The sequence below is a fragment of the Paramisgurnus dabryanus genome, chromosome 2, assembly GCF_030506205.2.
Source record: "Paramisgurnus dabryanus chromosome 2, PD_genome_1.1, whole genome shotgun sequence".
Taxonomy (NCBI): domain Eukaryota; kingdom Metazoa; phylum Chordata; class Actinopteri; order Cypriniformes; family Cobitidae; genus Paramisgurnus; species Paramisgurnus dabryanus.
This window is the reverse complement of record NC_133338.1, coordinates 47,134,489-47,422,846: the sequence shown is the minus strand read 5'-3', so window position 1 is coordinate 47,422,846 and position 288,358 is coordinate 47,134,489. Positions and strand designations below refer to the sequence as shown.

General features: G+C 36.7%; 4 protein-coding genes and 1 long non-coding RNA gene across 13 annotated transcripts; 2 read left to right on the top strand and 3 right to left on the bottom strand.

The window, feature by feature from the left end:
* Nucleotides 1-3,178: 3,178 nt before the first annotated feature.
* On the bottom strand, nucleotides 3,179-13,092 carry myoz2a (myozenin 2a). 2 transcript variants are annotated; one of them, XM_065288903.1, is made up of 6 exons: nucleotides 12,935-13,092; nucleotides 11,439-11,525; nucleotides 8,196-8,362; nucleotides 7,600-7,714; nucleotides 4,319-4,502; nucleotides 3,179-3,491 (listed from the first exon to the last, which is right to left on the bottom strand). In XM_065288903.1, exons 2-6 carry the CDS (start codon nucleotides 11,518-11,520, stop codon nucleotides 3,242-3,244), a joined length of 798 nt encoding a protein of 265 aa, XP_065144975.1. In that variant the 5' UTR covers nucleotides 11,521-11,525; nucleotides 12,935-13,092; the 3' UTR covers nucleotides 3,179-3,241. The 2 variants fall into 2 exon arrangements, with proteins under 2 accessions (XP_065144975.1, XP_065144976.1); XM_065288904.1 differs by lacking the exon at nucleotides 11,439-11,525 and having other exon boundaries at nucleotides 12,935-13,088.
* A 5,631-nt stretch (nucleotides 13,093-18,723) lies between these two features.
* Nucleotides 18,724-39,382, bottom strand: synpo2a (synaptopodin 2a). The gene is made up of 4 exons (XM_065288905.1): nucleotides 39,260-39,382; nucleotides 27,542-27,693; nucleotides 26,384-27,090; nucleotides 18,724-24,631 (listed from the first exon to the last, which is right to left on the bottom strand). Exons 1-4 carry the CDS (start codon nucleotides 39,365-39,367, stop codon nucleotides 20,970-20,972), a joined length of 4,629 nt encoding a protein of 1,542 aa, XP_065144977.1. The 5' UTR covers nucleotides 39,368-39,382; the 3' UTR covers nucleotides 18,724-20,969.
* Nucleotides 39,383-40,554: 1,172 nt separating this feature from the next.
* Nucleotides 40,555-66,304, top strand: sec24d (SEC24 homolog D, COPII coat complex component). Of its 2 annotated transcripts, none has more exons than XM_065288917.1 (23): nucleotides 40,555-40,684; nucleotides 41,763-41,965; nucleotides 42,160-42,256; nucleotides 43,238-43,485; nucleotides 43,576-43,809; nucleotides 43,972-44,111; nucleotides 44,195-44,306; nucleotides 44,403-44,530; nucleotides 47,518-47,656; nucleotides 48,472-48,587; nucleotides 50,216-50,340; nucleotides 53,037-53,228; nucleotides 53,337-53,430; nucleotides 54,141-54,257; nucleotides 54,492-54,662; nucleotides 54,761-54,857; nucleotides 56,186-56,331; nucleotides 56,413-56,551; nucleotides 57,120-57,238; nucleotides 58,319-58,498; nucleotides 58,591-58,782; nucleotides 62,032-62,124; nucleotides 65,054-66,304. In XM_065288917.1, exons 2-23 carry the CDS (start codon nucleotides 41,812-41,814, stop codon nucleotides 65,192-65,194), a joined length of 3,174 nt encoding a protein of 1,057 aa, XP_065144989.1. In that variant the 5' UTR covers nucleotides 40,555-40,684; nucleotides 41,763-41,811; the 3' UTR covers nucleotides 65,195-66,304. The 2 variants fall into 2 exon arrangements, with proteins under 2 accessions (XP_065144989.1, XP_065144990.1); XM_065288918.1 differs by having other exon boundaries at nucleotides 40,578-40,684; nucleotides 41,769-41,965.
* A 4,848-nt stretch (nucleotides 66,305-71,152) lies between these two features.
* On the bottom strand, nucleotides 71,153-276,885 carry kcnip4a (potassium voltage-gated channel interacting protein 4a). Of its 7 annotated transcripts, XM_065288908.2 has the most exons (9): nucleotides 258,043-258,183; nucleotides 257,449-257,606; nucleotides 86,270-86,394; nucleotides 76,109-76,178; nucleotides 75,713-75,783; nucleotides 74,718-74,825; nucleotides 74,503-74,607; nucleotides 72,456-72,518; nucleotides 71,153-72,228 (listed from the first exon to the last, which is right to left on the bottom strand). In XM_065288908.2, exons 2-9 carry the CDS (start codon nucleotides 257,585-257,587, stop codon nucleotides 72,181-72,183), a joined length of 729 nt encoding a protein of 242 aa, XP_065144980.1. In that variant the 5' UTR covers nucleotides 257,588-257,606; nucleotides 258,043-258,183; the 3' UTR covers nucleotides 71,153-72,180. The 7 variants fall into 7 exon arrangements, with proteins under 7 accessions (XP_065144980.1, XP_065144985.1, XP_065144987.1 ...); XM_065288913.2 differs by lacking the exons at nucleotides 257,449-257,606; nucleotides 258,043-258,183 and adding an exon at nucleotides 276,732-276,885; XM_065288915.1 differs by lacking the exons at nucleotides 257,449-257,606; nucleotides 258,043-258,183 and adding an exon at nucleotides 276,744-276,877.
* LOC135778900 (uncharacterized) lies at nucleotides 99,130-100,722 on the top strand. Its single transcript, XR_010544645.2, has 3 exons — nucleotides 99,130-99,181; nucleotides 99,524-99,582; nucleotides 99,868-100,722. It is a non-coding gene; the product is annotated as an uncharacterized lncRNA (long non-coding RNA).
* Nucleotides 276,886-288,358: the final 11,473 nt, after the last annotated feature.

Sequence of the window (288,358 nt, the reverse complement as noted above, 5' to 3'; positions counted from 1 at the left end):
GTTAAATCGTATTGCCTTCATTAAAAAATGTGGTTCACTATAATAATAATATTATGCATTAAAGATCACCTATTTCTTAACTATATTGTATATTTGGTATAACACAATGTGTTTGCGTGGTTTATGGTTAAAAAAAACACATTTTCCACATACCGTACATTTTTGTAGCTCCAGATTTCACTCTCTTCCTGAAATGCACAGATTTGAAAAGCTCTGTGTCCCTGATTGGCCAGCTAATCTGTACATTGTGATTGGCCTGAATACCTCTGAACAGGAGTTAACTTACAGGATGTGAGTCCAAGCGGGAGGAACTATGATAATGTCGGTCTTGTCTACATCATCAATCCCAGGAAGTAAACTGTTGCCTACAATCCGTGTGTTTGTTGTAGTCCAAGAAAAGAGATTTAAGTTGGTTTGTATCTTTTGCATATCGTTAACGTACTAATACACACTTACACACCAAAGGAAATGTAAAATTGTGAATCGGACAATAGGTTTTCTTCAATTTAATGCATCTAGAAGTCCCATTACTCTTATACATTTTTATTTTTCATTATTTATCATATTCTCTTTATTTAATATCTCTGCAGCAAAATTTGCATATTGATATATGATTAACATAAAAATAACAGCAACAATGCAAAAATAGGAATTTTCATAATAATAATAATAATAGGGTTGCCTTACATTTTTAAGTTTAATGCAACTGGTTATGCAAGTAATTTCAACTTAATATTTTACATTTTTATGCTAATACTATTGTATATATTCTATTCTTTATACTATATATTTAATAATTACCCCATTTTTCATCTTTCAAGCTGATTTGAAACAATGCATCATTGCAAAGAAGTGCTAAATAAATACATTTGACTTGACATTTTGCTCTAAATCAAGTTGAAGTTGCTTAACTTAATTTATTAAGTTATATAAAAACACACAGTATGTGACCCTGGACCACAAAACATCATAAGGGTAAATTTCCATTTTTTATAGTTTGTTAGGATAGGACAATATTTGGCCCAGATACAACTATTTGAAAATCTGGATCAAAAAAATAAAAAATTGAGTAAATTGCCTTTAAAGATTGTCCAAATGAAGTAGTTAGCAACTGCAGCCACTCACAAAAATAAAGTTTGGATATATATTTGGAATTTTTTTTTAAATATCTCTATGAAACATAATCGTTAATATCTGATTTTTGTTGTGGCATAAAAGAAAAATCCATTATTTTGACCCACAATGTATTTTTGGCTTTTGCTACTAATATACCCTTTAGACTGGTTTTGTGGTGCTAGATAATTTTTGCAGCAACATTTTGACACAGTACTGTAGTGGTAGCTTATGTCTAACCTACAAATCTGTTATGCATTCAGGAAACTCTGCAGTAGTGCATGTGTGCTTTGTTTGGCATCCAGTTAGATAACATGAATCTGCAATCTACACAGCAAGTACCCAAAGGCATGCGACTGAAGATCAGCATCTTTTTTTTCTGACTTAGCAGGCTCAAGCTAATTGACTGGCTTTTCTCCAGGAGCTGCTATTTACCAGACTGAGTTAGCCTTAAGGACTATACTGAATGCTGTGCTGTCATGAGTATTTTATTTTATATTTCGAGTATTTTAACAGCTCAGATTTATTATTGAAATTTTTGGAAATCCTGACACCCCAGCACTAAGTAGGGAACTGTACAATAATGCATGCATCAGTCAATGGTTGTAGGGCAAGACATTTGTATAAACATTTGTTGTATAAACATTTGCAAAACAAAAGACAACAATTTGGTGTTCCTGTAGCTCAATTGGAATAACTCTGCATAATGCAAATGTCAAACAGTAATCCAGGGAGCACACATGATTATACGTAATCTTAAAAACACTGTAAATTGCTTTTTTTTAAGAATACAGATAAAAATTCTACCAATTCAAACAATTAATTTTTTTTGCCTTTTTGCACTTGCGTCTATTTTACGATGAGCATGTACTGACCTGCTGAATTTCTGTATTGACTCAATAACAGGGTACAGTGAAGTGTGACCAACACGTGCTGCGTCCATCAATAATGTAAGAGGCTGCAGTGCTACCAAAAGTCTAAGGACTCATCGCTCATCTTAGCTGTCTTGGGAAACATTCAATTTATCAGGCCTGGACATTATAACCTTGAGCAAACACACAGTGGCACAATAATACGGTGCATGCATACAGTAAATACATAATATACAATATTACATGTATTATATGATTTTTAATTCACAACTGTTCTATATGCATACACTCTAAAAAAACAAACGGTGCTATATAGCACCAAAACAGTTGCTTTGGATCGTAACGATAGAAGAACCATTTTTAGTGCCATATAGCACCGGTGAAGAACCAGTGAAGCACCAGTGAAGCACCAGTGAAGCACCAGTGTAAAACCATATAGGGGCCATATAGCACCACATATGGTTCTACATAGCACTATATGGTTCTACACAGGTGCTTCACTGGTGCTTCACTGGTGCTTCACTGGTTCTTCACCGGTGCTATATGGCACTAAAAATGGTTCTTCTATCGTTACGATCCAAAGCAACTGTTTTGGTGCTATATAGCACCGTTTGTTTTTTAGAGTGTACCACAAACATTTTATGTTTTAAAACTTTCTTTATTAAATAGTTTAAATAAATGTGTTTACGTCACCATATACATGTACAGGTCTACTGTATGTACAGTACATCTCAACATTGATATATTTTTGCAAGCCAATTTTGGGGCACATTCGATCTGTATAAAAAAATAATTTGTATAATTTGTTAAAGTATTTGTTACAAAAAATACGGAGCCCCTAAGGCGACATGGAGCAAATATTAAATAAAGTTTCATGTGCTCACGCGAAACCCTCATGTGCAGATTTTTTTTTTTAAAGTTAAGTTAAGATACTAAACATAAAAAAATCATGCACATGAATGTTTCGCGTGAGCGCATGAAAGTTTCACGTGAGCACATGAAACTAAACTTTAGATTTTTTTACTCCAATGTCACCTTAGGGGCTGGGTAAAAACATGCTAACTTTTGGGGAATTTTTTTGGGGGAAATTCTCTTCTGGAATCAGTAAACTATTTACTTTGTTTTTACAATACATTAAAGAAATATCATAAATCTGACTGATTCAACTATTCAAAAGTGACAGTACACATACAGAGAAAGTGCAACCTTTATTCCACTGACAATGCAGCTCACAAAAACAATGATAGGCCTGATGCTCAGAGGTCATCGGACTCTGGGACAAATGTGCAAGACATGGATGATACGGGCTCCAGGTGCACACTGGGAAGTATCAGGGGCTCGCTCTCATTAGCCCAGCCTGAGGCTGTTCGGTTGAAGGTAGGCCGTTTGATCACGGGGTCAGCTACAGGTTTTTTGGTTAAGGGACTGGGAAGACCCAGATCCACTTCAGGAGATTTTACGGGGACTCTGGGTGCCATGCCAAAGCCACCGAATGGAATAGCCACCCTTGAATTGAAAGATTGACAGTTCATGTTAAGTGTTCAGCACTAAGAAAATGAAGAGATCAAATGTTTTTGATAAAAAATTATTTTGTGGCTTAGTAAATTTAACTAAATAAAATGCGTAAATTCTATTAAAAAATTTAATCCAGATTTTAGTAAAAATAACACAAAAACGTGAGTAATTCTAAATGAACACGCTATTTAGTAAATTCAACTAAATTTTATCATGTAAAATTTGTAAGAAGGAAATAAAAGTAATAATTTTTGGTTGAAACTACTTAAATTATTTTAGCAAATATGTGGACTAAAAATAATATGCTGGATTTACTTAAAATTATAGAGCATAATTTTTGCATCCACTTTTTGCTTAAATTGCTTTAAATTTCATGTAAAAAAACTTACTTAAAAAAATGCAATTGCTTAAATGGCTTAAAATTCCATGTAAAACTTACTTAAAAAAGTGGAAGCAAAAATAATGCACTATATTTTAATTATTTTTAGTAAATCCAGCATATTATTTTTTTAGTGTGTAGCTCAAATGGTGATCTTGCATTAGTAGCAAGAACAAGGGTTAGATTCCCAGAGAACACAAATACCGACTGAAAGCAATATACTGTAAGTCACTTTGGAAAAAGGCCAAATACATAAATATAAATTTAAAAAGATTGCAAAAAAGGTCAATTTACAGTAATTGGTTTATCTAATGCTTCACTTAAATAATGTACATGTTGAAGTACATGAAAATATATAAACAACATGTATATAACTAAAACAAAACATGTATACTGTAGTTAGTGACATGCCTTGGAAGTTTAAAGCAGTCATACAAACCTGTTGAAGCTCTTAAATTGAGGTATCTCATGTTTGGGTTCGGGTTCAGGCATGTTGGTGATCAGTGTATCAGCCAGAGAGGGGGTTTTAATAAGGGCCTGTTCCCAGGGGGACTGATAGATTCTGGGCATAGCTGTGCGGTTGAACTTCTCTGTTGGAACATCCTTCAAGGGACCAACATAACCTTGTGGGGAAATAAAGGAAAGCCTATGAATCCATCATGGTCCACTGACTGCCATTTGGACTTTAGACTGATCAGATGCAGATTAAATAAGTGTTAGAACCAAATACAAGACAACAAAAAAGAACAGGTGTTCGATTAAAAGGTGAGCCAAGGAAATGGGTTTCAATCCAGGAAACACATAAACTGATAAAAATGCATATCTTGAATGCACTGCAAGTCGCTTAGAATAAAATTGTCTGCCAAATGCATAAAAGTAAATGTTACAACATGAGCAGATCAGAAAAAGCAAATCATAGTAAATTAACACAAAAATTGTGTGAATACAATTTAGCGGCATCTAAGGGTGAGATTGCGAATTGCAACCAACAGCTCACCCCTCAATTTCAAAACGCATATACCTGCCACAGGACAAACAAGACAACATAGGGACAAAACGCGCACTGTTGAACAGTTTGTCCTTTTAGAGCTACTGTAGAAACATAAGGGCGACTTCCATGTAAGGAAGTGTATCTAGATAAAACCGGCTCACATAATAAAAACAATACAGTTCATTGTGTAAGGCTTTTAAACACCACCGATAATATAGTTGTATATATTATATTGCATTTCTGGCTAGAAATCTTTCTTAAAGTTACACAATGCACCTTTAAAACAGAATGAAAAAGGTCAAGGAGACACATTGCCAATCCTGATGATCCTTAAAAGACAAGGATGTGCCTGGTCTAAATCTATGTCTATGCAGTCATACTAAATCTTGGGTCTTTAAAGGGTGGTATTTCCGGGGATCTTCCAAAAATTGTTTCAATATTTCAACAATCTGATATTGTTCCAATGTGCCATCATTGTTCCAATATTCCAGCATTGCAATATTGTTTCGGTATCCCAATAATATTCCAATATTCCTACATTGTTACAGCATTCCGATATTGTTCCAACATAGTTTCAAAAATATTTGTGTGTGGGGGCGGGTTAAATTTGGCATCAAACTTAAATGTATTAATAGGCTATAATAAAAATGAAAACTAAAATAAGAATGAAAAGCATTAATTGTAGTATGCTAAATGTAGTATTCCAAAAATTATTATTTTAATATCTTTGTGACAGACATAACCACACATAACAATGTATGTGTTATAAATATAATAATAATAATAATACAGTTTTAATTTGATCCATGTACTGGGGTCCCTGCTCCTCCTCTGTATCCATTAAAGGCGGAGTGCATGTTTTAAAAAAAAAAAAAACACTTTGGAAAAGAGAGTCAGTCCGCGTACAAAAACACACTTGTAGCCAATCAGCAGTAAGGGGCGTGTCTACTAACCGACATCCATGCCTGGGTTGTGTATGTGTGGGGGGGTCTATCAAAAGAAGGTCCAGATTCTATTGGGGTAGGAGCGTGTTTGTTTAGGTGATTTCAATTATCAACATTGGCTATCAGAGATCATGCACCCCACCTTTAAGGGGTCCTTGGCCTTGAAAAGTAGAGTAGAAATGCCTTTAGTAATTCTACACTGTCTGGATTTACATTAAATTCAACATTTACTGCTATGATTAAATGATGCTATGATTTTAGTTTTGGAGCTCTATACCACTACCAACATATCAGCATTTAACTTATATTAGTTTATTTTATCTGTCTATTTTAAACAATGATTTTTACAAAAACTTGACAAAGCATTGAAACATAGTGAAGAGCGGCAGGGGACCCTTCAAAATGACTCTCCCTCAAACGCTTCTCACTGTGAGGGCCGACAAGTCCAAAACAAGAGTTACGTAATGCGGGTGTTCTGTCACGTATCGCACTCATACTGTACAGTACACAGTCTCCTTCAAAGTTTTAAGCCTGAGGGTCAGACCCGCCTGATGGGCCAGAGAGAATCATTAACAGCAGGGGAAATGTTTTTACAGGGCAGCCCATTGAGATGTCTGAGATGGCTGAAAGAAACTGCACAGTGGCTGCAGATGTTAAGGAAGACCAATCAGCTTTTAAACTCTCAATGTCCTTTCATTAGAGACAATGTAAATTCACTGACTGCTGAGGCATCCCACAGTCTTTTTATGACGCACCTTATGTATAAGATGATAAAAGCTTTTTCTAATGCAAACTTTAGTATATCATGATGTTGCATGATTCATTTAAATGTTCTCCTCCCAAAAATGTTGCGTCTGAAAAAGAAACTCCTACAAATGCACATGCTGTAAGGTGTGCCGCAAATTTGTCTTTAGGAAATCGTGACAGTAATTTTTTTAACGGCAAAAGAGGATTTGTTTTGTGTTAAATTGTGTAACATCTCATCTTCATACCATATCTAGTCTATATACCTTCCAAATAAAGCCTCCCTCGAAGCCACTAAAATAGCATGGCATACTGTATATGTGTGCTCATATTCCAATCCAGACGCGTGGCTAAGCTCAAAGGCCAGATCAGGTCATGGGAGTTAGGAGGATAGGATATGTTTAAGATGCTATCATGGACAGTTGCTGTACTGTGCCACTATTTAAAAAGACACAGGAAATACTTAACAAGCTTCCTGTGGGGAAAACACAGTCATGGTATACAGAGAAACTAACAGATATGCAATAGGTGTAGTGTAAAACGGGAACACAATTAGAATGTATTTGTTAAATGCATTAGCTAAAAATACCTAACAATTAACAATACATTTTACATTTATGCATTTCACAGATGCTTTTATCCAAAGCAAATTACAGTGCATTACAGTACCTACATTGTTATCATCATGTGTGTTGGGTATTGATATGTTTTAGTTTGAAAATAATTTACATTGCTAAAGTGTTACACTCCACAGAGCTTAAAGGGATTTAAGATTACTTATACAGTTAAGAAACTTTGTTTTTGTTAAATATGAAGGAAGATATTTTAAAGAATGTTTGTATCCAGGCAGATCTGGGGCACCAATGACTTCCATAGCAGGAAAAAATAATACTGTCAGTGGTGCCCCAGATCTCTTTTGGTTTTTAACATTTTCAAAATATCTTCATTAATAATTATCTTTAACATGTTGGCTAACACAGATCTAATTCTGTTAGTATGTGTTACATGTCTTTGCATCTTAAGAAACTGAAGTGGACTAACCTGGGGCAATATTGGGAGCTGGGTTAGTTGTTTGCGGTGCCTGGTTGTTCCCAAGATCATTGGCATTATTTAAAATGTCTGTCATTTCGCCAGGTCCTGGATAAACGGCATTATTCTAGGAAAGCAATGCATGAAATGAAAAAGTGGATTTGTACATTAATAAATCATAGGCCCTGTTTACACCAAGTGTTAGGATTCTACACGGGTGATTTTATAGCACTTGGTCAGGTTAGACTGTTTGAATTTTACAACTTCAGTCTCTTATGACCACCAATTGGTGATCAGATTTCAAACGAGTCTCTGATTTCTTGACTACATACTATATCTTAGTGTTGTTTGTTTATAGAAATTGAATTGTGAAAAAATTTAATTCAATGTGATGTTTAAGAATTATTTTTTGAGTTCTGTTTTAAATAAATTAACTGTATATGCATGCTCCAAATTTACTCCTGTATTGTGTATCCACTTGTGATCTGATGCTAGAAAGGAATCTGAATCCAGGTGTAAACAGGGCTATAGTAATTACACACACACAGAACTTATGTGTATTTTTAAGTAAAAAAATTTTTATGAAGTAATAATTTACTTCAACTTACACTGTGTTGTAAGTTGGCTTCATTCTGAATGCTTTCAAACGTGAATTTCTCAGAGCGTTTCTGCCGCATCTTGAAGAGACGCGACCCCCTGTTTGAGGCTAAGGAAAGTTCCTCCAACATGATCTCCTTTGGTACACTAACTTTCTTCCCCAGATCCATCTCTGGTTCTGTGGAACACGGTACAACTGTCAATTGTTTGGTGTACATGTGAAAAAAGACCAATATTTAATTGCAAACTTTAACAGTGGCAGCTATACTTAAAAAAAAGAATGTACCATCCCAGCAAGCAAAAACCAAGACGTTGAAATGACGGCTAACTATAGACCCAATATAGACCGGCTATGAGTAACCCACTTCTACCCTAAATAGCCTTGAATTTGGTTACATGCCATTTTGGCCAAAATTACTTGAAGATGTATGATATTCCAACATGTAGGCAAAGTCAACAGGTGTTCAAGGTGTTTGCTTTCATTTGTTTTAAACTTATACATATCGTCTATTCTTGGGCTATGGTAGACGTCTATTAGATTTTCACTGACAGCCCAAATTTAGCCTGGTTTTAGCCCAAATTGCTTGCTGGGATGTTTACATTCATTTAAATTCTGAAGATTTTCCAGAAATAAACTGTGAAAACATGAAAAGAATGAGCTCTATCAAAATGAATTGTCATATCTATGCGTATTATGACCAGTGCAACAACAGTATTATGTCTTAGTTACCAAATATGTCTGATATTTTTGCTTTACTTTTTCTTAAAGGAAAACACAACAGTTTTTCAATATTTTACTATGTACTCAGCTTAGACAAATTAATACATACCTATCTTTTTTCAATGCATGCACTTAATCTTGATACAGCGCATTGTGAATGTGTAAGCATTTAGCCTAGCCCCATTCATTCCTTAGGATCCAAACAGGGATTAAAGGCACCAAACACTTCCATGTTTTCCCTATTTAAAGGTGCAGTGTGTAAATTTTAGCGGCATCTAGTGGTGAGGTTGCAAATTGCAACCAACAGCTCAGTTCACAGTTCACCCCTTGCTTTTGAAACGCATAGAGATGCTACGATAGCCGACACAGGACAACCATGTCATTGTTGGAGACAACTTAATAAAAAAGTTTGCCCGTTAGAGCAAGAAACATGTAGAAACATGACAGCACAAAATGGCGTCTTCCACGTAAGGGGACCCTCGGTGTATGTAGATAAAAACGTCTCATTCTAAGGTAATAAAAACATAACGGTTCTTTATGAAAGGTCTTTATACACCCCTGATAATATAGTTTTGTATAAGGTGCGACTGTTACATGAGTAAGTATGGTGGCACAAAATAAAACGTGGCAATTTATTAAGCAGATAAAAATGAGAACTATATTGGATGTATATACTCATGTATATCTTTAAATAGTAAAAACATGGAAGTGTTTGGTGGATTCTAAATTCATCCCTGTTTGGATCCTAAGCAATAAATGGGGCTACGCTAAATGCTAACACATTCATGACGCGCTGAACAAAGATTAAGTGCACGCATTGAATAAAGGTATGTATCAATTTGTCTAAGTTGAGGTAAGAACGTAGTAAAATATTGAAAAACACTGGTGTTTTCCTTTAAGAAATGGTGGCGGTAAGATAAAAGTCTGTAGTGTGGTGACTGGCAACTACTGGCTCAAGACAAAAACACCTAGCAACTAGCACTAATAGTTATTTCTAGGGCTGTTAAAAGATTAAAATCCTTGGTTTAGACTTATTATTCATGACTGGCTTTGTTTTGGTCTCTCCTCTGTGTCAGCAGTTCCGGTGCAGATCCGGTGCAAATCCGGCCCGGTCTGCTGTTTGAAAATCCCTGTTTCTACCGTTATTTTCTACAAACAAACCCTGTGTTAATGGAAACATTTCAAGCAAAACATTATGGGAAACAAAATCTGAAGCAAAAAACAGAAAAAGGTTTATGATGATTTTTGGTTCCCAGAAAGCTTTGCATGAGGCTGTTATTGTATAGTTTTATTCTGTAAAGATAAAGACTTGTTAATATTTAAAATAATTTTAAAATTTACGGTAAATTACCGGCAACCCAGCTGCAATTACATTGTCATTTCTACGGAATTTTTTTACAGTGTACTTTCTTTCTTTTTGTCACATTTATCATGTTTATTGTATTAGTTGATAATAAAAAGAGACCAAAACAACTGCTTGTCATATTTATTTACTGCTGTTTATTTATTATAAAAATGTGTATTATATTTTAAATAAAAGATTGCAATTTTTTATCCATTTATTTCCAAAAAAAAAAATAGAACATAACTGACAACAAGAATTAAAAAAATTGTGTATAAACTTAAATTTTTGGTGTTTACTGTCAGTATCCTTAAGCTGATTCCAGTAACGTGTTCGTCTCCCGTTGTATCATGGAAAATATCAGTGAGCGAGTGTACACCCTCAAAATCAGAGTGCATTGTGGGTAAAAAGTAGTGCATGAATGTAGGGAATAAAGTTGTTCGCTCAGGGATCGGACACTACTACAAAATGGCCGACACTCGATATAGTGCACTATACAGTGGATAGGGAGCGGTTTCGGACAGAGCGCAAGTTTGGGTAACCCTGCTACAAAGGATTCTTTGCAGTGATGCCACAGAATAAGCTTTTTATATTCCTCAAAAAAGATTTCTTTCTTTTGAATAAACTTTTGCTACTACAAAAATCTTCTTATGCAACTGAAAGGTTTTGTGGATTTTCAAGGTTGTTTATTTAACCACAAAGCCTGAGAAAGAACATTTCAGAGACCTTTTTTGAAGGGTGAATAGCAAGAGCAGTGAATATACTGCAGTGGTCAGCCATTCTCAGCGGACACACAAACTAAGTTTTATTGAAGGCCTTATGCCGGTCACCCAGAACGACAGGCGTATCAAAGGATGAAAATTTATCCTGCCGGTATATTATTACAGCTGCAAGAAACGACACCAACCAATAAGTTTTCTGCTGCTCGAAATAGAATTTCAAACAGGCAACTACAAAAGGATTAGTTGGTTTCGGTAGTAATAAGTTACTGTACACATTATAGTTTTAAAATGTATTATATATTTATAGTTACAATTATACATTTTAAGTATGTGAGGATTTATATCACTTTTGCAAAGTAAGACAATGCCCATCTGTAATAGTGCTTAACAATAAGTAAGATTAACTCATTATTTTCTCTTATTTTCTGTCCCCCATTATTAAAGGATAGTAATGAATCATGTCTTGTACCATTAGTGGCATGGATCTCTCTACAAATAGCAGCCGCCTGCTTTTTCCGCTCCTGCGTTGACATCAGAGAATACTGAGACATGCTCTCTGTGGAAAACATTAAAGTTAGGACATTGTGGTCCTTACAATGTTACACCTGTTCACATATGAAAAGGCACAGATTTAACAAAACAATTACACAAACACATTTACATACACAGAGTGACATTTATTACACCTGCTGAAAGGCTGACACAAGCACATGCCTTTAAATAACCTCCAGCTATTAAACGTGACGTCCACTGCTCGTGCTATTCTGCAGGGTCCTTTGAATCAATATGACTGATTTATACCCAACTGGACAAGACACCACAGCCAAAGGGTGTGATGTCACATTACAGCAGGAATGGGCAAAGTGGATGTTTGTGTTCACGTGACCCTGCTATGAAATCCAGACTAATGTCTTATCAAAGTTTGATCAAATGTTTGACAAGACCTTGCTTAGTCAATATTTAAGATGTCAAGGTTATATTTTCACAATTTTTTTACATTATGTAGGATAATCTTATGTAGAAAACAGAAAATCACAAAAAAATGATTTAGCTGGGTTTTCACAGACAGGATCAAATTACTGTACTGTTGTTTGACATGTTAACTAATGCCTAAAATGTCTAATGTTATGCTTCAATAATGTTATTGCTGTAAAAACATAATGAGCCGAAAACATATACAAAAAATAATCATTGTTATATGGTATTAAATCATATTTTGTAGATGTCCCTTTGTATTTGCATGATACTCAATGAATACAATAATGCTAATACATGTAAAAAAATATAGTTTACCATGATTAAATGTTCAAATCCACGGTACTTTAATGTAAGTAAATAGGATATCGTTTTTTTTTACTTTATATATATATATATATATATATATATATATATATATATATATATATATATATATATATATATATATATATATATATATATAATATAATATATGATATGCTTATATATATATTCATATAAAAAAATCTATATGCTAATGCACTTCTTTCTTTAAATACCCTAAATTTCAAGTGCCAAAACCACAAAATAGCGAATTAAATAACTATACAAATAAAGGTACAAAAACTATCAATGGGACAGTACCCTTAAAAAAAGTACACCTTTGTACCCAAAGAGTGCATATTAGTACTTCAAAGGTACATATTGGTATTTCAAAGAAACATATTGGTACATTAATGGTACATATTAGGACCTTTTAAAAGGCTACTCTCCCAGTGACAGCTGTTGTGTCTTTATTTTTGACAGTGTACGGTATACTAAACCAGTTTTATGTAAAACACGTTGACCAGCATGACCAACATTAGTGAAGGCTAATACAATTGAGCTATTGCACAGAATTAGTATCACTATTTATAAATCATATACTTTTACATTGAAACATTGTATGTTATGATATGTCATACAACTACACACGCAACCTGCACTTTTGCAGCAGGGTGTCCTTACCTGCAATGTGTCAGGTTGTGTCAGTATCCTCTCTAAGCGTCAGTCTGGATAATGCTACCTGTGCTGGTTCTCTCCCTAACCAGGACAGAGGGTCTCTGGGCAAGCGGGGTGGGTGTGGGGGTTCAGAAGAAATAGTGGTGTTAGAGGGAGGGCCAGCTGTTAGTCTTTCCGTTTTGACTAGCATACAGTTATAAATAGAGCTGAAATCACACAAACACATACGTTAACACTTTTAAGTGTAACAGAGAAAGTAGCTGTTCTGGATATGACTTCACTCTGTTTGTATTTTATACAGTTCATTCATTGGGGTGTCATACTTCAGCAAGGATTTTTTTGGGCAACAAGTGGCCCCTGCATTCTACAGAAGGTGCAATGAAGGTCTGGAGATCTGAATCCTAGAAATTTCTAAAAGTGGGTGTAGGGGGGTGGGGGAAAACCAACGTAATTTCTTAAATGGGGATCTGACCTAGACCCCTATAGGCTAGCATACATACATCACATATCATATTCCATACATCTATTGTGAAATACTTTACAGTATACTATGTATTTATACACTATTTTATGATTTAAACTATAGGTTAAATCAAATGTGAGTATACAATTATTGGCAAAATAAATGCATATTGTTTTATAAATGCATGCAACTTTACCGTATACTGCCCCCTCAGTCTTAGGTCTTAGTTACATTTTCTTAGAAATTTTGTTGTGTAATGCACGGATACATATTTGGCTTAAGTGTCCAGACACAGTCACTGTTTATATCTTTGGTTTATAATGTTTATACATATTTATTGTTGCAATACAACTGAAATGGCAGACACTAGCTCTAATTTGCTAAAGTGCATTTCCCAAATGGGAGATTAACTGCAGAAGCCTATTTTGAACATGGTTTCCCTGTAAAGTCAGCTGCCGGAAAGCTCAGTCAGCTCAGAAGTACAAGTTCTGTAGTTGAGCCAAACCGTCAACTGTTATAAAACAAGAGAGAAACTTGTGATAGGCTGTAGGGTTGATAGGTCTCTCTCTCTCTCTCTCTCTCTCTCTCTCTCTCTCTCTTTCTCTCTCTCTGGCCTGATTTCCTGCAAGCTTTCCAAAATATTTTTCTCCGCAAAGCCACAAATTTTATATTATTTAAAAAATACTACATGCACAGAGATTTTTTTTACATGTTACTTTAATAGAAGTTAATCACAAGATCTTATGTTATGGACTTACAGAAAGCTTAACAAACCAATGCAATCTTATGGCAAAAACTTAAAATTATCATGAAAAAAAAACAATAACGAAACCCTGACACTAACCCCAACGTCACGGGCAAAAGCAAATCGTACAAAAATGTACAAATGTGTAGTATACGAGGTGGCTAATTCGTATTAATTCATACGACCACATTTGTAAATTTTTGTACGATTTGCCCCTGTGACGTTGGGGTTAGTGGCAGGGTTTCGTTATTGTTTTTTTTTCATGATAATTGTACAATTAAAGCCGGGGTGCACGATCTCTGAAAGCCAATGTTGACATTTGAAATCACCTAAAAAAACACGCCCCTACCCCAATAGAATCTGGACCTTATTTTGATAGACCCGCCTCACACATACGCCACCCAGGCAACGATGTCGGTTAGTAGAGATGCACCTTATAGCTACATGTGTGTTTTGGTTCTTGGCCCGATTCGCTTTTACAAAGTGTTTTTCAAAAATCGTGCACCCCGCCTTTAATTTTGTAAGAATTCATATGATTTAGCCAACTCATAAAATACAGATTCTCATAAGATCACACTCTAAAAACAAATGGTGCTATATAACACCAAAAGTGGTTCTTTGCTTGTAATCATAGAAGAACCATTTTTAGTGCCATATAGCACCGGTGAAGCACCTGTGTAGAACCATATAGTGGTTTGTAGAACCATATGTGGTGCTATAGTGGTGCAATATGGCCCCTATATGGTTCTACACAGGTGCTTAACCGGTGCTATATGGCACTAAAAATGGTTCTTCTATGGTTACGATCCAAAGCAACAGTTTTGGTGCTATATAGCACCGTTTGTTTTTTTAGAGTGCAGGCTGTAAGAAACACATCACTTAAAGGGATAGTTCATCCAAAAATAAAATTAGCCTGTATTTTACTAACCCTCAAGCGGTGTATATAACTTTCTTCTTTCTGCCGAACACAGTCAGGGTATTTAAATAATATCCTGGCTCCTTTCAGCTTTATAATGGCATTGGATGGTATCCCATTTTAAAATGACCTCAACTCTATTAAAAACACACACCCATACAACCATTGTTTATGAAATAGTTTAGGACATTTACTAACTATTTGAATAAGTTTTTGATGGATGGATGTGCTTCTTGAGCTTTAAAAAAAATGGGGCACTATCCAATGCCATTATAAAGCTGAAAAAAAACCTGATATTATTTAATTAATATACTCTGACTGTGTTTGGCTGAAGAAAGAAAGTCATATAAATCTAGGATGGCTTGAGGGTGAGTAAAATATGGGCTAATGTTCATTTTGGGGTAAACTGGCCCTTTAATACTGATTTATTTATTCAAAAGCAGAATACACTCTTAAAAAAATGCTGGGTTCTTTTCAACCCAGCATTGGGTTAAAGAGGGAAAAACCCAACCAATTCGGTTGTAATTTACTGTAACCTATGCTGGGTTGTTTCAACCCAAAATGATGGGTGGTTTTAACCCATTGTTTGGTCAAATATAAAAATTTCTGGGTTGATGGGTTTTTTCCTTTTTGACCCAATGTAGGTTGAAAATAACCCATTGAGTGTAAAGCAAACTGTCATTTGATGCACTCAATAGAGCAACTATACTGTATATCTAGTGTTAAGATCAGCATTGTACAATGCTGCATTGTACATATCAAATATTTGACAAGGTTTAGCGATAACCTTCTGGAAACGGAATAAGGAAATATCAGTGCAAACTACTCACATATCACAGCAATTGACTAGCAAACTGCATATTAAAAGCATGCATCTTCATGTAGCAACATCACATAATTCAAACCTGTAGCACAAACAGTACAAGTACAGTGTTAAAATGTTTTGGGGCATTTAAACTAAAATCAAACTTGATTTGTTACTACAATAACAGCAAAACAATGTCAGGAATGTTTATTAGCAAATAGGATCTTTTTTTGATGAGGAGTGCATGCCATAAGGGTCACCAAAGAGTGATTTAATCTTTTATAACAAGCACTATGTGATGTTTACTGATTTCGACTTAATCCAGTGCTTTTCAGCGCACAAACACAGTTGCATTACATTAATGTAACAAGCTAACTATATGCAGAATGTGGATACAATTGTAATTCAAAAATGTGCACTAGGAATGTGTATAACGTTTGTTGTTTGTTTAGCATAAATTATCATGCGCAATAAATCTAACCTATTCATTAACAATGAACACTCAACCTTATCTGACATTTCATGGACCTTTATTCTGTAACATGGCAACCATTATACTAAACTTCTCTTTCAGCATCTTTCTATTCTGCCTTTATGCAAGCAAAGTCTGTAAGCACTCTTTTTTTAGCAAGATTCCTTCTTTTTCATTCACTTTTAATGGCTCAAACCTAACGCCTCCACGTGCTGCTATCTTTGCCTTTATGGTGTCTCAATCTCTGAGGCCCCATTTCCTTCCGATCAACCTGCGAGGGCCTAAGATTATCCTCTGTCATTGACCTTTGGGCTGGACACTGTCTAAATGGTGACCCGTATGGCATGGGACCAGCCGGTGCTGATGCTGTGCTCTTAGCTGGAGACAGAAAAGGCAAGGGTGATTGACTCAGGCTATCCTTTTGGTACTTTGGCAGAGGTTCATACGCAACCTTTGCCTTCCACTCTGCAGGGGGCTCCGGTAAAATCTTACTCTGTGCTGCGTAGCGCAGGTTGGAAGCTATAGATTGTTGAATGTTGAGAAGAGCAAAGGCTTCATCCACCAGGCCAAGTGGGTGCCGTGCGGCAGCTTCCCATGGGGTGGGAGACCTCTGACCTCTACTCAGCCGGGTGGTCTGCCCCACTGGTGATACAGGGGGTCTTGGTGATGGAGAAGATGAAATCGACCTCGGGCTCTGGATCACGGCCGGAGGTCTAACAGGTGGTGACAAGGATGAGCTCCGAAGTTCCTGAAACAATCAAATATGCATATTTATTACATCAATTAGTTAAAAATACAAAGGACCACCTACATGTGAAGTTTGAAAAGCGGGATTGGAATTGGTGCATTGGTTTGGTCGGACATAATTTAAGAACCACATTTAGCTGTTTGTAATGATTGTTGAGTATCTAAATTTAATAATTTAATGGTTTTTCTCAATCTGATTAAAGAACAACTTTCCTTAGTTTAAGTAAAATCAGGATGAGACAGGTTAACAAAGATGAATAAGTGAGGGTGTATTGCCATCTGCTGGTTAAAATGCAACTTTGCCAAGCTCTTTCATTACTAGAATTTCTAAGTCTATCAAGGATTTTATAAAAACAAAGGAAGTTTATATAACAAATCAAGTATTATTAAAGATAAATAATAATGAATAAATTATAGTTTTATAGACTTTGATGTGAGATAAACTTAGTATAAACAAGCTACTAAAATTAAAACTCAAGATTAACAAAAAAAATCTACATTAAATATTAAATATCTACATAACATTTTTATCTACACTTTAAAAAATTCCTTGATGAACTTAAATATTTAAGTTGAATTTACTTTTTGAATTTACATTTCATTTCAACTTGTGAGAAGTTGCTATAAATTATAAAAATAAAGTTGAATTAGCTTAAGTTATTTCAACGTAATTTTTTATTTATTTATAGCAACTCCTTGCTAGTCAAGAAAGCTGAAATTACTTGTAATTTCAAATTGATTTAACTTAAAAATTGAAGTGCAACAAGGATTTTTTACAGTGCCTTAATGGCAAGCTGTAAATAAACACATTAAATAATTTTAAATAGTAGGTATGACTTGCTTGCAAATATGTGACCCTGAATGTAAAATCCTGGCTAAAATCACATAAATTAGGAGCATCAAAGTTTGATTTCGATCACTGATTTTAATCTTTGACATGACCTTACTCAGTCAATATAAAATATATTTAAAAAATATTCCTCATGCTGTGTAGGATAATTTTATGTATAAAACAATAAATGCCCGCAAAATGACTTCTGTAGTATATGTTTCTGACTTTTTCTTTTACAAAAACATAAATGAGCAAGTCAAAACTGATCTTAAGTGACAGGTGCCACAAACTGGAGTGCTCTCATCATTTTTAGGTCATGGTCAGATCAGAGATCAGATTTCTCCTAATATAGCTGCTGGACCAGGCCCTGCATTGCCAGTTTTACCCAGTTATAAACTTGTGTCTTACTTAGCTCCTCAAAAGTATGATGCAACACAGGCCCAAATTTAGAGCAATACTCATAGACCGAACATGTCTTTAGCCTTTTGGATTTAGACTTCGTGTCAAGTCATGTAAGACTTTTAAAAATAGAATTGAGTAAGATTTTTATCATAAGAAAAAAGATGAAATTTTATATGTAAAACAAGTAATGTTAAACCCTTAGAATCTTACCTTTGGCTTTGATACCTATCTGATATCTTTTGTATCTGCTTTAGAGATGTTAAAAATGCTAATAATTTGATGTATTTAAAATGACTATTACAGATTGACTGAAATGGAGTGTGAAAGCAGGAAATAGTGAAGGTGCAAAAATAATGCAAGAAAAGATGGAAATGACAGAGGAACGTGCAAATGCAAAGCAAAACAAACAAAACTCAAAGGACAATCATTTTAATGGCACTGTGGTTCATCTTACAAATAGTGCACAAGGAAGAAAATGTCACACAAAAAATAAACATAAATAAAAAACAGGTGACAACAGTCAAAATCAAAATTAATATTTTGTTAAAAATTGTGTTTGTAATTAAAAGTTGACTCTTTTTCAAATGTTTTCTGTTTCGTAGACCTGTTTTCATTGTTCTTATTCTGTAAAAACTACTGAAAAAAAGAACTGTAAAACAAACAGAATAATAGCTAAAGGTAACTTCCCTCAAAAAATAAACAAGAAAGGAATCTACATCTATTTACCATCATAAAAATACAAATTAAGAGCTCTGTCCCAGCTGTTGTACACTGAAAGTACATTTAAATCTATTTGACACAGTTTTCGAAAAACTCACATATCGATTACATTCATTTTTGCTTTTTCGGAAAGTCTGAATAATTACTAATATTAATTTAAACTTTACTTCAGAAATCACTAACACTTAATCTGTTTTATATCCACCTGCAATACTTGGCACAGCCAGAAGCTGTTATACATTAGTTCAAGGGATAGTTCAAAATTTTGTCATCATTTACACACCCTCAAGTCGTTTCAAACCTATACACGTTTCTTGCTGAACACAAATGAAGATATTTTAAGAAATGTTAATAAAAAACTGATCTGGGGCACCAATCTCTTCCACAGTATTATTTTTCCTACTATGGAAGTTAATGGTGCCCTAGGTCTGCTTGGTCACAAACATTCTTTAAAATATGTTTGTATTCACTGTAAAAAGTGTTTCTGTGCCTAAGTAGATTTAACAAAAATAAAACGAGTAAACTGTATTAAAAAAAAATTCATTCTTGTTTTTTTTAATCAAAATTTGAGTTAAAATAACATAAAAAGATGAATAATTTGAGTAAATCTAAATTAACACTTTAATGAGTAAATTCAGCTTTATTTTATCATGTAAAATCCATTTAAATTTGTAAGAAGGAAATTAACTTAATAATTTTGTGTTGAAACTACATGAATGAATTTAGTAAACATAGCTAACTAGGCAGTAGACTCGTATATCCCAGCATGTTTTGCATGGGACTGCATTTGGACAGTGAAATTCAAATTTAAACGCTATTTTATGTGTTTTTAACTAAAAATAAAGACTTTTTAGTGTTTAATGTTCATTTATCTTCGAGATTTAGAAGAGTTTTTGTTTCATCGTTTTCGTTTTGTAGTTACCATTGTTCAGAAGACTGGTGCTTGTGCATAGACTGCATACTGAAGTATTTCGCACTTTACAGCTGCCCAAAACTAAACTGGGTGGGCGCGTTGATTGAATAAACAATTCATGCCCTCATCTCAAAAGTCTAAATCCATGTTTATGGAAACAACAACAAACCATAAAAAGTTACCTTTACCAAGAAAAGTAAATTAAACTGAGTAATACTAGAACTATTAGTTAACTCAACTTAATTTTGTCACATTTGTATTATGTAATATTACAGTGTTTATTATACTTTAAAAAGGCTACAAGTTGACTCAACTTAAAACATCAAATGCAATCACTTGCCTCAATTTTTATAAGTTAGATTTATGTATTACTTTTTACAGTGTTGATGAACAGAACAAAGAAATGTACACAGGTTTGAAACAACTTGCGGGTTAGTAAATGATGACAGAATTTCCAATTTTGGGTGAACTATCCCGTTATTCGGCTGTTCATATATTCATTTCTGTCTGTCCACTGAGGTATTATATTATATAATCTGGTAAAAATGATATTAAAGAACCCAATAATTTATGAGCATGTTAAGCATTGTCACATTTTAACAATGAATGTATACATATAAATATGTCAATTACTCAGTGGCCCTCAATATCTAACCATTAGGTCTACCTCTGTCTTTTTACCTGTTTAAGCTTCCATGTCTTTCTTCTATCATCAACTCAATCAACACTGATTCTCTTTGACCACGTCTAACAAACAAATAACTATACAACTTTAGTAATTTCAGCTAAATAATAACAAGAGCGTCTTACCTGTAGTAGCCCAAAAAGATAAATATTTAGCAGATAATTCTTCTATAAACACCATGTCATGTCAGAAATATTGATGCCTACCTTGTTAATTTCTTACTTATCTAGATCTTTAAACAGCTGGTTCTGGTAGTGTTATGCATCTGTTGCATATTGTATTTCTATCCTATCCTTGTTATTTACTATAACACTGGAATAACAAGCATCAAAGTAACATGACTAATTTTCAGCATTTTCAGCAGTGCTTGGCTTCCACACTTGGGCAGCACTCTTTTTAGCTGAAAATCTGGGCTTTGGAGCAGAAGCAACACTGCCTCCTGAGGCAGAGTCAGCTCTTGCTGCTACTGGGAAAGCTGCTGCAATATATGAGCTAGGGGCTGGTTGGTACGATGGTGCCGGGCCAGCTTGATATGCTGGATTAGGACCTGCCTGATAGGAAGGTGGAGAGGGCTGTCGGTAGGGAGGACTTTGAGCTTGATGGTAAGGATTTAAAGGTTGTTGGTATACTTGTTGGGGGTTGTATTCTTGTTGTTGTTGATAATTACTAGGGACAGGCTGATATGTATTAGGAGGCACTTGGTGGTAAGGTGCATTGGACATAGGGGGTGACTGACCAGCCATCCCATAAGGTTGCTGGGCCTGTTGTGGCATAAAACCATAAGGTGGAGGACTATATGCAATTTGCTGGTTCTGATTTGGAGGACCTAATGCTTGGGCCAGAGCATGGACTTCATCTGCTTTTTGAGCAGTAAACTTTTCAGCTGCCTCCTTTACTGCAACAAGTTTTTCTGCTGCTGGACCATAGATAAAAAGGGAGGACTTTAACTGATAGGGCTGATGCTTCATGACATCAAGAACAGGAAGTGGTTTTTTGGCAGGTTTTTGGCCCTGTTTGCATTTGTTCTTGTTTGTGCTGGAGGAAGGAGTTGGCTTGACAGCACCTGGCGGATATGATGGTGAATGAATTGGATTATATGCCAAAGGAGGGGGGGCCCTGCAATTAGTTGAATATTTCCATGAGCTTGGCAAAGAAGGAGAAGGTGAAGATGGTCTTGCCTTATTTGCCTGAACTGTGGAAGAATCCACAATGTACTTCTCCATTCTAGATTGACGCTTGGCGAAAAGTTCAGCTCCTTTGCCTCGCAAGGCTGGCATCTCGAACGCCGAACCATAACCAGAGGGTGACAGAGCACTACTAGGTGGAGTCCCACTGTGCATTCGGCGTAGAGGTGGGGGCTGGGTGTTCTGAGGTGGACTCCATGGCTTGGTTGGTTGGGAAGGCAACTTTTGGGTTTCAGTTTGAGCCATGTTTATGGAACGTTGTTGCTGTTGGGTTGACCAAGTATTTACAGGAGGTTGAGACTGAGATGGTGGGGTCCATTGGGTAACAGATGGCTGTGATGTTTGTTGTTGAGGTTTCTGTGGCCATTGAGCCTGCACTTGGGGTGGAACTGGTGGCTGTGGCTGACCCCAGGGGGCCTGAGTTTGATTCTGCTCAGGTGTCCAAGAGTGAATTATTTGTTGAGGATGTTGTGGAGAAGCAGGTTTTTGTGCCCATTGTGGCTGTGGTTGGGACTGGGTTGGCACTGGTTCCCAAGGATGGGTGGGATGCTGCATTAATGCTGTGGGTTGAGGTGGAGGTTGATTCTGTTGAGACCATGTAGGCTGTGCTTGAACAGAACTTTGTGGTTGGGTCCATGCATTTTCAGGTGGCTGTGTTGGCATTTGTGGTTTGGCTTGGGAGACCCAGGATGGTTGGGGCTGAGGTTGAATTTGAGGCTGGGTCCAAGTAGGTTGTTGCTGGGGAGGTGATGCCCAAGAAGATTCTACAGTTTGGTGAGACTCTTGAAATTGCTTTTGTTGGGCCCAAAGTTGCTGTGGCTGCTCCTGACCTTGATTTTGCTGCCAAACACTAAGAGAAGGTTGTGCCGATGCATGCTGCTGAGACCATGTGGGTTGGGGTGTTGACTGATTTGGACCCGAAGCCCAAGAATTAATTTGAGGCTGCGTTTGAGGTGGTGGCTGATGTTCGGTTTGGATTGGAGTCTGAGTCTGTGTTACCCAAGAAGGCTGAGACTGAGTTACAGTAGTTGCTTGCAGTTGAACATCTGATTGACTTTGAGACTGTGCTATCCATTGTGAGTGTTCTTCAGATTTTTGGTTTTGAGATTGGAGTTGCAGCTGGACCTCATTTGGACCCCAGGTACTTACTGGAGGCTGCTGATGACCTTGGATTAGAGCTGGATCCCATGACTTCACAGATGGATCTGACTGCATGGGAGGTGGTGCGGCAAGTTGAGCAGAATAATTTTGCTGCTGGAGTTGTGCCTTATTCCAAGCCTCTGGTTGCTTGGTTGGTTCTGTTGGAGATTCTGGTCGTTTCCATGTATTACCTGAAGCAAGTTGTTCTGTACAGTGTGAAACATCCTGGGACTCAGGAGCTATCCTTGCTTCCTCAGACACTGTTGGAGCCTGCATTTCAGGGGCAGGGACAGGAGTAACATGAGCTCCCATGGTTGGAGCTAGTGCAGGTGCTGAGACACCATTTTCAGTTTGCTGTGGAATCGGTTGATCAGTAGTTTCAGGTGGAGCAGACCAAGGGGGAGAAGCTGGGTCTATGTGAGGTTTAGGGGCAACCGGTGGTGGAGTTTTTTGTTTTACCTTAGGAGACTGCAGGAAGTTGCAGGCTTCAGCTCCTAAACTTAAATAATCTTCCTCTGTTTCCAAACCGGTCTTTTTGTTACTCTTGTTAAGGAGATTCAACAGCTCAGGATTCGGGGAAACCTTGGGAGACTCTTTAAAAGTGAACATAGGCTTACTGGCATTCCTCCTCCTTGTATCTTGTAAGATTCCAGTCTTGATCGCAGGCACAGATATACGCTCATCACGGGATGCAATCTGTTCCCCTTGTCCCAGTGGATACCCAGACTGTTCTTGATAATCTGCACTTGTGGAGGGGGAAAATGGAGCGGCCGCTCTGTTTTGAACTGAAAATGGCTTGGCACTCCTGTTTGTAACTGATACCTGCATTTCGTTCATTTGCTGCTCAAACATGCCATTCATATGATGTGAATACTGCTGCTGCTGAAGGTGTTGTTGCTGATTGTATGATTGTTCATACAGCTTTGGTTGTTGACAGTCTTGTTGATACTGTTGTTGTTGTTGATACTGTTGTTGGTATTGTAGCTGCTGCTGATACTCTTGATACTGCTGCTGCTGCTGCTGTTGATAATACTGTTCCTGGTATTGATGATATTGCTCCTGCTGCTGCTTTTGAGCATGCTGAAGATTCACATCCATATAATTTTGGTTCTCTTGTGGCTGCATATAAGTGTGCTGCTCCACGTGTTGGTAAGTTTGATGGGTCTCAGGCTCCGGCTGCCCTTCAACAGGGATCCCCTTACGTCTCAATTCTTCGTGCTCAGCTACTATCTCATCCATGCGTTGTTTGCGTTGAGCAAACATGAGGGCTCCTTTACCCTTGGTCTCAGGTAGTGCTTCCATATTTTGCTTGCTGTCAAGTTTGCGCTCTATCTCAAGTAATCCAGTCTTCCAGTCAAAAGTTACAATGCTTTTCTGGCCTGAGGCATTGGTGAAAAAATCCTCATCAACTTCTGTTTCACCAGTGGCTAGAACTGTGATCTCAACAGCGTGCGCCTCTTCGTCTTCTTCACTGCCGTCCTCGTAATCTGGTTCGTCCTCACCAGTACCGTAGCTTACAAGTGTATACTTCTTGGCCCTTTGTCTATGCTTCTTGAACATCAACACCCCCTTGTTATTGGGGTTGGGGGCAGGAGCAGTTAGTAGTAGAGCAATACGCTTACATTTAGACTTGGCCTCCTTCACCTGCTTCTCTGAAAGGCTTTCACTACGCCGGAGCCCTAAAAATGAAACAAAAGGGAGGGGTTAAGAATATGAGCACAGAGTGATAGGAGTGAGGTCATAAAGAAAGGACACCGAACATGCTTGCTCCTGGTGGCCTAGGTAACTGTATACGATGCATATAAATAGCAGTGTTATGTGAGCAGCCAACAAATCATTTCACTTGAGACGCCCTGCTATCTCTCTTAACTAATGTGATACCAGATATGTAATTGTTTGTTTTTTTAAGTATATCGTATAATGGTGACTACAAAATAAGAATGTTATACTGTTTTCTAGAGCATGCTTCAGGATTTCTTTTTAAAATTAAATTATAAATAACAATTCTCATTAACAGGATTAAAATGTGTTATACAGTAGGTGAGACACTGCGTCTCTCCTAATCAAATAATAAACTGATGTTTTGATAGCACAGCAGTTAAATCTAATTTGTGGGTCTCCTGGTTCCCGTAACTCGCAACCACCCAATAAGTCAATTCTCCAAGCAGATAACAACACTGCCACCAATTAACAAAATCTTTGATCCATGCATAACACTCTGGCATTAACATAAGTCGCTTTCAGCTGTGAATATGTTTCTACAGGACATTACACTAAGCCAATAGCAGACCCAGTGACAAAAACATAAAAATAGCTCAGAGGCAATGTGAGGGTTTGCTAGTGCCAAGTGCTACAAGTCCATATCTGTAGCTTTAAGTTAAAACACAATTTTCCTGTTACAGGCCACATACTGGTAGACGTGCATTCCTGTAAAATTTAAATTTTTAAGTTTAATCAACTTTAATTTACAATTCACTTGTAAACTTTCTTGACTAGTATGGAGTTGCTATAAATGAAAAAAATTAAGTTGAAATTTAATTTTTTTGTTTTATAATTTATAGCAACTCCTTATTAGTCAAGTTGAAATTACTTGCGATTTCAAGTTGATAAAACCTAAAAATGTAAAGTGCAACAAGGAATCTTTACGGTTTACATCCTCTCTTTAGTGGGCGACTGTTAATCTTTTCAATATAAAATAGACTATAAAAACATGATCACTAATTCCATATCTTATATTCCTGATTCTTTTCTTTTGAGCTTCAGGATGAAGATAATGATAGACAAGTACTTCCCCTTTTCAGTGCTGCTAAGAAGGCCAATTTTAAAGGATCGGGTAACGGGCTAGTGTCGCACATGCTGGTGTCCATCAAATGGCACTTCTGCAAGCATCATTAGGATGCCCATGTTTTATTCTTAACTCCACCAGTCATGTCACCCTGCAAGCCCCCACCCAATCCATGCTACAAAGTGAAACAGTTTTATTTTATCCATCTAAAATGAACACGTACACCTACAAATGAATTTATATATAACCTTATAAAAACGTAACGCACATATATACACATACATACATATGTGTGTATTTATAGACAATCATATATTCAAATCAATTGATTGTTTTAATACATAGTTAAAATATTAACTATATTCCTTATTAAAATGATACATTAAAGTTTCACAACCGAAAAGATTAAATATTCATATTCAAACAAAAAAAATTGACAGTCGACGTGTTAAAAAGAAACGTACACCCTAAACATACACTGTGTGGTTAGTGTTTTTACTCGAGAGCTTAAAAACATTCACAATAGAGATTACTGATGCTATATCTATAACCAAACTATTTAAAATAAGAAATCACGGCTGCTCTTGCAAACAGATGCCATAAGTCACTATAAGAAGCAACATCATGTAAAATAGATTATACTCACTGGCGTGCCTTGCCCTGTGTTTGTTTGGCTGGTTGACCTCCCTCTCCGATTCAGAGTCCCACTCCTCTGAAGGAAGTCCAAAAGACACAGAGGAGGAGGTGGGAACTTCTTCAATGTGCCCTCCTTCTCCGGCAGAATCCAACAGTTCACTGGTTTCTGCCCCCTCCTCTTCTGATCTGCCGTCACATAAGTGCTGTACAGTCACCTCAACCTGTCTCTGCAAAGCAGTGGGTTTATTAACCAACACACCCCGCTGACCAAGAGGTTGCCGGTCTTGTCTGCGTACGTAGAGGGGGCAACCTGTAGTAAATGTAGTGGTGGTCTCGCTAGTCTTTATAGGATGTTTGTCTCCCACAACTCCACAAGCACTGCCCAGTGAAGTATATTGTGGCTCTTCTAGGGTGGTCTGGGAGAGGGTGAGTTGCAATTCGACCACAGATCCTGGGGTTACCTCTATCCGGGTGTCTTCACCGCGCTGGGCATAACTGTTTCTAGCTTTACTCCTAGAAGGGGGGAGTTGAACTTGGGTCCGGACCAATCCAATCCCTCCGGGACACTCTGCATCACTGTCTGTTTCCCCATAATATGCCTCATCCTGGGATTCAGAGATGTAGAGATCATCGTGTGGGACACAAGGTCTGGATTGAGATGGGATCCTTAAAGTGGTGCTATGTGATTTAAGAGACTTTGGAGGTTGGCTACAACACCTACAGGAAAAAAGTTAAACTTAAAACATGACTTTTTTCATCAACAGAAAAATGATTTGTGCTTTTTACCTACCCCCCCCCCCCCCACTTATTTAACACGGAGGGGACAGAAGTACATGTACACCATCTGTCAACCGTGTATTGAAATCTTACAAGCATAAACAGGTCTAATTGATTTGGATTTAATGAATACACAATGGGTGTCTGGTTTCAAAGGTCAGGACAGCCATAAACAAGACAGTCCATAAACAACACTATTAAAATCAAATAACTAAGCAATTTAATCCATGGGTCAATTGAGTCCATGGGTAACCTACAATATGAGACGTGGCTTAAATATTGCGATGATGTCACAAAGGTAACAAAGCAGTTCTAGTAAAAATAACTTTAGTGCCCAGTTCAAGAAAACAGAGCACAGCATCAAGGCACATTTGTTCAAGCAATAAAGTACCTTTTGACAAGCAGCTGTAGACAGTCAGCTGACGCCTCAATGAGATCAATAGCCTCCGAGAGACTGAGGTTAGAGCAAGGTTTCCCATTCACTGACAATAGCTCATCATTTTCACACAATCCAGCCTCGGCAGCACAGCTGTCATCCTCTACCTATAGGAAAGATAACAAACGCATATTTACAATAGACTTTAGGATTGTAGGGGTGAGCGGGATACAAACTAATACAGGTTTAATTGTAACACGGCTACTTTACATATTTATACAGAACAGAGCAATCTGTGCTTGTGGTCTTTTTCTCTTACAGTCAGAAGATGATCTCTTGTGAATTTGTGAAAAGTTCGGATGTGTTTTGGATAAGAAATTGAGAGTGTTTCGGAGGCATGGAAGTACTCGTATCCGATATTTGCATTTACACTAAACACATGGCAAAACAATTGCACATTGACCCAAACAGCACAGAGGAAGTAAAATGTTGCGATATGCAATGGACACACAAAATGATTATACAAGATTAAAGAGCTTTATTTCTGTAACAATAGATACAATTTTAACCCTTGTGTGGTGTTCGGGTCTGTGGGACCCGTTTTGAATGTTTACTGAAAGAAAAATTATGCAATTAATTGTTGTTTCAACCTCAGATACATTGGCCTTGGCTCATTTTCTATGAAGAACATAAAAATAAACAACTTTATAATAAATGTACACTGTACACCCCCCCTACACATTTATATTACATATGTGGTGTTCGGGTCCACTGGACCCGGGGTTAATAAAAGTGTAAAAATTGAATGTGCTATGTAACTTCACTCTGTTTTTCTCCTACCTGGGACTCCTGTGAGTGCATGAGTGTGTTTGTATACATGTCTGTACATATGTGATGGATGCATGTCAGAGTTTTCTCCTTCTGCTTTTGCTGTAATGCCGCAAGGATACAACATGTTATATGCCGTGCATGAACATTTGTCTGTACCTACTGTCCCAAACACTTTACCTTCTGTCTAACAGGAACCATTCTACATTTTACCATTATAAAAAAATCCATAGTTTTATTGTAGTAAAAGAGTAGTAATCATGGTTATTTGGTATATTGATTACCATTTGTAAAACCATGGGTTTACCACAAAACCTATGGTGTGTGTACCTGCTATTTATCACGTTGTGGGGACCAAATGTCCCACAAAGATGTGTGTGTGTGAGAGAGAGAGAGAGAGAGAGAGAGAGAGAGAGAGAGAGAGAATAATAGAGAAAGTAAAATATTATCCATGTATTTTCATCATTCTAAGTTGTGGCCAATAGCAACACATTGTACTGCAATGTGTGTGGACCAGATGGACACAGTATATGTGTATAAAATGCAAGAAATGCATACACAACACAGCTACACATAAAAAATTTGCTTCTCATGTGTTGTGTTGGCTGGCATGAACAGGTTATGTGTTTAGTGTGGATGATGTCTTATGATACGGCATCTGTTCAGTTTGGGGCTTGTGCTGTGTAGACTGACACAAATGTGTACAATTTCAAAAAGTTCAAATAATTAAACATCAACAGTGATGAAAAACTTTGTTTCATTTCTACTTATTTAAGATAAATATGATTTTTCCCCCAATATCTGGATCAGAATAGAATTTTCTTCTTTTATTTCATATTACCACAAAAACGAATGGCACTTTAGTTTATAAATAGTCCTCTACCAGTGGTAAATGACCAATATTAACCATAAATTCTGTCTATATTACTTGCAATAAAGCTAAAGTTAACATCTGTAAACAATATTACATAAATTTGTATGAATGCATTGGTTTAAGATACTAATAATGCTCTGGGTCCACCAGACCCACAAACATCGTCTAAGTAACAAAAATACGAACACCACACAAGGGTTAACAAAACAGCACTAAGTCCTCCATTGCGCTGCTAAGAAGAGTCATATGATCGCAGGTGGTGTCCACCTGAGTTGACGTCATTTGCCAGCATCACATTTTTTATGATGCACGACATTCTTGAGATGGGAATATCCAATCTGTCCGCATATCCAAATTATTTCCACATAAGAATGAGGCCTAAAACGGGTCGGGAATATCAGAATCTATGCGTTTTTTTCCTGTCCGTGGGGTTATATCTGATCTGTGCCACTTGAGAGAAAAATAATCTAAATTGGTAACACTATATTTTACGGTATCTTTGTTACACATGTTACATGTAATTATTATAGTAATAACAGTTAATTATGCATAATTACATGCAACTAACCCTAAACCAAACCCTAATCCTAACCCCAACCCTATACATGTTGTTAATGATTATTACTTAGTACTTAAATAATTACATTAATGTACATTATTACATTATAATTACACTGTAACAGTGATGCCGTAAAATAAAGTGTGAGCTCGAAATTGAGTCACTTCAAACAGGCAGTGTAAATGTGGCCAAAAGGGTTGGAAAAATACATCAACACTACTAAACTGGTTATCAGAGTCAAAGACAAACACAATTCAGTGCACACTAAAAAAAGTTATGTTATTTTCAACCAAGCGGTGGATCAAAAAGGGACGAGTCTAGTCATTTTACCTATGCTGGGTTGTTTCAAACCAAAATGGTTGGTTGGTTTAACCATTGTTGGATAAATCTAAACATTTGTTGAGTTAATTTGACCCAATGGCTGGGTTTGTCCCTTTTTGACCCAAAGTAACCCTGTGTTTTTTAAAGTACGAATTTTACTAAATGTGTTTTTTGCAGTGTGAGCATTGCATTAGCGACACATAGGTCAAGGGGTCAATTCCCAGGGAACCCACATGCTAATAAAAATCTATAGAATAAATGCACGGTAATTTGCTTTGAACAAGTGTCTGCCAAATGCATAAATGCAAATTTAAATTATCCATAATCCCATCTTTGATTTGGAGACAGTGTATCTTAATTTTGGTCAAGTGTCTCTAATTTATCACAACAGCTGCATGCCCAACTGTATGACTTATTAGTCTTGCATAAGCAAAGACACATTAACATAAGATTTAATATCAGATTTTTTATATCAGTCTTTTGTAACATTATGTACATCATAAATCAACTCTCCTAAAAGGTCAAATCATCCAGCAGAGCATTTGTTCCTCTAAAACTGTCTTTATTAATAAGTGCAGAGAACAAGAAACAAATACATAAAGAACAAGATAGCAAGCACCATAAATGCTTACTGAATTGCTATCTGTAACAGTTTCTGTACACGTTTAAATGCCAAAACACTGGATGACCTTGATGACTTGTTTAAGCAGCCCCCTGTTCTGACAGCCAAGGCATAACACTAAATACTGTGTACATCTTTTATGACATTCCTCCTCAGTAATAAATAGCTTCACACTTAAAATAAACTTCTTAGATAAATCTTTAAACTACAGATGTCAAGTCATGTCTTTCAAGGACATTTTTTATGCTGGAACAGTTTCAATCTAGAGTCATTGGATTAGTTAGACCTCTATCACAGCTCACGAGCATGCCCAGTTGCACGCACACTTGTTCAAGACCAAATGAACAACACATTTGTACATCTTTTAGGTCTATCCACTAGAAAAAATTGTGTGTTGTGTTGTGTGTTGAATTACTGATGGCATTCTTAGCTAACAAACAGCAATGCACTTGTTTCAATATAATAAGGCTACACACAACTTTGCCACTAAATGGATTTTATAAAGGTGGCCCACAAGTCACAAAATATTTTGTCCACAAATGATTCGTCACATTTTACCTTTAATGAACATTGATTTAAAGTCATATTGCATGTTAGGATGCCGACTTAGCAAAGGAAAGTGCTTTATTTTACATTTTATATACATTTTTGTTTTTTTAACTTGAAATTATTTGAAGCACTATATGTCTTTATGTGTGTATATAAGAAAATATATTAGAAATTTCGCTTTGTTTCTCCATACCATATGTAAAGCATGCAAATTTATTTTTCGACTGTAAGCCACGCCCACTACAAAAAAGCGCCATCGTGTATCATCTGGCGTCACGTGATTTAAATAGATAACGTTAGTAGAAGTTGTAGTTTGCTGACTGTGCTGTTCGCATTAATGCTGGTTGTTCTGATACAGCATCAACATAGCAAAAATAGTAAAAAAAAAATTTTTTACTGTAAATATAGTGGATACATAGTTGTTAAACCCCAGCCAACATTGCAAGATGGGGCATATGGGCTTCCTATGTGGGTTTGTCCATGGGTTCCACTATGGCCCCACCTGGGTTGCCCACACAAATTTGATAAACTGAGTGGGGCTTATGTGGGGGCCAGTGGGGCCCAGCTGGGTAACACACATAGGGCCCATATTGGCCCCACCAAATGAAGCCCACATTATTTACCAGGACCCAGTATGGGTTTTTAATGGGTACTGGACTGGTCCCTTATTATGTAATAATTATACTTGTAATGCTTAATTGTAATTTACTTAAATAATATATTTGTTTTAAATTGAAAACCGATAAAAGCAAAATAATTTCAGTTTGGTAAATATCAGTTTTCAGCATAAATTTCCAACAGTTTATTCATCTGTAACATCACAAAACATGAAGGAGGTGCAATATGAAAAATGAAATAAAAAACTGTAAAGGTTCAATATATCAAAATACTTTATTGTCAATTTATAACACTTCAATGCTAAAATAATCATCAACATTTCAAAACTGCTAATGCAGGTAATGACTAACAATTTAACATAACACTTCAAATAAGCATTGAAAGAAGTCTAACTCTTAAAATACTTCAGACTCAAAACAACACAAATATTGCTCACTGTTCTGGAGATGGTCTTAATTCTGATCATCAATTAATCTTTGCTCAAACGTTTTATGAAGAACGTCCTTGCACGTTTGCTTTGATTCATCGCTGTGCAGTCCGTGAACTTGCACTGTAGTATTACATTTTCTAAAAACACAACGCAGAAAATAAATTACAAGTGTAGCGGTTGTGAGAGACTCCTGCTGCTCCAAGAAAAACTGTATCCTTGTGCCTGGGAGGGAATTCTCGTAGTGTAAATGTTTATCATCTTTATAGTTGTTTTTTAATTTTTAAAGTCTGCCTATTTTAGCAAAGATTATTTAAAATATGATATTATATTATGTGGAAAAAATCACTATTAAAAACATTTGAAGCAGGACTACTTTGTCAAGCGTAATGTGTCGTAGCAGTGAGCAGATCGTAATAAGGTCTCCTTATATGAAACACCTGACTCCACTAATCAGGCTCCTTTCAGAATGTTTAAAACATTTCTTTAATTAATACACTAACAAACTGATGAACTTTCTGACATTTCTAATTTTCACTCATTCTCAGCTGTGCAAATTGAAATTAATAATTGGCAGGTAAACATTATAAATATCACAACTAAATGTAAAAAATAATGCACTTATACTGATCAAATCATATCTGTTATATTATTTGCTCATTGTATAAAAGTGACTATCAACCAAAAGTAATAATTTTAAGAGTTTAAATGTATATAAAATGTATTTTAAGCATGAAATTATTTTGCCCACATAGGTGCAATGAGGGCCCCACATTATTATCCCACATGGGCAAACCTACAGTATATATGGGGCCCACATAGGGAAACCCACATGAGACCCATATATATTGCCCATGTTAGGCCCATGGCCACATGAAACCCATATTGCCCATATGGGACCCACGTTGGGCCCACATATCAATGTTAATTAAATGTAAAAAATAATGCATTTTTATTAAAAATGTTTTATACTGATCAAATCATATCTGTTATATTATTTTCTCTTTGTATAAAACTGACAATCAACCAAAAGTTATTATTTTAAGATTTTAAATGTATAAAGATGCAGCATAGAAATGTTTTGCCCACATAGGTGCCATGAGGGCCCCACCTTATTATCCCACATGGGCAAACCTATATGGGGCCCACATAGGGAAACCCACATGGGACCCACATTTGAAGCCCATGCCCACATGTAACCCATGCTGCCCAAATGTGCCCCACGTTGGGCCCACATATCAATGTTGGCTGGGACATTCCTGCTAGATAAAACCAAAAATCTATTTTACTTCCAGTTAAACCAATTAAGACCAGCCAACCAGTTAGACAAATTTTACAGGTACAGTCGCTGTTCTTTAAACCGTGTTAGTGGAACATGTCAATAAATTAGATGAAAACTTACTGTAACACATTCTCTAAAAATAATATTGGGACTAGTTCGTAATAAACGTAAAACAAATCCTTTGGTTTGATAATCTGTCTAATTACAGACAGTTAAGTGTGACCATGGCCTTTTCAAACGGAAGGCTGCATATCATCCAGAGGTCGCATTTGCAGGCTGCATGTCATAAAGACTGTCTTGTTTCAGAATATGAACAATTATAAAGTTGACTATTATTCTTAGTTAATCGTAAATTGTTGTAATATGCTCATGACTTGCGAATGTAATTCTCAGTTAACTGAAATAATTAGACTTGATGACTTAAGCCGCCTGTATATTTGACCTCCGGAGGATGCAGCCTTCTGTTTGAGAAACGGCCACTGCCGTAATGGCAACTTTTTAGGTCCACAGCATTTCCCATTAATCGTCACTAGAGGTCAGTGTGCAGTTGAAAAAAATACAGTTTCCTGCAGTTATGCAGCATCAGATCTGTTCTCAGATCAAAACAGTGACATTAATATCAGCAAAACCTGCAAATACAGACATAACTAATTCTATGTATACAGAATGTAATAAAAAGTTGCGTCCCTTGTTTTTTTACTTAATGGGACAAAATTGTATGCCTACAAATATGCTGCATTACCAAATGGTAAAACACAGCAGGACTTCTTTCCAGTTAATATTTATTAACAACAGGCTTTAAAAAATATAGCTACCACTCAACAATAATATTTTATTCTATCCTTAAAAATAGGAAAGGCTTTTAAAACCACTGGCACACATCCTAAGGTTCTGGTGATGGATCTATAATAAAATAAAACCATGAAGTTTTATAATTGTTTAGCAACTGCAGCTGTAAGGATGAATGTAACGGCTCTGATCTCCGTATAAGGGCTTTTCAGAGGTACAGTAAACACTGCTCAAATGAAAAAGAGGAGCTGGCTCAGACACCAGATTCGAACACAACACTTCTCATCCAAAAAAGGAGGGGGGGAAACTTTGGCGTCCGACAAATGCACTGTGACCAGGAAGGCAGATATCATTTGATTTTAATGGAGTGCAACAAACAGGAAATCTTCTTTAAAATAATGACTTTATATTGACAGTATGTTTTCAGAATTTTTTGTTAGACTTGACAGGTTCTGCTCTAAAACTTAAACAAAATTAGAAAACCTAAACTGTAAAAAGAATGTATTAAATATTGTTACCAAATGTATGCCTATCTGTACATAAATACTGTAAATAGTACATAATAAGGACCTTTTAAAGGGTCATTTTTGGCCATTTTCTCTGACCTAATACTTTCTTTTTAATGTATACTAGCAATATAAGATTACATACTATATATCAATCTCTTAAAATCAAAAAAAAAGATTTGCCTTGATAAATATCTGACACATACTTTATTTCAAAGCAACTCTGATTGCGCTGGGGATATATCTGTTACATAATTAAACATATCTGTCAAACAAAAGTACATTTTAATGTACAATTGTGGAAAAGAAACCACTTTTTTTGGTTCCCATACCCACACTGATTAAATACAATGTGCTGGAAACCACTGGAAAGTTCTCATGTAACTTTTGGCTCTTTCTCTCACAGCTTAGAGCAATTATCATTCTGAAACTCCTACAGACATTTCAGGTAAAATTAACCATGGTGGTCCACAGTTTGTCATGTTCCCATTGTTAAATCCACACTAACCGTACCTATATATTTAAGCTTTAATGGTAAGATGGTGTTTGTTGGTGTATAAATACTGTACAGCTGTAATTATTTTCTTTGCCGCTGGCTCCTAAAATGTGCAAATTGTAAGAGGGTGAAGAATCTCATTTAATTCCTCACATCCGGCTAAATGATACACGAGGACCAATGTTTGTGCACATGTATTTTTGCACAGACATTTTTCCTATTTCAAAGAGGTGAATGACAGAAAAAATGAGAATTGCTGGTTAACGGCTAAAGGTTGAGCACAATTCCTCATTGCTGATTGCTGGCAGCCTTCCATAGATCTACAGTTCATTGTGAAAATATTTTTGTAGGTGCACTTTCAAAAGAGAGTATACATTTGTACTCTAAATGAACTCACAGCAGGCCCGCTTAACCCACATCAGCACCTTGTCTGTGCCATAAATCATCATTTAAAGAAGTGGGCTTTCAGCGAACTAAAGGTTTTGCCATGTAAAGCCTGCACATTATTTTTAAGCTGTTACTATCATTGTGCATCATGTGCTTGCATAGAAGAGTACACAAAAGCAAAAAGAAAACTCAAAATGACCACAGGTAAACACACAACACACAAGAGACTGTGCCATCTTTTCATCCTCGGTTTCCAGATACAAACACCATTCGGTATTTGAGACCTTTATCACAACGAGCAAATGTCAACAGTATTTCTCAGCTTCTTGTTACATACACTTTTAGACAAACTTCTGTGGTCAGTTTGCTATTCAGCTCTTTTAAAAATCTTGAGTCAGGTAAAAGTTATGTCTTAGAGGAGCAGAGTGAGTCTCTCCACAAGAGTTTGTGAATCTGTCATCCCATCAACTCAAGTTTTCTCATGGCAGTGCAGGCAAATATTTCACAGCTCAGCTAAAAAATAGAAAAATAGACATCGAACATACTGTACAATTCAGCTGATATCAAAAAGATATAGCACTCAAATCTTGATTTAGTGTAAACTTAGTTTAAATTTAAAATTAATTTATCTCCTGTTGTTTTCATTACAGCACATCAAAGAAAAACGTTGTGGGAAAAACTGGGAACATCTTTGGTGGCTTCAAAACCATAGCTGTCTGATCTGACAGGGGGCGCTATTGGACAGCTCATACTGTATGTACTAAGTTTAAAGAGGACATTAGTTGTCAACTAACAGCAGGGCTTTAATATTCAGCATCCTTTGGCAATCTTGATTTTTTTGGGACTGGGACAACTGGCCCCACTAGCCAGAGCAATCAGATTTAAAGGGGACATTTTACAAGACTTTTTTAAGATGTTAGATCTTTGGTGTCCCCAGAGTATGTATGTGAAGTTCTAGCTCAAAATATCATATAAATCATTTATTATAGCATGTTAAAATTGCCACTTCTTTGTAAGTGTGAAGAAAAGTGTGCCGTTTTGGAGTGTATCCTTTAAAATGCAAATTAGCTGATCTCTGCAGTAAATGGCAGTGTCATGGTTGGATAGTACAGATTAAGAGGCGGTATTATCCCCTTCTGACTTCACAAGGGGAGCAAATTTCAATAACCTATTTTTTCACATGCTTGCAGAGAATGGTTTACCAAAACTAAGTTACTGGGTTAATCTTTTCACGTTTTCTAGGTTGATAGAAGACCTGGGATCCCAAATTATTGCTTTTAAACATGAAAAAAGTCAGATTTTTATGATATCCCCTTCAACTAAATGTTTTACTCTACAGTATATAAATGTGACCCTGTCTGCCAAAGTCTCATGATCTAATTCTGAAATTAGGATTATTAAAATTTGATTTCAAATTGATTTCACATTGATTTTTAATGGTTGACATGATCTTAATCAGTCAATATTAAAGTTATATGTTCACAGAATGTTTTTTTTACATTATATAATAAGTTTTTGAAAAACAACCCTACTGAAAAATCCAGCAAAGACCAGCATAAGCTGGTAGTTGGTTTTAGCTCGTTTAAGGTGGCAGTAGCTGGTCTAAGCTGGTCCTCCCAGCCTGGCAAAGCTGGTCAAGCTGATAGGTCAGCTGGTCTTTCAGCATGACCAGCTAAGTCCAGCTAGACCAGCTTAAAAAGTGACCAAAACACAGCTAGACCAGCTTACTACACCAGCAATACCAGCTAAAACCAAGCTGGGAGACCAGCTAAAACCAGCTCACCAGCTTATGCTGGTCTTAGCTGGATTTTTCAGTAGGGAAGAATTTTTTTTATTTTATTTTTATAGTGTAGTGACAATAAATCATATGCTTACTTTTGCCACCTACACTTTTATGAGGATTTAACTTCATTACTGGGTTTATTTAAAAAAGTATTGCATAAAAAGTACTGACTCTACAAAAAAAATATTACTAGATTGGAGACTTTATAAGGACTGACAATTTTTGTTTGATTAAAATGTACAACATTAATATTTTCCAGCTTCTCATAATTTAGTGTCAAGTAGTTGAGGACATTAGAGATATTGTTATTAATCAGATGGACAAAATATATAACATTGGACTAGTGGGTTTTGGATATTTTACTGCAAATATCTTACAAATTGTACATAAGGAATTGTTTTTTAACAACCCTAATATTGGCAGGAACCTAAATCCTAATTGTGACCCAAGCATCATGTCTAGGCTGTTACTGTTGATTAATTTATTATATTTCACCTATAGGCACCAAGAAGCATTATCAGCAATAAATGTGACTGAAAATCAGAAGTGGCCTAAATCATTAAATGTACCTCAAATACACATCACATGCAATACCACAGCACTGCTTTTGATTTACTACCTAGTTATCACTAGTTTCTGTTAGTCTCTTGAAATACAGTTTAATAATTAATAATAGAACAGTAAAACATCACTGTATTAATCTACTGTAATAGTCTAATTATTACATAGTGACTGATACTTACATACTGACCATGAAAGTCTTTTTTAAACTTGATAAGCTGTCAAATAAACATAACATTCAAGTATAAACATCAGTTTGAACAACATCCAGAGACCCTGGGGCTACAAGCCATGGTGGAGCCATCAAAATGAACTTGATATTGACAATACTTTATACACATATAAACTTCATGTTCTTTGTAACAAAAAAATCCCACCATCACCTCTTTTAAATGTACATATTCTGTGATAGCTCAATAGTTAAAGCCTCACTAATAATTTTAGTCCCTAACAGTTTAGATTGTTGATAACTATAGGAGGGATGACAGATAGCTTGAACTTGGCCAACAAACTTTGTTAGCTTTGCTGTGACCATATAAGGACCCTTGCTGAAAGCTGAGGAATAGACAGAGCCTGTGCAGCCCACATTGCCCTATAAAATCCACCTAAAGAAAAACAAAACTTTTCCAATAAACATTTATCAAACAAAACTGGAGAGTCTTAACTCTGCTGGTGGCCACTTGAAGATATCATCATGCAAACATCTAATTTAACAGTTGATTACAATGCACATAAACTCACTGTTAGGAATTATTATTATGTGGTATTATATAACTGCCTCATTAAACTTAGCATAGACCACTCTTGTATCCAGCTGTGGTAACCACACAGGTGTTAACTCAAATGTATCCTAAACAAATCCAACGATATCTAGAATAAAACTTTCAACATCACATGAGACTAAACAGCTGATTAATAAAAACTTTTTAAAAAACTTTGGTAAGATCACAGTACATGCATCCTTAACTTTGATACTTGTTTGGTAGAAGAAAAAAAACTAATTAAAAGTCAAAACAACAAGAAGAAAAAAGTATTTTCATTTTTATCTGGTCTTAGCCAACGACATAGTTTCAAGTTTAGAACATTATTTAATTTTGAACAGTGATCATCACCGTTGTGTTACAGTCTCACCTCAAACACCTGAAGAGGATGTTGCGGTTCTTGCGTGCTCTGGCGCAGTCTGAATCCCCATGGCGCGCCACCGCGCAGAATTACGCACACATAATCCCCAGTTCCCATCCTCGTGCAGCTATCCTCCAGACTGCGAGATATCAACTTTCTTCTGCGTGATATCTACGGCTGCCTTTGGTGGGTGTAAAGCCACAACAGTGGAGTCCAGCCCTCTTTTGTCGTCATTTTTCTGAGACTTTCCCGCTGCGCTCTTGTTTAAGCTGAAAATTAACTGGTCTCTTGATACATGCAATGGATGCGCTTTTATCAAGAATCATAAAGATTAGTGATTTATAATTAATATAACTTCTCTGGAAAGGTCTAGATTAAATATATGTGATTTATAAATGTTTAGAGATAAGAAAAAACGTTTGGACATGGCTAATGCGCAAAACATACTAAAAATAATGATTTAGTTTTAATAGGAGAGAAAGTCCAACATTTTACAAAAAAGTAGTTTAATAATAAAGACAATTCAGTTTGTATTGAACTCAAACAACCTTTCAGTATAGAAGTAGTAGCTATTTAAGGAATTAAATGGAATAAAGACACCATCCAAAGATCAAATGTACAAAGTGTTATTAAATGTTTTTAGAAAGAAACTGTATATAAAAAGCCCTTAATCTTTCAGCTTGTTCAAAACATATTTGACCAAATAATATATATATATATATATATATATATATATATATATATATATAGTGACAAAAAGTGATGCAGCCTTGAAAATTAACATCTTTGGCCTTTATTTAAATAGATTATTAAATATACAAATGTGTATGTGTTGCATATCTGTGCTTGGAAGTAAAGTGAAGATCAACTTAGAGAAGACTATGAGGTTTGGGGAAAAAATAGGCTACACATGTTCCCTGAAGCGCTGTATTTGCCATTTCTGCTAAACGCATTTCTGTATTCCCTCCAGGAGTTAAGACATTTGGCTTTGATATGATGATGAAATTGACACCATATTTAGCATACTGTACAAGCTTTAGAAAATAATTTTTTTTACATATCATTTTTAATTTGTGTACTCAGCTAGTTGGGATTTGGGTATTTTTGTTGGCTTATTAGACTGCATTAACTGCTTTTTGTTTACCCCCGTCGCTCTTTATTTATTTAGTAAGCTCCCATAACGAATCAAGAAAACTTTATATGTATTTCAGATGAAGTTGCTGTTCTCTTCAAGGCCAGAATGAACAGAATGGCGTTTGATACGCACATACGCATCCCTGCTGACGTGTAGTGGTTCCCAGCGTCACGCGCATGCGCAGAGGCTGCAGCCGTGTGACGCATACACCCGGCGCTGTGCTGGAGTTTGACGTGGCACTCTCGGCACGCAATTCAACATCAGCAGTACGGAACGAGCGGCTCATCATTTTCTTTACAGTAAGTCTGTATTATTATTATTATCACTATGTATTAGTAACATTAACACATGACAGATTTACAAGGGTACATACCCTAATATTGACTTTATTCTCGACGCGTTGTTCATTATATTTTTGAGAAATGGAAAGTTGACGTTATGTGACAGATTCCGTCTGTACTGTAACAGAAAATGTTACTTTATATCAATCGACTGACACTGGACCCGTGCCCTTATCTGTGTGTCGACCCTTGTGTATTGTTTGCATGTGCTGGATATCTTACTGGATGGACTTTATTCAGTTATGTCAGCTGTTGTGCCTTGAAACATTAAAGGTCTCCGTCATAACGGTATTTGACGTGGCAGTACAGGGCAGTGTCTGTTTGATAATCACTGTGTATATCCTGTACATCCACACGGAGAACATCACTGTATCATTGAAGCAGCTTCGTTATAATGAATTGAAAGTTGTGTTGTGCATAATATAAACGAGACATATTGCATGATCTTATACCCTGAGCAGCGTTACCAAAGGCCTTTCCTGGAGAAAATATGATGCCTCAGATCTTTACAGGTCACTCGTTATAAACATTAAAGATTAAGAGCAGTCCAATGTTTAGATTATTACAATATAAAGTTTTAGTTAAAACAAACTAAATTAATTTATATATTATATCAATAATTTTAGTTTTTTTTAAGTTTGCCTTTCTTTCTTTCTTTCTTTCATTCTTTTTTGAATGCAATAATGAAACCAGAATTGCATTTTCTTTTTTGTTTGCATTCTGTCTTCCTGTAGTGAAAATTATTCTTGGCAGACTGCATTGTCATAAACATCTCTTATCTATAAACAGTTTAGTGACAAAGTTCCTGATCACACGTATAGGGTTGAGCTAAAGGTATGAGGTAAATTTTACAGAAAACCTCAAGCATTGTAATAAACTATTTCTTGCTTTCATTCAGTCAGCTGTTACCATTTTGGGGTAAATATGCAACAGGTGGTGTAACATAGTAACCAAACTGCAAAAAAAAAAAAAAAAAATTCAAACATGTTATGTTTTGCAAACATTATCTACGGTCTTACGTATTGAATTTTGCCAGTTACAGGTCAACTTTTTGGTTCTGATTGGAATGAAAAAATCCTAACGGCATGATGAGTCAGCAGGGTTATGTTGCTACCCCTCCATACTCCCAGGCCCAGGCTGGAATGGGGGGATACTCTACTGGTTTTGGAAACCCTCCACCTCAGTCCCATTATGGGGCCTATGGATCTCAACCACAGGCATATTCTGCACCTCCTACAGGTAAATTGCTTCTTTTGTTTTCTTTTTACTGGTCACTGTTTCACAGGTCTGATCCTGTCTTTATGATACAGAAGTACCATTGAGATGAGAACTTTTAGTATTTCTATTCTTCATATAAAGAAAAATAAAGGTCTCTGTAGTGTCTGGTTTGTTTTATTACACTTATACTATGTAAAAGTAATGTTGTTTTTCAGGCATGCTGAAACAACCTCCCTCTTCCCCTTCTGGAATGCCTCCACCACCGGCATCCAATCATTATGGAGCTAGCATTCAACAGAATGGAGCCCACAGGTAAATCCTACTTCTGCTTAAAGGATTAGTCCATTTAAAAAAAAAAAAAAATACAGATAATTTACTTACCCCCATGTCATCCAAAATGTTGATGTCTTTCTTTGTTCAGTCGAGAAGAAATTATGTTTTTTTGAGGAAAACATTCCAGGATTTTTCTCATTTTAATGGACTTTAATGGACCCCAACACTTAACTCAAACCGTTTTTTTTAACAGAGTTTCAAAGGACTCTAAACGATCCCAAACGAGGCATAAGGGTCTTATCTAGTAAAAACGATTGTCATTTTTGGCAAGAAAAAAAAAAATATGCACTTTTAAACCAAAACTTCTCGTCTATCTCTGGTCACCTCACGCAATACTTCATCACGTCAAGAGGTCACGGATGACGTATCGAAACTACACCCCAGTGTTTACAAGCGTGGAGAAAGAGGATTGTTCCGACGTTGTTGTATGTGGAATGATAATAATTAATGTCTTTGTGTCAGTTTATTGTTTAAAATGGTCCGCAAATGTGCGTTTCATATATGTACCTTTCCACGGCATTACGCAATTACGTGAGGTCGCGCTGGCGCATCACTTGACCGGAGATAGACAAGAAGTTGTGGTTTAAAAGTGCATATTTTTTATTTTTCTTGTCAAAAATAACGATCGTTTCGCTAGATAAGACCCTTATGCCTTGTTTGGAATCATTTAGAGTCCTTTGAAACTCCGTTGAAACAGCAAGTTTAAACTGCATTAAATCTGATACGTGTTGGTGTCCATTAAAGTCCATTAAAATGAGAAAAATCCTGAAATGTTTTCCTCAAAAAACATAATTTCTTCTCGACTGAACAAAGAAAGACATCAACATTTTAGATGACATGGTGGTGAGTTAATTATCTGGATTTTTTTTGACTAAATTGACTAATCCTTTAATAAAAAATTATTTATAAGCAAAATGCATAGATGTTAATATTTTTGACACCATCGTTTCTCCCTATCAGCTTTTCACCTCCTCCTTCTGCATCAGCCCCTTCCATGTCTCCTTATGGGCAGGCTCCTCACAATGTTTATCACAGCATGGCACAAGGCCCACCTCCAAATCAACAGTTGACCAATCAGATAAGTCCTATGGCACAAGGCCCACCTCCAACTCAACAGATGACTAATCAGATGAGTTCTATGGCACAGGGCCCACCTCCAACTCAACAGATGACCAATCAAATGAGTGCTATGAACATTGCAGGATACGGTAAGATTTAAAAATGTTCTTCTCTATAATTTATCGATGTTCTTTAAAAAGGGTTCAACTAAGCCTGTCTGTGTCCAACATGCTCTTTAGCCCAAAGACCTATGCACGTCCCCCAGTCCCCCTCCAGCTCAGCAGCACCACTACAATTTCAAACATCTCCACCACCAGCAATGGGACATCCTCCACTGTCTCCACCAGGACAACAGCAAGCAGCAATGGGATCACCTCCAATGGGAATGGCTGGCCCACCTGGTCCAGGTGTCTCCCTGGGTGGAGGTGGCCACCAACAACCACTTGGACCCCAAAGCTATCCACAGCAACCAGGTAATTTTGGGAGGATTTTGCTGGGGCAAACTTGTTTAAGTAATCTTTAAAACTGCTATTAATCAGTTTGGTGAGCTTGTAGTGTGACACACTTCAAGTTTTTAAGTGGCGTACAGTATTTTGTGAAAATCAAATAGACATTGTATGCATGTATGCGTGCAGGCCCATATGGTGGACAAATGGCGGGACCACAGATGGCAGGCCCACAGACAGGTGCTTTCCCAGGAGGCTTTCATGGAGGTCCATCCCAAATGGCAGGCCCTCCTCAGAAGAAGCTGGACCCTGACTCTATTCCAAGCACGGTAATAGCAGAAAAAATGCTGTATTTTAAAGCAAACTTTTTATTTGTGCACATTGCAAGATGCATTTACTTTTTTGTTTGCAGACTCAAGTGATTCAAGATGACCAGGCTAAGAGAGGAGGTCAGGTGTATGCCACAAACATCAGAGGGCAGGTGCCCCCACTGGTCACCACCAATTTTACGGTACAGGATCAAGGTAAGCATGAGAACTGACTTTGCATTCCACACTTCAGTCCAGCGATCATGAAACATGATAGAGTAAACTGTCTATTTTCTGTCTTTTTTTTTTTAGGGAATGCCAGCCCAAGGTTCATGCGGTGCACAACATATTCCTTACCCTGCACGGCTGATCTCGCAAAGCAGTGCAAAGTGCCTTTGGCAACCATAATCAAACCATTTGCCACTGTGCCCAAAAATGAGGTATGCAACATTTTCTCTGCAGTCTTATTTTTTGTGTTTCACCTATTTTTTTTGTGATGCATCATATTTATGTTAATTTACCAGATATTTTGTCTTATAGTCCATTTTCTTGAAACTAAATCCAGATAATTTACTCACCACCATGTCATCCAAAATGTTGATGTCTTTCTTTGTTCAGTCAAGAAGAAACTAGGTTTTTTGAGGAAAACATTCCAGGATTTTTCTCATTTTAATTGATTTTAATGGACCCCAACACTTATTAGTTTTAATCCAGTTTAAAATTGCAGTTTCAAAGGGTTCTTAACAATCTCAAACGAGGCATAATGGTCTTATCTAGCGAAACCACTGTCATCTTTCGCAAGAAAAATAAAAAATATGCACTTTTAGGTCGTGCTGGCGCATCACAGGACTGGAGAAAGATGAGAAGTTGTGGTTTAAAAGTGCATATTTTTAGTTTTTCTTGCCAAAAACGAGAATCTTTTCGCTAGATAAGACCCTTATGCCTCGTTTGGGATCGTTTAGAGTCCTTTGAAACTGCAATTATTAACTGCATTAAAACTGTTAAAGGACAAATCCGGTATTTTACACTTAAAGCCCTGTTTTCAGATTGTTTATGATGAAATAGAACGGTTTTGACTGAAATTTTGACATATGCGGCTGCCCCGAGAATTTTGTGGTGTTTGTGTTTCACCTCCCACCTCTACAATGGGTTTAATGGTGCACTGGAACAATCCTTCCTAAAATGCATTAAACTTTCGTTTACAAAGACGTGAAACTCACTGAGTGGTCAGGGGTGTTCACTGATATGCTCACACAAAAATCGCTGCAAAAGATGCTTTCCAACAGGTTTTATTGTAGTTTTTGTCCAACTCCATTGACTTGTATTAGATGTGCTGTGAGGTACGGTATTACTCCGCGCTGGGAACTTTGTTTCTATTCTTGCAATTGGCAATGGCGGATTATCGCCATCACCTGGGCTGGAGTGTTTATTATTCAAGCTCTAAGCGGAAGAATATACGGGTGTGAGGCGTTTGGAAAAATAGGTCCACAAGTTAACAACGAATGCTAAAACAGCTGTTGGAAAGCATCTTTTGCAGCGATTTTTGTGTGAGCATATCAGTGAACACCCATAACCACTCGGTGAGTTTCACGTCATTGTAAACGAAAGTTTAATGCATTTTAGGAAGGATTGTTCCAGTGCACCATTAAACCCATTGTAGAGGTGTGAGATGAAACACAAACACGCGGAAATTCTCAGGGCAGCCACATATGTCGACATTTTAGTCAAAACCGTTCTATTTCACCATAAACAATCTGAAAACAGGGCTTTAAGTGTAAAATACCGAACTTGTCCTTTAAGTGTTGGTGTCCATTGAAGACATTAAAATGAAAAAAAAAAAAATCCTGGAATGTTTTCCTCAAAAAACATAATTTTTTCTCGACTGAACAAAGAAAGACATCAACATTTCGGATGACATGGTGGTGAGTAAATTATCTGGATTTTTTTTAAAGAAAATTGACTAATTCTTTAAACAACTTGCAATACAATATTGCAGCAATTGGGTGCAAGTATGCAATGGAATACAACAACATTAGTGATTCATCCTAAAAAATATTTAGTATACCTTTACTCAAAATGTTCTATGTGTTGGGAAAGCAGTTATAGTTTAATGTAGTAATTCAAGGCTTAAAGAACTTATGTAAATCTAGTTTGAGAGATTAAAGGGAGACTCCACTTTTTTTTAATATATACTCATTTTCCAGCTCCCCTAGAGTTAAACTTGATTTTTACCGTTTTGGAATCCATTCAGCCGATCTCCGGGTCTGGCGGTACCACTTTTAGCACAGCTTAGCATAATCCATTGAATCCGATTAGACCATTAGCATCATGCTCAAAAATAACCAAAGAGTTTGGATATTTTTCCTATTTAAAACTGGACTCTTCTGTAGTTACATTGTTTACTAAGACCGATGGAAAATTAAAAGTTGTGATTTTCTAGGCAGATAATATGGTTAGGACTATACTCTCATTCTGGCAGAATAATCAAGGACTTTGCTGCCGTAACAAAAATGAGCTTATTTTCAAAAAAACGTGGAGTGTACCTTTAAGAGATAAGCCAACAATTAATATAAAGTCAGTCACAAACATTCATGCCTTATCTCCTTTTGTGTATGCTGTCAGAATGGAAAATGGTTAAAAATGGCCCTTATAAGCTAGCTGTCACTGGGGCGGTACCCTTTGTACAAGTTTGCACGTAATTAGAGTTCATATTAGTACCTAATAGGTACATATTAACAAACAGTTCATATGAGTACCTATGTAAGATACATATTGGTAGCAAATGTATACATATCTGTACCTAATTGGTAAATATTAGGAACTTGTTAAAGGGTGCTGCCTCAGTGACAGCTTAGGACAATATTTTCTGGAGTAAATGCGTGTTATTTCTGTGTGAACCGTCCCTTTAAGAATACACGGGTTTCCACTGTTGTCTATTACTTTTCTTTTGGACTGTTTTTGAAAAATGATTTCATTTGTTTTATGTCCTCACAGTTTATTATTTTGCTAGCGTAATAGCGGCTTTGAAGCCTTCTAGATTTGTTTAACTCAGACTGGAATCTTTTATTTGTCTTCTTACCCAACACCATTAAGCTTCAGGGCCTTATTAGGAAATGTTAGTGTTAGTATTCTTGTGAGAGACTCATCGTATAAGTTCAGTCTCCAAGGAACATGTCAGATATTTTGTAAAAAAAATTGTCCATTTTTAAAGGCACAGTATTTTGTTTTCAGATTTCATATTACAGAATCTATGAGCCGATGACTGATCTCTTGCTTACATTCATTAGAATGTTTTGTGCATTATCAAACACCTATTAAAGGGTCAGATTTACCGATCTGTATGATGTGTTTGTTTGTCTTCAGTCACTGAATATGTATGTAATGTACACAAATAACTTGAATTCTTTATGACCTGCTTATACTCTAGACACCTCTGTATGTTGTAAATCATGGTGAGGCTGGACCCATCCGCTGCAATCGCTGTAAGGCTTACATGTGCCCTTACATGCAGTTTATTGATGGAGGACGACGATACCAGTGTGCCTTCTGCAGCTGTGTTAATGAAGGTTGGTACTAAGACTGCTGGGACTATATTATTCATACACTGATGGTATATAAAATATAATGGTTTGTTCTTGAAGGGCATTTGTTTGTCAGTTTTACTTAAGACAAAGAAATGTGCATTTAACTAAAATTTATTAAAACATGCTGGAAAACAGTAATGCTATAAAAAATATTAACTCTTTCACCGCCAGCGTTTTAAAAAAAAGTTGCCAGCCAGCGCCAGCGTTTTTCATGATTTTCACCAAAGTTTAATGCCTTCCAGAAAATGTTCTTCTTTAAATAAATAAACATACAATACACCAAATGAAAGAACAGACCCTCTGCTTTCAAAAAAAACAAAAAAAAACCGTTTCATCCTACCTTTAGTGGTTCAGCTTTTGAATATGGGTAGGTTTTTGCAAAAACACCATATTTTGAGCAAAAAGCAAAAATAATTCAATTTTTGTGACTGACTTTTCATGGAGATCTTATCCAGAGCGATCTTTAAAACAGACACGGACATGCAGCAGCTTGCCATAGGGCAATACTTCCGGTTTTAAAAAGTTGCGGAAGGGCGCCACCTGGTGGATAATAGCGGTATTGCGGAAAGACGGAAAATCTCGTCATTGGCGGGGAAGCGTTTTCTCTTAATTGACGAGATATCTCGTCAATGGCGGGGAAAGAGTTAACAATACACACTAACAGTGTTTTTAGAAAAAGAAAAAAACTTGAAAGAATAAATTATTTGACCAAAGCATAAACTGCATAACAATATGTATTCTGTAAAAATATGACAATTATTTGCATTAAAAGCTATAAATGTATTTTCACATCTTAGTTCCAGTGCAGTATTTCCAGCATCTGGACCATATGGGGAGAAGAATGGATTTATATGAGAGACCAGAACTTTCTTTGGGCTCTTATGAGTTTATTGCCACAATGGATTACTGCAAGGTAACTATACTGTACCAGTGGATCTCAAACTGGAGGGTGGGCCCCCCTTGGGGGGGGCATGAGATGGTGCCAAGGGGGCCCCAGTTTTATGACATTTTTTAAAAATACCTTCATAAACTCTGTGCAATTAAACCTCAGAAAATAAGGCTACTTAACAAGAACACTATATTTTGTATAATTTTATATGTTTTGTTTAATTCTAAGTTTAAAGGGACACTCAACTTTTTTTGGAAATATGCTAATTTTCCAGCTCCTCTAGAGTTAAACATTTGATTTTTACAGTTTTGGAATCCATTCAGCTGCTCTCCAGGTCTGGCGCTAGCACTTTTAGCGTAGCTTAGCATAATCCATTGAATCTGATTAGACCATTAGCATCGCACAAAAAAAAATAAGCGAAGAGGTTCGATATTTTTCCTATTTAAAACTTGACTCTTTTGTAGTTACATCGTGTACTAAGACCGACGGAAAATTAAAGGTTGTGATTTTCGAGGCAGATATGTCTAGGAACTATAATCTTATTCTGGCGTAATAATCAAGGACTTTGCTGCTGTAACATGGCTGCAGGAGGCGTAGTGATATTACGCACTGCCCCAAAATAGTCCCCTGCCATTGAAAGTAACTAAGGGGACTATTTTCGACTGTTGCACATCTAGTCTTAAACAGTGAGACCCTGTTTGAAAATAAAAAAGATAACAGGAGGTTGATTTATATTTTATTTGGCTCGCATATCTTTCAGATATTGAATTATGAGTGTATATTTGTAACAGTGTGATTTTATTATATCAGCAATGTTTATTAATAATAGCGGATATGTTATGTAAATCCAAACGTCTCCAAATGGAATGTAACGAATAGAAAGCGTGTATATTATAAAGGACTTGAATTTGGCTTGTCTTAACGGGGTCAGAATGCCCTATCGAGCATGTGAGGAAAATTTCTCGCTTGGCAGTCAAATCACATCCTATTTATTTAGGAATACACAATTAAACTTTGGGAATATCTTCAAAATAAAGACCTGTACTCAAAGTACTCACTTTTACACTTTAAACTTTTTACATTTTCAAATGTACATTTTTACTAAAAGTGAACTTGCTTACATTCTCACAGGTCAAATGGTCGAGATCTGTTCATTCATTTCAGTTATCAGATTAAAGAGACTGCTGGCACATTTTTGGCTGCAGTCAGATTTCAGCCTGACACCATAATCCCTGATCTGAGCTCTCCCATTTCTCTTTATTTTATTAATATGCAGTTTATTCATTTTTAGAAATACAAAACTTTGCATTGATTTTCCTTCTCATTGTTTTTGATATTTTGATGTATTTCTCTCTTTTTTTTACTATTTCTCATGGTGAGGTGTTTTACATAATTGTCTTTAATGTAAATTGTATACAGTACAGACTATGTTCTTCAGTGAATGATTTTTTTAAAGTTAAACAAAATGCTATTAGATCATTATCATCAAAATAAAGTGGAAATGCCACAGAAGCCTAAACTAAAACATAAAGCACAAAAGCATTACTGATAATTCAAAATCATGAGCAGTTGAACAGTGAGAAACATCACACATTAAATTTGAAGTATGAACCATCATTTATAATTTTATGATGTTTTTTTCTTTCTTTAAGAACAATAAGCCCCCTAATCCTCCTGCCTACATCTTCATGATCGATGTCTCCTACACCAACATCAAAAGTGGACTCGTCAGACTAATATGTCAAGAGTTGAAGACATTGCTTGACCGACTTCCCAAGTAAGTAAAGTAGTCACTAGCTGCGTTTCCATTATCCTTTAAATAGCGCAAATTGACATTGCGAATCAAAAATATGGCCAATGGAAACACGTCAATTGTGCAAAGACTCCCATGTATCGCAAAAAAGTTTTTACACTTGCATGAGGCGGTTTTTAGGCAAAACTTAAAAAATGTATTTCGCAAAATTTGCATTTTCAGGTCACCTGATGCAATAGGTCACATAATTATTATTTGAAGATGATGCGGTACATACTAAAACCTCATAGAAACACCTCAATACGTGTCTGCACAAGTATAAGATTTAATTTAAAATAATGTACTATTACCTCCAAGAAACACCTATACCTACAATGACGCTCCTTAATATAAGGGGCTTTCCTTGGCATTAATGTTTGGATAATACTCTTACGTTTCCTTCGGTTAAAAATAATGCTTAGTGCGGTGAATGTGATATTAGTAAAACATACCAACATCAGTCGGCGTGATGTATGAAATGAATCATCGCAAGAGAAAAACCGTAAGTTTTGCGCAAATCTGCAATAGAAACTGTAAATTTTTGTAGCTCTGGTTGGGAGAGCTTTTTATTAGCAATGCAAAGGTTATGGGTTTGATTTACAGGGAACACACATACTGATAAAATGTATACTTTAAATGCACTGTAAGTTGCTTTGAAAAAAAAGCCAAATGCATAAAAGTAAAACGTGAAGTAGTTATGAGTGAAGGTATATTTATGATTATTTTTACCCTTCATCTCAGGCTGTTGCCCACTTCAGTTGTTTTGTTCTAAGGGTCTGTAAAGTTAAACCCCCGTATATTCTGTCGGCTCTTCTCAGGTTCAACACGCATTTATCTCAGCTACTATCAGACTGGAATGTCTGAAATGAACCTGAATCCTCTGCCAAGTATGGTAACAGAAGAGCAAGAGAATAAATTATGAAAAAAAAAAAATCCAATATCTTATCATTTGAAAATGCCTGCCTCTAGGAGTCAAGAGTATAGTGGGGGTTGAGAAAGAAAGGGTTCAGCATCTCTGGTCATGCAACGTATCCAAGAATTTAAATATTCCTTAGTGCACATGGCTCCAATTATTCTGTTTGTTTGGCTGGCTGCCATCTGAAAGGTGAACTTTCGATTCACCTCTGGGGAACGTGTCCATTTCGGATTTTTTTCACCCTTCTAAACTTTTTACCTCTCCTCCCCTATAGCTCCTAAGGGTATGTCTCCTTATTTATTTGGAAGCTGACCTCACTCTCCAAACAGCTCGGTAGTGCACTCCAAATAAGCCTGCGGTATTATATCTGATTTCTCTCCTCTGTTCCTGGCTTTGCTCAGTTAATGAAAACCACATTGGACCAGAGTTGATATGTCCTGTTAGAGAAGAAATGGTTTCACTCCAGTTTAATGACAGGCTTGGCATAAATGGACTTGGTGATTCACACCATTACCATGCTTAACAGTCCTGCAAATGTAGCCAGAGAAAGCTACAAAGCACCGATACGGGTGTCAATATGCTTTTATTTATTGCTCAGCATAGATGAACTGCAGCTACAGTATGAGCTGCTACTGTACATGGTACTCTGGTATAAGTGTATGCATCTCTTTTGGAAAGTAGCCACGACCCCAAAACCTTTTTACCATTTAATTCATGCATGAATGTCACTGCGTAAAAAAACTTTTGCATTTGCTAACATGAAATTACAATGACCAATACAGTTTTCAGCAACTATTTATCTTTATTAATGTTAGTTAATGCCAATACAATTGTTTGTGTTAGTTCATTGTGCACTAACTATGTTAAAGGTGGGGTGCATGATCTCTGAAATGTTGACATTTGAAATCACCTAAACTAACACGCCCCACTCCTATAGAATTTGGACCTTCTTTTGATAGACCCGCCCCACATACGCAACCCAGGCAACAATGTCATTTAGTAGACACACACCTTACTGCTGATTGGCTACAAGTGTGTTTTGGTACTCCTCCCGATTCCCTTTTCCAAAGTGTTTTTCTAAAATCATGCACCCCGCCTTTAAAGGTGTAATGTAGGTTTTAGCGGCATCTAGTGGTGAGATTGTGACCAACTTAGGGATGAAACACGCTCTATAGAAAAGTTTGTCCGTTTAGGGCTACTGTAGAAACATGATGGTGACTTCAATTTAAAGAGACCCATGGTGTATGTAGATAAAAATGTCTCATTCTAAGGTAATAAAAACAATACAGTTCATTATGTAAGGTTTGTATACACCACTCATAATATAGTAATTCTGTCAAAAGATCCTTTTAAAAGTCCCACATTGCACCTTTAGCGGTTACAACTTTTGATATTAAATATTTATTAGTACATACTAAAATAAACATTAACTGTGATTAATAAATATTGTAGTATTTATTAAATGCTTAAGTAGTATCAAAATATTCTTCATTGTTATTTCATGTTAGCTAATGGAAATATTAACAAATACAACTTTATTAAGTTACATTTTTAGCACACATATTTCATTAAAGATGTTTATTATGTGGTACCAATAGATGATAGAAAATACATATTTAGACAGTTTCTGGTTGTCATATGTTAGTGAAACTAATTTGAACTACACCTCCTTTAGGACATCTATGTAAGTTTGAGGGAAAATGCCCGATAAGCGATAGCAAAAAGATGCAAAACAAAACTGTATGTTTCTTATTTGTTCCTACAGAGAGGATGGAGCAGATAGTTCGGCCATCAAAGTGGGCTTTGTCACCTATAACAAGATTCTGCACTTCTACAATGTGAAGAGCGCTCTGGCCCAGCCACAGATGATGGTGGTCTCAGATGTAGCCGAAATGTTTGTACCACTTCTCGACGGATTCCTAGTCAACTTCCAGGAATCCCGGGGAGTTATCAACAAGTAGGTTCATAAATTATACTTTTCTTCATTACTTCAACCTTATGATCTAGATTTTTGTTTAGCTGGTTGGTATTGTATTAAATAAAGTCCTGTATCATTTCCCGATAGTCTTCTAGATCAAATCCCGGATATGTTTGCGGATACCAGTGAGAGTGAGACTGTTTTTGCACCTGTCATTCAAGCTGGGGTGGATGCACTAAAGGTAAATACAAATCTGAAAGGCTGAATTATTTACCAAACAGTGTCTTCATCTACATGACATTTGCGTCAGTCCATCTGCTCGTTCCCTTTTCCGAGGGTGCTTGCTTATTTAGCCCCATGCTTCTGTCGTTTTGTACAAAGTTGAACAAAAGTTTGTTTCAAGATCACATGTCACCAGCAATCTTTGTTTGATAAACATGCGGTTGTTTCAAAGTGACTCATTTCTTTTCATGTTTTAATGACCAAAAGTGCCCCCGACCTTAAAGAGACAGTTCCCCCCAAAATTAAATTCTGTTGCCATTTACTCATTCTCATGTCATTTCAAATGTGCATCAAAATCTGTTTTATATTAAATCATCATGTTTGGAATGACATGAGGGTGAATGAAAAAATATTTTGGGTGAACTGTTACTTTAAAGTTCAGTCTATGTGGGGGATGATTGTAAAAATGTAAAAAAAAAGTAAAAAAAAAATCCTTACCGTGGATAAATGGGGTTTACATAGCACTTTTTTTGAGGATCCAACACTCTTTTCATTGGTAAAATATTTGCAAAACCCACAGACAGATGTACAGTAAAGGTGACCAATATTAATGATTTATTAAAAAATTGAAACAAAACTCTCACAGAATATGAATATCCAAGGTTTTCTCCCGATAGCAAAGTTTTTAGGCTTTAATGCCCTACATGTAATTTCTGTTTATTTGGTTAGGCGGCTGAATGCAGTGGGAAACTCTTCATCTTCCACTCCTCCATGCCGACTGCCGAAGCTCCTGGAAAACTCAAAAACAGAGATGACAGAAAACTAGTTGGCACGGAAAAGGAGAAGGTGAAAATTCCTTTCTTTTATAAAATCTCATGCATTTGCACTAAACAATGTAACCAGGTGTTGATTGGTAAGACTACAATTAAAAACTGGTAATAATTCAACTAAGCAGTACTGTATAACATTATGGATACAATTATTTCATGAAACAACAGAGGATATTTTTAATGCATAGCCTACAGCTTTTATGTTTATGTTGTTGTGAGTGTGATTAATGGTTTAGTTGTGTGTTGTCAGATTCTGTTTCAGCCCCAGCGTGGAGTGTATGAGCAACTGACTAAAGATTGTGTAGCACAGGGCTGTTGTGTCGACCTCTTCATCTTTCCTAATCAGTACGTTGATATGGCCACCATGGGTGATGTGCCCACACATACTGGAGGCTCGGTCTACAAATACAGCAACTTTCAGGTACATGCAAGGGCATTTCAGTTTTAGTAAGTTTAAATGTCATATGTCAGTAGTATGTTACTGCCCTCTTGTGGTAAAGCATTGTTTTTGTTTTTTAGGTGGAGGTTGACGGTCAGCATTTTCTCAGTGATCTTAAGAGAGATGTTGAGAAATCTATTGGATTTGATGCCATTATGCGTGTCCGTACTGGCACAGGTAATAACCTTCTAAATTTTTTTTACCTTTACCAAGCTAGCCACTTTTTAGCATCCCGAAATATGTTTAATACTTTCAGTGGCGGTGCACAGAACACATATTTTGAAAAAAGGAACCATACACATGACGGGCTACATACATGTTGTGACGAACTTCGCATCAAGCGCCCTCAAAAAAAGAAGACACCGGCCGCCACTAAATACTTTAGAAATTGTATTCAGGAAGTTATAAACTTATTACATGTCATCTGTTAAGTTGAATTTGTATTTAATATTTTTTCTGATATATGATCGATTAAGCTATATTAACCCATTTCTGTCAAAATAAAAAGGTAATGAATAAATCAATATAACTCTGACACTCTTTGGTCTTGAAGCAAATCAAGTTTTTAAATGAAGTGTCTCAAGTTATTAATATTAAATAGAATATAGCAGTTATAGCAGTTTAAGGGAAAAAAAATGATATAAAGCATATATTCTATATTTAGAAAACTATAAAAATGAAAATGTTTTACACCAAGAATGCTAAAAAAAATAAATAAAGCCTCAACTACATTTAATCCAAATTTCGAGTTAAAATGACAAAGTTTTTTAAACACTTTTAGTAGATTTACCAACATGGCCACTAGGTGTCACTGGTGTGCTGCATAAAAATTAAGTTACTTGGTTGTCTTAAGATTTTAAAAGTTTTAAGAGTTAATTCAACTATATTTTTATATTCAACTTATATATTTTTTGTAAAATCAGCTCAAAATTTTAAAGTAACTTGCTTTCATAAGTTGAACCAGTGTTGAACCTGTTTTTACAGTTTCCTATCACTGCAATATTATTTGTGAAAAAATTAGGGCTGTCAAAAGATTAATCGCGTTTATTAATCGCGAAATAAACGTTTTTGTTTGCATAATATATTTGTGTATTTATTGTAATTATTATGTAGGCCTATATATAAATACACACATACATGTATAAATTTAAGAAAAATTTTGTTTATGAATACTTTTTAAAATGTATATATAATATAAAATATATAATACAAAAAAAAAATATATATATACATGTAAATGTTTCTTAAGTACATACATGCATATGTTTGTATTTATATATGCAAAATAATTACACACACATATTATGCAAAAACAAACTTTTATTTTGTATTCTTACGGTTTAGAACAAATTAACCACAATTGAAAATAGTATTACATATAAATAAACAAATCATAATAAATATATCTAAACATTTAAATTGTATTAAACAAATATGATATGACTCTTATGCACCTGCTCTTTAAAACATCAGCACAACATTTACATTTGCTTTTCTCATTCAAGGCTTCAGGGCCACAGATTTCTTTGGTGCTCTCTACATGAACAACACCACAGATGTGGAAATGGCCGCTGTGGATTGTGACAAGGCCGTGACTGTTGAGTTTAAGCACGACGACACACTCAGCGAGGAATCTGGAGCTGTTATACAGGTAGGTCTACATATGAGCTTTGAGAGACCTAAGAATGAATGTCAAACAATTACTGACCAGAAGAACCGTCTTGTTTTTCAGTGTGCTTTGCTTTACACCACCGTCGGCGGACAGAGACGCCTGCGAATCCACAACCTCAATCTGAACTGCAGCTCGCAGCTGTCTGAACTTTACAAAAGCTGCGAGACAGATGCCCTCATCAACTTTTTTGCCAAGTCAGGTGACTGCCTTTGTGACTTTTTGAAATCTTAACAAATGAAAACCAGTAAAGCAAAAAACACCATAAACAGAAATTATTCAAAAATCATAAAATCACAGTTTGCACATGGCAGGTGTTTGCAATCACTGAATGATTTTAATTCTTCTACACTAAGTCAAAGTCACATACTGATAAAAATGTATACCTTGTAATGCACTGTAAGTCACTTTGAATAAAAGCATCAGCCAAATGCATAAATGATAAACGATCAGAAAGATTGTTAAACGTATATTGGTTATACAGTATAATTTTTACTCTTAATATTTTAATATAAGCAAGCATCACATTTAAACAGCTTCACAAGCGAGTACTCAGAAACGGCCTGCGAGGTGGTGAATTTCACTTTGCAGATTTATTTGGCCGTGTTTATGACCTGATTTGCATAGTTAATGTAGTGAATCAGGTGCTAAAACATTGCAGACAGCACATGGACTTAAACAAAACTGTGAATGGTGCAATTGATTCATTATAAGCATGCACTCACTTTTTATAATGCACTTTCTAAATTTGACCATGTTGTTTTTTTTAGCATATCGGGCCATGCTTAACCAGCCACTGAAGACAGTGAGGGAAATCCTGGTTAACCAGACAGGTCATATGCTGGCCTGCTATAGGAAAAACTGTGCCAGTCCTTCAGCAGCCAGCCAGGTTTGTCACAATCTTCACACCGCTATTTTCTACTACAGTAAGAGTATAAGGGGTTAAACTTTATTCTGGTTTTGTCATTTTTGTGGATTTAGTTTAGTTTATAAATATATATGGATGGATCGTAACACAATGCTGATCTAGGTCTGTCGGTAACATGGACGTTGAAGGAGTATCACAGACAGTACTTTCACAGACTTTTTTATTTTTGAAACATTCCCATATTCATTCTTTAAATTCTAAATTCTCTTACATAAATGTTAAATAAGAAAAAAAATTGTCGAGTGTTGTTAGCATGCACACTTAATTTGACCCCTAAATTTGGTGCTTTTTCCAAATGGACAAACTCTTGTTTTCGCCATCATAAATGGGTGATATCTCATTTGTTGCTCTCCTATTGTAATATAGACCCTGACGTATTTACTTGTTAAAGGCAGGGTGCATGATCTCCAATGTTGACATTTGAAATCACCTAAACAAACACGCCCCTACCCAAATAGAATCTGGACCTTCTTTTGATAGACCCGCCCCACACATACGCAACCCAGGCAACGATGCCGGTTAGTAGACACGCCCTTTACTGCTGATGGCCTACAAGTGTGTTTTGGTAGTCGGCTCGACTCCCTTTTCCAAAGCGGTTTTCAAAAATCACGCACCCCGCCTTTAATAGGTATTTTAACTAAAAGTGTGGGATGTGATTTTGGATCAGTATTGTGTTTTGAGCCATATATGACCCTGGACCATAATACCAGTAATAAGGGTAAATGTTTTGAAGTTGAGATTTATACATCATCTGAAAGCTGAATAAATATGCTTTGATTTATGGTTTGTTAGGATTGGAGAGTATTTGCAGATATTCAACTATTTAAAAAATCTGAGGGTGCAAAAACATAAAAATATTGAGAAAATCGCCTTTAAAGTTGTCCAAATGAAGTCCTTAGCAACACGTATTTCTTATGATAAATACATTTTTTTATATATTTATGGTAGGAAAATTACAAAATGTTTTCATGAACCATGATCTTTACTTAATATACTAACTTATTGTATAACTTGCTGCTTTTCTTTATTTTTCTCTTGAAGCTAATCTTGCCTGATGCAATGAAGGTGTTTCCTGTCTACATGAACAGTCTGTTAAAAACTCCATCTTTAGTAAGCAGCAGCGAGCTCCCCACAGACGACAGGGCCTTTCACAGCCTCATGGTTATGGCTATGGGTGTCGAGGAGACTCAGATCCTGCTGTACCCTCGACTCATCCCACTGGTGTGTGAAACATGACATGCATTTTATTTTATCAATAACGTAAAACCCTGAACGCTGCAGTTTACACTTCATATCTTCTCTGGCCGTATCAGCACAATATGGATGTGAGCAGTGAGTCTGTACCAGAAGCTGTACGCTGTTCGGAGGAGCGCCTCAGTGAGACAGGAGCGTTCCTGCTGGAGAACGGGCTCTATATGTTCCTCTGGTTGGGGCAGGCCTGTCCACTTGACCTGATCCAGAACCTCTTCAACGTGCCCTCTCTCGCCCATCTCAACACAGAAGGGGTATGAACACATTTCTTTTGAACTAAAAAAATGGAAATGAATCGGAGTATTGATGCAATTTGAGATTTTGTTCATTTAAAGGTGCAATGTGTAATTTTCAGAAGGATCTTTTGACAGAAATGCAATATCATATACATAAATATATTATCAGTGGTGTATAAAGACCTTACAAAATTAATTGTATTGTACTTCAGTATGAGCCTTTTTTATCTACACACTGCGGGTCCCCTTACATGGAAGTCACCATTTAGCGCCACCATGTTTCTACGGGAGCCCTAAACGGACAAATTATTATATAGAGTGCATTTTGTCACTACGTTGTCTCAAACGATGACATATGTGACCAGTCACGGAAAGTAGGGACACAAGTCGGATCTGGGCATTTTGAGTTATTCACAGATTCTGAAAGTGCAGTTTCTAAGCTTTCCAACGATGTGTAACACATGGAAATCTGATAAGATTTGGAGAAGTTGTGGCCATTTGAATATAGGAACTCAGAAATACTCAAACCGAGAAAATCGAGACGAAAGGGACTCTTCTTTTCAGCTGGGGGAGACAATAGGGCTCATTTACATCTCATTTAGCTAAGCCATGCCCCCTTGTAAAACCCTTTTTGAGATGTTCTAGCATCATATGTAGTATTTTATGACCAAATGACAACCCGCAAAAATAAACATGACTCTTTTACCTTTGTGGGGATCACAAGTCGAATCCAGTCTGTTTCAGATTATCCAATGACCATATTTGTCCACAAATGCGTATAATCCGTGAAATATAGATTGTTTACATCAGATTTCGCATGAATGTCTGGTAATACAATATAATATATAATCTGAAGATTATTTAAATCGTAACATGTAAGGGTATATGAGCTTACACTCCGTTAAACACATGAACCCGCCTTCAAAGTTTGTATTTAAAATAGGGAAGTAGTATAATAGATCATCCAAACAGCGCCGTCGAAAACGTGACATCCTTTAGAGAGGTTACCAATGGCTCGCTCGTTCCTCCATCAGCCAATGACTTCATGGAAAATATTGATAGACAAAACATGTAGCCAATTATATGAAGAATACAACTATATCTGTGTAACTTCTGTGTGTTTGGACTCATGCTGCGCTGCAAGAACTGACATACAGATGACGTCAAAGTACCGCGAGAGCGAGTCGAATTTAACTACTCCGTAAGATTTCTTAAAGAGCTCTCGCGGTACTTTGACGTCATCCGACTGCGGCGCCGCATAAAGTCAGTGACGCGGCTGACGTACGATGCGGCTGACTGTTATTTGTTCCGCCCCAGCTTCTTTTATTTTTCTTTTGTTTTGTGCGCCCGAGCTTTACAGTCTGGGGAGACGCAGGCTATAAGTTTAAAAAAAAAAAAAAAACTTAGCAAACATATCTGAGGAACAGGGCAGCGCGTCACTACAGTCACGTGACTTCACGCTCGAGCCGGAAGAGAAGACAATGCTGAATAAAGTCGTAATTCTGCTATTTTTGGACCAAACTGTATTTTCGATGCATCAACACAATCTTCCTGACCCACTGATGTCACATGGACTACTTTGATGATGTTTTTATTAACTTTCTGGACATGGAAACCATACATAGATTTTCAATGAAGGGGAAAGCTCTCGGACTAAATCTAACGATAAAACATCTTAAACTGTGTTCCGAAGATGAACGGAGGTCTTCCGAGTTTAGAACGACATAAGGGTGAGTCATTAATTACATTATTTTCATTTTTGGGCGAACTATCCTTATTTAGTAGTCACGCTGTTCCCTTTGGGGGCGGAGGCGAAAACACAAGCTTATACAGTATGTAAATATACACACAGATAATGACGCCCCCCCGCTGCATGCTAGAATCTCCGGAAAAACAAGCCTATTTCAAACGCAAAATGTACGCTTTTAAATATACAAAAACTGCTATCTCAAACATGGAGAGGCTTCTTCGTGATCTCAACTAACAGATTCTGCAATAAAACGAAAATCACAAATTTCGGAAAAAAAACTTTGTTTCTCATTTTCTCGAAACTTGTGCTGCCGACTTGAGTCCCTGGTTTCCGTGACGGGTCACATATATGTCCCATCGCAACTAACATAGCTTCACTTTGCATTTCAAAAAGGAGCGGTGAGTTGTGGACTGAGCCGCTGGTTGCAATTCACAGTCTCACCACTAGATGCCGCTAAACGTTCCACATTGCACCTTTAACTCCAGCAATAAATCTTTTTAAATAAAAAAAATCAAATAGTCAAGTAATGATAATACATACAAGATTCTGCACTAATTTAGATCTTTGGGTCATTAAAATTTAAGCAGGTTTACTTTGTGGCATTGATCCTATTAACTACAAATTTCATTGAAAGACAGAGAAAAAATGTACAAAAGCTGTCACTGGGGCAGTAGAGCTGCCTAACCGTTTGCAGAATAAAAGGTTTTGTTTACATAATAAATGTGTGTGTAATGTGTATAATAATTATGTATAAATAAATGCACACACATGCATGTATATATTTAAGAAATATTTGCATATGTATAAACATTTGTATTTTACATATAATTTATATCATATATTAATATAAATATTTATTATATAATATATTTTTTACTTAAAAATATACATACATCTGTTTATATTTATATATAAATAATATATAACTATGACTGTGTATAATAATTATGTAAACAAAAACTTTTTTCTGCAAACGAATAGTCGTGACTAATCATTAGGCAGCCCTAGGCAGTACCCTTTGAAAAGGTTCTTATATGCGCCATTAAGGTACATATATGTATACATTTGGTACCAGTATGTACCTTTGATGTATTAATATTCACTTTTTGAAAGATTACCACCCCAGTGACAGCTTTGTATCTTTTTCAGAAGTGTAGGATGCTCTTAGGAACTGTCAAAAAAATCAACAGATGTGCAAAAAATTATGTTTTTGTAATTAAGACGTTTCTACTCAATTAAAGAAAAACTATTTATTCTATTCACTATTGGTCTCAGAGTTTTGGACCAGAGTGCTATACTGTTTCTATAAATGCATTTTTTTTTAACAAAAGTGGTTGTCGCGAAGAAAGTTTATTGCATACTTTAAGCATTTTGGTTCAAAACAACAAGAGTTTTCCTCTACGCACCGTTGATCTCAGTCCTCATGTTGTTTTAATCAAGCAAGCAACTGTTTCTTGAGTTCCTTTCATAAACATCAGATTCCCGGTGATGACATCCGATGTGTAATTGTCTTACAGCAGACATCATTACCTGTGCTGGATAATCCTCATTCCAGGAAGCTTCATTCCATCATCTCCAGCATTTCACAGCAGAGGGCCAAATCCATGAAGGTACAACTCACTAAAACTTTTATATTCTCTCTTTTCTCAATTTATATATATATTTTTAGGTTATTAATGGGTCTGTTGCATATTTTTACACAGTTTGCAATGTAGCACTGTGTTGATATTATCTTCTGTAATTAATTAAAATCAGTTATTAAGCAAGTAAACATGAAAGTCAGTGTTTAAAACGGCCATACCCGGCATTTTGCCATATCCCGATTTGCAGCGGTTTGCTTATAATAATAATAATTTATCATTTTTGACCCTGGACCACAAAACTATTCATGAGGGTCATTGTTTTTGAAAACTGAATAAATAAGCTTTCCATTGATGTATGGTTTGTTAGGATAGGACAATATTTTGCCGAGATACAATATTTTATATCTGGAATCTGAGGGTGCAAAAAATCCAAATACTGAAAAAAATCGTCTTTAAAGTTGTCCAAATGAAGTCTTTAGCAACACATATTACTAATGTACATTTTTATATATATATATATATATATATATATATATATATATATATATATATATATATATATATATATATATATATATATATTTACAGTAGAAAATGTACAATGAAACATGATCTTTACACAATATACTAATAATTTTTGGCATTAAAAAAAATCTAAATTTTGACCCATACAATGTATTCTCCAAATGCAAAAAGATTATTAATCAGTGCAGCCGGTGACTTCTTTTTCGAGGGCGCTTGATGCGAAATTCGTCACAACATATATGTAGCCCGTCAGTGGTGTAGTCTACGTGATACGCAGGTATACGCCGTATACCCACTAGAAATGGTCAAGGATTTCCGTATACCCACTAAAAATAGCGCAAGGATGCGTAACAGCATGGTTTTGTGACATATTTTTAAACTTTTAGTCATAATATAGATGTGAAGCACTGATCATTAGCATGCTACACTTGCCACTTTAGCGGGTTGAAATACATATTAGGCTATATATTTCCTGCCGAACTGCGCGATCCGATCGGCGTATGAATTTCTATGAAATCAAATTACTATAGTGACGCGAAAATGACTGGGGAGCAGACTGGTGTGACGCCACAGGGAAGTGACAGCAAAGCACCGCGAGAGCGACTCCAGTTATCACATGGAGAAATCTGCTTTGAATCGCTCTCGCGGTACTTTGACATCACCAAGAGGTCTGCTTAGCGCCAAATGAAGTCGAACCTGGAGTGTAGCTGCTCACGCGACACTGAGAAGTGAACGAGTGAAGCAGTGCTGCAACATAAAATCCATAGAGCTTACAACGCACATGTGAGTACAACATTTAAATCATCAGTCCCGTTTATTACTTTATCTGGAGGTAAGGCTCCAAATGCAATAAAATAAGCCCGTGATAATATCCTGATGGTTTTTAGCTGCCTTCAGTTCCTCTGCATGTTTGCTTGTGCTTCACAGTGTTAAACTTTCCTTCTCTGTGTTCATTTATATATCTGCGTTCAAGATCATCTTGACAAGATGTATATGATCTTAAACTTCTGTGAGGAAATTCATGTCTGCGTTGATGTTCAGTTTAGACTTGCAAATTTTAGGCTACAGGATGGTCTTGTAATAATAATTAAGTATAAGCCTGTTTTCATTTTTAGACAATGCTTATATTATATGCAAAAAAAATAAGCTTTAATATCAACGACTATGCAAATTATAGTTAATTCATGGTCATCATAAATGTGTATTAATTAAAAACATATAGTTGTAAGATAATATCTATTGAAAGAGTGAATATTTTTTTCTCCTTCAATGCATGTGTTTGCCACGGATTGAAGATTGTAAACAGTTTATTTAATTTTAATTAACAGTTAAGTAACTTTTGTTCCTGAGTTAGATGTTGATTAACACTAAACCAGTCTAAAAATCAGTCCAGTTTCCCAAGCTGTAAACCCATTGGCTCTAAAGTCTTTTTTTTCTTATAATAAACTGACATGTTGATAACACATTCAGTTTATGTGTTTATGAGTACACTTTCAGAATGCTCTAAGTTACATGAATATCTTTACTGTATGCATCTGTGAGTGTGGTGGTGCTTATGAGGTGTCACGCTAGGACGAGTGAGCATAAGGGTGAGAGGGAAAAATCACAGTATACTCACTACAAAAATCTAGACTACACCACTGTAGCCCGTCATGTGTGTGGTTCGTAATTTCAAAATATGTGTTCTGCGCATCGAGTGATCCTATGTACATCACGTGTCTTGTCAAAATAAGTGCCTGCTGCAGACGCGTCTAAATGGTTTATGATAAAGGAGACGCTTGCGCTTGCCAGATACTCACATAATCTCATGCGTAAAGTTTACTGTTAAGGGAGTATCTTGCGTGTATTTTGTGAACGTGAGCGTCTCTTTTATCATAAACGGTTTTGATGCCTGTGCAGCAGGCACTTATTTTGACAAAACACGTGATGCACATGGTTCACATAACGCAACAAACACATATTTTGATAATGCGAACAACACACAAAACACCCTGAACACTTATTTTCAATTTGCGCCCCACGGATGAGCAGTCACGAGCCGCCACTGTAATTATGTAAAATAACTTGCCATTTTATGGTTCAAACCGAGATGTTAATAGAGAGGCGACAAGTTTGGGTGGCAGCATTAACAAGAATACTCCATTCACACACTTTTAATGCTGGATAATTTCGTTATTTGTTAACTTGGAAATGTTTAATATTTAATTTCTTATTGATTTGCATTAACGAAATGTTGACTTTTACAAAATGACATCATTGCAATATTTGCATTTGATAAGTCTTCTTTCTACAGTATGTGTAGATCTGTTTGAATACTGAATTGTAATTTTTTTCTTGCTTCTGTTGAGCTACATTATTGCTACAGAACAAATTCAAGTGCTATATTTATTTTACTACTGCATATTTATTTTGTGTCGTTCTCTATGTGCAGCTGCTGATAGTGAAGCAGAAAGACCGAGGAGAGATGTTGTTTCGCCAGCACCTGGTGGAGGATAAGGGTCTTCACGGAGGGGCATCTTACATGGACTTTCTGTGCTATGTCCACCGCGAAGTCAGACAACTACTTACTTAACACACGCGTGTGCACACTCATTCAAAAAGCTGCCTATAATATATGACCAAAATGTTTCCTGTAGTTGAGTGTGTATACATTGCACTTTAGGCCTCAGTATTTCACATCGGGTTTGTTAGTAAACAGGGGTCACAATTCATTTGTGCCATAGCTCTCTGTTCTGAGGACGTACAGTATAGCTAAGCTCCATACTTTAACTTTCTTAAATCGTGTCCCCAATTTCAAGGTCTGTCAAAGTGAAAGATTTCTTTAAAACAAAATTAGCTTACACAATATAACTGGCTCGTAATACTTCAGATGCAAATCTGTGCAGTGTCTATTAAATTAATAGATGACATCTTTGCGACTAAAACAATACAGTACAATATCCGGTCTTTTGTTTTTTATTTGTATGACTTTAGGAATAGACATCACATAAATCTAAAACCTAGTTAGTGTATGAAGCAAACGCCCAAGTGGTTTTTAGCCAATATTGACTACAAAAATCTACATTATCAATCTATTCAAGAAATCGATACAGTCTTTGTTTTAATTTTGAACTGGATGTGATTTTGAGCATCATTTTGTTTGTTTGTATGTTTCTGGTTCATTAGGATATTTATACTTACAGTTTATAATTTCAATGCTATCCATAATCATCTACAGTAAATTACAACAATTTTTTCAGTGTTCATAGAAATACATTAATACAAATGGTATTTACTTAAGACACAATTGAATAACGGATGTTGATTAAAGGTTTAATATCCATTTATTTTATTTTTAGTCATTATTTGTTATTCCTAATATTACAGTATACAGTTTTATTTCCTGAAACATTTCCAGTGTGGCAGTTGTGTTAACTTTGCCTTATTTTTCTGACTTTTAATTGTGCATCTCTGAACAGATACTGTATATTTTATTACAGTTTTCAGATTAATTGTAAAATCTTCAGCCTGCAAATATATCTCAGGTGTGCGACTAGTCTTTATACCTGCTCTGAATCTGTGCTTTGAATCTAAATAGACATGTGGTAAAAGAAACTAATACAGTTTTGGAAGCCGAAGTACATTTCAATTCAATGTCTTTATACAGCTGTTTTGGAATAAAGATGTAGCCATATTAACCTTGTATATTTGTCTTGTTGCATTCTGTAGGCAATTCAACACTACCATCAGCTTTAAACAGTCATTACTTTAACACACACTTCATTAGTTTAGGCGTCAGACAGACAATCAATGAAATGAGATACAAAGAAGCAGTAAGACACATACAATATACATTCTGAACGGTTTATTGACTTATTTTACAAACTGCAGTCATCTTGCGTGAGATGTGCACACTGAGCACTAGATCTGCTCCAGTCATCTCTACCCATCACTAAAGGGCCATTTGCTAACACTATGATGCCTTCTTAACTCACTAAACATGCAGCTGTCGGGTTCCTACATGGTTTGCAAAGTGTGGCATTTTTGTAAATATGAAATTTCAACATCATTAAGGATTTTTAACACTTGAAATGCTTTGTCAGAAAAGGACTAACAAAGAATTGTATCCAATGTTGCAACACAATTGAATTTAAAAGAGACTACATCCAGTGTTAAGATAAGCCATTTTTGATATTTGGGATGAGCATTGACAAAGGAAGGCACTGTTTCTAGAAAAAAGACTCATGCACTCTTCGTCTATGAATCAGGCATGCAGGTTGCAAAATGAAAAATAAATTGTGTGATGATAGTATATAATATCTGATCATATAAACATGAAATGCATCATCTGAATTTAAATAAGCAATATGACAGATATGAAAATAGCAGTTATGAGAGAATGCAGCATAAAAATAAAGCAATAGATAGCATTTCATTTGTATTTAATCTGATGGCCATCCTGCGTATTTATGAACAGTTATAAACTTAATTAGGGATGTAACGATTCAACCGTGTGTCCCATTAAAAAAATCGATTCTGAATCGCCAGGCTGCGATTCTTTGTTTCATGCACAGCTTGTGCGTGTACTACGGCATTTGGTCAGTAGGAAGTCCTCCTTATCAATCTAAAATCATAACGAGTCGGAGTCGTTCATAACGTGCATTTAAAAAGCAACAATCGTTAAACTAAATCATTTAAAATATTCTTAACTATCATGAAAATACCTGAAACAATTTGGAGAATAGTGATATAAATATTCCTGTAGACATTTCCTGTAATAGTGTTCGTAATGCTACTTCTTCTGTGGCACAAAGGGAGTTTCTGTACGGGAGCGCCCCCTGGCGTTCGGATGTGCCTGGATTTCACCGTAATTAATTAATTGAGAAAACGCGCATTTGCACAGTTAATCTTTACACCCCTACAATATATCAATAATCTGTCTTAAAATCTTTAGATTTTCTGCAAGTTGCAAGATCACAAGCTTTTGTGAAACATTTTAGCCTTTCAGATTTCAATGTGAATGATTGATTTGTGAAGGAATGAAGGTTTTTTGCATGCAAGGACTTATTGAAGATGCTCGGATTGATGCAAATGTTTAATGATTGTGATGAAAGCTTGTTGCAACTGGGCACAAGTGCTTTTGAAGACAAAAGACAAGTGCTGAAAAATTTACATTTTGAGAGTTTATGTTGGCCTTGTGTTCTTGCATGATTTAATTTTCAGTACTTCGCAATTAAAACATAATTGTAGCTACATTACTGTAAGTGAGTGGATTTACCATTAGGTGGTGCTGACAGACACAATTATGTACATATAAATATGATCTGTAACTGTAGATGTGTATTAAGTATAACTTTATGATTTGACCACACTTAAATAATACTTTGTTTTGTAACAATACATAAAATCAGAACAAAAAGGTTCACTGCAAAACTAAAATGTTTATTTATCATTATTATCAACCACATGTTTGAATCCCCAATGTCTTTCTTTATTCTGTAGAACCTTAACTTTTTTGGGTGTTTGGGTTTTCTGTTCACTATTGACGTGATGGTGATCGAGGTAGCTGGTCTTCACGGGTCCACTTAGATCCGAAAACCCGAGGTCCATTTATTTTAAAGTACACGAGACCCGAGCGGGTTCGGGTTTAAAAGTCATAATAATGTATAATAAGGTATAATAATAGCAGCAACGGGTCTTGTGTCATTTAAAATAAATGTGTTTTTGCTGATCAGACCCGAGACGACCTGAACTCTCTCGCGTGTGTGCACAGATATCCTTTACAAACCCCTCCTCTGTTTGCCAAGAGTGCTTGTGACATTGCGTGGCTGGCAGTAGGTTAATTTTCGTTGACACACACCTGTCAATCTATTTTAAAGGTGGGGCACATGATTTTTAAAAAACACTTTGGAAAAGGGAGTCGGGCCAAGCACCAAAACACACTTCAACAGTAAGGTGCTGTGTGTGGGGCGGGTCTATCAAATGAAGGTCCAGATTCTATTGGGGTAGGGGCATATTTGTTTAGGTGATTTCAAATGTCAACATTGGCTTTCAGAGATCATGCACCCCGCCTTTAAATTGACATTTTAGCGGTTAATTCAGTGGGCCAAATTTGTTGCGAAGCCACTGGGGTTTCTGTCTTGACTGGTGCATGCAGGGCTGAAGACTGCACACATGCCGTTTACATTTAGGTCCAGTCTGGTTTGGGTCGGACTCGGGTATAATTTTCTTGGGTTTGTCTCGGGTTGGGTCTTTCTTAAAATATATATGCACGTTGGGTTTGGGTGAAAAGTGTTAAATATATGGCACTCGACTTGTGTCCCTGTGAACCGCAAGTCACAATCGACTTTACCTCCATGTTGTGACGTATTTCCGAATGAAACACAATAGGTGTGTTCGACTTCATGCAGCGCTGCGCAGATCGAGCAGCATGCCGGTTAGAAATTTTGTCCGACTTGAGCTGCCGCTAAAGGCATGTGACTGTGACATATAATTTAAAAGTACCGTGAGAGCGTTTCGAAAGCCAACGCAGCCTCTCCATAGCGGCTGCATGGAGTTCTGATGACGACACAGCTCTTCGTGATTGGTCGCCTTACTGATGACAACGAGCACATGCGTTTCATGTTTAATCCAATACGTCACTACAGCAAGCAGCAGGTGTCCAACTTGATGGCCAGCCAACTCGTCGATCCGTCTTGCGCAGCGCCGCATGAACTCAAACACACCTAATTTCATGCCAGAAACAGAGTGGGCGTGGCTTGTGTTTTCCACTGTGCTTTGATTGTATATCGAAAAGTAGGCATTTAATTTAGAAATGGAACTGACCCTTGGAAGGGGCAGAGTTAGCGGATGCTCCCGCCCAAGCCGATTAAACCAATGTCATCAGAGCATGATCACCACTAGAGGGCGGAAGTACATTTTCAAATTTTGCTTGAACTTTATAAAGACACGTGAAATTTGTAAGCTTTCTTTTGTGCATATCGCTGTTTTTCAGGTTGTTAAAAGTAATCATCGTAAAACTTCATAGACAGAGAGAATGTGCACTGAAAGAGTGGCACAGGTCAGGAATTTCATCAAATAATCCATTATATTTTTTTCACAATGTTGTATACCCTCAGGACACTTAAAGTATATGGCGAGTTATTTGTTTAACCCTTTGAAGCTTGAAGAGGCATTTACCTATGGAGGACCACAAGAGTCATGCAAATGTAATAAAGAACTTCAATATTTAATAACTACCTGGACAATAAAAATAGCAATTAATAGATTTGTTTAAAAATTCATTAATTAATCTATAAATAAATAGACAAGGTTACAAAAAAATCATTATGTAACATTTTATTAGGCAATAAAAAGTGAGATTATAAAAATAACCTAGAAATGAAATATTAATCCATTAATAAATAGTTCAAATTAATATAACAATTTACAAAAACAACATAAAACACTCAATAAGTTCATCATTTTAAATTGCATTTATAAATTCTTTATTTAATAATGGAAATTCAAAATGTATTACAAAAAGTGATTTAAAAAGAGAAATAAATAACTGGATTTATAAATTGAACTACAAATACTGGTTTAAATAGGCGTTTAAAAGTGCATTTCAGTTTTAAATTTCTGTTTTATTTTTCCCAATGGTTCTCTTTATTCTTTTCGCTATTCGATTTGCTTTTCGTTTTAGTCTCTCTATTTAGCTTTTCCGTGACTCTTTGGGTCCTTGCAAATGGTCAAATGAGAAATGCAAATTAGCTATGGCCAGGTGGATGTAACAAGCTCGCTGATTGGCTCTGATTGTACTTCATGCGCAGATTTATAAATCTCGGATAAGGACCCAAAGAGTCACGGAAAAGCTAAATAGAGAGGCTAAAACATAAGCAAATCGAATAGCGAAAAGAATAAGGAGAACCATCGGGAAAATGAAAACAGAAATGCCCTTTTAAATGCCTAATTTAAACCTGTATTTGTAGTTCAATTTATAAATAAAATGATGAACTTATTGAGTGTTTTATGTTGTTTTTATAAATTGTTATATTAATTTGAACTATTTATTAATGGATTAATATTTCATTTCTACATAATTTTTATAATCTCACTTTTTATTGCCTATAAAAATGTTACATAATGATTTTTTGTAACTTTGTATATTTATTTATAGATTAATTAATGATTTTTTAAACAAATCTATTAATTGCTATTTTTATTGTCCAGGTAGTTATTAAATATTGAAGTTCTTTATTACATTTTGCATGACTCTTCTGGTCCTCCATATTTACCATCCACTTAGTAACCCGAAATGTAAAACGTAACCATTTTTTAAAATCTGCATTTAGGTTCTGAAGAACAAAGAAAGATATTGAGGGTGCAAATGGCATGAGGGTGAGTAAATAATGATAAAGTTTTTGTTTTGTGGTGAACTATCTATTTAATGTATAGATAAATTAAGGAAAAATACATACGCTGTGATGGGGTAATACGTTTTAACCTGATGAAATCAACTCCAGATACTGTAAGATCTGAGCAACACCCTCATAGACAAGAGACACTGACATGACATTCCTTTGACTTTAATATATGCTCTTTACAGACACACAAATACTGAGGTTCACAGATGAAAAATAAATAAAAACCTTACACTGCATGACTACAGACTGAACAGCCCGCAGCCCTTGATGCTGAATCTTAATAAATAAATCCGAACATTAATTCTGTTGCTTCGAGAACAGCAATACAGTGCCAAATAAATGTAAACATAAAAGCAGAAAATGTGATTTTTCACAAGGACATTTAAATGTAAAGACACATAAAAGCAGCATTATTGTGTGTGTTTTTATCCCTAAGACAAAGACAATGTGTGCTTTGAAGTGCTACCTGTAGCTTTCAATCTATAATAGATACTCTAGTTGGCAAATTGAAAAAAGTAAATATCTTCTTTAAATACATTTTTAAAAACATACAATTGTATTTTTATCTTTGTTTTACGTGTTTTGGCTGGACCCACTGGTTTAGAAAGAACTTTCTGGAATGGTTTTGTAAAAATTTAAAGGCGACAGAGTCGCACATTTGTACTTCTAGACAGAAAGAAGGCTAGAACTTTGAATTATTATTGATTTCTGTGCTTTACACAATAGGTCATAAGCACAGTTGTATGTAAATGGTTTATGAATCTATATAGTAAACTGTCTGATGCATCTGTCCTGTGCCATGTGTTAAAAACATTGGTAACCTAGCTATTGAGTTAAATGCAGATTTGCCATGAGTGTTAAATGAAAAAAGGGACAATTCATTTCTCAAACAATGTATGAAATAAATGTTACAAACAAATTCCAATTTTTACATTTTCAGAGATTTGCTGAAACATTGCAGGAATTATGTACATTCCCTTACTAAACAAAGTAAAGGATATGAAAAAAACCTGTATAAAATAATTTCTTCGATATTAAAAATGGTGTTAATGCCGGTAAATCACTGGTATGGTAGTGTTCACGCTCCTTCAATATCATTGGAAACATCAGGGTTTGTGGAGTATAAAGGTGGTAACTGTATATGAACCGGCCAGACAGAGTCTATGTTCAGATGTTAAATGACATTCTCAAAAAGCTGCATCGATCTCATGATGTTCTCATCCTGTTGGGATAAACAAGCACAGGTGAGACTTTAACAACATCTCACCTGTGGAGACTGATGGAGTGCAGATTGAAAGACAGCAGGGAAACACATTATACAGCAATCGCATTGAAGTTACATTATACAAGGATAATTCCTCACTTTATCAATGCACGCTTTCAGGGAAAAGTCATTGTGGGTATTTATGACAATTACAAAGTATATTACGTTCAGTAAATGAGTCTTACGTTTTGGCAGCAGTCTATAAATTCATCTATAGTGACCACTCCATCTCTGTTTCGGTCCATTTTCTGTCAAGACATGACAAAGCATTGTTATTATTTCATTTTCATTGGTTGGAATCTCTTTTAGATAACACCAGAAATAAAGAGCTCAGATGCAAAAGCCACTAAACGCCACCTCTCTGCACGTATTATACGTTCATCATTTACTTTCGCCTCAAATTGCATTTAAACTTGGGTCCCTGGTGAGTGCTTGGACCTGAATACAAGACGAATGTGGCAGCCTGCATGCACCACAGCTAATTTGTGGTTCAATTTCATCATTTGCAATGTTTCTAGTTGCATCTTTAGTGATTTTGCAAATGCCTTGTCCAAAGAAGTGGATTTTTTTTAGAAGTGAAGGTTTCCCCCTAAAAAGCTTGCATGCACTTAGAGGGTTTTGCTGTGAAAGACAGTCAAATTCACTAAATACCAATGAAACGACTAAAGTGACATTTTTGTAAATAATCCTTTTTACCTTTTCATTGCCATTAAAGTGAACCTTATGGTGCTTTTCCATTGCATAGTACCCCACGGTTTGGTTTGGGTCCGGTCAGCTTACTTTTCCACTGGGTGCAGTACGTAGTACCAGATACTATTTTTAGTAAAAGTAAGGGGTACTACGTATTGCACCCAGTGGAAAAGTAAGCTGACCCGAGCTGATACCAAAATGTGACGCGAAGAAACACTAGATCACTGTTTGGTCTGAGAGAATCGTTACTACCAGCGTCATCGCTATAATGTAAGAGATTAGCTTTACCTTCATGCTAGCTTACCCTGTCATCTGTGCTTTGCTGTAAGTTCCCAAACTCCCTTTTAGCGATGAAAAACATCCACAGGTTAAGAATCAGGAACACCCAGAGCCGATCCTGGCCTTCTGGGGGCCCTATGCAACTTTGTGAGGGGGCCCTGTCATCGCGTTCATAAATAAACATTCACTGCTTCTGCTTAAATGTAGCTATAAACAAAATGTCAACTAAAACACGTATTATCTTATAACTGTACATTTTCGCACCTATACAAGCATTTCTAACAAAACACACTGGACTAAAACTGAATCTAGGGATTTGGACTGCAGTGTTTGTTATAAATCCATTGCATGGTTATTCAAGACTAAATAGGAATTTTGCGTTCTTAATCTTTTTACTTCACCTTCATGGCGCTTGTCTTTCCTGCTCCGGCAGATAGCTTTAATATCCGAATGAAGACGCATGTTGATAGGCGCGTCATCTGCATGCGGAGCTGCATAGATGGTCTGACAACTGTAATTAAAGTATCGTGAGATCAGGCTGCTTGTTATAATTTCGAATGGCTCCCGTGGCACAATGATATCACTCGCCAGCTATATTCGGTCTGTGCAGCGCTGCATGAAGTTAAGAACAAGGGGGCCCCCTAGTGGTGCGGGGCCCTACGCAGCTTGCGTAGCCTATGTATAGGGCAGATCGGCTCTGGGAACACCATAGCAGTTTTTTTCCAGACATGCAGTTTGTGGCGGCACATTCGCGACGCGCACATCCGCATATATGCTTAAATGAGGCTCAGCGGAGTGCGTCGACTGACGCCACGGGTGTTGGTACAAAAACTGTCAGGTGAGACAGAGGTAGAGATAAACTGCAAACATGTATTTGTGGTGGTCAATTTTAATTTTGTGGTGGACTGAGAAATGATGTATGAATGTATGGGAATGAACAACGACGCTCTCACTTGTATGATGTCACAGCAGTAGGCAGCGCAAATATAACGACACGCCTATAATCCATCCCACTCCGAAGTGTTACTAAACTTGATGGAAAAGCTAACCAAGCAAAAATGACCCAAACCGTGGGGTACTATGCAATGGAAAAGTGCCTTAGAGGGTTTTGCATCTGAGCTTTTCAAATGCTTTGGTTCACTAAATACTTAAATCCTTTCATGTTTAATATAAACCTAATCAGTACTAAATATATTTGATAAAATAGCGAGCTAGGCCTATCATAAAACGAAAATTATTAGTTAAAATGAAAAGGTTTCTTACCTGGAAAAATATCTCCACATGTTGTCGTGGAGTGTCCTCTTTAAGGATGGGATATGTGCACTTTCCCATCATGTCATAGATGGACTTTATGATATCAAACATTTCCTGCATAAACCCCCACCAAAAAGAAATGGTGTTCTTTAATGGTGCTAGTATGTTACAATAATAATGATATTATTTAATCTTATATTCTTCTTTATAAATGAATGTATTACCTCTTTCGTTATATATCCATCTTTATTTATATCATATAGGTTAAACGCCCAGTTGAGTTTCTCCTGGATTGTGCCTCGCAACAGAATGGAAAGACCCATCACAAAATCCTGCAATTCAATAAAAGGCCAAAACATGAGGGAAAAATGATATTGGTGATTTACAACAATATATAACACAAAAGCAATAAGACAAATACACAAAATGAAGATCGAGGGAAATTCTTTGATGGCACAGTAATATGTGTTTTACGGCTACGACGTGATTCGTGATGATTCTGCTAAGCAGACTGCTTTATTTTTCAGATTATACGATACCTCGTGGTATCCTAATGGTGGTATTATGGATATCACTAATTCAGTATGCACACATTGCACATTTCTCCTATGTGAATGAAAATAAATGCTTTTAATATCCACAAAACTATTTTTTTCTTTTTAAAGATGAAAGAAATGTTTTTTTTCAGTTGCAAGCTGTTTCACATGAGCACTGTAGATTTTAATTAATAACACAAAATTGCTTAAACTGAATCTCTACGGGTTAAACGTTTATATTTTATTAATACCAAGATAAGGATATTCTCATTTAGTTTAATTACTGTACTCCTGAAGATAAGCGATGTTTGTTTATTGCTATGGATTAAATTCTTGAGTTTGTTTACCCCAGTTTGTTTTTATCTTCAAATGGGTAGCTGACACATCAATGAGCTTTTAGGTTACAGACCTCATACTTAAAGTGCAACGATGGATCATTTCAGAAGTTTATTTCACCGTGATAAATGAATGTTGAAAAGTGCAAACATCTTATGAAGTCACAATTAGTTTGAGGTATAAAATAAAATAAAGACTTGGCAAAATGCAATTTTTGTTAAGACAGCATGTCATATTTCACATCAGCTTTCCAAATATACTTAATGTCCAATACAAAAGTTTAATAAAGGGAAATGCACTACAGCGTACAAAATTAAACACAATAATATTGAATGTAGCATTATTACCTCAAAACTGACGGAGCCGTTGTGGTCTGTGTCAAATGCATTGAACAGAAAATGTGCGTATGTTGATGCATCTGAGAAATTAAATAGAAAACAGCTTATTATCAATCACAGCAATGTCATTACCTCAAGTCACCCATTTCTTTCATTTCTTTCTCAACCAAACAGCCTTTGCATAAGCATGCAATTATAATATCATTATGCATAATATACCAGTGTGTTTGTGTGCGTATGTAAATCTGCTTAAAGTAAGTACAGCCATGTGAGAGATTTGTCATTAGACATTAATATCATATGATGCATACACCAGCCATCATTCACAATGTGTTTTAAAAACCATTTAAATGCATATGCATGTAAAACTGTACACAGATGCTGTACAAAAACAGGGTCACCTACCTCCCTGTGGGAAGAACTGAGCATAAATATCCTTAAATGTATCTTCATTGACCACACCACTTGGACATTCCTGAAACACAGATTAAGGTGTTTTGTTTTATAGATGATGGCACTGTTGGGTAATTTCCACAACTGAATCAGATAAGAGGAAATAGCATTATGCTGGTTCATACCCCACTGTCCTTTCTGGCCTCTATTGTCTATAATAAAAGCATTGTGTTAACAGTGCATCTGTGCTATTAAATCACATTATGGGCTCTGTTCCATCAGCGAAGCTGATCTTTCATTTCCAATAAATGAGCTTTGAAAGGACTTGAACCTGGATGTAACCAGAAGTTGAAGCTTTTATGTTTTTCTTATACAATGACCTTGATTGCTGTGATTTAGAAAACAACACAACAGCGACCATGCTGAATAGGGAAACATCATAGGAGGTTGATCTGTTTGAATGTCTGCAATGCATTTATTCTTGTTGTGGGATTTACTGCATTTTCATTGGCTGTTAGCCAATATGTTTGTTGTTACCAAATTAATCTATTATTCTCAAATTGTGAAAACTTACTGTAGCAGACAAAATAAGCTCCTAAAAACGTTATATGGAAGAATTTATATAAGCAAAATAGTAAAAAGTGTTATTTGATTCATAGGAATTGGACTGTAATATGAGATTGTATCCGAGTACACAAGATTTGTAGTTACTAAAGGTGATTTCTTTTGCTGTAGTCTACCACAAATGGTCTGGCAATTGCAGCAATTATGATTTGTGCTTTTAAAGTGCAACTATTTCAAGCAAGGTAATTGCTGAAAATTGCTTATACACCCTTAATCCACAAAGAGATTTCAGTTATTTTCTATTACCAGAAGTGCTTATTCTAAGACAACGCCATCATCCACTTTATTCGACCACTTTTATGAATAGTAGGTGGCTCAAAGAATAAACACAATTGAAAGTTTCTTTCTTGTGAGCTGAATCATTCACTGAATAACAATAAAAAGTAAATAATTTCATATTTTTTCACAAAAGGAAGTTGGTTCAACCCATGGTTGGGTTGGTCATCCCCCCCCCCCACACACACACATAGTGGGCAGCTATCACTGCAGAACCCAGGGAGCAATTGGCAGAGGTGTAAAGAGTACCTGAAAGCCATACTTGGGTACGTTACTGTAAAAATTTCTCCACTACAAGTTACAAGTCACCAATTTAAATTAGACTTGACTCGCTCTCTCAGTACTTTGATTTCATACGATTGCCCTGCGTAGCGCCACATGAAGTCCCTCAGTTGTGTATTGTATGTGTGTAACCTAGCAACCACAGATTCTATCCATCACCCTCTGACACTTTCGTTGACGAATAAACAATGTAGCGAGTAACGGTAAGTGTCAGTTCAAATTAACTTTTACTCTCTACTCAAAAATGCAGTTCAGTAGAGAGTAAAAGTTGCGTTTATTTTTGATATTCAGTACAATGAAATAGTAGCCCAAAAAATATTTAAGTACTCAAGTACATTAACTCAAGTACTTTACACCTCTGGCAATTGGTCAAAGGGTGCCTTGCTCAAGGGCAAACTGCAGGACGTGAGATGACCTGTGGGTTACAAGCCTGACTCTCTAACCATTAACCACAACTGCCACATAAATATGTACACGTAACAGTACATGGCAAAACTGAAGATCAGAAATCTATGAAATTTGAATAATCAAAATGAGCGTCTGGCATTTAGAGCCAAATAAAAAAAACTCATTACAGTTTTCCCTTGGCTGTGTATTTTGCAAGTAAAGGAGGATTGCAGAAAGCTGAGCAGGGTTTGTTCTTAGATTGCACTTTAAATTCTTCACTTGAAGTTCACTGGCATCTCTAAAAGGATCCCAAAGCTTTTATAAATACCTGCTTCTCTGATATATGAAGCCTATTATAAAAGCCCAACCTTCTAATAAACTTCCCCTGCCACTTCCAAGCCATTGTCTGTTCAGCAAACTTAAGTTTAGTGAAAGTGAGTTTAGTACCGGCACAAATCTGTAGGATTTAACAGATTTGTTTTATTCTGAGCTCTGTATTTATCTGGAACACAGAATCCTGATGGCTTCTAACACATTCAGTTCATCCATATCTTCTCTTGAGACAGATGGAGGCTAAACTTATATAAGAAACTTTATTTGTTGAATGGTTCCATAATAAACTTTTTGTTTTACAAATTTGTAGTGGAAAAAGTTTTTTTTACACTATATAAAGGTAAGAAAATAATGATTATTTATAGGATCATTGACTGAATGGTTCTTTGGGGAACCAAAAACTCTTCTTCTATGCATCACTGTGAATAACACTTTGTAGCACATAAAGCCCAAGTTTTAAAATATGTCTCTGCAAAAGACGGTCACATTATATTGTGTCAGGTGTCCTAAATGAAACTGAATTGGCTTTATATACTGTATAGGGCTGTCACATGATTAAAACATCAATAAATTATATTCTTATTAATTGATATCATGATGTGCTAAAATATCCTTCAAAAAGAATTCAGACATAATAGTGCCAGACAGCCCCGGACTGGGACACAATTTCAGACCAGAAAATCCGACACCCACCCAGGCCATCATATGCACCCGAATAAATTTAGAAAGCACAGACAACCTTATTTTTTCCCACTAAATTAAATAATATAAAATAAATAGTCCACCAGAAATCCTCTGGGTGATCCCGATGGCCAGTCCGGGCCTGGTGGCAGACTGTTGATTTCTTTGACAGTGGCTGGATTGCTCAACAGTGCCACAAGAAAACTCATTAGTCTGACTTTTTTCAGATAGATCTATTCAGATGATACAATCTCAGCGTTTTAGGTAATAATTAGTTTTCCTTTCTACATTACCTTTCTACCTAATAGGCTTTATGCCCATCTGCACTACTTCCTAAACTTCAGCCAGGTTCTTTGTTTCCTGTCTGCCATTATTGGACAAACTGACTAATCCAGGTGTGTCTGATTATTGTTGTTGTGACTACTGAGGTCAGGCACACCTGGATTAATCAGTTTGTTAAATAATGGCAGACAGGAAACAAGGAGCTGGCTGAAGTTCAGGAAGTAGTGCAGATGGGCATAAAGCCTATTGGGGTGAAGGGAGCTCTGGGTAGAGGTAGTAACTTTGTTTTCTTGGTAGAAAGGGAATGTATAAAACCCTGTTGGAAAATACTGTCACATAATAGGGTACACAATGCCAAAGGTGCCTTTGGATAAATGCAAGGCACCTTTCCATCTTCTTTCAAATTACTAAAGTGCATTAAAACCCAAATGCAGTGTTTGTCCATAGTGTAACTTGTGTCAGTTAAGTTCACATTTTTTCATTAAATGTAAAATAATATACACATACATACATACATACATATATATCACAATTTTACATGATTGAATTAGTACAAATCTAATATTATTCTATGTCATATACTGTACCTCTACAATATTTAATTTTCTCTCTGAGGAAATAAAATATTTCCAAAGTCTAATGCTTTCATTATTCTCCTCATTAAATGGCAATTTATTCAGCATTCTTAATTCATGATTTTATGAATCTTAAAAAATTACAAGAAAAAAGGGTCAAAATGCACCACACCGAAACGTAACTCCAATTACTGTATGTAAGAAGTGCCCACCAGCAAGTTGTTAAGTCTAAGCGAGTCTTTGACATAAAGTGGCTGTCTGAGGAAGTTCAGTGTTGTTACATTGAGCTCGGGTTAATTAAAAGCGATTGTTTTCTGTTGCTGTCATCCACCGTCTCTTGTGCACACAGCGTGAGAGGGACCCCGTGTAATTACCTTCTTAAAGACGCAACGTTTATCGAAATGCCATCACTTTCAGATGCCAAACTTCCCTCAACACTATCAAAACTCTGGGAGCAATGCAAGGTTCATTATCAGGGTTTTGATATACACAGTCTGTAATTAAAATGATTTTTTTCAGCTTATTCAAGCATGATCATTCAATAACTCCAGCACAGAGTCAGGGAAATGTCTGAGATCATCTGTAGTTTTACAGCAGCAAGAAAAAACTAATGCGGAGGAAGTCTGAATCATATGAGATGATACTAAAATATTGTTAGTGGCAAATATTTTCATACTCTTTCTACTTCTGTGGAGAAATGCTTTGAGTTTATTCAAGGTCCTAAGCACTTGGTACACCGTAGGGGTGTCCTCGACTAAGGATTTACATATTCGAATCAGAATTTTTTAATCTTTCCATAGTCGACCGATAGTCGAATCATCTATGTTTGTGTGCATGGGTTGGGACCAGGTACAAATTGGTAACTTTTATTTTCTTTCACAAGCAGCACACATAAACAACTGTATGATAAAGTGACCAAAACTGTCTTTCAAGTAATAAACGAAGACAAAACTGAGGATGCATTTATATATATATATATTTTTAAGGTAAAATGTAAGGCAACATTTGTTTAATTATTCCTCATAACATTTTAAAGCCACGATCTACAGAACATCACACAAAAATACATTTGATAACTAAACCTAAAAAAATAACAAAGGTGACCCTGCCTTGGAAACTCCGGCTACAATTAAGTGTTTTTATTTAATTTGGAGATAGCGCGTCAAAGCAGTCATGACCAAAAAAACCCGACAAATGAGAAATGACAAATAATTTGTGATTGTGACTGTAAATGATAAAAACTAATCTTTATATACAATTCATTAAACGTTAATTTATAACAAGAAAAACACTGAAATTAATGATTTTATAGACACTACGCGTTATTATTTAGCACAGAAATACCTGCTTGCTTGCTTTGACTTTGATCATCTCTGTATTCACTTTAGATACAGAAAGACCGGATGATATTATTTATTTCAGGAATCTCTTTGCTATCATTTGAAAGTGAACACCGATTGACCATAATATTAAATCACAAGAAAGACATTCGTGTCAGGCAGAAATAGGTTCGGTGCAGATACTAATTTCCGTTTCATCACCGAAATAAAAAAACGGCTTACCTGTTTTGTAGTTTAACTTTAAGATAGACAATATAACCACTCTGTTTTAAATACATTTTAAAAACTTATACTCGTCGAAAAACATCAGTTTTTTAATGTTTAGTTTGATGAACTCCTAAATATGAGACGCATGCAGAGCACCTAGCCCGTTCGGCTAAATTACATGCGCAAGCATGGCCAGCACGCAATAGCGCAACATCGATACAACGAAAAGCTATCCAAAATTTACATTTTTACGTTTACATTTACGTTTATAATAAATACAATTTTTTAATAAAATAAGGTCAGAAGTAACAAAGTGAAGAACAAATATGCAAAATGCCTCAAGTGCACGGAAACAAAACACAAGCCAAATAGTTAAATCAGATAACCCAAAGTGATTTATAAATAAAATAAAATATAGAAATTATTAAAAGAACGAAAGTCATAGTTTAATTTGCCAGCTTTGTCTTATGTCGAAACAAAGAGGCAAGGCTTTATTAACATAGAGACCTCTTATGGACGTAAAGCCCGGTCACAGGGGTTTTTGGATTTATTAACGCATTTAAAAAATATTTATTGAAAGCTGCTACTTCACATATTATTTGCAGCATTATCATAATATGCAGTATATTAATATATTGTGAGAAAGCTGTTATATGTGAAATCAGATAATGGGCCCTATCTTGCACCCAGCGCAATTGACTTTGTCAGTGACGCATGTATCATTCGTATTTTGCGCCGGCGCACAGCAGGGTTTTTCCCTCCACAGATGCACGTCAGCAAACTAGGGAATGAACTTGCGCTCCCTGGGCGGTTCAGCGCAAAAAGGAGGCGTGTTGCGGCGCAAACCATCTCTTATGCTATTTTGCAGTTTCAAAAAACAATTGCGCTACTAACCAAAAAAAAACTAGTCTAAAGTCAGTGGCGCGTTGCGCGTGGTTCATTATGCTATTTTAAGGGCGCATGCTTGACCATAATGTATAGCGTGCACAACGCGCATACACTTTGCTTATCTAATCTACACAGATGCAACAGTTATTTTTGCAAATCATAAATTGTTACACTTAAAAATATTAATACACGAGATAAGGGGAATCATAGTGGTGAGCATTGTGGTGATAGTTTTTATTTATTCTCATGCAAATAACGATTAAAATATTTTCATAACTTTGTTGTGTGGCTGTATTACGTTTATTTTATGTAAATAATAGTTAAAATGTTTTCATAAGAAACCTTAATGTATATGAACTTGATTTGTAAGAGTACTTTGGGGTTGGACCTTGCTTGCGTTTCTTGGGTCCGATTTCAAAGCCCCCAAACCCTTTCAGCGGTGAGGGTGGACGCAGCGATGTCCTCTGCTGGCGTCAAGTCCTGAGGCAGATCCACCTCCCGTTACACGACGTGCCCGATTTATGCTGGCAAGCGTGGGATTCCCCAGTACAAGGACGTCGGTCTCCTCGGCTGTGAACCGCTCCTGGCGTGCGCCTGGTAAATCCGTCATAATAATAGCAACCCGCCATGGAACTTGCGCCCTTGCGTTTAAAGGGAATGTTGGCTAGCGTTCTGATTGGTTTATTTGACGTTACGCCCAAACCACACCTATGAATAATGAACCTACTTCAGACCAACCCCTTATTGATTTGCGCCCGGCGCAAGAGTTATTTCTCACGCCGGGAAAATAGCAACAGCGCCCAAGATCCGCCCACAAACTCACTTGCGCGTTGCGCTTCGCACTTGCGTTTCAGATCGTTAAAATAGAGCCCAATGTGTGCACCCATACGGCCAAAATTGAATGATCCTCATTTCATAACACATCTGCGACGATTCGACTATGAGATTGGTAGCCGAATCAGGCTTCTCCTATCGATGCATCGAATCTTCGACTATTCGGGGTCACCCCTAGTACACCGTAATCTTAACCTTAAAATTTACCCATTAAAACACATAATTGGAGGAATCCACCCTGAACTAAATATTTTGCATGACACTTACAAACTTGCGTTGGAAAATTCACCCCTCAATTTCCACAAATAGAGCATTTTTATTTTTTAAAGTGGGACTTTATCTTCAAGTTTTGGGACATCTAATTATAAAAATTAAGAGCATTAAAGTTGGATTTGTCAATTTTTGAAATAAAATTTAACTTAAAATTAAACATATCAAGGTTATATTTTTACAAAATGTTCTGTAGGATGATGATTTTATGCAAAAAATGTGACCCTGGACCACAAAACTAGTCACAAGTAGCATGGGTATATTTGTAGCAATATCCAACAATACAATAAATTGTATGCATCAAAATTATAAAATGTTTATGCCAAAATCATTAGGATATAAAATAGATCATGTTCCATGAAGATATATTTAGTAAATTTCCTGCCGCACAGTGGCGAAGCTACGGTTGGGCCAGGCCCGCCCACTTTGAGATTTGGCCCATCCAATCAGAAGGCCATTTTCCAGACAAATGTGTAAATAATTTAACAAAAATAAATAATAGTACTACGAAAAGACGTCTTATCACACTATAATTTCATATATGTAATAAAATTATAAATATAATTAAAATATAAAATATAAGTGCAAGTTTGCATGTTCAGGCAGTTTCGCAGTTTTCTTTTACCCTATTGGTGCACACGCTTGTCAACATGAAACGTTGAATATGATTCGTCAGTCATTAGTTCCGCCTACGCGCGATTGAACTGAATTTAAAAATAGTGAGTCGCATCAAGTTTAACAGCCTTTCTACAATGACATCTGCTGTTATCTGTTTACTTTTGGAGACAGAGACTATACATCACTCATGGAAATGTTGGATTACTGAGGACATCTTTTCAAACGTCAACAAAATGAAACGAGCACTTATTACTTTGATAATGACGTCATGCTGTGTTGAAAGACTGTTCTTCACCACATATTGTACAAAAACATATAACGTTACGCAGCTACGCTCATCGATGATAAATGCTCGTCTGAGAAATGTATTTCTGCTTTTCTTTGCGCGAAGGGACGTATTATGATCAAAGATATTGGACTTTGTTATTATGATCGAGACTTTCTCCATCTTTAACCAGAAGCCCCATCTTAGACTACAGTAGGACATGTAAAGGTGAGTTCAGACATTTTCGTAATGTTTATAGTGGTGTCATTACTATTTACAGAAGTCAGGAGTATTACTCCAGTCAACTATTTAGGGGGGCAGACTCTGTGTCGTGTCATATGCTGTATGATTTACTGTTGTTGGAATAAAATTTACACTTAAATGACAACACATGCAATTTTGTATTGCGCCATGTTGTTTGATGGCCATTTTCTCATTAAATAACAATCTCTCAAACGAGTTCTTTAGTAAAATCAAATCACTACCTGTTGAATCTGTCGTAGCCTATGACGCTTTCACGTCATGCATTTTGCTGACAAGGAATGGCATATCATTGTTCGGAATTACGTTCACGTAACATAATAACGTAAACTAATTCCGTTACTAATTCTATTGAGTTCTGTGTTTTCAAGTGGATTAATGATTTGGTGGGGCACTGCCCATAGACTGTATAAAACCGGTACAGCCTGCCCATATGCTGTAGACAAGCTGGTTGGTTATTTGTAAGTGGTTTTATAATTTTCCCCTTGAAACATTGTGATGCCTACATGGCATCAAGGTAACTTTGCTTAGGTAGCGTGCACACCAAAGCTTTTAAACGCGGCTGAAAACGCCTGGAGGATGCCGAATGCCACCTGTTTTTTCAGCCCAGCGCTTTGGTTGCTGTGATACTTGAGCTGTGAGCCGGTTGGTTGTTGTGATATTTGTCCCGCCTTCGTCCACTGTGATTGGACGGCCATGTGAGAACTTACATTGATGAGCTGAGCTTTTCACCCAAAGTGAAATATTTTTCGACCACAGCGCGGAAAAAAAACGGACAGCTGCTGGCTGTTTTGAAAAACGCCACGCTTCCATTGGGGAAAAAAACATACGCCGGCCACGGGCATACAAACTTTGTTGTGCACGACCCCCGTTTTTGTACATTCTATGCTTTGCCCACACTGTTTTATAAAGGCCCACCCACTTGAACATTTCTGGCTTCGCCACTGCTGGCGTAGATATAAAAATTTATATATTATTAGTAATGCATGTTGATAAGGACTTTTTTGACAACTTAAAAGGCTTTTATCTCAATTTTTTTTTTTTTGCACCCTCGGATTTCAGATTTTTAAATAGTTGTATCTCAGCCAAATATTGTCCTATCCTAACAGACCATACAAATTAATTCAGCTTTCAGATTATGTATACTCAACTTCAACTTCATTAAATAGACCCTTATGGCTGGTTTTGTGGACTAGGGTCACAAATAGTGAATTACAATAAAAGGACTTTAGCTGGGTTTTAACAGGGAGGGTCACATTATTTGAATGCCCCCACTCATTGTTTCTACAACAACCTATGTTTTTTTTTAATGTGTTTTAGTTCTTTTATATTATTGCTCATTTTGTCTTATTTTAAATGACTTATGTAGCATAATCTTAAGATCCTTTTGAGGTCCTGGTTGAGAAACACTGCACTAGAGACCCCTAAACCATCTGCCCACCGTACTATTATAAAACCTACACTGAAATCACAGAGTTTAAATAAATCAAAGGGGACCGAAAGCCATCGCAGTCATCCACTACTGCACCCTGACCGCATTTCAAACAAGCACTCCAGCATTGGCCTAAAACAGGAGCTTTAAAACGTCATCTGCACACCAGGCCAGCTGCAAACAATGAGTACTCTTGTGTTTCATTGGTGGAGAGGGAGTGGGAGGAGATTGGACCAATCAAATGATCAAGATCTCATTAAATGACACACCCTTTGACCTCCCTCTCATCACCCGTTGTAAGTTGGTGTGTGGTCTGATTTCTTCCTCTGAGAGTCTGATAATGAAGACTCATGTCCCACTCTCATGCTTTGTCATCTGACAATTTGGGTCGAGTTAATTTGGTGTTGTCTTATTACATTTTGCAGCAGAGGTGACAGAAGACACGTGAGCCACTCTAGAGGGCTTTCAGTGACCTAATTATTGTAGTAAATGTGATGTCAGCTTTGGGCAAACGTTCATACAAAGCACTCAAAACTAAATTCTAACAAAGAAATAACTGAATGTTTTAATTGCATAATACAATTCATAACTGGCACTGTTAATAGAGCATTAGCTTACGTTCTTAAAGCCCCGGTAGAGGATTTGAAGCTCTTTGCGAGAGAAGCGTGACTGAGCCTCCAGCTGTTCCAGAGCTTCTGGTCGATGCCGTACAGCAGAAAGCTCCAGCTCATCTTCGACACTATCTGTAGAGAAAATCAAAACATCTGCATTATGATCCAACTCTTACATCAGCGGCATAAATATATCATTTATTATTTAAACTCGGAGATCTTTTGATACAATGATACATTGAACCACTGGTGATGACTTCCCAAAAAATAGATGTAGTACAACATTTAATGACATTTTATCACATTTTTCCTTGTGTTCCTGTATAGCTCAATTTGTAGGTTGGGGGTTCAAAATACAATGCGGGGTTCACAGCAAAATCACCAGTGTTAAATATACACTCCTGGTGTATATATGCGTACCACCAGGTCTGTTGGTACCCATTTAAACACCAGCAGTGTACATTTAACACTGCTTGCTGTGTTATTTTCAATCCAGCGCTTTGCTTTGTAGGTTCAAATGTTAACTTTTTAAGGGGTAATTTGACCCAACGAGTTGGGTTCATCCCATTCCCCCCAAACCTGGGTTAAAAATAACCATGGATAAGAGTGTACTCATAAAATGTATACCTTGAATGCACAGTAAGTCGGTTTAAATTAAATCATCTGCCAGAAGCGTAAATGTAATTTTTGTTCAAAATTTCAACACAAATTGTTCATAAATTTGCTCGTGTTAAATTCTTAAAAAAATAGTGCTAAATAGTACTAAAAGCTTGTAATCATAATGGGGAACCATTTTTAACGCTACAAAGCACCTATACAGCACATATGTAGAACCATAAGTGGTGCTAAAGCAGGACAACACTGAAAAAAAATTATTCATTCAATTTACTAAATTTTTTAAGGTAAGTGGTGCAATCCATTTATTTAAGCTACATAAAAAAATAGGAAAAACACTTTTGTTTAAATGTAGCTTAAATAAATTGATTGCCAACACTTACCTTAAAAAATTTGTAAATTGAATGAATAATTTTTTTCAGCGTATAGACCATTTTGCAAGATGTAAACAACACTGGTCCAGAAGCACTTCCTGTTTCAGTTTTTTAAAGGTGCAGTGTGTAAATTTTAGCTGCATCTAGTGGTGAGGTTGCGAATTGCAACCTCACCACCTCACTCACTCACTGCTTCACACACTCCATTAAGGGCTTCTGTAGAAACATGGCGGCACAAAATGGTGACTTCCACGTAAGGGGACCCGCGGTGTATGTAGATAAAAACGTCTCATTCTAAGGTAATAAAAGCATAATGGTTCACAATAAAAAGTCTTTATACACCCCTGATAATATTGTTTTGTATATTATTTTGCATTTCTGTTAAGAGATCTTTCTAAAAATTATACACTGCACCTTTAACACTACATAAACGTTGGGATAAAATACAAGCAACAGAACATATTACTGAATCAAAAAGTTAAACAAACATCTTTAAGATATTTTTATATGTGAAATAAAGAAAACGGTTAAAAACCGAAACATTAAGGGGCTGTGTACACCAAAACTTTTACGCCCGCGGCCAGCGCATGTTTTCAATTGTTTCCAATGGAAGCTCGGCGTTTTTCAAATAAGCCAGCAGCTAGCGGGTTTTTTCCGCGCTGAAAACCGGCGCTCGGCGGTTTTTACGCGCTCGGCGCTGAGCGTCGAGAGTTGAAAGAGATTCAACTTTGGGAGAAAAGCTCCGCTCGTCAATGTCAGTTCTCACACGGCCGCCCAATCACAGTGGAGGAGGGGCGGGACATTTCCACAGCAACCAACCGGCTCGCAGCTGAAGTGTCACAGCTATCAAAGCGCTCAGCTGAAAAAAGGTGGCACTCAGCTGAAAAACAGCTGCCATTCGGCGTCCTCAAGGCGTTTTCAGCCGCGTTTAAAAGTTTTGGTGTACACAACCCCTTAGTGTTTCTGGACCAGTGTTGTTTACATCTTGCAAAATGGTCTATAACACCACTTTTGGTTCAACTTACTGTAGCACAATATGGTGCTACATAGGTTCTACATATAGGTGATGTTTAGCACTAAAAATGGTTCCCCTATATGATTACAAGCCAGTGAACCACTTTTAGTGTTTTTTAGCACAATTTTTTAAAGTAGAAGAACCATATTTTGGATTTATGGTTCCATAAAGAACCTTTAAAAGGCACATATTACGGAAAATTCACATTTACAAGGTTTGGACATAAATGTGTTGGCAGTGTGTGAACACAACCACCCTAAAATGAAAAAAAAATCCACCCTCTTCTTCTTTTTTAATCCCCATTAAACTAAAGCAGTCTCATTGGACATGGCGTTTTGATTCTCATGATAATGTGATGTCAAACGGATAAAGCCCCGCCCACAGCCACTGACTGGTTAATTTGACCCAAAAGCTAAAATTAAATTTTATGTAATGCAGCTAAAGATGCTATTGTCACAGGACTAAGATCTATTTCTATCCAAGAGCGCTCAGTGTCTGATGGTAAGGGAGTGAGAAGCAGCAGCTCATTTGCATTTAAAGGTACCCACCAAAACAGTGCTCCCACCCAAACAGGGGTATTTCAGACATGCTTAAACAAATAATCTGTGAGATATTTTAAGCTAAAACTTCAAAGAAACAGTCTAGGCACACCTGAGATTTATATTACATCTTGTAAAAATTGGCATAATATGTGTCCTTTAACATCTGAAGTAGCTTTTTGCATCACAAAAGGAACCAAATTATGTGGCATCACTGTTAAGAACCTTTTAGCACATTCATTTTAAGTGTACCTGTAAATATAATGATGTGCTTTCCATCTGAGGCTGACAGCGTACTGAAACACATCTCAATTCAAACACACTCTGTTTAAAAAACCTGTTCACAACATCTTCACAGACTTCTGGCACCTCACTGTCTCAGTCTCCTTAGTCTGCAAAAGCTTTCAGCTCATATTTAAACCCCATTAATAGCCATATTCAAATACACAAGCTTAGTAACATCCAATATGACCCGTGCTACACATTATTTACACCCCTAGAGCTTAAATAATCAAAAACTCTCCAGCAGCCAATAAAATGTCCGTCGACACGGTCTCCTAGCATTAGTCAATGAATGGTGATGTGTGCTGTTGTGAGACAAAGAGACACATACATTATTGTGACACCTGAAGCGTGGAAGACTAATGGCTGACATATGACCCTGTGATCCAGAGACGTCTCATCAGCCATTCGCCAGACCATACTGACATGCATACCAATATCCAAAGTTTGGCTTTTGTCATCTTAAAACCAATTCTCCAGACATACAGTACAGTGATCACATACAACAGAGTAATCCTACTGTAAATATTGACTGACTGCTGCAAGTATTTCAATAGGATTTCTTGGCATCTACAAAAAAGGTCAAAAAGTGGTCTATTACCTAGTATGCATTTGCATCTAAATAGTTCATTTTAGTACCTCAAAGGTACATGTAGTACCAAATGTATACATATATGTACCTAAATGGTACATTTTAAGACATTTTTAAAGGGTACTGGCCCAGTGATAGCTAGGGACCATTTTTCTGACAGTGTATTCAACATTATTGATAATTGTTCATCATTAGAAATAAAACATACTGCGAAACAATAAGCACCAATTTTATTTGTTGGATTAAGCATTTAAAGGGACATTCCTTTTTTGAAAATAGGCTCATTTTCCAGCTTCTCCAAGTTATTAGGACTGTTGTATGAAAGCAAAAATATGTATAAAAGCTATTTTTATGTACTTACACCTTTTAATGTTCTGCAAATGCTCTATGAATATAAAACATACAGTTTTGGGGGGATGTCTGAGCAACCAGGCTTTACCAAGATGTTCAAAGAATATATAGCACAGAGAATGGAGCCGAGGGCACTGGTAGTTGGAGTTAATAACATCTCGAGTAAAATGCACAGCAGCTTAGGCTTGAGAACAGATGGCTGTGGGTTACACTAAAGAAGATGAAAAGAACAAAAGATAAGAGAAAGAATAAGAAATGCAGAGAACATGAAATTGATAAGAGAGGACAAAATGACAAGATGGATACAGAGGAAGACTCGGTTTGAAAAAATAACAGATGAACCCCGAAAAAATGCTTTAGTGAGGAATTAAACAAGATATTGAAGTGTTTTGAAAGAAGACTTGCTTTGAATACTGATGGCCGGCTTTTTTGCAGAATAGCACGGGAAGAACTTCTTGAGCCGTGCTTTAACTCCACGCCCGCTGCCGTTCTTATTGCAAGCGTTACCTAGGAGATACAGCGTGAGGGTGACCGCGGTAACCAGGCTGGACAAGAGCATCATGCTGACATGATGAGGTGGGGATGTGTAAGTTCATGCAAGAGGTTTTCACAGGTGCAGATCCAGGATCAGTTTTAAGGATTGACTAAATGTTAATTCTCTTAAATGGATAATTAGAAGAATCATATTTGATCCTACAACAGCACATACATGGGCGAGTGAGTGCAGAATTGGACAACTGCTATGCAAAGGCACTTTCTTGGGCTTTGTGAAGGCAAGAAAGTGCTAGATGGGTTTGCCATAACCCCCCCCCCCCCCCAAAAAAAAAAATAGAGGAAGAGCTTTCTAATGAGCAGATAAAGTTGCTTTCAACTGGTGTGAACTTTTAATAAGTACAAAACACAGTTTTAATACAGATCACGCATCATGCTTACATAGCAAATATATTCTGTGGGGAATTCGGGAGTTGTCTCAAGGGCTACAAGCGAGGTCAATGCAGCTCCATCTTGACAACATTGTGAAGGCTACACACTCTGTGTTCTGCATGCTAACAACGTGGCAGTTTGAGCAGCTGTTTATAATTATAATCAACAGCATGACTTTAATGAAATAAAGTCTAAATTAAAAATCTGGTCTGCTTTCATCTTAGATGTGCTCTTTGAAATGTACTACATGAGTCCCTACTGGCCATCCTTGAATATGAATGTTCATGTTTATAGATGGTTTTGAGGAAGGGGTCTTATACTTAAAATGGGCTACCTCAGCAGGTGAAGTTCTCCATTGGGGGAAGAATAAATAGATTTACTGTTTACTACACTACACTGTAAAAAAAAATATTTTGTGGCTTCATAAATTTAACTAAATAAAATGAGTAAATTCTATTTAAAAAAATAATTCTTGTTTTTTATCTATTTTTTTGTGAAAAAAAACACAAAACGGTGAGAAATTAATGATCACATTATTTAAGAAATTCAACAAAATTTTATCATGCAAAATTTTTAAGAATGAAAATAAATTAATAATTTTGGGTTGAAACTACTAGCAAATATAACTAACTAGGCAGTGGACTAAAAATAATAAGCTATTTTCTTTAAAAATATAGTGCATATTTTTTGCATCCACTTGCTTAAATTGCTTAAAATTCCAAATAAAACGTAAAAAATTGCAAAAGCTTAAATTGCTTAAAATTCCACGTAAAACTTACCTAAAAAATTGCAAATGCTTAAATTGCTTAAAATTCCACGTAAAACTTACCTAAAAAAATGCAATTGCTTAAATTGCTTAAAATTCCATGTAAAACCTACTTTAAAAAATTGCATTTGCTTAAATTGCTTAAAATTCCAAGTTAAACTTACTTTAAAAAAATGCAATTGCTTAAAATTCTATGTAAAACTTACTTAAAAAATTGCAATTGCTTAAATTGCTTAAAATTCCATGTACAACTTACTTTAAAAAAAATGCAATGGCTTAAATTGCTTAATATTCCATGTAAAACGTACCTAAAAAAATTGCATTTGCTTAAAATTCCAAGTAAAACTTACTTAAAAAAATTGCAATTGCTTAAAATTCCATGTAAAACTTACTTAAAAAATTGAAATTGCTTAAATTGCATAAAATTCCATGTAAAACTTACTTTAAAAAATTGCAATTGCTTAAAATTCGATGTAAAACTTACTTTAAAAATTGCAATGGCTTAAGTTGCTTAAAATTCCATGTAAAACTTACTTAAAAAATTGCAATTGCTTAAATTCCTTAAGATTCCATGTAAAACTTATTTATGTGGATGCAAAAATTATGCATATATTTATTTTTATTTTTTTTGTAAATCCAGCGTATAATTTTTTGTCAGTGAATGCTGTAACTTTTCTTAAGGATTAATGCTGTCTTGTTTGTTGTTGTAAACTACAGTTGTGTGTTTACATTTATGTTTTGGCCCTGCCATAAACTAAGCTATATAACCTTTTTTAGACAAACGTTTTTTGAGATAGTGTCAGAGAGGCAAAAGTTACAGATTGCACATTTAATCGTTACAAAATACAGGACAGCATTAAAAGCCTAGATAGTCCTAGATTAAAATAAATGTAAGAGCTGTCCAAACTGAAAACACCTTGCACTAACATATCTTAAAATACATCAGTGCCCTTTGTTTTGCCTCAAAATGCCCACAAGTAATGTTTTTAGTAAGGCATTTTGGTTCCTAATTAAACTTAGTTCTGGTTTAAGATAATCCCTGTCTGGGAAACCACCCCATGGTGTTACCACGACTTACTGATCACAAATAGCATTCAGGATCTGAGTTTTGAATTGTATTGACACCACTGATAAAATCTGGTGAATGTCTACTGTATGAAGAACATCAGTGAGGCTGACCCAGAACTGCTAAAGCTCACATTTCTAGAAGAAGAGGTCGCTATCCACCACAAACTACACAAAAGAGACACTAATGGAGTAGGTGTCTAAGATTGAGGTTCTGTTCTGGGCAGAAAAACTTTTTGGCAGATAGTGGCACCCCCTCGATGGAATTTAGATTTTTGGGTAAACTATTTCTTTTGATGGACCTATATATGTCAAAAAAAACCTTTAGAGGAGAAACGTTGAATTCTCATTCATAAAGTCTTGGGATTTTCTTTATATATGCATGAGCTGCACAAAAAGTTTATATAGTGTAAAGCTGAAAGTACAAAACATGCCATGCAGGAAAAATGACTCTTTTCTACAATAAAATAATCATTTAACTCTAAGAATTAAAGCATTACATAGCAGTCACTTTAGTCGGAGAGAATATGCCAAGGTAAATGTAAATGTAATAATAATAAAACATTATTTATGAATATTTCATGCTTATTTCATGCCTGATGGTCATGTTGCATTATTGCCATTCTCAGGAAGATTCTTGTTGAGGTAATCATAACTTAAATGGTTAGTTCACCCCAAAATGACAATTTGTTTAAAAATCACTTAAGGTACATTAACATTATAAGCGACTTTGCCGCTGTGTGTTGCTGGTCTCTTTCAATGAGGTTGTTAGGAGGCGTGTCTAAATCTGGTTGTAATGAACAAATGAGTACCGTCCACTCCAGTAACTGATGAGAGTCAGATGACATAAATTCCCCGGCTTCGTTCTCAATGGTAGTTGCTCCCGAAGATCGCTCATGAATTGCATAACGTCAAACTTTTCTCAACTTTGTCGCAGGACGCCAACGGTCCCTGACGCTCATTTCACCGGAAGTTGGCAAGCTTTCATTGAAATCAAAAAGATTGCGTCGCTCTGCTACTGCTACTACTATATGCAGCTTTACCCCTGTGTCGTTTTAAACCACCAAGTCCTTTGATTGTCTTTTTAGATTTTTTTGATGAAAACCAAGAGGCTTGTGACTGTCCCATAGACTGCAGTTTAATTTTCACAATTCTTTTCCCAGAAAAGAATCAAAGACATTGCCAAAAAGGTCCATGTTCCATCAGTGGTTTAAAGGGATAGTTCGGCCAAAAATGATATTAAACCCATGATTTACTCACCCCCAAGCTGTCCGAGTTGCATATGTCAATCGTTTTTCAGACAAACACATTTTCGGATATTTTAGAAAATGTTTTAGATATTTCAGTTGATTAAATGTAATGTTACGGGGTCCATGACCTTTCAAGTCCAAAAAAAGTGCGTCCGTCCTTCACAAAATAAATCCAAACGGCTCCAGGATGATAAACAAAGGTCTTCTGAGGATATATGCGGTGTTGTTGTAGAAATATCCATATTTAAAACTTTATTAACGTAAATAACTACCTTCCGGTAGCGCCAGCGAGTCACTGTCTATTCCGTCTGTCTTAGTACACGATATAACTACAGTCAAGTTTTAAATAGGAAAAATATCTAAACTCTTAGTTTTTTTTAGCGCAATGCTAATGGTCTTATCAGATTCAATGTATTGTGCTAAGCTATGCTAAAAGTGCTAGCGCCAGACCCGGAGTTCAACTGAATGGATTTCAAAATGGTAAAAATCAAATGTTTAACTCTGGGGAGTTAAAAAATGAGCATATTTAAAAAAAGTGGAGTGTCCCTTTAAAACCAAGAAAACTCCAACTGCAGACTGACTGAGACTTCAGTCAAAAAGATGTAAAGTGACAGATCAGCTCTGATGCGGTCATCATAGATTCATTTGCACCCACTCAGCAATGACTTAACCACCCATAACACCTCATATCAATGCCCTACAATCACTTAAGACACTAAACTTTCAATAACTGAAACTTTAATATCAACTATGCATACAAAATATATTGCTTTTAATGGAACAAAGCCTGGAATTGTAATGTGGTTTGGTATATTACGACATCTGGATAGTTTCATTCTTTCAAGCTTTTCAAGTCCAGTGTGATTTTACAACTCATTTTATGACTTCCTGCTGGCACCCATCAGTTTTCTCTGTGTTTCTCCACATCTATAATGTATATGCACCTCAACCCAGACAAGTGAAGTTATATGAGCCTGCACACAGGTTTCTGTTCGCAGCTAACTGCACCTCAGACACCTCAGCCTTTACTATTTCAGTCTGCTCGCAGACATGACCACCTGCTTGTGGCAACAGAAATGCAGTCTTAAAAAGAAAGGGAAAAAAGGCCATTGCCCAAAGAGACTACAAGTCAAATATGATAAGAACGGCTACTAGTGTTACAAATAAAATAACACCCAAGTGCTCAACTAGAGGATATTAAAAACTACTCTATCATGGACGTTGACAAGGTCATAAGTGTGAAGGCAATGCATGTTCTTACATATGCAGAATGAGACATTATCTGTCAGGAACAAGTGTTTCTTATAATAAGCAGAATAAAACAAGAAGCGAAAATAATAAAGTCTCTTATAATAAAGCAGAGAGGAAGTCACAGGAGAATACGGGGTCAAGGGGCAAGAGATACATCAAACAATGCAATAGCACAGATGGTTATAAAGGACTTTAAAGGTAAAGTAAACACTATGGACAGCATCTACAGTATGCTACAACATGCTCTCTGAATAGGATGTACACTTGAAGGAGGCTTATATATGGTATATATAGGATACTTTAAGCATGAAAGTAAAACTGACTCATTTATATTCAACTAGAAAGTTTATTTGGCAACACTTTTTAAAAGCTCTTATGTGACTCCTCTCTAACCACCTCCACCTGTTCATCTTTACTGGGAATACTGTGACCAGTAATTGACAGCATTTGCAGATGTGCTGGAATGAAGCACTCAGCATCTGCTCCGTTCCAAGATGGACTTCAATATGTTTCTGTGATTTTACCGAAACGCTGATATCAGGCACCTTTGCAGGTAATGATGCAGAAAATGACAAAATGCTAGTGACAGATGGTCAACAACATTGAGATTGACTTTCAATTTCAGTGACTTCATTGCAACCATAACCAGAAGCATTTTAGCTGCTAGATGAATGCAAGTAAATGTAAAATAAACATAAAGCATTTATTTTCTTGAAAATATTTGAAGCTCATTCTAGACATCTCAATATTTTCTGCTATCTGAGCTTAATGTATAAGCATACATATAGTGCATATATACATATGAAGAGCTTTGATGCAAAACCCTCTGACACAGCATGTTGCGAATGAGCACACTGCAAAAAAATAACTTTTTTACTTAGCATTTTTGTCTTCAGTACAAATTTCAAAAAATTATCAAACAATTAAATCATGATGAGCAAAATGACAAGCATGTTACAACAAGTACAAAAATCTGCAAATGGGGTAAGAAAATGTTTATTGAATTGAGTGTTTAAAAAAAGTTTAAGATATAAGACCCCATTTGGCAGAATTCTTTTTTTTTGCTTGTTTACTTAAATTTACTTAAATTTGATGGTTTTTTGTCTTTAAACTATACTTATTTTCTTAGGTTATTTTGCTCATCAAGAAAATGCATCTTAATTTAAATTTTTAGATATTTGTGCTTAAAAAGAAACAAAAAAGTCATTTTTTGCAGTGCAATTCCAGGCTCTTATGTTTAGGTTCAGTAATAGTGGCAGTCGGTGACTTCTTTTTCGAGGGCGCACAATGCAAAGCTTGTCAAAACATGTATTTTGCCCATCATGTGTGTAGCTCGTCATGTAAAAATATGTGTTCGGGGCGTCATGTGAATCTTTGTCCATCACGCATCATGTCAAAATACATGCCTGCTGCAGACGCTTCAAAGAAGTTAATGATAAAAAGAAATGCTCACGTTTGCCAAATACTCACTTAATCTCATGTGTAATCAGAGTTTAGTGTTTAGTTTGTGTCTTGCGAGTATTTTTTAAATGTGAGCATCTCTTTTATCCACAAGTTTCCTGCGTCCCATGAGACCTTGTGTCAAAAGTGGGTGCATCTTTCCATTTAAGCCACTGACTTTGTTTATTCCGGTTATATGTACAACCACGAAAAGCAAATGTTGTCCCTGAGCCCCGTAACGACATCTCTCATAAAGGTTTGCAACTTTAAATAGTAAAAAAGTTATCCGAAAAACACCTAACATGTTCGCTATGCAGCACACAAAATACTACTGATATACTTCTTCTGCCGCCTCAACGGAAGTTTTACCCACTTTCTTTTTTACAGTAACGCCCACCGGAAACTTGTGAATATAAACCCTTCTCGCACCCTTTATATTTTCCCTATTACGCAGTGCTCGAAAACAGTGCCCTGCTATTGAAAGTTACCAAGAGGACTATTTTCAGCAGTGCGTAATATCACTATGCCTGCTGCAGTCATGTTACGGCAGCAAAGTCCTTGATTATTATGCCAGAATGAGAGTATAGTTCCTAGCCATATCTGCCTAGAAAATCGCAACTTTTAATTTTCTGTCCGTCTTAGTACACAATGTAACTACAGAAGAGTCAAGTTTTAAATAGGAAAAATATCAAAACTCTTTGGATATTTTTTTGCGCAATGCTAATGGTCTAATCAGATTCAATGGATTATGCTAAGCTATGCTAAAAGTGGTACCACCAGACCCAGAGATCAGCTTAATGGATTCCAAAACGGTAAGAATCAAAGTTTTAACTCTAGGGAAGCTGGAAAATTAGTATATTTTCAAAAAAGTGGAGTGTCCCTTTAACAGAATAAAGAAACTCATACAGTTTTAAAACAACATGAGGATGAGTAAATGATGACAGAATTTTCATTTTGGGGTTAACTCGTTAAGTATATGTTATAGATCAGATAAACTGCTTTGGTTTGTATTTTCCAAATATGTTTGTCAGATGAATAAGCGTCTTAGCTCTTTCCTATTTTGCTGCAATACATGGTAATATTGTGGGTGAATAGCTGTCTCTTTTCATCTGTAATGGCACCTATTAATGTCAACATCAATATCAGAGGCGGTCCATCTCTGTTACAGGTCACCGCTGTGAGATGTGTGTTTCGATGGGAATAAAATGAAGAGCCAAGGTTCTCCTTTTTGTGTTTTTCCAGACAGATTCATCAATTCAAACTGCAACCCAAACATGACATTACAATTCCCTGTTACGACTCACACTGGTTGTGGATGAATCTGTTTAAGACCACTGATGACCAAAATAATGCTATTTCACAACCCTAATGTACTATGTACCTGCATGGCATGCCATCTAGGTAATGCAAAAGATGTTTTTAAGAAAACATTTGTCGGTAGATATCTGTTTACATACTATATAAGCTTTTCATGATAGCTGATTAAAAGATCAGATAGCAACAATCAAAATAAAATACACATGGCCATTAACACAAAGAACTAATGTTTCTTAAAGGAGTAGTCCACTTTATAGATGGGGCCCATTGACTTACCATAGTATATTTTTGTCCTACTATGAAAAGTCAATGGACCCCATCTTTAAAGTGGTCTACTCCTTTAACATTACAAACACTGCACTCAAAAAAACGATTCCTGGCAATATTTACTTTTAAGTATTTGGATCATTTAGATTTTATTTAAATACTCGTTTTTTAAAATATATGTAATCCGATTTATTAGAATATATATAAATCTGTTCAATTTAAAAACTATTAGATTTAATCAGTTAAAATGTATGAATATGAATTAAATAAATCTAGCCGTGAAACAAACCGGATAAATTCTATGAGATTGATTTACATACAAGTGTCAGGAAACTGACTTTAGCAGAAGCGGAAATGACGTCTATTCACACTCCAGTCAGGAGGTGGCGCCAAAATCAAAAACAGACGCTACAGCACATGGACTTCGCCATTTTGCATTGGACTGGATCGTCATCTCACTAGTTTACGATCGCCAAATTGTAGGTGAGTAAAGTTAACAAGTTTGATGTGATTATCTAAAATATAATTGTCTGTTGTTTAATTACATGTGTGACGCGTTGCATGTTTCAGAGTAAAATACACCTCACTACACAGATGGTTTGTTGGAATTTAAGTTACCCTGCAGTGTCTGTTGCTTTTATTGGTTATTTTTTGTGGTTTAATGTTTGAATCCTAAGAAATAAATAAAGTCATAGGCTACTGGAGACTTATCAGAATAAAATAATCATATAATCTCTGTGACTTTATTAACAAAAGAATGTTACAATTATACTATGTTGTTGAGTGCATTGTGTGTCTAATTAAAACTTTTTTTTTTTACAGATACAGCATCATTTCATCGTCTATATGATGGGACAACCTGCTAGACAGGGTATGTAAGTTATGCTACAAAGATATTGATTTCTGATGCAAAGCTGGATTTTCATCGTTGCAGTGTCACATGATCATTTAGAAATCATTTTAATATGATGATTTATTGTCAATATTGGAAACAGGTGTTTTTTCCAATAAATGCAGTCATGATAAGCATAAGAGACTTCATTCCAAATTTCACCGTTAGTGTACACACATACTGGGACACAATATTTCTGAAACAGAAAAATACATACTCTTCGTCTTACAAAATCTTTATCTGTCTCTATAAAAACTATTATCTACATAAAATATTGTTAAAGAAAATCATTAAATATTGTGTTTTTTTGTCTTGTTCTAGTTGAAGACATCTGTATCTACCTCAAAGAAGGCATGGAGAGACACATTAAAGAATATGTGGTAAGTGTATGTCAACCTACTCTATTTTTATATCTATCTATTTATATGTATGTGTATGGGTATGTGTGTGTATATAAATATCTTATGGATAACTAGATGTTTAAACAAGGTGATTATCTGTTTTCAGGTCTTTTGATGGTTTTGTGACTAATGTTCTATTATTTTACACATTTGAATCAGTCTACATATTTTAAATATCAGAGTTTGTAAAACAATTTGCCTGCACATTTTTGAAAATTTCACTTTGACTGCTATTGGGACTGATTTTTTGTTGTTCTTCTCCAGAATTGTGAAATTGGTGAGTTGGGAATTGCACAGACAGTGGAAGTTTTGGAAAACCTACTTGGTGTCACACATGGGTGTGAAATTACTTTTTGGACTCATTTATGCACTTAAACTGAACTACCAGAAGAACCTCAGGTGCACCTTTGACCTTTCAAAAAATCCTAATGGAACTGGACTTGATACAACCAAGCAATCACTGAAAGATGCTTCAGTGAATACCTGACAGACACGCTGATGCATCCCCCTCAAAGTGGGTACATTTTTGTACATTTACAAGTGAACTTTTTAACATTAAAGGAATATTGCACTTTCATTAAACAAAAATACTGATAATTAACTGTCTGTCATCCAAGATGCTTGTCTTTTTTGTTCAGTCGGGAAGAAATTATGTTTTTTGAGAAAAACATTCCAGGATTTTTCTTAATTTAATAGACCTTATTGGACCTCAACAGTTATGTTTCAAAGCAGCTTTAAAGGGCTCTAAACGATCCCAACCGAGGCATAAGGGTTTTATCTATCCAAAAGATTATCATTTTTGGCAAGAAAACTTTTAAAACACAACAACTTGTCTTGCATTATCCATGTGACACACAGTGCGACATTGTGTACTACGTAATAAATGTTTACACATCACAAATGTGAAACGCACATTTGTTGACCATTTTAAATAATAAACGGACCCAAAGACATTAATTAGTATCATTTCACATTCAACAACATCTGAACGCTCCTGTTTCTCCTCGCTTGTAAACACTGGAACGGTAGTTTCAGTTATGTCATGCTAGTGTGTCACACAGCTAGTGCAAAACGTTGTGATTTAAAAGTCCTCTTTTATTTTTATTTTTGAAAATGACAATCGTTTAGCTAGATAAGACTCTTATGCCTTATTTGGGATAATTTAGAGCCCTTTTAAATCTGCATTGAAACCGTAAACTTGAGGTCGAATAAAGTCTTAAATTGAGAAAAATCCTGGAATCTTTAACTCAAACTTTATTTCTTCTTGACTGAACAAAGAAAAACATAAACATATGGGGTTAGAAAATTATCGGGATTTTTGTTTTATTAAATTGGAATATTGCTTTAACAATTTTAAAAGTTAAAAGGTTTTGAAAAATGTAACTGATGTATATCTAACATGTAATTAGAGATGCATGAAAATTGTTAATGGCACACAGCCACTCAAAACACTAAGCCATGTGCCATTTTTTTTTCTTACCACCCAATCATTCTAAATTATTATTATTACATCATGTCACAGATTTCTGAAAATGTTAAAGTAATGTTGTTGTCACTGATTTATGTCTACCTCGAGTTTTACAGGGTTTTTTGTATTTCTGCAGCCTGTTTGCTCAAAATGTTTGCACTTATTTGTGGAATGAGGTTGATTGTGGCTGAAATGTCTGAGACACACTTATTTATTTATTTTTGCACACAATACGAGGTGTATAAGCCATGGCTGTCATGCTAGTTGTTAGCTGCTCGTTTTTGCTGCCTTATGAGTAATGCCTTGAAGTATTAAATAAATTGATTGAATGCAAAACCAAGTGGTCTGGCTGCTCTTCTTTTTTGTGTTTTTTTGTTATAGCATATTGTGATTTAGGGTGAATGGAGGAGGAATATATAAATGTATAAATGGTTTATTAGTAAGAAACTTAAATGTAATGCATTTTAAGTGAATTGGGTTTATTAATAAAGAATACATAATCCATTTTTTTAATGCATTTAAAACACATTGGATTAAGTAAAACTATTACATAAATTTTACTGGTTTCATTTACATATATCTAAAAAATATCTATCATATAAAGTTTATTTGTCTTTTTTAGATTAGAAGTATGTAAACCAAATGGATGGAAATGTTACATGTAATCAAAATACATAAATCTTATGAATTAGGCCTAAATATTTTTTTGAGTGTGGTAGCGCTAGAACAACAACCATAAATCATTTGTAAATGAATTCACTCGACAACAATCTGAAATGGCAGACATTGCTGTGTAATAACTAGGATTTTCAACAAATGTATAAAAGCCAACACAAATACAATCAGCTGTGCTCTAAAATGGATCAGTTTGATAGCACAGCTGAAAGTATTGGGTTTTATACATTTGTAGAAAATCGAGTGATCAGCCCATGCATGGAGACAGGGTTTGGTACAAAGTGACAGTCATTTCTGGCAATTTAGTTTGAAGAGTTTGAAGAGAGGATAAAGCCTAAAGCAACTCCTTGTGATCATGTGCTCAGAAAAACTATATCCCGACAGGCTATTTTGCTTCAGTGAGCTTTAAAGGCCCATGTTCAAAGCTATGCTAAAACAATATAATACAGGACCACTGAAAAGTCAGACTGAAAGTGCAGCATAACAAGGTCTCTACTGCTATTATTCAGTCAGTTTTTTCCCCAAGAGACGTCTGTGCGGCTGTATAAAATCTTTAGGGAAAAAGTCTTGCTGAGAGGTCACAGAGTCAGTTTATGAAGGAGGCAAGAAAAAGGCATATTTTAGAAAACACGACAATTTGGCATGTGCATGAAAGTCTTTGATATAAAGCTTGGTCACTGCATAAAATGTGACAGGGTATACTTTAATTCACTATAAACAATATTTTTTCTGCCTTAAATGTGCATTGTTTAACATTTAGAAGGATCTATTGACAGAAATGCAATTTAATATACACAACTATATTATCAGTGGTGTATAAATACCTTGTTACCTGAAACTGTAAAACCAGTCAACTTAACTCAAACCATTTAAGGAAACCGGTTGCCTTAAACCATTTAAGTTTTAAAACACATACATTTAAGTACTGTGAACTTGAGTCATTTGCAATTATACACTTATATTTAAGTAGTGCGAACTTAAAGGACAAGTTCGGTATTTTACACTTAAAGCCCTTTTTTCAGATTGTTTATGGTGAAATAGAACGGTTTTGACTGAAATTTCGACATATGCGGCTGCCCCGAGAATTTTTGGGTGTTTGTGTTTCAGCTCCTACCTTTACAATGGGTTTAATGGAACAATCCTTCGTAAAATGCATTAAACTTTCGTTTACAAAGACGTGAAACTCACCGAGTGGTCAGGGGTGTTCACTGATTTGCTCACACAAAAATCGCTGCAAAAGACGCATTCCAACAGGTTTTATCGTAGTTTTTGCCAACTCCATTGACTTGTATTAGTTGTGCTGTGAGGTACGGTATTACTCCGCGCCGGGAACTTTGTTTCTATTCTTGCAATTGGCAATGGCGGATTAGCGCCACCACCTGGGCTGGAGTGTCTATTATTCAAGCTCTAAGCGGAAGAATGTACAGGTGTGAGGCGTTTGAAAAAATAGGTCCACAAGTTAACAACGAATGCTAAAACAGCTGTTGGAAAGCATCTTTTGCAATGAGTACCAGAATGAGAGCCATATCTGCCTTCGGTCTTAGTACACGATGTAACTACAGAAGAGTCAAGTTTTAAATAGGATAAATATTGAAACTCTTTGGTTATTTTTGAGCGTGATGCTAATGGTCTAATCAGATTCAATGGATTATGCTAAGCTATGCTAAAAATGCTACCGCCAGACACAAAGATCGGCTAAATGGATTACAAAACTGTAAAAATCAAATGTTTATCTCTAGGGGAGATATGAGTACATTAAAAAAGTGGAATGTCCCTTTAAAGATATCAAGGTTATATTTTAACATAATGATCTTTATCTTGTGTACAATACAGTAAATCACCCAAAAGTGACTTAAGCTGGGTCACATAACTACTATTAACAAATATCCTACTGGTATTACATTGCTAAATGCCTACGTAACATGCTCTATAAATATTGTAATCAACATTGTCCATAAAAAACAGGGAAGTCTGTGACTACAAACCATATAAATACCTACAATATAGTAACTTTAAGTGCAAAATATAAACTATATTGGATAGTTTGATGGGTCACAGTTTGGTGAGTCACTGTATACGGCTCTATGAATTACATCAATTGTGTTTTAAACTCGTTCTGTGCAACTAATTAATGAATACAGTGTTTAAAGTGATATTTTGATACCCTGAATGAAAGAGTATTGATTTACTGAAGTGAATAATTAGCCTTACAATTGGCTGCAGTTACAGACGGTCCCCTGGTATCCCACGCACTGCCACAATGTTTCCCCAACCATTTCTTCATAGTGGTGAACATGCTATAATTAAAGAGTCGGCTCTCCTGGCACCATTTCCAGTGTGACAATATGATTTATGTGCTGCTCATTGTAAAAACCTGATAAGCAATTATGTACGAAAAGGTTATTCGGTGTAAATTCTGGAGGAATACAATGGCGCTAAAGGACAAAGTCAAGGAGCAGATGAATTACGTACAATCAACTATCAGAGATCTTATTGTCTTTGATGGGATACATCATCAACACGCCTTTGTGTCTCTGAGAGACTCCTTGTACCTCATCTATCATTCAAGAAGGAACGTCGGTGACACCTCTGTTAATGAAGCAGCAACAAACAAGCAAAGGTCAGCATTTTTCAAGACGCAACTGTACCTGTACTGTTTCCTGCTTGTGGAATTTATCAAACAATGACGATAAGCTTGGATGATGAAACTGGAAATTGCACATTTAAATTTGGTCACAAATAAACAAGATTAACAAGAGTCATGTCATAAAAGATATTGTCTGACTAAAATGCATGAGGTCATGAATATTGGATGCTGTGCATGCTATGAATAATCATACAGCGCACGGGGCAGGATTAGTTGGCATCATTTTTCACATTTGGTTTTATAATTAAACTCATGAAAATGCTGATGGAGAATATCTGCCTGCATTGTTTTGATGAAAAATAATGAATTATATGAGGAAAAGCACATGGCTGTAATCATCCGTATGCACAGGCTTTATCTTCAAAGCACTGAACTGAAAATGGGATTTAGGAAGAGAGGGAAAATTATTTGAGAAACGGTTTTGTTAATTACAACAAAAAGTTTTTAACAAAGCTCCTTACATCGAATGAGTTCAGGACAAATTGTGCGTGCATAAAATAAACACCAACAAAAGGTTTAGTGGAATCAACCATGCCTTGTTTACAGTAAGTAAAAGATAATCATTATTAAAAATTCATTGCGTTTCCCAAACACACGAGTGCCAAAAATTATGGGATATTCCTTCTCACAATGCCCTGCTAATTAACAACGTCATGGTTATGTCTTTGTTTGATACTTTTTCAAAGCATGATTAATGAAAGAAATGTAGGGCTCCAGAACGTTTACATCAACATAGGCCAAGTTTACGTCAGCATATGAGAAAGGTAAGGTTATAAAAAATTTATTTAGTATTCTTGTCTCATGAGTGTTCAAAATACAAACAATCTTTCTCATGATTCCTTCAGGATTTAAAGGTTATGTCTTTGTTTGCTGCATTGAAAAATACATTATAAACAAACCTGTATTAGATTGTCTGTTACCAGTGCAGGGCTCAAAATGATAAGGTTTGCTAGCTTCATTAGAACTGTTTTGAAAATGATTTGTGTTTTAGTTATATATTCTTTGATTTAGTTTAGAAAATTGCATACTCATCAAAAGTAAGATACACCCCCCCCCCAAAATTCTGCATTGTATACTTTGCTGCCTTAAAGTTTTTTGTTAAATCAACTCAGATTTACAAGTCATGTCAACAGAGATGAGTTGTCAAAACTTATAAAATATAGTTGAGAAAAGTCAACTTTTTTATAAGTTATAACAACTCAATTGTAGTTATAACAACTCATCTCTAGTCAAGATAAATAATAGTAAGTTGAAATTATTTAAATTTGACAAAAAATTTTAAGGCAGCAAAATATTTTTTACAGTGTGGGTTATTTTTAACCCAGTGTTGGGTCAAACCGGGACAAACCCATCTATTGGCTTATAATAGAAAATGTTTATATGTGGGCACAAAACCAGTCAGGGTCAGTTTTTAATTTGAGATTCATACATCAACTGAAACTTATAGTATAGTTTGTATAGTTTGTTAGGATAGGACAATATCTGAAATTTGAAAATCTGGAATCTGAGAGTGCAAAAAATCAAAATATTTAGAAAATCGCCTTTGTCATAATAAAGTACTTAGTAACACATATTACTAATAAAAAATAATTTTTTTTATATATTTACAGTAGGAAATGTACAAAATATCTTCATGGAACAGGATCTCTTCTTAAAGGGGACATATCAAAGTCAGATTTTTTCTTGTTTACTTTTTTCTTTTTTATGTTTAAGTGCTATAATTGGATCCCCAGTGCTTGTATCAACCTAGAAAATGTAAAAACGATCAAGCCAGTAACTTAGTTTTGGTAAACCATTCTCTGCAAGCATGTGAAAAAATAAGTCATTGAAATTTGGCTCCCCGTGATGTCAGAAGGGGATAATACCGCCCCTCAATCTGCACTATCCAACCACGGCATTGCCATTTAGTGCAGAGATCAGCTCTTTTGGATTTAAAAGGACACAACCAAAAAAGCATATTTTTGCTCACCCCTACAAAGTGGCAATTTTAACATGCTATAATAAATTCTCTATGACACTTTGAGCTAAAACATCACATATGTACTCTGTAGACACCAAAGATTTATTTGACATCTTAAAAAGTCTTGCGAAATGTCCCCTTTAATATCCTAATGATAATTTTGTCATAAAAAATATAATTACTGGTATAATAAATAATTTGGTCCGGCAATTGGTTCGGCATGGGGCATGGGAGTTGATGCCTCTAGCATCTGTCGCTAGATCACCTCTTGAGATTGGGAAGTGAGGTTTACTTTACTTTACTTTCACTCACTACCTCGGGTGCGTTTCCCAAATGCATAATTAGCCAACTACTTCGTATGTTTTGTCATTACAAAGTTCACAATTTGGTTTTTCCCAAAACCATAGTTCAAACGAACATTCGCAAGCTGCATCGCAATCTTGTGTGGTTTGAATGACAGCTCTTCACCTGTGGTTAGATGCATAGTTAATTATTATTATAATAATATGTAGATTAATGTTGATCATGCTTTTGAACAAAATAAGCAAAAAACATGTAGTGCATTCTATATCCATCATTCTAAATAAATACAAATTATTTTTACGTCTTTAAGTTTGTAAACAGAATTCAAGAGCTTTATTTGAAAACTGCACATGTGGGAAGATCTACAAGCTTTATGGGGAATCCCAGGGAGAAGTGACGTAAGAGGGAACTTGCACATAAATTAAATATCTTAAAAATAAAATACCAAAGAACTAAATCATTGTAACAAAATCAGTCTTCCAATGCAATGCAAGTTATTTACGGCAATAATCTGACATTAAATCCATTTAAACAGATTAATTAGTACTCAAACTCCCATGTGACATCATCAACTATGTTTTTGAACCAACATGGTTCAAATAGTCTTGACTAGGTAGTTAGTTTCTCCAACTATGCATCGTACTACGGTGGTTCAGCAGCGAGTTACGTAATTGTTCGGGGAGGCAACCCAGGCATTTGTTACACATGACACTTCTGAAAATGCCTGTAACCATATTACTCTGGCCATATAACTCTTACATTTCTGAGCACTACATTTCTGAAAAGCCATGTTGGTTGCATGTTATGCAATTACACAACTATCACTAATACAACAGCAATGCGTGAGAAACCACTGGTTGAGCCTGAAGTTGGCATGGGACAAACACAACTTGATCTCACAGGAAAGTGTATCTATATTACAATCATTTAAATTGGCCCCAAAAACCCAACATCACACAAAATTTGGTCATATGAATTCAGACAAAAATTAGCCACCTCGTAAATATACAGTTGAAATTGCCATGAGATTGTGTTGGCAAACCAAGAAAAAAACCAAGAGACTAATGATACAGTAAAAGAGTGACATGGCACATTTCGTCTTTGGATATTTAAAGACCACTGCACTTTTTATTTGACTTTCGCCCGGTCAGATACAAATTTCAATCGAGTCCTGTCAATTTTTAGCTGAGTGTGTGTAGGTGTTTTGCTAGTCATTATTAATCAGCACCTAAGCACTTCTGTTGATGAAAGCAAAAACTGACAGCTGCTCCCCCCTGATCTTTATCCTGCCATTTAACTTTCTAAGTAAAGCTCATCCTCAGACCTCTGTCATAAACTTAAATGTTCTACAAAGACATTTAAATCTTTTCCAAAGACACGTCAGAGACAAAGGCCACGGGTACTGCAAGCCTACCATCACTGTAATGACCGCAATGTTCTCACTGCTAATGCCCGGCGCCGCTGTTAATTTAAAATGGGCACTTTATGCCTCCCTGAGTCACACTTTTCCTGTATGTGTGTGTATGCAGGTCAACTGTGTGATATATATCTTCACTAACAGGCTGATTTGGTGTGCGACCTCTTGTTGTTGGTCTTATTGAGATCTATGGTGCTGAGCACACCTTAATGATCAAAAGACCTCTGATCTAGGGTGATCAGTGTGACCGGTGACATCATAACTGAGGTCAGGGCTTAAATATTTACTTTGCCGTCGGTGAATGGGTTCAAGGGCAAATATCATCTTTTGTCAACAAGCGACAGAAGTTCTTGTGTGATGTAATCTGTACGTTTACAAGAGAGCCACTAGAGTTTGACATTTCATAAACCAGATGAAATACTAATCCACTGTTCATATAACATCCTATTAGCTTGAACGCTGACAGTAAATGAACCGTTTAAATGAAACCACAGAGACATTAAAAATATAACCTGGAAAAAGTGAATTGGGTTACAGAAGTGCATTTAATCAACAGAGCAAGCAGAACAGAGAGAGGGAGAGTAATGATCTCTGCCCATCCTGCTGATGTCTTACAACACCAAATGTGAGATTTTATTGTACAAGTTGACTATATTTATTTGTTTGTTTATTTCTTAATGTCATTCCAGCATTTGGCTATATTCATAGTGAGATCCGGTTAATCTACGCATAAATTAATCTATATACAAGTTTGGGAAGGACATTTTGGCATCTCCAATTTACCCAAACTGCATGTTTCGGACGGATGGAGAAAAGTACCCCAGAAAAAATATATATGTAAGTGTGTATTATTTTTTATTTTGACCTACACAAAAATCTTCGTATCTGGATTTCTTATAAAGTGGAATTGAGCCAAACAAACTGATTAACAATACTGTTAGTATGATAAGACAAATATATCATCATGTTTGTAAAGGTAAAATACCCCAAAAAATTGCATGAAATGACTGCAAAATTAGCAAAAATGTCCCAGCATAGGCAATTGGAAATGCAAATGGGTAATCTGAAATCATTGAGCGATCAGTTATTGATTTTTGTGGGTTTCTTATAGTTTTGTGTTATCCCATTTATTGGACACTGGCCTTTGGGAATTATCAGGAATATTCAGCTATTCATGTTTTCTCCCATTATAGGAATGAACTGCATAGGGGTAGTATCAACATTTGCATGTGACAGAAATAAATAATTGCCCCAAAGGGTAACCTTGGCTAGTTTTAGTATGGGATTCAAATATACAATGAGATGATTAACTAGTTGTGAATTTTGTGCAAGCTTTCAGGTGCAATACTGTTTAGGTAAACAGTTGAGCACAATAAAACTATTACATTTAGCTTTTTCATTAATGGTTTTGTTATATAATTGTTGAATAAAAGTCAATAACAGTCCATTTAATGGAAGGTTATAACCCATATGGTGTGACAACATACCCCACTTGATTTATAATATTCTCTGAAATTACTAAAAGTTAAAATGAGTTCACTTTCCCATTCAGTACGTTTGAGACAAAAAAGATTTCATGTGTGTACATTTTTTTTCTCCAAAGCTATTTTTATTCTAACTTTCTATCTCTTTTCACATACACACATTCACTTATGAAATCCACAAACAGACAATTCAAATTTTCATGCATGAAATCTCTGATAAAGAAAGCTTTCGTCACATAACCTGCCAAGAATTTACCTTATAAATGTACTCGGTTCTTAATGCACTCTGCTATGAGCGAAGCCTCGCTTAATCTTTCTCTTACCCTCTGAGAAGTTGATAAGACCCAGCAGGTGAAGGAGTTTGAGCGAAGCGCACACGAGCACCACAATACCAAGGGTCTGAAAACCCTCCGTTTCCCACATGGCGTCTAACGTAGACCCCTGCTCCGACTCATGCCACCTGATCGAGTCCCCTGACCCTATGCCAGCCTCCGCACTCCAGTTTTTTTCAGTCCTGCTCCCTTCCACCTCCGGCTTGCACTGGCCGGGCCAGCCGAGGCACCTGCGTGGTGCTTCCCCCCACTCCTGCTTCAAATCCAGGCTGGGAGGCTGTGGTGTGGCCCTTGGGATCTGGGTCCCCCAAAACAACAAAGTTAAAGAGCGAGAGTCCAGCTGAAGAGTTTGACCCAATCTGCACTGTCAGTTTGAAATGTGTACTGGAGTACAATACATGGAGACTCAGAGTTTTAGTGAGGAGGGAGGGGAGAGAGAGAGAAAGACTGAGAGAGAGAGAGAATGAGAGAGAGAGATGGGGGCAGTACAGTACTGTATGTATCTTTCTAGTAAGAATTAAAAGATTTATACTCTAAACACTGTACATGTCGATTTTAAACAGCGTCATTACCTATAGATTTATATTGAGCTGTTTAAACCAGAGCAAAAATCAATGTGTAAAGAACTCATGCTTTTAAAACTGTATGCATCTATTTACAGAATATATCTATCCGCTTAAGGACAAAAGCATTGATTCCACATCCGAGGAAGATTTGTCTTGTCTTACTCAATAGCTTAAGTACACTAGAAAAGATATTTGAATGCAAAAACGCACATATTTTTATTTAAACAATGGTGTTTAAAGAGCAAGTTTAGAGTTATTACAGTATGTTTGGGGTTTAACAAATGAAAACAAGAGATGGGTATATCTTAGCACACTATAAATGCTTTGAAATGCCAATCTTGTTAGCCAAAAATCCCATAAAAAACCACTAATAATGCACTTTCCATATTAGCACGTGACTACTGCCCCCTTCTGGCCTACATATGAAATGCATTGCTATTACGTTCAGAGGATCAAGTTTACATTAACAGATCACACAAAAAATCCTTTTCATAGCTTTATAAGAGATTGGTTCATTTGGAAAGGCGCAACTTCATTCAAAAAGGTGCAGTTTTTTTATTTAAATACCAGCCAATGAAATTTCTAGCTCCTTAACAGTAGTGGCTCTTCCATGATCCTCATGATAATAGAAATTATGCATGAAATGGGGTTTAAAATGAATATGCTTTCTGAACTGACATTACATATATTACAGTTAACAAGTTTCCATAACTGAAAAATTTGGCAATTTTGGCATCTTACTGCCTAAAGGTTTTGCCCCAAAAGATTAACTCCTCTTTATCTGGCAAATAATTTAGTCTAGAGATATTAAAGTCGCTCACCTAATTATTCCAATTACACCTTTGGTCATTTTTAAAGTCTGTTCATTTGGTTTTTTGATTTCATCTGCCTATAATAGCTTGGTTTTAATAAAACTATGACACTAGCCTTTGGGAATTATCAGGAATATTTAGCTACTCATATATTCTGCCAATAAGACAATGAACTGCAGGGAGTATCAACATTTGCATGTGACAGAAATAATTGCACCAAAGGTTACAGTGGGGCTGGTTGTTATATGGCAAACTTGTGTTTTGAATCATAAGGTATATTAATGTAACTTCATTTATAGCTTGTTTTTCAAGAATATAGTTTAAATAGCTGTTAGGTAAGATGAACAAGAACATGCTTCTGAAACAATAACATGTTGCTATTTCACTAGTTGTTTAGTTTATATCGAAAAGTCATTAACAGGTTATTTTTGGTGTGCGCCCCTCCTTGTGTATGGTGCATCCATTTGGGCCCCCCACCCAAAAAAATAAAATAAATTAATGAATGACATTAAACAAACTCAAACTTAGAATTTGAATTAAACAAAACATATTAAATTATACAATGCAGTGCTGTTGTTATTTGCATTATTTTTCTGAGGGATAATTAGAATTTATGACAAATTAATGTATTTTATAAAATGTCATAAAACTGCCCCCCGGCACCATCTCACCCCACAGTTTGAAAACCACTACTATAGCCGATATAGTGTGACAACATGCCCCACATGTTTGTCTTTCTGGGAAATTTTTTTTTTTATACAGATTTGCTTGGAGGATGGGGTCTCCAACCTTTTTGTGAGCAAGGGCCACCACAATGGATGAAACAATCTGGAGGGCTACTTTTTGATATAGTCTATTCAAAAGTTTTTATTTTACTGTTTTATTATTGTTTCAAATGTTTACATACATCAAAGAAACCGAGCTAATATAAAAAATATGTCATAAATAAATATTAATTGAGGCTATTAATAGAATGTGTTTTGGCGGGCAACTCACAGACTCCGTGCGGGTAACCTGGTTGGAGACCATTGCTCTAGGAAATGCGCATCAACTAAAATAAAACCTGCCCATAAATAAACCTCTGGAGTAAAAGTGTGGCAACTGTGAGTGCCGTAATTGCTCCCACATTCTGTTTTCTGCTACATAATCTTTAAGGTGCGTAAAATGTCAGACTGTGTTGATGGTCAATTTCTTATCTCTATCAAAGGATGTGAATGGTTTTTGTTCTTCGATTTCTGCTGGTGATGAAATCGATTTCAGTGAAGAGATTACATACTTTCATTTAACCGTCAAAGCCTCCGTCCTGTGGAGAGTCTCATCAAACCAGGTCTATTTGACAGAGGGCTGTTTGAGGTAAAAGTCTGTCTTGTTTGAGCTTAGAGTACAGAAAAATACACTGGATTTATTCCACATCAGCATTTTTATCAGTAAGGGGATTTCTAAGTGGGATATAGACACAAAAATTCCACAAGATGTAGCCATCAAGCCAAATATTGAATTCATGCAAAGAAATCAGAACATTTAAGTATACAAGTTGAGTCATAATAAATAAAGTGAAATGACACAGGGAATCAGTATTGAACTCACTTTATTTAATGCTCTGAGAAAAGCCTTTGTTGTTGATTACAGCTTCTAGACGCCTCTTGTATGGAGTGACCAGTCGTCTGCATTGCTCAGGAGTGATCATGGCCCATTCTTTCACACAAATGGTCTTTAAATCTTGAAGGTTCCTTGAGCCTCGTTTATGAACTTTGATCTTCAGTTCTTTCCATAGATTTTCTATGGGATTTAGTTCAGCACAGGCTTCTCCAAGTGCTTAACTGTAACCGAGCCTCAACATGCTTTTTGTTTAGCAATGGAGTCTTGCGTGGTGAGCGTGCATGGGTGCCATGGTGGTTCAGCACACTGCTTATAGTTTTCTTTGAAACAACAGTACCTGCTTATGCAATGTCTTCCTGAAGCTCTACCCGAGTGGTTCTTGGAGAACTCTCCTGATTATTCTTTGGACTCCTTGGAGGACAGGGATCTTACGTGGAGGACCTGTTCGTCGCCGGTTTATGGTTAAAGGGATAGTTCGGCCAAAAACGATATTAAACCCATGATTTACTCACCCCCAAGCTGTCCGAGTTGCATATGTCCATCGTTTTTCAGACAAATACATTTTCGGATATTTTAGAAAATATTTTAGATCTTTCTGTTGATTTAATGTAATGTTACGGGGTCCAGCAATAGTCCACGACCTTCAAGTCCAAAAAAGTGCGTCCATCCTTCACAAATTAAATCCAAACGGCTCCAGGATGATAAACAAAGGTCTTCTGAGGGTAATCCGTGCGGTGTTGTTGTAGAAATATCCATAAAATGTTATTAACTTTATTAACTACCTTCCGGTAGCGCCGCCATCTTAGACTCAGGAGAGAGTATTAGCGTAGTGTACGCACTTTTCTTAGTGACGTATGACAAATTCGGAGGGCGGGGGACAGAGCAGCAACAGAGAAACCGCTGTATGCTGCGTAAGCGCTCATCCTGAATGCGGATGACTCTAAGATGGCGGCGCTACCGGAAGGTAGTTAATAACGTTAATAACATTTTAAATATGGATATTTCTACAACAACACCGCACGGATTACCCTCAGAAGACCTTTGTTTATCATCCTGGAGCCGTTTGGATTTAATTTGTGAAGGATGGACGCACTTTTTTTGGACTTGAAGGTCGTGGACTATTGCTGGACCCCGTAACATTACATTAAATCAACAGAAAGATCTAAAATATTTTCTAAAATATCCGAAAATGTGTTTGTCTGAAAAACGATGGACATATGCAACTCGGACAGCTTGGGGGTGAGTAAATCATGGGTTTAATATCGTTTTTGGCCGAACTATCCCTTTAAGTGATGCTCTTTCCATTTCTGGGTAATGGCCCCTACAGTGCTCACAGGAACATTCTGCATTCTGGAAATGCACCTATAACCATTCCCATCAAAATGCTTTTCAACGGTAAGATTACGAAGATCTTGAAAGAGTTCTTTGCTTTTACCCATCATGAAGTCTTTCCTGTGTGCCTCCTGGGTAATGAGAAGCTTTTATGGGCCATCAGTTAGGACTAAAGCAGCTGATATAAATTAGTACTGATAGGGGGTAGGGTTTTTCTCTCAATACTGACAGATTTCAGGTGATCTTCTGGCTTTCTATGCCATTTTTCACCTTGTTCTCTTTGTGTTCAAAACTTATTCCCAGTGTCATTTCACTTTATTTATTATGACTCAACTTGTATACTTAAATGTTCTGATTTCTTTGTATGAATTCAATATTTGGCTTGATGGCTACATTTGGTGGAAATTTTGTGTAGACCACTTAGAAATTCCCTTACTAATAAAAATGCTAATGCATCAAATACTTTTTTTCCTCCTGTTTTTCCTTAAGTCAACTGTAAGTTTATGTATTTTGTTATGCAAAGATTAAATAAAAGAAAGAAAACTATTTTTCCATGTCTAACAATTTTAATCTTATATAATGTAAAAAAGAGTCAGGATACTCCTTGTTGAATTGTGTATGAAGGCCCTTTTAACTTCTGCACCAATGTGACACAAGCTGCTGAGTGACAGCACAAAAGACACAAAAACACCTAATGAATAATACAGTAAGGAAATAGCTAATGGCGTTGTAGGAAAAACTAAACGAATCACTTTCCCAACAACCCTCAACACAATCCATTTTGTACAAAAATTTCACTTGATATTCTTTATAAAGTTAAAGGCTAAAATGATGTGAAATGCTGCTACTAAACAAAGATAAGCCATGGGATATCTGACAGGTCAACTAATTGGAGGATTGCTGAGAATCAGGACTCATTTCAGGCTATCCGGCAAAATCTCCTATGCCATCCAAAGCAACATTGCTTTCCAATATTTACCGTAGAAAGCAGTAAAATCAAATTCCCGAAAGCATTATGTGTGAAATGTATTTCAAGTAATTAAAGTTTGTGAACCGTGGCTGTCCTAAATACTGCTGAATATATCAAACCTGTTTTCCTCTGCCTTCCTAAAAAACACAAAATCCAGAGCCTGGGTACCTGTGCTGTCACCTGTGCCACTTATCTGCTCTCCAAACCATGTGTGTGTATAAAGCTACTTGTTAAAATCTCCACACAATATTTTGCAGGGACTTAAACTGGGATCCTCTGCCTGTCTCCAATTCAAGCAGACTCAAGGAGGATTTACACCCAGGAAAATGATGCCAACCAATCGTGAGATAAGCAAACCATTGTGGTTAAACTGATATTTGATAGGGGTGTGTGAGGTTTTGTGCTCCACTGCACTGTTTGCATGCTGATATGGTGAATAAAGCTGCTCACAATGGGCAGAAGGACAAGGATGTTTGTCTGATAACAGTGAACAGTATTTCCATCTGACTGCCAAAGAATAGATTTACACAATGTTAAAATGAATCGGTATTACAAAAAGCAACTAAATGAGATAATGCATTATTTACTGTGGCAAATTATTGACATTAAATATTGAGCACCATGCAGATCAGTTGGTTGAGCACTGCATCTCCATCAAAAATCTCTAAAGTCTGAACACACTTTTATATAACATTCATGCATTTTGGCAGATACTTTTATCCAGGGACTTAATGTGCATTTATACATCATTATGTGTGTCCCCATGACCTTTGTGTTGCTCACGCAATGTCTGAGCTATGGAAACAAATTTTTTTTTAAAACAATAAAAACTTGAATGCACTGCAAGACAAGTCGCTTTCGATAAAATTAACTGCCAAATTCGTAAATGTAAGTGAATAAAAATGGTAAGCATCCCAACCAATCTGCCATAGGAGCTGATTATAAATATTTGAAATGACATGCCATCCTATTTCATTTCATCATTTTGTTGTCACTATGGATACAGACAGTACTAGGTGGTAAAAAATCTTTGCTGCCTTAATTTTTTGTTGAATAAACTCAGATTTACAAGTCATGTCAACTCACTATTATTTATTTTGACAAGAGATGAGTTGCTACAACTTATAAAATAGATTCTAAAAATGGATGGGTTATTTTTGACCCATAATGGGTAAATATTGGATAGAACACGTGCTGGGTTAAAAATTGACCCAATGCTGGGTTATTATTATACCCCATGGATGCATAACAACAACCCAACATTGGGTCACTTTTAACCCAGCACAGGGTAATTTTTAGCGGTGTGTTCTGTCTAGGGCTGCACGATTTGAGTAATTTTTCCCATTGCGGTTATTGATGCTAATATTGCGATGTGCGGTTGCGATTATAAATGGTATCATGAGTCAACTTGATGGGTTTTAAGGAAAATCCACACACAGTTTAGTGATAATGCTAAAATGTGTATTTGTAAAACTAGAAATGTTTTCGTATTGCCACGTGATGTAGCAACTGCTCAGTGTCAGTAATACTAAATCCAAAATACCGCCATACAACAGAAGTAGAGTTTTTTTTGGCTACCAGATCACTGTCAATCTCCTCTGCATCCATCTTCACTCTGGTATTTCGGCGCTGCGCACACACAAGTGACGACGCATGCCACACACGTGCATGCCACACGTACACTGCCTTTTTTTGTTTGTTTTTCTTTCTTTTTTTAAACAGCAAGGAAAATCATCAAACTGTTATCAGAAAGTTTGTGTTAACAAGTCCACACATTTATTTATTTAATATAATTGCAACATTTTGCTGTCATTTAATCGCACAGGCTGACATCGCGATTGCGATTGTGATGCAATTAATTGTGCAGCACTAGTTCTGTCCAATAATTACCCAATATGGGTCAAAAATAACCCAGCCATTTTTAGAGTGTATAGTTGAAAAAAAAGTCATAAAAGTAAGTTGAAATGACTTAAATCTGAGCAAATAATTTTTTACAGTGTAGTTTTTAAATGTCAAGATCATTTTTATTTTGTCACTTGTGGAAGTTGGTCAAAAAAATGTTGGTTCAATTTAAAAAAAGTAAGTTACCTGGTTCATTCAACTTAAAATTACTAGTTGACTCAAAAAGTAAAAAGTTGTTGTCAACTAATATTTTTAAGTTGAATAGTTTTATGGCTACTCAGTAACTTACTTTTTAAAGTTGAACCAACAATTTTTTACAGTGTACTGTACAGAAAAAGACTAGGGCTGTCAAAAGATTAATCGGGATTATTCACATACAAAATCAAAATTTGTGTTTGCATAATATATGTGTGTGTCATGTGTGTATATATTATGTATTTATACAGTCTTGTTCAAAATAATAGCAGTACAATGTGACTAACCAGAATAATCAAGGTTTTTAGTATTTTTTATTGCTACGTGGCCAGCAAGTTACCAGTAGGTTCAGTAGATTCTCAGAAAACAAATGAGACCCAGCATTCATGATATGCACGCTCTTAAGGCTGTGCAATTGGGCAATTAGTTGAATTAGTTGAAAGGGGTGTGTTCAAAAAAATAGCAGTGTGGCATTCAATCACTGAGGTCATCAATTTTGTGAAGAAACAGGTGTGAATCAGGTGGCCCCTATTTAAGGATGAAGCCAACACTTGTTGAACATGCATTTGAAAGCTGAGGAAAATGGGTCGTTCAAGACATGGTTCAGAAGAACAGCGTACTTTGATTAAAAAGTTGATTGGAGAGGGGAAAAACCTATAAAGAGGTGCAAAAAAATGATAGGCTGTTCAGCTAAAATGATCTCCAATGCCTTAAAATAGAGAGCAAAACCAGAGAGACGTGGAAGAAAACGGAGGACAACCATCAAAATGGATAGAAGAATAACCAGAATGGCAAAGGCTCAGCCAATGATCACCTCCAGGATGATCAAAGACAGTCTGGAGTTACCTGTAAGTACTGTGACAGTTAGAAGACGTCTGTGTGAAGCTAATCTATTTTCAAGAATCCCCCGCAAAGTCCCTCTGTTAAAAAAAGGCATGTGCAGAAGAGGTTACAATTTGCCAAAGAACACATCAACTGGCCTAAAGAGAAATGGAGGAACATTTTGTGGACTGATGAGAGTAAAATTGTTCTTTTTGGGTCCAAGGGCCACAGGCAGTTTGTGAGATGACCCCCAAACTCTGAATTCAAGCCACAGTACACAGTGAAGACAGTGAAGCATGGAGGTGCAAGCATCATGATATGGGCATGTTTCTCCTACTATGGTGTTGGGCCTATTTATCGCATACCAGGGATCATGGATCAGTTTGCATATGTTAAAATACTTGAAGAGGTCATGTTGCCCTATGCTGAAGAGGACATGCCCTTGAAATGGTTGATTCAACAAGACAATGACCCAAAACACACTAGTAAACGGGCAAAGTCTTGGTTCCAAACCAACAAAATTAATGTTATGGAGTGGCCAGCCCAATCTCCAGACCTTAATCCAATTGAGAACTTGTGGGGTGATATCAAAAATGCTGTTTCTGAAGCAAAACCAAGAAATGTGAATGAATTGTGGAATGTTGTTAAAGAATCATGGAGTGGAATAACAGCTGAGAGGTGCCACAAGTTGGTTGACTCCATGCCACACAGATGTCAAGCAGTTTTAAAAAACTGTGGTCATTCAACTAAATATTAGTTTAGTGATTCACAGGATTGCTAAATCCCAGAAAAAATTTTTTTGTACAAAATAGTTTTGAATTTTTTTGAACACACCCCTTTCAACTAATTGCCCAATTGCACAGCCTTAAGAGCGTGCATATCATGAATGCTGGGTCTTGTTTGTTTTCTGAGAATCTACTGAACCTACTGGTTTGCCACGTAGCAATACAAAATATACTAAAAACCTTGATTATTCTGGTTAGTCACATTGTACTGCTATTATTTTGAACAAGACTGTAAATACACACATAGAACCTACATGTTTGAATTTAAGAAAATTTTTATTTAGGTATATTTTTTATGTATATATAAAATGTATATAAAGACGCAACAGCGTGGATTTTACAGCGGGATTAGCGGTGTATGCATAAACAAAATGAGCAGAGGGCAAACGTGGAGCAACGGAGAGGTTTAAAAATGTTTGGTGATAGTAAAATATCTTCATGAGGTCTGTTAATAATACCTCCACATAAAGCCGCATAAAATAAGCATGTTTACTCCAGCATGCAGCATTGTTATTGTGGATGATCAGACTTCTGTCGCATAAAATTCGTCCAGACCAAATTTTTGGTCCAGACCAACTAAACCAAACGAACTGAACAACAAGTATGACCCCATTAATAAAAAAAATTGCTCAGACAGCAAACTAGGCAGAATAGAAACATTGTTAACTGATAATAATACTTAAAGGTGGGGTGCACGATCTCTGACAGCCAGTGTTGACATTTGAAATCACCTAAACAAACACGCCCCTACGCTAATAGAAACTGGACCTTCTTTTGATAGACAGACCCCACACATATGCAACCCAGGCAATGATGTCAGTTCGTAGACACGCCCCTTACTGCTGATTTGCTACAAGTGTGTTTTGGTACTCGGCCCGACTCAAAAATTGTGCACCCCGCCTTTAAAATGATGTCCAGCTTTGATTTGTTTTTTATCTAATTTATATCCAAATGACAAACAGCAAAACATGAATTGCTCTTGACTGCTGCTTTTCAGATGTCTCTGAAAAAGTATTTATAAGTCTGTATTCAAACTCGAGTTTAACGGTGTTACTACTTCAATGATGTATATAAAGTGCAATTATGTGTAAACTACTGTAAACTTTAATCACCCAAACAATCCCAAACTGCAAAAACACACCTGCGCCCACACACTTCACACCTAGGGTCTATTATTGTGATAAAATCTGTTTGAGCTGCAAAAAAAAAAAAAAAAACATAATAACATGATGTGATGTAAAATTACTTTGGGCTTTCACCCATGTTAACTTTCTTATTTCACCCTGTGATTGTAAATCAAAACCATAATCTTAAAATACAATTTTATGCAGTGAAATTGGCTATTCACGTGTAAAATATGCCAACCTATTTTTCTCAAAGTGTGCATTATCTTACAATTATTTCAGGTTTGAGAACATGTTACCAGCAAATGAAAAGCAGAAGATGAGGAGTGATTTTAGATGAGTCTTAAGATGCATTAAATTTCTATGACGCACAACAAAATAAAACGTACGACTGTGATGCCGCCAGGTGGCTCAATGAAATCACTGCAAGAAATCTCTTTAATCTTATAATGTCTCATTGCATTGTATTTAACAATGTAACAAACAGTGGATAAATGTTTCTTGCTCCTATAATCACAAATACAGTAACAGTCTCTATTTATATTACAGTACATATGTGAAGCATATCCAACAGGACACACTGCAGGAAAGCAGATGGTCTAGCAAGCAGTGATCTCGGGCCTGTTGTGAGACTCATTTGTGCCTATGTGTGAGCATTTGGTTTCACACTGATTTACACATGGGCTAACCTGACCATGCTATTCGAAACCCCATGCTTTAACACTTCAATAGCATGACAGACTTGTTTGATGCTCCCTGTTGAATGTGTGTTGTCACATGTTTTCAAATTTTAAGGGTGTAAATGCAAATATGCATTTTTCTTCTTGTCAGATTACAGAATCAGTCAAACTTCCATTACTGTTAGGGTCATAAGCGCTTATTTTAATGTATAATTTATTACAATTACAAAATGCAATCCATCATCAATTTCCGGCTCTATTTAAAAGCCTGTCACATCTGTCATCTTTGCTCTCATCTCCTCTGATATCATGCGTGTGTCATTTGGTGGCACACCGCTGTCAATCACTGTCAGTCTAACAGAGAGGAGGTGACTTGGGTGAAAGGAGCTATTTTGCATCCGACTGTGAAAAGCATCTATTTTTAACTGCATGTCAGTGAGAGCACAACCTTGCTCTAGGAAAATACAACATGAGATATTTAGATAAATCAAAGGTGTGTCTTCCTGATGTGATGAATCATTTAAAGGGACACTACACTTTTCTGGAAAATAGATGTATGCTCATTTTCCAGCTCCATTCAGCCAATCTCCGGGTCTGGCGGTACCACTTTTAGCATAGTTTAGCACAATCCATTGAATCTGATTAATCCATTAGCATCGCGCTAAAAAATAACCAAAGAGTTTTGATATTATGCAGTACCCGAAAATAGTCCCCTTGGTACCTTTCAATAGCTGGGGACTGCATAATATCATTGCGCTTGCTGCAGCCATGGTACGGCAGCAAAGTCCTTGATTATTACGCCGAAATAGGATAAAGTTCCTAGCCATATCTGCCTAGAAAATCCCAACTTTTAATTTTCCGTCTGTCTTAGTACACGATGTAACTACAGAAGAGTCAAGGAATTAGAAAAATATTGAAACTCTTTGGTTATTTTTTTAGTGCGATGCTAATGGTCTAATCAGATTCAATGAATTGTGCTAAGCTATGCTAAAAGTGGTACAGCCAGACCCGGAGATCAACTGAATGGATTCCTAAACGATAAAACTTAATTGTTTAACTCCAGGGGAGCTGGAAAATAAGCATATTTTCAAAAAAAGAGCAGTCTCCCTTTAAATTAAATATGATTTTAACATTTTACCAAGTAAATAAATATGAATTATAAATCAACATAAACACTAGTGGATATTGGATGGTTTTCAGTATAGGATTTTTGCCATCAATCAATTTATTTAAATAATGCACTGTACCTGCGGCTGCGCCATTAGCTTGATCTATACACAACAGATTATTCATCAATGTTACTGTAAGCAACTAACTAGCCTTCGTTTGTTCAACATATTCCAACACAAAATAAATGATAAGCATGAATTTCTGTTTATAATGCAATGACATTGGCCAAACAAACATGTGATACAGTATTTGTATCCTAAAAAGTTTTTTCTTTAGAGAATAAAGAAAAATATCATATATAATTTCTAGGAAGTCATGTGACTTTTTACACTCAATTTGGCCTCCTAATAAAGGACATGCATCACTTTCTGTCAAATGTGCTTTACAGTAAATTCTCATTAGATCTTTCCTGAATTGTCATTAAGGGGGTTAGTACAGTAAATGCAATGTTTGAAACAGATCAAACTAGAAACAAACAGTCAACACAATCACATGAATGTGTTTGGTAACAATAAAGGTTATAAGAAAGAGATTGTACTTTTTTATCCGGATCTACAGTTCCAGCTAAACTAAATAAAACTAGGAATGGCAGAGCAGCACAGAAGCAGACCAAGATCTCATATACTGTTTGTCTGTAGTCTCACTTACTAACTTACAGAACTCTGTGCGATACCGCTGAGCGCTAATCACACTTAATAAAATAATAAAAAAATTAATGATGTTTTACAGTTTTAAATCATCTTTGAAATGTCATGGAACTTTAAAAAGCACAAGTAAAATAAATGTATCATGTTACACAAAATGGTTTTACAGAATAAAGGACACATAAATTCCTTCCCATCATACATTTAAAATAACTTAAAGGTGCACTGTGTAGATTTTTAGAGGCATCTAGTGGTGAGATTGTGTATCGCAACCAATGGCTCATTCCACAGTTCACCCTCACTTTCGAAACGCACAGTAAAGCTACGGTTGCCGCCACAGCACAAAAACATCATCATCTGAGACAACATAGTGACAAAACATGATCTATTGAACAGTCTGTCCCTTATTCGCCATTGCATTGTCCCTTATTTGCCGCATGAAGTCGAACAAGCGTATTGCCTCATGAGGCAGAGAGCCAACAAGTCAACCTACATATGAAGAGTTTGATTCCAAAACACAATAAATGCCTTTTTTTATTAGTTACAACCAAAATCAGTATTGTATCAGATCAGTATTAAAAAGATATCCAGCATGTTAATTAGTCAAAATGGATTTATTGCTTTTTGGAACTCTTCATATTACTTTAGTTAAAAAGTATTACAGAAACTATGAGTAGTAACACTGTCTTATTAAAACAAATCTTTTTAAAAAGTATTCTCAGAAAAAAACTTTTTTTTTTAAGTTTATAAAATAACCAATTCTGTCTTTACAGCCTTACGGCGGTAACAGATTTCAAGGTCTCAACATTTCATTGTGTTTTACTATCAACATTTTCCAATATCAAATAAAGTTCAATAGTTAAACCACTTAAAAATCTTTTTCATAAATATCTTGCACAGCTGAGAACTTTCCTCATTGTAAAAAAGAATAACATCAATTTATTTCTTATTATTGATTACCACAATAATATTTTATAAGCACCAGACCTACAAAGAACAGATCTGTGAGTGTTTCAGAAAAACACCTGCTATCAAATGCTGCTGTTTAACTGCGTTAGGATTACCTTTCATTTCAAATCTTTTCCACATCCACACTGTTGCCGTCCTATTAACTGCACGCTTTGCTCTAAATTTTACAAGGTGCAACATTGTAACCTCTGTTTTGCCAAAAGTAATCTACTAAAGCTACAATAATTTTTTAAGGATCTACAGTACATTACCTGACTGTATACATACAGTTTAAACAAAGCTGATCAAAATAAAACAAACAATGTTAATCCACCAACCAATAAAAATTTCTTACCATCATAGTTTGCCTCTAAAAGTCCAAACTGTTCCAAAACCTTAACAAACACAACAACCACAACCAGGACGGCGATCATCTCCAGCCCCTCCAGGTTGATCATGTTGTCTGGGTCAGGTCATGTTCTGACCGCTGCACTGGACAGAGAGCTCTGCCTCTAACATCATTCAAAGAGTCTGATTCTTCGTACACAGAACAGAGGAGATGAGAGCCGAGGGGGCGGAGAGTGAAATTAAAAGAAGAGACAAAAAATCATGGGAGAAGGAGGGAACAGAGAGGAAATCAAAACATGGCAATAAAGGAAACTGGGAAGGAAATATGGAATGATAAACATTATAAAAGTCATAGATGCAGAGCTGGTCACAGTTATCTTAGTCAGACAGATGTTCTTCTGTAGATACCGCGACACCTGACGTGCACGCACAGTTGAAGGCCCGTAAAACTCATCTTCATACAAAAGCAGCATGTGTCCATCCGAGGCTTGGAAAACCTCTGGGCAATGACACACAGACCACATGTTGTCAAGGAAACCGGTTTTGTATCCACGAAAGTAAAGACCCAACGGTACACAATGAGTTTATTCCTGGAATATTGTGAGCAAGGCTTTGTGTGTCCCGGTTTTGTTTTGTTTTCTTGACATTATCACTGAGGAGATGACGAGAGAGCAACAAAAACATTTTTATTATTCAGATGAGGTGTTATAAATGTAAAGGTATCCCCGTCATTCACGTGAATAATTCGAAGCAGTTGCTCTAGAGGTTGAGTGATTGTTGTAAAATGGTTATTTGTCTTTTTTCGAATGGCTTTAATCACATTACGGTGGGTGATTTGATTAGAACAAGAGGCCTTTTGATTTGTCCGCTAATGAAGGTGTATTGTTTCTATTAAACTGAACAAGGTTTGCCGCCTCTCACATAATTGCCAGAAACGGCGAGGTCACAATGACAGTAAATAGTGATTTATTCAGCTATTTTTGGACATTAAATCCTAGTTTTTTTTTGGGGGGGGGGTATTAAAATCCTTTAGTAGCTTACATTGTCAGAACAAAGGTACATAAGCTGTCCCATCACTGGGATGGTACATTTTCAAAAAGTATATATTTGTACCTAAAGAGTGCATATAAGTACATAAAGGTGCCTAAATGGTACATAATAGTACCTTTTTAAAGGGTACTGTCCCAGTGAGAGCTTTTGTACCTTTTTGAAACTTTTGTGAAAAATCACAAAAAATGCTGATGGGCAACTTTTCAAAAAATGGCTGGCGGGGAATGAGTTAAGGGTAAAAAACATTTAAATGTACCTTTATAGTTACAGAATAAGTCCTTAAAGTAAAGTAATGTACCCAAAAATGTACAACATTGTATTATGTGTTGTGTACCTGTAAAGGCCGAAGTATGGGCATGATGCAATTTTCGTCATCAGAAAAGTGCGAGCGAACTGTATGCGCACTGCCAGATTTTTGAAACCCCATGTACATTGCACTCATAGTTCAGACTCATAAGATACGTTGCATTTTGTCGCAATGCACATGCGTCAAACGTTTGTATAAACGTACAAGTCAAATAAACAATGCTTTGCAAGTTGTGCTTTCGACAGTGCGTGTACGTTCTCGTGCATGTAAAAAACATACTATACTCCAGGCCTTAGAGTACCCCCAGCGACAGAAAACGTAGTTTTGCACCTGATAGTGCATGAAGGAATATCATACATTTTGTAAGGTATTTTGACAAAAACAACATGTAAACAATTTCAAGTGTATTTTTGCTAGAAGTGGTTAACTCTATCAGGTCTACTTAAAGGGATAGTTCACCCAAAAAGGAAAATAATGCCATTAATGACTCACCCTCATGTCGTTCCAAACTAAAGTCACGTGACTGCAGTGACGTGTTTTTTTTTTTTTTTTTTTTTTTTCAAACTTACAGCGTGCGTCTCCCTTAGACTGTAAACGAAGCCCGGGCACACCAAAAAAACTGCTGGGGCGCACCAGATAACACATCAGCCACATCATACGTCATCCGCGTCACTGCAGTCACGTGACTTTAGTCTCACGCATGCGCTTCACAACAGACGCGGAAGAGAAGACAATGCTGAAAGTCGTAATTTTTGTTATTTTTGGACCAAAATGTATTTTCGATGCTTTAACACATTCTAACTGACCCACTGATGTCACATGGACTACTTTGATGATGTTTTTATTACCTTTCTGGACATGGACAGTACCGTACGTAGATTTTCAATGAAGGGTCAACAAGCTCTCGAACTAAATCTAAAATATCTTTAACTGTGTTCGGAAGATGAACGGAGGTCTTACAAGTTTGGAACGACATGATGGTGAGCCATTAATGAAATTATTTTCATTTTTGGGTGAACTATCCCTTTAACAGATGGTGAAATGACATCTATTGCAAGTCATTATATATACCATGTATTAAGAAGAATTCTGAGTTCAATTTTTAGTAAAAAAAAAAAAACTAAGTATAAAGCATTAAGTTATAGAAAGTTTTCAATACACATCCTATAACTAGCATAGTAATTTCCAACATAGCCAATCATGTGCCGTTAAGAGCACTTGCTGAGATTGCAGATTAGCACAACCAGACTCTGATTGCCCCATGAGCACCCAATATATTTAATGATTACTCCCATTGTGCTCAGGTATGCTACATCGGCGTACTGGCCTACATTAACATACGCGCTGTGTTATTTAAAGTCATTCAGCAGGCTTGAAGCACAGATCAACAAATCAAGATTTTTCAAAAGCATCGTCTCCATAGAAACACAAGCAACAAAGACACCTATACATAAGTAAGAGAGACAGAGATGCACACAATATGCCCATGTGTGAATCCTCCATTCACACCCCCCTTCACTTTACACAGGTGAGAAAGAAAGAAATCTGCTTCTCAGATATAACACACGCACGAGACACACAAAGGCAGCCGTCAGTGGCCTGAGCTATATTTAGAGGGATCTCGGCTGCCACAAATAAAATGGTAACAGATAGGACCCTAATGACAGCGGCAGCATGGACACTACTACATAGAGGTCAATGCTACGATCACACCATGATTACATTTTCATGAGTTTCCGTCCTGAAAACCGCAAGGTCACAGACTGACAAATGTTTGTTAAAGTTAGCACAACAATACTTGGTGAATATAATGTTGTCTGAATTTGGACTGTTATATGGACTCATTCCCCACCAGCCTGTTTTTTTTTTTTTTTTTTTGAAAAGTTGCTTTTTTCTGATTTTCACAAAAGTAAAAAAATCCAGGAAATTGTCTTCTAAAAATATATAAACATACAAATATCAAATGAAAAAACAGACCCTCTGCTTTCAAACAAACAATAAACAAGCAAACAAAAACACAAATCGGGAAAAAAACTTTTCATCCTATTTATATTATTTTCTCTGCTTGAAAACTCCTAAATATGGGTATTTTCTTCAAAAATAATTTTTTAGCTAAAAGCTGAAATATTAGCATTTTTGTAAAGGAAATTTGTTCAGAGATCAGATTCAGAACGATTATCAAAACATAAACGCAGTGTAAAATTTATAAATAATGTTTTGCTTCAGAGAACTCCATCTAGTGGATAATTGCAGTATTACAGATTACACTCGTTTTTCATGCAAATGTTTTCTCAACAAGATAACTCGTCAATGGTGGGGAAAGAGTTAAAGGTAGAACCGTAGACAATCTTTAGGTTCTTAATTGGTAAAAATGTATAATGACTTTAATTTAAAGGTGCACTGTGTAGATTTTAGTGACATCTAAAGGTGAGGTTGTGAATTGCAGCAACGGCTTAGTCCACCACTCACCCTGCGATAGCTGCCAAAGGACAACATGTCATCGTATAAGACTACATCGTCTAAGAAGTTTGTTCGTTTAGGGCTTCTGTAGAAGCATGGCGGCGCAAAATGGCGACTTCCATGTAAGGGGACCCGTGGTGTATGTAGATAAAAACAGCTCATAAGGTAATAAAAATAATACCGTTATTATGTAAGATCTTTACACCACCGATAATATAGTTCTGTATATTATATTGCATTTCTGTCAATAGATTCTTTTAAAATGTACACATTGCACCTTTAAAACATTAACTAGCATTAATACTCTAAACTACGCTTAACGGCAAAACTGCACTACCAGCTCAAGCAGCCACATCAGAGACAGATTCACAAACAGGACATTTAGATAGATGAGACAAAAATTAATTATTCCCCCTCTATGGTCCCTAATCAGCTTAGTGTTGGATTGTTAACACTTGATATATGAGCCTGTAAAAAGACGGTCTATGGAGTGTTGAAAGTAATGAATGTCCTCCATCATACTGCTAGACCACAAGCAACTTAATACATCTTTATTATTTTTTTCATTTGAAAATAAGATGTCATGACTCTGCATTGAGTTACAATGATACCTACAAATGTAAATAAAAGTGTATGAAAAGTGTATGAAAATTAAGTGAACTTTAGAACAGAAACAGGACAGGAATCCAAAACAAACACAACACTGAAGATAAGTTTGTGGTCCAACAGAACTTTGTCTCCCCCAGGTGGCCAAAATAGGTAATTGCAAGAACATTATTTTATGTCTGCTGCCATTTCTGTACTATTGCTAAGCAACAGGCACTGCAATTATGTGAATAAATTTTTCAGGACCACTGGCTGTATCTGTTGTCCTGTATCCGTCTCAGAAAAAAAACGCTAAAAAGCTGTCACTGGACGGTTGAAAATATTTGACACACTATAAAAAGATGAGAAAGAATTGGTTAATTTGCCGGGAATAACTCTTTTTAAAGTCCCCTTATAGTTGATAAGCATCATAATAGCATATACAGTATAAAAGTTTTTCCTGTGACAGTAATTTCTTCATGCTTTACTACACAATATTTTGCAGACTACTGAGCTGTAAGGTAAGAAGATCCCCAAAGCAACAACATCTTAACATGCAAGACCCTTGTTTACATAATAGCAGACCTTGACAAGCCAAACATGTCATTTAAAGGCATCATTGAACCCTATGAAGACCCAAGTTTAATTCTCTAATAAAATGCATTTGAAAGTCCCATGTAGAAGGTTTAAATTTTAAGCAATCTTTCAACCAAGGCACAGAAAGGGCTCTTGAGCACACCCCAATTTAAATGCAAATTTGACTGCACTTAACCACAACATTCTTAGACTACTTTATTTACATTATACATGAGGTGATTAAGTTTAACAAAATCATTTGAATTTGGAAAAATATAGATTTGTATTGAGGTTCATAAGAACTTAAAGAAGAAAAGGGTTTGGAGGTAATGGAATTATCAGGTTCACATTTGTGAAGGTCTCTGATGCACTCTTAAAAACAGGTACACAGCAATGCCATAGAAGAACCATTTTTGGTTCCTCAAATGACCATTCAATTAAAGGTAGTACCTTTAGCACCGTTTGTGAAACAGAAATGTTCTTTATGAAACTCAAAATAGTTCTTTTGTGGCATCATGAAGCACCTTTATTTTGCTTAGAGTGTGCAGACATGGAGTTTAGTTCAAAATAAAACACACACAAAAAAAATGGAAGAAAAATGACAAAGAAAAATCATGGCCTTGAAAAACAATAACCATACGGATGTTCACCATGTGCAGAACAAAAGCAAACACAAAGACTAAATGTCTCAAGGGGAAATTTACATTTGAAAGAAATAGTACAAATAAAATGTGATTTAGAAGGCTTAGAATTAAAGTCTCAGGTGTGCCTTGAGTGAAGTTTCAGCTTAAAAGTTTCAGCTCACGCCACAGATCATTTGTTATAGCATGTCCAAAATGCCCCTATTTGGGTGGGAGCAAGAACCGCATTGTTTTTGTGTGTGTACCTTTAACTCTTTGCCCACCATTGATGAGTTATCTCGTCAATTAAGAGAAAAATTTCTCTGCCAATGACGCTTCTCTGAAGTTTTTACAGCAATCTATAGACCCTTTTACTGTTTGTAGACAATGGTGACGTGGCAACGTATGCGCACACAGTTTGGCAACGGAAGTATGGCAAGAATCAGCAGTGAAGCAACACAGACAGAGAAAGTTATTTTAAAAAATCTACTTTTTCTATCTACTTCCAGATCTGTGTATTATAGTGGAGTGGATAGAAGACGTTATCAGATGCCCAAATATAAAGTGGCCAGATACATATATACGTATATAAGTATATTATATTAGTTCAACCAAAGGGAACAACCAGACGTTTTGATGCTGGGAAACCGTTTTGATAACAGGTCAGAACCACTGGGGAATGACACCACTTCTGTTGCCAAAATGCACATGCAGGCTATTTGATCATGTGGGCTGTAAAAGGGTCTATATTTCCGTTATTATTCACTACGTGGCACTCCTACCTAATTTATAAAGCACTTAAAAACAGTATTTAAAAACAGTAAAAACTCTGTATGTTTTGATCATCGTTCTGAATCTGGTCTTTAACAAAAGTCCTTTACAAAAATGCATTTATCTCAGCTTTTTGCTCAAAATTTGGCATTTTTGAAGAATCCCACCCATATTTGAGAGGTGATAAAAAAGAACAAATGAAGATAGGATGAAACTTTTTGCAATATTTTTCCAGTTTGTTTGAAAGCAGATGGTCTGTTTTTTCATTTGATATATTGTATGCAGGGGCATAGCCACGGGTGTGACGTGCCACCCACAGTGGCAGCTGGCACACCTAAAAATGGATGCAGAATATTTTTTATATTCTCAATAAAAAATGTTTACTAAACTGTAGCTATAGTTGTTTACGTAAGGGATAATCCACGGCCAGCCATGCATTAAAGGGTTTTAATGCACGACGTAGAGGCGAAGAACCACCCGACGCGTAGCGGAGGGTGGTTGCCTCTGCGAAGTGCATTAAAACCCTTTAATGCATGGCTAGCCGTGGATTATCCCGCTTATACCTTGGTTATTTGCCAAGTTAAAGCTGTAATTAATGTTTACAGTGTAATTTTAACCGACAGGTAAAAAATGACGGTCATCTTCTTAAGTTAAGGCTCGCACTCCGTCCGCTTTAAATAAAGTAGTGCCATTGTATTGCATTTATTATGTTGGCTTGAGAAAGCCAACATACTGTTGTTGCACTTAAACTTATTATTATTCCCTCTTCTTTTCTTCTGAGACTAAAATTTCTAACTCTAACTCGTCCTAGAGCTTTCAAGCTACAGCCATCAAACTTTGGACAGACTTTCGGTCTGATCTGACGAGGTGTGCTATATCTTTTCTAACTGATGGGACCTTCCGAATTCCTAAACGGGGCGCTGAAACACCCCAAAATTTCCATTGACTTAACATTGAGACAAACTTTGACGGGTCAAAGCTGCGAGTGAGAAACTTGTAGAAACTTGTGGCTTACCACATTTAAGGAGGCTGACAGGCTGTGTAAGAACATACCTCACAATGGGGTGTAAGCTGTACCCCTGGGGTGTAAGAGGCCCCCAAAATTTCCCATTGACTTATAATGGGGCAGGAAACATGCCCATAAAAGGGAATAAAAGCGTCCCAGATGGAATATCTTCACTTTAGAGGGTCTTAGAGACATGGGGGTGGGCTCATTTTACTCAAGCATCCAATCAGTCTCTTAGGATCACCCCAGAGCTATTAAGCCACGCCCCTAGCAACAATTTTGGGTACCCTAGCAACATCTCCCATAGACTACCATTATAAAAAGCCCAGATGGATATCTTTGCACCAGAGTGTCATAGAGACATAGGGGTGGGCTCATTTTACTCAGGCATCCAATCAGTCTCTTAGGATTCTTATTGAGGTTTTAAGCCACGCCCCTAGCAACAAAATATGAAGACCCTAGCAACATAATAAACAAAGCCTTATATCTCTGGATCTGAACATCGTAGAGACACAGGGGTTGGACCGTTTTTCTTGTGGTTTGACGTGTAATCATTATGGGATGCCAATTTTCTCCCTAGCAACCAAACTTAGTACCCTAGCAACGGAATAAACAAAGCCTTATATCTCCGCTTCAGAACATCATAGAGACACGGGGGTTGGACCGTTTTACTTGTGGCTTGAAGTGTGATCATTATGGGATGCCAATTTTCTCCCTAGCAACCAAACTTAGTACCCTAGCAACGGAATAAACAAAGCCTTATATCTCCGCATCAGAACATTGTAGAGACACGGGGGTTGGACCGTTTTACTTGTGGCTTGAAGGGTGATCATTATGGGATGCCAATTTTCTCCCTAGCAACCAAACTTAGTACCCTAGCAACGGAATAAACAAAGCCTTATATCTCCGCATCAGAACATTGTAGAGACACGGGGGTTGGACCGTTTTACTTGTGGCTTGAAGGGTGATCATTATGGGATGCCAATTTTCTCCCTAGCAACCAAACTTAGTACCCTAGCAACGGAATAAACAAAGCCTTATATCTCCGCATCAGAACATTGTAGAGACACGGGGGTTGGACCGTTTTACTTGTGGCTTGAAGGGTGATCATTATGGGATGCCAATTTTCTCCCTAGCAACCAAACTTAGTACCCTAGCAACGCAATAAATGTTAGCTTCATGCTAGCTTCCTGCTAATAATGCTAGCTTCATGCTAGCTTCATGTTAATCATGCTAACATCATGCTAGCTTCATGCTAATCATGCTAACTTCATGCTAGCTTCATGCTAATTATGCTAACTTCATGCTAGCTTCATGCTAATCATGCTAACATCATGCTAGCTTCATGCTTATCATGCTAGCTTCATGCTAATCATGCTAGCATCATGCTAGCTTCATGCTAATCATGCTAGCTTCATGCTAGCTTCATGCTAATCATGCTAACATCATGCTAGCTTCATGCTAATCATGCTAGCATCATGCTAGCTTCATGCTAATCATGCTAGCATCATGCTAGCTTCATGCTAATCATGCTAGCATCATGCTAGCTTCATGCTAATCATGCTAGCATCATGCTAGCTTCATGCTAATCATGCTAGCTTCATGCTACTCATGCTAACATTATGCTAGCTTCATGCTAATCATGCTAGCATCATGCTAGCTTCATGCTAATCATGCTAGCATCATGCTAGCTTCATGCTAATCATGCTAACATCATGCTAGCTTCATGCTAATCATGCTAGCATCATGCTAGCTTCATGCTAATCATGCTAACATCATGCTAGCTTCATGGTAAATCATGCTACCTTCATACTTAAACATACTAACAGCCAGATAGCCTACTAAACTAAATTTATGTCAAACCGTTTTAAACGTTCAGGCTACGCTTTCTCAAGCCAACATAAAGTTTGTCTTCAAACTTTACTATCTAGTTTAAATGAATTATCATATTTATTTAAATTCATTAAATAATTTATGAATGACAGCCAACACTGACAGTGACAAGGCAATCTTTATTTGAACTAATCATTTATTTAAATGAATTATGTAAAGTGTGAAATAAAACCGACGTCTCTAACCACGATTACTATATAAGGACACATTATTTATTGAAATGGATTAAAGTAAATGAAAACAAAAATCAAACAGTTGGAAATCTCTCTCTCGCTCTCTCTGTAAGTGTAACTGTGTTACTATGGTTACCAATGTTTATAGTAGTGGATTAATTTCTAACTTTAATCAAACTGACTGGAACTACCTGTGCGTTAAACGGTTTTAATGCACACCTTCCAGCCAATCAGAATCGAGTATTTAAACAGACCATGGTATAATTAGAATATATATATATATATATATATATATATATATATTTAAAATCAACTCTTTCACGCTTAAGGAAAAAATATTTTAACTGACTCCTTGTGTCCATGGCGACGCGTCATGATTGTCCGGTGACACAACGCATCGTTTTATTTTGTTTTTCCTTCTTTTATAAAAAATATTCACTAACTTACTCAACTATCTGATATTCTGATTCTTTGTTTAAAAACCTTTATAAATTATCTTGATCTGTATTGTTTTACTAGTATTTATGTGTATTTAAATGTCTGAAACATAAAATAAACATTATGTGGTTGGTTGAAAATTCTGCATATTAGTTATTAAATATGACAAGCGCTAAGCGCGTCCGTCTCTGTCTCACCGCCAACAAACGCGCAATAGCAGTTCTCGACACGCCTTTGCCTGACCTCTGATATTTCTGATTCCGATACTGACATTTGCCTGGCTTATTTGTCTAATAAATTATTGCATTTGGATCTGCCTCTGCCTTCTCACTCATTATGGTTACATGCTTATGCTTAATAATTTTTCACAGTAATACGACAATAAATGTGGCACACCCAGATTTTCAGATGCACACCCAGAGTCTTTTTTCTGGTTATGCTACTATTGTATGTTTATATATTTATAGAAGAAAATTTTCTGAGACACATTAAACTGGCAACTTTTTTTGTAAAAATGCTGGCAGGGAAAGAGTTAAATGCAAATGAGCTTCTGTTTCTCACTCATTTAGAGACAGTGAGGGCTTTCAGTTTATGATAAAGAAGACGCTCACGTTTTCCAGATACTCGCATAATCTCATGCAAGCAACGTGAGTGTCTCTTTTATCATAAACCCTTTAGACGCGTCTGCAGCAGGCACTTCACTTATTTTGACAAGACACGCGATGCACACAGGATCTCTTGATGCGCAGAACACATATTTTGAAAAAAGGAACCACACACATGACGGGCTACATACTGTACATGTTGTGACAAACTTTACATCGAGCGCCATCGGAAAAAGAAGTCACTGGCCGCCACTGGTAAATAATGACAAAATTTTATTTTTTAAATAAAATATGCATAGCTGTATTCAGGGCATGTAGACTGTTGTGATTAAGGTCCAGAACATGCTAATTCAACCCTGAGTAAAATGTTTGGAGTGGATACGGAGAGTCACAAATAAAGCCACCGCCTGCTCCGAGCGACAGCCGCTTCCCGTGCGGGGGTCGTGTTTGTTCTGTTTGTCCTGTTTATAAGTGTAAACACCAGAAGAGCCAGAACTGAAGTGAGGCCAGGAGCACATTCACTACTCTCCAAACAACTACAGAAGCAAAATCAATTAGCAAACACACTGAGATGACAGCATGCATCCCCTGGTAATGCTGAGATACGATCCGTCTGCAATGTGTTATTGAGACGAAACACCCAGCGGTCCTCCTTTTTGTTCGGAAATAAACAACAATTTGGACCGACTTCATAAAGTAGCTTTCCAGTGCTCAATGGTGCACTTTAAAAGTATAAGCATATTTCCCTAATGTATTGGGATGGTGCGTGATGCTTTTGTCAGAGCGGTGCCGGTTAAACAGAAGCTCCTGAGATGCTGGACAGACAGGCGGGTAAATTAATGGCAAGGATTAGAGTGGGTGTGGAGTGCTTCTGTTCCTTCTGTTCAGTGTTTCTGTGAGCAGGCAAGCTCAACCATCAAAGCCCGCTGGATTCATAAGACTCTTATAGAGCGACAGTGAGTATCTGACATAATCTCTTGTCCTTTAATAAGTGGACACAAACTGACATACACTCATCATCATACTCTCCTATCTTCCTCTGCATGAGTCACTGGAATTGAAGTGCACTCAGGTGTACACACATGACACCTGAAAGGCACTCTGAACATCACAATGGCCTGTTGTATTGAAAGTTTGCTCTGGAAATGTCACAGTAGGCCATTGCCATTATTTCAAATGGAAAACACAAGGGCATGCTGTGCTGGACTATCAATACAATGAACAAAAGAGCTGGACAAGAAATTGCAAAAAAGGCCACAGTGAAAATATTTTACCGCAGACTAAAACGAAGATGTTTTTATATACAACTCTGGAAAACTATAAGAGACCACTTCAAAGTTATTTTTAGTTACTATTTAGAGAAATGTGATCCTGTATAGCTCAGTGGTAGAGCATTGCATTAGCAGAGTAAACGGTCATGGGAACACAATGCTGATAAAAATTGTATACCATGCACTATAAGTCGCTTTGGACAAATGCATCGGCTAAATTAATACATTTAAATGTATGTGCTTTTTGTTTAATATTCATTTCATTTGCATTAAAAGATTTAAAAAAAAAACTCTTTAACTCTTTCCCCGCCATTGACGAGTTATATCGTCAATTAAGAGAAAACATTTGCATGAAAAAACGTGTTTCTGTTGAGTTTTTATGTTCATCAACTAGTTATCCAGTACTTACCCAATTTATAAAAAAACTGAAGCAATTTTTTATTAATTTTACACTCCATGAATGTTTTGATAATCATTCTGAATCTGATCTCTAACAAAATTCCTTCACAGAAATGCTATTATTTCAGTGTGAACAATGAACAATGTGTGAAAAAAAATATAGATACGATGAAATGTTTTTTTTCCCCGTTTTGTTTGTTTGTTCGAAAGCAGAGAGTCTGTTCTTTCATTTATGATATATTTGTATGTTTATATATTTTTAAAAGAAAATTTTCCTGGAAGGAATTTTGTGAAACTTTTGTGAAAATCACAAAAAATACCTGCGAGCAACCTTTTAAAAAAAGGCTGGCGGGGAATTCAAACTAATAAAAAGAATTTTTTAACCCTGATGTTTGATCACAGTAATTAATCATTTTTGTGCTCCTGTAATTGAACCAATGACCTTTGTGTTGCTAACATGATGCTCTACAACCTGAGCTACAAGAACATATTTGGACTGCATAACATAATTTGCAATAAAATATTTGTAATAAATTAAAAAAAAACAAAGGCATTTTTATTTGTGGACTCAAATGTACAAAATAATACTATATTAATAACATGGCAAAACAGTGCATCCGTCAGTAATCCACCACACAGCAGTATTAGACAGTTTTGATGCTGTAAGCATCCAAATGCCCCAATAAGTTAACAAAAACCTTGCACACAGTTCAAATACACAAACGTACAGCTTCCAGTATAGAAAACCTGGGTTCCTCTGATTTCTGCTTACAATGCACAAACGTGTCATCTATATGATCTATTGCCAAGGAGGAGGACCAAGGCTGCCCATTCATTTTATTCCCAACCTGTTTCACAAACCATCCATAAAATATAGGTTAGGAATGGAACACTAAATATAACTTCATAGATATAGCCGTTACAAACTATACACTTTATCCCTCACATCCTAAAGCTTTAAAGCGTTCACGATTTTTTATTTCCTTTGGTGTGTAAGTGTGTATTAGTACATGTTACCGATATGCATAAGGTACAAACCCCAAAGTACATAATGAAGCGAGTTATCATCTCTAACGTAAATCTCTTTTCTTGGACTACAACAAGCACACAGATTGTAGGCAACAGTTTACTTCCTAGGATTGGTGATGTAGTAAAGACCGACATTATCATAATTCCTCCAGCTTCAGACTCACAGCCTGTAAGTTAACTCCTGTTAGCATTGCATCTTTCAAACATGGTAAGGAGCGTCACATTTCCGGCTGACATCAGAGGTATTCAGGCCAATCACAACGTAAAGATTAGCTGCCAATCAGGGACAGCGCTCTTCAAATCAATGAGTTTTTTACAAAATCCGAGAGTGAAATCTGGAGCTAAAAAATGTATGGTATTTGGAAAATAATGTGTTTTCTGAACCATAAACCACGCGAACATATTGTAATGAAATACAGTAGGTGCACTTTATGAGAGGGCCAATTGAGTTCTGATTATTGATGGAGTCAAATGAATGCTGTCCCTATGTGATGTAAAGATGTTGTAAATTTAGTTGTTGTGTTTTTATCACCACCAACATCGCAAACTATACATTGTCCTATTATATATAAGACCCTGGACCACAAAACCACAGGTATATTTGTAGCAAAAGGCAAAAAAATGTATGGATCAAAATTATCATTTTGTTTTTATGCCAAAAATCATTAGGATATTATGCAAAATCATGATCCATGAATTCTACCACAAATATATAAAAACTTTTATTTTGTAAGTAGATGCAGTGCTAAGGACTTCATTTGGACAAAATTAAAGGTGATTTTCTAAATATTTAGATTTTTTTGCAGTCTCAGATTCCAGATTTTCAAATATTATCATGTCCTAACAAACCATACATTAAAGGTATAGCGGAGGATTTTCTTTCCCTGTGGATCATCACAACTATTGGTCATCCTAGGTGTCAATCATTCTGGTGATATGTTAACGTAAGGCCGTTGTACGTGCTTGTCCCTGGGTTTACTTTCTGCACATGCGCACTTTCAGGTGTATATGTGTGGTGAGCTACCGTTTCAGACATTCATTGAAGCTCGCGTTCTCACCGTGTTTTTTTTCCAAACTGTCTGAGGGTCGCAGAAGAAAAAGGCCTCTGAAGAAAGAAACAAGACCAAAGTGTTTTTGGGAGAATATTTCACACAGGTTGGGCTTCCCACTGATGCCTCAGTCACGAAGTTTCTTGACAGGTAAAGTTTGTCATGCTTTTTGGAGAAATCCATTTAAAATCACTGCTAGTAAAAGTTGATGTAAGGTATGATTAGCGATGCTAGCCCTGGCACAAGTCACGAACCGCACAGACACGGTAAACATCTCAGTGTATGAGATGAGATTTTTTTTCTAAAATTCTGGAAAATCTTCTGCTATACTTTTAATGTAAAGCTTTTAGATAATCTATAAATCTTAATTTCGAAAATTTACCCTTATGACTTGTTTTGTGGTCCAGGGTTACATATATGGTGGAATATAGTGGCTTTAATAGATTGGAATAACTGGACCACTGAATAACTGGATCAAATAAAAATGTTGTCGTTATTTTCTCAACCTTATATGTTTTCCTAAACCCATTTGAATTTCTGTCTTCAGTACAATGCAAAAGGTCAGAAATGTCTGTAAATGACAACCCCATTCACTTTCAGTCTCATACAGCAAAGCTTTGCAAAGTAACACCTATTGTGTTGCACAGAAAAAATGGTATAACAGGATCAGACGCGAACGATGAGGAATTTGTGTTTCTGGGTGAACAAAGCCTTTAATAAGCAGGTCAAGCTTTCCAGGCAACACGCAAGCTATGCAGAAAAAAATCCATGCTGGTTTTCACGGTAGGATATATAATTACTGTTCCTGTTTTGTTAGACATCCCGGGTTAATTAGGAGTATCATTCCAACAATGTAACCTGGATGCCCAAAAGGAACAGTTGGACAAGAGTGGGTGGTGTAAGTAGGAGATCATCTGTGAAATGAACAAAACTATTTTACATATTGTAGTCAGCAGCATGTAAAGAATGAGGGTCAGGGTTAATTGTAATGTTTGATTGCATAATTTTCACAATACTTATATTGTTACTCAAATCATTTGTTACTTTTGTTACATTTGTCACATCACTAAACTGCTGATATCGACTGTGCATTTTTTCTTGTTATTGTAATACACTGTCTGAGTTTAGATAGATAGATAGATAGATAGATAGATAGATAGATAGATAGATAGATAGATAGATAGATAGATAGATAGAAGCTAAAAATATGCCAGCATTTACATTTCAGCAGTGACACATTATAAATACAACATAAATCAGAGATTTAAAATAAAACTTTGCCCCTTAAAGCCCCTTTGCACATAAAGTGACCAAAACAGGTGTCACAGATCCCATTGTCGAATTTCCTATTGTCGTCCGTCTTTCTAATCCAACATGATAGTAATATAAAAACATTAAAAAGATCAAGTTTGAAGAAGTTCGAAAAGTTTGTAGTTAGGGCAGAGACCAAAACCATGTCCTTCAAGACCGCAATAAAACGCACAGTGTAAAATCCCAAGACCACAGAACACAATGATTTTGGGAGTGTGTGATGTCAGATTTATGTGGATTATGTGAAAGGTGAATGAGATTTAATTTCACAGGCTGATGGCCTGGCAGATATTCTGTAAAGGGTTCCAATAAAAACCAGCACATCACATCACTAATGGTCCATTCACTTAGATATTACTGGAAACCGTTTGTCCTTATCCCATTAGATATAGGGTTATGACTGCGCCGTTTCACACCATTTAATATTAAGGCATTAATTTTAAAATGGATGAAGAGCCCACAGAAATAAAGAGGTTTAGACAAGTCACAAATTTAGTTTTACATAAAACGATCAAAACGTAACCAGTTGAATATTGATTATATTGTTGATATCTATCTCTGTCTGTCTGTCTGTCTGTCTATCTGTGGCAGCCGGTGACTTCTTTACTTCGTGGGCGCTTGATGTAAAGTTCGTCACAACATGTATGTAGCCCATATGTGTTCTGCGCATCGAGAGACCATGTGTGCATCATGTGTCTTGTCAAAATAAGTGCCTGCTGCAGATGCGTCTATAGGGTTTATGATAAAAGAGATGCTCGCGGTTGCCAGATACTCTTATAATCTCATGCGTAATCAGAGTTTACTGTTAACCCTTTCACCGCCATTGACGAGCTATCTCGTCAATTAAGAGAAAACGCTTCCCCGCCAATGACTAGATTTTCCGTCTTTCCGCAATACCGTTATTATCCACCAGGTGGCACCCTTCCGCAACTTTTTAAACCTGGAAGTATTGCCCTATGGCAAGCGGCTGCATGTCCGTGTCTGTTTTAAAGATCGCTCTGAATGGGATCTCTATGAAAAGTCCGTCACAAAAATGGAATTATCTCTGCTTTTTGCTCAAAATGTGGTGTTTTTGCAGAAACCTACCCATATTCAAAAGCTGATTACAAAAGAACCCCTGAAGGTAGAATGAAACGTTTTTTTTTTTTTTTTTTGAAAGCAGAGGGTCTGTTCTTTCATTTGGTATGTTTATATATTTAAAGAAGAACATTTTCTGGAAGGCATTAAACTTGAAAATCATGAAAAATGCTGGCGCTGGCAGGCAACTTTTTTTAAAAACGCTGGCGGTGAAAGAGTTAAGGGAGTGTCTTGCGTGTATTTTATGAATGTGAGGGTCTCTTTTATCATAAACGGTTTTGATGCGTGTGCAGCAGGCACTTATTTTGACAAAACACGTAATGCACAGGATCTCTCGAGGCGCAGAACACATATTTTGAAAAAAGCAACCACACACATGAACACTTATTTTGAATTTGCACCCCTCGGTTGAGCAGTCACGAGCCACCACTGCTATCTGTCTATCTATCCATCCATCCATATATACATACATACATCTATATACATACATCCAACCATCTATCCATCCATCACCACACAAAAAATGCTCAGCCCAGGGTTGGGTCAAAAAGGGACAAACCCTGCCGTTGGGTTAAATTAACCCATTAAATGCTTACATTTAATCAAACAATGGGTTAAAATAACCCATCATTTTCAGTTGAAGCATCCCAGCATAAGTTAAATTACAACCCATAAAAGTTTTCAGCAAAATGACTCTTCTGTCCTTATCTGTACAAGCACCTTTATGTGGAGCATTTCTAGTGAACTCTCCCTTAGGAGTTGTTCAACTACGCAACAAAACAGTCCAACGCTTCAATATCATAAATCACCAACGCTCTTATAGTGTACTCATTTCTTCAGATGAGAAAACACTGAAGAATAAATAAACACAAACCATCTGCAATTTAAAAATCTACTAAAACAAGATTACAATCCTTCAGTTAAAAATGTCCAAAAATATGTCTGTCTAAATGAACAAATATAAAGAGGGTGTGAAATTTGTCATCATTTACTCGCTCTCATGTTGTTACAAACCTGTATAAACCGATCATGAGCCCCATTGACTGCCATAGTAGAATAAAACAATGGGGTTCATAATCAGTTTTGTTTCAAACACTCCTCAAAATATCTTTCTTTAGGGTCATCAGAACAAATACATTCATACAGGTTTGTTACAACATAAGAAAAAAATTATTTTTTGGATGAACAATCTTTTTATTTTTTTTATTGCCTACCTGTAATTTTCCTCCTCTGTTTCGTTTGCAGAGAAAATATGACCATTAGAGCACCCATGTTGTCCCTTTGACTCTCTATAAGCTCTGTTCAGAAATCCTGCCGTCTTCACCTCAACAGCTTTCTTCTTCAAGCAACTGTGGCTCTTTTCCTTAAGTGTTGTACAAGTGTAGATGTAGACCTCAATGACGTTTCCGGCAGTCCTAGCAGTTTCAGATGCAACGGTGGAGATTTCTTTGAAAAGCTCCTCTACTTTGGCGCAGTTGGACAGCAGTTTAATTGAGCTCTCCGCGTTGCGCCCTCCGTGGCTGTGCCTGTACTCTTTCGCAGGCACTTCTTCACAGGAAATGAATGAGAGGTGGGAGGGAGGAATTGAGCGCTGTTGCTGCCCGTGAATGAGTCAATGCGAACTAGTTGCTGCCGACTCAGAGTTATTAGCAGGGATGCCGGCTATTTGAATTCGAGTGCACCATCAAGCAGAGCGAGGCAAGTCAGCGCTCATTAAAATGATGCATAATCATACATACACTTAAACCAATCACTTCACAGACACCCTTCATCTGTGAGAAACGTGCACTCTTCATCAGAGGACCAGCAATGCTACCATAAAATTGGTGGGCTGTGGGTAAAGTGACTTCCTTGGCAAGCATATTTATGTTTATATTTTTATTAATGAAAAAGGAGAGGCGGATGTTGGACAATAGCTGTAATTTAAGAGCTGTGTGCATCACTGTGTCCGCACATCCATGAATATGGAAGGATGCGGAGTCACATGGAGGTTTCTCAGAATTTAGCACTGTGTGAAGTTAAGACTTCCATGGAAACTCAAGTGGGTGTGGGAGGAAAAATGCTGCTGAGCGACATGAAAATACATCTGGTACATTATTTTGCACATGAGAATGTCTCCACTGTGCTTTTGCTACTTGCAAGTCTTTCATCTTAAAGCAACTGATTAGCGAAAGTAGGCAGAAATGATTGCCCATGAATGTGTGGGTGTGCAAATTGCGAAAGCAAAGAGCTTTTCGATCGAGCCTCGGTCTTGCATTTGACAGCTGACAGCTAATTTTTCCAATTTTATTTATGACAAAAGGAATTCTAGTACATACATTCAAAATGTTCGACTCGTTGCTCATTTTCTTTGCCACTTTTCTTATTTTCTGTGTAATCTTGTGCAATATGCTATTTGAGTGGTTCAGAATCAACCCTTGTTCTGATGGCCACGTTTGCTATGCAAGGTTAGACCATAAAGAGGGGTGGGGAGTAGGGATTTACCGATAAGATTTTTTTTTTTTTTTTGGCCGATACCGTTTTAAACAGACAACTTCTGACCGATACCGATGCTGATATCGATATTAAACACTTGTATACAATACTATACAGTTGGTCTATTAGCTAGTTTATTTCTGCATCAAATTATTTTTACTGAACATGGATTGGATCTAATTAACATTCAACTGACCAACATAATAAGAGAGGCACAAATTAAGCTAAAACAAATATAATAAGACAGCATGACAACCTTCAAAGGTGGTTTTAATTATTCAGCATTTATTTTATTAACAACATTAACAATTTTTTACATATAATGTATTTCTTTATGCAGTTAATTAATAAACAATCGGTATCGGCCTTTCTCGTGCTATTGCCGATATGCCGATGGTTTCAAATTCATAAAAAATCGGCCGATTAATATCGGCGGCCAATACATCGGTGCATCACTAGTGGGGAGGTGATGGTATTTCATGCATTCTTACTTACTTAAAAAAAGAGTTTTTAAACAAAGGCAAAGTGTAAAAAAAGCATTATTTCTAGAGTATTTCACTCCTCCTCTTTCCTATAAGTTTCTAAAGTTTTTCGAATATTGTTAACTGTTACATATCACAGACCCCTTATTCCTTTTATGGGCACTTCCCCCAGAAAAACACGCCCACACGTCAATCAGAGTGAGAGTGAGAATGCTCCTCATTAGCACTGTGCCTTCAAGTAGAAGTCACTTGCATTACTGCATGTGACAACTTTATTATATATCAAGAATCAACTAAAGCAAAAGTGTTTTTGAAAGTAAATGGAAGAAAACCTTATTCAGCTTTCCAAGTAACCACGTCTTAAGACAACAGTCGATGCAGTTTGTTTTTTTCTGGACATCAAGTTAATTGCAAATGGGTTTATGTTTGTTACGAGAGTCACCAGCTGACTTTTAATGTTAGCTTAGCTGCCACCTGACATTAAGAGTGTTTGCTCTATCTTCTTTTTTAAATCTAGACCTAAGACCTATTTGGGTGATTCTCACGAAATCCAGACTTAGAAGGTGTCCAGCATCAGAATTTTTTAAAAGCCCTTGAAGCCATTTTTTTGCACATATAAGATTAAGGTCTGAACTTTAACCATTATTTTTAGAGGATTTAAAAAATATTTCCTATAAAATTATTTCCATTTTTTAGATTATCATTATGGAAAATTATCATTACCGCAACATGATATTACATTAAATATATGCATTTACAAACTCATGTTTCAGTAATGAGAACTAAAAAGTTGACACACAAAATTTCAACTTTTATCTGGAGTGAAAAATAAGAACTGCTTACCTGGTAGCCATTTTTAGTGTCACAGTCAATTATGTCCCTTCCAACAATTATTTTTTTAAATGTTAGTTCATTGAGGGCTTAAACAATGATTGAAAATTGTTGCGGAGGATGAGAAAATTGGTCTTGGACACATTTATATTCCTTATTATTGTCTCTACATTTACCAATGATCACCAATACCACATGTTTCTTTATTGTAAATGTTTATAGTATAACATGCACTGAAGCTTTTTACTTTTTAGATTTTTTTATTATAAATATTTCCATGTCAAAGAACCCAAATCCAGTCATGGACACGTTGTGGTAATGAAAATTTTCACCCTAAATGTGAAAAAAACTACAAAATTGGTTTGTATGATGTCATTTGAAATCATGAGCAAAATAGTACACGAAGAGATGTTTGTAACTGTATGCTTCTTATTTTGATACTCTTACTTTGCATTTGCTTTTTTATCAAAATGTTTCATGACACCTCATAAGTCTAATTTCACAAGAATCACCCATTTCTATTCCTTAGCCTTTTCCGATTATTAAATCATGGATTAGTAATTGTTTTCTTTGTTAATTTTATTTTATTGAATTTTATGATTGTTTTGTACACCACTTAAGCTGAATTTAAATGAAATTAAATAAAATTTACTCAAATGAGTGTGAAGTGGCCTCAACGTTAAAAGACTCTGTTCAGGAGTCACAACCACAGGCGGTAAGAAAATCAAAAACTAATCTCAAGTGTTTGGTTTTAAAAAAGGGTGCATTTAATGTAAACAACATGAACATATAGCTGTGCGGTACTCATAACTCTTTATCTCCTTCCACTGTAGGCTTTCAAGAGTTCAGCCTTTTTTGGAAAAAACTGAAAGGCTGTTCTGCCTTTCATAAATCTGAAAACACAAAAAACTCTTTGGACATATGAAGGATAAAATACTACTTTATGTATTGCTCAAACACGTTGCAAAGACTGTTAAAGACTGAATTGCTTTAAAACGCTGCTGAAAATGCCAGGTGGACCCTGAATGGCATTTTTTTTTTAAGCTGACTGCCTGTTTTCTTCAGCTGAGCACTTTGGTTGCTGTGATATTTCTGTTTTGATTATCAGTCGTTGTACGATGCGCCGGTTGGTTGTTGTGATAATTGTCCCGTCCCTCCTCAACTGTGATTGGACAGCCGAGGGAGAACTGACATTGGGCTGAGTGTTTCACCCAAAGTTGAATATTTTTCAACGGGGAGCGCCGGCTTTCAGCGCAAAAAAAAAACACAGGCTGCTTTTTTTTTAAACACAGCACTTTCATTGGAAACAATTGAAAACTTATGCTGGCCGCTGGCGTAAAAGCAAACAGTTTTTCCACATTTCTGTGTTCAGGATTATTTGGGCGGTGCTAGAATGGTGACATGATGATGCACTGGAGCCACTGGCCCCGCCCCTAACACAATCGTCAGCATCTATTCAGGTTTTAGCGGTATTTGAAAGTTGAGAGAGATGGCAGCTTTCCAACAAGTGGGCATGGTTTCAGTGGCAACAGCAGACACACATCCTCCTGAGAGCACTGAATCCTGCCAGATTTTGTTAACCTATTTTATTTATTTGGTGTTTTTTTTTCATTGAAATTTGTCTGGGTGGTTAATATCACTTTAACTGAGAACATATTTAATATTGAACTTTACACGGACTTTAAAGTGTCATCTTTGTCTCAGATGTTTCTCATAAAATTGCTTAGGAGAAATAAAAATAGAAACAAATGAGACAATTGTTAAAATACATCAAGACTATGGAGTTGTAAACTTAATAAATTATAGTTACTGTAATATAATCTGGGTTTGAGAAAAGTTTAAGTTAATGTTACCTTTTTAATAATTTTTACTTAAAAATGCAGGCACTACAAGTCTGAGTTTGTGACATTTTTAAGATTCATTCTGAAACTCTAATGGAGACATTAGTGAAATGTCCAGGTATCTTATTTATAAAACTGTGCGTAGGATCCTTACTAAAAGTCTACGTATGCACAAAAGCCAAAAATGGCATACGGCAAAAAAATATTAAGACATAAAACAAAGCAATGTTCCCTTTATAAATTACAGATCACCTACAAGTGTGCGTACATGAATCATCCTCAGATCCCACACTTCAAGCCCATTCTCCCGTCAAGTTTGTTTTTTATAGATCACAACCTTTGCATGGGAACTGTTGTACGCACGTTTCCAGCCCAGTTTTGTGCGTACGCACGCTTTATAAATGAGACCCCAGGGCTTTGTTTGAGGAGAAACATGTGAGACATGTGGAGACGTAAGCAAAAGTTTTAATTAATTAAAGAGATCTCATCTGTGATTTTTTTTCCTTATGTGATTCACACAGTATGATGTACAGGTATGATGCTACCCACATACTGTACGGCACAAACACAAAAGATTCACCTGCAGCATCTAGAGAGGTCAACAAAGCCTCCGTGAAGCCTCTAAAATTGTTAGTCACACACGTAAACAAATACACAGTGTGCTCATATTTTCCTTCCTTCCACCCACACCTCAGTGCATCTACGAACCCTGTGACCCTGTGCCAATTCACTACAGACAAAATACCAGCATCAAAGGCCAATTCCCCAGCATGACAATAGTGTGCTCAGTGTGTGGAAATGATCTCAGGTCCTCGACAAAAAAACAAACCAACGCACATATACTGCAGACACAGAAACAGAGTACCACCAACAGAGACCCACCTCTTGCTTTCTGATCGCTGCTATCATTCTTTTATAATAAAACTAAAGAAAAGTAAATAAAAGTAGTCTAAATAAAATATGTACAGTCTGAACTTTTTTGGTGGGTTTGAAAATATTTTGACCCAGTGGGGTTAATTGTAACGCTGTGTTACAACAAAAACTTACATCCACTTCAAGTATATAGATAAAATAGTATTGAAATATTTGCCAGCAAACTTAATCTTTAGCAAGTGTTACAACTAATCCCCTGCCTGTTACAATTAACCCCACCTATGGGGTAAGTTGTAATGTTTGCACTTCTGTCATGTTTGGTGTAATTGTCTAAGAATGGTAAGTAATAGAAACAAACTTCAAATGTTCATTTGTAGCAGAGATGTGTGTGTTGCTTGTGTAAAAATATAATTAATCAAACTCAAATATTTTTTGAATGATAGAGCCCCTCTCTCCCCTTAAAGTGTTTTTTTACACTTGTTTTGTAGTGATAAACAAACACTGAATGAATCATGTTAATTCAACTTATGTTTTTAAAAGTGTTTTTTTCTTTGTTCACATTACATTTGGACAGTTATTACTTTATAATTGATCTTAAAAAAAGCTTTCAAAAAAATAAGAAGCAAGACTGTTATGGTTCTTAAATGGTCCCCATTTGTAAATATTTCCTCATTACAGTTTTTCTCAGTCGATTTGGTACATTTCTCAAATCATCCTTGACATTTGCAAAACAGTAAGTGGATTTCTCGAAACAATTTGTACAAATAGCAAAACACCATGGATTACCTGCAAAAGCCACTCTCTTGCTCAAAATGCTTAGTTCATCGCTCAAAAGTAAATATCTGTGTCCATGAACATGTCAGTGCCATCAGAATGACAAGTCATTGTGTCACTGTGTACGGATAAGACAGTCAAATAGCTTAGTCATGTTGTCAATATAACAGTTTACTCTACTATGTAAACTATGGCTAAAGTTTTAATGGCAATTACAGTTTTTCTCAGTCGCGTTGGTGCATTTCTCACATCACTATTTACATTCGCACAACAATTAATGCAGTTCTTAAAACAATTAGTACAAACTGCAAACCCTTGTTGATAACCTGCAAAAGCATGTCACTTGCTCAAAATGGATAGCAAGTATTCGTGTCAATGAAAGTGCCAGTGTCATCACAAAGTTCTGACACCATTGTTTATAAACAAGATAGGCAAATGGTTTAATCATGATTTTATTATGACAGTTTACTTTATAAATGTTTTTCAATGCAAAAAGTCAGATCTTGGTGACACTACCTGAAAATGCTATTTGCACAGCTATTTGAAAAATACAGTAAAGTTATACATTACTGTATTTAGTGAGGTAACTGAGTACAAGACACGAATATGAATGTTTCAGATTTTTACTCCATAGGCTCTTTGCAATTCTAATTTGTTCACAGCATAAAAGAAAAAATACACCCTTATTTACAACAAACATAAACTCCCTTTGGGTAGAGCTGTGCACAACTGTAAACATGTGCACAAACTGATGTGCACAAATGACTAAATGTTGTGGAGGTTGAACTAACTGTTCTGCAAATGTAAACAGTGATGTGAGAAATACACCAATCCGACTGAGAAGAACTGTAACATTGTCCCAAACGATCAAATAATTTGGCAGGTCAAAATTCAGGAGGACAGATTTAGGAAAAAGTATAATGGAAATGTATAGAAATATGCTTGACATATTATGACTAAAGACTTAATGCTATGAATTTATGCCTAAATTTTGTGTGGGGTGAGACTATTCAACAGAGATCGATTATAATACATTTTAATCAACATGACGTAAGCAATTGATAATGTAGGGAAAAGCAGAGGATTGTACATAATCATTTGCATGGATGTACCAAAGCATTTGCAACTTCTTCAAAAAAATTAGAAACTGCTTTTTTGATGTGCACAAGTGACACTATGATGTGAAGACTGAAGAGGTAGTTTTGAGATTTCAAATCTGATCTGAGAAATGTACCAAAGTGACTCAGAAAAACTGTAATAATAATACAACACAATGATAAAATGTACAACAAATTATTTCATGGACCCCTTGTCTAAGCATTGAGGACCACCAGAGGTCCTCAGACCCCACTTTGTGAACCCCTGTCATACTACTGTAACAGCAGTAAACCAATGTCACCATGTACTGTATTGATGTAGCTCAACTCATGGAGCGTGGGGTAAATAATATCATTTTGCAAATTTGACACAAACTGAAGTCACTTTAACTGTAAGTTGCTTTGGAGTATTTCTCCATTCTTAAAATTTGACAAACTGCACAACATCATGGATTGTTCAAAATCCTTAGTTCATCTCTCAAAGGTACATGTTTATGTTAGTGAACATGTCAGTCCCATTAAAATGGCAAGTCCTTGTGTCATTGTTTATGAACAAGACAATCAAAATGTTTAGCCATATTGTCAGTATAACAAGAGTACACAATTATAAGTGTCAGTATTTTCTGATGTAAACTGTGAACGAATTCACATTTTCACTCTCCAAATAAATTCCACACATTGCGATTTTGAATAAAAAATTACAAAATTGTAACGGTTCTCTGGACACTGTAAGAAATGTCAAGTATTTTCAAAATTCAATTAATATTTACAAAAGACTAGAAAAAACCAAAGGTCAACAAGTTTGCATGATGTGCCTTGCGGTATGAAGAACTAATTCCTAAATGTTTGGAAGTGTAAGACTATTCAACAGAAATCATGTATTTTGATGAAAATTACATTAGAAATTAAAAATGTAGCAAACACAGACAACTGTACATAATCATCTGCATGATTGTACTAAAACCTTTGCAATTGGTCCAAAATAATGGGAATTTGCTTTTATGTTGTGAACAACTGATTTAATGATGTGGAGGTTGAACAAAGTGTTTTAAAAAATGTATTTCTGATCTGAGATATGCTCCAAAATGACTGAGAAAGACTGTATGTAAAAAACATAGCACAGTATGTGATCAACTGTAAACCAATATTTATTGCCCAAAAGTATTTACAAACTTTTAAAGAAGCTTTAAAAAGCAAGCTATAGGTCCGAAAGCCTAATCGCTACAGTACCGGCCCAACCTGGACCTGATTTTTTTCATTTATAAAAACTACTAAACAATCAAAGAAATTAGAAACATACTGTATCTGCAAATAGGATTAAAGGTTCGTGGCTGTTAAAGCTAAAGCATGTCATTTTTCCAGAATAATTTCTGTTGTAGTAACACACTGTGTCTTTAACTACAAAAAAATAAAATATAAAAATATCCCTATGCCCAACCACACAGTGGCAGTATGAGACCAGATTTTAATCTCTGAACAATACAGAACTCCAAAACTGTACCTTTATTTTGTATCATTACTCTTTAGCAGCCTTTAACTTTAAGAGCATATAGAAGAGCTTTTACTTAAACCTGCCTTCTTTGGCGATCTAATGGCGGATTCATCCGAGGTATGCTTTTCTGATCTGTCCACACCAGATCGGGAAGCTGTGAAGGAGGTGCTGCCCGGCCTTCGCAGAGTCAGCGTGCCTCACATCACCCTGACCACAGACACTCGTAGGCGGCCGAGGCGTACTGCGAGCCAGCACCCGTCTCGATGCAGCTTCACGGACCGCGTTCAGGCGAACGGAGACGCCATCGCCCAGCATGAACACGGTAAGACTCCGCTTGTCATTGTAACCTGCACTACTTGCCACATGTACAGTTTAGCTTCTTCCGTCAGCATAGAGGGGTTTACATGTGCTAAGTGTATTGAAGTAGTAAGGCTGACGGAGAAGGTTGCTGAACTAGAAGCGCGCATCCGAACGCTAGTTGAGGACAGTAAGACCGCTAATGTTATTGTTACAAACACTGTTTCGGGTGCGCCTAGTGTTAAGCGTAATACACATGGCTCGGTTCCGACTTCAGAGTCAAGGCGGCTGACTAACTGGGTGACTGTCAGGCGGCATAGTCACATTCGGCACCCAAATCACGCTCCTGTTTTAATATCAAACAGATTTTCTCCACTCAGCAATACACCGGCTGAGACGTCTGTTAAAAGTGCCCTGGTTATTGGAGATTCTATACTCAGGAACGTTGACATTGAGGCACCAGCAACCATAGTCGATTGTATACCGGGAGCCAGAGCGTCTGACATTAGATCCAAATTAAAAGTGCTGGCTAATGCTAAACGTAAGTTTTCTAAGATTGTTATTCACGCCGGCACGAATGACACCAGACTCCGCCAGTCGGAGATCACCAAAGATACTATTAAAGAGGTGTGTGAAATTGCAAAAACAATGTCAGACAATGTAATTTGCTCTGGTCCCCTCCCCGCCTACCGGGGAGATGAAACTTACAGTAGATTAGTGTCTCTTCATGGCTGGATGTCAAAGTGGTGCCCTCAGCATAACGTAGGGTTTATAGACAATTGGAAGCATTTCCGGGGAAGACCTGACCTGCTAAAGAGAGATGGCCTCCATCCGTCTCCGGAAGGTAGTGCTATACTCTCTAGAAATCTGACCAATAGTCTTACTTTTGATATAGTCTGACTATCCAGGGCCCAGGTCAGTAAACAGACAGATCGGCTTACCCATCAGTCTGTTAGCTGCCTTGACATGTCAAGATCACATATATCCCAGCACATAGAGCCTTTTTTACCAGAGTACCAACACATCTCGACTGTGTCTGTTCCTCGAACAAATAAATACAGAGCACCGTCTACCTCGTCTCGTACAAATCTTATTAACATAAAATTAGAACACAATACACTAAAAGATGAAACTCAAATGTTAAAATTCGGCCTTCTTAACATTAGATCGCTTACCAATAAAGAACCTATTATCAATGAAATAATTACTGACCAAAACTTAGATGCACTCTGTTTAACAGAGACCTGGCTTAAAGCAGACGATTACATCAGTTTAAACGAATCCACCCCACAAGACTATTATTATAAACACGTTCCTCGCCTAAAAGGGAGAGGGGGTGGTGTAGCTACAATATACAACAAAATGTTCAAAGTAAACCATAAATCAGAACTAAAATTTAATTCGTTTGAAATAATACTGTTAAACATGGAAATAACTGATCGTAACAACAAACAGCTTTCGTTCATTTTAGCTACCATATATAGGCCTCCGGGCCACCACACAGATTTTCTTAAAGAAATAGCAGACTTCCTATCTGAGCTTACAGTCACTGTAGACAAAGCTCTTATCGTTGGTGATTTTAACATCCATGTGGATAACTCAAAAGATGCATTAGGACGTGCGTTTATGGATGTTCTAAATTCTCTCGGTATTAAACAAAACGTGTCTGGACCCACGCATACTCGTAAGCACACATTAGACTTAATTCTGTCACTCGGACTCAATATTAATGACATCGAAATATCACCCCAGAGCGATGCCGTTTCAGACCATTGCCTTGTGTCATACACAATACTTCTAGATAGGACCGCTCAGTCTACAACATGCTACAGATTAGCCAGAACAATAATTTCCACCACTAAAGATAGCTTTATTAGCACTCTTCCAGACCTGTCTCAAATGAAACATGTAGCAGATAACCGTGAAGATCTGGATATTATAATAGAAAACCTGAACAACGTTTGCTCTAGCACGATGGATGCCGTTGCTCCCATACGAAAAAAGAGAATCAAAGGAAAAACGCCAGCTCCATGGTACGACCATCATACTGCAGCCCTTAAAAAAGTAGCTAGAAAAATGGAAAGAAACTACCGAAACACAAAGTTAGAAGTATGGCGTTCAGCATGGAAAGAGAGTGTTCAACACTACAGACAGGCTATTAAAACCGCCAGATCTACCTATCTCAGTACGCTTATTAAAGAAAATCATAACAACCCTCGTTTCCTCTTTAGCACAGTTGCGAAACTGACTAGAAACAAAGAACAAACAGAAACCAATAGTAAATTCCAACACAATAGTAACGACTTCATGAACTTCTTTACTAACAAAATTATTTCTATTAGGGAAAACATAGAAACTACGCAAGCAGCCACCACTCAACCCAATAGTACATTTACCACTAGATTATCATACGAACATCTTGAGTCATTTAAACCTACTACAATAGAAGAGCTCTCTAAATTAGTAACGTCATCTAAATCATCGTCCTGTATATTAGACCCCATTCCCACAAAATTACTAAAAGAGGTATTTCATGTAGTGTCCGACTCGGTACTAAATATCTTTAACTCATCGCTAGAATTAGGATACGTTCCAACAGCTTTCAAACTAGCAGTTATTAGACCGCTCATTAAAAAACCAAACCTTGACCAGGGAGATCTTAATAACTTTAGACCAATCTCAAATCTACCTTTTCTTTCTAAAATATTAGAAAAAATAGTGGCAAGCCAGCTACGCACATTCATAGCGAATAATAATACATATGAAAAGTTCCAATCAGGATTCAGGCCCCACCATAGCACAGAGACAGCGTTGCTTAGAGTTACAAATGACCTCCTATTAACATCCGATCGTGGTGAAATCTCAATCCTTATATTACTAGACCTTAGTGCAGCCTTCGACACAATAGATCACAGAATCCTACTCAATAGACTAGAAAACTATGTTGGCATCAGTGGTCAGGCGTTAGCCTGGTTTAGATCGTATCTAACCAATCGATATCACTTTGTTTATGTAAATGAGGAAGAGTCACATCACTCCCCCGTTAAATACGGCGTACCTCAGGGATCAGTTCTAGGCCCTATCCTATTCTCGTTATATATGTTACCTCTAGGAGACATTATCAGGAAACATAACATAAGTTTTCACTGCTATGCGGATGATACCCAGCTTTACATCTCGTCACATCCTAGCGAAACCCACCAGTTTGCTAAGCTAACAGACTGCATTAGTGATATTAGGGACTGGATGGCACATAACTTTCTTATGCTAAACTCCAATAAGACAGAGATACTTATTATTGAACCAAATCGCTCCAAACATAATATGTCAGATTACAAGTTGCCCATAGATGGCTGCACGGTGGTGCCATCTTCCACGGTTAAGAATTTAGGCGTAATGTTTGACAGCAATCTATCTTTCGATAGTCATATCTCCAACGTCTGCCGCACAGCATTTTTCCATCTTAGAAATATCTCAAAAATACGCCATATGCTGTCTGCATCAGATGCAGAAAAGCTTATCCATGCTTTTATGACCTCTAGATTAGACTATTGTAACTCGTTACTCGGGGGATGCCATGCAAATCAGGTAAACAAGCTACAGCTGGTTCAAAACGCCGCCGCAAGAGTGCTTACTCGATCTAAAAAGTATGACCACATTAGTCCAATTCTGGCATCTTTACACTGGCTACCAGTTAAATATCGCATACAATTTAAAATATTACTAATCACCTACAAAGCCTTAAATGGCCTAGCGCCCTCGTATATAAAAGAACTACTATCAGAATACAATCCACCACGTAAACTGCGATCACAAAATTCGGGTTACTTAATTATCCCTAGAATATCAAAAGTGTCTAAAGGTGGTAGATCCTTTTCCTACTTAGCCCCTAAGCTCTGGAATGATTTACCAAATAATGTTCGAGTATCAGACACAGTCGATCAATTTAAATCTAAACTTAAGACATTCTTCTTTAACAAAGCATTCACATAGAATGTCCAGTAAATGTACTTTTCCCGCAGTAGTTATTTTGTCTAGAACAAAGCACTCACATACCTCATACGGGTAATTTACTCTTGCCGCAATAGTTAGCCTGTCTGGAACCGAGCTGAATTAAACCACTATAATGTATGACACTTGCATTACATGCGAACGGCCCCTACGCTAATAGAATTCTGTTTTTGTCTCCCTGTCTCGTCCTCGACTCTGAGGACAATGAGACAAACAGACCCAGTTCCTGTTGCTGTGAAGGTCATCGCACCACTAATCAACTGGCTGTCCTTCAACGTGACGCCCAACCGATGCGCGACCAACGGCCACCGGCTGAACCAGTTTAATCCGCTTACACGCTTCCTATCCCTACCGTGTCTATATATTATAAATATAAATATTAATCTCTCCCTAGGGTTTTTTGTCCTTCTAGGATTTTTTCCCATTGGGTTTTCTCCTAGGGGGTTTTTTAGTCCCAGGGAGAGTCAGCCAACTTTGGCTTAACTTAGCACTTTACTGTATACGTTACATTATTAATATGCTCGCTTACACGGTTTTTTATCCTTAGCCGCTATATTCTACTTCTTATACTATGTATTGATTTTCAATGTTCTCCTCTACATCTACTCATGTAAAGCTGCTTTGCAACAATTAACAATTGTGAAAAGCGCTATATAAATAAAATTGAATTGAATTGAATTGAATTGAATAGAAGAATAATGAACAATGTATTACTAATAAATAATAAAAGATTGGGCTATATATCATCATTGACATATCTTCAAAAACTAAGTTACCTAGCCTACTATTTGTCTTTAGGTCCCAAATAATATTACAACATACTAAAAGGCCGAGATATGAGATATACAAAATTTCATAACTGGATGTACTGTAAAATTAAAGTTATTTAAATTTAGTCAGAATTTGTGGCAATAGTGTTGCTTTTTGCCAGTCCGAGTCGTTCTGCTGCTTACATCATAAAAACAGACCTCTACCAAAATAAGCAATATACAAATGTACACACAGATTCAAACAACATTTTTGGGGGATGCACAAATTCTGCACTATTTCATCTCCCATAGTCCACTTCTGACAACAGAGGGCGACATTGTAACATGATTGGTGATTTAAAAATCTGCCTTGTAGATGTTACTCTGTATTACTAACTTGCTTTACATATCTTCATCATTTAATGTGTTTTCAGGCGAAACATTTAGAGCAAAAAATGAGATGATAAACGATCTTTACAAAACACTTAACAACTTGAGAAACTTAAGTAGTTAAAGTTTTGGTTTTGTCATACATAACTGCTGACACACATATGAGCCTTCAACTAAACACTGCCTTACTGAAATGCAAAAATCTCAGAAAGATAAGCAGACGAGCCAGTGCACTCTCTCGAAGGCAGGTTCAGGCCTAAAAAAGACACCAGTAGCTTTGGGACATAGTGTCAGTGGTGTTTGTGTTAGCTGCCAACTGTTCTCAGCAGCAGGTGCCCAAGGCAGCTCTGTTATGCCACCATACCCATGCCTCCTGTGCTAATGAGAATAATGACCTGCTGTTTCTAATTACAGCCAAATTAAGACAGTGGCCTTCAAAGGACACAATGAAGGACCTTACACACTGCTTTAAATTGCATCTTTTGTTGGAGTTTACAACTGCTGTAATTACACACCTGGGACTGTTTAGGTGGTGATGAATAATTGCATAAGATAAATAGGAAAAGATATTGTAAATGCAGTAAACATCCAGGCTGTACCAACCGCGTATATTCATAATGCTATTACTGTAAATAAGCCTGTGTATCAAATGTTATATCTTATAGTGCCACTAAGCAAATATGTATATATCAATTTAAATATCCTCCCCCCCAAAAATTAATTGTAGACAAGAGTGCTTACAAAAAAACCTAGAACAACTCATACAACTCATGCACATAAACAGAGGGGGCGCATTAATTACTGAATGCACCCATGTATGGATTAAAATATGTATTAAGAAAATTGCACTTTTACAAATAAACAAATAAATTTGATGTAAATTGTAATGCAATTGCATAATTAAATGATGAAGTGATTCATTTAAATTCTGTCTATATTAAGAACTACTTGCTTCACATTGAAAACACCGGCGGATCCCAGCATCTGATGGGCCGCTGGAGGGCTGCAGGTGCACAGGAAGCACTCCACGACACACATTTGGACATCTGGCCTACTGTACTACAAAATGAAAAGCCTCTACACTGTAAATTGTTTCTGGTTATGTAAATGATCTCCTAAATTTACAATCAATTAAGCTTTGAATAGATTACTATACTGTGTACGACAGCATCATTCTGTAAACGAGTGTATCAGGGAGTCATAGGAAGCACTTTTTTATTATTTTATTTTACCCCTGAAATCTAAAACCCCCGTGAAGTTAATTTACTCTTACATGACACATTTCCACCCTCTCGATGACTCTTTTATTTGACTCAACAGCTTTTAAAGCTCCATCTGTCAATAACAGCCAGAAAATATGATAAACTTAAGTTTCCTAAAAAACACACAATGTTTGGTAAACTTTCTTCTATATCATACTTTCATCAGTAATTAGATGGCAATTGAAATAATGGCATTAAAGGGATATTTTACCCAAAAAGTGAAAATTATGTCACAATTTACTCAGATGTTGTTACAAACTCATGTCATTTTGTTATTAAATTCTTTTTTTCCTAATTAACATGAAGGAAGATATTTTGAGGAATATCTGTAACCAAACCAATCAGAGGCCCCATTGACTTCCATGGTATTCTTTTTTCCTATACTATCTTGTAAAAAAAGAAAAATCAAAAATTCATGAATAAAAACCATTATATTTTAGCATTAGAAAGTCTACTGTCACTAAAGTGCTTACACAAAAAAAAAGAAACAAAAATGATTTTGGTAATCTCCAGTACTATAACTTTAGAGGAGCTGTGGCATAAACCTTACTTTGTGTTGTGGTCTAATAAATTGGCAGCGTCCTTTCCCTAGAGATGCAGTTTTATCTGTGAAACTTGCAGGGTTTTTTATAGTACACTGAGCTCAATTTGACACAGTATGACCCTTTCAAGGTCCTAAAATCACACCATTAAGAACACACAGGGGTGGTTTCCAGGACAGGGTTATAGGGCTCGAAATTGCGACCATTTGGCGAACTCAAAAATAATTTGGAGCGTTTGTGCGAGTGTAATTGTTGTGGTGGAACCTTTTTAATTTCTTTACAAAACGTATATACTGTGGAATAATTAGCGAACGTTTCATTAGTGACCAATGAAACTTTACACAGATGATATTCAGAGCTGCTTTCAGAGTTTACACGGACTTCATTGGCTGCGTCCGAGACCCAAGGCAGTTGACTTGTTGCCTCGCTGCCTCATGAGGCAATGACTTCGGCAGCATGAAGGCAGCTCCGGGAAACGCATTCGGACAGCCTTTATAGGCAGCTGATGGAATTCTGTTTAAAATATAAACAGAGAGCACTTTTGTGATAAGTAATCCCATATTTGAAAACTGCAGTACTAGTTTCTAACTAGATATGCAATCAAAAGGCGAAAAAAGTGAAAATAAAACTTTATTTACACTAAATTTGTGATCCTTTCTTGGATTTTTTTCCAACTCGACCAGGCTTGACTAATCACATTCCCCGCACATGCCCACATATAGAATTGTGGGACATGACAACAAAGGTATCCCAGGAAGTCAGGAAATAAAGGAAACATTGGATTTGGATGTGGCTTGATGCCTGGGAATGCTGCCTCCGAAAGAAGCTTTTAAGAAATTTCAGACGCAGCCATTGTCTCATTGAGAAATGCGATCGTCACTGAGACAACCGAGAAAATATTAATTATTACATTTTATGAATTCAGAAGAGCTTGTTAAAAATATGCCAAGCACAAATAAAGTGTGTGGAAAATAATTTAACAAAGTTTGATTGTTCAAGCTCTAAATCTTAATAAAGTTGTGGTGCTAAAAAAGTTAATTTCGAGCTCAGCCACAGACTAAAATGCATGTTTAAACTGCCTCAATTTTAAAGCATCTTGCACTGACATACCTTAACATATATCAGTGCCATTGTTTTGTCTCAAGATGCACACCAGTATTGTTTTTTGTTAAGGATGTTTTAAAAAACAACTTAAATTTCCCAATAGCCTAGTCCTGGATTAATCTAAACCCTTTCCGGGAAACTGCTCTATAGAGTATGAGAACAAGTTTAACACGCCATTCACCAAAGTTTCTGCTACAGTATTATGGCAATAAATGTTGAACGCTTGAGGGTCTACATCTAACACTCAATGGGAATTTATAACCTAAATGTAGTTCTCTTAACACAGCTAAATGATCCACAACAATAATAGTCCAGAAGTCAATTTTGTGTTATTGCACTTCGCAGAAAGCTTAACACTAAGCAATAAACATAATTCCCAATTCAAATCTGTTCACAAAACATTTTGTACCTTTTTTCCAATCTTATTACTGTACATTATCTTGCCCATTTCACACTCCCCATTTCTGACTAATAAAATGGTGGCACCAGACACTTCATCAAAAAACAGTGAACCAGCAAAAATATATTTAATTTAATAATCAAAACACCAAGCTGTACACTACGATCGAGGCCCTCGTGAGCCATTACATTTTCCACAAAATTAAAGTACGACATTGAACGACACCCCCATTCATCATGTAGAAAATCCACAGATGTGATGATGTATGTCGCGTTATTTGAATAATAAATCAGCCAGACCTGATGGTTTATGTGTCTTAAAGCCACTCACGCTGCTGTTGACAGTTCCTACGTGTGCATGACGGTAAGTGGCTGGGACCCTTAAAGATTGTGAGCTGTCACAAAGCAGAGCTGTATGATACATAGCGTCTGCAGTGAAAGTTGCATGCAAGTGTGCACGTTGGAGACTCTGGAGTGAATTCGTAAACAGTTAAGCCGCTCTTGTGCTTGATATTTCAACAAAAATCCTGCTTCATTTGTACTAACCAAGCGCAGGGTAGTTAAAAATGGAGTCGTGATTTGGGAAATGCAAACATGCTGACTGACAGGGAACACAAACTGTCATAACATTTGGAACGAATGCAATCATTATCCACTTTCTTTTTAGCAATGATAGCCTAATGGCCACGGCAAACATTGGGGGTTTGCGCTAGATGTCAGGGACGATGGAAAACATTGTGCTCGGTGCAGTACATCACACATTAGGTCAGTAGGCGGACAGTAGGCAGTCTTCTGTGGCTATTTAAACGCCTGGTGCCTCTACACCACAAAAACTATTCGGTTGAATGCATTTTCGACAACTGAATGTGGTCAAAAGTGGACAATCTCAAAATATTTTACATCCCGCTTACATCTGTATTTAGCATCATCCACTTGTAATCTGATCGACCAAAATGCATGTTAATACCAGGTGTAAACAAGCCTTACTGTGGGTTCACACCAGATGCGAGTTTAACGATTGTTTTCATTTCATTATTATTGTATACCTGAGGTTTAATTGTAACATTGCGTTACAACTAACCCCGCTGTAAAAAAGTTTTCAATCCCAGCTATCAGTTACTAGGAGTTGCTGACATGTTTCAGAATGGTGTTATGGTTTAGGTAACAAGACAGTAATTAAAATAATATAAGGTTGGATTTGGTGACTTACACACCCAACTCAGAAATCAAAAAAAAAAAAAAAAAACATAGATGAAGAAATTTACTTCCATGCCTCCAAAACACTCTCAATAACTTTTCACAAACTCACAGGAGATATTCTGACAATAAAGACCAAAAGAACAAATTGCTCGGCCCTGTATAAATATGTAAAGTAGCCATCTTACAATTAACCTCACATTAGTGCTCCACTCACCCCTACATATATAACGTTCTACGCAAATGACATCTACATTTCTCACACATTCACACACAAATGCACGCCTCAGACAGGTGATTTGTTTGCTTGATAGATCATAAATCATTAGTTACGACAGTGACCTTGCTTTGGCGTGGTGCCGATGTTGAAAAGTAGCACGGTAGGAGGCGGCAGGCGTACACAGCTAAGTGCCGTGTTACAGGGTTGAGCTACATGCCAGGATATCAGTTTCAGCCGGTAAGTCATCTTGAAAGGAAAGGCTTTCCCAAGTGTGCTTGAATTGCACAGGCCTATAAATAGGTAAAACGGTTACTGTACCCTGTGAGGTCTAAATGTACCTGTAAAATTGGTGCTAAAATTACTAAGAATGGCTCACCTTTCAGCTTGATAGCTATTGTTAACGTTATACTGATGGTATTTAGTGTCTCTGTGTCTTGAATGATAAATGGAAGTCTTAATGACCCTAAATAGTTTGACCGGCTTGGAGATACAGTACTGTATAACACAGACAGAGGGAGTTTACTGAGAACAAATTATTGTGGCCGCTAACATGCTTTACTTTCAAATGCTGTTTTGAAGTGTTTAGCTGTAATTAGCTAAGACGGTAAACCCATTTTGCGACCTTCTTGACTGTTGTCAGGGTTGAAGATTGTAGATGATGCAACAGGTTACCGTATGAGTATTTCACAATTTGCTCAGTTACTGGGATTTTTACGCACAACCATTTCTAGGGTTTACAAAAATGGTGTGAAAAGGGAAAAACATCCAGTATGCGGCAGTCCTGTGGGCGAAAATGCCTTGTTGATGCTAGAGATCAGAGGAGAATGGGCCGACTGATTCAAGCTGATAGAAGGGCAAATTTGACTGAAATAACCACTCGTTACAACCGAGGTATGCAGCAAAGCATTTGTGAAGCCACAACACGCACAACCTTGAGGCGGATGGGCTACAACAGCAGAAGACCCCCACCGGGTACCACTCATCTCCACTACAAATAGGAAAAATGGGCTACAATTTGTACAAGCTCACCAAAATTGGACAGTTGAAGACTGGAAAAATGTTGCCTGGTCTGACGAGTCTCGATTTCTGTTGAGACATTCAGATGGTAGAGTCAGAATTTGGTGTAAACAGAATGAGAACATGGATCCATCATGCCTTGTTACCACTATACAGGCTGGTGGTGTAATGGTGTGGAGGATGTTTTCTTGGCACACTTTAGGCCCCTTAGTGCCAATTAGGCATCGTTTAAATGCCACGACCTACATGAGCATTGTTTCTGACCATGTCCATCCCTTTATGACCACAATGTACCCATCCTCTGATGGCTACTTCCAGCACGATAATGCATCATGTCACAAAGCCCGAATCATTTTAAATTGGTTTCTTGAACCTGACAATGACTTCACTGTACTAAAATGGCCCCCACAGTCACCAGATCTCAACCCAATAGAGCATCTTTGGGATGTGGTGGAACGGGAGCTTCGTGCCCTGGATGTGCATCCCACAAATCTCCATCAACTGCAAGATGCTATCCTATCAATATGGGCCAACATTTCTAAAGAATGCTTTCAGCACCTTGTTGAATCAATGCCACGTAGAATTAAGGCAGTTCTGAAGGCGAAAGGGGGTCAAACACAGTATTAGTATGGTGTTCCTAATAATCCTTTAGGTGAGTGAATAAACAATATACCCCTTTAGTATACAGACAGAATTTTGTTAAATTATTTGTGTTTAAACAAAATTTTCTAGCAGGTTTTACAACAAACCCTCTGTTTGTTACAATTAACCTCACCTACGGGGTAAGTTGTAGCGTTTGCACTCCTGTCACTTTCGGTGTAAATTAGTTGTACAATAACGGTAGGTCCCACAAACAAACTTTACATGTTCATTTGTAGCAGAGATGTGTGTGTTGATTGTGTAAAAAATTATTCATCCAATTTAAATATTTTTTAAATGATAGAGCCAAAGGCAAAAGTGTTTCTTTTCACCCCACCCTTTCCTACTGTTAATTCAGAAATTGTTTAATATGTCCACAGATAATGAAATATTACTGTTTCTCTCTCCCTGTCAGACCAATGCAACCAAGGGGATGGGGCTTAGCAAAAAGTCAATTATTGACCTAAAAAGCCCTGTGTTTGGATTCATTAACATGACATTTAGGAATTCAGCACACTTTTATCCAAAACGGCTTACAAAGAATAGGGAACAATAAAGTGATTTCTCATATGGAGGTAATACAAGTGTTTATGATGTAATGTAGTGTTCATTTCTCTGTAACTTTTAAGTGGAAAAAATTCAAAGCAGTTTTAACACTTTCTACATAAGACTTAACACTAAGTCAACCCAGTGCACCGGTGCTAAAAGTAAAAATAGATCTGGATTGTGTTAAACTGTCACGTTTTACTCTCGTGAAAGAAATGGCTCTTTGTGCTGTGGGCAAGTGCTATTTTTCAACCTGCATAAGTGTTAATATATCATTGTCATTGTGTTATTTAAAGTAACACTTTTAAATTGTTATTTTAAAACTGTAAAGACTTTTTAGTACACACATTTGGAGCTGATTTAAATAAACACCTTTCAATTTGCTTTGTTGACATTATATTGTGACATAATTTTGCTTACCTAATTTTCTTATCCTTTTTTGCTCATTGCATGTCATAAAACACCTTATTTGCATATTTAAAACCCAATGTCCTCTAGTATACTTTTATACCATCATTTATTATTATTATGTACTTCATTCATCTTAATAATATATTCTGTTCCCTTATTACATTCAAACATCAACTATACTCCTGTGGGTTTATAAACTGGACAGATTGTTCAGGCAGGCAGTGTTCTGTACTTTATTCTTTCGTAAGACGAGATCAAAAGATGACGGGGACAACAAGTGTTCCCAAACCTGACGGTACTAACAATACGTTCCAGCAGGACACTGTTTACCAGCGAGGGGCCATGATGGACTTGTTGACACCTTTTGATGATTAATGGCACAAACATTTGTGAGAGATGATAAAATACCGCGTGTTATCTGTTCCAACAACACAAAAACCAAAACCAGAGACTGAATGCTTTACGATCGACAGCAAACCTTGTGGAATTTCAAAACGAGGACGTGTGTGTATCTAAAGCCACACATTAATTATTCATGAGCTTAACCTGACTGGCAGAAATGTATACCTGAATTATGCATTAAGCTTATTAATATTGATTTCAACCAATGCTGTGTTACATTTTAGCACCCAGTTGTTGAGTCAACTTCACATGTGGTGAACATTGAAAATTTTGGGGGGAATGAAATGTGAGGATGTTTATAAAAGGATTTGTGGTAGTACACAAATGACGTCAAAGCCAACAGGTCAATACTAAAATGGATCACTTGAAAATCTATATATATAGATCTGCTGACTCAAATCTGTTGGGTAAACTTTTCAGATGGAAAATCAAATGCTATTGATCGTTATTATCTGAAGGCTTGCCATTTATCTGACTATAACAAGGATGATGCTTATTTTTCACCACCTTTCCTACAGCAGTGTGTCAAAACTGGAGTCAAATAGCCTGAAGGTCTATGAAAAATTCCTACAATTTGATCAATAACTCATCAAAAAAGACAACAAAAAGCAAAGAATTTTCAAGAAACACAGTTTACCTACAATTTGGTTTTAAAACATAAAATTGGTATTAGTATTTCACAAAGTTGAATAAATACAAGTACGCAGGACGTTCTGTCAAATGTTGTTTTGTATGAAAACATCTGCATAAATGTATAAATATAAATAATTGCATTACATAATTCGCATCTCTCTATGGTCTCGTACACACTGCAATCCTTCGGGAGTGACAACCCCATTTAAATGTGGGAGTGAATCCCCTTAACGTTTGCTGCATGTCTGTACGAAACAAGACTTACTTCCGAAAATGTGATGATTGACACAGAAATTAGCATACACTGTCAGAAAAAAAGTACAAAACGCTTAGGTTACTCACGTAACCCCGGTTCCCTGAAATAACGGGAACGAAGCATTGCGTCAGTTAGCTGACGCTATGGGGGGAAACTCCTGTTTACTCCGTGACTGAAGCCTATTGGTTAACGTCTGTACAAAGTACAGACCAATGACGTTTGAACCCGCGCGCGGGAGGAACGCGTCCCTATATAAGCGCGGTTCAATCGTCAGGAGCTCATTATTATTCGACTGAAGCGCGCAGCCGAATAACACTCGCTGCGTAGACGTTTGTAGCACGGCAAGAGACGCAATGCTTCGTTCCCGTTATTTCAGGGAACCGGGGTTACGTGAGTAACCTAAGCGTTCCCTTTCAATACGGTTCACTTCGCATTGCGTCAGTTAGCTGACGCTATGGGGGAACGTAATCCCATCACGCCGTGCATACACAACGTACTGAAGTGCCTTACCGGAGAGACACTGCGTGTGGCCCTATACCCGGCATATTCACAGCTTTAAAAGCAAATGTGTAAGCACCATTTAAATTGTTGACGCGCACACGGTGGGGTTTTAAACGCACCGGGGGCACATAACATAGCACAAGACGGCGAGGTACCGAGCGCGCCGCGGCTGTGCGAGATAAGTAAATTCAGAGTCACGTTGGTGAGCTCGCTGAGCGCACCGTGGTGTACACATAAAACGCATGAGCGTGCATGATTGAGCCGAGAGAACCTGCGCTCGTAGGGCAGGGACGTCTAAGCTGTACAATCTGACAACGTAGACGGCGAAGACCAGCCGGCCGCGTAGCAGATATCAAATATAGATATAGATACCCCTGTAGACCAAGTTCATGAAGAAGCCAAACTCGCACAGAGTGGGCTCTATATAGGACATAGCTCATAGAGGGGCGTGAGCCAGTGCGATGGTTTCAACGATCCATCTAAATAACCACTGTTAGCAACAGACATACGTAGTGAGTGATCTGCGAAGCTCACGAACGGCCGATCTTACTATAATATGCGGCAGAACGGTTCGTAGCGTGGGATTATACAGATACCACAATAGTGTGAACCCAGGTGCACCCTCGAGCGCATCGGGATGCATATAGGTAGTATTATAGTGCACAGATCGGTGAGCTTTCCAAGCGCGCCGTAAATGTGTATTGACTATAAATTGCACGGGCACAGGTGAACACTTGAATACATCGTGAATGCATATAGATGAATCAGAGTGTTATAATGCACAGGCCGGCAAGATTCTCGAGCGCGCCGTCATGTGTTCTGATAATAATTGTGCGCACACGGGTGAACTCTTCAGTGCACCGTGAATGCGTATAGATAAATCAGTGTACAGAACGCGCCGTGAATGTGTACAGATATGATTGATGAACGTAACGGTGGGCACCCAACGCACCGTGAACGTACACAGATGAACAACAATGTATGTGTCACAAAGCATAACACAGCTGTGTATACAGGTGAGCTTTCCCAAGCGCATCTTATTGTATACCAAAATGTTATAGCGTGTACATGTGAGCTTCTCTAAGCGCACGGTTGACGCATATAATTAAAAACCATATCGTGCATACAGGTGAGCTAATGGGCGCACCTTTAATGCAACAAACCTAAGTAGTGCGCGAAGCAGGGATGTCGAAGCTGTAAACTGACAACGTGGACGGCGGGGACCAGCCGGCCGTGTCACAATTGTCAAATGAGAAACCTCTAAGACCATGCCCATGCTCTAAGACAAGTGAGCATAATTGTCACGGGAGGTGATAACGTCGACGATCCATAAATAGCCTGTATTGACAGGTGCTCTAGTGAGTGATCTGTGACGCAGATGAACAGCTGATCGTCTGATGTACGTCAGACATATGTGTCATACAGGACCTTGGACAGTTCCAGAGCGCTGTGCCTCGGGCACCGTCCGCATCTGAGAAATGACAGGCTTATGAATAAAGTGAATGGCCAGCCGTAAAAGCATGGTTCGCTGTTATCGCCGCCGTCCGCATCTGAGAGATGACAGGCTTGTGAATTAAATGAATGGTCGGTCGTAAAAGCGTGGTTCGCTGTTATCACGGCCACATAGATATAGGTAGGGGAGAGAGCCGCCGTGCCTCTGTAGTGAGGAGAAAAGTGTTCCACCGGCGATTCGCGGGGGGTTTTGACTTTCAAATGTCACTAGACAGAATGGATCAGACTTTGCATAAGGACGCCTCGTGAAAGGGGTCCTAGCAGCTTGTGTCAATGTGTCATAAGGCACGTAATGTAGGTCGTGTCCCACGGATGCCATCTCCACACGCCCATCGTAATGGGTTAATATTGGTAGTTTAAGCATGAGATGCGTATCACTCTGATTGAACATAGCTTATAAAGCGATGCAATGAGTTTATAAAGGAGATGACTCGTCAGCTTGTTCAGGGGGCGAGATCTCAGTCTGGTTCGGTAAATAATGAAACCACCGTAGATTGCCCGACCGCATTATCACAATAACACGGTCGAGAGTGCTGCAGTGCTAAATCATCCTCTTAATGTACCGTATTCACAGTACAAGGTGATTTATATGAGACAAACGGCGTTCCACGCGCCGAAGGCTGATTGCCGTCGTAAAGCGTGTTCAACCCACAGCAAATGCTGGGCTAGCTCGTAATGACAGCACTTCATGCAGCCGTGTGTAACTTAAGCAAGCTTCCCGGCCGTCAGCTCGGGGCAGGACCTTTGCTTAGTCAAACTGAAGTGGACTTATGAACAGAATGCCACGATATTCAGCTTTCTGAGGCTCGTTAGAGGGGTACGTGTGCCCGTCTTAAACGAGATGCCGCGCGCGTCTGACTGTGCGCGCGCTTTAAGCTTTGAAACTTATTGTGGCGGGTAGCAAGCTCACTTGAGGTTGATATTACCCTTAATATCTCCGAGTATTGGAGCGGAGGTGTGAGCGTCTTCGGATCCGCTAATATAAATCAGCTATATGGCCGAAAAACGTTATAAACCGCTTGGCTGTAAGCCTTTGAGTGGCCGTCCGGAGAGGGCGCGATTCAAACGCTTGGAGCCATGCAAAAGTCTGAGGCTGTCCTTCCTCTAGGAGAGAGAATAACAGCCGTAAGACCGTGCTCGTTTGCGCCATCAGCATCGTAGCGGAGAAACTGAGGTGGGCTGCGAGCGAATTTGGCAGAAAGGTGTTAGAGACACCGTACAGTCGTGGGGTGTCAATACACAGTATATGGCCAAACCGGGGTTTTTTCGGCTAGCGTCGATAGAATTATGGACAGCGGGCCGTGTGTGCGTATTACTGATTGCTTGTCAGTAAGGCGATAAAGTGTTTAGAGACACCGTACAACCGTGGGTGTCAATACACAGTATAGTAAGCACGGAAATTACTCTTTTTAGAGGAATTAAATACCGTTCGCCACTATAGTGAGGTCGCATAGCCGACAGTATTACACAGTATGTTTGGATAAACAGCACACAGAAAACATTTCAGGGCAGTCCAGCCTAGGCGCAACATTACCCCTTTTCTCCCAGACAGTTTCGTTCTCTGTTGATGCAGCTGTGCTGCGGAGACCAGAGCTCAGCCGTTCAGGTGCACAAGCCTCAGTAGTGACGGTGACCGAACGGCTCACGGAGCAGGGTAGTATGTCTAGGTGGTTTAATGTCAGACTGAACCCATCGCAGAGAGGAAGTCTGCCGTGAGGCCCGCGGTTTTGCCGTTTATTAAAAGGGCAGAAAAACCGGGTATATATATAAGAATGTACCAATATTCAGCGCACTGATATAGGACGGGACTGAATAAAGGGAGGTATTCGGGCCTCAGTATATTATAAACAAATTCGTTCTGCCTCTGATTCCGTCTAAACCAGAGAGAAATTACCAGGCAGACGAAGAATGAGCTATCTGAAGTGAGATCGGCTCAGGCCAGTAAAGCTCTATAATAAGTGTTTTAGCGCTCCAATAGAGGCGTGTCCGCCTTATCGAGCAGACGAATGAGATCGTGCCGCTCCAGGAGGGGAGGGGCATGAAGCTCTCTTATAATGAGTGTTCTTGGTGCTCCAATAGCGGCGAATCGGCCCTATCGAGCAGACGAATGAGATTGCGCCGCTCCAGGAGGGGAGGGGCATGAAGCTCTGTAATCGTTGAACACTGGACAGCTGCATTTAGAGGCAGCGAGCCGTAATACCGCGTGCTAGCTAAGCCGTTAAGAGACCTCACCACTGTGGGGAAAGGAGCGAGGGACTCCGTGAGCGTGGAGCACGAGTGGCTGTGCTATGACAGAGACAGGGGCAGACCGCCCGTGTTTGCTTGTCGTATGCATCTATCCAGGTCTACGGTTCCCCGCTTGTTCATCTCAACAAGAGAGGAACGGCAGAGGGGAGCAGCAACACAGACAGAACAGCCATGCGTCGTGACGGTATCACCCGATGCACTCGGGGGATTAATATATGTACCAGAGATCTCGCCACTGAATGTGAGAGGAGCGAAGGGACTCTGTAAGCATGAACGGTTGCGGTGTGACAGAACACAGGGGGGGGTTAGTCCGTGTGTGCTTGTCTATGCATCCATCTAGTCTCATGGCTCGCCGTGTGTTCATCCCGGCGAGAGAGGAACAGCAGGGGGAGCACGAAACATGGATAAGACAACCAAAGCATAAGCGCGGTCCCGGCGTGGGAGGTGCCAGACCGGTAACGCGCTCGGAGGAAATTCATAGCAGAGAGGCTCACCGAGCCGCTGTGCTGGACGCTATTACAACAGCGCCTGCTCTTTTAGCTTATAGCTTTATATTAAAAATATTGATCTTACCGGGCGGCCGCAGGGGAGACCTCGTCAGGCGTGTCCGCTGCACAGGGCTCGTACCACGGCAAGCGAAGGCTATCTTCGGTTCTCGGCCGGAAAGCGGCAGGGGAAGACGCTAGACCTGGACTCTGCTATCTTCGGTTCTCAGCCGGAAAACGGCAGGGGAAGACGCTAGGCCTGGACTCCGCTGCAGGGCTTTTGTCAACGGCGAGGTAAGGCTTCTTCTTTTTTTCGGAGCAGCGAGAGGTTCGCGCTGAAGGAGAAAATAATGAGCTCCTGACGATTGAACCGCGCTTATATAGGGACGCGTTCCTCCCGCGCGCGGGTTCAAACGTCATTGGTCTGTACTTTGTACAGACGTTAACCAATAGGCTTCAGTCACGGAGTAAACAGGAGTTTCCCCCCATAGCGTCAGCTAACTGACGCAATGCGAAGTGAACCGTATTGAAAGGGAACTGTATTTTTTTTGTCGCTGGGGTGGTACCCCAATGTACCATTTTGTACCTTTACAGGCATATAAACATAATACAATGTTGTACCTTTTGGGGTACATTACTGTTCCTTAAGGATCTATTTTGTACCCTTAAAGGTACAGTTAACTGTTTTGTACCCCTAAAATTTAACTGGAACAAAATTGTTCCTTAAGGTACACAATAGGTCCTTAAAGTATAAAATTGTACCCCATAAGGTACAACATTTCAATGTGTTTTATACCTATAAAGGTACAAAAAGGTACCTTTTAGGGTACCACCCCAGCGACAGAAAAAGGAACAATTTTGTACCTTTTTTTCTGACAGTGTAGCAACGTTTTTCTCTCTTGCGTGCTTATCACTTACAACTTTGACCAAAATAATTTAACAGCGTACGTTTTGCAATAAACCTCCGTCTTGGCGTTGTTTGTTGTACGCATTTGTGAGGCAGCTCCACATCGAGCTGTCTTGCAGTGTTGCCAGGTCCTCGTCTTTTTTGTACTTACATACCGTTTTGGCCCTAAACCGTTTATGGCTTTTGGCTCATGAAGTGATCAAGTGTTTGGTGTTATTAAAGTGTAAAGATGCCGCTCTCAATATTTTGATCTTTGAGATAAAGCATTTGGATTTTACTCAGTTTATTATTGTATTTTTCTTGTTCGCCTTTTTTATTCATGCAAGATCTGGCAACACTAGTAAGAAACGCTTGTGCCTCTGTCATTTTCTGCACCACGCTTACAGAAGACTTTTCATACATTTTTTTAGAAGAGACACCTGTCATGTCCATGATGCACGTTTAAACACTTTATTAACTAGTAGTTGTTCAGTTAATTTATGTACACACTAAGCAGAGTTTTGGTTATCACTACCTGCACTTTGAGGGAGTTAATTCGGTTGTAGAATGCTGTTGTCAGTCCCGTAAATTACTGAAATGTGTGTGTGTGGGGGGGATTAAGCATTAAAAGGTGAAGTGACAACCAAATTAATATGCAGTGTGTACGGGACCAATGATAATGTGTGAGATTCCCGTTTAGTAACAGTGACTGTCTGATTGGTGGATGTGAGTTGTGTAGTACAAATCATGAATGTACCTGTATTACTTTTTTGTAAATAAATGGGCTCCAAACTAGACAAATTGGGATTATGAAAGACTTTTGAAAAATCCTTAAAGCAAAAGCCTTTAAAGAATGAAAAATGCAGCACTAGTTTGGCGCTTAAAGTTGAGCTCTTTAAATCTTGATCTCTCTGGACCTTGGGTGATAGGCATTGTAATATATCTTGTTCAATGAAAGTCATATAGCCTAAGGCCTTGGGTGATGGAGTGATGTAAAAACAGAGGTAAGGTAAGATGCTGAGTGTTAAATGGGTGTTAAAGGCTTTAAAACTGCCCAGTAAACCACAATAAAAATACTTCAACTCCACGCCTCCAATTCTCAGAAATGGACAAAACAGATAAAGGACAATAATATTTTCTAATACTGTAAATTAAGAACCACAGTGCATTGATTTTTCTAACATTATATTTATAATATCTCTTTTAAACACTTAAGTAAATAAAGAAATATAAATAATTACAGTATACAGTATATCTACATGTAAGAGGTTCTTCCTCACTCCAACAAAATATTTGCCAATGCAGTGCTGCTAAACATATACAGTAGGTTATTTGCTATGTACTATGCAGCATACAGATTAAGTGGGGGGTTGACTAGTTGTCATCCTGCAACTAGATCAATTTCAAATCAATAGAGTTCATTTACAGCTTCTGTGGTTCAGAAACTGGACTAAATTGAGGCAATCTGGATACTCTGGACTCAAATAGGGCCATCTGGATCAACATGAAGTAGGAATTAAAAAAGAAACAATATTAGTAGGGTTTATTAAGCTTACTATGATTATTGCTCTTATTTATTATAGTTTTTCTGGGCAAACTGTGGTGCCTCTCTCATTGTGTAGTCATAATAAAGGATATCTACAGTAGGAACCATAATATTACAGATACTTCTGGATCGGCTTCAAACCACCAAGCAACCACATAAAATACATCAACATCAGCTCAGCAATATATTAAACACCACCTGAAACAAGTTTAGAAGCAAGTCCTGTAGTGAACCACTGGTATAAAAATTAATGGATGTAGATACCCACTAGTAGTGCCTCTGCCAGTATTGAAGCTTTAATGTTTTCAATAATGTAAAACTTTCCAATTATCTTTATCTGGGGAGTTACTCCGGAAAAATTGACTAGTGATTTTTGACTATTTAATATGCATATCATGTCATTTACTTGATTAAATCTATGTAAATAATGACATGCACAATAACAAGTCCACAACCCGCCAGTCTACACTGTTTGAAATGTGTTGTAATCCTGTGAAGCGCAAATGCCATCTGCTATGGAAACTGTCACATTGACTCATCACTACTTCTTTGGCCATTACATCACACGATTTAATCGACTCACTGAACAATAAAGTGGTGCACCTAGAGTCGGTTACACAAGTATTGGATTAAGAGCAGGAAATCAGAGGAGGTAAGACATCAAGAGATCACAGAGAGACGTATTTCTGTCCTCTTATAATACGTGTTGATAAAAAGTGAGATAGAAAACACTACAAATAAACATACAATTCTGAATGTCACGTTTTATAGATGTCAACAGAAATTCTTCATAGTTTTGTGGATTTTAATCCATATATGTTAGCTTTATGGTGTACCTCTATGCAGTCTTTTAAGAAGACCAAATATATTGATGACTCATCCTGCACTACACAGATTTTTGTCCAATCGGTGCAAATCATAGTAATTTTCCAAAAAGTGAAGTAGCCTTTTAATGTCCAACACAATTATTTTTTTTTAAGTTACAGGCAGACACATATGCAAATTAAAGGTCCCGTTTTTGCTGTGTTTTCAAAGCCTTGACAGTGCGCAATATATAATATATCGTCGCTGTCCGGTGAAAACCACTTATGTCCATTTTGCCGATTTTGAGATTTTTCGACGGATTGAATGTCCAGGTTCATTTGCGTATACAGTATGCTTCACATATCTAAATGGCCAATGAAAAGTTGTGAAATCATGTCATCTGATTTTCACGTATATCCATTTGGTGTCAAAGCTGTCAATCATGCTGCGTATCTCCCGCCCTGTGGAAGCATCTCGCCGGTCTTGTGAAGTTTCATCGAAGCTCAGCACTGGATAGCCGAATAAACATAGCCTGGTGAGACAATGACTTTCCTTCATCGAGGTAAACGTTTCCCCCTGACGCCAGACGCACGTCTAGTTGTGACAAAATTACGGTAGGACTGTGCAAACAAAGTATCTGTCTAGCATTACCATGTCAGTATTGATTCATTGTCCATTCATAGTTTGCAAGAGACATTTAATACATTTATAATTAATATTAAATAAACTAAGCATATATAATAAACTAAGACATAGGCTATTTAATAAACTGAGCGTATTCATCTGTCAATATGAAACGCGACTTGGCCATTCTAATTAATAATCGGAAGAACACGTATCGACCACCGTTACTATAAAATATGCACGTATTAGGGATGGCGAAAACGAAAAATTTTCTTGACCGGCCACCGAGCCTCATTAGCCGGTTGAAACCGGTTAACCGATAGGCCTATTAGTTTAAACTATGCTATGCTATTTAAAATAACAGCCATTTCTAGGTATGTGACAAAATGACGTAATACGCACGAGCGCTTTGTTCCCACGGCTGTGTTCCCAGCAGGTATTCAGCGCCAGACACGTTGGTGACTTAGGAAATCTGTCATATCTTTGCTTTGTGAATACCTCTAAAGCCCATATACTAGTGACATAAATTACTTCCTCACGTTGATTCTCACGTTCGAATTTCCAAGACAGCTGTCGTAAGAAGAAAGTTATAAGCGAAGCAAAATTTCTCTCGTGTTTGACATTGAAATCCTCTATGAAGGCGAGTATTTTTTTGTTTCAAACCAAATACTTTTTATAGAATATACATTTAACTTGAATTAGGTGAAGTTTGGGATTGATTGTAACATTCGCATGTGCTTTTTTAAGATCCGCAAGTGACGTTGTTGTCAAAAGCAGAATCGCCCATTCAATCATATTGGCTTCCAAAACTTCTCAGTTTTCATCAATTCGTGCAGTATTTTTCAAAGTAATCATACAGAACGAAGGATTAGACTCTCTAGATTACATTATTGGCATAATTTTGTCAAACATATAAATAAATACATGCATGCATTTATTGATTTATGAATGATAAATTACATAATCATCAATTAATGTATTAATAATATCTGACAATTTAAATTGCTCGCCAGCATTATTAGTCAATTAAGAAATATTAAAGAAACAATTAAATGTTTCTTTAATATATAAAAATACAGCAATTTTATTTGAGAGGGCTTTGATTTCAAATGGAAAGATATGCGTGGATTGATGCTCTGGGTTTCATTAATTAGTGGTTAATCAAAAATAATAACATTTTTATATATCTTTTAAAAAGATGTCATCTTAATCTTGTTGGGCTTTTAATTACCTACAATGTGGTGTTTGAATTATGCAAATAGACCAAGAAATGAGTTATGATATTTTAAAGTGTTTGGTCAAGCGGAAGAGGTCACAGTTTTTCATAGTTTTATTGTTTTAATTGGGTACAAAATGCCCCCTAATTTTCGAGATAAAAAATTCCATAACTTTCTTAATAATTATCCGATTTTAATAATTTAAAAACCATGTTAAAGTTCTTTTATATTATCTATCATATGGTTATAATTATATATGAATTTTCTAGTATTTATATTTTTTTGTCACATACCTACCATTTCGAGCCGCGCCTGCAATTTCGCAACTTGCATCTCTCTGCGCTCTGCCTCCGGCTCACACACACACACACAGACCTCACAACACGTTTTAAATCCCCTACAGCGCGAAACATAAGTCCCGCAAACGCGGCGCCGTGCTTAGTTTCGAAATAGTTTAGGTACTAGGTGATCGCGTTGAACTTGAAAATAAAGGCGTTTGTGAAGCTCATTTGAAAATTGCCGCGGCTCATTTAAGAAAATGACAGCTCAGAAGAGACTGCGCTTTAGTTTGGGGTAGTAATAATAAAGACATAGGATGATCATCATCACCTTTTCTGTTACCACTGAAATATAGATGTAATGTATTTCCAAATCTAAACCCATCTTATGCGGAATGTTGCCTAATAGACTGCAACACGATAAAACCAATGGATTAAACGGGCACCTTCAGAATGTGTAAAAGACGCACCGGCCAAAGCAGGTCTCGCACTGTGTTTGTTCTAGAACAAATGCAGCAAAGATATTTAATGCTTGTATGAGGCATATAGGCCTACGCTGAGTTTTATTTATTTATGATGAGGTGCGTTCTAATTAACAATGCAATGCAAGTAAACGCGCCGTGCTGGCGCCTTCATGCACGGACCGGTAATTATATACTCTGCTATATTTGCTTTTTATTTATTAAATACATGCATTTGGTTGATGAAACATTTATTAAAATTAAGATACAATTTATACAAAACGAAATTCACTTTAAAGAAATGCTTTCTACAAAGCAAAACTTAATAAAGTGGTAAAAATCATGGCTGAGGATTTACAGAAACAAAACTTACTCTGCACTTTATACTGTTAGCCTAAAAGACATAAATGTTAATAATTTGGAACACAACCAGGAGAGACTTTAATTTTAATTATTTTATTGCTGTATTTTATTTACTATTCGAATAAAGGAATTTATCAAAAAATAGCCTGTAGCATTTACTTTTCGCAAACCTTGTGAGCATGCGAAACCAAACGCAGTGACCTCGCGCCAAATGTTTTTTTATTGGTTTATAAAGTACAAACAGACCAGTTATGAAAAACTGAGTGTGAGGGATTTGTTCACTTCACACAAAATGATCTTGGAAAGAAAGAGATGACTAACTGTAGTAGGGTTTAGTCCACTGTAATAGCCTAATTTACAGATCCCTTTTTTTAACCGACAACCGACAACTTTGACCGGTTAACGTTGATACGGTCAACCATCGGTCAAACGGTCATCGGTTAACATCCCTAGCACGTATGTCCATTTAAACTCAATTTTGGTCAAATGTGGATTATATGATTACACTGGCAAGAATATGGTTACATGTAAAGATGCCGTACCAAGTATGACAACACTACATTCAACTGCTTTTGAAAATACTGTGTTTTTTTCACTTTCTGAAAAGTAACCATTTGGACATCCGTGAGTTTCATCAGCCAGCGACGATATGTTAATGTTTTGTGTAAAAAAAAAATATTTTTCACACAATTTACAATTTACAAATTATCTCCATAGCGCTGTTTTCACAGTCCTAAAAACGGGCTGATGTCTTCCTTGTTCTATGCAGTCCCTCCTTTTAGAAATACGGGTTTTGATTGCGTAGCTTGTTTAGTGTGTTGTGATTCAACTGCAGCTTAGCTTGCGACTGGCGTAAAGTTTAGTCAAAAACTCATATATTGCTGTAATATATCCGGGAAGTAGAGGGCTGTAGTCCAAACCGGCCATTCTCTGTAGTCCTTGAAAAAGCGGATTTTGTTAAAGAAAATATATATCGCTTGGCATTGAATTTTGAGCTTTATAATTTTGCTGGCATTATTTATGCTCTAACAGCAACATTACACACTAACTAGTTTGAAAAATTGGATCACGAAAAAAGTAGATTTGTGCCATTTGGTACTCATTTAATGAAGTTTATTTAACTAAGTTCGGGAGGAGCATGGTCATGTGATCCAACCAATAAGAGGTGTCTATAAATAGCTGTCCTAGCTGTGATAAACGCGGGGTAAGTTGTAACACGGACTGTTTACATTGTTGCACAAGGTTGAGCCTTTTGTTTTTCCCGGTATTTTCATGCTGTCAAAAGAAAATCGCCCACAAATGACTGGAAATGTATAATGTTTTTCCAAAGAGTTATGGATGAACGAGTGTTTTGGTGGCATGAAAGTAAATGTTTTCAACATATGTTTTTTTTTTCGGTTTCAGAGTTGGGTGTGTAAGATACCAAATCCAATGCTATGTCAAATTAATCAGTGTCTTGTTAACTAAAACATAGCATCGTTTTGAAATATGTCTGCAGCTCTTAGCAACTTTTTTGGTGGGCTTGAAATATTTTGACCCAGCAGGGTTAATTGTAACGCTGTGTTACAACAAACCCATCAGCACTTACCATATGAAAACCGCGTTAGCGTAATTCTTGCCGTTGTTTTAAATAGGATACACACAAATGATTGCTGGCTGCCAACAAAACAATGTGCCTGTCTTATCAAAAATCATGTGTCAAATTTATTTTTGTTCTTTAATATTGATTGAATAAGATCATGTCAGATTGAAATCATAATGAAATGAATGGCTAAAATCAGACTATGATGCTCATATATTTGGAAACTGTAGTATGGTTGTAGTATGGTTATCATAGACTGGGTCACATACTAAAAAATGTTTTGTCATAATTTTGTTGCTTTTTCTCACATATTTAGACATTTGTATCCATTTATAATTGAACTATTGTTAGAAAAGGGCTGGATGAATGTATACAGTGTGGATACCTGTCTATTATAGACAGATATATAAACAATATCCACTTCAAGTATAGACAAAATAGTATAGAAAAATTTGCCTGCAAACTTAATTTTTAGCAAGTGTTACAACTAACCCCCTGCCTGTTACTATTAACCCCACCTATGGGGTAAGATGTAACGTTTGCCCTTCTGTCACGTTTGGTGTAATTGTTCAAGAATGGTAAGTACTAGAAACAAACTTCAAATGTTCATTTGTAGCAGAGATGTGTGTGTTGCTTGTGTAAAAATATAATTAATCAAACTCAAATATTTTTTGAATTATTGAGACAAAACCAAAAAGTGTTAGGTTGTGCCCCGCTGGGTTCGGGCTAAAATTCAGAGCTCGGAGCACTCCCCTCGGACCTTACGCCAAATACGCTTTATCTCATTCCCAATTGATTACATGTTAATGCAAACTCATTATACGCGTGCAAACATAAGCAAATTACGCTGTCCTTGAGGTTTAATATGTATTAAACAAAGCCAACTAAAATGCATTTTGATCATTCATTGCTGTCGCCACTTTGTTCTTGTAAACAAGTTCATGACACCTCTACTGAACACGATCAATCTTGACAGTAAAGACATCAGACCTATATCACAAGCACAAACTGATAAATATACACCAATCATGTTCAGTATTGTCTGCTTTGTAAACTTGAATGAACCTGCATCAAAACGAAGGGAAAGAAAACAAGCGCCTCCAGTGTCTCTAGTAGACACACGAGAGATGTATCGATATGTACCTGGAGCAACATATTTCAGGTTATGCAGAAATGTAGGCAGACGTACGTAATTCCAGTGAGCCTGTGAAAGAAATAAATCTGTGCTCACTAAGACATTCATGGTGTCTTTAAACATTAATGGATGAATTCACTACACAGTTTGGCCACTTTATCATTCTCCATCTTATTCACAAACTACCTGCATTACAACTTAACCAGGTGCACTCTTAAAAATAATGGTGTGACATGATGCCATAAGTGAAACCATTTTGACTGTTTAGTTCAAATGAGAACATTTAACATCCAAAAAACCTTTCTGCTTCACTAAAGACTATAAAAAGTATAAAGAAATATGTTGGTGTGTGAAACAACCAGAAATCGCAAACAACCAATAAACCAACATCTAGACAACTAAACAAAAGAAAATATATGATGAAGAATTTTCGCTCTAATTGATACGACACGCTTAAAAATATAATGTTCTTAAAGATCCCACATATCTGCGCAGTCCTACTGTCAACACTGCCACATCTAAGGTTTGTCTCTGGCTGGGCTTGTTATAAAAACACATAATTGTTAGTGACTGGTGCTCTTAAATTGTCGAGAGGCCAAGTACAATTCTTCAACTACAATTTGTACCACCATCACTCTGCCTGGAGGCTTTAGGGACCCAAAGGAAATGTGATCACTCAAAGAGCCGCTGAGAGCCGCCACACGGCACTTCTGTTCGTTCTAAGCAAAGAAACCATAGTTGAATCTATTGATAAAAGGCTTTTGAAATGTGTAATGTCTCCGGGTTAAATGTTGGAAATACAATCTTATTTCACATGAAAGACATTTGGATCGGAGATAAATGTAAGTGGAGGCTCTGCTCTGGTTACAACCAGAAGAGAAAACATTAGATGAAGTTAAAACCCATTTCCGGAGAAGAAAATATTATTACCGTTTTCTGAGAACTGTTGCGTGATTATATCAAATGTAAAGAATTTACCGCTGTGATATTTTTAAAATTTTAATGGCCAGATTTACAAACAGCTTGCATCAGCGCAAATGCATATTTGCCATGAAAAACTACTGGCAGGTAAAAGACACAATAGATCAAAATAGATTGTAAGATAAAAGCATCTAACAAATGCACACATTTTATATGAATTTGTTCCTTATTTAAACTTGTCTAAAGTCAGAAGTAGTTCAGTTTCTACTAATTTCGTTATTCGCACCCCGCCGGATTTTTGCAACTATGCATACTTTGTACGTGTAGGTCGCGCATACGGGAGAATGTCAACATGATCTCACAAATTTCCATGGTATATTCATGGAATATTTTGCTCATTTATCTATGTCATTGTCACGGATCTCCGCATTTCTCCGTGTTCGTACCACAGACTTTCTTTTCCGTGTCAGTTTCACATATTGGTTACTCAATTGTTTTTCCTATTTTCTTACCAGTGTCGCTTGGGTTTGGGGTTAGATTTGGGGTTTGGGTTAAGATGTCATTTTATGTAACGGAAAGTCTTTCCAACCCCAAGCGACAATGGTAAGAAAACAGGAAAAACAATCGAGTAACCAATTTGTGAAACTGACACGGAAAAGAAGTCCATGGTATGGACATGGAAAAATTTGGAGATCCTTGATAATGACACGGATAAATGAGCTAAATATTCTGTGACTATAACATGGAAATTCGTGAGATCAGGTTGAGAATGTTGTACAGTATGTATCCCAGGAGATGCATTGCATTTTGTGGCAATGCGCAAGCGTCATACATCTGTGTACACGTACGAGTCAAATAAACTTTTCTCTGCAAGGCTGTGCATTCGACTGTGCACGTACGTTCACATACATGCAAAAACAGATTAAACTCCAGGCTTAAAAAAGGATTATTATAATTATATACAATTATTAACGATGACCAATTAAATAAATATGTGTGACCCGGCTAATGTCACTTTTTGTGTTTTAAGGGCTCATTATACTTCTGCTTAGGTCCTATGGCGTTTTCATATATATTTCTGCATCAATGTGCAATTACACATGCAAACCACTAGTAGCCAGTATCAACATGTGTTACCCAAAGTAGCAGTACAACAGCCAAAGAAAAAGCAGCTTGGCCAGTAAACTTACAAATGAAGAAGCACCTTGCTGTGTATGATTTAAGAAGACCAGCAGTGATTTTGTTAAATAGACAGCGACCTTTGTTGCAATTGAGTTAAATCACTCCTCAAACTGGTCCATCTGTCTGCTTAGTCGCAAGCGGAAATGCATATGCAACGCAGATTTCCTTTACCTGACGGGAGGGTTTATAGTTGACCAATCACAGCTCTTGTGGTCTGTGTAGAACAGTCGCATTGTTAAAAAAAATTTAAGTTGTGCATCAGGCTTATGCATAAACTACGCCATAGAACCTACACACGAGGATAAATTGCATTTTAATGTTTTCTACATAAAATGATCCTACATTATGTAACTCAACATTCTGTGAATATATAACTTTGTTATCTTTAATATTAATTAAGTTTTGCATATCAATGTGAAATCACTAAGAGAAGTCCGACTTTGATTTTCATAATCCCAAAATGAGATTATGATACTTAAGCTGGGATTTCACAGACAGGGTCACAAATACTGTACGTCAATGATATTTAAAAATGGTATTTAGTCAAATTTCAAAATAGGAAATGTTAAACTGCATTGCACACAACAAGCAAAATCATTTGTTAGTAAAAATGCTTCATAGTAATTTGTATCATTGCTTTAAATGGTTCATGCACACACATAAAGTGATCAGCCTCATTCACCACAAAAAAAATTGTAATTGCATACAGTTATGTAGTAAGATCTGCTCTTATGCTATTTAAATCACTTGTCAAAATTGACAGATTGTTAATGTGTTTCCAGCTGTTCTATACTTGAAGAAAGTGAAATATCTCTCGATACTTCTCCTCATGGGTAAATGGCTTATATGATTATTGCCATCATCTTTTCTCCTAATGCAATTTTTTGCCACTTGATGGTGTTTTTATAGCCATGCTGTGAGACACTGGTTCAGTTTTGCAGATCATCAGCGAAAGCCTATTTTTCAATTTAAATAGCTTCCTAAATTAAGCATAAAGCTGGGGGTGGTATGGTTTACCTCCATCAATAAAAAACAAAGCCTACAATGAATGTCTCTTAAGACCGATTCCCTGTGGACTAAAGCTTACAGTGTGTATACTTGCAGATAAGCATTTTAACAGAAAATACCTTAACAAGGTCAGTAGCTGGATCAGCATTTACAGGGAAAATTGACTTGTAAGAAGATGCGCTGAGAGGTCAGCCTGTCATTGTGGTAAAAGTGAATACTGGGATAAAGGACACTGAATATATAAAAGGGAAATTTGACTTGAATGAGAAAGATTAATGTGAAATTCTTCGCAGCAGTGTGATGGATAAATGTAATGAGTGTTTGATGTCACTAGCGAAAAGAAAGTCTGAGCCAGTTCATCTTCAAACATTTATTCAGGACCCGACAGTGTGTCAATGACAACACAGACCTTTAGTATCGTAGGTGACCATATCCATACTTGAAAGAACTCAAGCGAGGAGGTTAAAGTGAGACATATTTTTAGCTATAACAATTCAGCTCATGACCAATCCAATGTGAACATACCTATTACAGAGAAACAACCAGCATTCTGTTATTTCTAATGGCCGAGTCCGATAAATGCTTATCGCTGAGTCTGTTTTGTTGCATGTTGTTGGTTTGTCATGCAAAAGTCTCACATGGGCAACGCAATGTAACATTGCTATTATCTGGGTAGCAATTAACACAGAATGAGTTTATTTAGATGTGTTGCTTGCAGCGAGACACTGGTTTGTAACAAGTGCGCCAGGTTTTGGCAAGTAAAGGAAAGCAATGTTTCAGATGATAGAAACCTTGATTAAGTCACAATTGTGCTTTGGTTCTTCACAGGGCATGAGAATACATGCTTATCATTACCACTGATGGAATAAAAGTGAAGTAATTGGAAAGGGAGCATGCAGGGGGTGTAATTAGAGATGTAGCTGAGATGTATAGGATAGTAAAAAGTCATTAATGCTGACTAAAGCCTCCTCCTGGATACTCTTATAGCATGAGATGTCTTCATAATATGTCAGATTATTATTGCCTGTTATTATGGAGAGATGTTCACATATTAAAGTTGATAGGCTATGTGTTTTTTTTTTCAATTCACAAATGCATTGTTGCAGATTAGCTTTGCAGAAAATACCTTTTAAGAATGAAATAGTTGAAAAATTTGACAGAAAATACAGAAAAACAGGAAAATTATATTTTTGTACCAGGCTGTAAACATATTATTTTCTACTGTAAAGTTGGGCATTTTAACATGGGGGTCTATGGGAATTGACTCCCTTTTGGAGCCAGCCTCTAGCGGCCAGTCGATGAATTGCAGTTTAAATCACTTCCGTATTGGCTTCATCAGAGAGATCGGAAAGTTGCCCCTCAGGCCACAAAAGTCCCACATTCCAGGATTTTAATGAAATAGAAGTGCTATAAAAGGTTCTTCACAGCGATGTCATGGAGCCAAAAACCGTGTTCTTTCTTAACTTTTATACTCTAAAGAAGTTTGTTTCATTACAAAGAACCTCTGTGCAACAGAGATTTTTTAGAGGGTTAGGGTGTTCCAGTGTACACCATTTGCTTTATTTCAAAACAGGGATTAAAATTGTTATTATGTTGCACTTTTATGTTTGTTTGGTTTAAATGGAAGAACATTTGTTAATAAAACTCATTAAAATGAGATTAAAGTGTCTTCTTATTGGTTAGAATGTACTCGCATATGTTTTTTGCTTCCGCTATTAGATGACAGCTGCGAGTTTATTGTGGGTTCTTTGTAGCTCTTCTTATATTAATCAATCATTTTGATTGGACAACTTTTCCACTGAAGGATTAAAGGCAATTTCTCTGAGACGGACACTATAACACCTTGCACATGTTGTATATTTATGCGGTTGGACAGTTGGTCTGAAATATGTTTGCCCGACCATATTTGCAAAACACCGAACTGCTTGTACAGCTATACACATTATATTCAGACTTCCTTTATTTTTAACCATTGGATTTATTGTGATATAAAAAAGTAAATTTGCTTTGAAATATGTGAGCAATCATACAGTTAGAAAGCCAAAAGTAAAAATGGCCAAGAACAAAAAGTCCAGTGGTGTAAAAGTAGAGAAATAAACCCAGAGTCATCCGGGAGGGCAAGTTTTTTCTTTGGCAGATTAGCATATAGCGCATAACACTGGTCCAACTAAACTTTTATGAATACTTTTAATAATAGCTAACCAAGCTGTTACAGAAAGCAGTCCAACCGGGCAGTTAAGCAAGCAGTAAATTCATATTATTTGAATCTATTAAATAATTATTAAATTATTTACAATTCCTACACCCTACATTCACTATAATATTAAATAATTTATACTACTTTGATACTATAAATTAAGACACTCTGTGTCTCTTTCAACATTGCTTTGTTTATTTGTGTGACCTGAAATGGCATCTTCTGGTTTAGCCTATATAATGTGAATTTAAGGTGGTACAACCTTTTTGTCCAAAAATGCACAAGGGAAATATTTAGCACACTCCAGGATTTTACAGTTAAATCAATGCAGGCTTGGCAAGTCACTCACAGAAAACATAAAACGACAAAAAAACCTGATCTTGGCAATGCTAGAATACTGGGTTCATAACAAAAAAGTGGTAATGTCTGTGTGGGTACAACATGGAAACTTAAGCAGATGTGTGGAGCCTTAAATTGTTCATGTAACTTGGTTGTAAATAGTGTAGTTTTTAATTACCATTACAGTGATTAGTTTTTCCTTGGGGTAACTTGGACCATGTTCAACTTTAATCAGCTTTCTCCACGCAGATGCAAATTGACTGCAAATGATGCTGTTGCCATAAATCAACTCACAACTTTCCATCTGCACTCTGTAAGAATATTGTACATTTTGCACATAAACAATGTGCACATGCACAACGTGCTGCACCACTGATCTTTATCAATTCACAAGTAGGAGTCTTTTATTTGCCTAGAGGGACTTGCTGGCTGCAACACTATAATAGTTAATCTATAAATATATAAGAGTTTACCGTTGTGATTCTACAGCAACATCACAATAATTTCATGCTCGCGTTCACAGCATGCATTTGTCTTAGGAATATAATTAACTGTAGGCATACTACGGTAAATTACTGTAAAAGTATGACAAGCCGCAAAGGCACAACAGATGCTTACAAAAGACTCCCCATCTCATATTCCTGCTTTATTCGCCTGTGCTTTACAACCAAGAACTTTTTGAGACGGCGGCATAAGAACGATGGAGGAATAAGATGCTATTCCTGCAATCTTACGGTGCAGTGCATCTGTCATAGAGATCTATGGCTGTAATTCTCATTATTAAGCAGTCAAGCAAAGCTGCAAATACCTTACTTGCTTGTGCAGACCTTTGAAGTCTTCACGGAGATATATTGGCCACAAAACACGGTGGCCAGAGGTGCCACATCAATGTCGAAAAATGTAATCAGCAATTCGTCCTCATGTAATGAGCTTTCTCCCATCAGTCTCCGACCTCTGACGTCTTTGTTTGTAATGTTTCTGTCCTTCAATGCTTTGAGAAAACTCATCACCTGTGCGTGAGATTCATTGATTCTCACTAAAGAGGTGCAAGGTGTGTCGAGTACAATTAAGAGAACCAGCAGTGCTAAAACAGGCTTGTAATTTGCATTGATGCACAATTTGGCATACCCAGAAATAAAGCATCGCATAAAATAAGACATTGCATGAAAATAAAACAAGATAATCGACAACATGATACACATTAATGCTGAAAGGGAGATCAATTTTGGATTCACTGTAAAGGTAACACCACATAGACACAAAAGACAAACAGAAATAAGAGGTAAATTAGTATTGTGGTCCAGAGGTAATCCATCACATTAAGACCTCTGATGGTGAGGGATTCACACCGGTGCCTGGCTTTAGTCTTTGGGAAGATAACTCTCCAGACCACAAAACTTCAGCTCATTACTCCCTAATGCAGTAAGACTATCTACATCCATATTATTGGCATTACTTTGCATTTAAATTGCATCTGAAAAAGGGATACGTTTTTCCACCAATGGACACATTCTGCTCTGACTATATTAGAGGCATCTGATGCATTGAGAAGTATATACGGTCTGCGCTACTTTTTTGAACAAAATAATAAACTGCATCTTCAATTTAAACGATTCAATATAGCTTATACAGTATTTAAGTCAAAAAAATGTATACATTCCTTTTATATCTTTGCAAATTTGCAATTTTGTGAAAAACCATATTTATTTTTATTGGGTTTTGCTATAATCTCATTCATAGCATCCATGGTAGGAATATCATATCATTGTCTGTATATTGCAATTCAAGCTGTGAGGAATCTACAGGGCAATATGAATGAGAGCAGGTTACACAGACCTCATGCTGTCGAATTCACTGCAATCGAGAGAAAACAGATGTAGGGAAAAGGTCAAGATCTCACTAAAATAATAAAATAATTAACTCATGATTATTTATCAATTAATATATAATCACACAGCAATAAAAGTCTCACATACAGTATTATAAGTACAGTATTTTAAAAAGAAATTAATCGAAATTAAGTCACAACCTTGAACTTTGAATAAAAAATGAAATCGTCAATGCTGCCACACCCCCAGTTTTTCTGAACTGAGATCCGTTTAAGTTTCACAACAACTTATTTCAGTTGCTTAAGAGTTACGAAAACAGCATTTAAACATGACTTATTCGTCTCGCAATCTCGTCTGACGGTAATAAAAGCACGTTTTTAAGGGGCAAAGTACTGAAAGGAATGTTCATCTGACAGGAAGTTTCATTTTATCAGGTATGTGCGTGTACCATATTTATCCACTGGCAGCACAACTAACATGGCAGGGCATCTCCGGGTTCAAGATCAGATATTATATTTCATAAAAGTCTAGTCTAAAAATGACATGGCAACCTGTTTTTAAAAAAAATTAAAAATCGAGAATCGAATCGAGGATTTGGCGAATCGTGACACCCCTACAGTATTATGAACCCCTAAGGCAATCAGAAACAGACAATTTCCTGCTTAGTACACTGTACTGTAAATACATGTGTGCTACTGAAATCAAAACCTGCATATGAATAGATGTACAAGCAGTCCTGTTAGTACCCAATTATTTTAGGGAGCATCTGAATTATAGTGAAAAGTGCAATGAATTATGTATGCGTGGAAGTGATATTAAAAAGGATTTGAATTATAACAGCTCTCTGAAAAGCTGTTTACTTTAGGTTTATGTGTACTTAATCCCATATACCCCCAAACAGCTGCTGAGGACTCTGGATGTCATTGGTCTGACATTGTTGGAAAATCAAAAAGCTTTAGCATTAAACAACACTGACTAATGCAATAGTAAGTCATATCTGTGGTAAACTGTGTTTGACAAGGGTTGAATACGTAGTTGTGTAGGCCGAATGTTTACATCTGAAAGAGATAAATTTATTTTCAAAAGCTGAAAGTGAGAGATAACTATTATTTTATACAAGAAAATGGCACAATAGCTGTCACTGAGATGGTACCCTTTAAAGGTGCATTGTGTAACTTTTAGAAAGATCTCTTGACAGACATGCAATATAATGTACATATCTATATATTATAAGTGGTGTATGAAGACCTTACAAAATGATCTGTATCGTTTTATTACCTTTGAATGAGCCGTTTTTATCCACTGCTAGATGCTACTAAAAAACAAACACTGATCCTTTTAAAAAGGTCCTGATATGTACTATTAGGTACAAATATGTACATATTTGAAACCAATATTTAACTTTGAGTTAATAATATGTACTATACTGTATTTACAGTAGGTACAAATGTGTTGAAAGTGTACGGTCCCAGTGACAGCTTTTGTACCTTAATTTCTGAGATTATACATGAAAAATCCATCAGTATACAGTTGATTTTGATGTACTGTAGCAGACAGTAAAACCTGAGACACTTGGAACTAAGGATATAATGGGTAATGTTTACACGACAACGATGTAGTAAAAAGTAGCTTTTTTTAATTATGTACACACAACAACACTAGGGTTGCCAACTGTGTCACTCTGAAATATGAGACACAAGGTGGCTGAATATGGTTTTGTGTGAATATACAGTGTATTGTTTTAAACAATAGCTAATCTCCTAATTAAATATTGATTTATAACTCTTATGCCTTGGCAACATACTGTACAGTAGGTTTATTAATAGTCTGTTAATAAACAGCAGGTACTTTTAACACCATGCTTCCCTGAAAAGCTTTCAGTTGGTTCAAAACATGTCTTAGGGTGCAATTACACTATCCAAACCAAACCGTGCTTGGGCGCGTTTGACCCCAAAGCCTGGTTCATTTGACTAGTGTGATCGCTCTGCACCACGCATGGGTGCGGTTTGGTTAATCGCGCCCTTGCCGGCTGGTAGAGGTGGGCTCGGGCACAATTCACTTCGGCTCACTTTGCGCAATGTGATCGCAAATCAAAAGGAGAGACGTCAATTGTGCGACCACTCCACTTCATCTGCCTTCGTAAAAACCTTCTGATGCCCACAGCAGGGTTTCGTGAATGTCTGAGATGTACACGTGACAGACCAACTAAGCATGTGAAAGAGCTGTGTGTCATCACGCATCAAACGACTCAGAATAAAAAGCACAGACTTAACATTACGATGTTTTCCATTGATAAGAGATTGCTTTACTTCCTGCTTTGTTTAAAAAAAAATAATCCCATCCTAATGACAAAAGCGCGCCCGGGCTCGGTTTGATAAAAGTGTGAGGGCGTGCTTCGGGGGAGTAGGAAGGGCGGGCAATCGCGCTGGGGCATGGTTTGGTTCGGATTGTGTGAGTGCGCCCTTAAACACGTGACTCCTGCACTAAGGGGGCGTGTACGCCAGTCAGACACCGACTGTGGGCACTTGCCAGCGTGTTTCAGTGCTTTGGATGCTATGATACTTCTGTTTTGTTTACCAGTCGTTGTACGATGCGGCAGTTAGTCGTTGTGGTATTTGTCCCGCCCCTCCACCACTGTGATTGGACGAATGAGTAAAAAGTGACATTGATTAGCTGAGTTTCACCCAAAGTTGAACATTTTCAACTCTGAGCGCTCGGCGTAGAATGCGAGAAAAGCGCCGCCGTTCAGCGCAGAAAATAAATGCCAGCTGCTTTTGTTTTTGAAAAGCGCTGGAAACATTTGAAAGCATACACCGGCCACCGAGGTACACACCTCGGTTATACATGCCCCCTAAGGGTTAGAAAACATTATCCAGTTTCATGTTAATCTTTCGTGTGACAAACTAACAAATAAAATAGTTCCTGTAATATGCAGATTAAACATCAAGTACTGTAACAAATAATTACGCTTAGATGCTGTGAATCAGAAATGAGAGAATGTCCTAGCAAAGTTGGAAATGTGTTGGGGCATTTTAGATTGAGGTGTACATGCACAAACAGCTAAATAACGTCTCAGGTTACATATGTAACCCTTGTTCCCTGAGAAGGGAATGTGACGCCGTCACGCTGTAGGCATTCCCCATAGCATTAGCTCTGACGCAGCATTGAAGTTCCCTTGAAAGGGAACCCAATATAATTGTAATAATATACTGATTGTGCTTGAGGGGGTCTGTGATTGGAAGACATGTGTCTCAATTCGGTGATCATTCTTAAGTGTCGTGACCAGCAGTGCCGCAGTTGCGGCTTCGCAAGAACGCATGTTGGTTGACATTAAAGTAGCGCAAGAGCATTTCAATAGCAGTCTCCTCTGTATGATTTCTCAAATCGCTCTTGCAGGATTTTGATGTCATCTGCATCTCGGTTCATGTGGCGGCACATGAAGCTGAACATGCCTGTTGTATCAGTCACTGGTTAGATCAGCGTAGCAGTAAAAAAACGGGATGCGGGAGATCCCATACAAGATAAATCAATAAAGCCCAAAATATGGGACGTTCCGTCTTATGCGGGACAGTTGGCAACCCTACACGGTCAAAAAGATCTGCATTTACAGTACACAGTGAAGACGACTACTGTAAATGCGCTATATTATGTGTGTCAGGCCAGTAAATGCAGATGTTTTCTTGTTAAAAAAAATACTACACGCCTGCGCACTTATGCAATCTTCTACAGAGCAATAAATACATTATGCTGATTATAAATATATACTTCATTCAAAATACTAACTTGTTTACTTCCATTTGTAACAAGAGTTGTATATATTCATGCTTAGAAAAAAGAACATATGATTAGCAATATCGTAACATTAAACAGCTCCATTAAAATAAACAGCAGATTGTGTCTCCTACGTATAAGGAGTGCTATTGTTTGTCAACCTGAGCTGATGCCTGGCAGACCGTGATAAATCAGCTCACTATGAAGGCAGCAAGATCACCGGGTTTTGGAACGAGATACAATGACAGTATATGCTAGTTCACATTCAGCACTGAATAAAAGGACTGGTGGATGTAAGGGGGTAAAGCCTAAAGCCTGAGACGTGAAGGCTTGTATAAAATGAGAAATAAAAAGAAAATTCATATTATGCAGAAGGTTGAGTCGTCTTACAATGACATGCCGGCTATAAAACAGAAGATGTGGGGGAGTCTGTGCATGTACAAGAAGTGTACATAAGCAAGAAATAAAAAATTGATGACCTCAAAGATACAGTTGCAAACCATTTCCATTGTTTGTGGCTAATGAAGTGAGTCGTATGTATGAGTAATAAAAGTATGAAATGAAAAATAACCACAAGCGTGGACAAATAAAATGCACTCGATTTATGAGCTGACCAAACGCAGCACCTCCACTGCTGACAGACCGGTAACCTAGCAGTTTTCAGGGACCATTACAGAAACGGAAGAGGCTAGTAAAGGTTAAGAGCTTTTTTTCCATTCGGCCATCTGACTTTGTCATCAAACACCACAATTTCTCAAAAAAAAAACTGGTGGCGAAAGTGACTAATCAATTTAACGCTTAAGGTTTATGAAGTCCCGACCCCAGGGACACTTCTAAAAATATCCTCTCAATTGTGTGGACTGAGAAGATTCTCATTTACAAACATTAGTGCAAATGAGAAAACTGATTGCACTGGCTGAAGGGTCTGGGAAGGGAGCAGATGAAATGGGCTGACTGGAAGCTGTAGTCTGAATCAAATGGCAGAGAAACAATAAAACTGTGGGCTCCCAATGGTCTGTGCGAAAGCTCACATGATTGCATTGTGGCCAAGGCTGCAAGTATTTCTGAGATAAGCCTAAGAGCATGCACCATTCGATCTTGATGTTGTTTTTCTGGGAGAAAATCGTAAGGGTGGCTACAAACAACACAAAGACCTGCTTCCTATAATACAAATGCATAGAAAACAAATCTTAGCTTTGTTCTTCTGCATATGCATTAAATAAGATATAATACGCAATATTTGGTCTTTACTGAAATGCAATTACAGTATATTGTTAAATACTGGTATGTCTGTCTGAAATAATTCAAAATATATTAGATGGTGCAAATTTTTTAATTAGCTCTCATGACCATGTTATAACTCAAAGAGCAACAATTATCTGATTCACGATTTTACATTTCCTTTTGTAAGTGTGTATTAGTACATGTTAACAATATGCAAAAGGTACAAACCCCAAAGTAAACAATAACGCGAGTTATCGTCTCAAACGTAAATCTCTTTACTTGGAATACAACAAACACACGGATTATAGGCAACAGTTTACTTCCTGGGATTGTTGAGGTAGTAAAGAAAGACTGACATTATCATAATTCCTCCCACTTGGACTCACAGCCTGTAAGAGGCTGTTTACACTTGGCATTAACATGCGTTTTCGTCGATCGGATCACAAGTGGACGACGTTAATGCCAGGTGTAAACGGTGTTCAAAACGTTTTGAGCTCATCTACTTTCGACCACTTTCAATCACATCCAGAGGTAGTCGAAACCACTTTCGATCGGATCGCTTTGGAGTTGCGGAACGCATATGTGGTTGAATGTGTTCGAACAGTAACACGCGACCGCCTTCTCTCCACCCACTTATCTAATCTGAGGTATTAAACACAAGTTTTACGTCTTTTTTTGACTTCTGGCGTGAACATACGGTGAACAGCGCTATTTTTAGCCTTTCATTGATAAATCTAAAGCGGCGCTGATCTCCGTAGTTTCGTTTTGAAAGCGTGTAAAAGTTGCGCGATCCTATTTCATCAATTGTGCTGAAAATTCAGAGAAAGCTCTTACATACACACTTACAAAACTCTGTGCAACATGTTTACTTGCTAAACAAGCAGTGGACTCTGACATAATATTAGTTTGCGTCCATATAAACTCATAATTACTCCCGCTCGGGTTTGAAATGACAGCAGAGAGACTCGCCCACTGTCTCACAGACCGCCCCCTCACAGTATTCAGGACAGAAGCGGTCGAAAGTGGACAAAAGAGACGGATTAACCAACAACCGCATCTTTCAAACATGTAAAATAAGGAGCGTCACATTTCCGGCTGACATCAGAGGTATTCAGTTTTGTACAAAATCCATGCATTTCACAAAGAAAGGGAAATCTGGATCTGCAAAAATGTATGTAAAAATAATGATTTAAAAATGTAAAAATGATAAACGTAAAAATGTAAAAAAAATTAACCATAAACCACGCAAACACATTGTATTATACCAAATACACCAAATAACTTTGTTTTTAGCAATAAAATAGGTGCTCTTTTCTACTCCCAGCTTCTTCAACAATACGATTTGTTGTCAGAAAGGGATTACAGGCATTTTTGACCTTGTGTATCCACTAAAATCTATACAAGCTTGAAGCAAAGAACGAGATCTTTTTTTGCACAGCATTGCTCTACAGCAGATTCACACACAGATTCACACATACTACGTGATGGGAACATGATTTTGACGCCTATATTTACACGTTACAGCATTCACACTGAGAGGGTGAGCTGAAATTAATATGCCACCACGCTTATGCCATATGTGTAAATCAGACTTTAGAGTCTGTATGCCAGGAACAATTTCTTAAAATGGAGTAGTATTAGTGTTATTTTTATTAAAATATTAAAAAAATGTCTCAACAGCAGTTTCTGAAAGTTTCTGTAAGCCAGCGAGAGCAATGCATTTGACATGTGCCATATTGCATTATACGCGGAAATATTTGTACAGTATAGTGCACTCCAATAACATGTACCGTATTGCTTAAATAAAAAATGACAGAATTTTCTATTCCTTTACGGGAATGCAGTCAAATAGATATAATGGACTGGCTACGTAATGACACAGAAAGTGCCAGTGCAGAGTAAAACATGTTCTTGTTTCAGACTCATCTCCAATGGGTGAGATTTCAAAGGGCAGTGAACTACGGCACAAGGTCCTCAGTTAAAGGTCAATATGTAAGTGCCTGATGCCATTTCGAGTGTGAATCTAATGAGGGCTGGAGGCTAAAGGCTCCTGTTGCACCAGAAGTTGTAATTGAAATCACTACTGAAAGGAAAGTTCATGTGGGAGTATGCATACTTTAATGATGTATAAAAAGCAGCCATTATAACATTAATTTAGTGTGATTAGTTTTGATCCTGTTAATCTTGTGACCCTTTACTGTACATAAATCCAAAAGAAGGGATTGTTCATCCATTGAAGCAATTCAAGCTCATAGTAGTACCACTTGATGCTTTCTGTATGATTTACATCATACGGATTCATACAGAATCACCACTTGGTAAAATAGGTATGATCATTTTTTACATGAGGTAACCATTTCCATTTTTTCTTGTTCAGGGGTAACCATATTCCCCAAACTACATTTGGAGACAGTTGTCACACTGTCAGAAGTAATGGTCAAAAATGGCCATATTCTTGATACTCTTTAAAAAAAAATTACACCTTTGCACCAAAAGAGTTCATATTAGTACCTCAGAGGTACATACTGGTACCAAATGTATACATACTGGTGTAACTAAATGGTACATATTAGGATCTTTTTAAAGAGTACTGCCTCAGTTACACATTGAGACACATTTTTCTGACGGGGATTATTGGTCTGCATGTGTATATGCTCCAACAATAAAATAATAGCACAGATGGATACGAGAAGTCCATTGACTGCAGATAAACTGACAACATCAATTAAAAATGTCTTGCAGCTGGGTGATTATAATCAATGATTGCTTTGGTACAATACAGCATTGGTAGATTCAAAGATCACACACAGCGTTTTGGAAAATGAATAAAACATAAACAAAGAGTCACTTTTAAGGATCTATAAATAAATGGATCATAACGTAATTGCATATGGCTATTATCCAGCTTCTTCCTTCTGTGAAACAATTTTAGCAAGACATTGACCGAGGAAGATTATTTTCTATATCGTGGAAGGGAGAAAGGCGGTAATGAGAATTTGATACAGAGAGGCTGCCCTACTTCCTCAGTATTGTCTGGGGGACAGACGCTCAATGGCTGGAATGTAAAAGCTGACGTTTACCTGTCTGCTCGGTTTAAAAACAAAGTGATTCATGTATTATTTAAATGTGTTTTGTGGTTTCAGTAATGGCAGTACAGTTGAATGTCAGTTAACTGCACATGAAAAAAACTTTTAAACTTTAGCAAATATATCAAATATTGAAAAGAATGAAATTTCATTTTCTTACTTATTATTCTCATGTCCCCTTACCCCCTTTCTTAATTTAAAGGTGTTTTAAAACATTGTAAAAAAGTTCTATATAAATAAGTAAATATTAATTGAACTGAATTGAATGTCATGGCAAAACCTGTATCTTTTTGAACGACACATATTATGCCAATTTTAACAAGATGTAATAATAATACCCGACAGATCCTTTATTATAGCATGTCCAAAAATGCCCCTATTTGGGTGGCGGCAAAAACAGCGCTTTTTCATGTGTGTACCTTTTAATGCAAATGAGCAACAGACAGTGAGCCCTTTTGGTTAAAAATAGATCTGATACCATTAAATAAAGTCTGAGACAATAGTATCTTTAGCCACATTAACGCTACAATGTGCCGACAAACACATTTATAATTTTTTGGGTAAATTTACCAGTCAGTCAGTGGCTATGAGTGGGACTTTGTTTTTGTGATTTCATATTAACAAGAAAATCAAAACAGCATGTCTAATGAGACTGATTTAATTTAACGGGGATTAAAAAAGAAGTAGAGGGTGGATTTTTTTCTTTGTAGGTTAAAGTGTTCACACACTGCCAACACACATTTATGTCCACACCTTGTAAAAGTGGATTTTGCAGGTGCCCTTTAAGAATTAATGACATCATCCTGACATCACATCATAAAAATCTTGGCTCATGTTAAGTCTTTATTTTCTGTTCTACAACATTTATTTCAATTTTAAATACAGCGTACAGATTCCCAATGACATTAGATTAAGAAATTATGACAGAACTGTCTTTTTTGGGTGTACTGTAGCCTTAAGCAAATAATTATTTTGTACTAGTTTCTGTACAAACACCCGTGGCATCAGTCGACGCACTCCGCTGAGCCTCATTTATCTCTTTCCCTGCCATTGATGAGTTATCTCATCAATCCATAATACCGCTATTATTCACCAGTGACACTTCTGCAACTTATAAAACCGGAGGTATCGCCCTAGGGCAAACCGCTGTATGTCCCTCTAAGTTTTGAGAATCACTCTGAATCGGATCTCTACCAAAAGTCCTTTACAAGAATGGAATTATCTCAGCTTTTTGCTCAAAATTGGGTGTTTTTGAAGAAACCTACACATATTTAAGAGTTGATCAAAAGAGAACTGATGAAGGTAGGATGAACAGTTTTTTTTGTTTTTGTTTGAAAGCAGAGGGTCTGTTCTTTCATTTAATATATTGTATGTTTTTATATTTAAAGAAGAACATTTCTGGGAGGCATTAAACGTTTGTAAAAATCATATAAAAATATGGCGGGGAAAGATTTAAGTTGCATTTAAGCATATATGCGTGTCGCAAATGTGCCGCCACAAACTGCAAGTCTTGAAAAAACTGGTATGGTGTTCCTGATTCTCAACCCGTGGATATTTTTCATCACTAAAAGGGAGTTTGGGAACTTACAACAAAGCACAGATGACAACAGGTTTACTCGAGACAGCGCAAGCATGAAGGTAGAGCTAATCTTGCGTTTAGCATGATGCTCATCACAGACCAATCAGTGATCTACAGTGTTTTCGCGTCACGTTTTGGTATCAGCTCAGCTCGCTTGGAACCCCAACCGAGGTGGTACTAAAAAAGTATTGTGTACTATGCACTGCACCCAGTCGAAAAGCCCCCAAAAGTAAGCTGACCCGACCCAAACTGTGGGGCAGGGGCGTTGCACAAGATCTCATAGGCAGTCCTAATGGGCCCCCATGCCTCATCCCCAAAATATAATCCAGACTTTTCAAGGGCCCTCTCTTCCTTTGGGGCCCTGGTAATCAGTACTGGTTTAACCCCCAGTCTGACGCCCCTGCTGTGGGGTACTATGCAATAAAAAGCGCCATAAGGCAGTACCCCTTTAAAAGGTCCTAATATGTACCATTTAGGCACAGATATGTATATATTTAACAATATGTAATTGAGGTGCTAATATGCTCTCTCTGGTACCAGTACATTATGTACCTCTTAGATACCAATACAAACTCTTTAGGTGAAAAGGTGTACTTTTCGAAAGGGTATACGCCCCAGTGACAGGACCATTTTTTTCTGACAGTGTAGGCCTACTGTAAATACTAAAGCTAATAACTTTATAGAACTTTACTCAAAAAAGTTTGTTGATATGTTTCATCATTGTTTAAAATGGCAACATACATAAAAGAAGCCAAGCTAATATAAAAAATAGGTAATAAATAAATATTAAAATTGAGGCTATTAATAGAATGTGCAATTTTGGGCAACTCACAGATTCCATGCGGGCAACCTGGTGCCCGCGGGCACCATGTTGGAGACCACTGAAATAAAACATCTTGAGGACACACACAGGGAACACTACTGTAGCTCAGCTTTAAGTCTGTCTATCAAACGGATATGCTTACTTAAACCACAATGAGCTGGCACCTTGGATTAAATATTCAGTGTTTGGTCAAGGATTATACCGGCTCCTGCTATGCTGTCTCAGAGGACAGCTGGAACATGACCTGGTAATAGCTGTCGGGAAACTAAAGAGAGGAAACCTAGACGACTCGTGTCGCAAAGAATGTCCAAATAATAAATACAGGCTCAGTGTTTACATCTTAGTCATGTTACGGTGAACTTTAAAGATGCTTTACTTTATGTTATTTTTATATCTTTCATTAGACTGCCTTGCTAACATATTAAATATTTGTGTATTTATCCGTATCGGCAGAAATCAGTATTGCTCATAATATTATTATGTTACATCTGTTGACATTATTTAATGCATAATGATTTTATGAATGAAAAATGAACAATTGTGTTTGTATTAGCTAGCATCAACAAGAATTAATAAATGCTACAGCATATTTATGTTAGTTCCTCTTAGCTTATGTATTACTGTAACTAAATGCGGCCTTATTGTAAAGTGTTACCCATTTATCATATTATGCAACTAGACAAAATTTGCCATATGTACTATATATTTATTGTAATGTTTACAGTAATGTAATGTCTGGCTCCTCTCAAGTTTTTTTTTACAAGAGTTGCCTTTCAGTTTTACACTAAGGGCATTAAGTTTCCTGTAAATCTGTTTTGAAATGTATTCAGATTTAGATTCGAGGATCGCAACGCACATTTACACGGTTCACAGCAGATGCTTTTATTCAAAGTGACTTACAAATGAAGGAGAATTTAACATTGTGTCTAAAGAGCCAACATTAAGCGTAGTATACCCATATTACTGACAAAAATGCTAAGATGGTTTGTGCCAGCCTGATCACACAAGAATGCGTATATTTAACAAGTTGCCTAATTCGTATGAATTTGTATAAAGTGAATCGTACAAAAACATACAATTATCCTACATAAAAAATAATAAAGTTGATGTGTTAAAAATTTACACAAAATATAATATTACGCTTAACTGCTTACACAATGAATGTGTAAAACACGTTTACCAGTACACAATAAAATAAAATGCATAATTATTGTAATTTATATTTAAACAAAGTAACATGAAAAAATGTGATATAAAACAATATATCCAGTCGTTTTCATTTTTTTTTAAAACCCCAGCCCCTAACCCTAATGTCACGGGGGCAAAGCGTACAAATAAGTAGAAATGTGGTAGTACGAATTAATATAAATTATCCACCTCATGAAATATGTACACTGTTAAAATTTACAGTAACTTACAGTAGATTTAAATTTATTATAACTGGCAACATTTTGTTCAAAGTTAAATGAAAATTAAGCATTAAAAGGTCTTTATCTTTACAGAATAAAACTATAAAATGACAACAGCTTCGCACAAAGCATTCTGGGAACCAAAATCTGAAGAAAGAAAAAAAGAAAAGGAAGGAAGAAAAAAGATTTTTGGTTCCCAGAATGCTTTGCATAAAGTTGCTATTTTATAGTTTTATTCTGTAAAGACAAAGCCTTACTATTGTTTAATGTTCATTTAAATTTAAACTGTTGCCAGTAAATAACATAAATTCAAATCTACAGTAAGTTACTGGCAAACAGATGCATAACTACAGCAAATATTTTACAGTGTACAAGTTGCCATAGATACAGTTGGTTGGTTTGTGCATACATTATTTCAAGCACTAGCAGCCGATAGTCCACCCAAAGAGCGTGGTTGAGGAAAAAAGCGCAACGTCAACGAGTTGAACGGTTGTGGCCTTGCGAGACCTCCACAAATTGCATTGACGAACCAAATCAAATCACTTGAAATCTATAACTGTCTGCCAAGCTGCTTGCTAAAAATGTCTACGTTCACCTGAGAGGTTTGCATGATAGATCAAATGTGATAAGCCGAGAAGAAAGTTCAGTAGAAGCTTACAGGCGAGATTAGAAAAATAAAAGCCGTTTTCGTCTCTTTTCCCCAAAGACGAAAGACAGACATAATTCCACATCCTGTGCCAACTATTTCAACCTGTCCTCCAAAAAAATGGATGATATATTACAGAGGAGGCTGCCTTTGACAGCAGAAAGTATTACACTGGAGGAAAAAAACAAAACATCATTTAGCTCAGACTAAACGCAAAGTCAGATTTTAAGCGTTTAGGGTTACGAACCAGATATCGATGTGACAGCTGCCATGGTCTTGAGGTTTCATATGCCTACTTAAAATCAGCTCACACAGTCTTTTCTTTAGGTCATAAGAACATTACTGAGACACAACATGGAATAAACCAGCAGTCCATAGAGCTATTAAAGAAAAATAATCGAATAGGCCGTTAAAAGACATTTATTGCAATGAGATGCTTGTTGGTCTGAGCTAAAAACAAAAATTTAATTTTCTTTACGATCCTAATTAGGACCATTAAGGGATTAAGAAGACATGTTTTAAAGTATTTCTACAGCACAGATACAGACCGCCAACGAAAGGTCAAAGAGGTTTAGTGGCAATTTAAGTAATTGACAGATAGTAGTAAATTGGTACAGTAGCTAAATGTTTCTTTTAGTGGTTCATGGATATTCCCTTTCAAACACAGGCCTATAGTAAATAATTGTATTATACTAAAGCTACCACATTTTTTACATTAGAGGTGGGTTTTCATAAAGTTACAGATGCTTTAAAATGCAAAAAAACTGGGAAGGTTCCCATAGCTCAATTGGTAACACAATGCATTAGCAGCACAAACAGTAATGGGTTCAATCCTCAAGCAACAACACGCATACTAATAAAATGTATACTTTGTAATGCATGTCACTTTGAATAAAGTCTCTACCAAATGTAAAAAATGTATTCAGGGCCAGACCATAGTCCAGTGATTAGCTTTTACTGTATTCACAGAGGGGCCTGGAAATCTGCATGCATTGTAAGTCACACATCCGATGGCCTGAAGCATTAGAGGCCTCTGGCAGTCTGTGGCCTCTGGGCATTGGCCTTCAGAGCCAGCCAATAATACAGCCTGAGCATCAGTTCCTGTTGGGTACAAACATCATGACATGATTTCTCAGAGGACTCCAGCTGGATTCTACATCAAATCCCATTAGACTCAGCATTAGGTCCGGTTTTACAATTGACTAATTATGAAAGTGATTGATGACTGATCATATAAATAACGCCTATTGACATTCAGTGCCTGTGAATCACTTGCTATGACAAGGGAAAATTTTTTGCTGATGTCAATAGACAATAGTCTTTATCATTTATTGTATCCTATTTTATATGCTAAACCCTAAAAAACCATGCAGTTGCACTTTCAATAAAACAAAATAAAAAACTTGTTAGGCACCGATTATGCAAAATCCACTTTTACAAGGTGTTTGGAGATAAATGTGTGAGCCCACAAGCTCAAACTGATTTTGCCAAGTGAGAGATGCCCAAGAACAACATTTTTGTAAATAAAACCTAAACTCACTCCAATCCCTAACCATAACCAAACCTTGTCCCAACGGCTCTCCTGATTTTGCCAAGTGGTTGATGTCCTCAGGGCAACGTTATGTTGACCCTGGGACAAAATTTCAATCAACCAATCAGATTTTAGAAATAAGTTTACAATTTGTTTAAAGTTTACAACAAAAGCTGCTTTTAGACAATTGTTTTTCACTGATCATGTCACCCTGATTTTAGAGTTTGGTTATGGTTGGGGTGGGTTTAGGTTTTATTTACAAAAATGTTGTTCTTGGGTCAACACAATGTTGGCCTGAGGACATCTCTCACTTGGCAAAATCAGTTCGAGCGTTGGGACAACCACCCAACAATGGAAAAGATTCCCCCATTCCTTTTTTAATCCCCATTAAATAAAGGCAGTCTTATTAGACATGCTGTTCTGATTATCTTGTTAATGTGACATCACACTAATACTGTAAAGCGCCACCCTTACAGTCCTGCATTACAATAGTTTCTGTCTTAGCTGAGATACTTTTGTCTCAGACTGTATTCATAGGAATCAGACCTACAGTATTTTAACTGAAAGCGCTCACTGTCTCTTTTGGTAAAGGAGTAAGGAGCAATAGCTAATTTGATAAAGGTACAGATATGGATACGGCATTTTTTGCTCCCACCCAAATAGGGGAATTTTGGACACGCTAAAATGATCTGTGTTGTACTTATGGGTCCACTGAAAACCCAAAACTTCAGCCAGTTCATGTCTTAAAGTTTCATGCGTGCCTCCGATACCGGTCGGGTATAATATTAGCGGAATCAGGCATCTCGCAGGTGTGCATCGAGTCCTTTTCCAACCCCTACTATGTTTGCCAAGAGCGTTTGCGACATTGTGTTGTTGGAGGTTGGAAAATGTTTATTTTCATTTTAGCGGTTACCTTGGTGCCATCATCACATGAAAAATGAAAGTAGAATGAGCAGCGTGCCACTGGTGCAATGGGTTAAAACAATTGCCGCTGGGTCAGGTCGGGCTTGGGTCTAATTTCCTCAGGTTGGATCTTTCTTTAAAAAAAATTTATGCACCTCAGTTTCTGGTAAAAAGTGGCTCGGTTCATTTCAGGTCGGGTACATTTCTTTAGCCCCGAGAAGATCAATTCATTAAAAACTGAAGAAATCAATTGCTGAAATCGGGCCTTTAATTTATTATAACATTTAACTTTGATTAGATTGGATCCTTGTATTAAACAAGGACTCCATCATTTATAGTGTGATTTAATGTGATAGTAGTTTCTTCTTCCTTCTTCCTTTATTTCTTAACGCCATTCCAGCATCTACAGCTATATTCATGGCGAGAACCAGGTAATCCATACACAAGTTTTATTCAGACAGGTTGATTCATACACAAGTTGGGAGAGGGGCAATTTGGTATCTCCAATTTGCCTAACTTGCATGTTTTTGGCCTGTGGGAGGAAACCGGAGTACCCGGAGTAAACCCACGCTGACACAGGAAGAACATGCAGAAACTCGAACCAGGAACCTTCTTGCTGTGAGGCAACAGTGCTACCCACTGAGCCGCCCCCGTGACAGTAGTTTAAAACTAAAAAGTTTTTCTGTTTAAAGTGTGACCAGATATAAACTAAAATGTGTATAAAGAGAAACAAGATCACTGTTCTTCTACTAGTTACCGAAGGCTTACTGTGTCAGCTAAATCAATACAGCACCTTAACAAGGATTTCAAACGAATGTAGAAAGCCTGAAGAGTCTGAAAAGCTGGCAGTCTGCCAGGCGTTCAATAATAAAAATAATTTTCAGTGACTCAGCAATACAAGAAACATTTGGCTCTGTCCAAGAAGTGAGCCTTTCCAAGGCGTTTAATTCATTATTGATATCTTCTGGTAATCATCACCAAACAGCAGAAATCAATATCAGGATAAATACATTTTTGATGGACTTGCCCTTTAATTCGATTAAATTACTATTTGGCAGGGTGGAAGAGCATTAATATAGAGAGCAGAATATAAGAAATAAAGAAGAAGCAATAAAAAGTGAGCAAAACACTTGGCAACCAGAGACCTTTTTTCTTTTTTTAAAAACCATTCCTGCATAATTATCCTACAATTTAAGTAACATGGTGTTGCAAATTGTTTTTTAAGCACCAATTTTGTTTCAAAAAGAAAAGATTGAAAGAAATTAAATTCTAGATAATGCACTTTTGTTTAATTTAAGCACTTAAGTTAATTTAATCTCTTTTAAAGAAGTTTAGACATGCATTTCTTTTTCAGGAATATAAGGGGGAAAAAACTTTACCGTTAAATATGTACCCCAGCTGTCACAGGGGCAGTACCCTTTAAAAAGGTCCTAATATGTACACATTTGGTACCAATATGTAGCTTTGAGATACTAATATGAACTCTTTTTGTGCAAAGCTATATTAAAAAAAGTACAGCCCCAGTGACAGCTAGGGTTCATATTTTCTGACAGTGTTACTAACAGGAAATCATGATTTTTAGCTGTATAAGACACGTTTTACAGAAAATATTATATTGCTATGGTCTTTAACATCTTGTGGTCCATGACAATATAGTAAGTACACTGTAAAAAAAATCTGTAGAAATTACAGTATTACTGGCAGCAGTTTGCCAGTAACTTACTGTAGATTTAAATGTATGTTATTTACTGGCAACAGTTTGTTCAAAGATAAATGAACATTAACAAAGACTTATCTTTAAAAGTACAGCATTATGCAAAGTGTTTCTGGGAACCAAAATCAGAAAAAAAGAAGGTTGATGAGGATTTCTGGTTCCCAGAATGCTTTGCATGAGGCTGTTTTTTATAATTTTATTCTGTATAGACAAAGAATTTTTAATGTTTAATATTTATTTTTCTTTGAACAAACTGTTGCCAATATATAAGATAAATATAAATCTACAGTAAGTTAATGCATAAGTACGCCAATTTTTTTTACAGTGATTAATTTACAAATTATTAAAATAATAAGAAAATCACAATTTGAATAAAGAAGACCAAAATATGACTTTGCACACCAAATGTACCTGCAATAATAAAATCACTCATATATCCAATATCCTCTAAAAACACAACAAACCAGCCAACACAAGAGTTTAATGAGAGAAAGTCTGTTGCTGTCTGTCAGTGATTATGATCAAACACCGTATCAAACCACCTACACAAATCCACTTAAACTAACCCACCCGCATAACTCAAGCCTTTACTGATGCTTTCATTCTCTTTAAAAAAGGTTACATGCTGTGACACACAACATCCAAAACACAACTACAGTACGAATCCATCACTATTCATAAACACAAGAGCAGCAGAGCAATGCATGCCAGTCTACGCAAATCCGTGGTCTTTGTTGTCAAACACACCCACATAGCGCAGAGTACCGAGCAGTTCATACTGTATATACCTCAGATGCAAAACAGATACAGTAAAATTCAACCACTGAAGAGTACACAGCACAGTAGGAATCCAATAAATAATATCACACATTAAAGCCATCAGTTTGGGATTTGATCGAATACAGCAAAACTTTTCCGGCATGATGAGGTGATATATTATCATAACCAGAAAACTGCAATGCTTCAAAGAGGAAACTAAATGATTATCTGTGAAAATGATCACATATCATTTTATTAGATTATTTTAACTTCTTTAATTACACTGTAAAACATTTCTGGTTATTTTACTGGGTATTACTAGTTGCCAGTAACTTACTGTAGATTTTACATTGATGTTATTTACTGGCAACAGTTTGTTCAAAGTTAAATGAACATGAAACATTTAAGTCTTTATCTTCTACACTACAGTAAGTTACTGGCAACCAGCTGCAAAATTACAGCAAATTAAATAAAATCTTTTGACATCTCTTTTAATCTTAAAGTATAAAACCAGTTCGAACCAGTAAAATATATTTGGTGTGGTAAACTACAACAAACTTTACAAAATAATACAATAATTTACAATAGTTTGTAGACTTTACAATAAGGATAACAACAATGTACTGTAAAAGGGCTAAGAACATATAAGCTTAATCTTTAAACAAGCTTTTGTAGCGTTATGTATTGGTTTCTTCCCAGGAAATGCAGAGAAGACAGCTAGTGTTAAATAATGAAAAAGTAAACCATTGGTCAAGGTCAACCTGCTCACAACATGTATTTGATTTGATATACTGCCCTTTTCCTGGAAAAAGTCAATAAATGGTTGAAATATATACTCCAATGCAGAACACATTTACATTATTTACAGTCATCCTGAGAAAACTACAGCGCTGTACTGTAACCAGATCCAAGGACAGAACAACACAACTAAAAATACTGCAATACACAGACGCGATCCCTGACCGAAACAGCTGAAACATTAATTCATATTTGGCAAATGATAGGGAAAAATTGTTTGCCTCGTCCTAATTGCCAGTAGACTGGGATTAATTGAGCTGATTAAAGAGATTAGGGAGGAGATAGATAACAAAGGTCGGGTTGAGATACGGCTGCAGGTTGTTTAAGCTGTACTGCCTCAACTTACTGTACACATGCATATGTAATGCTCACCAGCACCAGTCACGTTCTCGCCAGATACACTGAACAACACACCACATATCTAACAATACACTAAATATCCATACTGATGAAAGGAAGCAACTTTGAAAAAAGCTTCAAACTTTACCTGAATGTAGTGTACCAGTGATAAGTCTAAAGAGATACTGTGCAAACTTCAGAATCTCCCTCTTGCATCTCTTTCTGCAGCTGCTCATGTTGACAATCTGGATCCTTTCAGCGCTTTAATCCTCAAAGGGTTTGACAAGTCCCTCTTTTCCTTCCCTGCCCGAACCTGCGAGTCTGCAAACGCCGGCACATGCAGAGCAGCTCGCAGCTCCTCCGACAGAGATGCTGTCTGCGCGAGGGGGGTCACTCACTGTCGCCGGGTCATAAATATTTCCTTGTGTGTCCCAGGGGTGCCGAGCGCTCCCTTGTAAGATGTCTCCCGTCTCTCTCTTGAGCTCACACTTTTTGTTTCACTATCTCACACACACACATTTTCAGTAGACCGGCTGCTTGTGTGTTTTAGCACCATCTGTGGCTGTTTCACCCTCCACGAGCGCTGCTGGAGAGGCGGGGTCCAGCGTGGCCCCGGGAGGAGGGGCAGGAGGAGACGAGAGTGGACGAATCGGTGATGACAGGGCGATTACGGAGCTGTGGTGCTGACAGTTACGATGCTTTAACACTTCTCTGACTCGGTGTGACTGCTTCTCTAAGTGCCCAGAGAATGAGAGTGAACGATAACCAAAACGTGAAAGAAATGGAGAAAGTGTGGGACGTTGAGGTAAAAGATAAGAGACACTGAGCGTGCCTGAGAGAAAGAGAATAGGACAGAGGAGAGATATGGAGAAGGGAGATAAAGGTGAAGAAGAAAGCACGTGAAAAGAAATCGACACTAAAACACAAAAGAGGAACGGAGATGGAATGAGGTGTGAAAGAAAAGCAATAGATAGAATGTGTGAGAGAGAGAGAGAGAGAGAAAGAGAAAGAGAGAGAGAGAGAGAGAGGCAGTCCTTAAAGGCAATGTAAGCAAACAGAAAGAGAGAGAGAGTGGAGGTAGCAAAGCTTTACTTTGAGAATGCCAGGTGTTTAAGTTAAAGTCTCCCTGTACACAATAATTGTAAAGATCCAAAAGCCACTAAATGACACATTTGTCAAAAATAAGATAATGATATTGACCAAATGCGTCAAGGAGGTTTACTAAATTCCTTTATTCAGAAAGGACAGTGCAACGTTTTTGGAAGTTGAGATTTTGCATATACTCAGCAAAATAAAGTCAGATTGTAGCAATGCTGACATCGCGGGCACGTGCGTGGAAATTCTTAAGCATAAAATCTTTTTCCGCCCGCACAGGACTTTTACAATGCGTCTCATGCAATATTCAATCCTTGTCGTATGGTTGTTGTATGTTTTCACTAAATACGACAATAAATACGTCAAGTCTGACCACCGGAAGCGTTTGATTTTTTGAGCTTTCAACCCGGAGGTGTTTTTAGTTCACAGCAACCACAATATTTATCTTTTATCTTGGTACTGAAACATGCTCATTTAAATCTATGGAGGAGATTGTATTTAAATAAATTGCAGAAATTTGCATATTACGTTTCTGGTAATAGACTACAGTGAATGTCCTGTCAGAACGTGTACTGCAGGCATCGTTCTAAAAACCATGGTTACCATGGGTCCGATGCCCATTCCAACTAAAGTCTGATGCCCATTCCGACTAAAACAATAAATGTTCATTTAATTTGAAAGAACTAGCAAAATTCTACCTTCTGTTAAAATTTCATGCAAATACCTGATGAAATGAGAAAGTTATAAGCAAAAAACATGTGAATAAGCAACATTTTTGCTCACACACCTTCCATTGACATCCATATATAACTTTTTCCTCTGATTTCTAATATTAAAAATGTCATAACTTTCTCAATCCAGGTATCTTTGTAAGTGGGAATGTCTGCTTTGTCTAGTCATGTGATGAATTTTGAGCTTTGGGGTTTTTAATAATTTTGTCATCATACATACAAATTATTAAATACCAATGAAATGTGACATTTGTGGGGAAAAAAATTGAATTTTTTTAGTTACTGACTAAAAACATTTTATTGCATTAAAGTGAAATGACTCAATCTTAACATAGAGCCTGATAAAAAAAAGCAAATGTCAGATGTGCATAGACGGTTTTGCATCTGAGCTCTTAAATAATTCCCTAAAAAACAACACACCTTTATAAATCAAAATGACATTTAAATAGTTATTCCTGTAAAAAAAATGTTCATGCCTTTAAAGCAACACTATGTAATTTCCATGTAAAAATGTCTTACAGCTCCCCATGTGGTTGAAAAGCGCAACAGTGCCTGGTATCAGACACTCTTCTGCAGGCAGGGGGAGGGGTGGGGCTGTGTTTCCTACCCTCCACCGCCACTTTCAGAGTGTGCTTGTAGCAGCTAGGAGGCTGCTCAGGTTGCAGCAACAGTACAATTTGTCCAGTTAAAAGTTGTTCTATCACTGAAAAAATTTTAGAGACATTATTTAAAGGTAAAAAAACTACATAGTGTTGCTTTAAATAGCTTGAACATAACTCTGCACCCGTGCTTCATTTAGTATATGCAGATTCATGAATATGCAAATAATCAATGGTGCTGACTGAAGAATTTGCATATGGTTTATCCTAAAGCATATTAAAAATAACACCGCAAACACACATATATAAACAACATTTAAAACTTAATTTTAACCACAGGGGGACTTTAGAAAAGCCTTTTCCATGTGTGCAGGCCCGGATCGGCCATAGGGAGGACCGGGAGAATTCCCGGTGGGCCGGTCTGTTTTTTTGGCCATAAGGGCCGGCGTTGTCATACCATTGGGTTGAAGGCTGCTGTCCCTAGGCCGCCAGCACTTATCCACCCCCACTCGCTTAATATGCGGCGTTTCAAAACTTTAACGCAAGACTCGCGGTTTTCCTCTGCTTTTCAAAGCACTCGCCTGTGAACACGAGTTTTGTTTCAGCCGCGTCTATTTGAGCGCATCTAGATTTAAAATAAACTTCAGCGTGACTCAATAAAGAATGGCCTCTAAAAGGAAAAGGATCTACAAATCGTACTTTTTTTAAAAATCTTAAATAAGTCTTGCTTGTGTATTGTATATCAGGGGTTTCCAAACTTTTTCAACCCAACAGGTAAACTCAAGACCCACCATTTAAAAAAAATAGAAATATACACTGTCAGAAAAAAGGTACAAAACTGTACCTTTTTTGTCGCTGGGGTGGTACCCCAAGGTACTGCTTTGTACCTTTACAGGTATATAAACATAATACAATGTTGTACCTTTTGGGGTACATTAAATGTTCCTTAAGGATCTATTTTGTACCTTTAAAGGTATAGTTAACTATTTTGTACCCCTAAAATTGAACTGGTACAAAATTGTTCCTTAAGGTACACAATAGGTCCTTAATATTGTACCCCATAAGGTACATCATTTCAATGTGTTTTATACCCATAAAGGTACAAAAAGGTACCCCAGCGACAGAAAAAGGAACAACTTTGTACCTTTTTTTCTGACAGTGTAGGGGAAAACACATTTGTTCCCTTTCAGTAGTTTTTGAATATGTTTAATTTCTAGTGAGAAATTCTTGTAGTTTTTCTTTTTAATATGGGATTAGTTATCACAAAGACACCTTTAATATCACTATTATGCTGCCTGTGAAGGCTGTCCGAATTCGTGTTTCAGAGCTGCCTTCATGCCAAGTCATTGCCTCATGAGATAATGTCAAGAAGTCAGCTGCCTTGGGTTTCAGAAGCAGCCAAGGGCTTTTCTTTTGTTTTGGAAGCTTCACATTTAAGTCAATAACAAGACAAGAATGGGCAATACTAGAAATTATGGTGCATATGGTCTGTACCCAAAAAATTCTGTCATCATACTCACCCTTATGTTGTTACACATGTCTTTGTTCTGCTGAAAGGAAGATATTTGGAAACGGAAGCACCATTGGCTTCCATGGTAGGAAAAATAATACTATGGAAGTCTTCAAAAATAGTTTGGTTACAAACATTGCTCAAAATATCTTCATTTGTGTTCAGCAGAACAAAGAAATTAATACAGGTTTGTGACAACATGAGGGTGAGGCTTTTACTAGGCCAAATAAGCCCCAAAACTACAAAACTGTTGCTTTAGAAGATGACATCACAATTTGAAAGAGTGAAAAATGTCAGCGTCACATGTAAATCAAATGGATAAAAAGACATTGTATTTTGCATGCAGTTCATAACGTTTTTGCAATGCAAAACATTTAAATGATTTTTTTATTGCAATTCAACTGTTGTTAATGCTTTATTAATGCATATTTATGATAATTTTAAGTGCAGTTACCAAAAAATGCATAATGGAGCTGTTTGTAATGCCACCGACTGAATTTTTTTTGTTATTGTGTAAATATGGTCATTAATGCATTAACTGAAAGTGCTTAACCTTGAAAATAATGCACAATGCTGGCCAGCATAATGGTTCTCAATTTGTTTCCTTCAAGCAATTAACTTTTTCGATTTACATATTCCATCATAATTACATCCACTGCAATTATTATTCAGCGCAAAGCCTCACCTCAGTATCTGTTAAATAAAAATCTGATGATCTTTTCATATGTTAAAATTATTTCATTAGCATTCCAGTGAAATCTCAGGATCATTATGGCAGCTAGAAGCCACTGAAAAATGAAACGATGAAAGATGAAGCTGCTTGCATTGTGTGTAAAACAACAGTCGAGTCCCATTGGTCATTCCCAGTACAGACGGGCCTATTTCAGGAAGAGCACTCAAAATGAAGAGCATTTTCCACAAGTGACATTCTCCCTCAGAAGATTTAGACCTCTCGCTGTCCCTGGTGCTCTCAAAAAGGAACGGCGCTTCCGCAAAGAGGCGTGTTGCTCTGAAAGGAGCTGTGGGTTGTTGACATGAGAGAAAAATGTGGGTGAATGCAGAGAACAGATTTTCCATTGCGATTAAGCTACAGTGTGTGTGCACGCTGCCAGTGCGTTGTACATTTGCTAATACTGTTTCACAGCTACACGGTTTATATGACCTTACGAGTATCATACAATGACTCATCAACTATTCATTTACTTGCATTATGAATAGAAAAACATGGCATTGTAGCATCCGGTGATACCAGGTGCTTTTAAAGATGCTTTGTTTGACTGTCACAATCTAGACCAGCAGCAGCAAAGTTTAATTCACTGTCAAAGTCACTGACTTTCCCTTAAATTTCAGTCTTTCACATCAATTTTAAAGATATCAAGGTTATATTTTCACACAATGTTCTTTGCATTATGTAGAATGGTTTTAAGAAGAAAGCAGCAAATCACAAAAAATACTTTACCGGTTTATGGTTATACCACTCCTTTGTATTATGCATTATAATTTATGAACAAATGTCATGTTAAACCACATGTTTATTTTTTTTGTGATCCTGTAGCCCAACTGGTACAGTAAAGTGTTGCATTGGCATCACAAAGGTCATGGGTTTAATCCAGGGGTTCCACATATGTCCTAAAAAGTGATGCCAAAACAATCTGATCACCCTTGGTGGCTGACTGCATCATCAATTATTGTAAACTTCAAAATAAATTTTTTCAACAATGGTTTCTGTTACTTTAGTTATTTTTTTTTGTGTTGATGTACTTTTAAATATTAGATTTTTTTTTGTGTGACATTTTGTTCCATTAACTTCTATTCATATGCATGCAAATGAGTCAGACTGAAAACGCAAGCTTTTGCGACAATATTTCGCCGGTCGCTGCGTAGCAAAGTTTAAGTGTGGTGAACTATAACCTGTGAATTCGTATCACGTGGTGTAGTGGCCAGTACAAAACCTACTGAAAAGCACAAATGGACGAAGCCAAAGATCATATTGATGAGCTGCTCCCCGCCCCCTCCAAATGATGTGTTTCCATTTAAGATTTGGGAAAAACATTTGTGTTTTTTTCCAAATGTCAACAAAAAACGATTGCGAAATTACAACTTTCCATTAGCCAATTTTATTTAACTAAAACTTAATTTTGTTCTCTCATGATAGGTCATTTCAAAAACCATGACGTCGGACTTGAAAGCATACAGAGCAGTCCACTAATTGCCAAATGGCTCTTGTGGTATTTTGATGTCATGCGCTTGTCGGTTCTTGTGACCACCACACCTCCTTTGTTTTGTCCTCCATTCAAACATACACTCACCTAAAGGATTATTAGGAACACTTGTTCAATTTCTCATTAATGCAATTATCTAATCAACCAATCACATGGCAGTTGCTTCAATGCATTTAGGGGTGTGGTCCTGGTCAAGAAAATCTCCTGAACTCCAAACTGAATGTCAGAATGGGAAAGAGAGGTGATTTAAGCAATTTTGAGCGTGACATGGTTGTTGGTGCCGGACGGGCCGGTCTGAGTATTTCACAATCTGCTCAGTTACTGGGATTTTCACGCACAACCATTTCTAGGGTTCAAAAAGGGAAAAACCTCCAGTATGCGGCAGTTCTGTGGGTGAAAATGCCTTGTTGATGCTAAAGGTCAGAGGAGAATGGGCAGACTGATTTAGGCTGATAGAAGAGCAACTTTGACTGAAATAACCACTCGTTACAACCGTGGTATGCAGTAAAGCATTTGTGAAGCCACAACATGCACAACCTTGAGGCGGATGGGCCACAGCAGCAGAAGACCCCACCGGGTACCACTCATCTCCACTACAAATAGGAAAAAGAGGCTATAGTTTGCTCGAGCTCACCAAAATTAGACTGTTGAAGACTGGAAAAATGTTGCCTGGTCTGATGAGTCTCGATTTCTGTTGAGACATTCAGATGGTAGAGTCAGAATTTGGCACAAACAGAATGAGAACATGGACCAATCATGCCTTGTTACCACTGTGTAGGCTGGTGGTGGTGTAATGGTGCGGGGGATGTTTTCTTGCCACACTTTAGGCCCCTTAGTGCCAATTGGGCATTATTTAAATGCCATGGCCTACCTGAGCATTGTTTCTGACCATGTTCATCCCTTTATGACCACCATGTACCCGTCCTCTGTTGGCTACTTCCAGCAGGATAATACACAATGTCACAAAGCTCTAATCATTTCAAATTGGTTTCTTGAACATGACAATGAGTTCACTGTACTAAAATGACTCCACACAGTCACCAGATCTCAACCCAATAAAGCTTCTTTGGGATGTGGTGGTGCTCTGGATGTGCATCCCACAAATCTCCATCAACTGCAAGATGCTATCCTATCAATATTGGCCACCATTTCCAAAGAATGCTTTTAGCACCTTGTTGAATCAATGCCACGTAGAATTTAGGCAGCTCTGAAGGCGAAAGGGGGTCCAACACAGTATTACTATGGTGTTTTTAATAATCCTTTAGGTGAGTGTAAGTGTACCATGTATATTTAGAGATTGATCATGTAACTTTTATGCACGTCAGGTAACCTTTGCAGTTTTGGAATATATTCCTTGTTCAAAGTGCCTGAAAAACCACCTAACGCGAACATTAAAAACGTTTTATGATAAATGGAGTTTATGCAGAATTGACATATTACACACTGGGCGCTTTTTTAATTTGCTATTTCAACTTGAAGGATAATAGAAACGCAGCTACAAACGTGTTGGGTGCAAGATGTTTTCTGCCATTTTTAAGGTATTTAAGCTTTGTTTTTTTAAAAAAAAAGGAAGTCTATGGAGATGCGTCATCCATATTTTTGAAAGTCTATGGTTTGATCATGGAACGCACATACTGCTAAAGTGTATTAACTGAAAACCCTCTTAGAAAACAAAACATATTTGGCAATGTACTAGTGTATGATGTATTATACTGTATTTAACGCAAGCCAAACAGTGCTTATTTGCTCATACTAATGCTCCAATTCCCACACCCTAAGTATTAAACGTTTACACCACATAAATCCTACTAGCCACCACCAACAAATCCCCCAGCAGCCACCCAACACACAACCATGTGCTAAAAGGTGCAATGGCTATGAATACCTTTTTCAATGCAATCACATAAACAGGCTTTACAGAGTGCTACCAAAAAATTTCTCAGTTCAGCTTTATTTTCAGCCTGTATTAGTATCTGTTGGGGGCGGAGTTCTCTAATTCGGCCCAGACCTCCACAAATGTTCCTCATTAACAATTAGCAGCTGCTACAAAATTTGCATCAACAATCAATCAGCATTCAAGCTGAATGCAGGCAGATATTGAGAATGTGCACACGCGCCTGACACAGAGCAGGAGAGATAGACCGAGCATGTTAAAAGAGCACGTTGGTTACTGGTGTGTGAAAACTCGCTTCCGCACTTCTGTGAATTCATCCTGCCATACACACACCTGCACATAAAAGCAGATGCTATTTCACACTCCACAGAAAGCACTGATGCTGTGACTGACAGCCTAACTAAAATCTAATACTGCTACCAATAGCAACAATCCTTTTCCATTTCATATTAACCAGATTGATTGAAATGTTTCTGGTGTAAAGAGCTTGACCTACTGCATAAACAGCTTAAACCTACCTGTTTTGATACTCTTAGGGTGCAGTCACACTATCCAAACCAAACCGTGCTCAGGCGCGTTTGACCCCCAAAACCTGGTTTGGTTGACTAGTGTGATCGCTCTGTTCCGCGCCTGGGCGGATTGGTTAATCGCGCCACGGCCGGGTTGCAGAGGTGGGCCGGAGCGCGGTTCACTTGGGCTCAGGCGTGGAAGGCTGTGGTGTGAGCGTTCTCGTGCCTGAGCGTGATTCAAAAGGTGAAGACGTCAGTTGCGCGACCACTCACCTTCATCTGCCTCCGTTAAAACCTTTTGATGCGAGCAGCGGGGTTACGTGAATGTCCGAGCTGCACACTTGACAGATCAACTAAGCAATATGATGACATGTGAGAGGGCTGTCTGTAATTGCGCACCAAACGACGAAAAAAAAACACAGACTTATCATTACGGTGGGTTCCAGTGTTAAGAGAGAGCTTTACTTCCTGCTTTTTTCAAAACAATCGCATCTTAATGATGAAAGGGCGCCCGTACTCGGATCGTTAAAAAGTACAGTGTGAGTGCGTGCACCTGGGGGAGTAGGGAGGGGTGACAATCGCGCTGGGGCATGGTTTGGTTTGGATAATGTGAGTGTGCCCTTACGGTACATTCACACGGGGCGTAAGCATTAACGCTTAATGGAAGGCTTGTCTGAAGCGTGGCCAACAGCCAATCACTGTGTCCGCAACACAAGCTCCAGTCTTCCATAAACGTAATTGGCTGGCTCTGCCTAGGTTATTTGCATAAGGCGATATGATTGGCTGACGCACGCGTTGCCGCTTGAAAAGTTGAGAAATGTTCAACTTCTGCCGCGAGCAACGGCACTGACGCGGCGCCGACGGATCCACAATTCAGTTCGCCAACGCTTGACGTCACCCATTAAAAGTGAATGGGAAGCGTCAACGCTTACGCCCCGTGTGAATACGCCGTTAGGGTGTTTTCACATCTGTAGTTCGGTTCATTTGGTCCGGACCAAAAGAAAAAAATGATACAGTTGAAACAAACCAAAATTCAGTCATGTGATAAGATCCACATCACTCATTGGCCACATGCCTTTGAACCTTATTGCTTGTAAGAGTTCATTTGCTTGTCTGAAAAGTGGCAGACAGAAAAGTGTCTTTATTTTGGCAACTACCATTAGTGACACTAGTGGCGCAGAAATTACACATTTCACCTTTAATGTCAACAATCAATTGAAAAGGACATGAAATCAAACTGATTAGAGTTTAATGGGTCTCATGGTAGCATTTGAAACGGTCTCTTAAGCCCGAAGACAGACAACCTGATATACATCACCTTTAAAGCTTTCCTCTTGCAATGCAAAACTCCAATAGTGAAATGTACTCTACATACAAAGAAATTCATGAGCCTTATAGGCTTAAAGGCTATTAGTTCTGCCTGCGTTAGCACAGATTTAATGACAGCAAAAAATTACCAAAAATTTGAAAAAAACATCTTAGCTTTATCCTTCATCATTATTATCCGATTCTGGAAAATGATGCTGACTATAAGGAAAAAAGAAGAAGTCGCCCATCCCATTATTTCAATAAAATCATTATGTTTACAGTTATAATGGCTGAGTGTAATGGCGTACAGAAAGAGATTTCACATTTCCACCCTGTGATGTGTTTAGCTACGTCTCCAGACACAGGCTAATGGTGTTCTCATCTACTGCCTGTCCTTTAGTGTCCTTGAGAGAGTTGTGTGGCCTGGTTTCCACTCCGGCTTTACACGGGGCACAGCAAGAAACAAGACTCACTGACTTATTATCACTGAAATATTAAAGATGTGGTCCTGGTTGTAAAGCCTTTAGCATCAGCAGAACAAGCTCCTGGCCCATTGAGAGAATAATACCCATAACCAGTGGGAAATCCAGAATAAATACAGGGGTTACAGGAATGAGAAGGCAAGAAAGAACAGACAGACTAAAAGCAAAAGTGATAACAGGATAGCAAAACCCCCAAAATAAACAGAAACAGGAAACTATAGCAAGTTGATAAGCTTATTATTACACAGCGGGGTAATGTACAGCCAGCCGATTGTTATCACAAATGTATTCCTTATTAGACCCATCCAAGACCCATTCGCATCACACCTGGGTTCCTGATGACTCTGTTGGGATTTATTCTGTGACAACGACCAGCTGGCTGTACATTATCCCTTACATACTAGTTAATTAACAAAAAATATCATGTTGCTTAAGTGATTTATTATGTTACCAGGAATGGCACTGTTTTAAGTACCCTATGTTGTAAACTCAAGGAAAACCTCAAACCTGACAAAGGCTATGAACCTGTAATCCTTAAGAGAATGTTTCCCTGCCAAGATTTTTGATAACATAGCCCTTGCCTATGGGCGCTTCAATAAATGTCCACATCGTTTGGCAAATTGTATAGGGAGGACAAGCGCACTGGTATACTGAAGGAGTAGCCGATAAAATTTGTCAAAAAAAAAAATTTGATTGAACTGACCCCCTAAAGCTAAAGTCGCCCAAGTATAAGAGCAATATCCTACACTGTCAACTGTTGCACAAGGCATCAAACCTCTACTCGGCTGCTGGCAATGGAAAACTTATGAGATGGCTTCTGGCATTGATGTGCTGACTAGGGCTGAACGATACATCGAATTTTCATCGTCATCGCGATATGAACTCACGCGATGAACACATCGCAACAGACAGCCTTGACGCGATGAATGAAGGGAAAACGGTAAGCGCATGTAATAAACGTTTGACCTATCACGTTTAGTCCTGAAGACATGCCCTGCGTCCCAAACCGCATATTTCCATACTATATAGTAGGAGAAAAGCACTACTTCTCTTACTCTTTGCATACTATATAGTATGGAAGTAGGCAGTTTGGGACGCACGGATGGTTTGCGCGTTCATGCTATTAGGCCAATCAGGGGAACCCCCAAGTCAGCTACGCTCATGATTTGTGAGGTGTCAGTTGCGACGCTATGCCTGTTAGCAAAAACGATGGCGAGAAAGGAGAGAAGAGTGAGGAAGATGTGTTGTCAGACGAAGACCTTGTGGTGAAAAGGAACAGCACTTCAGCCATATCATGGAATTATTTTGGATTTAGGAGAGATGACGCCGCAAACACAGGTACTGTGGAAGCAGTGAGTCACACATTGCGTCTATTGCGCGCTCAAGTTCATTATTTCAAATGTATGTGCGCTCTGAAAGCGCCGCGGTCGCGACTCGCACGTGGTGCGACGCGCTCGTTATTTCCAGGTATCTCAAAAACATTTTAACTTTTCAGAATGACACAAGTGCAGCGTGCAGGTCATGTCACAATAACCTACGTATCTAGCGTTTTCCACGCGTTTTTAGGTGCGACATGTGAATGGCCCCTAAAACATGAAAAAAATATAAAATATTTATCGCAACTCACATCGTCATCGCAACTTCAAATAATGTCATTGCACATCGCAACTTTTCCTCACATCGTGCAGCCCTAGTGCTGACACTTTTATTGATCATGACTCGGGCGCAAACGTGTCACTGCTTATGCGAAAGTAAATTTGCCTTATTTACTTTCTCTGGGAAAAGTGATAATAATTTTCACATGCAGAAATGTCTTTCTTAACTTACAAAATTGCAATAGTAATATATCACTCAACAACAGTAGTAAAATATTAGTAGTAATATTAGTAGTGCTAATATTACTGTACCAAGACATAGGGGTGCACAATATTGAAGAAAAATAATATATGCATTAACTTGCTGAATAATGCTATATGCGACATAGCAGCCTGGTCTCACGAAATTTCGTTATATAGTTATCGTTATATATATTATTACGAATTTCCGCATTTTTTCATATTTTTGTGTGATTATCACGTATTCGTTACTCAACTGTTTTGTCAAATTTTCTTACCATTTTCGCTTCCGTCTAGGGTTAGATTTACATAAAATGACATCCTCACCCAAACCCAACTCCAACCCTAACGCCAGGTGCATATAAGAAATCAGAAAAAAAATAGTATAAATACACAAAGTGATATTCTAAAGCAAACACAAAATCTTACCCTAAACCGAAGCGACAATGGTTTGAAAATAGAAAAAAGCAGTTGAGTAACCAATACATGATAATCACACAAAAACAGAAATTCGTTATACGATCACGAAAAAACACGAAAACTCATGATAATTTCACGAAAAAAGATTAAAAAATGTACGTGACTATATCACGAAGACTGTGTAGGACATAACCATGCTTTAAGTTTATAAAATCACTTAGGCGCCGCAAACGTGTCACTGCTTATGCAAAAGTAAATTTGCCTTGTTTACTTTCTCTGGGAAAAATGATAATAATTTTCACATGCAGAAATGTCTTTCTTAACTTACAAAATTGCAATAGTAATATATCACTCAACAACAGTAGCAAAATATTAGTAGTAATATTAGTAGTGCTAATATTACTGTCCCAAGACATAGGGGTGCACAAAATTGAAGAAAAATATGATATGCAATAACTTGCTGAATAATGCAATATGCGACATAGCAACCTGGTCTCACGAAATTTCGTAAATTTTTAAAAATCTTCTTTCATGAAATTATCACGAATTTCCTTTTTTTTCATGATCGTAAAACGAATTTCTGTTTTTCGTGTGATTATCACGTATTGGTTACTCAACTGTTTTGTAACATTTTCTTACTATCGTCGCTTCCGTGTAGGGTAAGATTTACATAAAATGACATCCTTACCCAAACCCAACTCTAACCCTAACACCAGGTGCATATAAAAAAATCAGAAAAAAATAGTATAAATCAATACACAAAGTGACATTCTAAAGCAAACACAAAATCTTACCCTAAACCGAAGCGACAATGGTTTGAAAATAGAAAAAAGCAGTTGAGTAACCAATACGTGATAATCACACGAAAACAGAAATTCTTTATAGGATCACAAAAAAAACACGAAAATTCATGATAATTTCACGAAAAAAAAGATTAAAAAATGTACGTGACTATATCACGAAGACTGTGTAGGACATAATCATGCTTTAAGTTTATAAAATCACTCAGGCGCCGCAAACGTGTCACTGCTTATGCGAAAGTAAATTTGCCTTATTTACTTTCTCTGGGAAAAGTGATAATAATTTTCACATGCAGAAATGTCTTTCTTTATTTACAAAATTGCAATAGTAATATATCACTCAACAACAGTAGCAAAATATCAGTAGTAATATTAGTAGTGCTAATATTACTGTACCAAGACAAAGGGGTGCACAATATTGAAGTAAAATATGATATGCAATAACTTGCTGAAAAATGCTATATGCGACATAGCAACCTGGTCTCACGAAATTTCGTTATATAGTCACGTAAATTTTTTATTCTTTTTCTTGATATTATCACGAATTTCCGAATTTTTTCAGGATCGTATAACGAATTTCTGTTTTCATGTGATTATCACGTATTGGTTACTTAACTGTTTTGTCATATTTTCTTACTATTGTCGCTTCCGTGTAGGGTTAGATTTACATAAAATTACATCCTTACCCAAACCCAACCCTAACCTCTAACCCTAACGCCAGAGACTGGGTAGGACATAATCATGCTTTAAGTTTATATAATCAATTTAAATTATTATATAATATATTTAAAACAGAAAACTATTTAACAAACATACGTGTTTTACATTCTTTCTGTTCAAAGAAAGCACTCTCTCTGTCTCACCACCAGTCCCTATGTTATCCACACAGATCGAAAGCCTAGATTACACATACAATTTAAAGGATTGAATGATCAATACATTATTGCAAACCATTGCAATAAGCATGGTGCAAGATATTTCAATTAATATTTACATTAATACTCAAAAAGAGCATTTCTTTGCATTCCCATTCAACTCAATGTAGTCAATGCAGCACCCACCAGACCTATGCAAGTTAAAAATCTGCCATATTTGCTCATTAAAACTTAAAATGTTTCTGAGACAGTCTACAAGAAGGGGCTAGCAGTGAATGTATACAGTATGCACTATATCTGAGACATTTAAAATGTGTCAGTCAATACACTCTAGTTTCAGAGATCTTCTTTGTAAGATCTACATTAGAAGCGTTGAGAAGACAGCACATACAAACACACATTTGTCATCCCACAACTAAACACCTCAAGGCTATGTTATGAATGAAAGACACCAAAAATTGCTTAGACACAATGCTCCAATACACTTTTGGTTTTGAAATGTGCATTGAAATCTAAAGCAGAAACTAACCAAACTCAACCGAATCCATTTTTTTTACATTTCTTTCACTTCTATAACATATTTCCTGCACTGAATAATTTGCCGTTTGCAAGGGACAATGCATTTCTATAAGTCAATAAATCTCTAACACAGAGGCAAAACAAGTGAAATGAAGACAGATGGAACATATGGAGTCGATTCGAAAGTATATGGAGGCAGCACTATGGAGATTGGATTCGGAAGGAAGACCATTAGAAGAGCCTTTTAATGCTGTGGCGCCTCACAAACCTCAGAAATAATGGTGTTCGTGTCCTAAAGTGATGGAGATGTGGTTGAAAGGTTGGGAATTAGCCAGCTGATTGAGAATTAGAGACAGCATTGAGCGATGACACTACTTTAGCTCTCTCAAAGCTCCAAAACAGAAATGATGTAAATGGAATAACCACAAAATGTATACAGTAGTAATGGATACAACTCTTTCTCTCACAAAGCATATTAATGCATATGGAATATAAGGTGAATGCACTTATCAAAGTAAATAGTACGTCTCTGTGTTTACATCACAATTCGTTAGGAGTCCTAAAATAGAAAGTCCAAACAGTTCCAACTTAGCTTACAAATATATATCTTAGAAGGTCAATTCAGAGACAGAAAAATTGGCACATTTCTTTACATTAAATTAAAGTAAATCCTGTGGATGTCAAATTCCAATATGTTTGTGTATAAATTAAGACAGAAAGTTATTTCACTCATTATTTCTATTATAAGCTCATGTGCGAGGAAGAGTCCATGCAGCGCGCATTCAAGTCCGAGCAAGAGCTTGCATTAAAGGGACATTCCACTTTTTTCTGAAAATAGGCTCATTTTCCAGCTCCCCTAGAGTTAAACATTTGATTCTTACCGTTTTGGAATACATTCAGCCAACCCAGTCTCACCCCATGGCGTCAATATTTGACGACACTTGACCATGCGTCAATATGTTGACGCGGAGGGTATACCTTTCGCGTCATTTTTTGACGAACTGGGGGCTTCAATACTATTAAGTCCGTTGCATTCTCTTTCCTATTTTCTTACCATTTTCGCGTCGGTTTAGGGTTAGATTTACATAATGACATCCCTACCCAAACCTAACTCTAACCCCAACGCCAGGTGACAACTGTTTAATTTCGCGTACCTAACTCTAACCCCAACGCCAGGTGACAACTGTTTAATTTCGCGTACACTGTTTAATTTTGCGTAATCTAACCCTAAACCGACGCGAAAATGGTAAGAAAATAGGAAAGAGAATGCAACGGACGTAATAGTATTGAAGTCCCCAGTTCGTCAAAAAATGACGCGAAAGGTATACCCTCCGCGTCAACATATTGACGCATGGTCAAGTGTCGTCAAATATTGACGCCATGGGGTGAGACTGTGTTAATTCAGCTGATCTTCGGGTCTGGCGCTAGCACTTTTAGCATAGCTTAGCACAATCCATTGAATCTGTTCAGTCCGTAAGCATCACGCTAAAAAATAACCGAGTTTTGATATTTTTCCCAAAAATAGTCCCCTGCCATTGAAAGTTACTAAGGGAACTATTTTCGGGCAGTGCGTAATATCAATACGCCTGCTCCATCCATGTTCCAGCAGCAAAGTCCTTGATTATTACGCCAGAATGAGAGTGTAGTTCCTAGACATATCTGACTAGAAAATCACAACTTTTAATTTTCTGTCTGTCTTAGTACACGATGTAACTACAGAAGAATCAAGTTTAAATAGGAAAAATATCGAAAATGTTTTGGTTAATTTTTTGTGCAATGCTAATCAGATTCAATGGATTGTGCTAAGCTATGCTACAGTAAAAGTGCTAGCGCCAAACCTGGAGATCAGCTGAATGGATTCCAAAACGGTAAGAATCAAATGGGGAGCTGGAAAATGTGCATATTTTCAAAAAAAGTGGAATGTCCCTTTTAGTCCAGGTGCGTGCGAGAAGGAATCTGCGCATGTTACAAGTTTTCTCGCGCAAAGTGAAACCCACAGACCCTCTCATGCAAGGAAAACCACGCAATGTGCATGTTAATGTGAAATGATGATGATAATAATAATAACCATCGCCAACAATCGTCATGAAAGCCTGCTATTGGTGATATGTCTGACGATCCTCAATACACAATAGTATCGTCTATCGGCACAACCCTATTGTACAGTCTTCATGCTTGTCGTACCCAAGTTTAAACACTCCATGTCATACAGTGTGATAAGGTAATACTTCATATACTGTATGCTGGAGCATATATGGCACAAAAGCAGAAATAGACACTGACTGTATATAATTCAAAAGGTTTGAGAACAGCTATTACTTTGAGCTGAGATTGATCAGTATTCTGTGAAGAATCATACTGCTAACACCATGTGTTATTTCCAGTGACTGAACTCCTCCAACTTCACATCAGCGCAAGATTGAAGAGTGCTTTAGAAAAACTACTGACACGACCATCTTTAAGACTTTAAGCTTTTGTCCTGTGGCTTAAGAGGACACGGTTCATGTGCTAATGTTTTTGATCATGGAGAGGATAATGCGACCATCCACCATTTTTATCTAATATGGACGTCCAGGATTTTTTGTTATTGTTGCTTACCATTGCGTTTCTTTTGTCAAAGAATGTACTACATTGTTGATTTGGCTTTTTATTAATATTCCTCCTGTCTGACTGATGGATTTGTTGTGTTTTGAAACCTTAATATGGTCTGTATCACTTGCAAGGAAAGCTCCCTGAACCACATGATGTGGGTTCAGAGCCACAGCTTCCAAATGCAATCGCCACACTTAAAATCAACTCCAGACCTTTAACATCCTTTATTTATGAGGAAATTACTTAACAAATAGACAATACATGTCCATAAAAAAGCTGTTAAGTCAACTGTTCCATTATATTTGGCCTCCTTAAAAAGGGAAAGTTATATTAAACGGCTGTAATTCCTTAACTTTCATCCAATTTGGATGTGAATTTCCTCTAAGTAAAGCTGGGAGTGTGCACTTCAATCCAGTATTATATGACTGTAAATGGAATAAATGTTGGTAAACAGCAAAAATAACACGAAATGTGCCTCTGTTTCAATACTTATGGAGCTGACTGTACATGCAAAAAAACAACAGCCTTAAGCTTTCACAGTAAAATGTGACATTTTGTACTTTTGAGTCATATTCACCATATAATGTTTAGACATTTCTTGTTCCCATGGCAAAGAGAGTCATTTGCCTTTATTGTCCCAAATACTTATGGAGGACACTATATTTGTTATCCTTTAATATGTGACTACTCATTATAGTATATACGGTTTAATCAAAAGTACTTTAGTGGGAATCTGCATATCTGTCCATTTCAAGACATACAGTAATGTCAAATAAATCAGAAAGTCGATTCAGGAAGACTTGGGGTTTTGAAGAAACTACTGATAATAGAAGCTTACTCTAACCCTGCTTAAAATTCTGTAGTTGAAGACTTTTATCTTGTTTGAATAACTTGACCTCAGTTTTATAGAATGGCTGTGTAACAGTGAATGCAAGTAATCAAGTTGTTAATAGACATGAAACGAGAAGACTGGATAAAAAAATAAGCCCCAAAGCAGTCTTAAATGAACATGCATAAACAAAAATGTACTGGTACTGATTAAAAATATTCTTCTTCTGCCAAGCAATGTAGATTTTCGAAAATAATTCAACAAACAATCATAGTTGTATTTTTCTAAAGTAATTTACAGTGGCTTTGAATGCGACTCAACCAATCATAATCAAGAATTTCAGAAAAATGATGATGAATGAAATAACAGCTAGAGTAAATGCCTTTGTTGGGAGGTTTCACAAGGCTTTATGCTTTTATAATCCAATTCCATATATCTGACAAGGTCTCATTAAATAAACACACAAAAACAAAAATGTAATGATATTGATTAAAATGATAAAATAGTGATAAAAATATTCAGAAAAGTTCTTCATTAACATGTTCACAGCGGTTGCTAAGCAAGCATGCACAAAATAAGCAGATATCTGTCAAAAATCGTTGTATTTGTCAGAGCTGATGGCGTAGTGGGCAGCGCTCCGACATATGGTGCAAACGCACTTCCGGCGACCCAAGTTCGAATCCCGGCTCGAGGTCCTTTGCCGACCCATACCCCTCTCTCCACCCTCTACTTTCCTGTTATCTCCAACAACTACTGTCTATCAATAAAGGCAAAAAAAAAAAAAAATCGTCGTATTTTACTCTAGCTGTTATGACCATTCCCCCATAAACGTGCTTACGTGCTTACATGATCTTATATATTATCAGTTTGTTAAAGTTGCATTATCAGAGTAAAACGCACTCAGTGATGCAATGAGTTCACACACAGTTCAACCAATCATAATCAAGGACCTATCCATTATAAACGAATTAATTATTGAATGTAGGAATCATAATCAAGGACCTCTCCATTATAAACAAATTATTTAATGAATGTAGGATTTAAAAGAGATTTATAAAACATCTAATAGTTGAATGAATAAGCATTCCATTGATGCATGATTTAGTTCAATATTTTTTAGTTCAATATTTGGGCAAGATATAACTATTGGAAAATCTGGAATCTGAGTGTGCAAAATATCTAAATATTTAAAAAATCCCTTTAAAGTTGTCCAAAGAATTCTTTAGCAACTGCTTCCACTCACAAAAAATAAAGTTTTAATATATGTAGGATAGGACATGTACAAAATATCTTCAACGAACATGATTTGTACATAATATAATGAATGTGACTCAACCAATCATAATCAATAATTTAAGAAAAATGATGATGAATGAAATAACAGCTAAATGCCTTTGTTAGGAGGTTTCACGGGGCTTTATGCTTTTATAATACTGATATTCCATATATCTGACAAGGTCTCTTTAAAGAAACACACGACAACCAAAATGTAATGATATTGATAAAAATGATAAAATAGTGATAAAAATATTCAGTAAAGTTCTTCAGTAACGCGTTCACAAAGTGGTTGCTAAGCATGCACAAAATAAGCAGATATCTGTCAAAAATCAGCTTCTTAAAACCTGTTTTCATGCTTTTATGCAAAGAAATTAATCGCCATAAAATAAAACGTGATTTGGAGTTTTGTGAGGTTTCAGGTCTAGTCAATCAAAAAGATGTCAGAAAATATGTCAAAAGCTATAAGGTTATTAATAAGCTATATTTCGTAATTTCTCTGCTAACTGCATGAGTCGGCAGAATTGTATGCGCTACTTAATGCTTATTTCTATTTGTGACATTTATCTTTAACACCTGGTGACATGGGCACATGACAAAAACTGTGGGAAAGCCAGTTAAGGCTTTTACATGTAATGCGAAATCAGCACTCTAAAAATGGCTAGGTGATTTTTGACCCATAATGGGTAAATATTGGACAGAACACACACTCGGTTAAAAAATTACCCGAAGTTGGGTTGTTGTAATGCAACCATGGGGTATAATAACCCAGCAGTTGGGTTAAAACAACCCAGCATTGGGTCAATTTTAACCCAGCGGTGTGTTCTGTCCAATATTTACCCAAAAATAACCCGGCCTTTTTTAAAGTGAGGGTAATGGCAGAAAGGCTGAACCTGTGCCAGTCGTATTTTACTCTAGCTGTTACGACCATTCCCCCATAAACGTGTTTACGTGCTTACATGATCTTATATATTATCAGTTTGTTAAAATTGCATTATCAGAGTAAAACACACTCAGTGACGCAATGAGTTCACACACAGTTCAGCCAATCAGAATCAAGGACCTATCCATAATAGATAATTATTTAATGAATGTAGGAATCATAATCAAGGACCTCTCCATTATAAAGAAATTATTTAATGAATGTAGGCTTTAAAAGAGATTTATAAAACATCTTAAAGTTAAATAAATAAGCTTTCCTTTGATGCATGGTTTTTAGTACAATATTTGGCCGAGGTGAAACACTTGGAAAATCTGGAATCTGAGGGTGCAAAAACTAATTATTTGAAAAATCGCCTTTAAAGTTGTCCAAATGAATTATTTAGCAACTGCATCCACTCACAAAAAATTTTGTTTTTATATATGTATGATAGGAAATGTACAAAATATCTTCATCGAACATTTGTACATAATATAAAGAATGCGACTCAACCAAGCATAATTAAGAATTTCAGAAAAATGATGATGAATGAAATAACAGCTACAGTAAATGCCTTTGTAAGAAGGTTTCACAGGGCTTTATGCTTTTATAATACTGTTATTCCATATATCTGACAAGGTCTCATTAAATCAACACAAAACCACCAAAATGTAATGATATTGATAAAAATGATAAAAATAGTGATAAAAATATTCAGTAAAGTTCTTCAGTAACGCGTTCACAAAGTGGTTGCTAAGCATGCACAAAATAAGCAGATATCTGTCAAAAATCAGCTTCTTAAAACCTGTTTTCATGCTTTTATGCAAAGAAATTAATCGCCATAAAATAAAACGTGATTTGGAGTTTTGTGAGGTTTCAGGTCTAGACATTCGAAAAGATGTCAGAAAATATGTCCAAAGCTATAAGGTTGTATCTCTTCTCATGTCTGCAGCACCTGTAAATTTAACACAAGTTTTTAATTTCATAGTTTCTCTGCCATCTGCATGAGTCAGCAAAATTGTATGCGCTACTTAATGCTTATTTCTATTTGTGACGTTTATCTTTAACACCTGGTGACATGGGCACATAAACAAAACTGTGGGAAAGCCAGTTAAGGCTTTTATATGTAATGCAAAATCAGCAATCTAAAAATGGCTGGGTTATTTTTGACCCATAATTAGGGCCCTATAATTTCCGCGATCACGGAATCGCGGAATTGGCAAATTAACACGGAATTTAGTATTAACGCGGAATTTCGCGGAATTTTACATATTTTGAATAAAATTATGTTTTTGTGTGGGAGACGAACGTATGTCTGGGGGAAATGCAGACCGAGGGAAGTAAATCTGGGCGACACACCCCCTCCCGTCGTTTCAGACCCCCTCCAAAACACTGAAACCATGTGGAAGCGGCTCTCTACGATCTGCTTTCGTCAGCGAAAAAATTAAGAAATTCGACGCTAAGCACTTAGTTCTGAGCAGTTCTCACATGACATGACCAGAGAACTGTTATTTTGTAAGTTTTGTCAACATTCTGTTCACGATGAGCGCAAAGATACATGCACTCTCTCATCCACGTCTGTCTCACTGCACTTCTCTCACGTGCACGCGCTCACGCATCTGTCCGAACAAAAATCCTCATGTATTTGTTCAGTTTTATGCATTTCAAGCGAACTGAGGCAAACTAACTATCCCTCGCATTTAAAATATAATCATCTGCATCATGGCGCCGCTCTCTGTCTCTCTTTCGCTCGCACGTGCAAAGAGCTGCGTGCTCATAAGTCAGATCACTATCCTGTGTATGTTTGTAAAGTTATATGCATTTCAAGCGATCATGTATAAAATATGGATCGCGTTCCGCTGGACCAATGTGTTTAAGGCACTTCTGAAGGCACCACTGCTTTGACACCTTGTTGTAGCCTTCTGCAACAACACTAAACAATGTGCGGGCGCGCGGGCGTGTGTGTGCATGTGTATGTGCGTGTGTAAATGCATGTTTTACAGTTATTAAGTAATCGTGTTATCCAGTTTTTCCCCAAATCATTTACATTTTAATCATTATCATTAAAGGCACACTCTTTGTATGACAAAAATAACAGTAAAGGGTAAAAAAAATATTGCCAAAAATTAAAACGGATAAAACGGAATTTTCAAAAATTAAAACGGATAAAACGGAATTTGGGAAAAAATAAAACTGATTTTATAGGGCCCTACATAATGGGTAAATATTGGACAGAACACATGCTGGGTTAAAAATTACCCAATGTTGGGTTGTTGTAATGCAACCATGGGGTATAATAACCCAGCAGTTGGGTTAAAACAACACAGCATTGAGTAATTTTAACCCAGTGGTGTGTTCTGTTCAATATTTACCCATTATGGGTCAAAAATAACCCAGCCATTTTTAAAGTGAGGGTAATGGCAGAAAGGCTGAACCTGTGCCAGTCGTATTTTACTCTAGCTGTTAAGACCATTCCCCGAAATCTGGAATCGGAGGGTGCAAAAAAACGAAATATTTAAAAAAATCGCCTTTAAAGTTGTCCCAATGAAGTCTTTAGCAATTGCATGCACTCACAAAAAATAATGTTTACGTGCTTACATGACCTTACATTTTATCAGTTTGTTAAAGTTAATCAGAGTAAAAGGCACTCAGTGATGCAATGAGTTCACACACAGTTCAGCCAATCATAATCAAGGACCTATCCATTATAAATATTTAATTAATGAATGTAAGAATCTTAGTCAAGGATCTCTCCATTATAAACAAATTATTTAATGAATGTAGGATTCAAAAGAGATTTATAAAACATCTGAAAGTTAAATAAATAAGTTTTCCATTGATGCATGGTTTTTAATACAATATTTGGCCATGGTGAAACACTTGGAAAATCTGGAATCTGAGGGTGCCAAAAATCTTAATATTTAAAAATATCGCCTTTAAAGTTGTCCAAATGAAGTCTTTAGCAACTGCATCCACTCACAAAAAATAAAGTTTTGAATATATTTACGATAGGAAATGTACAAAGTATCTTTAAAGAACATGATTTTTACATAATATAATGATTTATATGTATTGTTGGCTATTGCTAAAAACATATCAATGTGACTTATGACTGGTTTTGTGGTCACAAATGTGAAACCTCTTTATTACCAAAGCAACCTCATCCTGTATTCAGAATGTAGTCCTACATTGTAAGGCAATTGGGAATGTGTGCAGAACAAAAATGAACGAGATAAACGACAAAGCAGCCTGATTTAAAAAACAAGAGACATGGAAAAATGGATTTCATCCATAAAAATATTTTAGACATAACCTTCGGCAATGCTTGGGCAAAAACAAAAAACTCTGCAGCAGTCAAAGCAAGAGGAAGACTTTACAACAGGAGAGTGCATATATGCAACATGTTTCCCTTATTAATTTGAAGTTTTTTTACTCTCTTTTAATATGATATTTTGGCTTTATGACAGCTTGTGGTTTAAAGCAACAGTCGAAACTCAACAGATGCCCATGTTAGCTTCTTTCGAAAGAGCAATGAAGAATATCTCAGCTGAACAAGAACACCCCTGAGGACAATTTACTGCACTGGCCGTATTAACCAGGTCACAAGGGACCCGAAAAGCACAGTCCGAGCTGTTTTTAATATACCGTATGAAAAAGAAGAAAACGCAGAAATCAGGTTTTTTATAGGGTGAGAGCGTGTGTGTGTGTTTGAGAGAAAGAGAGAGGTAGTTAGGACCACAGTGATGATTAAATCATAAATCACCCCTGATGTGGCAGCATGGGACTCAGTGTCTTATCCCTGAAGGTAAAAAGCAGTGCAAAAGTGAAGAAAATATCCCACTTCTCTTACTTATCCCTGAGCTATGAGAGACATTAAATACAACTTCCCTCAAAGGACAACTGGGTTCATTAATCTATCTGTTTCAAAGGAGCCATTCGATATGGCGGTCTGCTGAAGGAGGTAAGGGAGGCTGAGGTCCATCTAACAAGATAAGAAATACCCAAAGAGATCTAATTAATTTTTGGTTTATCATATGTTGATCATATGTTTGATATTGACAATAGCTGGGTTTGTGATAGAAAAAGATTATAACATGTCATTAATCATTCATTTTACTCTTTAATATCAGTATGTGATAATACATATCAGCACAAATAAAGAACATGATCAAATCCACTAATTTTACTTCATTGTGTGGTCAACATTGACTTTCATATCTTTAATGTAAACAAATGCTTTAATAACAAAAACCCAGAACAAACAAGAAACAAAAAACACATTATAGTCTAGAACAAGACCTAACAATAAACTTGGGGAACAAAAGGGATTTAATGCACAAGAATAAATGTTTTGAACCAAGACACAGGTACAAACATAACAACATAACAGAAAACAAACTAAAAGTCCATTTAACAGGACAAGACGACAACAGTATCAGCTATCCTGGAAAATGTCATCATGGATTGCCATCGGCTGTGCTTATCAGTAAAATCGAAGGGTTAAGCTTTTTCCCCACTATTACTGTACACTGTCAAAATAAATTACATTGTGAAAATATGGTCCCTAGCTGTCACTGGAGAGGTACCCTTTCAAAAAGAGGTACATATCAAAGAGTGCATATTAGTCCCTTAAAGATTCATGTACAGCTGTCACTGGGGCATTACCCGCTTTAGTAAGGTCCTAAAGGGATAGTTCGGCCAAAAATGATATTAAACCCATGATTTACTCACCCCCAAGCTGTCCGAGTTGCATATGTCCATCGTTTTTCAGACAAACACATTTTCGGATATTTTAGAAAATGTTTTAGATCTTTCAGTTGATTAAATGTAATGTTATGGGGTCCACGACCTTCAAGTCCAAAAAAGTGCGTCCATCCTTCACAAAATAAATCCAAACGGCTCCAGGATGATAAACAAAGGTCTTCTGAGGGTAATCCGTGCGGTGTTGTAGAAATATCCATATTTAAAACTTTATTAACGAAAATAACTACCTTCCGGTAGCGCCGCCATCTTAGACTCCTCTGTATTCAGGAGAGAGTATTAGCGTAGTGTACGCACTTTTCTTAGTGACGTATGACAAATTCGGAGGGCGGGGGCACAGATCAGCAGCAGAGTAGCCTCCGTAGGCTGCGTAAGCTCTCATCATTTAATTTGTGAAGGATGGACGCACTTTTTTTGGAGTTGAAGGTTGTGGACCCCATAACATTACATTTAATCAACTGAAAGATCTAAAACATTTTCTAAAATATCCGAAAATGTGTTTGTCTGAAAAACGATGTACATATGCAACTCGGACAGCTTGGGGGTGAGTAAATCATGGGTTTAATATCATTTTTGGCCGAACTATCCATATGTACCTTTAGATACAGATGTATACATTTGGTACCATGTGTACCTTGATACTATTACTGTATATTTGGTATCTCTATGTATTTCTGAGGATCAAAATATGAACTCTTTGGGAACAAATGTGTACTTTTTGAAAGGTGACATATTTTGACAATTTTTTCATTACATTAACTCTTTCCCCACCATTGACGAGTTATCTCATCAATTAAGAGAAAAAATTTGCATAAAAAACCCGTGTTTTATGAGGTTTATGTTACTCTGTAATACCGCGATTATCCTAGATGGCACTTACCCAATGTATTAAAAAACTGAAGCAAAAATTGTATGTTCTAATTTTAATCTCGGTGTATGTTTTAATAATTGTTCTGTATTTGATCTCTAACAAAATTCCTTCACAAAAATTGAATTATTTCATGTTTTTTGCTTAAAAAATATTTTTAAAGAAAAATACCCATATTTAAGAGTTTATCAGCAGAGAAAAAAATATAGATAGGATGAAAGCAAAGGGTCTGTTCTTTGATTTGATATATTTGTTTGTTTATATATTTTTAGAAGAAAATTTTCCTGGAGGGCATTTTGTGAAAATCACAAAAAATACTGGCAACTTTTCAAAAAATGGCTGGTGGGGAATGAGTTAAAAGAAAACATCACCATTGTGCATCTGCAAAGTGTAAACTAAATATATTTTTCTTTGTAAAATGTTTGGTGAAACAATAAGCAATACTGTATTTACTTTTTCATGTTTGTACTTACTGTACAAACAGTAAAATGTATGATGTTCAGAGATGCCTCAGTGCCGTGCAGCATCACATTTCTCATCTTTGGCAAGCAGCCTGAAATGAATGGTTGATGGACATATGAGCTTGTACCAAAGAGGTGAGTGCTAAACTGCACAATGATTTGTGTTATTTGTGCCATTGAAGCAATAGTTGCACTTAAAAAGACCCGGCCCCCATTACTATTCATTACATGAAAAACAACCTTGTATATTGAATAGAATGTGTCCCGCATAATGTAGGTATGAGGTAAGTAAATGAATTTAAATTTTTGTGTGAACTTTTGCTATAAGATGAATGACATTTTTCACGCATTGCATAAATGTGAAATTTCAGTTTCAGAAATTTTTAATTTCTCTCATAACTAAAATACCAAAATATTTTCCAAATATTTGAAAAGAAGTAAATCGTGTTAGTCTCACTAAGATCCTAAAATCCAGACTACTCCGAGTACCTTGAACCCTCTCTCATACAGTAGCAAACTGTAGCTTTTAAAAACATTAAAAAATGATGCAACATATATTAGCCCTCACGGCAAATGAGTATATACAACATTGATCATAACAGTGATTCACAATAAAACAAACTTATTCACCTTGGTTTGACTTGAGCTTTGAGTATTGCAATAAAACAAACAGCGGATTAAATACTTTGGGCCCTATTTTAACAATCTAAGCGCATTGTCTAAAGCACACAGCGCAACGTCTAAATGGTTGAGTGTCCGAATCTACTTTTGCTAATTTAACGACGGGAAAAATGGTTTGTGCACCAAGCGCATGGTCGAAAAGACTTGGTCTTATTTTTTTAATGAGTAATGGGAGTATTTTGGGCGTAACGTGCAATAAACCAATGAGAGTCTTAGCTCTCATCCCCTTTAAAAGCCTGTTTCGCTGGCACTATGTCTAATCCCTATTTAGATAACGGACTTTGTAAACTGAAAAACTAAGCGGAGGAAGAAGATACCAAGTTTAAAATTAATGTTAAATAATTGTGTTTTTTCACTTTATTTTTTATTAAAACCTATAAAACCCATTTTCTTTTAGTCATTGAAGTAAAAAAGCAGGCTTTTAATTGCTTTAAATGTATATCTATCCAATATCATCAAAAAATAATTTACATGTATGTAAGAAAAGGTTTGTACTCTAAAAAATACTTTATTTGTAACAAACAGGAGATTCAGGCTCTCTGCACATTTCAGCACTTGGACAGCATCAAAAAAAATTTCAAGCATTACTTAAAAATGTTTCTCATCTCACCATATCCACAGGTACAGAGTCATCATATACAATAAATCCCTAAATCCATTTAAAAGCATTTAAAAACAGACGCATTTGTTTAAAGCAAAGCATTTATTTACTTACCAGGCTGCAGGTGAAGCAACTCTTTGCGCCTTCTAACGTCTCATAATTAGTCCTCATTTATGTCTAAGAAACTCAATAGTAATCTTTTACATTCAATCCTTTAATCTTTCATATTTTAAAATGTTTTTGTGCTGCTGCGCATTCATGTGTGTAATAAGCAAACCCGTGTCGTCCCGTTTATAGGCGCATATTACTAATGCGCTCTTACAATAACAAAAAACATATTGCGCCTAATCTATTTAAGCTGCCTCAAAATAGCAACGCGCCAACAATGCGCCTGAACACACCTCGTTTTCAATCCAGAATGCCCATGGGCGCAAAAGGGGGCGCAAATGCATTTGCTATTTAAACAACGTGGCGCTAAACGTGAAAATTATAATTGCGCAGGGTGGAAACTAGCAAAAGACACCTGCGTCGCGCATTGCGCCAGGTGTAAGATAGAGCCCAAGCACAAGATTATTTTCTTTAGTAGTATCAGAATTATGTTATATTAAAAACTGAATGTGGGTCAAACCCAGTGGCGAAAATTGGGACCCATCTGCTGAAGCCAACAGTCCAAAAAACTTGACAAAGATTGGAGCAGCTTAAACTGAGGACTAACTTACAAAAGTATACTACTATGACACTATCTATGTTTTCAGACCATAAATGTTCAAAACACAGATTAGTTAACTTAGACCCAACCCACTCTCTTTCGAGCTAAATTCTTTCGAGCTATCTATCCAAACATACTATGTATTATCTGCAGTAAAAGCCCTCTTGCTGACATAGTTTTTCCATGGTCTGGTTTGTTTAGGTTAACTGTTGAAAAAAGTTTAGAGCTGTCAGTCCACCTACGTTCCCTCAAACCAGACTCTAGCCTGAGCCTAAACACAAGCCCCGACTTCCCTTTACAACCTAAACAACCAACTGAATGGGGACTTTGGGGTTACCAATGTTTCCTAGAATGGTAGTTTCACAGACAACACATATTATTAACCTATCATGAACTTCTCACAAGCGTCCACAAGAGAATTGCTACAGTTTGGCATATACTAAGTCTAGTATGGAAAATCTGGTTAGCCCGTGCTGAAGGTATATTTATAAGCACAAAAAAAAACTTTATTTTCATTGGGAGCTTTTCTGCAGTTTAATTTTACATTGATCTCAATTTTTGGCATGACATTACTCAGTCAATATTAAATATATCAAGGTTATATTTTTGCACAATGTTCATTACATAATAAATGACTGATTTTTGAAGAGTAACATTTACTTTTTTTACAACTCCAGAGTTATTAGTCACATGACATTTAGAGCTCAATGGAGATTGGCTAAATCCATGAGCATAAGTTTGAACCAATGAGCAAACATGGCAGGTGGTCAGGTGCATGATGAGCAACTGCAATTGAGGTGCGAGAAATACAATGACAGCTTTCTTCAGGTATTATATACACCTTATCATTCAAACACAATATTGTAATTGTTTTTAATGAAAACAACCTGATGTGCCTTTGTTAAATGGAATAAAAACAAATGTTTCCAATGGAAAACAACCAGGTGGCCTGCATGCCTTGCTATTGTTTTATTTTTTAAGAAACAAAGATGATATCTGCTGTTGAAAGCTTTAAGTTGAGACAATAAAACCCAGTTGGTCTTATGGTAAAGCTATATATACTGTAGTTATACACTGTATATTTACTAAGAAAGAAAAAATGCAGATGGTATCACTTTAATGCCTCAATTATTTCTGATAGACTAGTAAGCAAATAGAAACGAACGGAGCTCAGATCTGCCAGCCTTAAAGTCAGACATTCTCATCAGAATATTTAACCTATACATTCAACATTAATTTTACATCTCTATACTCTTAATGTATTTTAACAATTGTCTCATTTGTTTCTATTTTTATTTCTCCTAAGCAATTTTAGGGGAACATCTGAGAGCTTCATCAAATCTCCTGAGCTACAGTATGAAAGAGCAACCACATTTCCCTCTTTGTACCTTTAAATATACTGAACCACATATGTTTAAAAAAAAAAACAGTGAGAAAGCTTAATTGCCAATTTTGTTACAGATTGTGTCAAGCTTGGGAAAGGATGAACTGAACTCTACTGAATGGCTCAGCATGTGAATCTATATTCTTACAGCAGTGATTGCAGGCTACCATCGAATGTAATGCATTATTCAAAAGCAACACCCCATTGCTTAAATGCATCAATCAAAAACATTATGCACACATATTGGTTTCTTTTTTTAGGTACATATAAGCAACATACTGTGTTTTGCGTTGAAACTTTTTTAAAGCAACAGTTCTCCTTAAAATGTAAATAAAATGTCATTAATCCTACCCAGTCTCAAGAAGTTTCGTGATATAGTCACGTATTTTTTTGATTCTTTTTTCGTGCTATTATCACGAAATTTCGTGTTTTTTCGTGATCGTATAACGAATTCCTGTTTTCGTGTGATTATCACGTATTGGTTACTCAACTGCTTTTTCCTATTTTTAAACCATTGTCGCTTCGGTTTAGGGTTAGATTTGGTGCTTGCATTAGAATGTCACTTTATATATTGGTTTATACTATTTTTTCTGATTTATTTTTTTATATGTCGCCTGGCGTTAGGGTTAGAGTTGGGTTTGGTTAGGGATGTCATTTTATGTAAATCTAACCCTACACCGAAGCGACAATGGTAAGAAAATAGGACAAAACAGTTGAGTAACCAATACGTGATAATCACACGAAAACAGGAATTCGTTATACGATCACGAAAAAACACGAAATTTCGTGATAATAGCACGAAAAAAGAATCAAAAAAATACGTGACTATATAACGAAATTTCGTGAGACTGGGCTGCATTAATCCTATAATTTTAAACCCATTAGACAGTCTTTTCTCTGTACAACACAAACAAAACACTTTTCCATATAATTGAATTTATAGAGGACTGTGGCTATCAAGTAACAAAATGCTAAAAGCCCCATAAAAGTACAATTAAAATGGTCTGGATGCAATTATATAATTTCCAAGTTTTCTGCAGCCACATGATGGACTTGTGAGGAACGTCTTGAGTCTGATATTTTCAATTGAGAGTTTAAACCAGTTCATAAAACCGGTATATGTCTTATGAATCACTTTGTAATTTTTGTCATTCTGTTTATTATATGGAAATAAATGACCAGAATATCAATAGCAACACAATAAAAGTTTTCCAATGGTGCTTTTCCACTGCATAGTACTGCCCAGTAGAGTTCTCAATGGGTCGGGTCAAAAATATAAGCAAATGACTCGGGTCGGGTCGGACCTCGGGCTTAATCTTTTCTGCTCAGTGAATTTTTTTTATTAATCATCGCTGCTGTTCACCTGAAAGTCTGGCTGCTGCGTGCACCGTGCATCACGGAGAGGGTCAGGGGCAGACCTGACTCCGCTGCGTGCACGCCTTTAGCCTGGAGAAGAAGATGGAGTTGGTAAAATGTAAACTTGTGACGTGGGTGAATTCACCGTCGCTATTACAGGAGGGGTAGCCGCTGGCTGGGTACATGTTAGAGTTCTTTTTATTTATTATTGTGTGATTTTTATTTAAAGCATGTTTATATAGCCCATTTACATATTTAAAGTTTATTGTTTCAGTTGTTTGTATTGTTAAAAGGCGTGAACATTAAAGGTTGATTTGAATTCCCGTCTGCTGGTCATAATAATTACGTGTATGAGAAGAAAAGGGGGGGGGTCCACGGCGTTGGGCTGTGGGTTGGGTTCGGTCAGATAATTCCTGTTGATGTGTCGGGTTACATCGGGTCCGGGCTTTGAACTTTGAATCTCTACTCTACAATACCCAGATGAACAAAGCCTCAGGAAATGCCTTAATTTTTAAAGAAGGCAAAGTTTTTAGAAGAAAGATCTCAAAACTGTCATATCTTTATTCATAAACCCTATTCCATGTCGTACCTCCATTAGTGGCAATGTGTTGATGAGACAGCATAATCGGGGATAAACACATTGTGATGCTTAATGATTCAAGTCTGTCATTATTTAAATATAACTGTTAGATTGCGGTGCAATTAGCCAAAAGCTAAAAGTCATTTTCAAAGACATTATAAGGACATGACATCCTAAAAACTGGAGCACATTTAAAAGCTTTTGAATTAATGTCAATGTTAGGTCACTCAATGAATTAATATTGCAATTTCTGCTATTCGTGCTCCTGTATAGCTTAGTGGTAGAGCATTGTTAGCACCCAAAGGTCATGGGTTCAAACTCAGCGATCAAACATGCTGCTTTAAAAAATATGTTACATGTAAGGGATAATGTAGAGGCAGCCGGTAGTTATCGGGAAAGCGGAGGGTCTTGTATCACACTGAAGGGGCTTATTTCGCGATAACTACAGGCTGCCTCTACATTATCCCGCTTATTACACGGCTACTTGCCACATAAGAAAAAAACTGGACATGAATATGAATTTGAAACATTTTATTGGCATATTTGTTTTAAATTAACAATTTTATCCTTCCGCGAAACTTTGCAAAGATGCATAAAATGATCGTAATACCTTATTAAGATCCTCTGCTTCATACTTGTCTGTCTCCATTTTTTTCTGTTTTACCCAGTCTTTGAGAAGTTTTAATACCCTTTCTGTTTTTTTTTTTTTTTGTGTTGGCTTCGTAGCTGTCATGCTCTATTTTGTCAAGTTCAGTCTCAGTAAGCTCTCTGTGTCTTGTCGTTGTTCGTTCTTCTATCCACTGTTTAAATGTTTTGTTTTTTCCGTACTTGTTAAAATTAATGTCAAAATATTCCATTCTTAATTGTGGTTGTCCAGTGTTTGTCACAAGATGGCGCCAAACAGTAATCTTTGTTGGCGCGGAGGGATTTTAAACATACAAGTAGTACCGGCTATGCGTTATTACTTTGGAGCGGTTATTATTTGAAAAGAACGAACCTGCAAATGTCTCAACTGACCAATCAGAATCAAGCATTCCAGAGAGCCGTGTAATAAGGCTCTTTAAAATGATAGATTTTGATTGTCCAGTCATGACATTCCAAGGATCGCTCTTCTCAGGTTACTACCAGTAGCAGCTTGTGATTGCTCATCCAAGGGGCACTAATTCAAAATAAGTGTTTGGAGTGTCGTGTGTGGCTCGTGTTTTCAAAATGTGTGTCTGTTGCGTCATGTGCATCACGAGTTTTGTCAAAATAAGTGCCTGCTGCACACGCATCAAAACCTCTTATGATAAAAGAGACGCTCACGTTCACAAAATACACACAAGACACTCCCTTAACAGTAAACTCTGATTACGCATAAGATTATGCGAGTATCTGGCAAACGCGAGCATCTCTTCTATCATAAACCCTTTAGACGCATCTGCAGCAGACACTTATTTTGACAAGACACGTGATGCATACAGGATCTCTTGATGCGCAGAACACATATTTTGAAATAACAAACCACACACTTGACGGGCTACATACATGTTTTGACGAACTTCGCATCAAGCGCCGTCGAAAAAAGAAGTCACCGGCCGCCACTGGTTACTAACACTCAAAACTAATAACACAGGGTAACCCGAGTGCTGCAAATCATTTTGACAGGTACAGTTTAATATTACAGAAAATAAATATAAATATGTCTTTTAATAACTTATCTGGGATTATATTTAAAAATTATTAAACCAAATAATGTGTTTGTGCATTTAAACATCTTGTATTATCTTAAAACCAAAAGTAAACGTGTTTTCCTCATGGAAGGTCTGTATTTGTTTAAAATGAGCAAATAAAATATTTCAAATCAATATTTAATGCTCCTTAATGAGGTAAATAGCTGTGTAATAAGCGGGATAATGTAGGCACCAAGTGGTTATCGCGAAATAGGCCAATTCAGTGTAAAACCTGATCACACTTTCGGGGCTTATTTCTGTGATAACAACCTGCCTATACATTATCCTTTGCGTATACCTCGTAATGCACTATAAGTCGCTTTGAATGATACTGTCTGCTAAGTACATAAATGTAAATTTGGGGCACATTAAGAAGAACATAAGAGATTCAAATTAAAAGCTTCTTTGGACAATTTAAAGAGATTTAGAAATCAAATAAATGTCAGATTTTTATGGCTCATTTACACGAAAGACTGCAACTTTCTCATTTGCAAGGAAGTTTATAACAAGCAGCATTCGCATTTACGGTACATGGTACAGTATTTTCCTACAGTATGCATGTGCTTAGTAAATAAGCAGCTGTGGTCTAGATTTACATGACATATATTCATTTAGCAGACACTTTTATCCAAAGCAACATACGAATGAGAGAGCATTCAATGTTTTGTCTTAAATGCCAACAATAAGCATACAAATCTCCAACACTAAATCATTTCACGTTGTTCGTAAAAATAAAACTTGCAAGTTGCAATCATAGTTAATAAAACTTGTGCTCAAGTATAGCTCAGTGGTAGAGCATTGCGTTAGCAGCACAGAAGGTCATGGGTTTAAACTATATAGCTAAAAAAAGTCTACAAAAAAGCATCTGCCAAATGCATAAATATAAATAGTTGGCTAAAGATGCTGTTAAAGAATGTGCTACAAGGCAGTATAAAAACAGCACATTTTTGTTATTTTTCAAAATGCTTAATCCTACAGATTTTGCAAGGTGAAGACCTATATACTGTACATTTCTGTTATAGTGCATTACTGTACATCAGTTATAGTTTTGCTTTGTGTGGGATAGTGCAGTATTGACTTGCTAGCATACAGTAAGGTGATAGCGTTGGCACTGAGTGTAGGAAGTAAAAGTTGGTGGTATCTTTGTTCTTGTTACTTATGTTCAGAGTTACAGTAGATGTCAGCAGTCTCCCACAGGCTGTCTACAGAAGTTTCTATGTACAGAAAAACTATTCACCTGGGTTCTTTCCAAAGCATTGCAATTAATATTTAACATAACACATTACTCTTATATGTTTATTTATATATTCAGTGTGTCTAGGAAACATAAATATTAATTTCCAAACGTTCTTAGCCATTCATTCATTCTCCTCTGAAGTGTTCATAAACATTGGTGTTCCTATGCTAGAGTGATATTACCAAAGAGAAATGTCATATCAGACATCCTCTTATGATTCATTGCTTTATTTAAATTCTACATGCACCTTTACATTCAGTGCATTAGCAGCAGGTTTGTGCATGTGCAGACGTTGATGGTGGGCCGGTAATTGAAGTCTATGACAGGATCAGGTGAGGAAAAGAAAAGCTACCTGTGATGTTGAAAGTCATCTCCGCCTGCAGGCAAAGGAACGCCAAGGGTTCACCATATGCCATATCAATCATTTTTACTATTTATAGATTGCAGAGCTATCACTGGAATACAAAAATGCCTAAAGTAGGTTACCTGTAGAGAGCAGAGGTGCTTTTTGCCGTAATAATCAGTTACCAATAAGACATGGCTTAAAATCTGTGGCCAGTAGAGGGCGTGTTAACAAATACAAATTATTAAAGAGTTTGGTTCCAAAACCAGTTAACTCAGTTTTTTTATTTGTCAAATTCAATTAATTCATTCTCTGCCATTGACGAGTTATCTCGTCAATTAAGAGAAAACATTTGCATGAAATAAACATGTTCCTGATGAGTTTTTATTGTAATCTGTAATACCGCTATTATCCACTAGATGGCTCTGACCTAATTTATAAAAAACTGAAGCAAAAAATTTATTAATTTTACACTCTGTGTATGTTTTGATAATCGTTCTGAATCTGATCTCTAACAAAATTCCTACAAAAAAAAATTGCAATTATTTCAGCTTTTTGCTCAAAATGTTGTATTTTGAAAAAAATACACATATTTAAGAGTTTATAAACAGAGAAGATATAATGAAAAAAAAAATCCTGTTTTGTTTGTTTGTTTATTGTTTGTTTGAAAGCAGAGGGTCATGTAGTATATTTTAGAAGAAATTTTTCCAGGATGGCATTTTGTGAAACTTGTGAAAATCAAAAAAAAATTCTGGTGGGAAACTTTTCAAAAAAAAGGTTGTTGGGGAATAAGTTAATATCAATCAAACTGCAGTTGGTTTGTTTTGATTTAGGCCATCATAACTAAAAACACAGTTAAGTAGGACAATAAAACACAATAAAAACATGATAAATTAATAATAATAAACATGTTTTGAGTTACTCTTCAATTGTTGATTGAAGAGTAACTCACTTGTTTTGCCAAAAACAAGTTGTATATTTCATGCTGAAGAGTAAATAAGAATAGAGTACATTAAAAACAATTATACCACGTTGAATGCTGTATTCTGATTGGCTGAGAAATGTTCTGTGGGTATGCATTAATTTCTGATAACCGCACACCTAACTTGTCAAATGTCTTAAAAATAGGCACCAGAGCAATGTTTGTGGTAACCGTGGTATAAGAGGAATAATTGACTCCGGTCCTTTAATTTTTTTTTTAAATTATGCACTCCTATTACGTCATGCCGCATTGCACCTTGGGTGTGCATTATTTTCTTTCAATTCAATGGCCCGGCATCAATTGACCTTTCGCCGGCCCCTCCCCCAAAACGGCCATTGTCCAATCACACATCACAGCAACCGTTACTATGCGAGCACGTCCGACAAACATTCACGCCCGCAGCGCTTGTGAGCGGTGCATACAATGGAAAAAACAGTATGGACTGCCCCATACAATGGATAAAACAGTGTGGACTGCCCCATCCAGTTAAATGTGTCGAACATTTACGAAGCATAAATACGTCTGCACAAAGGTAAGGCTTACAGCTAACTAGTTACAGTGTGGTCTAAATCTACTAACTAGAAGCAAGAACACAAATTGGACCAAAGTTATGATTCCCATCAATATAATTGCCAGAATGTTAACCTACTCTCTAAGATAATTTAATGAGTTATTTTGCCAACATTAGTTAACATGTTAGCTAACGCTAGCTACATTAGCTGCTGTTGTGTTAGGACTTTCAGCTCCCAAACTTTATTTTTCGTCAGTTTATGACAAAGTCGAACATAGCGCCCTAACAATCAACTTTAAATAATTTGTTTTTATCTTTCATGTAGCATTTTATGAACGGAAAACCTACCCCTTATTTTACCCCTTACAATCCCGTAAATGCTGTGCAATTTAATTATATTATACATTTTATTTATTATATTATCTGTCCTGCAACTTTTAAGCCAAAGCAGTTTCCTATTTGTGAATTCTGGTTATCATCAAAGGAAATAAAACATTATGATTCTCAAAACGGCTATCCTCTAAACAACAGCAGTGTTAGTAAGCTTTGAATGGCTTTGAAACACATGTAGGTTTAGCTAGCTAACATACCCTTGTATTTGCAATAGACATTAGACCATACCATATGAAAGAGAACTTACCCGGCAGTGCAAGAGCATGACTGGTCCACAAGGCTGTGCTGGTTGCATTTGAGTTACCGGTCATGTGGTTTCTAATTTTTTGCTTGAGACCGGTAAGCATTAGCCTCGATAGTAGCCGTGTCTCCTTCATTGCGTATTTTTATATTTTGAATATATCCCTCCACTGCATACTGTAACCCCTTTTGCCTCGATCTGGAGGAAATCGCGGAGGTATTGCTCCAAAAAAGGTCATTGACACGCACGGGTATATCGCTTTCCGTCAAGGCAATCTGTCGCGCTGGTCATTTGTTTGTCGGAAGTAGCAACAGTAACTAAGGGGGGCGGGGCTCGGCGAAAGGCTAATTGTTCCTTACTTAACTTACTGATTCTTGAGATAAGGGACAACTTTTCTCATACAGTACATACAAAACACCTCTTTATGAGCCCTCTAAATGTACAAATCGATAAAATAAAAATACTTAAAAAGTTAAATCTGTATTATACTCCGGGCTTTCGTTGCTTACATTAACTCTTTCCCCGCCATTGATGAGTTATGTGCAGTGTCTATTAAAGGTGCAATTTGTAAGATATTTGCAGTAAAATGTCCAAAAACCACTAGGCCAGTGTTATATATTTTGTCCAGCTGATTACTATCAATATCTGTAATGTTTTCAACTATTTGTAAATCGTGAGAAAATTGCCATTCAAAACATCGACACCGGGCAGTGTAGTCTCCTGTCAATGACGTTAATATCCATGTGACTCTTTGTCACCGCCTTTACTGACGTAAGAACGACATGACAACAGTGGTCGAGTTCGAAAAAATAAAATGGCGGCCAAGGAAGCGACTGGAGCACAAATTTAGTGTAAATAAACGTATATTTTCACTTTTTACACATTTTATTTGCATTTCTAGCGAGAAATTAGTATTTTTCAAATATGTGATTAGTTATCACAAAGGCACTCTCTGTTTATATTTCAAACACACCGCCTTTGAAGTGCGTCTGAAAGCCTTTCTCTGAGCTGCGTTCATGCCTCCGAAGTCATGGCCTCATGAGGCAGCGAGGCAATGAGTCACTGCCTTGAGTTTTGGACGCAGCGACCCAGTGTCGTGGACAAATGCAGAACTATGCGTTAACGCCTGTCGGGCTACACGCTAGCTTATGGACTTATGGATTACTTTTTACTGTCTGCCGCTCGTTGTGTCAGCAAAAACAGCTCCCGTAAGTGTACGGGCCAACCAAGCGACCCAATAAGAGTTTGGAACAAAACGAGAGAGGATCAATTTGTTGTTGCATTATCTGGATGGAGAGAGCTTCACGACCACTTTTAACTAGACCGATATTCTGATCCTGCTTGTGTTTTACGCGATGGGCGAGTTGTTTTGATTCGTAACCCTTCAAAAAACATATGCTATTATATTGATCACTCATTAGTGTGTAGATTGTAATCAGCGCGCCTTCCCGCGGACGATATGCACATCAAAAGTTATTGTACAGCAATATAAATGGTCATTTTAAGACGCTTCAAAATAAGATTTGTACTGTCAATACATTATGTGAAAAATCATTGTAGATTGTAAGTTGAAAACTTAATTCTGTACTGTGTTAACCATCAAATTTGGACTAATAGTGTAACATCTATGACAAAAAATTTCGTTTTGAACATCACATATAAACTTACATAATTAAATAAACGATGTCATCAAACGCAACATTTATAAGACTTGATTACCTTTATCCATTAACGTGATTTCTCGGTCGCGTCTGATTGATGGTCATCAGCGGTTGAGTTAAAGACTACAAATCCCATAATTCCACGCTGCTTCAGAGCGTCATTTAACAACGCCATTGTTATTGATTTTATCTGGCGCCATCTAGTGGCGCATAAATACAAATTGCATCTTTAAAGGAAAACATGTCCCTGGCAATGACGATTTCCTGACGAGTTTTTACGATAATCTGTAATTCCGCTATTATCCAATAGATGGCTCAATTAATCTGATCTCTAACAAAAGTACTTCACAAAAATGCAATTATTTTAGCTTTTTGCTCAAAATTTGGTATTTTGGTATTAACAAATGAAGATAAACTTTTTTCCCGTGTTCTTTCAATTTATATATTTGTATGTTTATATATTTAAAAAAAAATTCCTGCAAGACATTTTGTGAAACTTTTGTAAAAAAAAAATGCTGGCGAGCAACTTTTTAAAAAAAGGCTGGCCGGGATTGAGTTAAAACATGATATGAGTTATGCTATCCAATATCTGATCATCATAAAAAATGCTCATTTACAAGAAAACATTATTAAATAGTCCCAAACAGACATATTATAAAAATATAGGAATGTCGAATAATAGCAGGCGTATACTTATTCACCCAAGGTCAATTTCAAATTTGATCTATTTTGGAGACTGGAGTTCAGCAAGTCACCGTGAACATGACCCCTGTGTCAAGTTTTGGACACAGTCTATATGTAATGTGTAATATCAGGTGACACACAGACAAAGAAACCTGTCGGCCAAAAGGCTACTGTGTCATCAGGCTAAATTCAAGCTTGCCCATTCAGGGCTAACGCTCGGCTAACATGCACGTTTAAGTTCTAATGCTATACGTCATCTCCACTTCACCCCCTTTGGAAAATGAACTTCCACTATTCAGGCTAATGGAAAATTCATTAGCTAAGTCTTACAGCGAGAGCAGCAAATGTTTGCAGGCTAAGTTTAAATACGGCGCTAATTGCAGTGCCACTAACAATGCTGATCTCTGCTGTGGTTTCGTCAGTTGTAATTATAATAAAATAATTGTGACCCAGAGTTTTCTTTTAAGCAGAAAAGTATCCAACAGAGATATTTAACAAGATGTGCTGAAATTGAATGCCCTGTGGTGTGAATTTAATTGCTGGAAATTATATAAACAAACCGTACAGTAAACAATACCTGCCAAGTAGAGAGGCTGGATCAGACAAATACATTTACTGTTATCAAGCTGTAAGTTGAAACTCTATCTCCGAATAGTCTTTAGTTTTATGAGATTGATAAAAGACAGATCAGCTGTACTGCTACTTCCCAAAAAAGCAGAGCTCTTGGAGGCGTATCGCGGGCAGAGCGAGTCACAAGCACACACAAAACATTATCCCACTATGTCTGTATAACTTGTAATGCATAAGTAATGCAGCATTGGGTGTGCATTATTTTTTTGTATTTCAAATGGCCCGTCATCGATTATTCCTTACTTATGCGTGATTTCTTAGGCTTTTACACAAAATTATTTAGTGTCTCTTCTGACTGGGTGGGCCAGCTGTCAATCTGAGTGGGCCAGTGCCACCCTGGCCCTTATGTAGCCTTGCCACTGGTGTATAGACGTATATGATAGATTCCAGAGAGCTGAACAGGTAACAGGTAGTTTCCTAACATAATTGTAAATGATTGCAAACAAAAGGTCACTGGGTAAAAGGCACCTTTGATGTTATTTTCTCCTGAAACACTACACAGTGCACTGCAGCACTTTTCCTCTGCAGTACTTTAACAAAATGTATTCAATTGTTTTGCATAAGTGGAGAGAGATGGGTTTATTGCGATGGATGTGAAGAGTGGGTCCATACTGACTGCACCGTCACACTAGAGATTCAGCTGTGAAACACTCATAAAATTTAAATCTGTAAATGAATTTACAGCACTGAAAGCAGAATAATAATACTGTTAAAAAAATGATCAAAATATGTACCTCATCTGTCAACAGGGCAGTACCCTTTATAAAAGGTCCTAATAAACCATTAGGGACAAATATGTATACATTTGGTACCAATACATATCTTTGAGATACTGACACAGTACGTATCTAATTGTGAGGTACCTAAAAGCTCTCAATATGAACTTTTTAGGTATAAAAAGGACCAGCCCAATACACTGCTCCCTGAATTCAGGGTTTAAAACTACCATGATTCGCAGAAGCTACAGTGTATTTCATCTTAGTTCAATTTGCACCGTGAAACATGACAAAATCCACATTTGGTCAATGCATCAGAATCCAGTGTACATGAAATCACTTAAATAAATCTCGTATTTGTTCACAATCTACAGTATTTCACAAAAGCTGGTTGATTTGTGTAAGCTTTACAGATGAACCAGCTGTTCGGTTTCATTCCAGATCCTATTGTAAAACCGTTTCCTATCAATAAATCACATTACCGTGGTCTGTGGTCAATGGTAAACCATTAAGGCAAAGGTCAGTAGCTCTTGTTTGGTGTACAAATATATTCAAGCTGACAACAAGGAGATTTTATTTATTCTTTTTTAAGAGCACACGTGATAGTAAAAGCTCATGCTGTGCCAAGATATGCTGTGCTTTGGAAAGCACAGGATTTATAGCTAAACAAGAAAACTACAAAGGCGGCTATAAAATCCTAATATTAATACTGCAAAGAAAGCAAAATATGCTTGTAGATGTTGCTGTAATATAATATATTATGTAAGCTTAATTTAAAAGCATAGCTTTACATATAGCACGTAAAGTGCACTGTACACTCACCTAAAGGATTAAAAGGAACACCATACAAATACTGTATTTGACCCCCTTTCGCCTTCAGAACTGCCTTAATTCTACGTGGCATTTATTCAACAATGTGCTGAAAGCATTCTTTAGAAATATTGGCCCATATTGATAGGATAGCATCTTGCAGTTGATAGAGATTTGTGGGATGCACATCCAGGGCACGAAGCTCCCGTTCCACCACATCCCAAAGAAGCTTTATTGGGTTGCGATCTGGTGACTGTGGGGGGTCATTTTAGTACAGTGAACTCATTGTCATGGTCAAGAAACAAATTTAAAATGATTCGAGCTTTGTGACATGGTGTATTATCCTGCTAGAAGTAGTCATCAGAGGATGGGTACATGGTGGTCATAAAGTGACGGACATGGTCAGAAACAATGCTCAGGTAGGCTGTGGCATTTAAACGATACCAAATTGGCACTAAGTGGCCTAAAGTGTGCCAGGAAAACATCCCCCACCCCATTACACCACCAGCCTACACAGTGGTAACAAGGCATGATGGATCCATTTTCTCATTCTGTTTACGCCAAATTCTGACTCTACCATCTGAATGTCTCAACAGAAATCGAGACTAGTCAGACCAGGCAACATTTTTCCAGTCTTCATCTGTCCAATTTTGGTGAGCTTGTGCGGATTGTAGCCTCTTTTTCCTATTTGTAGTGGAGATAAGTGGTACCCGGTGGGGTCTTCTGCTGTTGTAGCCCATCTGCCTCAAGGTTGTGTGTTTTATGGCTTCACAAATGCTTTGCTGCATACATCGGTTGTAACGAGTGGTTATTTCAGTCAAAGTTGCCCTTCTATCAGCCTGAATCAGTCGGCCCATTCTACTCTGACCTCTGGCATCAACAAGGCATTTTCACCCACAGGACTGCCACATACTGGATGTTTTTCCCTTTTCACACCATTCTTTGTAAACCCTAGAAATGGTTGTGCGTGAAAATCCCAGTAACTCAGTAAATCCCTAGGTCTCACTTGTAAAAGAGGTTACAACCTCAATGTGACTTTCCTAGTTAAATAAAGGTTATTTATATATATATATATATATATATATATATATATATATATATATATATATATATATATATATATATATATATATATATATAACTGAGCAGATTTTGAAATACTCAGACCGGCCCGTCTGGCACCAACAACCATGCCACGCTCAAAATTGCTTAAATCACATTTCTTTCCCATTCTGACATTCAGTTTGGAGTTCAGGGGATTGTCTTGACCAGGACCACACCCCTAAATGCATTGAAGCAACTGCCATGTGATTGGTTGATTAGATAATTGCATTAATGAGAAATTGAACAGGTGTTCCTAATAATCCTTTAGGTGAGTGTATGTTAAACTATATGAAAACAACTTGGTCTGACTGTGAAGTGAACTGACTTGCCTCAAAAGGCCCTTTACATTTAGTCTACTTCACCTTTTTTCTGTGCTTTTCCTCTTTGGCACAACATGTAACTTGATAATTTTATCCACGTTTTTCAGGAGTTCAACAAACTGAAATACTAAAAGCTGCAGTATATTAATGCACCGCCTCACCTGAAAAGACTACAGACTCACTTCATCTTAGTCAGTGAAGTATAATGACAAAAGCCTGTCAGTGATACAGTATCTCCATATTCATAGCGTCATCATTTATTCATTCTGTGCTGCTGAGCTTAATCTGTAAACAGAGGCCATTTATCATCACCAAGAGCTCAGAGAGACAGTCAGAGGATAACAGGTATAACAAATACTTAAATTAATCAAACCCTGTCAGAATTGTATCTCGTTTAAAACAGTAGTTTGTAATACAGTACTTTTTTTTCACTATATTACTAATAGTTTTCAAACGTGTCATATTATAAATTACACTAAACAAAGTATTTCACTTCTGGTTATTTTTTGAAGTGCAATTTTTAGATTTCTGCATGCATCATAATGCATACATGGAAATTCTTACAGTACAAAACCATCATGAAATCATTAAAAAGTGTAACTATTACATTTATTCAATGGTAAATCCATTTAAATACAAACTTTAACAAAAGTGCCACAATATCATAATATCAGTGAATCCTAAAGTTCAGCTAAGAGTAGCATTGCCACCTACTGGATAAAAGGAGCTTACAAAACAAAACATAATTTACTACTGGCTGAAATTAATGGTAATTTTTCACCTTACAAATTGTACAAACAAATAATGTACAAACAGTATTAAACCCTACATAATGGACATCACCATGACAACATCATCACATCATGTTGCCTCTTATCTAACTATTATTTTATTGACTGCACCTTGTGATATTTAATATTTAATTATATATTTAATCATATAATCCAAAACAGTTTATTGATAAATATCTTCAACATCACCCTGTTCATCACACAAATCTATCGCTTCAGCAAAATCTATGCGCAAAGCCGTACAAGTCTACATATTTGAGTTGACATTTTTGTTCAAGGAATAAACATTCTGGTAAACGTCCCCTTTGGTGTTTGGCTGAAGAAATGTACTCTTATAGTTTGAAAAGAGACTTTTAATTTTGAATGAACCATCAAAATAGTGGACAACAAAGACGTCATATACTGAAAGCAATGTCAATTCACTTTATTGGCCTTGTTGGAACTATTGTGCATACTATGTACTGTTATGAGGAGCTCAGATCCAAAAGCCGCTAAACGCCACCTCTGTCAAAACTGAGATGCTAATTTACAAGAAAACATGTCAGACGCACTTACAGTAGAGGGTTTTGTATCTGAGCTCTTCATATACAATTGTTACTACAGTATTGATACAGATAGGCCTTTGGTTGACATCATTAAATATATACAGTAGATATAGCTCCATCTAGTGCTCATAGAGGTACAGGTATTGATAGAGACCAAACATCTAACATTTCTGATCCTTTTGCACAAACTACATTTGTAAGCAATCACCAAAAATACATTGTATAGGTCAAAATGATCTATCTATGTTTCATAAAGGTATTTTGTAAATTTCCTACCATAAATTAAAAAAAAATGATTGGTAACACTTTACTTGAAGGGGTGTTCATAAGACTGACATGGCACCTTTATAATCATGACATGACACGTGCTATGAACATGAAGGAGATTTTATGCACGTTTATGACAAGTGTCATTAAGTGTCATTTGTTCTGTTATGTCATTTTTAATGCAAGATGACATTGTTTGAATTGTCTTTGTTACGACAACTTAACATAAACCAATACATTACAACTTGTCATATATCTGCCATAAACAAGACGTTGCAAAATAATTATCAAACATAAGAAACTATGTAGCTTTATGGGTTAACATTACATTAAACTGTCATTTAAATGTCATTAAGTGTTAATACTCTGTCAAATAATTTTAAATACCTTAACAAAGTGCACATAAAAATATTATACTTAACTTTATGTATGTGCGCAATACATAAAAAATCTGACAACTAACACACAGAGGGATCTAAAATTTTCTGACATAGAAGAAAAAATAAACAAAACAATTAATCAATTTAATTTAATGTAATTAACTTAGCAGTGATATGGACCCAACGCTGCATGGCTTAACCCATTATTGTACCGTTTTCATTTAATTTTAGGTGAATCTGTCTCCAAATGCAATAAAATATAATTGTATCAATTTGAATTATTATTATTATTATTATTATTGGATGTTTGATTTTATTTGTTAAACACGTGCAGGAAACTTAAAAAAAAAAAAAAACATTATGAACTGAAGAATATCCATAATGTTGTTATAAAACTATTTGACAGAGTATTAACACCTAATGACATTTTAATGACAAATTATATTTGTACCACTGTAGTTGAGGTCAAAAAAGTATTCATGATGCTTTTATAAAACTATTTGACAAATTATTGACACTTAATTACATTTTACAAATTACAAATTTAATTTGTATCACTGGTAAAAAGTGGTCAGTTATGTTGTCTTGGTAATGTCAAGCTGTCATGACAAGTTATGATGTATTGGTTTATGTCAAGTTGTCAAAACAAAGACATCTCAAACAATGTCATCTTTGCATTCAAAATGACATAACAGAACAAATGACACTTAATGACACTTGTCATAAACGTGCATAAAATCCATTCAGTTGTCCTTTCAGTTTTATGAACACCCCTTCAAGTAAGATTTTTTTGCAGCCTCAGATTCCAGGTCACATACTGTCCAATCCTAACAAACCATACATCAATGGACAGCTTATTTATTTATCTTTCAGATAATGTACACATTTCAATAATAAAAAAAATAAGACTTTAGTGGTTTTGCACTACGGCGTCAAAAAATAAGGTCTTTAGGCCTTTACGGTACGTTCACACGGGGAGTAAGCGTTAATGCTTCCCATTCACTTTCAATGGGACGATGACGTCATGCATTGCAGAACTGAATTGTGGATCCATCGGCGCAGCATCACTACCGTTGTTCGCGGCAGAAGTTGAATGTTTCTTAATTTTTCAAGCAGCAACGTTTGTGTTAGCCAATCAGATTGCCTTATGCAAATAACCTAGGCAGAGTCAGCCAATTATGTTTATGGAAGACCAGAGCATGTGTTGCGGCCACTATGATTGGCTGTTGGCCACCCTTCAGACAAGCTTTCCGTCAAGCATTAACGCTTCTACCGTTTCTGAACATACAGATGTGTTTTACAAATCACTGTTAATTCAGAAACAACACTAAAAAAACTTTTTCACAGAGAATTAGCAAATTCAAAAAGGAACTATTCTGAGAAACACAAGCTCTTCTCTTCATTAGTTGTCAATGTTGTGTTTTCTACTCCATTGACATTTACAGTTCATTTCACCTGGCAGACATTGTGTTAAATTCAAGCTACTCAACCGAGTCCGGTTACTTCCAGGTTCACATCACTTTAAGTATGCACCAGAATATATACTAAATTACCTTTTGATAGCTGCACTTTGAAGTAACGGCAGGCAATTCATGAATTAAATAATCGACTAATGATTTCCCCTTAACCCATTTCAAATGCTAAAACGTCCATTAACATGAATAAAGAGTAAGTCTCCAGCTGCACTTCAGCTGAGATTCAATACTGAGACACCAATACAACCATCAACCTTATAAAAGTATAAAAGAAACGGTGCTGTATTGCAGATATATAATATCTAGATGACAGGTTTGATACCACACACCGCGTTTAGTAATGCAGCTTCCTGCTATTAACAAGGTTTCAGTTTAATCCATCTGGAAGGTTATGCTTTTGAATGCAATTATATAGTCAAAGCAGATTATACTGCTCCGAGCCAGGCCAAATAAACCCATTGAGCTTCTCTATTCAGTGGGCCTGGACACCGACAGCAACACCTGACACAGTGAAGGGCCCAGCTGTTTCCTGAGCCAGTATGATTACAGCAAAGAGTGTCTTATGAATAGAGGTGCAAATATATACACACATGAAAAACACTAGCTGAGACTTTGTCATTTGCATAAACAAAATGCAAAACCCTGACAAAGTAAGTGCATCTGACATGTTTTCTTGTAAATTAGCATTTCTTTTATCAAGCTTTTATGTTTATTTTACTTTAATGGCAAGGAAAAGGTTATAAGTCAGTAATTAAAATACCTTATTTTTACAAATGTCACTTTAGTCATTTTATTGGTATTTAACAAATTGTACTGTCTTTCGCTGCAAAACCCTCTAAGTGCATGCATGCTTTTAGCAAAAACCCTTCACTTCTAAGAACAAACATAGTATTTATTAAACAGTTGCCAAATTACTAAATATGCAACTAGAAACATTGCAAATGATGAAAGACAGAATGTAAAAATAAAGAAATTGAACCAAGAAGTAGGGGGCGCTGTGATGCATGTTTGTATTCAGGTTCTAGTACTTATAAGGGTTGGAATGTAATCCTTGCACAAGTGTTTTAGCACCATGTTGTTAAAATAACAAATGCACTTGCGCCAAATTTTGCGCCCATCGACGTTATGGTCTGTTCAGGTGCATTGTTGACGCGTTGCTATTTAGAGACAACTAAAATAGACTACGCCATTGACCAACTAAAACCTGGTCTAAAGTCAATGGCGCAATGTTGTTTTTGTTATTTAATGAGCGTGTTAGTACTATAAACGGGACGAAAACGCGTGTTTGCTTATCATATGGATGCACACCACCACATACACGTTTGAAAATATGAAAAATTTAAGGATTATAATGTAACAGATTACAATTAACTGTCTTGGACATAAATTAGGACCGATTATGAGACATTAGAAGGCGCAAAGAGCTGCTTCACCTGTAGCCTGGTAAGTAATTAAATGTTTTGCTTTAAACATATGCAAATATTGCATCCATTTTGAATTTGTTTTTTAAATGCTACCCCACAGATTTATTGTATATGATGACTTTGTACCTGTGGATATGAGAACCTTTTTTATGTAATGCTTTCAAAGCACTCATGGCACTCACACGATGTTATAAATAAAGTATTTTTAGAGTACAAACCTTTTCATGCATATTTGTAAATTATTCTTTGAGACAACACTGATCATGTAGGCTATTGCATACATTTACAGCAATTAAAAGCCTGATAATTTTACTTCCATGACTAAAAGAAAATTACTTTTAAAGGTTTTAATAAAAAAAACAATTTCAATATAAATAAAACAAAACAATTTTTTATATAAATCATGGTGGTCTTCATCCTCCGCTTAGTTTTTCAGTTTACAGATTCAGCCATCTAAATAGAATATTTGCTCGAAGTATCACCTGGATCTCTACACATGAACGCGAGCATTGAGAACATTGTTTGTGTACACAGAGTTTACTAAAAATAAAGGTTTTGTACAACTGATTTTGGCTGTTATGATGTCCGCTCGTCATCTCTGCCAGACGTAAATAATCGATTTCCGATTGTGAATTAATTAATGTCATATGAGGCTCATTTTTCAATTAGAAGGTCAATATTGTTTTTACTTGCGACAAAACAACAAATTATCATTTTTATGGAACTATGCTTTAGGAGCTCTCCATCTTTACTCTCCGACCTCCTTGTGTCGCAATTGGAGATCGATACATCTTGACTGGGAAGAAGGCAGCGAGCGAACGCCAAATCATCCAAAGTCAGTTGTTCAAAACCTTCTTTTTAGTAAACTCTGTGTTCACAAACAATGTTCTCAATGCTCGCGTTCACGTGTAGAGACATAGGCGATACTTCAAGCAAAATATCATGTTGTGCTGAGCCTTCTTAGTGTTGTAAAAATAGCGATTTTGATGCTCACAGCATATTGAAGGCATAGCTTCTAGTTCTTTTGCGAACACTTCAGGTCCTCAAAATGGCGGAAGACAAGTGAGTGACGTCAGCTGATATTCATGTATAGCATCAAATTACTAACTAAAATGAAATTTATCACAAAAATTAACAATTGAACATATATCAGCATGATAACAACTACCTTAAAGGACCAAAACCATCTTTTGGAAAATGTTATTGGAAGTGTAAATTTATTTATTTAGAGCCGAGTCCTGTTCGTTTCTATGGAGAGAATGAGGTTTACTGCAGCCAGCCACCAGGGGGCGATCAAAAAGCCAGCGGCTTCACTTTTCAAGATGTATGAGGCACACACACTTTTTACAGTGTAATACGTGCAGAAAGCAAAATAAATATTCAACTGTATTCAAGTATCCACCATCTATATACAGCAGACACATACTATAGATTATATATGGTATAATTACATGTCCGGCTATACTGAATTACCCCAGGGCTGATTAGAAATCATTTTGAACCTTTCAGTCCTTACTCTAACTCGTTTCTGAAGCATCTGCTTTACTTTAATTAGGATCATTTCCATTACACTTTCCATGGACTTTGCCAGAATGTCTTTTTTTAGCTAGCAACACTCAGATGACTGTTACAGCTATATTTGGATTTTTTTTACTTCATATCACACTTGCATGTCTGTAATGAAGGATGTGATCACTGAAAAAGTCAGGTTTGAGTAAAAATAGAAGCATGCATATAGACATGAGAACACTATGAAGTAATATAGGGATGCACTAATGACAAAATGTCCATGTCAATACCAATATTCAATTGTTTCAAATGACATTTGAGGACACCCATATAGGTTCTGCTTATTACACCTTGTTTCAAATTATGCTGTGAAATCCCAGCAGTTTAGAGCTTACAAACTGCACTTTTAACCCGTTTTTCTGCCCACATTAGATACCTGTATATAATCGGCTCTGATCATCAGCTGTTTTTACACAATCATAGTGAAAAATTGCTTTTATCTGACAATACTGATTAAAGGCTGATACATAATTGCATTTCTATTTTTAACCTACAGAAAAGAATCTCTTTAAAATCAAATCTGTGCAGTCTTTTATCAAAATTCAGAGATTTCAATTAACTCAAATTTTTCTTCCAATGATCTGAGCTATCCGCATTCATCCACTGCTACTATTATTTGTGTCTACTGTTACTTTCTTCTCTTAAGCCAGAGGTTCTCAAATATTTCAGTGTGCCCCCCTTCTGTACGGTGCACAGGGTTCCCACACCTTAGTATACTTCAAATTCAAGGACTAAATGTGGGGACACATTTCAAGTGAGAGCAAGGTTACATCGCGTTACAGGGACACAGGAAGTATGGAAAGAGAGACGCAGCGTCTCGTTCCCTTCTCAGGGAACAACAGTTACATACGTAACCCGAGATGTTTTCATGTGTCAAACACAACTATGCAAAAAAGCATTTTGGTATGAATCAACATTCGCATACAGAAGATAAAAGCATTTACAGTTTAGCACGTTTGTTTAAAAGGCTAGAAATTGTATGATATTATCCTACACTACACAGGGAATAATATGGATTTTTTTTTTTCAGAAAACCTCTTGCATAAAATTGATTCAAGCACTTTCAATGACCTGTATCTATGTATGTATATTTTCAAAAACTTCCCAGGGCCTTGAACTTTTTCCCCCAGATTCACAAACTTTCAAGGACCCATGGTAACCGGTGCATCCCTTTGCACCCCCAAAGAAAATTCATGACATAAAATAATCTCAAACTTAGAATTTGAATTCAATAAAACGTATGAAGTGAAACAATGCAATGCTAACTAGTAGCCTTATTTTTTGACATTTAATTACACAGAATTTATGATAAATTAATGTATTTATAAAAATGTCATAAAACTGGAGAGCCTTTGGGGTTCCGCCTCCCAGTTTGAGAACCACTGTCTTAATCAATATAAGGAGAAAAGTCTGGGACAAATATATATACTTACAAATCATATAGCTGTCCTGAGCTACAATTTTTCTCTGGGAAGCAAACCATAGCTTGTCTAAGTCTTTAATCATTTAACAAAATGAGTAAATTTACAACTCTGAAACTGATCAATATCCCTTTCACTATAATACAATGATTTATTGTGGCTGTCGCTTCACAAGAGACCATAAACTCTGATCATTTGAAACGCTGAACACTACATAAATCCAGCACAGGGCAGTAAAACGATCAATTTTACTACAGCATTACCACCCTGAGGTCTCTCTTCCGGTAGATTAAACCTCAAGATTTCAAGTAGCCTAAATCCAAAATACAGTGGATGGGAGAAAGTCCAAAAGAGGTTCCCAGAGGATCTCACAATGTCTAGTGCTTTCACTATTAAACTTATTAAAAAGAAAATTAAAGGCAAAGAGTATTTGTGGATTTTAACTTTAAGTGGCCTATATTTAGTTATTCTATTTCTCTCTGAAGAAGCAAAACTCATTTCTAGCCAGCATTATAAAATTGGGTAAATTGGTGCTGAAGGATAGACAGTTTCAAATTAGCATTTGGTGTCATAGATTTGCAGAATATAAACAGCTTCAAGAATCACTTTCTGAAACAAGATCACTTGCAGTTGCCGTGCCAACGTACATTTAAATTACAAATTTGATTTATTGTGTTTTTAAAGAGCTGCAACATTATTGCTAGAAACAAGGATGACCAATGCTTTCATTCATTTGAGAATGAATGAATAAGACTGATAACAATATATATCAACAGTATATATACAAATATATATTTACCTATGACGCCTGCCAAACATCCTTAAAACTCTTCAAGAAATTGTCCACCCAAATACAAAAATTCTGTCGTATGGAGTACTTTCTATTGCTGTTACATTTACATTCATGCATCTGACAAACACTTTTACCCAAATTGACTCAGAGGGCATTACTCAAGGTATTCGAAGTTCCCATGCAGGGGACATTTTGTGGACGATAGACTCATTGTAACAGCATGAAAAGAGAGACTTATACAGTGCTTTAAAAATGTCCTTTTGTGTTCCACAGGAAAGAAATTTATACAAGTGTGTTTTTCCCATACAACAACCAAAGTACAATCCATCATTGGAGAAACTAACTAGTAGCTAGTCATGACCTTTTCCCGAAAACATAGTAACTGTGTTGCAAATTTGTTCCAACCACGTTGGTTCAGCAACATAGCTGATGATGTCACATACATGTTGGAGTAATAGCGTCTACTAATGCTGCGTTCCAAACTCAGATTTCGGATATTATGTCCTACGTCCGACCGCAATGCGTTCCATTTAGTCACGGCACATTAAAGATTATTTGTATTTATTAATACATCTTACAAGCGCGACTTTGTTTGCTGTATGTTGTTTTGTGCTGTAAAATACTATAAAGTTTGTTTTCACATATTCACATCACTGTAATCCCACTGGAAGCATCTTGGGTGTGAGGTCGTGGTAGATCGATCTGCCCCGAGTACAGAAGGCAAATATCTGACATCGAGTGCCGTTCCAGACGTTAACTTCCAGGTTTGAGGTGGGGAACATCCCGAGTTGTCTGGAATGCAGCATCTTTAATCCACATAAAATCGAATTAAAGGCGGGGTGGATGATATTTTAAAAAACACTTTGGAAAAGGGTTGCGTATGTGTGGGGCGGGTCCATTAAAAGAAGGTCCAGATTCTATTTGGGTAGGGGTGTGTTTGTTTAGGTGATTTGAAATATCAACATTGGCTTTCAGAGATCATGCACCCGGCCTTTAATGTCAGATAATTGCTAAATAACGAACAATGCATTTATCAACAACTTTTTGTTTTCCATAGTTTTGCTGTATTTCCTGTTTTTTTAAACGTTTCATATAATCGCATTTTCTTCTTATGTCACTTCTGGGTGCCCTCAGCATCCTTGAGCACTTATGCACATGCACACTTTTCAAAAGCAGTGCACACTCTTAACAAATTAAAAGACGTAAATCTGAATTTGTATATATTAGGAATGATGTATTTTAACAGTAAAACTTTGCTTGCTTATTTTACTCAAAAGCATGATCTGTTTAAGTCTACACGAGATACTAACACAGAATTATGCTTCTTACTACAGCTCGAACTTTAAACCAGTTTGCATATGTTCATTGTAATGATAAAAACACCCGTTTCATGATGCTGAAACTATAAACTTGTGACCAAAGTTGGCTAACAATGCTTTTGGGAAACGCACCCCAGATCTGAAATGACTTAGTAAATAAGTAAATAATGACAGATGTTACATTTTGGGTGAACCCCCTCAGACTTCCTCAACGAAGATGATTTTACTTTTATAAGTTTAAGTAATTCCCAAGCATTTACCTTTTCTGTTGGGAGAAGCCCAGGAGAAGATCCGCCGGAACAAGCAGCAGTTAAGTAAGACTTTTCTGGAAAGTCCGTGGTCCTTTTGGAAGTGAGATAAATCCTCATTCCACTGTGTCCTCTTGACTGGGGTGGACATGGTCACACTAAAACTGTACCTGGTGTTAATACGACAAAAGGTCAATTCACCTTCAATATTACTGTATGTCTTTACTACATCTCAAAAAGCGTTACAGCACACTGATTTAGGGATGATTTAGTTTTTTTTTCTCCCTTGTGGGCTCAGACTAAATAAAATATGACTGTGCAGCCTTTGAAACGTCTGCTCTAATAACCAATCAAAAGAGCTTTAATAGAATTGCAAGAAAAATTCTCAAAGATAAAATGCCATGAAAATAAGTTGTTACCCTTCATAGTATGTTCAGCAACTAGTGAGAATTCATCAATGGAGGAATTTTGTAACTCTACACACAAAAATGACTAAAAACTACAAAGACTCTCATCCTAGTACCTAAACTACAAAATCTTAATATATATCCATCTTACAAAGACTAAGAATCTCTCTCTTCCAGTTAATGTAGACTATATTCTTACCTTGTGAGCTTAAGAGAGCTTCTGAACCTTCCCCTGTGCAACCCAAAGATGCTCAGGTTTCACCCTACCGATCGCTTTCTCTTATTTCGCGCGAGGGAAGAAAAAGGGGATGAAGAGATACGCCCTGTGATCAGACTGTCTGCTGGTGGGTTCAACCCTTTACCCGCCCCTCTCTCACTATATGGAACACGTCTAGAGAAACATCATCAGCATCAGCACCTGAGAGCATCCAATCAGAGAGCAGCATGGTCATTCATGTCAGTGATGGACGCTTCACTCACAGGACCTGGGGCTGAAGTATGCTTCTCTGTCGAGGAACGCAGAAATATTCTCAACCATCACTGTCTTCTCCTTCACACACATGCATGCAGAACAAATGTTGGATCGTAGACTGATTATCCTTCTGGTCTGTGATATATTTAGCAACGTTCAGACCCCCCTACACCACATCCCATAAAATCACCCAGCATGCTGCACTTGCACGAATCAACAGGGCCGATTGTACTGGCGCACGCTGCACACGCCTGATCCTGTTAGGGGATGCATTGAGTTTCAGCTTTTAAAATAATAACTGCATTTTCAAGCAAGGTGTACGATTAAGCTTAAGGAAAGTGTTTATGTTGGAACTACTGTAGTATAGCTCAGCGGTAAAGCATTGCATTAGGCGTGCAAAAGGTTGTAGGTTCGATCCAAAAAGAGAACACACTGATAAAAAAACGCCATGTACACATCGCACCGAAAAAATGACCTTGTTTTAAATTCACACCAGCTTGAAGTTTGTCCTCCAAGTGAAATGACCTAAACTCACACAGTGTGGTTCTCACATTCACAGGTGCATTAGAAAGATTGATCTATCAGCCTCCAGTAAGACGAAGCAGCCAGAGCTTCAGAGCGTCACAACGTTATTATTTTCTTCTCGCTGCGCCGTTGCTATTTTGGGCTAATGTGAATGCTGATTAATCACACTGGTTACTAACAACAAATACATAACGTGAACACATTTAATGAACACAAGACACAGGCTGGAACTCTCTCTCTCTCTGGGTTTGTGTCATTATGTAGTTTTGACACACTAGGACGCTACATAAAAACTCACCATTTATGACATTTCACTTGGAGAGTGACATAAAAACGCTGCTAACCGAAGCAGTGCTGCTCTCTATATAGAAACCAATATTGATCTCAAAATGAAATCAACCCTCTTCTGGAGAAATCAATAGAGAGCACATAACCATGTATGTGCTATTACACACAGGAAGACTATACTGAAGTCTAGTTGATATTTCTAGTCTGCTATAAATTCATTTTGAGTCAAAGCAAGCATATAAAACAATATCAGATTGTTATGTTTTTTTAAATGTTAAATATTCAACATATGAGGCAGCAAAAATCGTTACATAGTTAATTTATTGTTTAATATAAAAGCTAATTCACACTGATCCGACAAATGACATCAAGACAAACCGGAAAAATTTTTTCAATCTAAATCCAACAGCTAACTTAGAATAAGCCTGAATTAGCTTTAAATAGGTCATGTTATGACATATTTGATGATCCGATTCACATTTTCACATTTCCTTTGGTGTGTAAGTGTGTATTAGTACATGTAAATGCAAAAGGTACTACATACCCCAAAGTAAAAGATGACTCGAGTAATCGTTTCCAACATGAATCTCTTTTTTTGGACTACAACAAACACACGGATTGTAGGCAACAGTTTACTTCCTGGTAGGGATGCACCAATACCAATACTGGTATCGGCCTCGATACCACATTTTCTAAAGTACTCGTACTCGCTAAAAGTCCCCCGATACCTGGAATCGATACCACGGTCTGAGAAATGTCTATGTTTGAGCGGCGTGTAAGGGGTTAATGCCTCGTGTTTTCCAAAGAGGCAGAGTTTACAAAAACTGAAAAACTAGTCCTTTGTTTTTTTGTTAAATTATATGACTAAAGCTGTTACCTGTAAATTTAAATCACTTTTTTTTATTAAGTACTCGGTATCGGTATCGGCAAGTACCGAAATGCAAGTACTCGTACTCGTATTCCAAAAAAGTGGTATCCGTGCATCCCTACTTCCTGGGATTGGTGATGTAGACAAGGCCGACATTATCTTAATTCTTCCCACTTCGGACTCACAGCCTGTAAATTCACTCCTGTTAGCATTGCATTGTGACAAATCTTTCAAACATGGTAAGGAGCGTCACATTTCCGGCTGACGTCAGAGGTATTCAGGCTAGGGATGCTAATCAATTAATCGTGATTAATCGTTAGCAGAATAAAAGTTTTTGTTTACATCACATATGTGTGTAAACTGTGTATAATAAATATGTATTTATATATAAATATGAACACATTCATGTATAATTTTAAGAAAAAAAATTACATACTAAGTATTTATATTTATATATAATATAAATTATACATAAATATACAAATGTATATACACATGTTAACATTTCTAAAACATATACATGCATGTGTGTACATTTATTTATACAAAGTTATTATACACAGTTGAAGCTCACACACATATATGATGTAAACAAAAACTTTTATTCTGCTAACGATTAATCACGATTAATCGTTAAGCATCTCTAATTCAGACTAATCACAACGCTGACCAATTAGCTGGCCAATAAGGGACACAAATGTGTATTTTTAACCATAAGCCATGCAAACACATTATATTATACCAAATACACAAAATAACATTGTTTTTAGCAATGAAATAGGTTATCTTTAAATAGGTCTTTGGTGTCCTCTGAGTGCATATGTGAAGTTTTATCTCAAAATACCCAACATAAAATTTATTATAACATGTTAAAATTGTCACTTTGTAGGTGCGAGCCTACTAGACGTCAAAAGTAAGTTAAAGTCACAATGAAATTGAAAAACTTTGTGTTTTTTTAACAAATGATTTATCTGTGAGCTTCTTTATAAAAAAAAAACTATGTGCCCTCATAATCTTTAATCAAAAACACAAATCTCCTCCCCTCCTCAAAATGATCTCTATTTACTTCCGATCACGAGGAATGGTGGGAGGGCGAGGCCCGGGATAAGATTGTGGTGACTAGCAAATAGCAACAAGACCCAACTTCCAACAATCCACTCATTTCTCGATGGTCCAGCTCTACCTTTTTCTCATTTCAGAAGCCATTTCAAGTCATGATGGGGAAAATAAGACAATCGATACTTCCGTTTCATTGGTGACTGTAAATAAAATACTGTAAATAAATAAAACCAAACACCTTGTAATCTCTGTTGACTTTGCCTAAATGATGGAATATCATACATCTTGTGAGTTTGTTGGCCAAATCGACATGTAATCAAATTGTAGTGACGACTGTACTGAGTGACCCACATTCACAATGTGGGTCACTCGCTACACATCAGTCAACTGAGACCCGTCACAGATTTGAAAATCATTGCATTTGATTGCACAAAATGACATCAAAGATATCATGGGGTATTTGTTACTAATTACAGAATGGATAATTCATATAAATTTGTATGATGTAAATCGTACGAAACGTATTTTAAAAAATCATCCATTTATATCCACGTCAACCACCTGACGTCACTTGAAGTTAGCCACCTTACACTTTAGTACATCTCCAGAAAGAGAAGTTATTAGACCAGCACAGTTGTTTATATTCCTGTTTATTAAGCTCTAAAAAAGCTTCCCAAGCAAAAAGAAAAAAAATTATGTTATGTATTCTGCTGAATCTGTGGTACTGCCGAGTACAAAGTTACATGCACAGCTTTGACCTAATTTCCCACGGCCACCTAACTCACTGTAGCTGTGAATCTCATCTCTATAGGTCAGAAACACAAAGTCTGGCAGGTGATGTACTGTATGTGATTGTGACCTCAGCAGGTCTACACAGTGGACTGTGAGAGGCAAAGTAACCCAACCCCATAAAAACAGCCGTGTACAGTGCTTAAACTCTTGAGGCATGTAGTAAAATCCTCTCTGGACTAAAGGCATGCTGTTACAGACAGACGGCTTAATGCGGTGTTAAAGCATCATCAGGTTCAAGTCTTTATGCTTTAATGGTCGTAATGGACTTATAGAGAGATTAACTTTGCGCAAATGACCTAATGCAAGTGTAAAGTGTGAAGTGGGCCGGTACTAACGGATACAGAGCAATTCTGTGCTTGGAAATTATCAACGCTCTTATAAACCGCTGATAGCTTCTCTGTCTTTCCTTGACAAGACATCTGCCAAGGCTTTCTTATTAGACAAAAACCTAAGCAAAGGTTTTGACTATCTGCATTGAACTTGCTATATACTGAAAGCAGGAAAAGCATCAGATCAGACATCAAACGTGACTGGCAAAGTTATGGATATTTTGTTTAGGAGCAACTAAATCCTTGAAACCTATAAACTACTCAATCTTATGTACTTTTTCTTCAATATACGCTGTCAGAAAACATGGTTTCCTGCATGATCCATCAAACCACTCCAATTGGTTCAGAACGCAGCAGCTCGGCTCATCTTGCAGGATTCATGTAACATCGCTCTTCATCTCTCTCCACTGGTTACAGATTGAAGCACGGGTGAGGTGTAAGTCACTACTGCTCACCTACAGAACTTTCACTGGTACTGCACCAACATATTTTCACACTTTCCTGCACCCCCATCCAGAACGTTACGTTCAGCAAATGAGAGGCGCCATTGTCATCATACCTTCACAAAAGGGCACTAAATCACGTTCCCGCTCATTTTCCTTTACTAATCCATGCTGGTGGAATGATCTTCCTAGGAGTTCACCACATCTCTTGCAACATTCAAAAAACAATTAAAAACTCATCTCTTCCAAAATTACTTGACAAATTATTAATGACTGCAGGAACACCTCTTCTATCTAAAAAAAAAATACTCTTTTTCTCTCTTAACAGGTACTGTTTGGTAACTTTGTATAAGCACTTCTTGTATTATTGCCTCCTTATGGCAAATCGCTTTATTGGTCCTTAATTTTTTGTATGTTGCTTTGGATAAAAGCATCTGCTAAATGCCTAAAAATAAATTTAATGGTCTCAAGTTTGACCCCGTGGGTTCTCCAAGGTTAAAAAGATCCTAATATGAACCATTTAGTTACAGATATTTTTACATTTGGTACTAATATGTACACTGTAAAATATTCATTTTTGTCAAATCAACACATATTTTTATGTTACTTTAACTTAAAAAATGAAGTTAAACAATTTCAACTTGAATTTATAAGTTATGTCAACTTTGTTAAGAAAAAACTTAAAATGGTATGTTAAATTGACTTGAAAAACCAAGTTGTTTTACCTTTGTGCTGCATATTTATTACAGTGTACCTTTGAAGTACTAATATGAACTCTTTAGGTTAAAAGGTATACTTTTTAAAAGTGTACACCCCTGGGGACAGCTTGGTACTATTTTTCACTCTGCACTGTAGAGTAAAAGGGATGGTTAAACTTAAAATGTTGTCATCATTTACTCATCCTCATGTTGTTTTAAACCTGTATGAATTTCTTTTTTCTGATGAACACAAAAGAAGATATTTTGAGAAATGATGGTGAGCACACAGCAGATAGTGACCATTGACTTAGGAGGAAAAAAATATTATGGAAGTATTGTGATAAATGATGAAGAAAAAAATCCATCATATTTTTTATTCCTACTATGGAAGTCAATAGGGCTGGGTATCAATTCAGATGGTCCAGATCGATTCGATTTCGATTCGCAAGCTCTCAAATCGATCCGATTTTGATTCTGGTTCAATTTTCGATTCCGATTCTCTGAACGGTTTTTATTCTCGATTCTCAATTCAACTCAATGAATATAGATTAAATACAAATACTATATTTATAAAAAAGAACAGTGAACATAAGTTTACAAGTGGGTAATTAATAAAATAAGAGATAAAGAGCACAAACCTGTATATTGAACTCTTTTATTTTAGGTACACTTGGGTACATTAAAACAGAACCCATCTCTAATTTTCAAATGCATACAATTATGTTAAATACAATACAATTTTGATGAAAGATGAATGTATGCTGGAAAAAGTCAGAACAGTCACATTTCTTGATCAAACAGGATTAGGTTACTTCATTTTTTGTTTTTTGTTTTATCGATTTGTGGCCTTTGAGAATCGATTTTTAATCGACCACGTTTTAAAAAACGATTAATTGAAAAATTACTATCTGCTGTGTGTTTACCATCATTTCTTAAAATATCTTCTTTTGTGTTCATCAGAAAAAAGAAATTCATACAAGTTTAAAACAACATGAGGATGAGAAAATGATCACAGAATTTTTATTTTACGGTGAACTATCCCTTTAAAATAGGTCTAATCAATCTCAAATATTATGACTTAATGCAATTATTATTTTGAAATTTTATTATTAAAACAGAATAAAAATTAGGCAAATATTGCTTTAAATAAAGTTAAGTAGGCATACTTATGTTATGAACATAAGCCAACAAATGATGCAGCTTTGCAGTTCAGCCACTAGATGTCACTGTTGTATATCAGTGAAAACGTAATAGACATCTAAACTGTCAGAAAAAAAAGTACAAAACCTTTTCCTGTACCTTTTCTATCGCTGGGGAGGTATCCTAAGGTTCAGTATTGTACCTTTACAGGTATACTAAACATAATACAATGTTGTACCTTTTAGTACCTACTGTACCTCAACGACCTATTGTGTTCTTTAAAAGTACAGTTAAATGAATTGGTCCTTAAAGATACACAATAGGTCCTTAGGGTACAAAATTGTTCCCAAAAAGGTACAACATTTTAATGTGCTGTATACCCACAAAAATGAACATATGAGTTCAGTGCAGTTTTGTACCTTTTTTCTGACAGTGTAGCCACAGCCCAAAAATACACTTAATAATATAAATGAATAAAACCAAACACATTGTAATCACTGTTGACTTTGCTTACGTGATGGACTATCACACATCTCGCAAGTTATTTTGGCAAAGACGACACACAACCAAATACAAATTTATTTTGGCTAGAAGTTCAGGTCTAGACTGTGAAACGATGGCTAATGTTAAATAGTTAGGTGGGACTGCAGGTAAACTGTTGCAGCAGCCATATCACCCTAGCCCAAGTAGGGTTGAGCCTGGTCAGTGCTTGGATGGGAGACCTGTGGTCTGTGTGGGTCCTACCACCCCAGTATAGTGATGGGGACACTATACTGTCAAAAAGCACCGTCCTTCATATGAGACATTAAACCGAGGTCCTGACTCTATGTGGTCATTAAAAATCCCAGGATGTCTTTTGAAAAGAGTAGGGGTGTGCCCTGGCAACCTGGCAATACTTGCCCATTGGCCTACTAATCATCCCCTCATAAACCAATTGTCTATATCACTCTGTCTCCTCTCCACTAATAAGCTGGTGTGTGGTGGGCATTCTGGTGCAATGGGTCATCCAGGTGGATGCTGCACATTGGTGGTGGTTGAGAAGTAAAGCGCTATATAAATGTAACAAATTATTATTATTATTAATTATATTAATTCTGCTGATTTAAAGACAAAAAATTATTTTTCATTGCCTATTTTGTCCCAATATTGATTCAAACAATTAACCCAAAAATCTATCTTGAATAATTCTGCTAAAATATACACAATCATTACAATTCAAGGCCAAGTCTATAAAAAGTTTGTACTAATATGTTTGTTTGCTTGTTTAGAATGTTTTATGCATAAATACAATTTCATTATTCATTTATTACTCATTTTCATTATGACTTTCTCTTTATAACTCATGCTACTTAAGTACACAATGTATAATCTTGTGGATTAAGGGCACATGTGATCTGATGAAAGACAGAAATGAAATAAAAATCAGTTCTGCTCTAATATATTCAGATGATAAGAGAGTTGCATCAGTGACCTTGTTTGATGTGTGACTTCATGTTTGCACGCCTGTCTTTAGGTTCTGTCATATCTTTGATCTTATAGCAGTCAGCTGTAGAGTTAAGAACTAAATCATCATCAACTCTGTGCACAATAGATATGAAGATAACTTGGCCTCATAGAAACACATCTTGTGTAGCTCAGTTAATGTTGCGTTAGCAGTGCAAAACGTCATGGGTTCAATCCCAGGCAATACACATACAGCTAAAAATGATTTTTTTGTAATGCACTGTTGTGCATAAATGTAATGTAATCATCCTGTGATTGGTATCTAAGGATTAATAATATTGACATGTACATTGGATGACCAAGGCCCCATTAAAATGTAGCTGATTATGTGAATACAGTGCTTTCATTGGGCCATTTTGATTTACTTTATTGCCTCAATATTTAGACCACATGTAAGGGATAAATTGCAGGTCACAATCCCAAAGAAAGGCAAATAGCGATACCAAGTTCAGCTGCTTCACGCTCAACATTCATTTAAATCACAATGCAGGAACGCTGAAGTAAGTGCACAAGGAGCCATGACACCTGAGTAAGCAAAGAAACTGTGAATTTGTGGCATAAACAAGCCTGGGGGCCGAATCTAAACACGAAACCGTGTCCATTTCACTTTTGGCCCCAGGCATTTGTAAACAAACGCCTTCTGTTCGGTCTTCCCATTGAGTTTATTTCTGACTCGTGCTCTCTTCCCTCGCCGCTCACGCCTGGCCTCGCTCCGACGGCAGGCGGCCATCCTGGCAGCTGCTAAGCACTTCAGCTCCCGATGGGAAAAACACAAATTGGCTCCGCAGCAAACAAAACCTGGTGGATAGAGCTCGAGGGACCGACGGGAAGTGCTCGTGGCAACTAATCCATGATTTTTCAAGAGTGTGAAGATGACGAATATATAGAGGCTTAAGGCAGCAAAAATCTATTTGGATGGGTAATCCAAGACTTTGGAAGGAATTCCAGAATTAAACTTAGTGATGTGGTGTTTAATTAATTTCATTGCTCAGGAGATTTGATGGAGTTCTCAGTTTTTCCATTTAAGTAAGCTCTTATGATTTCTTGAGAGAAATATACAAATGAAAAAAATGTTGAAATAAATGAGTGTGGAGCTATAAACTTAATGTAGGCTCATCTGAGATAATCTGGTTTGGCATAAATTTGAAAAGGCTCATATTTAATTATTCAACATTTATTACATGGCAAATCTGAGCTCAGATGATATTGTTAAGATCTCTCCTGAAGACATTTGTTTGATTTCTTGGTCTTTTCCGGAAAAGCTTAAGCAATTAACCATTTACTTTCCATTTCATTGGTGTCTGGAAAAAAATAACATAGATTTACAGAGATTTATGTTTTTATAGAAATAACTTTGCTTAATGCAATGGTCTGGAACGCTTGATTCTGATTTGCTAGTGGTGAATTTCTTAGTTTTGTACCACGGGTCTGTTGAATGCTTTTTTCTGATTGGTTATAAAATGTTCCATGGGTGTTGATTATTTTTCTGTTAAAAGCACACCTAACCTGTGAAATGTCTTAACTCTTTCCCCGCCATTGACGAGATATCTCGTCAATCTGCAATACCGCTATTATGCAATCTTCCGCAACTTATAAAAACCGGAAGTATTGCCTTAGGGCAAACAGCTGTATGTCCGTGCATGTTTTATAGATCGCTCTGCATCTGATCTCTATCAAAAGTCCTTAACCAAAATTATCTCAGCTTTTTGCTCAAAATTTGGTGTTTTTGATGAAACCTCCATATATTTGAGAGGTGATAAAAACAGAACACATGAAGGTAGGATGAAATATGTTTATATATTTAAAAAGGAGCATTTTCTGGAAGGCATTAAACTTTTGTGAAAATCATGAAAAATGCTGGCGGTGAAAGAGTTAAAGGAAAACACCACAGTTTTTCAATATTTTACTATGTTCTTACCTCAACTTAGACAAATGAATACATCCCTATCTTTTTTCAATGTGTGCACCTAATCTTTGTACAGCGCGTCGTGAATGTGTTAGCATTTAGCCTAGCACCATTTATTCCTTAGGATCCAAACAAGAATGAATTTAGAAGCCATCAAACACTTCCATGTTTTCCCTATTTAAAGACTGTTATATGAGTAGTTACACGAGTAAGTATGGTGGCACAAAATAAAACTTGGTGATTTTTTAAGCAGATAAAAACGAGAACTATATTGTATGGCAGAAGAGCACTTAGTTTGCAGCACTTCGACTTCGGCACGCAGTAACATCATCACTCCAGACTACTCCCCCTCTCGCTCAAACTTCCATCAATTTTACTGCGCCTGAGGTTGAGGTGCTGCAAACTAAGTGCTCTTCCACCATACAATCTAGTTCTCTCTTTATTTTCGTTTAAAAAAAAAATCGCCATGTTTATTTTGTGCCACCATACTTGCGCTTAACTTTTGCGCTGCGCTCTGTGACAATTACCCGCGCGGCCAATAGAAACGGTGCATCCAAACAAGCAAAATGGACAGAAGCTTATACTCTGAATTCTCAGAGCTTTATAATACAAGTTTATGCTCCTACAGAGACATCGGAAAGAAAGCCGTGTCATGGAAACACGTAGCAATTCAAGTTGGCATGTCAAGTAGCTTGTTGTAGGTAGGCAGCTTAAAGTTACGTGAAATGGAGACGGGCAACCTCAATCTCTGTATTCCTCATCGACTATTTAATGCAAATATAAACACTGTAATAATTTATTGAAAACCCCGCCTACTTTGGTCTGACCATCAGACCACAAATCGCTTGGCTGTGCGGAACCCAGCGGTGAGCGCAGTGCACACCGCGTCCTATGTGAGAGCCGCATAATGCGTTACCCCAACACTGCTTCCTAATATAGGACTTACTATCTTTCTCAATTATTTCTTTATTTATACATTCTTAAAAAAATTTTACTAACCAACCCTTGGCAATGTATACTGTGTTGGACTTGATGAGACTATTTCCAGTGCACTTCTGTATTGCTGTTCTATAATTGCTTCTATTGTTTACCTCATTTGTAAGTCGCTTCGGACAAAAGCGTCTGCTAAATGACTTAATGTAAATGTAAGCTTATTCAAGCAGCTAAAAAGTTTTTTCCTCGTGGAAGGTTTGCATTTCTTACAAATAAGCTTTTAACATCAAATCAAATCAATATTTTGTGTACATTAGGGATGTTCCGATCAGAATTTTTGATCTGCGGCAAATTGATCGGGACTTCCCTAGTGTACATATATCTACTCATGTGACAGAAAGCTGTGTAATAAGCAGGATAACCTATAGCAAGCTGACTGTTATAGCAGCATAAACCCTACAGGACACAAGCACAAAGCTGTATGTTATCCCTTACATATAAAAGCTTTCTTTAAACTATAATCCACACCAAGTATAATAAATAATATTCATAAATGAATAAATGGATTTGTACACCTATGTACTTCACTGTGCACCCTGAAAAACTTCAAACATTGATCTGAATTTCAAACGCATCAGCTAACTTCTTAAGCAGAAATCCATCTTCAACAAATGACAGATTCAGAGCAAAGTATTCATCATCACTACAGACTACTGCACGGGAGAAGAGCCAACCAGTATAATGATCCCTAATGTAGTCATCATCTCCATCCAACAGAAAAAGCATTAGTACAAAACCTTCTTACTCTTTCTTTTGCATTTTTAACAATGGCATGAATCAAGTTACTCGCCCAATTATATAGATTTTAACAAGTATACATCATTTGTCGCTGTAAAATCCACAGTAGCACAACAAAACAAGCAAGAGTCTAAACAATCCTGAATCATATTTAAAAACATACCTATAAAGCCTTCTTGCCATCTTGCTTACTCAATGGATAACAATTAAAAGCTCACATTAAAACATTAGCCTCATAGCCATTTTTCTCTCTCTCTCTCTGGATGGGATAATGCAGCAAAGATTTCTGGAAGAAAATCATTCTGCATGCACTATGCATGGTTGAATCGAATGTAAAAAAAGTAGTAGGATTCAAAGATTTACAAGCCAATAATTTAAAAAAATCTCTAAATCAGTTCATCTGAAACCAGGGTTTATAGCAAGGTAGAAAAAACCTATACGGAATTTACAGGAATATATATATATATATATATATATATATATATATAATCTCAAGTGCATCTCACAGCCACACGCATTACATTATTCAGGTGCAAGAAGGTGTCCGGGCAGGACGAAATGCGCGTTGGTGATGATAAGAATAGAATAATTATTTAAAACTATAATGGGCAAACATGCAAACTATAGTTATGAAGGCTAGAGCGATCGGCTGAAGACCTATATGTCTGACTATCGTAGTGAGGAAATGCAACTATAATATAATTTGTTGTTTTAATAATAAATAAGAGTACTGTTTCCCGATGCTTTGGGGGGGTTGTGATCGTTTGGGCTTTGGGGGGGTTACTGTTGTGCGGTTAACCGCATAACCGCGTGATTTTTTGATGCTTCACCGCGTGAGAGAAAAATCCTAACCGTCACAGCCCTATGGTACGGTACTAACAATGGAAAGGGACATAATTGTGTACCGCACTGTACTGTGCTGTCCCGTACCAGCTGGTGGAAACAAGGCATAACATGCACTCTTTAGGAACTACAAAGGTGTAATTTTTGAAAAGGTACCACCCACTTTTGCACATTTGTTCGTACGTTGTACTTTACTCAACCATAGGATGAAACAAATCGGCAATTTAAATGTTTAGTGAGTGCACAACATGAAGTTAACATGGAAAAGGATGCCGTAACTTTTGGAAAAAACTAAGCATCAACAAAAAGTCTCCTCATTATACACTTCATTCAGGATTTTAAATATTCAACTCTTGCTTGCTGCAGAATCGCATCTCTTCTATATGTAAATGGGTACTAAAAGGTTAGCAGTCAGCGAAGCAGAAGCGAATCCATTTTCACTTGAGTGGCCAGAGTTTCCAAAGCGTGGGCTTGAGATTTAAGTAACTTGCAAAGTAAAACTGTCACCCACATAATATTGTCACCCCCCCTATGCTAATCGGTGACAAACTGGTTTCTCTGCGTAACCAATATGGATCAAAACAAGGTTGAGTAAATAAAGACAAAAATGATGTAGAGTGAACGCAAATGTGTTTTTGCATAAACTTCCCCTTATAAAAAAACCTCTTATGCTCCAGCCTGGCAAAACTGGTGCTAGCAACATAAAAAAAACTGCAGAATACATTAGGAGTTACTATGGTAAACTGTGATAAAATTCCTAGATCCTACAGTGCTTTTAAACCTTACCATAGTAAATATTGAAACATACTACAGTATTTGCTACAGTTTATTAATTCACTATTTACTCTTATTAATTTACTTATTAGTACAGAATACTATAGTATACATTAATGAAGTGAAGGAATTACTATAACAGACTACAATATGACGCAGATGTGGTGACACGATACGCGTCCTTTACCTCCGGTTTCAGTTTTTTTAATGGACTGGCTAAACTGAACTCTTGAACCTAAAAAATACCTTGTTGAAAATGGCAAATGTTTTCCTAGGTAATCTACGTGTTGTTTATTTAGCTTGTTATATAAATAAACTATGTTTAAAGTACTTTTTTGTTATTTATTCTTAGCTGAGTTTACCGGAAGTTACGTGTTCACCACGAAAGCCGCTTGTTTATGTTGTTACGGCTGAAACCATCTATATGTGTAATATCACTCCAGCTAATTCACTTTTTAACATTATTTATTCACTATTTAGCACAGAATACTACAGTATACATTAATGAAGTGAAGGAATTACTATAATAGTATGCTACAATTTACTACAGTAAATAAATATTAAAGTACACTACACTATTTTTTGTGCATGTAAAATCAATGTAACTAAATCACGGTTCACTAGGGCTGTCACAATGATTAAATAATCATCTCATTGCAATTATTTGACATCATCGCGATGATTTCAGATCACCACGATGATTGCACATCTCTCTAAAAACACAAGGGGGAGCTGCAGCGCCTGTATAAATGAGACAGTATCAGATGGCACTCCTTAACTGAAAGTGCACCGTGATACATTGCAAAGCCATTCAATACATGTGTACTAATTCTACTAATATGACCTCAGTATGATTGGTTACTATTTAAGGCCTGTTCTTGTATAGTCAGTTTTTTATCGCATTTTTATTTTCAGTTATTTTTCAGACACTTCTTATGAAGAATTTCCGGTTTTTGAAAGATATATTTGTGTGAAAATTAAAACAAGCAATAAAATGTATGAGAATTAAATGTCAAAGCAACAAAACAGGCAATTAATCATCATAATCATCACAATTTATTTATACAATTAACCGTCAGCCAAATTTCTTAATCGTGGCACTTCACTACTATTAATTTACTTATTAGCAAAGAATACTATAGTATAAATTAATATTAATAAAGTGAAATAATTATTGTAATAGACTATAGCAGGGGTCGGCAAGTAACTTTGGCCGCGGGCCAATATTTTTTTTAGCCAGTAGATGGCGGGCCAGCTGAATTTTTTTAAATTTTGTTTTTATTTCCTATTTAAAAGACGAAAGACGGCATTAAAAATTGCTTAAAACATGGTTGTTCTGCTGTTTCTTTGTCTGTTTGCACCCGCAATAGGCCTATAATCATGGAATATGATGGGTCCGTGTATCATTCGTTCAATCGTTTTTTCAAATAAAAAAAAAAAACAACAACTTGTTTTTCCATTATTTATTCCTGAACTTAACACCTTTATAGGCATATATCAATGAAATCATTTTAAGCAGATCAAGTACTATAGTGGTAACATTTTACAGGCATTTATGCTCCCATAAAAGTCTCTTACAGTCCGGCTTTTGAACTTTATTCCATTTTTAATTATCATTTATTCGAGACACACACATACACACCTAAGGTTTAAGGAGGTCTGCGCGGGACTGTTTTTTTTTGTCCAGCTCCCACAAGTTTCTATTCAGCAACGCTTAAAATACACTCTGTGTTCACACGCTTTATTTCCCGACCTGACGGGTCCGCAAAACCTAAATCTCGTTTCCAGAATCTCAAATTCAAATGTCTCTAACTGAAAGAGAGAGATTAAGTAGCCTATAACAATTATAAATGCTATACAAAAATTGTGTTCGTGTCAATATAAATATTATTTTAACATTGTACTGTCAGCAGAGAAAAAAATTAACAGAAAAAAATAATGAAATATAAATAATATAAATTAAATAGGACAAAGCCTATCACTCAAATATCTAACCAACATAAACGGAAACCATATTGCCCTACTTACAAATGAAGTAAGCTATTTTCTGCCAAACCATTTCAAACATACTTGCACAAAAATAATGTTGTTGGCTGACAATGGTTTCAGTACCAAACAGCTCCTAAAGCTGTACAGGTGGTCAGAATGAAGTGTGGATACGCTGTCACAGGAGGGCTATTGTCAGTCAGACCACCCGCTCCGTCCAAAGTATAGGTACCCCAGAATTCCGCTACCGTCTTTATACTTTAAAATTTCATCATGCGCCGCATGATGCCTTTTGGGCGTTTCATACTGTATGCAGCGGGGAAATCGCCGCGCGGCTACGGCTTTTCTCAAGTAGGCTAGTGGAAGAGTTTTGTGCAGCATTTAGTGCAAATATGTTTTATCAGGTAATACATATTATTTATTACGAATAAATAATAATGAAAAAAGTTCAAAAGTCGGACTGTAATAGAATAAAACTGGCGCATGCCATGGTTTCTATTCAAACCATTATTAAAACGACTGTAATCTGTTACCACAATAGTACCTGATCTGTTTAAAATTATTTAATTGGTATGTCTGCTAAGGTGTTAAATAAAAATTTGTCTTAACCCGTTTCATTAATTTTTTCTATTTTTGATCTGAGCGCACAATCAGAAAATCGGAAAACGAGTGGTTAGGCCTATTTGGTTTAAATAAAAAAAAAACGAATGAAGGAATTATAGGAGCCATATTTGTAAACTGTTATTGTAAAATAAAAATAGTCTGATAAAGAAACGGACTTCCAAAATAATCCGGCGGGCCAGAAAATTTTGCTGGTGGGCCACTCTTGGCCCGCGAGCCGCCTGTTGCTGACCCCTGGACTATAGTATACTATAATTTACTACAGTAAATACTAAAAGACACTTCAGCATTTTACTATGGGTAAACCACTCTAGCTAAGACCAATAAACTAGCTGTGTTAAACAGATATTCTTTTAAAGCTTTGTCAAATGTTCAGTGCCGGGAGAAATAGGTTTATCAAGTTATTTTACTGTGATCTTATATAAATGCTACAATATTCACAGTTTTATTTCACAATGCCATTTGATGGCACTACAAATGTTTTACGAGAAAATATTTATTTCACTTATTAACTTTATAACCTTTGCTTAATGTCTGCATCAGTTGTATCCCTTTTAACAAGATGAATCTGTACTAGCCGTAAGAATTTCAGCCCTAGAACACAAGTTTAAATGGCATTATCATTGAAAGCAGCAAACTGCTCTAATCCTAATAAACCTGTCTGAATGATTTGAAAGTGTGAATGTTAAGATTCATTTAGGAGAGCACAATGCATTAATGTAATTACAGATCCAAGCCTCTAATACTTCTGCATCGACTCCTGCTGGAGGGAATGAAAATAGTTCACATTAACCTTAGCTGTAACATCTGAGAGTCTCCCAATTTAGTCAAATAAATCATTTGTTTGCTGAGTAGATATGTTAATGTAAGGAATTGTGTGGGAAATTATTTCTTGTTTGTGTCTTTGAATGTAAACAAGCTTGAGGTAATTCATCAATTTATACAGAACAACATGGACACAAGAACATCGACTAATGCACAACAAACCATTAGTGCAAATGAAAGTCCTCTTATTGCACAAAAAACCATCGCTATACATTTTAACAACTGTTTTCTTTATTACTTCAATGACAACTGCGACCCATGCAAGATTATTATCTTCAATACTATTTAGGATAACGACAACTTTTTTCCAGTGATGCACAAAACCTGCAGGGTAATGGCATTCATCCTTTTAAACAAGCAGCAAACATTGAAAAAGAGAGAAGCAGCAGCAGACCTGCATGTGCCGATTCAACATGTTTGCATGTGAAACAATTATTCAGTGACAAAAATTTAATGCAATCCTCATACTACACACAACTATAGTCCACTTCTACTTCAAATAAGACTATAAATGTTCACGGTTTTGATATTACTATGTTGCGTCTAGTGGCGGCTCAAGAATTCAAAATAAGTGTTCGGAGTGTCATGTGTGTTGCTTGTGTTTTCAAAATATGTGTTTGTTGCGTCATGTGAACCATGTGCATCACGCGTTTTGTCAAAATAAGTGCCTGCTGCACACACGTCAAAACCGTTTATGATAAAAGAGACGCTCACGTTTACAAAATACAGACAAGACACTCCCTTAACAGTAAACTCTGATTATGCATGAGATTATGCGAGTATCTGGCAAACGCGAGCGTCTCTTTTATCATAAACCCTTTAGACGCGTCTGCAGCAGGCACTTATTTTGGCATGACACGTAATGCAAAAAGGATCTCTCGACACGCAGAACACTTATTTTGAAATTACGAACCACACACATGACGGGATACATGTTGTGACGCCCTCGAAAAAATAAGTCACCGGCCGCCACTGGAAGCGTCTATTCTATTGTATAATAACTATTGCTCATATTGTTAAACATGAATTAACTACTATAGTAAGGTAATAATACAATCACAGACTAGTCCATTATGTCATATTATAGGGGCTAGTTGTCACAGAGGGACGTATAAAGATATTTAGATCATTTCTTCCACACAAAAGAGCCACAGGATTTTTGACTGTGGGACCAATTCTTTGGAACGCTCTCCCTGTCACAATCAGGATTTCATCTTCATTATCTAATTTTAAATCCTGTTTTCTTTGGTGTTTCAATTTCAATTTATTTTGGTGTATGTGTTTATATGGGTCAGTGGTCATTGCAATTTTTTTTAAATTGCTATGTAAGATGTTGTTGGATCAGTCTTTGTTCTGTTTTTAAAAGCACTTTAAAAATATTAAACTTGAACTTAGAGGCAAATGTTAAATAGCACAATTACTTGCTTTCCCTAGCAATGGTTTTGAATGTTGTTTTAAACATTTAAAAAGGGGTGAATGGAATATAGCTTCACCACTTTTGCTGGAAATATGATAAAAAGCCTACAATAAGTTATTTAACACAATCAACAGTGTAACCTATTATGTATAATATTCACTATAGTAAAAAGACTTCCTCATGTTTATTTGAGGTCAACTAAACCATTTAATACTAGATTCACAGCAACAGATGAAAAATAATGATGGTGTACACAGACTTTCCTAAATAATGCTCGGGGGTTGTGTAGGCATTTCTCCAGCCTATAATGCACGAAATGAAAAGGAAAACCATTACCGAATGGCATTTATGTTTAAAACAACAGCACTAACCAACTTGTCCATCCATATAAAAAAGATTTCAAGTGTATGTACAAGTGCGCTGCATTAATTTATTTAAGCAATGCTAATCTCCTCAAAATAAGTACATAAAATACTGGCACCGTTACGAAACGAAACCCTGCCAAAGTGCTATTGTTAAACCTGTCATTCAAAAAAGGGCAAAAGGGCAAACATGACCTTCAGGTTGAGATACTCAGGTAAACTCGCGTGCAAGACATTGCCGCCAATTTGCATGCATGAGAGAAAAGATGAAGTTCACCAAAGCATTCACAAGAAAGAATCATGCACCTGTAGTCCTACCACTCGACGAGCTCGTGTCCACTTGTGCCGAGATGCTGTCTAGTTTCTTCTCCATTGTGATGCTGTTTCTTTAAACTGCTCTTGTCCCTGTATAGTGCACTTACTGTGTGTGAGGAGGACAGCTGTTGTGTTTGTCAGCGCGCCTCAACTTCAGCTCGTGCTGACGCGGATTCACGTCACCGCTCACGCTCACGCGCGCTCGCACTAGCTTTTCAGTGCTGGCTTATGACTTTTGAGCAAAAAGAGACAAAAAAAAACGTGCTATCATCACACATATAAGGTAGTAGTTCTTTACAGCAGGTCTGAACGGCATTTGGGCACCGTGCATGCGTCATTAAAATAACGAATTTATTTATTTATTATTTAATCTGCCTATCTGTCTGCCAAACACATGCATTTGGGAGACCAACATACACTGTTTAGGTGGTCTCCCAACCTGGTTTTAAGCTGGTGTAGCAGGCTGGTTTTAGAGGGGTTTTGGACACTTTTTATCTGAAACCAGTTTGACCAGGCTGGGAGGACCAGCTTTAACCAGCTACTTTCATCTTAACCAGCTAAAACCAACCATCTTAGCCAATCTGGCCAAGCTTCCAGCTGGTTTAAGATGGTGAGTCAGCTGGTCTTCCAGCTAAAAAGTGTCCAAAACCCTTCTAAAACCAGCCAAACAGATTGGTTTTAGCTGGTCGTTTCTCAAAAATCGATGTGACATACAACTATAGTTTCTTTTTTCAGTTTGAGACTTGTTACTCAGAGCTGCCAGTGTTGACAATGTGCATGCTGCCACTTTTGAGCTTGATATCTTATTTCATGAAGAACGGAGCCGAGTATAAAAAGACTGCTCAGGAATCAACAGATCGGAACAGACATTTCTTTTCTCCGTGTTATCCATCAGCTTTCTTATTGCTGATGACGGACTTCATTTTAGATCTGGAGATCACTAATATTATGTGACTATTGTGTGGATGATGTGCATCAAACTAGTTTTACGTTACAAACTACATGCATACAATAGCTTTTATTAAACATTGTGACACCACCATCATTTACAAGCTGATTCTTGTAATGATAATTAAGTACCACTGGCGTTCAGCATCCAATATCAATTTACATAGATGCTGTTATCTAAATTAGCTTACAGTACATTCATTTATCAGTTTTTAGCATATTCTCTGGAAATCAAACCCACAACATTTGCATTCAATGCAATGCTCCAGTCCCAAGCTGTAATACAGAAATGCTGGTGAAATAAAAATTATACATGATAAACGTGTAGGAGGAAGAAATACTCACCAGAGAAATTAGAGAAGTCATAAGCAAACTTTATGCTTTTCAGACCTGAGCTTCTAGAGAAAGATTTGCTTCCCTTTGTCACTCCATCCCACATTTCACTACTGTATAGTGGGTGAATATAGGGAGATTGTAGCCTGGAGACTAAGATAATGTGTGAGCTGTGAAGTGTGATGAGCTTATATAACTAGAAGTTCACTTTTGTGCCCATGAGAAGCGAAGCGTTAGGAGAAACTGTAAGCGACACTGAGACAAACGATACATGTTATGAATCGTTCTATTGTTAGCTGGAGATGACATCTTATTCATCCTTCAATGCATATCAATATATCTGTCCAAATGCAATGCTCTATGGCCACTCTGCCGACAGAAGTCCCGCCTTCCAGTTAAAAGAACCAATCATCAATCAATAAAGATTGATCATTCTCTGGGGTAGGGGCTCCATACAAGGTGTGTGTGGCACTTGAAAACTTGTGCGCATTCGCAGTAGTTGAAATAAACTCAAAAGGGTGTTTTTAGTGCAATTTGAGCTTAAAAACGATCTGAAATTATGTTACAATTGATGCATTTAATTGTTAGCCAAAAATACATTGTTGTGATTTTAGCACACATCTTTTTCCACATGCAAGCCGATTGTCTTGCATGACTGAAATAACTGCTGGAAGTGTTGCAAACATGCCTAGTAATGTGCATATTTGTGCATAAAGTGCATATTTGTCCCAAATTACTAAATGGTACATTTTAGGACTTTTTTAAAGATATTGACATCATATGGGACCATTTTTTACTATAAAAATGATGACAAACCTAATCTTAATATTTCTCAAACCTTACTGATTTAAAGGGGACATTTCACAAGACTTTTTTTAAGATGTCAAATCTGTGTTATGCCCAGAGTATGTGTGTGAAGTTTTAGCTCAAAATATTAAATAGATATTTTATCATAGACGGTTTTAGCAGTAAAAACATAAACAAGTGGCTGTCGCGGTCCGCACGTAACTTCCGGTAAACTCCGCTAAGAATAAATAACAACAAAGTACTTATTTATATAACAAGCAAAAAAAACAACAACACAAAGATTACCAAGGAAACCAAAACATTTGTTATTTTTGACGAGGCATTTGTTCAAGAGATCAGTTTAGCAACTAGTCAGACCATTAAAAAAACGAAACCGGAAGTAAGGTTCGGATCCAGACGTGCGTCCGATGAAACCGTTTATAGCATGTTAAAATTGCCACTTTGTAGGTGTGAACAAAAATGTGCTCGTGTTTTTGTGTGTGTCCTTTAAAATGCAAATGAGCTGATCTCTGCACTAAATGGCAGTGCCGTGGTTGGATATTGCAGATTAAGAGGGCGGTATTATCCCCTTCTGACATCACAAGGGGAGACAGATTTCAATTACCTATTTTTCACATCCTTGCAGAGAATGGTTTACTAAGGGTTGTTTTTTTTTCACATTTTCTAGGTTGATAGAAGCACTGGGGACCCAATTAAAGCACTTAAAGATGGAAAAAGTCAGATTTTCATGACATGTCCCCTTTAAGGAACTGAAAGAGAACAAATCCCTCAAATGATTCATTTATTTTACTTAATAGCAAATCATACAACTAAAAATATAATTCAGTATATACATATTATTTTTCATTCCTTAAAAGAGCAAAGGTTATACAGATTAGATAAAATCTGTAATTTGTTGAACACAGGCACAGCTGCGTCTTTCACATTTTATAGAGATACAACTTTTAAGGAAAACAGGTAAAAATCCTTCAAATTGTGTGAGGGATAGATATGAATGAATAATTTAGTGTGATCCAGTGACATATTATTTAGTTTTGGTGCGTGAATCTATCTTAATCGCATCAGAAGTCTAGACTGAAGAAAGATCCAAAGTGTTTGTATTCCTCCATGTGTTAAATAAAATTATAAAAGATCTTAAACTTGATCTTGCGTATCACAGTGAAAGTTTAAATAAAGAATGAAGTGCACTCCTAAGAAGTTAAGGATAAAATAAAATGAGTATAAATGAAAAACAAGAAAACATTTTCAGTTCTGTAGGTTTTCCTAGTGGGCACCTGTGGTTTAATGATTAGTAAAGCTACATCAAATTATCATGTACCCGTTTAGGGTTGTTGCTTACAGTCTCATGCAAGAATATATTGGAGGCATATGAGATAAGCCAGGAAGAGGCAACAATCACTTCAAGTATTTAAGAAAACAGAAGAGGTGCACCATCAGCTATGAGAAAACACTGAACTGTATAATGCCCTTACCCCAAAAGACTTATGCGAAGATGCATTTGAAGTTTAAATGCTTCATGAAGAATCTGTGTTCATAAGAGATGAAATCTCAAAAGGACAAAATACACAATTAAGCCCTTAGATAATACCATACCAACAGTAAAAAGCTTTTAATCCGAAAACATGCTATTCAATGGAGTAAAATTATTGACACAAAAAAGTCAATAATAATTATATAAAATTACAATTAATCAAAACTTAAAAATGTATATTTCATTGTATTTAATATTTAAGTACACTATTGAGTCTTTCACTTGACTGAGTGCTCTTGTAATGCAAAAGCATGCTGGAAAGTGGAAATCCTCATCAACCAATAGTGTTGATTTAACCCTTAAACTCAAGTAAATCTGCAGTGCCAATATTCCTTAACTTAACTGGCAGATTGAATATCATAAAAGTCATCACAACCACCAGAAGTTTGTAATTATTTGCAGTGTTTGTTAAAAATTTTCTTGTTAGCAAAGTTCTTGACCCATTTTATTTCAGTTTGTGGGACTTAAATCGGTGAAATGACCGGTTGAACACACATAAAACTTTTAAATTGAATAAACTTTTTTTTACTGGTTTGAGTTCAGTTTTACAGTCATTTTAAATGAGTACATTGTACTGTTCGAGTGCATGTGGGTAATGGAGGTTTAAATCCTATTCTCACAATCCAACTCCGTCAAAGTCAAAGGCAAGAACCCAATATCAATAAATTACAAACCAAGCACAGCTTAATTCTTACAACATTATCCCAAAAATTATAATATTGCTGATTGGGTGACACATCAACTCCTTACCGTACTTACTTATGCGCACAAAACAAAATAACTCTGCCAAAACAGCCATCTGTGCAGTTCAAGACACAAACCCCACAAAACAAACTAAATCTCCAGTCAGATATTTGTTTTTCTGATGCACTCCTGTCTGCTGTTAAAGTTAATGGATGACACCAAACACATAACAAAAAACAAACTAAAACTAAATTTTAAATGTTGTGATGGGCACGATCACAGTCTATTTCTTAAAATAAAAACGTGTGGCGGTGTTGACAAATAAAATTATATAGCACAATAGCTTTAGCACTGCATTATGTTACAGTCTGACATCTGCTGAGTGATAGTAAACATGAGGAGTTAGGTTGCAATACATTACAATATACAACAACAGCTTTCCCGATCCCACTATTAAATGCATCTACTAACTTCAAACACTTTAAGACAAATGATCAGATATATAATGACCTCTCTGGATCAATTCCAGAAGGCACCTATTTCCCGGTCTGTACACCTGTGATCTCATTCCCATTTCATAATGCTCAAGTAATATCCTTATGGGAGGCAAGACCTCCATAATAATGGTGTCAGGTTCCTGGAATCATTGTCCTTGACCTCTGGACCGCCTTTAGGCAGGTTATGGTGTTTTGGTTGAGGGCTTGTTTGTGAAAACATGGTATCATTAACCTCATCATTTATTCATTTCAAATCCATTTATTTTCCCATATCTAATGCATGATCCTGATTCAAGACCCGCCTCCATTTCATCTCATCCTGCTTCTCAGGTCTGCTCGGTTTAACAGAGCATTTGTCTAATTTGTCATCATCCCAAGATCTTTAAGTGCATCATGTCACTTTATGCATAAAACGTATGTGATATTAAATAATATGTTTGCCTTTTGTGATGATGTGCCTAATTGATGAAATGTAGGAAGGACATTAATTTTTCCTCCTAGACTTTAGCCAAACTGTTTCTACCAAGCACAGATGGTATAACTTTATGGAAGATATCAATCTTTTTCTGTGAAGCAAGTCTTAAAGACACTGCCAGATGCTTGTTAAAAAGGCACATGGCAAAAATCAAAAAATGAAATGATTAATGATATTCTTATCCACTATGATATGAAAAAAGTTAATTATAAAGTTTTTACAAATGAGGATGTCCCCAAAGGAAGGATTTTCCTAGATATGTCAGGTTTTGCTCACTTTCCGGTACAAATTTGTTCCCAAAGTTACGTACACACACACACACACACACACACACACACACACACACAATGAATATTACACTGCTGTATATTCTACCCTGTTTCCTAACCCAACCCCCCCAAACATTTGATTTCATTATCAATTTTAATCATGGAGACCGGCCAGCAGTCCCCACAATGGAGGTTAAGACTAAACTACCATTTTGGGGGCATTGGGACTCTGCCATATCCACGTACACACACACACACACGCACGCACGCACGCACGCACGCACGCACGCACACACACACACAAAATGAGGTATAAAACTAAATAATAATAATAATAATAATAATAATAATTTAAGAAAGGCATATATTAAGCTTTTTCAACAGATTACATTTCTTCCCACCCTGGGCATTAAAAGTTAGCCAACTGGCGTTAAATTAATGCTGGGCACATGTTGGCAGCTTTTCCTTCACTATCTGTTCCAACTTATCTAACCATGACTCAGGCAGAACATTACAGATCTTTAATATTACAGAATTAATCTGGGTTTTAACATCTATGTGTGGGTTGAGTCACTAAGGGGCGGTTTCCTGGACAGGGATTAGACTAGTCCTAGACTAAAATAAATGTAAGAGCTGTCCGAACTGAAAAAAACTTGCACTGACAAATCTTAAAATACACCAGTGCCCTTTGTTTTGCCTCAAAATGCACACAAGTAATATTTTTAGTAAGGCATGTTTTTTAAAACTAGTTATTTTCCTAATTAAACTATGGCTTAGTCCTAGTTTAAGATAATCTCTGTCCGGGAAACCACTCCTAAATCTTACACACTCAGAAATAAAGGTACAACTGCTGTCACTGGGACGGTAACTTTTTTAAAGGTCCTAACATGTACCATTTTGATACAGATATGTAGTTTTCAGGTACCAGTATGTACCTCTAAAGTACCAATGTGTACCTTTGAGGTACCATCCATTATGCACCTTATAGGTACAAAAATGTACTGCCCCAGTGACAACTTTTTTACCTTTGTGTACCTTTTTCTGAAAGTGTAGATTTTAGCGTTAAAAAAAACCAATACCAGCAACAAAAAAAGGTGGTAAAACGATAAAAAAAAGAAAATTAAAAGGATGAAACGCTGATGAATTTTTAAATAATGGTATATGGGACAGTAGAAGAGAAATTGCTTTCAATATTCTTTCAAAAGCGTAGAAAAGCACATTCGTTGGCTCGTGACATTGCTATTACATCTATCAATAATAGTCATTTATGATAGTAAGTCCTCCGTACATAATTCAAAGCCTTTTTTCATTTTGTCACATTCAGGTTGGGCAGGCATACATCTCTGTCTATAGGAAATGTGGGTTTAATCTATCATTAGTGGGGTGAAAATTAAGAACATCTTGTCTCCTGTTCTTTTGCTTTGTTCCTTCAAGACCAGAAACAGCAGATGATTGTAATAGATAGGCTGTCTTTTGAAAATTTCCAAATGAATTATTTCAGCACGACCTTCTCACAAAGGCATTTCACATTAAATAGATGTTTCTGGTGGTGGTAAGAGACAAAATGCCGCCTAGTGTGGATGTAGATGTCTGGATCAAGTCATTGGCACGTAACCAAAAATCCATCTGGACACCAACTTAAAAGGGATAGATCACCCCAAAATTTAAAAAGTGCCATCATTTATTCACCCTTATGTTGTTTAAAACCTGTATGAGTTTCTTTATTCTGTTACATATACACAAAGGAAGATATATTGATCAATGATGGTAAGCACACAGTCAGCGGTACACATTAACTTCCAGAGTAGGAATAACAAATACTACTAAGTCAATAAGGTACCATCAGCTTTGTGGTTACAATCATTTATCAAAATATCTCAGTTTATGTTCAACAGAAATAAGAAACTCAAACAGGTTTACAACAGAGAACGGAATTTGCCGATCTCAGTCTCACGACATTCAGATTTTGAGCTGGTCCTTTTGGTCCATAACAATGCAAGCAATAATGCGACTGCACACGCACATTCACAGTGGAAGCAGTTCCCGACTCGTTATCCAACAGTTGCATAAATTTTATTCCGTACCTGGAAACGTGATACGTTTTACATAGACCGCACCATAGTATGATAGGGGCTGTTTACACTTGGTATTAAGATGTGTTTTCATCAATCGGATCACAAGTGGACGAGAGAGACACATTACGTTTACACCTGGTATTTAAATCCGTCTCTTTTGTCTACTTTCGACCGCTTCTGTCCTGAAAACTGTGAGGGGACAGTCCGTGGGCGAGTCACTTTGCTGTCATTCAAACGCGAGCAGGAGTAATTATGAGTTTATATGGAAGCAAACTAATATTATGTCGGAGTCCACGGCTTGTTTAGCAAGTAAACATGCCCCACATTGTTTTGAACGTTTATATGTTGGAGCTTTCTCTGAATTTTCAGCACAATTAATGAAATAGGATCGCGCAACTTTCACGCTTTCAAAATGAAACTACGGAGAACACCCGCAGTAGTTTTATCAATGAAACGCTAAAAATAGCGCTGTTCACCGTATGTAAGTCAAAAAAAGACGTAAAACTTGTGTTTAATACCTCAGATTAGATAAATGGGTGGAGAGAAGGCGGTCGCGTGTGGCTGTTCGAACACATTCAACCACAGTTGATCGAAAGTGGTTTCGACTACCTCTAGATGTGGTTGAAAGTGGTCGAAAGTGGACGCGTTCAAATTTTTTTTTACACCGTTTACACCTGGCATTAACGTCGTCCACTTGTGATCCGATCGACGAAAACGCATGTTAATGCCAAGTGTAAACAGCCTCATAGTTGGAGAAACTAATTAATTTGTCACAACCAATGGTGGGGAAAGTTAGTTTTAAAAGGAATGCATTACAATATTACGTTACTCCCAAAAACAGTAACTAATTGCGTTACTTAGTTACTTTTCATGGAAAGTAATGCGTACGTTACTTCTGCGTTACATTTTTTTCTTGGCTGAGATTTGATCTTTTTCAGGCCTTGCAGTTGTTTTTTATGACTGAAAAGTTCTGCATTCAGAAATTGCATATTCATCACAAAAATGTTGAACTCTGGCCTGCCATCTCAGTTTCTGACTCAAACTGTTCCCACACCGGCGTGTACGCATAGAGTGCAAAATGTGACTACGTTTAGTTTAATTCAGTAAATAATTTTTTTTAATCAACTTAAATAAACTAAAAAAGTAACATGCATTCCTTTTTTTAAAAAGTAACTCAAATTTTAATGTGTAGATTTAAAAAGTAATGTGTTACTTTACTCGTTACTTCAGAAAAGTAATATTATTACGCAATGCACGTTACTTGTAATGCGTTACCACCAACACTGGTCACAACCACTGATCTATATAAATGACTGGATTGCGCATAGAACGCTTGACGTAACTGAGTGAGGTGAAGCCAGCGCAGAGTTCGAGCCGCCATCTTGGTATATACAACCGGCAGAGAGCGTCATTGACTTCCATTCAAAATCATGATCAAAATGTACCCCCTTTACAGCGTATCAGTTACACAAGGTTAATTTTTAGGATATGTGTACGTTAATTATTTGTTAATTCTGGTGTTATTTGTAATGTTTATGCTTTAATCGGGCAGGATAATGGATTTATAAAAAACCATTAAGGTGAGTGTGTCTGTTGCATTTGTTAATGACACGTGTATAAATAACGTTTTTTTTTTAAATTCAGCTACACTGTGACGGTCAGCGTTATTTCTTTAAATATGTTTAGGTAACTTGTAAGTTTATATAACATAATTACAAAACTAGCAAATTATTGCATGCACATACGGTACAAAGTATGATTATTTATTTAGATTTCAGAATGAGCACGTTTATTATCATTAATACTAAATATGTCTGCTGATCTGATACTGTAATAAAGATGAATGTATAATAACTGATTAAAACGCAAAATGTACAACTTTCAGTAAATAACTATTTACATGCTTTGGACGTTTGTGTTGTAATAATGTACAGGGTAACTTCACATATAAAAACGAAGACGAGTAAAGTGATGTTTTATCATTAAAATCTGATAACGTCCATTGATTTAATAGAACGTTTGGGTATACCAACATGGCGGCGCGGTGGCTTCACAAGTGTGACGTCATGTGCAATCCAGTCATTTATAGATCAGTGGTCACAACTCATGACTGTTTTCTTAAAACATAGTTACTTTGTCGCAAATCCGTCATTTGAATGTTGGTTCAACAATATAGTTGGTGTAAATTACGTACTTTGCTTTTTTGTTGTTGTGTTTTAGTTCCCTGTTGTTTTAACAAAATATCAGTGAGCCTGCCTGAGTTTAAGAGCACTTTATTTGAGATCTGTTCGAATGAAAGAAGATCATGTAATTTAATGCAGTGTGGGTGAAAGTGCAATATTTACACTGTAAAAAAATTCCGTAGAAATCACAGTGTCATTGCAGATGGGTTGCCGGTAACTTACCGTAGATTTAAATTTATGTTATATACTGGCAACATTTTGTTCAAAGATAAATGAACATTAAGCATTTACAAGTCTTTGTAGTAAAACTAAAAAGACAGCATCAAGCAAAACATTCTGGGAAACAAAATCTGAAGCAAAAAACAGAAAAAGGTTGATGATGATTTCTGGCTCCCAGAATGCTTTGCATGAGGCTGATATTGTATAGTTTTGATTCTGTAAAGATAAAGACTTGTTAATATTTAAAATGTATTTAACTTTGAACAAACTCTTGCCAGTAAATAACATAAATTTAAATCTACGGTAAGTTACCGACAACCCAGCTGCAATTTCTACGGAATTTTTTTACAGTATTTTTTGTATAAATGTTTGTAGCATATATGCTGTCAATTATAGTTAAAAGAAAACCAGAATCTGCAAAAATTGGTAACATCAGGTCACACCTACAGAAAATCGGAAAACTGCAATCGGTGCATCTCTAGTTTACAACAACATGAGGGTAAATGATGACAGAATGTTCATTTTTGGATGAACTATGAACACAAAACGATCGGAAATCTTGTGTGTTTAAGTGTTTAGGGATTACATGATATGGCAATATGTATCTTTGTTTTTATTGTGATTTTATTTCTCATATTTTTACTTATTTTTTTCTCTGATATTTTTTCTCATTTCTATGTAAAGCACTTGGAATGATCTCCGTGTATGAAATGATTTACACAAATAAACTTGCCTTGCCTAATACCGGTATATGTATATTGACGTACATCTGTGTCTGCAAAAGGGGGTGTAATTGTGCACTTCAAATTACAAACAAAATGTTTTTTTTGCATGTACCAAATCAGCATCAATTCAATCAAACAAATGGAAGAAAAGAAACAAAATCATATCTTCCGTAAAGAAAGAAATATTGAAACAAAACACTCTTTACATTATGCCTTGCAACAAATTAAGCACAAAGCATGAAAAACATATTCAAGCATTTAAGGATTTGTGTCCTATACAGCAGTTTTGGGTTTGTGTATGGCACATCCCTTCGTGCCCCCCCCCCCCAAAGAAAATGTACGACATAAATCAATTCTAAAATGTAAAATTTAAATTAAAGGTGCAGTGTGTGTTTTTTAAAAGTATCTCTTGACAGAAATACAAAATAATATATTTTTAGGGGTGTATAAAGACCTTTTTATAATAAACTGTTATGTTTTTATTACCTTAGAATAAGATGTTTTTATCTACATACACTGAGGGTCCCCTTACGTGGAAGTCGCCATTTTGTTCCGCCATGTTTCTACTAAGTTGTCTCCGATGATGACATTTTTTCCGTTGGTGGCTATCTTAGCTTCTCTATGCGTTTCAAAAGCGATGGGTGAGTAGTGAACTGAGCCGTTGATTGCAATTCGCCACTAGATGCACCACTAGATGCCGCTAAAATTTACACACTGCACCTTTAAACAAAACATTAAATTATACAATGTTGTGTTTTTGCTTAGTATCCTTATTTTTTTGAGGATTAATTACACAAAATTTATGATAAATTAATGTATTTCATAAAATGTCATAAAACTGGGGGCCCCTGGCACGGTCTCGCAGGCCCCCC

What these genes read in the sequence shown, in the direction of transcription:
- myoz2a (XM_065288903.1), bottom strand. Translation starts at nt 11,520, where the DNA reads ATGTCTCAGTATTCTCTGATGTCAACGCAGGAGCGGAAAAAGCAGGCG. An exon ending in AAGCCAACTTACAACACAGT is followed by an intron (nt 7,715 to 8,195) that starts GTAAGTTGAAGT and finishes TTGCTTTCCTAG; the next exon opens with AATAATGCCGTTTATCCAGG. An exon ending in CAATTTAAGAGCTTCAACAG is followed by an intron (nt 3,492 to 4,318) that starts GTTTGTATGACT and finishes TTTCAATTCAAG; the next exon opens with GGTGGCTATTCCATTCGGTG.
- synpo2a (XM_065288905.1), bottom strand. Translation starts at nt 39,367, where the DNA reads ATGGGAACTGGGGATTATGTGTGCGTAATTCTGCGCGGTGGCGCGCCA. An exon ending in ATCCTCTTCAGGTGTTTGAG is followed by an intron (nt 27,694 to 39,259) that starts GTGAGACTGTAA and finishes TCTTTCCTATAG; the next exon opens with GTAGAGGATGACAGCTGTGC. An exon ending in CTACAGCTGCTTGTCAAAAG is followed by an intron (nt 27,091 to 27,541) that starts GTACTTTATTGC and finishes TTTTTCCTGTAG; the next exon opens with GTGTTGTAGCCAACCTCCAA.
- sec24d (XM_065288917.1), top strand. Translation starts at nt 41,812, where the DNA reads ATGATGAGTCAGCAGGGTTATGTTGCTACCCCTCCATACTCCCAGGCC. An exon ending in ATATTCTGCACCTCCTACAG is followed by an intron (nt 41,966 to 42,159) that starts GTAAATTGCTTC and finishes GTTGTTTTTCAG; the next exon opens with GCATGCTGAAACAACCTCCC. An exon ending in GCGTGTCCGTACTGGCACAG is followed by an intron (nt 54,858 to 56,185) that starts GTAATAACCTTC and finishes TTCTCATTCAAG; the next exon opens with GCTTCAGGGCCACAGATTTC.
- kcnip4a (XM_065288908.2), bottom strand. Translation starts at nt 257,587, where the DNA reads ATGTCCACCCCAGTCAAGAGGACACAGTGGAATGAGGATTTATCTCAC. An exon ending in ACGGCTCCGTCAGTTTTGAG is followed by an intron (nt 74,826 to 75,712) that starts GTAATAATGCTA and finishes ATTGAATTGCAG; the next exon opens with GATTTTGTGATGGGTCTTTC. An exon ending in ATGTGGAGATATTTTTCCAG is followed by an intron (nt 72,519 to 74,502) that starts GTAAGAAACCTT and finishes ATGTCTTGACAG; the next exon opens with AAAATGGACCGAAACAGAGA.